Source organism: Rhinoderma darwinii, chromosome 1 (assembly GCF_050947455.1).
Source record: "Rhinoderma darwinii isolate aRhiDar2 chromosome 1, aRhiDar2.hap1, whole genome shotgun sequence".
Lineage (NCBI taxonomy): Eukaryota > Metazoa > Chordata > Amphibia > Anura > Rhinodermatidae > Rhinoderma > Rhinoderma darwinii.
Genome location: NC_134687.1, coordinates 312,215,346 through 312,474,367, shown reverse-complemented (window position 1 = coordinate 312,474,367; position 259,022 = coordinate 312,215,346). Strand labels below are relative to the sequence as shown.

The window sequence follows — 259,022 nt, the reverse complement described above, 5'->3', positions numbered from 1 at the left end:
GAAAAAGGAGTTTGCACATATCACATTTAGTATACCGCTCAATGTTTAACTTAAAAGTTGTAATATTTTGCTGTTTTACTTAAATTGAACTACCTGATAAAGATCCATTAATGATTAAGCAGCAAAAAGATTGTTCTCCACACGAGGTGTCCAACTGGATGCAGATGGCGTGATAAGGAAGGCAAACCGGTAGCACCCAAGGCACTCTTGATGTCAGTTGTATTGATGGTGTGTGGCCTCACAGATGCCTCCAAGACTGCAAAGATCGATTTGGTAAGATCCAATTGGTATGCCCCAGGTTTTACAGCTGTTGCTGCTAAATTCTGTTAGACTGTTTGATTTGCCTACAGAACAGTTCTGGCAGGCCGGACCAACCTAAGGCCCCCTGCACAAGGCCCGTGATTATGGGCATGGCCAGCCACGGGCAGTCACCCGCATTTGTGGCCCTTGCTCTCATAAAGTATGGGAGCATGGTCTTTAAAATAAAAAAATAGGACATGTCCTATTTTTTACGGATGCTTTCTAGGGCCCGGACACCGTCCCATAAGTATACGGGAAGGTGTCCATTGGCCATAGAACTGAATGGATCAGTATTTTGAGCCACAAATACGATCCGTAATTGCGGATCAAAATTACAGTTGTGTTCATGGGGCCTTACCAACACATCTATCTCCCACGCAGTGACCCTCCCCGGTAATACAAATGGTTTTCATTCAGCTTTCTAAAGTTAGGAATTTGTACAAGTGCACAGAGTATGTAAAAAAAAAATAAAATGGCTTGAGCCACTTCATAGATAAAAAATACATAATATCTGTGAATATTTCTGTGGGTAGGAGCTGTCACAGGTAACCAGCTCAGATCAAGATACAAATCCCACTCACACGCATCTAGAAGAGTAATTTTGGATACCTTCAAAGCTTATGTGAGAGGATTCTATAAAAAGAAATATTGAGAACAGGAGAGAGAGAGACGGGTGGTAGACTCCTTGAGGCAGGATTTAAATAGAGTAGAGGAGGAGTATTCCCGTTGTCCATCAGATGAAACGGCAGCGGTATGGTGGGCGTCTCAAAATTGGTACGACGAGTTTCTAAGGCAGGGATCCTTGGAGAAAAATGTGATTATTTCAGGTGATTATTATTTGGAACGGGGTAGAGTTGGAAAATTTTTCGTCTTGCGTGAAAAATCAGAGGGGACTGTCGGAAATAGTTGCGATTAGAAGAAATTCGGAGGAAAATAGCGTTTTCCAGAATATCAGAGGTTCAGAGGAAAGCTGTGGAGGTACCTTTGTCAAGGGTCGAATTTGAGGTGGCGATTAAACAAGCGCCACGGGAAAAGTCCCCTGGGCTGGATGGGATTCCATATGAATTCTTTAAGTATCAAGAGCAGATTCTAGTGGGTGTGAATAAGATAATTTCACCATTTTTCTTTTAGCCAGAGGTACCCGACAGCAATGTCCTTTATCCCCTTTTTTGTTTGCAATTGTTATTGAATGTCTGGCAATAAAGATAAGGGCAGATCCAGGTATAAGGGGTTTTTTGTTCAGGGCTGAGGAGGAAAAAATGGCATTGTACGCAGACGACATTCTCCTGTATCTTAGGCAGTCGTCGGATGTGGAGCAGGTCGTCCGCGTATATCAGGAGCTCGGGATTTTCTCGGGCATCCAGATCAATTGGTCTAAATCAATGTTTCACCCCTTTTCGAATATAGTTTCAGTTAATCAGTGTATAGGAGGTCTTCAAATTGTGGATCAGATGCATTATCCAGGTATTATTTCCCCAAAAATTTAGGATTATACATCTTTAAATATTTTTCCCTAATGGGTGTTCTAAGAAGCAAGGTTACGACTTGAAATCGACTCCCTCTGTCCAGGGCCTTGGGGACTGCCCTGATCAAAATCTTTATTTTACCTACGGTGTTGCATATATTTGGTAATTCCCCAGTTTGGATTCTGGGTAATATTTAAAACAAAAAACAAACCTGGAATCAATTGTCAATGATCTAACATGGCAGGGTAAAAAAAAACTCTGGTTGTACTTCTTCGCAGATCCAACAGCTCATTGATTGGGAATTATCAGTAGCAAATAGATTGATTTAGAGTTTGGTGAGGCCCTGTACGGAGGGAGAATATATTTCAGGCTTTGGAGGCAGGATGCCTTAATAAGATGTCTTCTAGGTATAACATTTTTAGCATGATGTATATGGTATGGAGTGCAGTGGAACATAAATTTGGAGTTAGATATAGTTATTTTACCCCTATATGGGGTAATACCGCTGATGCTCTGCTCAGGGATACCAGTACTGCTGCCGACATCATTGTCCATATATGGACAGTGACGTCGGCAGAAGTTGAGAAGTCCCCAGGCAGAGCATCAGCAGAGGCTCTGCTCGGGGACTCCAGCGATTGGAAACCCCTGCATTTACCAAATATGGACGTCGGGAGCAGTGCAGGAGTCCCGAGAAAGGCGCTTAGCGGACGCTCTGCTCGCGACTCAAGCAATAGGCAATGTGACAGCCCCTTGCGGTCATGTTCATTAACAGCACATGAAGCAAGAGCTCAGTCATGTGGGGCCGAGTCAGAGCATCATCAATTTTAGTAAAGCTCCAGCACTTCCTGAATAATTCATGAGGTTTGAACTGCACCATTTAGCACAGAATTTTGAATTAAAGTATATTAGTAAGTTATTTAGTTTCATATAAATATATTATTGCAATACAATTTTTGGTCCCCGGATAACCCCTTTAAGGACTTCCTGTCCTTTTATATCTCGATTATATTGTATGGTTCAAGCAACTTGGATGTTTGCAATCATTGGAACTAAATGCATGTTTGACGAAATAAAAATACAAATAAATAACCTGGGTAAAATGTCACATTCTGGGATGTATAGCATGCACTATGATTCTGGGCACTGTGTGCACTATTTATCTAGGACATTTCTGCATTATGTAGCTGGAGCCTGCTACTAGGCTATGGACCAGAAACTTTGGAGGTATGTTTTTGTCAGTACGGTTACCAAAATAAGTTACCCTAACAGCCTAAAAAAAAAAACACAAATCCAAAGTAAACTCTGGATTACATTGCAGATCTTAACATATCTAAAATGTAATTTGGGCCTTAAAGTTCATAATAAAGCCGTAAAAGGGTTTATCCGGGAGTTTTTAAATTTTACAGGAGGGCAGGGGAAGGTATAATAATAAACTAGAAGTAAAAAAAAAAAAAAAAAAGGGTCCAGCACTAGATCCACAGTGTAAAAGCAAAAATATTTATTTCATCTGATTCAAACAAGTAAAAGGACACACGTTTCAAACTGAACTTTCCTATGCTATGCAAAAGGTAGCATGCATTGATATAGAGATCATTATAACAATATATGTTTATAAATCCACGTGGAGCATGTCATACAGTTATGCATAACAATAAACGTAACATGTCTGCTGCAGCTGCAAGACATTTTCTGGATGTGCACCAGGGCAATACCAAACATTTGCAAGTTTTTCCTGTAGAAAAAGTCTCTAGACCCAAAAGAGGAGGTGATTGAAGTACATTGTTGCTGAATAGAGAGGCCCAATGGATTTTAAAAATGGACCCATATTTCCCTAAGCATCTAAATTACAGAACCGATCTTATGTACAGCTATTGAGTTAACTACCTTACCCGATGAAAATGGTCTTCATCTGCTCATGTTGAACTGTGTCACATGCTTCAGATGAATTTATGAACTTACATCTCTAAACCAACGCATGCTACCTTTGATATAATGTAATATGTCCAGCAGTGACAGGGTTAATCGATTTTCTTTGTCACTTCCTGACTGCTATGATGGAGATGCAGGGACCTGTCCTGGATTTTTTTAACCAGTGCCAGATCCACTTCAGCATGTATGCAAGGGCATTTTCGTCTGATGGCGCAATCATCATCTCTCTCCTCACTGGCAGGGCCCTTGCATGGGCGAATTCTATCTGGGAGAGACTAGGACCAGAGACCCGTGAATTCCAGGGGTTACGCCGGACATTTCGCATGGTGTTTGAGGAGCCTGGACGATTCTCGTCTGCAGCAGCCTCCTTGCTGAACCTACCCCAAGGAGACACCTCTGTGGGAGAGTACGCCACCCACTTCCGCACCCTGGCGGGAGAACTGTTGTGGAACAATGAGGCCCTGGTGGTTACATTCTGGCAGGGACGGACTCCCAAGATTAAGGACGAGCTTGCCGCTTGAGATCCACAGTCTACCCTGGATGACCTCATCCTTCAGGCCGCCCGGATTGATATAAGGAAACGAGAACAGCTCCAAGAGGCTCGTCGGGAGGGAGGCCTTCCTAGTCCGGTCCCTACTTTGCAGCAACCCCTGTTGTCTTCAGATGCTGATCCTCTTAAGGAGTCTGTGAGGATGGACCAGTTTAAGCCATCTACCCAGGAGAGACAACACAGACACACTTCGGGACTCTGTCCATATTGCGGCCTCGGAGGGCATCTTGTGCGTCTGTGTCCCCAAAAGTCCCAAAGTCTAGGGTTCGTAGGAGAGACAACCTTGGGTAAATAAGGACTTCCGTCTAAATTGTCCATACCCGTGACCATAGTGTCCGGTGAGAAAACGCATCGGGTCTCTGCATGTCTTGACTCTAGATCTGCTGCTAATTTAATTTGTACAGACCTGGTGGATCTTCTCCAATTGGCCACAACCCCTCTGGAGAGGCCGTTGATGGTTGCATCGGTAAATGGACTACCTCTGCCAGACCCATTTATAGCTGTGACCAAGCCGCTGCGGCTCCAAGTGGGAGCTCTCCACTCCAAGCTTCTATCGTTCTTTGTCTTTTCCAAGGCTGTTAAACCCATGCTGCTGGGCCTGCCTTGGCTCCGACTACATGCCCCAGTCCTGGACTGGAACTCTGGAGAGGTTCTCCAGTGGGGTCCTGAGTGTCATAACCGTTGCCTGGTACAGATTAATTTGGCTCAGCCTCCTCTGCCCCTGTCATTGGCAGGATTGCCTGCTCATTATGCTGCATTTCCAGATGTCTTCAGCAAGAGGGAGGCGGAGACGCTGCCCCCACAGAGCATATAACGGTCCTATCGAGCGGATTCCTGGTGCATCCCTTCCTCGTGGTAGGGTATATCCTCTCTCCTTGCCAGAGACTCTGTCCATGTCCGCCTATGTTGAGGAGAACTTAGAGAGAGGCTTCATACGGAAGTCTTCCTCCCCGGCAGGAGCCGGGTTCTTCTTAGTCAAGAAAAAGGATGGTTCCCTGCGTCCTTGTACGGACTACCGGGATCTCAACAGGATCACAGTGAAAAATAAGTATCCGCTGCCACTGATCTCAGAACGGTTTGATCGTATACGTGGTGCGAAGATTTTTTCCAAACTAGACCTGCGTGGGGCTTACAATCTAATCCGGATTCGCAGGGGTGACGAATGGAAGACTGCATTTAACACCCATGATGGACATTATGAATATCTAGCACTGCCCTTCGGCCCTGCTCCCACGGTCTTCCAGGAGTTCGTTAATGACATCTTCCGTGACCTCCTCTATGTTTGTGTGGTGGTCTATCTTGATTTTTTTCTCCAGATCCTATGACTCATCAGAGACATGTCCATCAAGTTTTGCTGCGGTTAAGGGAGAATCGTCTGTACGCCAAGTTGGAGAAGTACTTGTTTGAGAAAGATGCTCTACCCTTCCTGGGCTACATAGTCTCGAATAGAGGTCTCAAGATGGATCCTGAAGTCCGTCCAAGGCTTGAGGGCCATACAGCGCTTTCTGGGATTCGCCAATTTTTACAGACAGTTCATCCCAAACTTCTCACTGACATCTCTTATCTCTAACCTCACCAAAAAGGGCATGAACGCCAAGGTGTGAACTCCTGAGGCAGAGTCCGGATTCAATAGCCTGAAGAGTGCCTTCACGTCAGCCTCTATCTTCCACCATCCAGATATTTCTCGTTCTCGACAGTTCTCGGAGGTGGACGCCTCATTCGTCGGTGCTGGTGCACTCCTGTTCCAGAGAGGTTCCAAGGGCAAGTCAATGGCATGTGGATATTTCTCTAAGCTCTTCTATTCCGCAGAACGCAACTACTCGATTGGGGATCGGGAGTTACTGGCCATCAAATTGGCCCTGGAGGAATGGAGACATCTACTAGAGGGTGCAGCTCATCCTATCCTGATTTTTACGGACCACAAAAATCTCGCCTATCTCCAGACGGCCCAACGGCTGAAACCTCGTCAGGCCAGGTGGTCGCTGTTCTTTACCAGGTTACAGTTTGAGCTCCATTATCGCCTGGCCGACAAGAATGTGAGGACCGATGCCTTTTCCAGGTCATTCGAGACAGAGGACACCATGGAGATGCCAAAGATTATTATTGATCCGTCTTGCATTGTCTCTGTCAACCCCTTGCAAGTTAAAGACATCCCTCCGGGGAGGACCTTTGTGCACCTGGCTGACAGAGGGAGAATCCTCCGCTGGGGACACTGCTCTAGACTGGCAGGTCACGCGGGTACCCGTAAGACCCGAGACCTGATTGCCTGTCATTTCTGGTGGCCCATGCTGCCCAAAGACATTATGGACTTTGTTTCTTCCTTCTCAGTATGTGCAGCTAACAAGGTTGCTCACTCAAGACCTGCTGGTCTGCTCCAGCCGCTGCCCGATGCTCCCTGGCAGCATATAGCTATGGATTTTATTACGGACCTGTCTCTCTCTGCAGGATGCGGTACTGTCTGGGTGGTGGTGGATCGATTTTTCAAAAATGGCCCACTTCGTTCCGCTGACCAGCCTTCCTTCTGCTCCTTAATTGGCAAACCTTTTCATCCAACACATCTTCCGCCTGCACGGCTTGCCGCGGAATATTGTGTCTGATCTGGGGGTCCAGTTCACATCTAGGTTCTGGAGAGCCCTCTGTAGACTCCTAAACTTGAAATTAGACTTTTCCTCTGCCTACCATACGCAGCCCAATGGTCAAGACGAGAGGACCAATCAGATCTTTGAGAACTACCTGCGCCACTTGATCTCCAAACAGCATAATGACTGGGTGCAGCTTCTTCCATGGGCTGAGTTTTCATATAACAATCACACTAGCGAGTCCACAAAAACCACACCGTTCTTCATTGTCTACGGCCAACATCCACAAATTCCTCTCCCGGTGTCCGTTATGTCCGAGGTACCAGCAGCTGATTCCGCTTTTAGAGATTCCTGCAGATCTGGCAGCAGACCCGATCCTCCATCCTGCTGGCAGTCGACTGCATGAAAGGCAAACATGAGAAGAGAACCTCCTCAAATTCTCCCTGGCATGAAGGTCTGGCTGTCCTCCAGGAATATAAGACTGAGGGTGCCATCATGCAAATTTGCTCCCAGGTTCCTCGGACCCTTTGAGATCCTGCAGCAGATCAACCCTGTCCCCTACAAGCTTCGGCTGCCTCCTGCCCTGAAGATCCCCAACTCCTTCCATGTCTCTCTCCTGAAGCCGGTAGTTCTGAACCGCTATACCAAGACTCCTAGCCCTGTGGTTGCCTCTAGTGGTCCTTCAGACACCTTCGAGGTTAAGGAGATCTTGTACACCAAGAAAGTAAGAGGAAATACTTTTTATTTGGTGGATTGGAGGTGGTTTGGTCCTGAAGAGAGGTCCTGGGAGCCAGAGGAGAACCTCAATGATCCTGCTCTTCTGAAGAAGTTTCTCTCTCGCTCTGGCCCCAAGAGGAGGAGGCGTAAGAGGCGGGATACGGTCATGTCCATGGCCGCGGGCCGTCAGGCTCACTCACCTCCTGACGGCCGCAGCCATGGGTCTGCGAGCGCTGGCCCCAGTCTCCTCAGGAGACGCTAGCGCTCACCTCAGCCGGATCCCGTAAGGTGCGAGCGCACTCTCGTGCCCGCTCCTAAAGGGCCAGCGCGCGCACCTGAAGTTAATGTTAAAATTAGCTTAGGAGTACCCTGGACTATAAGAAGGGCTCAGCCCCTTCCTCCCTTGTCTGAGCATTGTTGTCGTACCCTAAGTTTGTCTAGCAAATAGTCTCCTAGTGTTTTCCAGTTCACAAGTGCCGTGATGAGCTGTAGTCGTGCTGTGCTGTATTCCACGCCTGTCCTGCTACACCACGCCTGACGTCTGCCTGCTGCCTAAGTCCCAGCCGAGCCTGTCATTGGTACTGTCCAAGCTGCCATAGGTGCACTATACGAACTATAGATTGTGACCTGCGTCCTGTTGACCAGCTGCCATACCCGTGTGATGCCTAGCATAGGGCAGTTAGCTATGACTAAGAACCTTCAGTTCAAAACATGAAAGTTCCCTTCCTAGGAAAGATTTACTTGTTTTAATCGAATGAAATAAATCTTTTTTGCTTTTGCTCTGTGGACTGACTGCCAGATGCTGTGTTTTTGACTTCCATATTGGCTACCCTCCTACCACTGCAGAGTATTTCTCAGGAGCACCAACAGGATTTCAAGCGTGGGCCATTTCAAAAAGTGTGAGTACCTGTTAATGTATCATTTTATACACTTCCCTGGCCTCCTGCAAACCTTGAAAACTCCCAGAAAACCCCTTTAATGTTTTCTTTTCAAAAAATACATAAATCATGGGAAAAATTTAAAGAACCATTAAAAATTCCTAATAAAAAACATTAACCATTACTGTAGAATGTGTTTTGTAAACTGTAGTACAATTATTTGTCTTTTCAGATCAATTTGCTGAAAACTGCTTAACGAACATCACTTGAAAATATAACCTTAAAAACTGACTTACATTTACTCTGTTTATTATACTTTTCCTACAAAGTTTTCATGATTTTTTGCAGTGTAGGAAATAGTGGTGTATAACAAAAGATTTGAAAGGATACCATAAATGCACAAAAGAAAAAATACAATTAAACAGAAACAAGACTGAACGTAAAACACATTTTATATATATATTTTTGCAGCAAAATACAAATAGATTTGTCTTATTTCAATAATTAACTTGATTTGAAACAAAGTACTATAGATATATATTTTTTCCACAAAACAGCATTTCAACGTTGGCAACTAATTGCAGTTATTACATAAATTTAAAAAAAATAAAATATATATATATATATATATATATATATATATAGATCTGATATCCTCATATACACTCAATAGAGGGCTGAAATCAGTGCAAATTAAACAAGAAAACATATACATAGAAATAAGCGGTCTTGAAAAAAATACAGTCTATGTTTGAGTCCTACTAAATCTTAATGCTTTTAAACACAAAACTTAACATTTAAGAAACAATTAAAAACTGTAAAGATCACCAACAATGTGGATATCAAATGAGATAATATAGACACAGGTAACACCAAGAAAAATAGATGTTCAAGCTTAAACCACAGGTAAACATGTAATGTGCACTTTAAGCACACACAAAGAAAGAAAAACAAAGGCAGCGTAATTCTTAAGCTAAAAATAGCAAAGTGGGTGGGTAAGGACAGGTTTATAGTACAGAAGGTACGTCAGCTTATTCAGTAGTGCTAGTCATAGAAAATGATAATACGGCTTTAAAGTGGATTTGTCATCAGACTATGCCACACTAAATAAGGGCAGCATAGTATATGGACAGGTCCATTCTCCCATTAGTCAAAATGCCAGCAAAAGAAGCACTCCTCCACATGAATATAACGGAGTTCAGTGTACGTTTTGTGCCATTTTGGCTAATAAGCTATCTCTACACTATGCTGACCATAGTAGATAGGGCAGCATAGTCTGAGAACAGATACACTTTAAGTGTATTATTGAGCAGCCACCAATGCAACAACTAGAACAGATACATTTATGGGATATGTTTGAGGTGCTCTAAAAAAAAAAAAAATCTTGCCTCTAAACAAAATACATAGGATCAACTTTGCAAAGAAAAAAAAAACAAAAAACACACTAAAACACTAATGTAAAAACTACATTGCTTACAGTAGTTTGTTTCTGGCACCATATATTTCAATTGACAATAACAAAGCACAACACAGCCTGAGGGCTACTTAATAAAGGAGACATGAATATTATTTCTTAGCACTGGAAATATGTCTCATACAAGAACGATAACGGGAAAAAACTTTCAGGTCTTTCTGTGAGCCATCTTATTAAAAAAACAATACAGTCATCCCCTCTGCTGACTAAAATCACTGCTTACTTTTTTTTTTTTTAGCATCACATTGCTCTATTTTAAAGAAGAGTTTTCATAACTTAGAATGAATTTATAGGGTGAAGCTAGTACAATTTTCGGTGAGTGCTTAGAAATCCATGTTCAAGGGTGTTCAGCAGTGAATCGGAGGTCACATAACAGAACTGGAGTGGGATTAGACCCACCTAATGAATATTCATGAGCAGCTATTTTGATAAAGTAACAGATATATTTCAGGAAGACCACAATGTAAGAAGCCTCAAACACTAGCGTGTTTGGTCTGTGATATACAGTCAGTATGTCGGCCGCATTTCCCGGACCGAACACACTGCAAGGTGCCGGGCTGCTAGCATCATAGTTATCTATGACGCTAGGTGTCACTGACTCGTCGCGGGACAACTGACCCGTACTGTAATCATGTTTTTACTACGGGACAGTAGTTCCAAGGAGAGCCAGTGACTCCTAGTGTCATAGATCACTATGATGCTAGGAGCCCGGCTCCCTGCAGTGTGTTCGGTCCGGGAAATGCGGCCGAAATACGTTCTGTATATCACGGACCAAACACGCTAGTGTGTGAGGCTCCTTAGAGTTATGTGAAGACAATAACGATCACATAGTGCAAAATATATGTATTATATCATTCTAAAATAAAATTAGCCAGAAATAAGTCACAGTGACAGATTCTCTTTACCCAAAAGTGAGCAGCCTGTGTAAGCTGCAGACATCTCGGCTTTCTGCAGGGGAGGGGTCATCTACTTAAACCAGAAAACCACTGAGTCAAGTTTCTCCAGATGTGAGAAATATTTTATTGTTTTCCTAGCCATATTCCACATTTAACAGTTACTGGTCATCAAATTAGGTTACAACTGTTCCGAACTGCAGATGATCTGAAATTCGGTATATGAAGGCACAATGGGATAATGAGGCTAGTCGCAACTATACAAAACTTGCAATACACATAATGTTGTAAAATAACTACATTTAAATAAGATTTGTTGGAATTTCCCACGCTGTTATTATTTATTTATTTTTTTTTAGAAATGGTAAATTAGCAGCCTAGGATATTCATTGTTATGAGGCTTATGCTACACTTTTACACAAAATATTAATCCTGAAATATAAACTCTGCATTAAAAACTGGTAAAAAAAAAAAACATAAAAATATTACCTAACACTATAAAATATCTTTCTAGAGACTTTGTCATACAACATAAATCAAAAATTGACACAAACAATTACACTCCTTCATGGTCCTGTTTAAGACGCACTATGTTCATCTCGACACACAAGTACAGCGATCAAATATTCCCCAAAACTAAAATATGCAGATTTAGCAGGTAAACAGGACAAATGATATTATGTGAGAAAGCTACTATGCATTATTGGGGTTGTAAACAAAAAGGAACTCCCCACTGTTTTAAAATTGTACAATTTATGTTCCTTATTTATGCCAAAATACCATTTGTAACGCACTTGTGGCAGATTTGTTGCAGAGATTTCTCTGCTTGCCGCCAGAGCACAGTTGCAGAAATTTCTACAACAAATCTGGTATGTGTGAACATACACTAAAAGGGAAAAAAAATATTTATAATTTTGTTGGGAAAAAAGTATTTCGATTAAAAAATAAAAATCCCTCTTTACATGTTTTATTATGTAACAGTATTAAATATACCGGACACAGGTGCTTTTGTAGTGAACAGGATTTAAAAAAGAAAAACAACTTGTTAGGGATGTTAGACAATTCTCTTTTTTACACCACCTCATGCCTTGCATACTTTTCTGAAAAATATTCTTCGCGACATTTCTTTTTCTCGACACTTCAAAACTGCCGAGGTAGGCTTAAAAAAAAGTTCTAAAATCTAATTAATTTGGCAACTTCAATGGGTACAACTGTGAACTTTAAAAAATTATGCAGAACTACAACACATTACATTTTTCTATGGTCTCCATAGGGATTAATGGGCCTATTTACAGAGTACTCACCAGAGCACTAATTTCTTAAACTACTCTGGAAATAAAAAGCTGCACTGTGATTCCTACAGATGTGTCCTGAAAATATTGTTAAGGACTTTAAATACTCATGACACAAATTCAATATATTAGCCTGACATACTGCTAAAACCTTTGATAGGCTGCAATTCACATCACATAAGCACATTATAGCATAAACAACTCTCGACACAGCATTGCAAAATCATATTTTTTTTTTTGTTCAAAGCTGGTCATTCCTTGTCACTTATCTCAGGATATGTCGAGCCAAGATAAAAGGTAAGTATGGACACTGTTGAATCACCCTACAAGACAGCATGCTGCATTTTTTGGATCCTGACTGAAATGATAAAACAACATTCCAAACAAATCCACGACAAGGTTATTAAAAAGTACCAGTCTGGATGGATGGATACTACAAAAAGTTTTCAAGTCATTGAATGTCCATGGTAAATCAACTTGCCAAAATACGAACAACATGGCACAGCTAGATCATGACCCAGAAGGCTTATGAAGGTTGGAGGTAGCTAGGGAAACCAACTGAAAATAGATTTATACAGGTTCTGATCGTTTAATCATCCAGTAAAAACCAATCTACAGTTTGATCCTCCTAGTGGCAGACTTGTACTGCAGAAATGTATTTTAACAAGTCTGTGTACACAACGTAATGATCACTGCATAAAACAGTACAGAGAACCTTATTATAATGTAGTATTAATCAGATAAAAAAAAAATGTTATGATACTTTAAGGACAATAGAAACATTGGTGACAATTTTTTTTATTGTAATGTTGATTACAAGCACTTTGCTAATTTTCAAATTTTGCTTTGTTTCAGCGCTGCAGCTTCTATGTATCCACTTTACATAGAAGCAGAGCCGTCAGTCCAGCTCAGTGACTAATTCAGCTTACATCAGTGTTCTGCAGCTTCTAAGTAAGGTTGATACATATAATCTGCAGCACTGAAGCGAAGCAACATTTGTAATACATTTTTTTTTTAAAAAATGCTTCTAATCAACATACATAAATTGCAATAAAAGGAAAAAAAAAGGCGACCAAAAGGTTTCTATAACCTTTAGCCCCTTTTCGCCACAGCCATTTTTTCATTTTTCTTACTGCCTTCCAAAAGCCGCATGAGGGCTTTTTTTTTGTTGTTGTGGTTTTTAATGTTACAATTTAACGCACATATAATGTACTGGGAAACTGAAAAAAAAAAACTGTGGGGTGGAATTGGAGAAAAACTTTTTTTTATTATGTACTACTTTTACAAAGAAAAAAAATATTTGTTAAAATTATTTTGTGTCACCATAGTCTAAGACCCATAACTTTTTATTTTTCTGTCAACTGAGTTGTGTGAGGGCCTGTTTCTTGCGGGATGAGCTGTAGTTTTTATTGATCCCACACGACATTTTTAACACTTTTTATAATTTTTTTTCATACTCCCTGTTTTCGGCTGTGATGTACAGTTACATCACATATCGCCAATATCATGGAATTGTCAGGTCAGAATTCACCCAACTTGGGACATGAAAACAGCTATTCAAGCACCATGAGGAACAGTTTCACGAAGGGGAATATGGAGAAAATTGTAGTGTTTACACGTGTAAAGTTATTAGAGACCTATCCACACAGACTCTAGCATAATCGCTGCAAAAGTGTGTCCACCAAATACCGACTTAAATGGGGTGAATAGCTATACATTTAATTATTCCGTTTTTAATAATTGTAATGAACAGAAAAAGACGTATTAAATCTATTGTGATTTAAAGTAAGTTTCACCAACTGACAGTTCCAGAAGTAGTCAGTTACACACATAGAAGCAAAGTTACAGTCTACGTGTAACTCAGCTGCTGATTTATATTTCTATTACCAGCAATTCAGTCTCTTACAAAATGTTAATAATTTGTGAAGTAGAAAATAAGAAACAAACAGATTTTGGTCTTTCCGAACAGCAGCAGGACGTGAAAATCTAACTCTACCTTGTATTGTTGTAATACACCAGTTATTCGTTTCACTGCACATATTATGCCAGACACATGCATCTCAGTCATCAAATTACCTGGTTATCTTTGTTGAGATGTATGTTATTTGGCAAATGTATCACGATTTTTACTTTGAGATGTTTTGGCCAGAAAATTGTCCTTACAGTTGCATCAACTGAATTACAGGTCAACAATAATAATTGTACTATGTCTAGCACCACAAACCTCACATCAAATGAGTTTGAAATTACTGCTAAAATAAAAAGTTCCTAAAATGTACACCCAGTGGAGAAAAGAAAATTTCAAAATAGTTATTCCACAGTGTTAATGGATACGTTTTTCTTTTAAAAAAAACTTAAAAATATTGTCTTAGAATTAGCACTGAGCTAATGATATTTCTCTAGATGTTTTTTTTTACAATATTAAATAATTACATTTTCTATATATATACACACACACACACACTAGAATTTAACTGGATACTTTGAAATATATTATACTAACACTAGTCTTATTACATACACATTTTTTACACATCCAAGATCACCACAGTTGCAATGCCTTGCTATTCATTTTAGTCTTAAATGTTAATCCTAAATGTATTACATCAGATCTCAAGCAGAATATTTATAGGTAACTATCCTGATTTAGACATATATTTATTATTCCATACAGTGACTATTTATATACAGTACATAAAGAATAATTTAAAACTAAATTTCTAAGTCAGACTGTGGCAAAAAAATTGCCATCGACAATTTGTCAATTAACAGAAAAGTAAAACAAAAATAATAATTGACTCCCAGACGTACTCCCCATACTACAATAAATCAAGTCATTTTGTGTGGTCTGTTTTTTGTCAGTCACTATTCTCATTTGTGTCAGTTGTTCAGCAATGCTCATGCAGACACGTAAAATTAAAGAAGAAATCCCAGACAAACGCACCGCTACAGGCTTCAAATACTTAGATTCGGTTACAAAAAAATTTAAATGTTTTTAAGTTTATTCATTACATTTAAGACGGACCTTCTCTATACCTGCTTTTTTCAAAATATTGATGCTTGCGATCGCACAGTGCATTTTATAATCCCGTATACTGCTGGTATAAATCCCCTTACATTGGAGAGGAGAATATAGTTAGAATGCGCACATAGGAACTTTGGCCCGATTTACCTCTAGGGAAAGGGATTAAATATAATTATGTTACTGCAGTGTTTATTGTACAGAGTACTCGAATATTCCTAGCAGCAAATGTATACACAGACTGTTTGAACACATCCTTTCATGCAATTTCAGACTTTACAATATAATATAAATATACAGAAAATAGCATTTGCATCTAAAATATCCATAATTTTTACCTCTGAAGACGTAGTAAACATACAATAACTAGTATACTATACATTACCAAAATACTACATACTGTTATGTAAAAGCTTATTGAGCTCCCACTTATTATAGTTTTAGTATGACAGCAAATGGATGTTAGTACACATGGAAAATACATTAAATTGTTACCAGCACAATTACATAATACACAATCTTTACTTTGGTAAAACCTGTTCACTGGGTTTAAATTAAAATGAATAAAAAATATTCTATGGAGTATATTTCACTAAAAAGTCCACACTTGCAGAATCCCACTAGTCCTTCTCAATGAATTAGAATATTATCAAAAAGTTAATTTATTTCGGTAATTCAATTCAAAAAGTGAAATTTATATATTCTATAGATTAATTACACACAGAGTGCTCTATTTCCAGCATTTTTTTCTTTCAATGTTGAAGATTATTACTAACAGTTAATGAAAACCCAAAATTTAGTGTCTCAGAAAATTAGAACATTAACCCCTTTAGGACACAGCCTGTTTTGGCCTTGTGGACACAGATGATTTTTTCAAATCGGACGTGTCACTTTATGTGGTAATAACTCCGGAATGCTTTTACCTATCCAAGCGATTCTGAGATTGTTTTCTCGTGACATATTGTACTTTGTTAGTGAAAAAATTTGGTCAATAAATGCAATATTTGTGAAAAACTTCAAATTTTTGTTAAAATTTGCAAAAAATTAGCATTTTTCTACATTTAAATGTATTTGCTTGTAAAACAGATCGTAATACCACACAAAATAGTTACTAGTTAACATCCCCCATATGTCTACTTTATGTTTGCATAATTTTTTTTCACGTACTTTTATTTTTCTAGGACGTTACAAGGCTTAGAACTTTAGTAGCAATTTCTCATATTTTCAAGAAAATTTCAATAGGCCATTTTTTCAGGGACCAGTTCAGTTCTGAAGTGGCTTTGAGGGCCTTCTATATTAGAAAGTCCCCATAAATCACCCCATTTTGAAAACTGCACCCCTCAAGGTATTCAAAACCACATTCAGAAAGTATTTAAACTCTTTAGGTGTTTCACAGGAATTAAGGCAAAGTAGAGGTGAAATTTCATTTCATTTGCCGAAATTGATTTGTAATAAAAAAAAAAATCTGTAACACGGAAGGTTTTACCAGAGAAACGCAACTCAATATTTATTGCCCAGATTCTGCAGATTTTAGAAATATCCAACATGTGGCCCTAGTGTCCTAATGGACTGAAACACGCCTCAGAAGCAAAGGTGCACCTAGTGGATTTTGGGGCCTCCTTTTTTTAGGAATATATTTTAGGCACCATGTCAGATTTGAAGAGGTCTTGTGGTACCTAAACAGTCGAAACCCCCAAAAAGTGACCCCATTTTCTAGGGGTATAGTTAGCATTTTGACCCCATAGTTTCTTTGCAGAATTTAGTGGAATTTGTCTGTGAAGATGAAAATCACCTATTTTTCTGTGGAAACATAGAATTTTTTCATTTTTACAAGGAATAAAGGAGAAAAAGCACCCCAACATTTGTAAAGCAATTTCTCCCGATTACAGCAATACCCAATATGTGGTCATAAACTGATGTTTGGACCCACAGCAAGGCTCAGGAGCGCCTTTTGGATTTTGGAGCGCGGATTTTGCTGGATTGGTTTTCAGTGCCATGTTGGGTTTGTAACGCCCCGGAGGGACCAAAACAGTGGAAACCCCCCAAAAGTGACCCTATTTTGGAATCTACACCCCTCAAGGAATTTTTCTAGGGGTATAGTGAGCATTTTGACCCCACAGGATCTTTTTTAGAGCGAAGGTGACCAAAAAACAGCGATTTTGGCGCTTTAAATTCTTTATTTCTTACAGCGTTCACCGTGCGCAATAAATTACATTTCACTTTATTCTGCCGGTCGGTACGATTACGCCGATACCATATGTGTATAGTTTTTTTTACGTTTTGCAGCGTTTGCACAATAAAATTACGTTTCTATAAAATTATTTATTTTCTGAGACACGCTATTCTGAGCCGTAACTTTTTTATTTTTTCATCAAAAAAGCTGTGGGAGGACTTGTTTCTGGCGGGACGGGTTGTAGTTTTTTTGGTACCATTTTGGGGTAAATGCGACTTGTTGATCACTTTTTATTTTATATCTTGAGAGGGGTGGTGACCAAAAAATAGCGATGCTCACAGTTTTCCGTTTATTTTGTTTGCGGCGTTCACCGTGCGGAAAAATTAACATTATAGTTTCATAGTTTGGGTCGTTACGAACACGGTGATACCAAATATGTGCACTTTTTTTTTAACGTTTTCATTTTATCCCTTTTATTTTTACACTTTTATAAAACATTTTTATTAACTTTTTTTTTTAACTTTTTACACTTTATTTTTTTTACCTGCAGCTCTGATCGATGCTAGAATACATTACACTACCTAGGTAGTGTAACGTATTCCAACTGTCAGTGTGACGTCACAGTCACTCTGACAGTTAGTCTACGAGGGCCAGCCAGAGGCTGGTCCTCATAGGCTTCCATACATGGCAGAACCGGAGGCCGTTGCCTGGCCTCCGGATGCCATCACAAGCATCAGCAGCCCCCACGATTGCAAGGGGGCTGATGATGTGCTACAAACCCCCTACATTACGGAGATCGCAATCGAGCTCCGCATGTAACGGGTTAATTGCCTAAATCAGCGGCGATGAGCCGCTGATCGTTAACACTGGAGTGTCAGCTGATCTCCAAGTTCCCGATGCACACCTTGTCACTCTGACAGGAAGCTATTAGGACCAGCCGAAGGTTGGTCCTGATGGGCTTCCGTCCATGGCAGAAACGGAAGCCATTGTTTGGCTTCCGTTTGCCATACTATCGGCAAACCCCGCGATTTCGGACCGGGGTCTGCCGATATGCTAGAAACCACTAAAATTCGGCGATTGCAACCGATCGCCGAATTTAAGGGGTTAATTCGCCTAAATCAGCGGCAAAGGACCACTGGCCGGCAAGAGTGGAGTATCAGCTGTCGGCGACAGCTGACCTCCCGGTGCACACTGTCGCCGACAGTGTGCACCGGGAAAAACTCAGTAACTGTACGTCGTCGTGCGGGAAGTAACCTCCCTCGACGACGTACAGTTACTTACTCGTGCGGATAGGGGTTAAATAAGCCCAATTTCAAAAATGATTTTTAATACTGAAATGTTGGCCTACTGAAAAGTATGTACAGTATATGCCCTCTATACTTGGTCGGGGATCCTTTTGCATGAATTACTGCATCAATGCGGCGTGGCATGGAGGCGATCAGCCTGTGGCACTGCTGAGGTGTTATGGAAGCCTAGGTTGCTTTGATAGCGGCCTTCAGCTCGTCTGCATTGTTGGGTCTAGTGTCTCATCTTCCTCTTGACAGTGCCCTATAGACTGTCTATGGGGTTTAGGTCAGGCGAGTTTGCTGGCCAATCAGGCGCAGTGATACTGTGGTTAATAAACCAGGTATTGGGACTTTTGGCAGTGTGGACAGGTGCCAAGTCCTGCTGGAAAATGAAATCAGAATCTCCATAAAGCTTGTCAGCAGAGAGAAGCATGAAGTGCTGGAAAATCTCCTGCAAGACGGCTGCGCCGATTCTGGACTTGATGTATCACAGTGGACCAACACCAGCAGATGACATGGCTCCCCAAACCATCACTGACTGTGGAAACTTCACACTGGACCGCAAGCAACTTGGATTGATGCCTCTCCACTCTTCCTCCAGACTCTAGGACCTTGATTTCCAAATGAAATGCAAAATTTACTTTCATCTGAAAACAGGACTTTGGACCACTGAGCAACAGACCAGTCATTTTAAAGGCTTAGTAAACCTTTGCAGGTGTGGTATGTTGATTAGCGGATTAGAGTGTGACACCAAGAGTCTACAATCTTCTACTTTTACCCAATATTCTAATTTTCAGAGAGACTAAATCTTGGGTTTTCACTAACTATTAGCGATAATCATCAACACTTAAGAAAAAAAATGCTGGCAATGGATCACTCTGTGTGTAATGAATATACATAATAGGAGTTTCACTTTTTGAATTGAATTACTGAAATAAATTAACTTTTTGATGGTATTCTAATTCATTGAGAAGGACTAGTGTATAGCTGAACAGTGGAGAAGAAATCACATGTTCGAGTGGTGATACGTCAGGTGTAAATCACGTGGAATAAATACTTCCTATAATGACACAGGAAAATGTCATGGGAACCTTGACCTCAGCCGCTTCCATAGAAAACATATTTAATACATATAGATCATATAATTCTGGGCTTAGCGTACGGTCACCTTTTCCTTGCATAGCCTAAATTCTAAACTAGGGGAACAAAACTAAACCAGTCTTTTTGTGGGGAGAAATGAAACTCATATTTAGAACATTCTGCTTATATTGATATTACCACAGAATAAAAAAAACACCTGCTAAAACTAGTGCTTGAAATACAGTAAGAAACACGTATGGGATGTTTTGTTTATCTGGAAGCCTGGTAGTAAGAAGAGTAACATAATGGCCAGTTAAGGCGTCCTTTCCACTTGTTTGGACATTGTGATCACAGAGGAGAGAGTTGAAAATACCATACCCTTGATACATCCTGGCAGAATCACAACGGTAAATAATCACCCAGTGCACAGTGTCTAAGCCACAAATAATCACACTGCACCCTGACAGCCACATTGTAGCATGCAGAAGCTACTTGTTAACCTTTACAAGGTGAAATAATATCTACAGTGTGTATACAAGCCTACAGCCCTGATTACTTATTACTAAAGTGGTCACTGGAAGCTGCAGGAGCTGCATTACACAGTTGCAACACAATAAAAGTTTAGTATGGAAGTAGAATTCCTGGTTAGGATCCCTTAGGAGGCATTTACGGGACTTCGGTCCTATTAAGCCTCAAGTCCGCACTGCAGTGTTTAACTGAGAAGTTCCAGTGCAAACTTTTGTTCTTAACTTCCATTGTCATTAGAGAGTGTAACAGAATCTCCTTTCAAGTCTTTGGAGCTGGATGAGGTTTTCTTTTGCTTCTGCTTAGATTTCTTTAGCATATGAACCTAAAAACAAAAAAATATAAAATATTATTTAAAAAAATATATAAAATAGGTATAAATCAAACGGTTTGATGCAGTAAAACACACATCTATACTTTAAATGCTTAATAACATAGTTTTACCCTAAAACAGACCTTTTATTTGTGATAGTCATTGTCTACTGTAAATTTTAATATATTACATGTCTATATTAGGGTAATTGGGTCCGGGCTAGCGTTACAACAATGATTGGCAGGGGGAACGTTTTTTTTGGGGTGGGTATTTTATGTGTAGTTATTATTAATTTTTTTTTGCACTTTACGTTACTTTTATTTTTTTACTACTATGGTCTGTCCCTCAAACCTCAAAAAAGACCTTTGGGGAACGTTATATATATTTTTTCTTTCTTTTACACCATCTTTTCCACTGTAACTGGGGCTGCACAGCAGCCCCAGTTCCTAGGGGAAATCAGCCCTCTCACAGTGACGATTGTCACTAACTGGGCTGTGCTGGGTCTAGTTAGACCCAGCAGCCTGTCACTAACGGCACCCGGCGATCATGTGACCAGTCACATGAACACCGGAAGGAATAGAGACAGCAGCGCAGCCGCTGCCTCTATTCCTATACACAGCGTTCATTGAGCGCTGTGTAAAAGTGATCAGAGAAGACAGAAGCAACGAAAGCTGCTTCTATCTTCTCCTCAGGGTCCCCGGCAGTCACTGACAGCCGGAGAACCGACATTCAGCTACCCGATCGCGCGGGCAGCAAGTTAAAACCTGAGCCGTAAAAAGTCTATGGCTCGGGTTTTAAAGGACCAGTTAACCCAATTAGTGTGCATGAAATATGCAGAACCTGCACTCCGAGAAACACATGCAGCTTTTTTTTTTTTTTTTTGGAGAAATAGCGCCATTTTCGGAATAAAACACTAGGTTCATAAGATATGTACCACAATTAGATACGTTTTTTGTTTTTTTTTAAGGTCTTACCTTTGGGCCTGCAGCAGAAATAATTATCTGTCCTGGTGGCTGGATCCAGGGCTCACCATCTACTTGGACTGGAATAGGTCTGAGAAGTGTTACACGGAAGTAGGTACCCTGGGCAATTCGAATACCTGAACGAAGTCCTCCTTGAACTTGGCCCTGGCAAAACAAAATGCCCAAAAAAAAGTAATGCAGGAATTAGGTTAAAAGTCACTGTTCATATGAAATGTAATTACTTCACAATGAATAGCTACTCGGTAGAGCCCAGCCTACATAGTCCAAATTCACTCTGTACGTATGGAGTGAGAAGTAGCCGCAAGAAGTTTAAAGGGGTTGTCCCATAATTAAATATTAAATTCCTCTTTTAGGCTATGTTCACACGGAGTATTTTGCCGAGTTTTTTGACGCGGAAACCGCATCGCAAAACTCGGCAAATACGGCCCGAAAATGCCTCCCATTGATTTCAATGGGAGGCGTCGGCGTCTTTTTCCCGCGAGCAGTAAAACTGCCTCGCGGGAAAAAGAAGCAACATGCCCTATCTTTGGGATCTTCCGCCTCTGACCTCCCATTGACTTCAATGGGAGGCAAAGAAAGCGTATTTCGCTCTGTTTTATGCCCGCGGCGCTCAATGGCCGCGGGCGAAAAACGGCGCGAAAATCGCCGTGCAGGGAGGGGAATATCTGCCTCAAACTTCCAAACGGAATTTTGAGGCAGATATTCCTCCTGCAAAATACCCCGTGTGAACATAGCCTTAGATCACACATTTAAAAAATAAAATAAAAATTACATAAATAAAAATGCTTCTGTGTAGGGTTGTCACGATACCAGAATTTGGACTTCGATACCGATACTTTGTGTAGTATTGCGATACTCTATACCAAAACAATACTTTGCCAACAATAATAATATTAATAATAATAATAATAAAAAAATGTTCTTCCATTTTCTGATGTAATGCGCGTGGTGTGATGAATTTCGAACCTCCATGTGCCTCACATTAACCCCTTCCCGAAATTTGACGTATGGCTAGGTCATAGCCGGGTAGGGGGAAGTATGGAACGGGCTCACGGAGTGAACCCGCTCCATACGACGCAGATGTCAGCTGTATGTTACAGTTGACAATTCACAGTAACGAGCGGGATCGCGCTCGAACACGATCCCACTCGTTTAACCCGTTAAATGCCGCAGTCAATAGCGACCGCGGCATTTAAATAGTTAGAAAGAGGGGGCAACCCGCTCAAGCAGCTCATCGCGCCCCCCAGCAATACAAAGCAGACTGTTTATTGTAAAAAATTTGTATTTAATATTACTTTATTGTACTGGCATATATCTATATCTGCCTGCCACCTGGTCTCAACCGAGCCTGCCTTGCTGCTGTCCATGTTGCCACAGGTACCCTCTCTGGACTAGACTCTGTACTTACCTGTTTGGTCAGCTGCCGTTCCGCTACGCGGTACGGTCCAGTGGGTCCACACCCTGCATCGTGACATGACAGCCAGTACATTAGCCTGCGTACGGCTAGTACACAGGCAGTTGTTAGGACATACCCAAGTATGTCCTAACAACAGGAAATAAGGTCAGACAGCCCTGGGGTCCTTCAATGGACCCTGGGCTGTCTGCCCATATATGGTATGTCCCTCGATCACAATCCAAAGGGCATCCCCCCTTCTCATTTATCCCTTGAATGCTGCGGTCAGCTTTGATCGTAGCATTTAGGGGAATAATGGCTGAGATGAGAGGTTTCTCTTATATCCGCCGTTAGAGAGGGGTTTGCGGCTGTGTAATGCAGCCATTGCCCCGCTCCTGAAAATAAGTGTGCGTGCGCTGTCAGCATGAGGTGATGCGGCCGGCGCTGCACCAATGAGCGGCAGCGCTGGCAATGAAGACAGAATATGGGGGTGTCTTGCAGTGCACCCGCCATGTTCTGTCTTTAGTGCGCGCGCACTTCTCAGGACTGGGCAATAGCTGTATCACACAGCCGCAACCCCGCTCTAACAACTTTTATGTATTACTATACTAAGCTGTGCAGCCGCACAGCTTCGTACCGAAATACATGAAATAACGGTATTGAACCGTTTCAGTGTGCACGGTATCGAAACAGTATTGAAGTTTCGATTTGCATCCCTACTTCTGTGTATGTGCAGATGAGTACAGTATGTTAATGTCTCTGTTTTTAAGGTTACTCCACTGTAATTATTATTTTTCATACTTGGCCAGACCATTGCTTAGCCAAAGATATTGTGTATGCTGTTTACACTACAAACCACAACAAAGCAGTCATATTTTGCAATGTGCAGACTGCCCTAATCCAAAAGGACCCTTTTTGTTTTATACATAATAAATATATATATATATATATATATATATATTCCAAGAATCAGGCAGCACTCCAGAGATGTAGTAAAAATAGAAGAATGTGCTTTATTCCATCAGTCAAAACAGCAACGTTTCAGCTCTACCATAGAGCCTTTCTCAAGCTCGAGAAAGGCTGTATGTTAGAGCTGAAACGTTGCTGTTTTGACTGATGGAATAAAGCAAATTTTTCTATATCTCTGGAGTACTGCCTGATTCTTGGAATATACATTTTGGATGACTTTGGTCGTGTCCCTGGCGGGCTTGCACGCTCATCTTTATGACCTGACTGTGCGGTTAACATTTTTTTGTGTATATATAATATATACATAATAATTATAAATATAATAATTATTTTTTTTAAATCTTCATAGTAATTCCTCAGGCCTTTGCCAAATATAGCTCTAAAATGGGGCTACACAAAGTGGCTTTCTAACCTCCACTGAAAAAAATATCTGACTAAATGTTATAGGTTAACAGTCCCCCGACTCACTGGACTGTCATTTTGGCATTCCCATAGCTTTAATTAAACATTAGAGGGGGAAGGGGGAGATTAAAAAAAAACATTAAAAATAAAAACAATCACCTAGCCTCTGGTCCCCAAAGATTTTCTTGCCTTCCACCGTCTTAGAATGAAACTGGCGGCCAGACGATGATGATAAATGTCACTAGGGATACGCCATGACCGGGGCGGATTATAATGAGGGCAATCTGGGCAAGTGCCCTGTGCCCAAGGCTAAAAAGGGGGCCCAGTTCGCCCTGGTTCTCCTAAAACGGTTGTTAAAAAATACAGCCGTGGTGAAGCGGAACCTCTACCCAATTGTATCCGCGTCCTTAGGACGCGGATACAATTGCTTACTCTAGCGCTGACGAGACCTAACTCGCCATTCAGCGCTTTGGTAATGACGCAGTCGACGCGATGACGTCATCACGCCAACTGCACCATTACGCTACCTTGTCTCTGACCAGTCCTGCGTCGCTGGAGGAAGGCGTGGGAACGGGGACAGGTGAGAATGTTTTATTTTCCTGTGGGCAGCGTTGGAAACCATATCTACAGGGGGTAGTGTGACTGGTGCCATCTACAGGGGGCAGTGTGACTGGCGCCATCTAGAGGCGGCAGTGTTAGTGAGTGTGGTGTTTTACTTTACAGTGTTTGACACGATTTCATGGGGACAGAGTATGGTGCGATTATATTCACGGGTACAGTATCTAGTACAATTGTATTCAGGGGCGCAGTGTGTGATACCATTATATTCGGGGGCATCAAGTGACATCTGAGCGGCAAACTCTGCAAAAATGGGTCGTGGCCGGGAGAAGTTATCATAGAGATTTGGACCGGATGGAGAAAAAGAACGAAAAAAATCTGAGACGTCACCTGTGAGTCACTCAATGTAAATGTTTATTCTCCCTGTGACTTATCAGTACTGTAGTCACTGTATGATCTGCAGCAAGATGATGGATGGTATCATTCTTTTTTGTGAAACCGCATATCCTTACCATTGTTCAGGCTATACTGAGAGCGGTCGTTTTATGTTGTACAAACGTATATGGCAGGGGTTAAACTAAATTTGCAAATGAGCGCTATACAGAGCTGTATTAGTGCTGGTGCTGTATATATGTACTGACCTCGGTTCTAGTACTTTATATATGTACTGAGCTTAGTTCTGGCACTGTATATATGTACTGAGCTTGGTTCTGATGCTGTATAAATGAACACATATATACATATATGTACTGAGCTTGGTTCTGGAGCTATATATGTGTAATGAGATTGGTTCTGCATATTTATGTACAGAGCTTGGTTCTGGGGCTGTATATATTTACCTTATCTTAAAATAAAATTAGAAGTTTTTTTTTTAGAATCAGTTTTTTCCAATTCACCCATTATATGGTACTTTAAAAACTACAACTCCCCTCGAAAAAAAATAAACCTCCACACACTACTGCGGAGGAGACTGTCAGCAAGATTGTATGGTGACGCTGTAGGAGACTGTCAGCAAGTTTGGATGGGGACACATCACCATACAATCCTGCTGACAGTCTCCCCCATCGTCCCCATACAATCTTGCTGACAGTCTCCTCCGCAGTAGAGGAGAATGTCGCACCACTCTGTGATAGGAAAAACCACCTGCTGCTGACAGTCTCCTCCCCGACCGCCTGCTGACGGATACCTCACCCGATCACAGTCCGCACACCATCCACACTGACAATACATCTAGCGACAGGAGGGGGGGCTATGAGAGAGGGACAGACAGAGACACACACACCTTACCAGCAGTGCAGCCGGTCTTCATAATGGCGCCTGCCATCTCCCTACAAACCAGCTTCTCTGCTGGGTGGCTCTGAACTGCGCCTGCGCAATACAGAGCCAGATGGCAGATGCAATGAACGGCTCCCGTTCATTGTGTGCTATGCACTGTGCCGCCGTGTTCCATCTGGGTATGTGTCGTTAAGAAACACATACACAGATGAAATAAAACATGGCAGCCCCCAGTACAGTAAGAAAGTGTCAATAAAAAAAAAAAACTTAAATAAAGTCAATATAATATTTTATTAAATAAAAACACAAATTAATTTTTTAAAAAAACAAATTCATGACACTGTTCCTTTAAATTAATTTTTCCGGGGTGTAAAAAAAATAAAAATACAAAAATATTAAAAAAAAAGTTAAAAAAAAAACAAAAACCTTTTCCCATTCTTCCACAAGCACTATGTACATTTTTTTAAAAATAAACAAAATTGGTATCACCGCGTCTGTAAAAGTCCGAACTATTATAATATAGCATTAACTCGCACGGTGAACGGCATAAAAAAAATAATTAAAACACCTGAATCGCTGTTTTTTGGTCACCTTAGCCCTAACAAAAAATAAAATAAAATGATCAAAAAATCTTTTGTACCAAAAAATGGTACCAATAAAAACTACAACTCGTCCCGAAAAAATAAGCCCTCACACCGCTCAATCGAGGAAAAAAATAAAACAGTTCTGGCTCTCAGAATGTGGTGAAACAGAATTTTTTTTTTAACAAATTGTTTTTTCTTTGTAAAAGTATTAAAATATAGAAAAAAACATATGAATTTGGTATCATCGTAATCATATTGAGACACGTATTGTTGTTTTTACCGCACGGTGAAAGCCGTAAAAACAAAACCCCAAAAACAAGGGAGGAATTTCGTTATTTTCGAAATCCACCACTCAAATAATTTTTTCCCCGTTTCCCAGTACATTATATGGTACTTTAAATGGTGCCAGTAGAAACGACAAGTCCTCCCGCAAAAAAATAAGCCCTCACACCACACTATTGACAGAAAAATAAAAACGTTATGGCCCTTGGAAGGCGGGGAGTGAAAAACGAAAACGTAAAAAGGAAAATGGCTGGGTCGTTAAGGGGTTAAGTAAACTTATGACTTGGGGTTTGTCCTATTGATGTACGAAGTTAAAATGTTAAATTAGGACATCCACATTTCTTCGAAACCTCAAAACGTAAAAGATTGCTTTAAACATAAATCAATTGTTAAGGTATTCATTCTTTCTTCTTTATATTACAACACCCTTTGTACAGACGGTTTACAATATTATGGTACCAATTACAAAGTGTGCAAGTGACCTTTATTTATTTTAAAATTATATACACATTTTATACTGTGATTAGTTATATAAAACATATATGCCATGGCATGTTATAATACATTCACCAAATGGCAATGTTGAAAGACTCACCATGTGGACTACTCCAGTTACCCCAACAACTTCAAGTAATCCATCATCAATACTTGGCTTTCCATATCGATTATCATGATCAGTGCCCCACAAATCAGCTCCCGAACCCCAACTGATAAAAAAAGCAAGAGAGTAGTATACATTCCGATTTAGTGTTGCCTCTTTAGAACTCATCTTTTTATTGTTAAACTTTTATGTTCTGGTAGATTATTGGCTCTATTGCAGCAATCAAATAAATAGAAATAAGAAAGCTACACTGGGGTAGAGTGATGTAACTCACTGTGCAACACACATGCATTCTATAATGCTAACATTCTGCAGTGCTTATAATGAAATATGAAGAATAGAAGTCATTTCTCCCTCAAAGATGCTCGACCCAATTTATTTTTTAACCCCTTAACGACCAGGCCTTTTATTTTTTGGTTTTTTCATTGACGCATTCCTAGAGCCATAAACTTTTCCATTCTGTCACCTTAGCCTATGTGGACTTGTTTTTTGCAGGACGAGATCTAACTTTTATTACTAATATTTTGGGGTACATGGGACTTTTTGATCAACTTTTATTATTTTTGGGGGGGTTGGAACCAATGATGTCGTTATTTTTTTGTGTATTTTTTGTACGCCATTTACCATGTGGCTTTATATATAAAAGCATACATATATTTCTTTTACAAAATAAAAAATTTTTTTTATTAAAAAATGGTCTTATTTTTCTTTTATGTTAAACTTTATTTTACTTAAATTAGTACATTTTTTTAGTCCCGCAAGACTTCAGAAAGCGCTCTTTTGAGATCTATAATGCTTTGGTATACTGCTTGTCAGTGTAAGCGTATGTTCACACAGAAACTCAAAAACGTCTGAGAATACAGAGCTGTTTTCAAGGGAAAACAGCTCCTGATTTTCAGACGTTTTTTAAGCCACTCGCGATTTTACGTTTTTGGAGCGGTTTTTAATAGTCAATGAAAAACGGCTCAAGAATCGTCCCAAGAAGTGACCTGCACTTCTTTTTCGCTGCCGTTTTTTTTACGCAGCCAATTTTCAAAACGGCCGCATAAAAAAACAGCCCATCGGAACCAAATGACGTTTTCCAATTGAAATCAATGGGCAGATGTTTGGAGGCGTTCTGTTTCCGATTTTTCGGCTGTTTTTCGGGCGTTTACGGCCTGAAAAACAGCCGAAAATAGCCCGTGTGAACATACACTAACAGGCAACCTATTAACCTTTGTTAGGCCCCTAGCTGCGATGGCAACCCATCGATTTTAATGCTGCATTTAAAGTATTAAAATGGCCAGGATCAGAGTTCTCCCCTATTTCAGCCGTAGAAGCAGGAGCCTGGCTGTCCGTCACAGTCAGGCTCCCGCAAGAATCACGCAGGCACAGCTCTGGTTTCTGCGGCAACTAACAGCTGCAAATGACGTTCATGCACGTAATTCTGCGTTAAGGGGTTAAAGGGGTCCTCCAACAAAACCCAGTGTTTCAAATGATAATAATTGAGTAATCTTTAAGATTTCAGCAGTTTTTCAGAGCGGGATCCTCTGTGAATTTTTAAATCTGCAAGTTCATTATTCAGCGCAAATTTTTTTCTTCGGAACATGGCATAGTATTCATTCACGTGCATTGCCGGCAGAATGCTTGTGGATTGTGTCAGGATTTAGGTCTAACTTTCATTGCATAGAAGTGGTGATAGAGCATATTCACGTGCCACCAGAACATCTGTTCACACATACATATAAACAAACACACACATCTATCTATAAATATATATTATACACACACACATATATAAATTCAAATGAAGAGACAGCACTACAAGCACATAGGTGAAAAAGGTGATGTGTTTTAATCACCCCACAAGCAGGCAACGTTTCGATCCGTCTCAATGTGATCTTTGTCAAGCAATGACTAACATTCAAGGTGGAGTTTATATATAACCCAATAGAGTGGTATAAATTAGTGAATTAGCATAAGTTAAGGATAGGGAAGGCTCCCTTCTTTTGGGATGTGGTCAATGATCCTGAACTTAAGTTGTTTCTCAGTGTGATTCATTTCTGTGAAATGTTTGGAAACGGGTAAGTCTAACCTCTTATTCCTGATAGTGAAGCGATGATTATTTAATCACACTTTTAGTTCCAAGGTGGTCTCTCCAATGTACCATAGTCCACAGGGACACTCACGTTGATAGATCACATAGGAGGAGTTGCAAGTGAGATAATATTTTATCTGAGTTATTTTATCTGTAATGGGATGTTTAAAGGAGCGACCCTTAATCATGTATTGACAGTTCACACAGTTCACACAGGCTAGGCAGGGATAGCAACCAGTGTTGCTTGTTGTTAGGAACCGTTGTCCTGTGTTTTTGGCCGTTGGTTCCATGACTTCCCTGACTAATTTGTCCATCAGATTGGCAGAGCGCCTATAGGAAAACAATGGAGGAATATCGAATTCAGGTACATGTCTGAGGATGCTGCGGAGGATGGGCCAGTGTCTCCTAATGATATAATATCCTCTATAGTCCAGACACTGGGCGTTGTGATGCTCGCTTGTGCACACACGGGCGATCCATCCCTCGTTCCTTTGTACCCCAAGGAGAGGACTCCATCACGTGGGATCCCTGTGACGGGTTGTGTCTTGTAACATTGGTCTCTGGTTTTCAATAAGCCCTTTGGATTTCTTCTGGTCCCCCCATATGCTTTTTCCATAGGACTTGAGTGTTTAGATGTAGTTTAATTCATCATTCCCCATCTCCACCACTTGATGTTGCTATTGCAACTTATTTACCACCTTTTCATATATATACTTCATTATATATAGTTATAATTTACTATACTTTTATTACTTACCTGGTCCTGCTATTGGCTGTTCTCTTGTGTTCTTCTCTTTCTTCACCTTGCCATACTGAATCGTTATGTGAACGGTGCGCATGTGCAGTACGCTCGTACTGTCAGCACCCGTCTCCTCACCTTGTGTCACGTACGCGCATGCGCAGTGACGCTGATGTAGCGAGTCTTCTATCTACAGTGTCGTCCAGCGGTGAGTACTGTCCTTCAATTGCTGTTCTAATTATGTTTTTTATATACACCACCAATGTATATCACCTAGTTTCTCCACATCACCAATATATATTATTTATTATAGGGCTCTCTGCACAGATGCCCTCCATGCACTGGATATATCAAGTTAAAATTTTGATTATCACAACTGTATCACCTGGTCCCTATCCTTAACTTATGCTAATTCACTGATTTATACCACTCTATTGTTTTATATAAACCCCACCTTGAATGTTAGTCATTGCTTGACAAAGATCCCATTGAGACGGATCGAAACGTTGCCTGCCTGTGGGGTGATTAAAACACATCACCTTTTTCACCTACTTGCTTGGAGTGCTATCTCTTCATTTGAATTTTTGTATCTACAAGGGTTCTTAGCCTCAACCCAGGAGGTTTGCACCCACAGCTGTAGCTGTGCTGCTTTATTATTTTTTCATTTTATATATATATAAAAATATATATATATATATATATATATAAAAATATATATACACACGCACACATATATAAATATACACTACCGTTCAAAAGTTTGGGGTCACCCAGACAATTTTGTGTTTTCCATGAAAACTCACACTTATATTTATCAAATGAGTTGCAAAATGACTAGAAAATATAGTCAAGACATTGACAAGGTTAGAAATAATGATTTTTATTTTAAATAATAATTTTCTCCTTCAAACTTTGCTTTCATCAAAGAATGCTCCATTTGCAGCAATTACAGCATTGCAGACCTTTGGCATTCTAGCTGTTAATTTTCTGAGGTAATCGGGAGAAATTTCCCCCCATGCTTCCAGAAGGCCCTCCCACAAGTTGGATTGGCTTGATGGGCACTTCTTGCGTACCATACGATCAAGCTGCTCCCACAACAGCTCTATGGGGTTGAGATCTGGTGACTACGCTGGCCACTCCATTACAGATAGAATACCAGCTGTCTGCTTCTTCCCTAAATAGTTCTTGCATAATTTGGAGGTGTGCTTTGGGTCATTGTCCTGTTGTAGGATGAAATTGGCTCCAATCAAGCTCTGTCCACAGGGGATGGCATGGCGTTGCAAAATGGAGTGATAGCCTTCATTATTCAAAATCCCTTTTACCTTGTACAAATCTCCCACTTTACCAGCACCAAAGCAACCCCAGACCATCACATTACCTCCACCATGCTTGACAGATGGCGTCAGGCACTCTTCCAGCATCTTTTCAGTTGTTCTGCGTCTCACAAATGTTCTTCTGTGTGATCCAAATACCTCAAACTTCGATTCGTCTGTCGATAACACTTTTTTCCAATCTTCCTCTGTCCAATGTCTGTGTGCTTTTGCCCATATTAATCTTTTCCTTTTATTAGCCAGTCTCAGATATGGCTTTTTCTTTGCCACTCTGCCCTGAAGGCCAGCATCCCAGAGTCGCCTCTTCACTGTAGACGTTGACACTGGCGTTTTTGGCGGGTACTATTTAATGAAGCTGCCAGTTGAGGACCTGTGAGGCGTCTATTTCTCAAACTAGAGACTCTAATGTACTTGTCTTGTTGCTCAGTTGTGCAGCGGGGCCTCCCACTTCTCTTTCTACTCTGGTTAGAGCCTGTTTGTGCTGTCCTCTGAAGGGAGTAGTACACACCGTTGTAGGAAATCTTCAGTTTCTTGGCAATTTCTCGCATGGAATAGCCTTCATTTCTAAGAACAAGAATAGACTGTCGAGTTTTTTTCTAGCCATTTTGAGAGTTTAATCGAACCCACAAATGTAATGCTCCAGATTCTCAACTAGCTCAAAGGAAGGTCAGTTTTATAGCTCCTCTAAACAGCAAAACTGTTTACAGCGGTGCTAACATAATTGCACAAGGGTTTTCAAGTGTTTTCTAATCATCCATTAGCCTTCTAACATAGTTAGCAAACACAATGTACCATTAGAACACTGGAGTGATGGTTGCTGGAAATGGGCCTATATACACCTATGTAGATATTGCATTAAAAACCAGACGTTTTCAGATAGAATAGTCATTTAGCACATTAACAATGTATAGAGTGTATTTCTGATTAATTTAATGTTATCTTCATTGAAAAAAAACTGTGCTTTTCTTGCAAAAATAAGGAAATTTCTAAGTGACCCTAAACTTTTGAACCGTAGTGTATACATGTATGTATATATATATATATATATATATATATATATACACACACATATATACATATACATATATATATATATATACACAAAAACACACACAAAAATATACACACACACACACACACACACACACACACACACACACACACACACAGATGTAGCCATCTAACACATTAAATACACTGTGGCAAGAAACTTCAACTTGACCTTTTTAATGACTTTTCAATGACTTGTGTGATATTTGAGTCAAGATAAATTTGACTACATCTATATATTTATCTATCTATACATAAAACACACACATACATAAAAAACAGACATATACATACGCTCATATATACAGTCCTGGCTAAAAATGTTGAGACCGGCACAAATTTTGGTTTTCAAAGAGTTTGCTGCTTCAGTTTTTATAGTGGCAATTTCATTAACTCTAGATGGTTATGAAGAGTGATCAGGTGAATCGCAATTAATTGCAAAGTCATTCCTTGCCATGAAAATTTACTTAAATCACAAAAAACTTATTTACACTGCATTTCAGCCCTGCCACAAAATGACCTGCTAACATCATTTCAGTGATCTACTCATTAACTCAGTAGAAAGTGTTAACGAGGACATGGTAGCGGATATCATGGTCATGCTGATTGAATTATGAGAGCAGACTAGTTGCTTTAAAAGGGGGATGGTACATGAAATTAGGGCCGGCTCAGCACCCGGTGTACCTGGGCCCACTCGGCCGCCGGGTGCTTACCGCTGCAGTCATGGCTCTTGCAGGAGCGGAATCCCCGGACAGAGCGTTGCCGACACTCTTGCCTGGGATTCCGCTCCTAGAGGGAGCACCGGTCTAGGAATGGAATCCCCCCCCATAGCATTGCCAACTCTCTTGCCTGGGATTCCGCTACTAGAGGGAGCCTGTCTAGGAATGGAAACCCCCCAGGGCATTGCCGGCGCTCTGGTCGGGGATTCCGCCCCTTGAGAAGCCCCTGATATCCTTATCCATATATGGACAGTGACCTCAGGAGCTCCTCAAAGAACGGAATCCCCGGCCAGAGCATTTCCGATGCTCTTGCCTGGAATTCTGCTACTAGAGGGAGCCCCTATCTAGGAGCAGAATCCCCAAGAGCATGGTCTACATTCTGGCCAGGGATTCTGCTCCTGACGTCAGGGGCTCCTCCATATGCTCTATACCTGTAATCGTGTGTGTCTTCTATTGGCTTTTGTATGTTATCTCTCTTTGGCATCTTGTCCTGTATAAATAAGCCTAATGGGTGTGGTTCTACAGAGAATGCCACTTGTCTGTGCTCCTCTCCAATGCACAGATATCCTGATTTGGACTCTGTGGCTGGATTCTTAGAGTACCTTTAACTCTCCCATACCAAAATCTACTCTGACTGTAAATATGGAGTCTCTGCATAAACTTGATGTATTTGTCAATAAAAGTTTAATAACTTATGAAATGCTTAGAATTGTACTTCAGTATACCATAGAAACATTTAACTAAAAGATCTAAAAACACTGAAGCACAAAAACTTTGTGAAAACCAAAATTTGTGTTAGCCAGGACTGTACAGACATACACGGTTTGGCAATTAAACTGTTAGAATCTGTGGACATAAGAAATTTATAATACTTTATTATGTTCACCCAACAATTTTTATTAGCCAGTACTGTACAGACCTACACCGTTTGGCAATTACACTGTAATGCCTTATTCACACGACAGGGCCCCGCCCGAGCCAGAGTGTCGGCCGATAAAATCGGCCGTTTTTCACGGCCGGTCTGCATTCGTTTTGCATCCGTTCCGGGCCGGTCATATCTGGACAGTGACATCAGGGGCAACTCCTGAAGGGGAATCCCCATGTGGCCGGTGATTCCACTTCAGGAAAAGCCCGTGTCGTCTGTGTCCATTTATGGACACTGAACGTTACTGGCTTCACCTGGTGTGGAATCCCCGGTCACAGACTATTCGGGGATTCCGCTTCAGGAGTTTCCCCTGACGTCACTGCCCAGATATGGACAGAGACATCAAGTGCTCGGTCCGGGAGCGGAATCCCCGAACACACAGGGATTACGCTCCTTCAGGGAGCTAAAGTGGGGCCAGCAGATAGCAGAGAAGGGAGATACCTCCCTGCTCTGCTATAGTGGCGTCGCTACAGTAGTAGCAGCCGCAGCAGCTACTAGCGGCGCCATCGGCCATGGAAGGTGTCGCCGGGCCAGGGCGCTTTTAAAACAAGCAGGGGAAGGGAGCCAGCGCAGTGCTCCCTTCCACCTGCTGTACACCCCGGCCCTGCCACACAGTGTATAAACTTACCTCCAGCGTACAGCCATTTGTCCGAATGGCATAAACTCCTCCTCCTCACATGCACTCTGCGCTGTGAGGAGGGAGCGAGCGACGGAATACATGGCCACCACTCGGGACACATTCCGGTGATGGCCGTGTATTACCCGGCCCCATAGACTTCTATGGGAGCCGGGCAAACGGCCGAAAATAGGACATGTCCCATTTTTTGACGCCCAGGTTTCCCAGGCCGTCAAAAAATCGGTCGTGTGAATAGACCCATTAGGGGTCTATTGTTCCTACTGCAGCCGGGTGACGGCCGTTTTATGACTGGCCATCACCCGGCCGGGAAACCCTGTCGTGTGAATAAGGGCTTAGAATCTGTGTACATAAGAAATGTATAATACTTTATTATGTTCACCCAACAACTTTTGTGTAGCATTTAAAACATAACTCTAGCCGTGCTCATGAAGATTTAGCAAAACGAGTGCATTGTACACTGAGAAAAATAAACTAAACACTTCTGTCTTCAAATGTATGGACATATGCTTTACTTTTGCCTGTGACAATCTACCTGGGAATATTTAGGAAGATAAGTCCTTCAATATTTGGAAGCTCCACTTCTTGCTGGTCAACTTGAAGCTTTAGATCTTTATGCAGATTTCGATTGTGACTTAGCTTCTGCAAACCAGCTTTTACATACACACCTTTGTTGTGGAACCTTTGTTGAGAAATAACATATGCGTTATTAACCAAAACCTTTACTAATATTTAACTACAATTGCACACAGTAAAAATTACCTGCTATTAAATTTTCCAGGCTCAATTTCACGGGCATGATGAAAATCCAAGCTTAATTCTGCATCAATCCCAATCCCACAATAGTTGTTCATTTGCACAATCTGTCAAAGCAAAAATACTGGTAAAAAGACAACAAACAAACATAATTTCACTGCAAACTGGTATCCTCAATTGTGATTCAGACAAATTATCTTTCACTGACTGGGCAGGGGAATTAAAACATAACTTTTATTAAATAATCCCATAAAATAGTATTCAAAGCAGAGTAGTGCTTACGCAGAACTCAAAATACATCAATAAACAATTTTTTATTTTTTTTATAAATTCTGTTTTTATCAGGAAAGAAAAGAGACAAACCAAATACAGATTTGCAGCTCAGTGTTATACAAAAACAGTATATAAGCACATAAGCAGAACAATAAAAGGTCTAAATGTTATTCAAAACGAAACAACTTAGTAGTCCATCTAAAACTGGACTGGCGAGATCAATAAACAATTCTAAGGCACGGGCGGCTATCTTTTCCTCTTTAAATGGTGACACGTGATGGAAGCGTGGAGGCCGCAAACCGCCAGGGAGGCGGAATAGCAGTGAGTGCTGTCCCCATTTCTGTGCTTTACAAGTGCCCATCATATGCCTTGGTGAGGACTGCCGCCATTAATGTGGATAATTGAGCTTACCATCACTCTACATTTATTGTCTCAGTGGATCACAGCATTGTTCACACATCAGATGGTGCAATTCCTATTACTGACAACATCTTGTGTGCTTTACAGTGTATTGGATGGAGCCATACAGGCTGTGCATTAACCCCTTCCCGCCACAGCCCTTTTTCAGATTTTCATTTTCGTTTTTTCCTGCCTACTTTCCAAAAGCCATAACTTTTTTATTTTTCCGTAGATATAGTCCTCTGAGGGCTTTATTTTTGCGGGACGAGTTGTAGTTTTTCATAGTACCATTTTTTGTGCCATAGAATGTACTAGGAAACGGGAAAAAAAATATTTGTGGGGTAGAAAATGAAAAAAACCGATTCCTCCATTGTTTTTTGCACGTCGTTTTTACGGAGTTCGCTGTATAATTAAAACATGTTAACTTTATTGTGTGGGTCAATACGATTACAGAGATACCAAATATATATAGTTTTTTCTATATTTTACTACTTTTAAAAGTAAAAACCTAAGTGTAAAAAATTAAATTTATTTTGTGTCGCCAAGTTCCGAGAGCCATAACTTTTTTATTTTTCCGTCGATTAAGTGGTATGAGGGCTAATGTTTTGCGGGATAAGCTGTAGTTTTTAATGATACCATTTTGGGGTACATGCGATGTTTTGATCACTTTTTATTTCATTTTTTGTGGGAGATGAGGTGACCAAAAAATAGAGATTCTGGCATTTACAATTTATTTTTTTTATGGCGTGCGGGTTAGATAATCTATTAGGGAAGGAGCCAAAGGCTTTAACAATCTCCTACACTTCGCTAGCATCTTCACTATCTAGGACGGTAAATGGTATGGAGTCTAAAAATCTTTCAAGGTCAGATGAGGTATATGTCACCTTAGGGGAGTATAAAGTTTTATAAAAAACTAGCAAATACCTAATTAATACAGAGAGAGTCAGTAAGAGGCCCCCCGTACCTCCTAAGTTACTTGGTATCCACCCTTGCCAAGTAAAATAGCCAGTTTTTATCCCCTTGTTTAAAAACCCTATGTTAGGGAATACATCGTGTTTTTTTTCCCTTGTAAACCCTGTGAGTAAGAGGTTATATTCACATGGTTTAGCCGAGAAGTTAGAAAAGGCTAAGGGATCTCTAGAGCTCAAATATTCCACTTTATCGGTCGCTAAAGCAGTCTCAGCATGTATAGGACTTTGGGCGAGTCCGCATCTATGTGATGAGGTAGCCCGAAAGACAGCCCCTCTGGTAAAAGCCTTAAAATTCCAGATACATTTAATGATGCCTGTATCACCCTACTTTTGAAACCAGGAAAAGATCTTGAACTCCTCATTTCTTATAAACCGATTTCCTTGCTCAATACAGATTTTAAAATATTCACCAACATCCTGGCCACTAGTTTACAATTGCTTCTTCCTGACTTACTACTTCCCAGATTGGGTTTGTCCATGGAAAGTCAATCACTTATAACATCAGACCTGCACTTGGGGCAATAGCCTCAGTACACTCTGCTAAATTGAAAAAAAACTATACTTTTTAGGCTTGATGCAAACAAGGCTTTTGACAGTTTTCTTGCCATATTTAAAATTTTGCCATTTTGGAAAGGAATTTATGACTACTATCAGATCCCTTTATAATGATCCTATGTCCTCAATTTAGCTAAATTGTTGCGTTCTTTCTCCATTCAGAAAGGGACTAAACAGGGATGCCCATTATTCCCTCTACTTTTTAATTTGGCGTTAGACCCCTTGCTTCGAGTGTTGTAACGGCTGCCCTCTTTTTCGGGTATACAAGTTAGGCTCCTATGAAACTAAAACACTGGCTTATGCAGATGACTTACTATTATGTATCTCCGACCCAAAAACAGCAATACAGGTTATTATGCATACCTTATGGGATTTTGGAGAGGTTTCTGTTTTTTTAAATAAATTACGGCAAATTGGAAACGTTGCCAATATTTAAGGCAGTCACACGGTACTGGGGAGGAAAGTTTCCATTAAAATGGTAAATGACCTCCATCACATATTTAGTTTAAGTTGCCTTCTAATTTGCATAATTTACAGTTTGAATATCATTCGTAACGTTATATCCTTGCTCTCTCAGTGGAAACATTTTCACCTATCTTATTCCGGACGTTGTCATTTAATTAAAATGATAGCATTCCCTAAGCCTCTTTATGTCTTACAAGCAATTCCAGCTTTACTCAAAACTTCAAATGATAAACTCTTACTCTTTCGGACTTTCATCTGCAATGTTAAATACTTTTGTGTCAAAAAAGACAAAAGTATAGTAGGTATGATAACTTTATTGGCTAAACCATAAAAGTTCTATATGCAAGCTTTCAGAGCACACAGGCTCCCTCTGGAAAGGGGGATGATTGGGCTAATAGAATCTGCACTTACAAACTACAGCAATTCAAAGTGGATGGTGGAGTTAACCTTCTTAATTTGAAATTGTATTAACATGCAGCACATTTGCCATATGTAGCAGATTATTTCCGTCAGACCTCTCACTTCACTAATGTGCTCCAGGATATAAATGGTTTCCCTCTTTGTTTGGAGGCCCTCCTAAGGAAATTATAAAAGTTACTGTACAATTATTCAATGTTGCTTCCTTTTGTGGGTAATCCGTCCTTTCTAGCAGGTAAACCACCTCCCATATAGCGACTTATCGTCACAAGGTTGTATTTTATTAACTTCTCTCTTAGATACACGATATAGGGTTTCGTCTTACCCTGCAGATTGTGAATAATCCCTGGTTAGAGGGACAACATGTTGTTTATCTACAGATGCGTAATTATGTCAGTCAAGTAACTGTGCACTTAAATGTAGATACACTAGTCCACTTTTAAGAGGTCCCGTTCGACTCAAACTTCCATGAGTGCTATTTACAGGGTTATCAGATTGTGTATAGATTGGTTACCAGTATCTACTAGAGCCGCCAGGTGGTCTTCCCAGCTTTCAAATTACACTACAAAAGATTTACTAGAAGCTACTCTTCATTTGAACAAAGTTATCCCATGAAGTACATATCAAGACATGGCTCTTATGATCGTTCATAGAACTTTATTACTGCGCAGTTACAATCCAAAATGTCTCCTCTAGAGGTACAGTGAAGGAAATAAGTATTTGATCCCTTGCTGATTTTGTAAGTTTGCCCACTGTCAAAGACATGAACAGTCTAGAATTTTTAGGCTAGGTTAATTTTACCAGTGAGATAGATTATATAAAAAAAAAAAAAAAAAAAATCAGTCAAAATTATATATATTTATTTGCATTGTGCAGCGAGAAATACGTATTTGATCCCTTTGGCAAACAAGACTTAATACTTGGTGGCAAAACCCTTGTTGGCAAGCACAGCAGTCAGACGTTTTTTGTAGTTGATGAGGTTTGCACACATTTTAGATGGAATTTTGGCCCACTCCTCTTTGCAGAACATCTGTAAATCATTAAGATTTCGAGGCTGGCGCTTGGCAACTCGGATCTTCAGCTCCCTCCATAAGTTTTCGATGGGATTAAGGTCTGGAGACTGGCTAGGCCACTCCATGACCTTAATGTGCTTCTTTTTGAGCCACTCCTTTGTTGCCTTGGCTGTATGTTTCGTGTCATTGTCGTGCTGGAAGACCCAGCCACGAGCCATTTTTAATGTCCTGGTGGAGGGAAGGAGGTGGTCACTCAGGATTTGACGGTACATAGCTCCATCCATTCTCCCATTGATGCGGTGAAGTAGTCCTGTGCCCTTAGCAGAGAAACACCCCCAAAACATGTTTCCACCTCCATGCTTGACAGTGGGGATGGTGTTCTTTGAGTCATAGGCAGCATTTCTCTTCCTCCAAACACGGCGAGTTGAGTTAATGCCAAAGAGCTCAATTTTAGTCTCATCTGACCACAGCACCTTCTCCCAATCACTCTCAGAATCATCCAGATGTTCATTTGCAAACTTCAGACAGGCCTGTACATGTGCCTTCTTGAGCAGGGGGACCTTGCGGGCACTGCAGGATTTTAATCCATTACGGCGTAATGTGTTACCAATGGTTTTCTTGGTGACTGTGGTCCCAGCTGCCTTGAGATCATTAACAAGTTCCCCCCATGTAGTTTTCGGCTGAGCTCTCACCTTCCTCAGGATCAAGGATACCTCACGAGGTGAGATTTTGCATGGAGCCCCAGATCGATGTCGATTGACAGTCATTTTGTATGTCTTCCATTTTCTTACTATTGCACCAACAGTTGTCTCCTTCTCATCCAGCGTCTTACTTATGGTTTTGTAGCCCATTCCAGCCTTGTGCAGGTCTATGATCTTGTCCCCGACATCCTTAGAAAGCTCTTTGGTCTTGCCCATGTTGTAGAGGTTAGAGTCAGACTGATTAATTGAGTCTGTGGACAGGAGTCTTTTATACAGGTGACCATTTAAGACAGCTGTCTTTAATGCAGGCACCAAGTTGATTTGGAGCGTGTAAGTGGTCTGGAGGAGGCTGAACTCTTAATGGTTGGTAGGGGATCAAATACTTATTTCTCTGTGCACAATGCAAATAAATATAATTGTGACAATGTGATTTTCTTTTTTTTTTTTTAATATAATCTATCTCTCACTGGTAAAATTAACCTAGCCTAAAAATTCTAGACTGTTCATGACTTTGACAGTGGGCAAACTTACAAAATCAGCAAGGGATCAAATACTTATTTCCTTCACTGTATATTCTTGTGCCAAATGCAATCAACACAACTGACATTTTTAATAATTTATGGGAATATCCGCAAGCCCGATCGCTCTAGTCCTCTTTTAAAAACCATTTTTATCAAACATTTCAGATCTCTTTTGATAGGACTCCTGAGTGGGCTATCTGGCATTCTATGAGATTCTGACAAGTGTAACCTTTCTAATCGGAACAAATCTACTTTATATATTTGAGCGAGCACAACTCACGAAAGTATACTTAACTATTGGGTGAATCCTGACACATTACCTTTTGCGTTCGTTGTTACAAAGGTTGAATACTTATTTCACATGGAATGGCTAAATGTAACCTTACAAAATGAGACGCAGACAAAGCGATTCTTTCTAGCATGGCAATCTTATATTAACAGTCTCTAACAGTGTACAAATGTATTCATGATTGTTTTAAATACACAACATGGTACTTTTTGGAACTACTGACGAACATCTATTTCCTTATAATGATGCATTTTTTATTTTATTTAGCAGGTGGTGACGTGGGTAAGGGGGTAAGGGGTGGATAGGGAGGGGGAATAGTTGGGGTCGACTGGGTGTTACAAATCTATAACTGTTTATGTAATGGTATTACATGATATATTGTTTATTCATCCATTTTCTTTTTGTGGAGGACTATTCTGTTCCTCTTGACCTGTATCACGGTTTGTATATTATAAACTCGATTAAAAAAGAAACAATTCTAAAAAAAAAATATCTGATCTGCTCCATCAATTTTTTTAAGACCTTATATTATATTCAATATCTCCCTCTCACTAATACCTATGATAGAGCAAGGATAAAAATGATTTGTCTGATAGAGGAGAGGCTAACATAGTACTGAAACAGATGATCCTATCAAAGACAGCTTTAACTAGTGGGCTTTATACAAATCTTAGAAGGCGCTAACAAAAATGTATTTGGCCTTACACATCACAAAAATCCACGTTAATAGAAAAAAACAGTCATACCTTTGGGGGTTCAGGTTCAGCTATACCATTTTCCATTGAGTCAACAACCTCCTGAGCATCCAGAAGTATAGTCCAACGGTCCATTAGGACGTTTTCAGCTTCATCCACAGATAGGAGGACTGAATATGGATCCTCCCCACTATAGCCAGCCCCCCATCGAAGAACTCTTCCTAAATCATTTCCTGGAATAATAAGAAAATGGCACTTAGAAAGCACAGTTTATTTGCATGTAGAAAGTGTTTCCCCGTTTGCGTTTAAAATGTATCAATTTCCATTTTAGGATAAACAAACAAAATGTGAAACAAACAAAACACATATACACACACACACACACACACACACACACACACACACACATATATACTTTGTCCGATATGCATGTAGCCATTAAATCGGATTGGTCATCAGACTGTGCTTCCCTATATCATAAACGTGTGTCTCACAGGACAAGTAGCATGTTTGGCTAGGTGTTTCCAAAATCAATATCGATCAAAAAAAATGGAAACTCCAAAGAATCATTTATAAACAAGAGTACAGGGAGAGATACACTATTAGCGGTAAAAAAAAAAAAAAATCTAAATTTTATTTTATATCCTAATTTATAAAAATGAACAGGAGATCCAGGCAGGATTAAATGTATAAAAATTTTTTTTGAAAAATGTTCAAAGAAAGAAAAAGATGGGCACCACTTTGGCTCTTGGAGCACTAGAAGTCTCAGTGATCAGGTGACCGCATAGGTCTAAACGGGTTCAATTGAATCCACAACAGGTGGTGCGAAAAGACAATCACAGGTACAATAGTAAAAAGTAGAAAAAAAAAAATCTACGGAACTCACCATTCAGTTGAATTTTAATTTAATGTTGCGGCAGACAAACAAAGGCAGTATGGATGTGGAGCACAAGCCTACAGCCGGTTCGCGTGTACCCACGCTTTTTCAAGGCCTCCATTAACTGTATATAGGCCACACTAGAACACAGTATTAAAACACCACACAATGTCACAGCATGTATACAATCACAATTGTGATATTAGTACACTAATGGGTAAGATACTCTAAGTCCCTAATTTGGGATTTACTTTGCTTTATTTGGAGCCATCGTTCCTTATAACTGTATTGAATTTCAAGGATATGGGACACGGTTTCCTTGCCTCTTCGACTACATGGTGATTTCACCCTATAACTTTCTCCGCTTTGGATATACCTCCATGTTTTTGTATGTATTGGCATAGTGCATAACCGTGTTTATAAGCCTTGCAGACATATTGCTTTTAGTAGAGTATTCTATACCCTCTGTACTTGTATCACAATTGTATAAATGCTGTGACATTGTGTGGTGTATTAATACTGTGTTCTAGTGTGGCCTATATAGAGTTAATCCTGTCTGGATCTCCTGCTCATTTTTATAAATTTTGATATGTAATAAAATGTTGTTGTTTTTTTTACCGCTAATATTGTATGACTCCCTGTTCTCTTGTGTATATGCACTTCCCTATATAAGCGCAACATAGTATGGGAACAGGTACACTTTTCGATTAGCCAAATTATCACAAAAAAAATATTTATTGTGCCATTTGGGTAGTGGGAGCGTTCAAAGAATACAACGACATCATAGTTGTAGCGTCCATGGCCGCGGGCCGTCGGGGGTTACTCATCTCTGGACGCCCGTAGCCATGGACCTGTGAGTGCTGGCCCCCATCTCCTTCCTAGGAGACGCCAGCGCTCACTTCCGCTCCGGTCTGCTGTGTCTCGTAGGAAATAGTCATCATCATCAACTGCCACGATTTCCTTGTCTATAATAAGGCTCCAGGCCTTCTGATCCTTGCCTGAGCGTTGTTAGTTTTCCCAGTCTGTCTTGCAAATGGTCCCTTAGTGTTTCCCGTTCCAGTTGTTACCCGTGCCTTGTTCCTGTTTCCCGTGTCGTGCCTTTAGTATTGAATCTGCCACGTCCGGCGGAATCCGCCACGTCCGCAGGAACCTGCAGCACCTGTGTCTTCCGCCACGTTTGGCGTTACCTGCTGAACCCATCTCCATCAGTGCCAGAGCTGCGGCCACTGTCCAGACTATCCAAGTACCCTTGTGCGGGACATTGTATTTCTGGGGTTTCCGGTTTGGCCAGCTGCCTCCCCGCTATGGCGGTACGGCCTAGTGGGTCCACTAACCAGCTTCGTGACAGTAGTTATGAGTCTGGTGTATTCATGATGGAAGCTCTCCCCCCACCACCTAGTGATTTACGGGCTGAAGTCGTCAATCACCGCCGAAAGGGCCGGGGGGGGGGAGGTGGAGAGAGGCAGGTGGAGCACTCCCTTCATGAATACTCTGGACTCATAATTATGAGCCTGATGTATTCTTTGAATGCACCTATTAGCTAAATGGCACAATGTTTTTGTGCGCCTTTTTGGCTAATAGGAGAGCAGACTGGTCTCCATACTATGCTGCCCACAGTCTTATGACAGATCCGCTTTAATATTAATAGAAGGCCAGATAGAAACTATCTGGGTCTGTCATTTTCATCCAACCAGGCAGACTGGTTTTAATGCGGACTGACTGATACATGCGAAAAAAATCTTATATAAATAAATAGATTTCTGCTCCTCTTTTTGTTTTGCTTTTCTGCCCTGATTTTCATGGTTTTTATTCCAAGTATGATAATCTAAAAAAAAACTCACTTTAAGGGCATATTCAGGGTAATTTACATGCAGATTTTGCCACAAGATTTTCACAAAAACATAGCAAAATCCTAGTTTTCTTAGCAAATTTTTCTGTTTATTTTACTGCAGATTTCACCCTTTTACTGTCATTCTGCAACCTAATCGGATTCTGCAATTGTAAAAATTTGCTCGATCCCCTGAAACCCGAGCATATTTTTCCCTGTTAATTTAGGATGGAATTTTATAAACCTCAAACTCTTGTAGATTTTTGGTGTGGAATCCACACCAAACATCTACGACAAACCCACGATGTCTGAACCGAACATGTACAGCAAAAAATTCTGAAAACTAACCAAAATGTCTTTTTAAATCATCAGATGGTAAAGTCATAAAAAAAAAGTCCAGAGATTAACTTTAATATGGGATTAGTTCAGAAGTGTTATGCAGGTGGTAGAGATGGGATTTGGCGGACATCAGATTACCAAAAAATAAATACAGTTCACTAGTGAGTCAGTAATTCATACTTCATGTCTGATGAGACCTCTAATGAATCAAAACCGCTGCCTTTGTGTTGAAATCAACATCTTTGCTACATAGCAATAAAACGTTCAGTCAGGCAGCACAAAACTACAAAACTATATTGGGGTATACAAATATGAACAGAAATAGGATCCACATCCTGTGTGTTATGGATCAAGAGTACACATGAGAACAGAAGAAAATTAGTACACAGAGTGCAGGAGGCATCTCACTGGATCTACCGCATATCACAATACCACCATGTCCTGATCAGTTTATTTGGTTTATCATAGGCACTCCAGAGCAGAGGACATTAGCACTAAGTGACAAGAGCAGTAGGTTTAATAAATAAACACACAAACAAGGAAAGTGGGCATCAAGTTCAATTCCACATTCTATGGCAGTATGCTTTTAATACACATGATACACAAAGACTCGTAAAAACCTGCTTCCATTTACCTGTTCCAAGAGGAAGGACAGCTATAGATGGTTCTGTACAAACTAACTTGTGCCGAATTTCCTCAAGGGCGCCAAGCACCCAACCAACTGTACCGTCACCCCCACATACAAGCACTCGGAAATAGGGAACTTGAGAGAATGCATGAAATCTGAAAAGGAAAGCACAACTAGTATTACCACATTATACTCTATAGCTTTTTTAAAAAAAAGTTCTCAACATGTTTAGTTTCATTTAGAAAACTCATATTCCTATACTCTATTTGGAAATTGAGTTAATAGAGGATGATCTTCCGTTTTCTCAACTCTTTGCCAGGACCTGTCTTGCGCTGGAGCACCTGTCCTTCATTACTCATCTAAACCATTAATTTGAAAGGCACTGTGTAATGCTTAATTACCCCTGTGGTGGCGCTGCAAGGAAATCGAACACATGCTGCCAGGTTACTCCACAGAGATATATACACCCATCAGCCATAACATTAAAAACACCTGCCTAATAAGTCCCTCGCACTCGGCCAAACAAGCTCTGACCCATCGAATCATGGACTCTTCAAGACCTCTGAAGGCGTCCTGTGGTATCTGGTGCCAAGACATTAGCAGCAGATCCTTTAAGTCATGTAAGTTGTGATGTGGTGCCTCCATGTATTGGACTTGTTTTCCTGGCACCTCCCCAGATGCTTGATCGGATTAAGATCTGGGAAATTTGGGTACCAGGATGCACTCTCCTCCCCTGGTAAGCGACGCACGCACACATCTGGCCATCCACATGATGTGAAAATAAAACCTGATTCATCAGACCAGTTTACCTTTCTTCACTGGTTTATGGTACAGTTCTGGTGCTCTCAGCAGTGAACAGGGGTCAGAATGGGCACGCTGATCGGTCCGTGGCTACGCAGCCCCAAGCACAGCTAGCTGCTATGCACTGAGGGGGAGGTCCCCCAAAACATTGCATCAGTGTGCACTTGCACACATTTCCCTCTAGCAGCATCTTCATATGGACATAACTTGAACTATTGAATCATGTAAACCCCTGTGATCGTTAATAATAAGTGATGTATGTATTCACGCGTATACTGCAAACTATTGGCATATATAAGTTCTATGTTTGAATAAGTTAGGCTACATTCACACGAGCGTGACGGATTTACGGGCGTACAAAAACGCACGTAAATCTGTCCGTGTGTGTTGCGTTAGTTCAGTGTGCTTTGCATGTGGCATGTGTTTTTCACGCGCTTGCAAAGCACTTTTTCTCAATGGAATTGATGCGCAAATCACGCACACATTGACTTCAATGGGCGTACAGGTGCGTGAAAATGCACTAATATAGGACATGCAGTGAGTTTCATGCAACTTCAACACTAGCACCCTGAAGAAAAAGACTGAAGTGGGCATGAAGCCTTATATTGGCCTGTCCGTGTCCTAATTACGGCCTGAAATAGGACATGTTCTATATTTTTCAACGGCCCGGGCACCTTCCCGTAAGCAAACAGGAAGGTACCCGTGGCCAATAGAAGCCTATGGGCCCGTATAATTACGGCCCGTGATTACGGGCGTTTTTACGTTCGTGTGCATGAGGCCTAAATCTGTAATGAATATATTGCTTCATTTAATTTCTTTTATGCTTCCAATAACATTATTTACACTCTCTAGCATAATCGAGATGTAGCAATTAAATTCATACTGAGGGGTATTTAAATAGTGAGCTTTTACTCTATCTATACCGTAAGTCAACCTCCCGAGCAACGCCGGGTATAAAAGCTAGTGTAATCTATTTCCTGATGTATGTACATAGGCAGAGAACACCTGTATCCATAACAGGTACGCTTTTGAAAACAAACCTCAGACATCTGTGCAATAGTTTCTCACAAACCGCGCAAATAAAATACTGTTGCTGCTATCGTAATGAAACACTGTGTTAACACAGGAAACTAACAATTTATGGATATCAGATACTAAAGCTAAGTACAGTATATTCCAGGAAATTCATTTCCTGCAATCTTTATAGCTAAAAACCAAGCCATAAAAAAAATGGGTAATAGCATTTCATCTGACAAACAATAGGTGGCACTGTTGCTTCCACTGAAAATATAAAAGAGTAGAAAACATCTATATATCTATCATCCCCAAGAATAATTTGCAGATGGGAAGATTATCTTAAGTATATTCAGACCACAGAGATCACATATATACCATGACATTTTCAATAGATATAATCAGAATGGAATAGATGTAGTTATCGGTTATATCTGCTGCATTTATGAACCCGATATTGACCTATTTTAAGCCTTTATAACCAAGCAATTTTTCTCGTTTTTCCATCGTTGCATTTAGAGAGACATAATTTTCTGTCAACATAGCTGCATGAGGACTTGTCTTTTTGCAGGATGAGTTGTATTTTTCAATGGCACAATTTTTAGATAGAAATCATTTTTTGCAAAAAATTTTTTGAAGGGAAGAATGGAAAAAAAAAAAAAAAAAGCTGTTCCGCCATTGTTTTATGTGTTTTTAATTTACGCCGTTCATAGTGAGGCATAAAAAACATGCTACTTTTATTCTATGGGTCAGTACGATTAATGCGATACCACGCATGTATAGGATTTTATGTTTTACTACTTTTGCACAATAAAAACCCATTTGAACTAAAATATCTAGTTTTGTGTCACTGCATTCCAAGAGACATAACTTTTGTATTTTTCCATCAATGTAACCATAAGACGGCTTGTTTTTTGCAGGACGAGATTTAGTTTTTATTGGTACCATTTTGAGGTACGTGGGATTTATTGATTAACTTTATTATTATTTTTGGAGGGGTCAATGGGGAAAAAAAGCTATTTTGTCTGTTTTTTGCATTCTTTTTACGGGTTCTGTTTGGGTCATTATGATTACAGCGATACAATATGCGTGTATTTTTTATTATCTTTTTACACTTTTACCAAATAACACTTTTTATGGGGGAAAAATATTTTTTATGGGAAAAAATTTATATTTTTTTCCTATTGTTAACCTTTTTTGATCATTTTCATTTCACATAAAAAAAAATGTATTCCACTAGGGGACTTCACTATCCGATATTTTTAAATTATCTTTATTAATTTTCCAACATTTTAATAACATTACAGTATCCATTCCAACCGTCATAATAAAGCGTACTGAAGCGCCAGCTATGCGATTCTGGGTCTAAACATTTGAAAATAAGACCGCAATTTGCTTGTCAGTTGACTAGTTATATCTCATAATAAACTAAGCGGTTTGATGTATATGTATCCGCTAAGTATGGGTTAGCAAATCCAGTATCTTTGATCACTTATATAATGCTTTGATATACTTAGTGTACCAAAGCATTATTGCCCGTCAGTGTAAAACTAACAGACAGACAATCTATTAGGCTATACCTCTGGCACAGCCTAATTGGCATATAGCTATGGAAGGCCTGGGGGCCTTTACTAGGCCCCTGGCTGCCATGGCAACCCATAGGTGGCCCACGATCGCATTTGCGGGCCACTGATGGGTGACAGAGGGAGCCCCCTCCCTCTGTAAACCACTTAGATGTCGAGGTCGCTATTGACCGCAGCATTTAAGAGGTTAAACGGTCGCAACCATAGTAAACTTTGATCTCGACCGAAGGAGCAGGAGCCCGACTATCAGAAAGCTGAGAACACTGCAGTGAAAAGTCATATTGGTGGTCATTAACATGTTAAGGAAAATATGTAGAGCCCCCATTAAAGAGGTTTTCCTGGCTATTTATTTTATTTTTCATCTAGCCTTCTTATTTATGAAGAGTTAGATGAATTTCCTAATACATGCTATAAAAAAATGTCCTATCTATTGCGCCCACTGATCTGATCGCTACGGTGTTTAGGTCCATACATGCGCCCCCCTATCTCACTGTCTGTGCAATGTAATGGGACATGTACATGTATTGGGAAAGCCCTCTTATTCTTAAAGAGGTTGTCTAGTTTGAGCAAATTAATGTTATTTTTGTATAATTAAAAGTAATACAATCATCCAATGTACTTTCTGCAGTAATTCCTCACGCCTTTCAAGATCTCTGCTTGCTGTTTTTCAGTAGAACATGAATCCGACCCAAATGCTGCAGGGAAATCTAGCAGAAAGTTTGCATTAAATCATGTTTGATTTGGTGCAGACTGGCCACTGTGGGAGGAGAGGAGAGCAGAGGGGATTTAGAAAAAAATAACAATTCTCACCTCCCATGGCGCTGCATGGTCTTTGTTGAGCCAACTTCCTGGGATGACATCCAAGTTCATAAATTTAAATGTGATAATAGCTGGATCTTTGGTGTCAGAGACCCGGACAACCAGTGTCCACCAAAGCAGTCAGTCCTGCTGACCTGTCGGATGCGGCTGTGACCACAAGATACAGCTTCTATGTATCCAGAATACATAGAAGCTGCATCTCAAAAAGTAAGTAAAAGCCAATTGAAAGCTTGTTTAAAATACAGTTAAACATTAATCTGCGGGCTCAGCAGGGCTCTCTGGTAACGAATCGTATTTCTGATATAATGCCAGAAATACAACATATGGCCACAGAGCCCTCTGATTGGCTGCAGCGGTCACATTCTACGTACATGTAAACAAGCATCAGGAGTGCCACCGGAGCAGCAGTGCTGGATCTCTGGGGGCAAGGATATGTAAGTGTTGCTTTTTTTTTTTTTTATTGGTAGCCCCTAAGAAAAATTGTTAACTTCCTGGATGACCCCTTTAATACAGAATTTTCTAAATTAGAAAAACCTTTTTACCCATGAAATTTTAAGGCCTACTTTTGTATATCATCTAACAAGCTGCAGCTTCCGACCCTTTATATTTTACTCTTAATTATGCCCTTTTCTTTTTTACTTTTAGCTGACAATGTTAATAGCCTTGTTTAAGAGGAGCTACTTATATGTATAGAATATTAAGTAAACGTGTGTGTGTGCGCGCGTGTCTCTATGCACTTCATTCCATTTCAGACAAATAGAAATTTTGAGTCCTGCCCTAGACTAACAACTTGCCTGTTTCCTTAGCTACACGACCACAAAAACACATTCCTGTGCCTGTCATCTACACTACCCGCATTATGTTTGTTCCATTATTCAAGTGTAAAACTCTTATCTGCTTTTCAGAATATAGAAACCACAAGTTCTTGAGACTTGAAACAAATGATTTTGTAATAAGAAGTGTCAGGACTTACTGAAATATCTTGCCACTAAGTAAAATAAAGAAGACAGTAACGCATACAGACCTAGCTTTAAATTCTATTTGATATGGTAACTACAGAAAGATACAGCTCCAATTTAAATAAAGCCTACAAATAAAACACACATATGTACCCTATTATAAACTGACAATATGTTTGGCTCCTTCTGACATGAATTTACAGCGGAAAAAGTAAAAACAAGACCCTGAGTTACAGAACATCAGATGTGTTGACAATGTGTAAACGGGATTAACCCCTTAATGACCAGCCTATTTTAAAGAGGCTCTGTCACCAGATTCTCAAATCCCTATCTCCTATTGCATGTGATCGGCGCTGTAATCTAGGACAGTAACGTTTTTTTTTGTTTGTTTTTTTAAAACGTTCATTTTTGGCCAAGTTATGAGCTATTTTATATATATATATATATATATATATATATATATATATATATATATATATATATATATATATGCAAATGAGCTTTGAAATGGACAACTGGGCGTTTTTACTTCGTTATGTCCAACTGGGCGTGTATTGTGTTTTTAACTGGGCGTGTTTACGTGTATGACGCTGACCAATCAGTGACCAGTTAGCGTCATACACTGATCTCCAATCATTTACACAGCAGCGATGTGCAGCCACATACACAGAGATTAACGTTAATCAAGTGTCCTGATAATGAATACACATGATCATCCAACCTGGACGTCATGTGTATTCAGAATCCTGACACTTCTGAATCTTTTCTCCGGCATGATCTAGCATTCGCTCCAGGCAGACCTGGGGGTTTTTATTAGGCCCCCGGCTGCCATTGGAGACACAGACACTCGGCGATCGTATCGAGCTCCCTCCCTCTCTTCAGAAGAACTCAGATGCGGTGCACGCTATTGTGCACCGCATCTGAGGGGTTAAACGGGTGAGATCGATACTTATAATCGATCTCAGAAAGCAGAGCAGGGACGCCCCCAGCCCTCAGCTGCCTCTGGCAGCTGAGAGCAGGGAGATGTGACGCTCCCTGCTCTGTTTACTTTATCCTGATGCAGTGCCGTAAAAAGGCATATGCATCAGAATAAAGCCCGTTAGTGGCCGCCGTTAAAAGGCGTATTGGCGGTCACTAACGGGTTAAAGACATTTTTATTGCAGTGAGCTAGTGTATACGTGGAAACAAGACACTAGCTGTACGCAATGTTATTCTATGCTAAAATTTGTGGAAAGCCATTTATTTATGTGTATCATGCATCTGATGTCATTTATTAACCCCTTCCCGCTTTGGCCACTTTTGACCTTCCTGAGAGAGCCTCATTTTTCAAATCCGACATGTTTCACTTTATGTGGTAATAACTTTGGAATGCTTTTACCTATCCAAGCGATTCTGAGATTGTTTTCTCGTGACACATTGGACTTTATGTTACTGGCAAAATTTGCTCTATACATTTAGTATTTAATTGTGAAAAACACCAAACTGTAGTGAAAAATTGCAAAAATTATTTTAACGTATTTAAACTTATCTGCTTGTAAGACAGGCAGTTATACCACACGAAATTGTTGCTAATTAACATCCCCCATAGGTCTACTTTATGTTTGCATAGTTTTTTGACCATTTTATTTTTCTAGGACATTACAAGGCTTAGAACTTTAGCAGCAATTTCTCACATTTTCAAGAAAATTTCAAAAGACTAATTTCTTTTTTTGTGTGCAGAAATTCATTCTAAATCCATTTTTTTTGTGACACAATGTTTTACCAGAGAAACGTAACTCAATATTTATTGCCCAGGTTCTGCAGTTTTAGGAAATATCCCACATGTGGTCCTAGTGTGCTACTGGACTGAAGTACAGGCCTCAGAAGCAAAAGAGCAGTTGATTTTGGGCCTCCTTTTTATTAGAATATAATGTAGGCCCCATGTCAGGTTTGAAGGGCTGACAAAACAGTGGAAGTGGCCCCATTTTGGAAACAGCACCCCTTCAGGAAATTATCTAGGGGTATATAGTGAACATTTTGACCCCACTGTTTTTTTTGCAGAAATTGACAGTAGGCTGTGAAAATGAAAATCGACATTCTTTCAAAGAAAACATAGGTTTAGCTAATTTTTGCTAATTTCCACAAGGACGAAAGGAGAAAAAGCACTGCAACATTTGTAAAGCAATATCTCCAGAGTAAAACAATACCCCGCATGTGGTCATAAGCGGCTGTTTGGACACACAGCAGGGCTTAGAAGGGAAAGAGCGCCATTTGGCTTTTGGAGCTGAAATTTAGCAGGAATGGTTTGCGGAGGCCATGTCACATTTGCAAAGCCCCTTGGGGGACAAAATCGTGAAAACACACAAAAAGTGACTCCATTTAGGAAACTACACCTATTCAGGAATTCATATAGGGGTGTAGTGATCATGTTGACCCATCCGGTATTTCATAGATTTATTTTTAGAATTGAGCAGTGAAAATAAAAAACAATACTTTTTCTTCAATAAAGCATAGCTTTAACTACATTTTTCATTTTCTCAACAAATAAAGGAAAAAAATGACCCCAGCATTAGTAAAACAACTTCTCTGGAGTACGGAAACACCCCATATGTGGTCATAAACTACTGTTTGGGAACACGGCAAGGACCAGAAGAGAAGGAGCGCCATTTGGCTTTTGGAGTACAGATTTTGCTGGATTGATTTCTTGGCACCATGTCGCTTTTGCAAAGCCCCTAGGGTACCAGTACAGTGGAAACTCCCCAAAAGTGACTCCATTCACTACACCCATTAAAGAATTAAACTAGGGGTATAGTGAGCATTTTGACTTTTTGATCACTTTTTATTTCAATTTTTGTAGGGCAAAGTGACCAAAAAACATACATTCTCGCATTGTTTTTTTTTTACGCCATTCACCGTGTGGAATAAATAACATAATATTTGTATAATTCAGGCCGTTACGGTCACGGCATTACCAAATATGTATGGTTTATTAATATTTTTCAACAATAAAAGACTTGATAAGGGAAAAAGGGTGATTGTGTTTTATTTTATTACATGAAACTTTTATTCTATTTTTTCCAACTTTCCTTTTACACTTTTCTTTAGTACCACTAGGGGGCTTGAAGGTCCAACGGTCAGATTTTTTTTTTTCTAAAACATTGCACTACCTATGTAGTGCAATGTATTAGATCTGTCAGTCATTCACTGACAGCAAGGCGATTAGGCTTCGCCGGCAGGCGGGGCATAATCGGCTTCCGTAATGGCAGAGCAGGAGGTCAATGTTAGGCCTCCTGTTGCCATAGCAGCAGTCAGCAGCCATGCGATTGTAGGGCAGAGCTGCCGATCTGCTGCCAACCACTAAGATGCAGCGATCGCTTTCAGAGTTAGCTCCGGTTCCTGCCGTTACAGGTGGATGTAACATACAGCTGAGATCCACGCTGATGCCGGCTCATACCCTGAGCCAGCGCCACCTTGCTGACGGCTACAGAAGCCTTTTAGGCTCCGCCTCCGGGCAGGGTCTGGTAGGTTTTCGTACTAGGCAGACCGGGAGGCCACTATTAGGCCTCCGGTTGCCGTTGCAGCCATCGAAAACCCGGCAATTTCATTGCTGGGGTGCCGATGAGCTGCAAACACCTTAAATGCAGCTATCGCATTTGACCGCTACATTTAACCCCTTAAGGACGCAGCCTAGTTTGGGCCTTAAGGCTCAGAGCCCATTTTTCAAATCTGACATATTTCACTTTATGTGGTAATAACGTCGGAATGCTTAAACCTATCCAAGCGATTCTGAGATTGTTTTCTCGTGACACTTTGGGCTTCATGTTCGTGGTAAAATTTGGTCGATATATTCAGTCTTTATTTGTGAAAAATTGCAAAATTTAGAGAAAATTTACAAAAAATAGCATTTTTCAGAATTTAAATGCATCTGCTTGAAAAACAGACGGTTATACCACCCAAAATAGTTACTAGTTCACATTTCCCATATGTCTACTTTAGATTGGCATCGTTTTTTGAACATTATTTTATTTTTATTGGACGTTACAAGGCTTAGAACATAAACAGCAATTTCTAATATTCTTAAGAAAATTTCAAAAGCCTTTTTTTGAAGGTACCAGTTCAGTTCTGAAGTGGATTTGAGGGGCCTATGTATTAGAAACCCCCATAAAACACCCCATTTTAAAAACTAGACCCCTCAAAGTATTCAAAACAGCATATAGAACGTTTTTTAACCCTTCAGGCATTTCACAGGAATTAAAGCAAAGTGGAAATGAAATTTGCAAATTTCATTTTTTCTGCTGAATTTTAATTTTATTACATTTTTTTCTGTAACAGAGAAGGTTTTAGCAGAGAAATACTACTAAATATGTATTGTCCAAATTCTGCAGTTTTTAGAAATGTCCCACATGTGGCCCTACTGCGCTCGTGGACTAAAACACAAGCCCTAGAAGCAAAGAAGCACCTAGTGCATTTTGAGGCCTCTTTTTTTATTAGAATATATTTTAGGCAGCATGCCAGGTTTGAAGAGGTGTTGAGGTATCAAAACAATGGAAATCCACCAGAAGTGACACCATTTTGGAAATTACACCCCTCAAGGAATTCATTTATGGTTTTTGTTATCATTTTGACCGCACAGTTTTTTCACAGCACCTATTTGAATTGGGCTGTGAAATGAAAAAAATGATATTTTTTCCAATAAGATGTCATTTTTTATCAAAATTTCTTATTTTCACAAGGAACAACATACCCCATTTTGTTGCCCAATTTGTCCTTAGTGCGGTAATACCCCATTTGTGGTGATAAACTGCCGTTTGGGCCCATGGGAGGGCTCAGAAGGAAAGGAGCGCTATGTGTTTGTTGGAGTCCAGATTTTGCTGGATTGGTTTTTGGGTGCCATGTCGCATTTGCAGGGCCCCAGAGGTATCAAAGCAATGGAAACCCACCAAAAGTGACCCCATTTTGGAAACTACACCCCTCAAGGAATTCATTTATTGTTTTTGTTATCATTTTGACCGCACAGTTTTTTCACAGCACCTATTTGAATTGGGCTGTGAAATGAAAAAAATGATATTTTTTCCAATAAGATGTCATTTTTTATCAAAATTTCTTATTTTCACAAGGAACAACATACCCCATTTTGTTGCCCAATTTGTCCTTAGTGCGGCAATACCCCATTTGTGGTGATAAACTACCGTTTGGGCCCATGGGAGGGCTCAGAAGGAAAGGACCACCATTTGGCCTACTGGAGCTTTTCTGGTGCTAAGTCATGTATGCAGAAGCCCCTGAGGTACCAGTACAGTTGAAACCCCCGAGAAGTGACCCCATTTTAAAAACTACACCCCTTAAGACATTCATCTAGAGGTGTAGTGAGCATTTTGACCCCACAGGTACTGTGTAAAAGATAATGTGCAGCAGATGGTGCAGTGTGAGATTTGCAATTTTATATAAATATATGCCATTTCAGTGTCCAATATATTGTGCCCAGCATGCGCCACCGGTTCACCTGGGTACGGCAATACCCTACATGTGGCTGTTATCAGCTGCCTGGGCATACGGCAGGGCTCAGAAGGGAAAGATGAGGGGGGTAAGCTGTGCGGAGTGCATCAGGGTAAATTAAAAATCAAGGGATGTATGATACATTTTAAAACAATCTTTTATACAGAGCCCTGGTTTTTCGGGACACGTGTCACATTGGTATATTGTGTTCTTCCTTATCCCCCTCTTATAGCAGACTCTGCACCTCTTTTGACTCTTTCCCTTTCCACCGGTTTGGGGAACTTCTCCTGGAAAGTGTTGCCCTGGTACGATGCGTGTGGCCTCGCTTCCAGAAGTACTGGGTGCCCCCCCTTCCTGGTCCCTAAAGATTAGATCTTGAAATTCCAGGAAAGTTCCCCTCTGGCCTGCACATCGACGTAGCACGTACGCATTGTACAAAGCCATCTGTATGATGTGCACGGCCAGCTTCTTATACCACACCGCATGGCGCTGTAGGGCTTCAGGACTTGATTTGACAAGTCCATCCCTCCCATGTACCTATTGTAGTCCAGGATGCAGTCTGGTTTGGGGGTGGCCTTTCCTTCATATATCCTAAATCTGTAGGTATACCCTGATGCACTCTCGCACAGCTTATACATCTTCATGCCATACCTTGCCCTCTTACCCGGCAGGTACTGGCGGAATTGAACCCTCCCTTTAAAATGTACCAGGGACTCCTCAATAGAAATACACTTCTCGGGGTTGTATGTTTGGGAAAACCGGGCACTGAAACGGTCTAATAAGGGTCTCCGTTTATACAAACGGTCAAAACTGGGGTCATCTCGGGGTGGGCACGGCTCATTATCAGTATAATGTAAGAAGCGAAGTATTGCCTCATTTATTTATTTTTTTCCAGTTCAGTTCTGAAGTTGCTTTGAGGGGCCCATATATTAGAAACCCCTATCAAACACCCCATTTTAGAAACTAGACCCCTCAAAGTATTCACAACAGCATTTAGAAAGTTTATGAACCCTTTAGGTGTTTCACAAAAATTTAGAGCAAAGTAGAGGTGAAATTTACTTTTTTTTTTTTGTCAGAAAATCCTCTTAAAACCTTTTGTGTTATAAAAAAAAATGGTATAATCAGAGAAACGCAACTTAATACTTATTGCCCAGATTCTGCAGTTTTGAGAAATATCCCACATGTGGCCCTAGTGCGGTAATGGACTGAAGCACCGGCCTCAGAAGCAAAGGAGCACCTAGAAGATTTTGAGGCCTCTTTTTTATTAGGCACCATGTCCGGTTTGAAGAGGTCTTGTGGTGCCAAAACATTGGAAACCCCCCAAAAGTGACCCCAATTTGGAAACTAGACCCCTTGAGGAATCCATTGCAGTTTTCATGGGGTGCATGCGGCTTTTTGATCCGTTTTTATTCTATTTTTAGGTGGCGTGGTGACTAAAAAACAGCAATTCTACTATTGTTTTTTTATTCTATTTTTTTTACTGCGTGCACCGTGCGCTATAAATGACATATTCACTTTATTCTGCGGGGCGATACGATTACGGCGATACCCTATGTTTATAGTTTTTTTTTATGTCTTATGGCGTTTGCCCAATAAAATACGTTTTGTAAAAAATCATTCACTTTTTGTGTTACCTTATTCTAAGAGCCAGAACTTTTTTATTTTTCAATCAATAAAGCCGTGCGAGGACTTATTTTTTGCGTAACGAACTGTAGTTTCGATCATCAGTACCATTTTTAGGTACATGCGACTTTTTGATCTCTTTTTATTCAATTTTTTGGGAGGTGAAGTGACCAAACAATCGTGATTGTGGTACGGTTTATTATTATTTTTTTTTACGGCGTTCACCGTGCGGGATAAATAACAAAATAATTTTGTAGTTCAGGCCGTTACGGACGCGGCGATACCAATTATGTATAGTTTGTTTGTTTATATATTTTTATTAATAATAAATGACTGATAAGGTAAAAAGGGGGACTTTTACTTTTAATACTTTTAAAACTTTTATTTTCTTATTTTTACACAACTTTTTTTAACTTTTTTTTTACTTTATTACTTTGTCCCACTAGGGGACTTGAGGGCAGGAGGCCCTGATCGCTATTCTAATACACTGCACTACATGCGTAGTGCAGTGTATTAGAACTGTCAGCTACTCACTGACAGCAAGCATAGTGGGTCCTGACGTTGTCAGGACCCACTAGGCTTCCGTCTATGGCATAGCCGGACGCCATTGTTTGGTGTCCGGTTGCCATAGTCACCATCGCCGGCCGCTATCGTGTAGCAGGCCGGCGATGGCGGATTAACCCCTAAGAAGCCGCGATCGCTATTGAACGCGGCTTTTGAGGGGTTAATCGGCGGGGAGCTCCGCGATCGGTCCCGGCACATTGAGCAGTGATAATCTGCTGTCGGAAACAGCAGCTATCGCAGCTCATGAACGCGCCCCGCACGAACGGCGCCGTGTTTACTCCATGACATACTATTATGTCATGGAGCGCGAACGATGCACTTACCATGACATAATAGTATGTCCTGGAGCGTTAAGGGGTTAAGGGGTTAATGGCAGGGATAAAAGCTAACTTAGGCCCCCACCATTACAGCAGGGTGTCAGCTGCAAGATACAGCTGACATCCGGGGATGATGGTACCGACTGTGTCGGTGCCATATATTCGTCATAAGTATACGACAATTTGCTGGAAGCACTGGCTTTCCATGACGTATACTTACGACAAATGTCGGGAAGGGGTTAAACCTCAAATATAAGATACAAACACATACCCAGGCAGAGGACCTCCATTTGTTAATTCAAAAACTTGATGTGGATTCAGCAGTTCGCGAAAACTGTGGAGAAGATCACGGCCCTTGAGACCTCCACTCTTAGGGTTAACAAACACCAAGAGAGGACAGGAACTCTGAGGTAATTTTTCATGCTGGGAATAAAAAAAAAAAAAGAAAATGTAACAGAAAAGCAAGACAATCAGTAGAACTTATTATTTTAAGAATCAAAACATAAGCTAGTCAGGAAGACATGGGTTCAGTGATGATCTACAACAAAAGAACTTACCTGGCACTCAGTCCTGTGGTATATGGCTTTAAACCATTAAATGTGAGAAAAGAAAAACATAAAAATGTCATATGTGACACGTGAAAAGTGTCTAAGTTCACTAGCGGTCTACTAAATCTAAACTACTCTAAAAGTATTGCTTTTAACTGCATGGCCAGGCCATACACGGTTAAATCTCACCAGTCAAGCAGAAGATTTTCTTTTATGCGTTGGTGATAACGGTTTGACATACCTTACCATCAATAATGGTTTTGTCTTGGCTACATTTTTAATTAGGAATCAACTGGGCTTCATCATACTACCATACATACTGGGTAGGCAGACCACTTCATACAGAAAGGATTTATTTAAAAAAAAAAAAACAACAAATATTCCTGTATGAATGAGACTGAAAGTTAACTTAATTCAAGCAAAAACTTGGTATGATGTTGTGGGTTGTGTAAGATCATGTTACTGAATGGTGTTATGGGAATCAGGATCCCGTTTATACATGAGCGGCTGACGGCAACATCTATTGATGACAATTTTTTAATATTTCCGATTGACAATTTTATAGCAATGTAACTGCCCAAAACGAAAAGAAGATGCATAATAAGGCTATGTGCACACACACTAATTACGTCCGTAATTGACGGACGTATTTCGGCCGCAAGTACCGGACCGAACACAGTGCAGGGAGCCGGGCTCCTAGCATCATAGTTATGTACGACGCTAGGAGTCCCTGCCTCTCCGTGGAACTACTGTCCCGTACTGAAAACATGATTACAGTACGGGACAGTTGTCCTGCAGCGAGGCAGGGACTCCTAGCATCGTACATAAGTATAATGCTAGGAGCCCGGCTCCCTGCACTGTGTTCGGTCCGGTACTTGCGGCCGAAATACGTCCGTCGATTACGGACGTAATTAGTGTGTGTGCACATACCCTAAGAGTGATTCTACAATTGTAGTGCTCAGAACAGAATGTTAGGGTGAGATTTATCAAGATTGGTGCAAAGGGAAAGTGAAGTAGTTTCCCACTTTCATTTTCCAAAGAACATCTGCAAAATAAAAGGTGGAATTTGACTGGTTGCTAAGGGCAACTACTTTTTCATTGAACTAGTTTTGATAAATTTCCCCCATAGGCTTGATAAGGCTAGGGCTACCCAGCTGCTATGGCCCCAGCACAGCTTTGCACGTAATTAAAATTAATGTGGCCACGTTGTGACTATCAGGTTGCCGCGCAGGTAGGGATTTCTTGCGACTGTCATGTCAACCTCCAGGTCACACCATGGTCACAGTGACTTTTATTCCGTGCGGTGCATGCAGGGGCACCCAGCGATTTCTGGCCGCACTACCTGTGTCGCGGGCAAAGCTTAATTCTGTCTGCACTGCTGTACGATCAGGAGACATTCAGATTTTTACTGAGAGATAATAATATTTTTAAAGGTCTTTTTTTTCTGCCATTAGCAGCTTCGAGAATAGGATGAGTATGGCAGTACACATTAATTGTATGGTTTGGGAACTAGGATATCACAAAATGTGTTTAAACACAGGTTAATGAGCAAACATTTCTACATACTACAACATGCCACAACAGTACCTATGATGGGAATCAAGATGTATTGCAATACTCAGACTACCCAATATGTAATGGTACCCGTATGGTTCTATTTGGTAATGTAAAAGAAATGTATTGACATGGGATCTATAAATCAGGAAATCTTGTAACTTCGGGTGTTCTCATCAATGTTTTTCTTTGTCATAATTTGGATCATCAGGTAAAGCCACATCAAATTTCCCAAACCTCGCCAGAGACCCTGGCTTATATTACGCTCAACATAGTGGTCAGCTGAACTTTTTGAAGTAGCTGAAGAAATTAACACACACAAAACCGGTACAACAATATTTCTTTCACTTCCTGATTATCTGAACTTATGTCCATAGATAGGATCTCGTATCAATAGAGTTCGTCACACGATTAGGGTATGTGCACACGCTAGCTGTCATTTACGTGTGAAATGACAGCCTGTTTTCAAGAGAAAACAGCTGCCTCGTTTCACACGTAAATGCTCCTCCTCGTAATATACGAGCCGTCTGAGACGCTCGTAAATCTTGAGCTGTGCTTCATTGTGTTCAATGAAGAACAGCTCAAATTACGTGGCAAAGAAGTGCCCTGCACTTCTTTGCCGAGGCAGTCCATTTACGCGTCGTCGTTTGACAGCTGTCAAACGACGACGCGTAAATTACAGGTCGTCTGCACAATATGTCGGCAAACCCATTCAAATGAATGGGCAGATGTTTGCCGACGTATTGTAGCACTATTTTCAGGCGTAAAACGAGGCATAATACGCCTCGTTTACGCCTGAAAATAGGTCGTGTGAACCCAGCCTAAAGCAAGAATTTGGTTGAATAGGAAAAAGGCGGGCACTACATAGGTCAATGTGTACATAGAAATCAATATGAACAAAATAAAAAAAAAACGTATAAGGGATTGCACTTCTCAATTGAAGTATCTTTATTGCAAAAAATAATAGTGCAAAAAAAAAAAAAAAAGTAAAAAACAGACCCAGACCCAAGTGGTTTACTTAAAATTGCATAAACATGTGCAGAACCTGAGTCCTAACCCCTGGTTGGGTTACAGGAATAGACCACACATGGAATAGAAGAAATTTACATGCCATAGGATGCAAATAATTAAGGTTTGAGGAAACCAAACAATACACGCATATCCATCAAATAAACATGGCTAATAAAATATCTAAAACGGATTGTAATATTAGTCTTTGTGAGGTGGTTTCAAATTTGTCATTTTATTTACACAGTATTGCACCTATGGTTCCATGTGAGCAGAAGCACCCCAGGCAGATCGCTGCGTTACTGGCTTCATTAGGGGCCCCATATATTGTCATGTTTACTTGATGTTTGTGGAATTTTCAGTGGTTTTAATTTGGTCAGTTTTTTACACTATTATATGTTGCAATAAGGACACTTTAGTTGGGAGGAGCAGTTACTTATACGCATTTTCTATTTGAGTTTATAGAGTTTGGTTTAATGGCCATACTAGATTTGTATACATGGAAAAGTGCATTCACATGTTTCACACAAATAAAGTAAGAGACAGTTGTAGGAAATGGACACAGGACAGATTGTGAAAAATGCATCAGCTTATTGCTATAAGGTACATTTTCCTATAGGTAAAAAAAGAAGGATGCTACTAGAACTAATCAAACTAGTTGCTAAATAGTGATGTCCATATAAATCTTCCTTACATGCATGCATATATTATATCTACTATGAGGGTATGTGCACACGAGGCATAAACGCTATGGATACTTCGCAGCAGATTTAATTGCAGAAAATCTGCAGTGTAATACAGTAGCAGCAGAGTTGATGAGATTTGAACACATCTGATCCACCCGCTGCGTAAAGAACACACTGAAAAAACGTTCATAAATTGACCTGCGGCGCGGCTTTTTAATCCGCAGCATGTCAAGTTATGCTTCGGAATTGCTGCTTTTCTGGAAAACCTGCAACAAATAGCAGATGCTGTGATTTTTGTGGCAGAAAAGCTGTGATTTCACCACGAAAATCGCAACTCAGAAAAAAATAAAAAATGACAGATTATACTTACCCAGATCTCAATGCCTCTGCGTTCAGCCCAGCCCCCAGGAATGACGTTTCATCCCATGTGCCATCTGCAGCGGTCACATGGGATGAAACGTCATCTCAGGAAGCCAGGCTGCAAGACCTATATATATTATTTATTTTTATTTTTTTAAATAGTAAACCATAAAAACACATACATATATGGTACTGCCACAATTGTAACAAGTTGTAAAATAAAGTTACGGCATTATATAAACGTCATGGCACATAAAAAAAAAAATGACAGGTTAGATGTTTTTTTCCCAATTCCCCCCTAAAAAAAATTATAAAAATGTTATGAATTACAAAACTGTACAAATAAAAACACCTTATTGCACGAAAGAAACCTTCATACTTCTGCGTCAACACAAAAATAAAAAAATTCTTTGAATGCGGCAACAACAAAAATGACTTTTTCCATAAAGCATGCTTTTATTGTGAAAACCTACTAAAAAGGTAAAAAAAAAAATTTATTTATGGCTCTTTGAATGCGCCAAGAAAAACTAAAAAAATTTAAAAAAACAAAACGCTAGGAACTGAAGACCCGACACAGGCCTGACTGTCAGGGGGTAAGATGGCCATATACAATAGGCAAAAGCAAGTTCAGCGGGTTTAACCGACTATCTAATAGCTTTGGGGATCTCCCAACTCTACTCTGACTGACGACATCAAGGGAATGCAGGATCGGGCTTGGTGGATTTTAACATTCCAGGTCCTTCGTTCCCACTTCCGATAAACTGTGTTCTGGAAGCAGTTTATTCCTCTCACTGAAAAACATGCACACTCAGCCGAGTCTGAATGTTTGTGGTGGAATCTAGATTAATAGTTCTTGGCAACAGCTATCTCAAGGGTATGGCTGGCTACACAACTCTTGCTTTTTACTACTATGTCACAGAATTTAATGATCACCACCTTGAGGTAATCCAGCTCTGCCATTCACATGCAGTAGAAGAAGGGTTGGCCACAATAAGATGCCAAAAGTAACGCACTCATTCCAGCTCGCCTCTTCATCAAAGTCATTGCGGCAATGGTGGTCATCAATCTCAACAGCTTCCCTTTCCTTACCACTGCTCTTACGAGTCAAGAGATTACTGTAATTAACTTGCTCCTCTTGCCAGGAAGCAACATTTTTTAAAACAGCATATATAGAGTTGCATATCAATGGAGCTCATTCCTATAGTGGTTGTACAGCCTAGACCAGGACTTCTCAAACTTTTTCTACTGGGGCCACACCATCCAGAACATGGTGATGAATGGGGATCACCACCCATGGTCAAAGTCCATACCAATATTAATATAGCCCAATTTACCTTTCATTTGTCTCCTAAACCAAGTATAACATTAACCCCTTGTCAACATTTGACGTAGGGTTACGTTATAGCCAGCAAGAGGAAGTATGAAGCAGGCTTAAGGCCTTAGGCCACTCCCTTCTAAGTGGGAACTGGTGGTATGTTATTGCGGGGTGCCAATGGTTGTTATGGCAGCCTTGGGCCTCCAGGTCCGCTTCTGCTTATATTATGCCCTATTAATTTTGACAGAAAAATATAAAAGTTATGGCTTTTGGAAGGTGGGGAAGAAAAAACAAAAATGAAAAGCAAACTGGCTGTCACGGCAATTTTTTAAAATAAGCACAAAAGGGGTCAATTAAACCTGAAAATGGTGCAGCCAGATAAAGGACTATGCAGCTTTTAATCACACGTATCATAACTGCCTCCCCAGCTGTATCTAACCAATAACTAGGGGGCGCCTCAGTTTCAGAAGCACTAGCCTAAACACGTGTCTGATTGGTATAGGGCAGCTGTAGGGGTAGGGAGACGCCCACATAAGTGAAAATGAGACTTTTGTGGCTGGATCTACTTTTTTCCCCAAAATGTATTTAACCCCTTAGTGACCACAATACACCTTTTCATGGCGGTCCCCAAGTGTCCTTAAGCTTGGCCGATGCACCTGCTCTAACGGTAGTGATCGAAGTTTCCTTCGACTGTGACCGTTTAACCCCTTAGATTCTGTCGGTCAATAGCGACCACGATATTTAAGTGGTTTATACAGGGAGGGGGCTCCCTCAGTCACCCATCGGTGGTCCGCGAATATGATCGGGGGCTGCCGATGGGTAGTGAGGGCAGCCAGGGGCCTAGCAAAGGATGCCAGCAAATTTCTACACTGACAGGCAGTTCTGGTTTGTATATTAAGCATACCAATGTATTATATAAACGATCAAAACATCGCATAGTGAAGTTCCCTAGTGGGACTAAAAGAAAAAAATTATTAAACTATGCACAGTAAAAGAAAACTAAAAAAAAAAAACAGTTTTCCATAAAAAGTGGTTTTAGCTTGGCAAAGTGTATAAAAAAAAAGAAACAAAAAGTACAAATATATGCTATCGCTGTGATCGTATCCACCCGAGCAATACATTTAAACCGCAAGGTGAACGCCTTAAAAGAAAAAAAAGAAAATACACACAAAACGCAAAAAACTAGAGTTGCTTTTTTTTTTATCTGCCTTCCCTTAAAAATTTTATAAAAGTTAATCAAAAAGTCCCAAGTACCACAAAATGGTACCAATAAAAACTAGATCTCGTCCTGCAAACAAAAACTAAACATTTTTTTTTTTAAAGTGTTTTTATTGTGCAAATGTAACAAAACACAAAACATATACATAGTTTGCGTAATCGTACGACCCATAAAATAAAACGAACACGTTTTTTACACCACACGGTGAACAACGTAAATTTAAAACGCAAAAAAAAATATGGCGGAATTGCTGCTTTTTTTTCCACTTCACTCCCCAAAAAAAGTTAATAAAATTTCATCATGCACTGCAAAATAAAGCCATTAAAAAATACAACTCATCCTGCAAAAAAACAAACCAGTATACAGCTTTGTTAATGGAAAAATAAACTTTTTGAATCGGACTATGAAAAAATTGCTTGGTCAACACGTTCAGGACCAAGGGTCTTCGATGCCTTAATGACCAGGCCTAAATGTAAAGCTCTGGCATACATTCTTCTACACCGTTATAACTTTTGAACTATTTTGGATAACAACCATTTTTATTTTTAGAGTTTTTCAGCTAACTTAGGGCTTATTCAGACGAACGTGTTATACGTCCATGCTACGCGCGTGACTTTCACGCGCGTCGCACGGACCTATGTTAGTCAATGGGGCCGTTCAGACTGTCAGTGATTTTCACGCAGCGTATGTCCAAAGACGTAAAACTCACGACATGTCCTATATTTGCCAGTTTTTCGCGCATCACGCACCCATTGAAGTCAACGGGTGCGTGAAAACCGCGCGCGGCACACAGACGCATTTCCGTGTGACACGCGTGATGCGCGCTACAGTAGTCAAAACTATGAATGAAAACAGAAAAGCACCACGTGCTTTTCTGTTTACAAACATAAAAACAGAGTGTCATAAAGATGGCGGCTGCGCGAAAATCACGCAGCCACGCATCATATGCTGCTGACACACTGAGCTTTTATGGACCTATTGCGCGCGCAAAACACCGCGTTTTTTGCGCGCGCAAAACACACACGCTCGTGGAATCCGGCCTCAGGTTCTATTCACATCTGCGTCAGAGGCTCCGTTCGGGACCTCAGTCGCAGATCTGGCAAGGTTTACCGGAGAAAATAGGGCAGCATGCTGCGCTATTGTGTCCGGTAAAATCACGGACAGCACAACGGAAAGCCGACTGAACCTAGTAAAGTCAGTGAGTTCCATCTGCAACCAGCGGTGTCCGTTGCTTCCGTTATTCCCTTGTTCTGCTCCTCTGATGAAGCCAAACAACGGAATGACACAATGCAGGTGTGAACATAGCCTTATCTACTATGCCTGCCTGCTCTAACACGAAAAGGCACAGGGAATACAAAGCATATACTTCCTATATAGTGTGTGTGTGTGTGTGTGTGTGTGTGTGTGTGTGTGTGTGTGTGTGTGTGTGTGTGTGTGCGCGCGCGCGCGCGCGCACACACGCGCGCATATATACAGGGTGGGCCATTTATATGGATACACCTAAATAAAATGGCAATGGTTGGTGATATTAACTTCCTGTTTGTGGCACATTAGTATATGGGAGGGGGGAAACTTTTTAAGCTGGGTGTTGACCATGGCGGCCATTTTGAAGTCGGCCATTTTGTATCCAACTTTAGTTTTTTCAATGGGAAGAGGGTCATGTGACACATCAAACTTATCGATAATTTCACAAGAAAAACAATGGTGTGCTTGGTTTTAACGTTACTTTATTCTTTCATGAGTTATTTACAAGCTTCTCTTTGTTTACAGCCATTGACATGTCGCAGAGGTTAACACGTGAGGAGCGGATAGAAATTGTGTTGATGTCTGGTGAACGCAGTACCCGGGTCATTGCAGCAGATTTCAATGCAAGACACCCTACGAGACCACCCATCTGCCATGCTACAGTTTGCAAACTGCTTGCCAAGTTTCGTGAAACTGGTTCAGTGTTGGATTTGCCCAAATTTGGACGCATGAAAACTGTCTCTAATGAAGAAACATCAGTGGCTGTCCTAGCTTCATTCAGCAAGAGCCCACAGCGTAGCACTCGCCACATGTCACTGGAGAGTGGCATCAGTCGAACATCCCTTCGGCGGATATTAGCTACTCACAAATGGCACCCTTACAAACTCCAGCTACTGCAGCATCTCAACGAGGATGACCCAGGTCGGCGCACTGAATTTGCAAAACAAAAATTGGAACAGGACCCTCAGTTTACACAGAACAGCAACTGAAACTACGGATACTGGAAGCCTGTGCTAGCATTTCTTCTGCGGTGTTGCGATCAGTGTGTGAAGAGGGTTGCATTGACAATCCAACACAATGGGCAGCACTTTGAACACATTTTATAAGTGGTCAGAAACGTGTAAATAACTCATGAAAGAATAAAGTAACGTTAAAACCAAGCACACCATTGTTTTTCTTGTGAAATTCCCGATAAGTTTAAAGTGTCACATGACCCTCTTCCCATTGAAAAAACTAAAGTTGGATACAAAATGGCCACCATGGTCAACACCCAGCTTGAAAAGTTTCCCCCCTCCCATATACTAATGTGCCACAAACAGGAAGTTAATATCACCAACCATTCCCATTTTATATAGGTGTATCCATATAAATGGCCCACCCTGTATTATATATATATATATATATATATATATATATATATATATAAAATACACTTTTCTCTTGCCTTCTCTCAATCAGTCTCCCTCTCTATGAAACACTGTGAGAGAGTAAAGGAGGCGGAGAGGACAAGCGTAAAAAGTTTGTTTACAAAAAAACTTTCAGAGAAAAACCTGCTCAGAAGCCGAACCAATTGGTTCGGCTATCAAGGAGCAGGTTGCTGGGGAGTAGGGGACACTCAGACCGCCAGCATCAGAGCGCTCTCCTCAGCGATATGCCGGCAGAAGCAGAGGACTTTAGATTCACGCCCTGGCTGTGCATGGGGCATATGCAGCTAGGACGTGAATCTACAGATTGTCGGCATGAAAGGGTTAAGAGACAAAATAGGCCGGTCATTAAAGGGTTAAATAAAGCAATTCAAATCACAAAACCAGAAAACTTACATTTCGAAGAGGTGGATTATCCAAGAATTATTAAGCTAACTGTTCAGTCTGTCAAAAAAAGTAGTTTTATTGACTGATTTTCACAATTCGAAAGAAACACAACACAAAAAAACAAGCATTGTGCTTTTCCAAACAAAAACTCACCATGATATGGGGGATAATAGCAGTTGTTAGCTGCTTGTTGTTAACAGTAGTGTCTTTTACTAGCATAAATATTCGCTCTGCTTCAGAAAAACAGGAAATCTGCAACACAACAGCACCTGGAAAAAAAATATACTGCAGTAGTGAACATTTCTGCAAATATTCTACAGACCTTTTAAAAGGGGTTGTCCACTACCGGACAACTGATTACCTTATCTATGAAATAAAGGGGTTTTTGTTCATGTAAAAAAAAAAAAAACTTTTCCCCCTAAAGCATTGTAAAAAAAAAAAAAATAATATAAACATAATTGATATCTGCACAACCCTAAAAGTCTGAACTATTACAATATATCATTATTTAAACGACATAATTAAAAAAAATTAAATGCCAGAATCACGATATTTTGGTCACCTCTATTCCCACAACAAATGGAATAAAAAGTGATCAAAACCTCGCAAAACTACAGCTTATACCTCAAAAAGCCCTCATACCGCTTAATCGTCAGAAAAATTAAAGTTATGGTTGTTTTAATTGCACTGTGAATTCCGTAAAAACGAAAGTGCAAAAAACTATGGAGGAATCGCTATTTTTTTAAAATTTTCTACCCCACAAATATTTTTTTCCCAGTTTCCTAGAACATTATATGGTTTAATAAGTGGTGCTATGAAAAACTACAATCGCCCTGCAAAAGTCAAGCCCTTATAGGGCTATATCGATGGAAAATGAAAATATTATGGCTTTTGGAAGATGGGAGGAAAAAATATAAATGAAAATCTGAAAAATGCTGCGGCGGGAAGGGGTTAAATTGCAATATGATGCAAAAGTATGTCTGCATTGAAAATTATTTGTGTCAGACTTTAGTTGATCATAACCCTAACCTTTTAAAATGTAGTTAACCCCTTATTGACCACCAATAAGCCTTTTCACGGTGGTCACGAAGGGACCTTAGGCTAGGCCGTCGCCTTTTCATGGCGGCCCAGTATAAGTCCTGCACGGGTGTCCCATGCAGGCTGGAGCCAGGGCTCGGCTGTCTGATGACAGCCGGGCTCCTGCTCCAACGGCCGCGATCGAAGTTTACTTCGATCGCAGCCGTTTAACCCGTTAAATGCTGCGGTCAACAGCGACCGCTGCATTTAACTTGTTTACAGAGGGAGGGAGCTCAGTCTGTCACCCATCGGCGGTCAGAAAATGAAATTGCAGGCCTCCAATGGGGTGTCATGGCAGCCGGTAGCCTACTAAAAACCCTGCCCTGGGCATATGCCTATTAGGACGTTCCAGAGGGATGGCCTAATAGATTGCCTGTCAGTTTTACACCGACAGGCAATAATGCTTTGGTATACAAAGTATACCAAAGCATTATAGTAGCGATCTAAAGATCACATAGAAAAGTGCCCTAGTGGGACTAAAAAAAAAGTAATGTGAAATAAAAATTCTTAATAAAAGTTACAGTAAAAAATTAATAATTTTTTTTTTACATAAAAACTGGTTCTACTTTGTAAAAGTGTCAAAAATAAATAAAACAAAACATACACGGTATCGCTGCGACCGTAATGACCCAAACAATAAAGTTAATGTCATTTAAACCACAAGGTGAACGTAAAAAAAAAAAAATGGCCAAATTGCTTTTTTTTTCCCATTGCCCCTCAAAAACAGTGAACGGCGTCAATTTAAAACGCATAGAACAATGGTGGAATTTCAAGTTTTTTTTCTATTCCCCCCCCCCCCCCAAAAAAAGTTAATCAAAGTTAATAAAAAAATGACATGTACCCCAAAATGGTGCCATTAAAAACTACAACTAATCCCGCAAAAAACAAGTCCTCATACAACTAGGTTGACGGAAAAATAAAAGTTATAGCTCTTTGAATGAGACTATAGAAAAATGAATGGTCATTAGGGCCTAAAAAGGCTGGTCACTAAGGGGTTAAGGCATGGAAGATATTTAACTTGCAAATAGGAAATTACAACATTTATAAACTGTACATTACCTTGGGGGGCATAAACTGGAATGACAGTAGCCAAATTCTCTGTAAAGATAACAGAATGCATGGTAAAATTGTACAATTTAAAAAGTCTATGAAATATTATAATAAAACGTTAATAATAATTAATAATTTAAGTAAATGGATTTTCAAAATGTTAAATAAACATCTACATTTTAAATGAAAGACAGCAAAAAAATACTCTGCAATTGCTCTTTCACTTGGCGACATTCGATTTCCTAATATAATAATTGCTTCTCATGGTACAGTGTAGTCAAAGCGAATGTTTCATGTCCGCATAGTAAAATCTGTTTTTCAGGTAATGATCCAATCCTTCTACTCCTCATATCAGATTACTTTATGGGCCTTAGAAAGGATCACATTTAAAATTAGACAACTTCATTTCACAAACTAAGCTCTTTAAGGCCCTGTTCACACAGAGGTTTTTTTTGCAAACCGAAAAATCTGCATCAAAACTCAGGAATTTTGAGCCAGATTTTGACCTGCCTGAAAATACTTGCCACGTTTCGGCCACGGCCATTGATCGCCGCGGGCACAAAACACCACGAAAAACATTTTCTCGGCCTCCCATTGATTTCAATGGGAAGTCAGAGGCGGAACCGCGGTAAGAAAGAGCGTGCCGCTTTCCTTTACCGCAAGTGGCTAAAAACCACCACGGAACAAAAGGGCCTCCGCCTCCCATTGAAACCAAGGAGAGGCGGTTTTGGCCATTCTTTGCTGCCGATTCAGACGCGGTTTTCATGTAAAAAAAACTCTTTGTGAACTGGGCCTAAGGGAGATCAATAATCTCTATGCACAAATCGGAAACCATCAAAGTTTTAGGTTTCATTCAATAGGAAATTCTCACCCTTTATATCCAGGCTGTCTTTTAAGATATTTTTATATTCCTCATTAGAAAGTAAAACTGGTAGGCCACTAAGCAAGAGTTCGATTTTAATGGCAGGCTTTGTGTTTTCTTCTAAGTAAAATCTGGTCTGGTTCATTTGCCGAATAGAAGTCTAACATACAAAATAAGAGAGGAAGGTTATAAAAAACGGAAATGGGTTGTTTCTGAATAACATAATTCACTACTAGTGCATTGTTTATTGCTATACATTTTTTTGCTGCCATTGCCAGCTTGACTAGAAAACTCCAAGCCTACTAACCTTTCGTATGTCTCGGAGCCGATCAAGAATTAACTCGTCAACTGGCAGAACCATTCTCTGCACTAGAGAAAAAAAAGTCATATATTACCATTATCCTGCTGAAAAAAGAAAACGGTCAATAAACTTGGTCTATTTAATTATTTACACTGTTCCCAGAACAAAAGCAGTCAAATTGCCCCTAGAACAGGGGTCTTAAACTCAGCCAGGTAAATAGGTGGCACATAGAAAAAATGTGAAGTTGACGGACCGCATTACTTTCAAATTTGATAGATTAACAATAATTTTGTATTGTATTAGTTATTTGAACTACTATAACAATACTACATTATTATAATACTACATTACTATAATAATTCTACACTACTATAACAATTCTACATTACATTACTATAACAATACTACATTACTATAACAATACTACATTACTATAACAATACTACAGTACTATAATAATACTACATTACTATAATAATACTACATTACTATAATAATACTACATTACTATAATAATACTACATTACTATAACAATACTACATTACTATAACACTACTACAATACTATAACAATACTACAATACTATAACAATACTACAATACTATAACACTACTACAATACTATAACACTACTACAATACTATAACACTACTACAATACTATAACACTACTACAATACTATAATAATACTACATTACTATAATAATACTACATTACTATAACAATACTACATTACTATAACACTACTACAATACTATAACAATACTACAATACTATAATAATACTACATTACTATAACAATACTACATTACTATAACACTACTACAATACTATAACAATACTACAATACTATAATAATACTACATTACTATAACAATACTACATTACTATAACACTACTACAATACTATAACAATACTACAATACTATAATAATACTACATTACTATAACAATACTACATTACTATAACAATACTACATTACAATAACAATACTACAATACTATAACACTACTACAATACTATAATAATACTACATTAATATAACAATACTACATTACTATAACAATACTACAATACTATAACACTACTACAATACTATAATAATACTACATTACTATAACAATACTACAATACTATAACAATACTACATTACTATAACACTACTATAATAATACTACATTACTATAACAATACTACATTACTATAATAATACTACATTACTATAACCATACTACAATACTATAACACTACTACAATACTATAATAATACTACATTACTATAACAATACTACAATACTATAACAATACTACATTACTATAACAATACTACATTACTATAACAATACTACAATACTATAACACTACTATAATAATACTACATTACTATAACAATACTACATTACTATAATACTACTTTACTATAACAATACTAGATTACTATAACAATACTACTTTACTATAACAATACTACATTACTATAATAACACTACTACATTACTATAATAATACTACATTACTATAACAATACTACAATACTATAACACTACTACAATACTATAATAATACTACATTACTATAATAATACTACATTACTATAACAATACTACATTATTATAATACTACATTACTATAATAATTCTACACTACTATAACAATTCTACACTACTATAACAATTCTACATTACTATATTACTACATTACTATAACAATACTACATTACTATAATAATACTACATTACTATAACAATACTACATTATTATAATAATTCTACACTACTATAACAATTCTACACTACTATAATAATTATACACTACTATAACAATTCTACACTACTATAATACTACATTACTATAATAATTCTACACTACTATAATACTACATTACTACAACAATACTACATTACTATAATAATTATACACTATAACAATTCTACACTACTATAATACTACATTACTATATTACTACATTACTGTAACACTACTACATTACTAACACTACTACATTACTATAATAATTCTACACTACTATAACAATTCTACACTACTATAACAATTCTACACTACTATAACAATTCTACACTACTATAATACTACATTACTATATAACACTACTACATTACTATAACACTACATTACTATAATAATTATACACTACTATAACAATTCTACACTACTACATTACTATAACACTACTACAATACTATAATAATTACACACTACTATAATAACAATACTACATTACTATAATACTACTATATTACTTTAACAATACTACATTACTATAATAACACTACTACATTACTATAACACTACTACATTACTATAACAATAGTAGATGAACCACTTTAGGACAGAGCCTGTTTTGGCCTTGTGGACACAGATGATTTTTGCAAATCTGACATGTGTCACTTTATGTGGTAATAACTCCGGAATGCTTTTGCCTATACAAGCGATTCTGAGATTGTTTTCTCGTGACATATTGTACTTTATGTTAATTAAACATTTTGGTCGATAAATTCAATATTTTTTTTTTTAAAACTTAAAATTTTAGCAAAAATTTGCTTTTTTCTAAATTTAAATGTATTTGCTTGTAAAACAGATAGTAATACCACACAAAATAGTTACTAGTTAACATCCCCCCATATGTCTACTTTATGTTTGCATCATTTTTTTTCACGTCCTTTTATTTTTCTTGGACGTTACAAAGCTTAGAACTTTAGCAGCAATTTCTCATATTTTCAAGAAAATTTCAATAGGCCATTTTTTCAGGGACCAGTTCAGTTCTGAAGTGGCTTTGAGGGCCTAATATATTATAAAATCCCCAAAAATCACCCCATTTTGAAAACTGCACCCCTCAAGGTATTCAAAACCATATTCAGAAAGTATTTTAACCCTTTAGGCGTTTCACAGGAATTAAGGCAAAGTAGAGGTGAAATAAAAAAAAATCATTTTTTTTGCCGAAATTCATTTGTAATAAAAAAAAAATCTGTAACACAGAAGGTTTTACCAGATAAATGCAACTCAATATTTATTGCCCAGATTCTGCAGATTTTAGAAATATCCCACTTGTGACACTAGGGTCCTAATGGACTGAAACACCGGCCTCAGAAGCAAAGGAGCACCTACAGGTATTTGGGGCCTCCTTTTTTTAGAAATATATTTTAGGCACCATGTCAGGTTTGAAGAGGTCTTGTGGTACCTAAACAGTCGAAACCCCCAAAAACTGACCCCATTTTGGAAACTACACCCCTCAAGGCATTTTTATAGGGGTATAGTTAGCATTTTGAACCCACAGTTTTTTTTTTGCAGAATTTAGTGTAGTCTGAGAAGATGAAAATCACCTTTTTTTCTTTGGAAATTTCTCTGCACATCTCGTATCTTCACAGCATAGACAATTGCCTTCAGATGACCCCAAAGATAAAAGTCTAAGGGGGTCAGCTCGGGAGACCTAGGGGGCCATTCAACTGGCCCACGACGACCAATCCACTTTCCAGGAAACTGTTCATCTAGGAATGCTCGGACCTGACACCCATAATGTGGTGGTGCACCATCTTGCTGGAAAAACTCAGGGAACGTGCCAGCTACAGTGCATAAAGAGGGAAACACATCATCATGTAGCAATTTCAGATATCCCGTGGCCTTGAGGTTTCCATTGATCATCCATTGAGGCTTCAATTGGGTCATCTGAAGGCAATTGTCTATGCTGTGAAGATACGAGATGTGCAGCAACTGAAACTACGGATACCGGAAGCCTGTGCTAGCATTTCTTCTGCGGTGTTGCTATCAGTGTGTGAAGAGTGGGAGAAGAGGGTTGCATTGACAATCCAACACAATGGGCAGCACTTTGAACACATTTTATAAGTGGTCAGAAACTTGTAAATAACTCATGAAAGAATAAAGTAACATTAAAACCAAGCACACCATTGTTTTTCTTGTGAAATTATCGATAAGTTTGATGTGTCACATGACCCTCTTCCCATTGAAAAAACTAAAGTTGGATACAAAATGGCCGACTTCAAAATGGTCGCCATGGTCAACACCCAGCTTGAAAAGTTTCCCCCCTCCCATATACTAATGTGCCACAAACAGGAAGTTAATATCACCAACCATTCCCATTTTATTTAGGTGTATCCATATAAATGGCCCACCCTGTAGAACATATTTTCTTAAACAACTGGGTGTTACTATTCCCCTTGTCAAGGGGTATGTTGCTACACAGTCCCACTTTGTCAGCACTGATTGGACATTCTCAGTCAGTGAAGGTACACACTCCTAACTGGTTACACCCAGTTGTCAATTTATTCATAAATTTGTAGGATAAACAGAGGAACGGCACAATCAAAAAACCTATAAAAAAAAAAAAAAAAAAAGAAAAAAGAAAGATGCTCCACAATTGCCATTTCATGGGGAATACAATTATTTTCTAAAACAGACATGTCAGAAGAGTTAAAAAGTCACCTTTAACCCCTTTAGGACCCAATCAGTTTTGGCCTTCGCAACCCAAAATCCTAAAGTTTTTCTTTTTACACTGATATGGCTCTATGATGCCTTGTTATTTGCAGGACAATGTGCGTTTCGGCACCATTCAGGAACACATACAGTACATTTTAGCGAGTCATTTTTATGAATTTATAATATGGGGAAATGTAGACATGAAACCATTTAGCTTTGTTTCAATTTTTTACACTGTTCACAAATAATCTTAAGTCGGGTTATAAATGTATAGTACAGGTCATTACATTTATGTGGGTACCAAATATCTCTGTTATTTGTTTTCTTCCAAATACTACTTACAACGTACCTAACCTTTCAGATGACTTTTCAGAATAAGCTGTCAAATGTGTGTTCATGAGGAATAACACTATATATGACTTTATAACACATTATATGATTTCCATAGGTAGTTTTTTTTTTTTTGCAGTTTTCCCCTCTGCAGGCTCTCTAATTCTCCATCAACCCTAGAAGGTAGGTGAAGCCTAACGGCTATCACGTATGCCATACAAAATACACACAGGGGAGCAGGATATTCTCTTTTTTATTTCTTTTTAGCACATCCACAGAAGCAGCAGCAATATGGAGGACATCATACAACAGTAATGAGCAGTGTAGATGTGAATCCATCACTGGGGTGAGATAGAACACTTACTAAAAGCAGCAACAGCATGCGTCTCTCTGCCTCTCTCATTCTGTTCCTGCTCCATCCTCGTCCTCTACTCTCCATGGGCTTCTATAGGCAGCTGTAACCTGATCTTTCAGCGAGCTAATATTCTGTCTCTTCTTGAGAAGACAGATTTAGCAGTAGACTCAAAGTGAGTGATCCCATGAAGGGATCTTTTTGTTTTTTCCTTTACTTTGTAATATGCTAGCATATACATACTGCATATGCTAGCATGTTACACTGTATATGTCAAATACAAAGGCAGGTGCTAGGGCCTCCATGAGTATGTCCTAGTAACTGGTTATACTAAAAGACAGGCCTAGGGTCATTCATTGGACCCTGGACTCTCTGCCAATATGGGCAGACATCACATCAAAGGTATTCCCTGTCACATTTACAAAGCGGCAGGCCCCCTTTCATCTCTCTTGTATGCGGACTGTGGCATAGAAGGGGTTAAACGGACAAGTTTAGAGGTTTCTATGATCTCTGACAAAAGAGCTGGTGTGTGGCTATGATTGGCAGGCGCACTTGAGGTCAGCACCATCATAGTACTGTGTTGTACAGAAACTTACTCCCACCACCGCCATATTATTACAGCAATATATGTCAACAAGTCGTTTTTAAAAGTGAAACACCTACATTTTTTCACTCATAATCACTTATTAGTTAGAGAAAGAAATTGAAGTGTGATGACTTTGGCTCCTTGCATTTCAGTTATCATAAGTTCTAAGTGGGAGATTATCTTCAACTTCAACATTTTTCAGCATTGGGTAGAGTTCGTTATTACAATACACAAGATAACCATCAACCATTCTTTTTATATTTCTACTACAGTAAGACATCTTATATGGAGATGTATAAGCACTAATGGTAGGGAAAAAAGACAATAGGGACCATTCTATTACCCAGCAATTAATAAACACTGTGGGCCATAAATGTGCATGCTATGCTGACCAAATGCTGATAAAACTTGGTTATAATCAGCAGTCATATATTCTTCCAGTTAACGCTTAAAACAAAGAAATAAAATTGTGAGCCGAGTACAGGGACTGATGTAAGTGCATTTTCTAAGCCATCATGGAAAATGTTGCCGTTCCATAAATATGAAGTATCAAATAAACATGAGCATTTTTGTGTAGTAAAAGGAACACTTCTGGCAAAACGAATGCACCATGTTGTGCCTAGTGCATTTGTGGTTCCTGGAGTGCTCCCTTAGCTTATACTATACCTTGCATTGCAATAGCGGAGGTAGGTAAAGGATGGAAATATGACTTTAATATACATCCCTATCTGCAATGTATGACCACGCAAAAGTTAATTTTCAGGTTAGAATTTTTTAATACAAATTACATTTTCACGATTAACCAAGCTAGCCTTTTAACGTGGAGTGATAAGCGGACGATATTGCCCAACATAGTCACCCAATTGTGGAACCAGACAATCTTTCTGCAGTTCAACACTCTGGACTACCAGAATAATTAATCAATCTTATTTCTATATTAGAGTATACTTTAACTATTATAACATGAACACTATAAGCAGCAATAAAATGGCACTTTTGAGGTGCCAAGTATTGTACTTTGTAGTTGCTTTGGGAAGCAGTAATTCTAACATCACGTGGGGTCAGCCCCAGGCATAGATATTATCTCAGATGTTTTTTACAGAAGGAATTCACATAGTTAAAATCAAATATATTTTAATGAATTAACCCTTTGTTGTTACTTATCCTTGTACTGCTTTATAGGACAATAAACGCTGTTGTATATCGCCTTTGAAAAATCTTGTATTAGTCTTTAGAGGAAAATAAAATCTTTTCATATTTGAATACTCAATTTTGAGCATGCCATGAAAAACAGGGTTTATAATATTTTTAGTTACACATTTTAGGTTCTCACCTTGTTTGCTGCCCATAAGTACTTCTACTAATCTAAAATTCTCTAGATTTTCCTTCTGTAAAATAAGAAATTGTATTCATTAAGGCATATTTCAGGATGCATTTCTACTACAAAACCTATAATAAGTAAGTTAAAAAATCTTTATAAAGTCTCAGCAGTCAAATTTCCCATCGACCAACCCTTTATGGCATATCCTATTGGCGTGAACTTATGGGTCATTCCACAAATTAATTTTATTATTTTGCGTTCAACAAATAGAATGACCGTAATTCGCTCTGTAGAGATTTAATTTTTAACATCTAGTAGTATTGTTATGTTGACTAGTTTTTTTTGTTTACTAAATTTACATTGTTTCACACGAACACATTAAAAGAAGCCCAAAGGAACAGGAGAGAAACACTTTGTACAACTACTGTACTAAAAATAAATAAATTACCAGACGGCCAAGCTGTAGCAGAACTTCTTGAATGACTCTTTGCACAGTGTTCTCACGGTTTACCGGAATGGATATATAAGCCACACCCACTCTAAAAAACAAATTACAAAAAAAGGCAAACATAGGTTTAAAATAAAATAAAAAAGCAAGCAAAATGGATGCATTTTAGTAAGCAAGCAATCAATAGCTTAGAACTCAGACAGTCACCTCGTATTTGTCTCATCCTTTTTAAGAATATATACATTATGATATACATGGAAGTTGTGTCTTTCCCACAAACGTATCATGATTCTTGCTGAACTATAAAGAGCCCCCCTTTCGGTGAGTTTATTTAAAAAAAATAATCCCTAGGTTAACTGTAACCACTTGCTATGTGCACACTCTAGAAGAGGCAAAGTATACAGCACTGTCTTAAAACTCTTGTAGAGTTAGGCCTTGATCCTAGTTAGGAGCATGTGAACGGACATCTTTGCGCCCACTCCTCCACCCAAAAGGTATGCCCAAGGTGATGCTGAGAAGCTCTGCCGCCTGGAGGATACGTCGTACCGACCCGTGAATGCAGCGGAACGGCGCTAGAAAGGACAAAAGAGAAATCAGCTCTATGTTGGTATATCAGGTTCTGAAACCCTACACTACCCTGGAGGACTCTAAACAATATATTCCCTCCCTATTTCGGACTCTCCCCCTCAGCCTTGCAAAAAGGAAGTGTGGGTCCCACACAGACTCTTTTAGTAGTGGCTCAGATAAGCACTACACTCTTTCTGGACAGTGCTAAATTGTTTTCGTGCGAATTTAACTGCCTTGTTTTTGTAACGGAGACTGGTGACTGAAGCTATAAAAAGGAGTTTGAAAACTGTGGCTTATGACAAAAGCGGTAAGAGCATGTATGCTAATCGCAGCTGGTAAATAAAGCTGTAAGACCATGTCTGCAAATTTAAAACAAGTCTGTACATAATGTAGACCATAGTAAAGTATGACATAGAGCAAAAGTGACAAAAGTATGTTATTGTCTGGTGAACTAGTAAAAAACAGAAAAGTCCACTGCTGGAAGTGGCTAAAAGTGCTTGGAAAAATAATGTTGCGACAAGACCTGAATGTTTTGCTCACCCCTCCCCTCATAAGACTGGGGGAGGGGGGAGACTTCAATAAATCAAAAGTCTTTGGAAAATATAAAAGTTTTGCCTTGTGAGAGAGGAGCCGAATCCACTATAGCATGAAAAGAGAGGACATTATTACACTATCGCAGATTTAAGACACTGTAAACAGAAACAATAAAACAGTGGTGGAGCTTCTGAGCTTGGGTGTTGAAGTTTGAAGTACTGTAGACGAGAAGAGACACGCAAAAAAAACAGAGAAAGATGGATTATAAATGGCGAAAATAGTAAGTGGAGTAGAGGACACGGTGGTCGGCCTAAAAAAAAAGAGCCTAGAAAAACAACAGGATGACAATAAAATATTCACTCAGAAGTTGATAGATCTTGAAAACCGTACTGTACATTATAATGTCAGCTGTATAGGATATCCAGAGAAAGCGTAGAATACGGAAAACATTTGGGGGAAACATTTTCTGGGATAATGATTTTATAGCTAGAGGCCATAGAGTCCACATGAAACAGACACCTCAGGGGCACCACCAATTTTAGTAAAGATGATCCATTCCAGAGGTAAGGAAAAATAACACTGCAAATAAGGAAGATCTGGTCTGGATCGGTTCCAAGATTAGTTTATTCCCTTATTTCTCACCGGAGATTCGAAGAAATAGGAGCACTATTTTCTGATCTACTCTGCAAAATTGAGATTTATAATGAAGAAACGGTTTATTTCTCCAAGTCGAACAAAGGAAGCGAATGGGTAAACATTTTCAACTGATAAAATGACTATTGAGAACTAGGGGCATTACCATATCATGCTTTTGGGATTTTGTTACATAGGGGGCTTGTGCATAAGTAAAGGGATCTTTCTCAGGTTGGAGTGGATTTGCCAGGGGATTAGAGAAGAATCTAATGGGAATGGGTTTTGTATGTAATGTAAGCAATCAGGACATTGCAGGCCCTTTTGGTGGGAACTGAGGGGCGGGGTCTCTTTTTTTCTCCTTGGTCTTCCTTTTCTGCTGGTGCTTCACCTCTCTCCATTCCTCTGTTTCCCTCTCGGTCAGTCTCCAGTAGTAGATGAAAGTTTTAATCTGGGAGAAGAGGTTTATTAAATACCCATCGGAATATAATGAAAGAAAAAGATTAGGAGCTTAGGAAAGTTTTGAATTACATTCACTTATGAAGGCACAAAGCTCTTCTAATAACTAAACCATTAGATGGTTTAACGAAGGCCAGACATTTTTTGGCAGAATCGGCAAAGAATTTAAACAGAAATACAGGGTTCTATGAAAAAAAAGTATTAATCTGCAAGTTTGTTTACCCCACCAAGCTGGGGGAAATATTGAGTAACATATCATTTAGGTATATAAGGGACAATCAGAAAACAGCTTTGGAAGCCCCTCTTACAAAACACTTTAAAATCATTAAGAGCCAATAAAGCACCAGGAATGGACTGTTCTTTGAAGTTTACTCTAGATTTAAGTCCTAATGGAGTAACTTCTTAAAGGGCTGAATTACGCGCAAGAGATAATTATGTGATTTATATAGACCAATCTCCCTGCTAAATACGGACATAAAGATTCTTGCAAAAGTGTTAGCAATATGGCTTCCACTTTTTCTGGATTTAACTACGCGATGGAACCGTGTTGTACCACCGTTTAGGAAGCAGCTGCAACTACATCATTCATTGCTTATTACCAATGTTGTGACCGGACATCGCACAACCTGCCCAGGTGAGGTTCACTCCTATGCCTGTATCGTGTCTCTACCAAATTGTATAAGGACTTCAGAACAATTGTGGCACATTTTCTTTAATTTTTTACATATTATCAAGTGCCCTTTAAGAAAAAGCATCTTTATATGCTGATGATCTGTTATTAATCTTGATAATAGTGGAGATAATAGTGGAGAAGCACTAAAGGAAGCGTTGTTTATAATATAGAAATTTGGATCATTTTCAGGGATAAACATTAACTGGACTAAATCACGTTTCAAGCCAGTATATAATAGGGGATTGACAGTGTATGTGGATCTGATACCACCAATAAGAATGGTAAAATATGTAGAAGCATTCAAATACTTAGGTATTTATGCATTAGATAATTTTGCCAAATATATAAGACTAAATATGGCGCCTTTGTTTAACAAATAAAGACTTGTCATATTTATGGCATCAACCTTGTTTGATTTGGTTACCACAGATTATACAGTATATGTACACGACTAAAAAAAAACAATATTATTGTACCGTAACATATTTCTCGTTGAAATCGTTGGATCAGTCCAGGCTGACCATATCCTTTCCACAGAAAAAAAATAAAAAGTTTAAAGTATAGCCATGCAACCCGCCTTAAACACACAGCGGCTTGCAACACTCCGCGACCCAGACGGACGTCATCAGAGATCAAAGAATAAATTAGATTAGAATTAGTGAAAGTGTGCAGCCTTGCAGACCTGACCAACTAAAGCTTGATGCCTAACCACCCAGGAGGCACCAACAACCCTTATAGAATGGGCAATAAGCCAAAAGGGAGGACATTTATCTAAAGAACAATAGGTTTCCAATATCACAGACTGGATCCAACAAGCATTGGTGGCCTTGGATGCTGCCAAACCCTTGCATGTCTCATTTTTTATTTAATTTTTTATTTACATTTCTCTAATATAACTCTTCCCACCCCCCCTTTTTTATTATATAATTTTTCCCCCCTTTTTTTTTTTTAATGTTTCAGGCTACATTACTTCCTTTTTATTATGTTTTAAAAAGATCACTGTGGTACAGAACTCTTTTAGATATGTGGCTGTAAAAGTTTAACGCCATGTTCACACGTTTGCCGTGTTTTTCGCTGCGTTTTTTGCTCGCGCCCATTGAGCGCCACGGGCAAAAACGCAGCGAAATACGCTTTCTCTGCCTCCCATTGATGTCAATGGGAGATCAGAGACGTAAACGCCCGAAGATAAGGCATGTCGCTTCTTTTTCCCACGAGCGTTTTTTTTTCGCTCGCGGGAAAAAAACGCCTCCACCTCTCATTGAAATCAATGGGAGGCATTTTCGGACGTTTTTTGGCGCGTTTTCCAACGAGGTTTCCACGTCAAAAAAACTCTTAACAGGGCCTAAGTGCTGTGAAAAACTTTAAAGCTGTTTTTATGTAATGTAGGTGTTCGGGCATCCTAACCATTGTTCCTATATACTTTATTAAAAACTTTATTTTATTTTTGCACTGCAGCTTCTATGTATCAAGTGTACTTAGAAGCTGGATAACACTGCTGTAAGCTAAAACAGTCAGTCAGCTGGACCTAGAAGTTTGGTTGATAGCAGCTTACAGGTTTTATGCAGGTTCTATGTATACAAGAAAATTTTATTTAAGAATGTCAAAACATAAAAAAAACGTAAGAATGCCCTCTTCAAATTACATGTATATTAAGGATACTGTTGTGATCTAGATGTGTGTCTATGTTTGAAAGTAAGCTAAGATCCTGTTCACACATAGTGGTCATGGTGGAGCATAGAAGAGAACCGCAGCAACATTTTGGTCCACCAAAACTACTGCACATATCACGGCGATGGTTACATAAAGACGTTTTTTACATGACCACTGAAAGTCAATGAGTAATTGCAGCATATACTACGAAAGAACACATTAAGGCCCCATGCACACGGCCCGCGATTGCAGGCACGGCAGCCCCCATACAAAGTAATAAAAGAGCGCACTGGTGATCTCGTGAACTCCAAAAGGCCTGGACGTCCACAGAAGACAACAGTGGTGGATGATCGCAGAATCCTTTCCATGGTGAAGAAAAACCCCTTCACAACATCTACCCAAGTGAAGAACACTTGTCAGTATCTAAGTCTAGCATAAAGAGAAGACTTCATGAGAACAAATACAGGATTCACCACAAGGAGCAAACCATTAATCAGCGTCAAAAATAGAAAGGCCAGATTAGACTTTGCCAAACAACATGTAAAGAAGCCAGCCCAGTTCTGGAACAGCATTCTTTGGACAGATGAAACTAAGATCAACCTGCACCAGAATGATGGGAGGAAGAAAGTATGGAAATGGCTTGGAATGGCTCATGATCCAAAGCACACTGCATCCTCTGTAAAACATGGTGAAGGCAGTGTGATGGCATGGGCATGCATGGCTGCCAAAGGCACTGGGTCACTAGTGTTTATTGATGATGTGACTGAAGATAGAAGCAGCCGGATGAATTCTGAAGTGTTCAGGGATATACTTTCTGCTCAGATTCAACCAAATGCTGCAAGGTTGATTGGACGTCGCTTCACAGTACAGATGGACAATGACCCAAAACATACAGTGGAATATTCTGCAATGGCCAAGTCAACCACCAGATCTCAACCTGATCGAGCATGCATTTCACTTGCTTAAGACAAAACTTAAGGCAGAAAGACCCACAAACAAGCAACAACTGAAGACAGCTGCAGTAAAGGCCTGGCAAAGCATCACAAAGGCGGAAACCCAGCGTTTGGTGATGTCCATGGGTTCCAGACTTCAGGCAGTCATTGTCTGCAAAGGATTCTCTACAAAGTATAAAAAAAAAAACAACACATTTTATTTATGGTAACGTTAATTTGTCCAATTACTTTTGAGCCCCTGACATTAGAAGCTGTGTAGATAAATGGTTGCAATTCCTAAATGTTTCACAGGATATTTTTGTTCAACCCCTTGAATTAAACCTGAAAGTCTACACTTCAATTGCATCTCAGTTATTTCATTTCAAATCCAATGTGGTGGCGTGCAGAGCCCAAATCATGAAGATTGTGTCACTGTCCAAATAATTCTGGATATGGGCACTGCAAAGGAGAACGATGGCCCACATTTTAGGACAGAGTCTCCCAACAAGGGTTCCGCTTACGCAAGAATGGGCACTGTGCAAAAGGCCATCTCCTCATCCACTAATCCCGGATGCTTGGCGGCAGCAGAGCAGAGAGGCTGCACAAGTACAAAAAAGGCCGGGTCATCGTGGGCTTAAAATGATTAAATAAGGGAGCTGGGCACTGCACAGAATTAAAAAGAGGGCAATAAATGGCAGAACTAAAGAAGCAATAAATGGTTAATGGGCAAAGAATTCAGTGCCTCCCCAGTGGCTGTTTGACATCTATTGCCCCTTTAGTGCCTTCTAAGGCCCCATGCACACGACCGTAAACCCTCTCCGTAATTGCAGACTGTAATACGTTCCGCAATTACGGACCCATTCAGTTCTATTGGCCATGGACACCTTTCCGTATCACTACGGATGGGTGTCCGTGCCGTAGAAATGTTTGCCGAAAATGATGGAACATATCCGTTCTTCTGCATTTTACATGTGCATGGGGCCTTAGTGCCCATTTGCCATTTATTGAACTTTTAGTGCTTTTCGGTGACAGAATAGTGCTAAAGGGGCAATAAACGGCAAATGGGCATCCAGTGGGCACCGAACAGAAGTGCACAAAGGTGCAATGAATGGTAAATGGACGCTAAGGAGGCACTGAATTCTGCCCATTTGCTATTTAATGCCCATTTAGTGTCCTCTGTACAGTGCCACTTTTTAGCCCCTTTCGCCATTCATCAGTCACGCCCACAATAAAAAAAAAAAAATATGTCATTTATTGTTAGGGGTTTCCCAAGATAATTTTAATTCATTAAAATATTTTTTCCCCCAGGGTTTTCCCAATGCTAAAAAGGTTGGGAAATACTGATTTAGTACAATAGTCCAGGGAACCATATAATAAAGAGATACGAAGTATATGCAGTAATAATTCAATTCAGTATATGCAGTAATAAAACAACAACAAGATAACAACTTAAGAATATACAACATAGATCAGAAACCACAAAAATACAGCTTTCCACAGTCACCACATCCTCCTTGAAACGGTCAATATATATGATGAAAAATGTCATGCATCTTCCTGTTTTGAAGTGAAAAATAGCTAACACTTTGAAAAAGTGCTTATATTCATAAGTGGCAAACACACACGTTAACATTAGAACAGTGAACGGGGGCGTGGCTTGGCGCGCAACGGGAGCAGTCGCATGACTTGAGAGCTCCGCTGTGGTTCCGTGCTATACTGATCCTGTGACTATCCTGATCGTTCCTTACCTTCATTATTACGTCCCGGAGATCCAGGCAGCAGTCGGGTGGTAAGAGTGGAGTTATGGGCCCCACGAGAGGTCAATCGGCCGCGGAAAAGCTACAGAGTTATGCCCGGGAAGAAATCAAAGATGGCGGCCGTGCTTCCCTGCAGCAGCGCTCAAAGGGCAGTGAGACGCCTGGCGGGTCGACTTCTTCCTCAGCGGTGGTGGAGGAGACAGAACCGGAACCTACTCCGACAGAGGTGATGAACAAACTCCTGGCAGCCATATCAGCATGCAAGACCTCGCTGACTGGTAAGATGGAGGAGGTGAAAATTGATATAGGCCTCATAAGGCAAGATATGCAGACCCTGAGAGAAAGAGTGACGCATGTGGAGGACAGAGTGTCTGGGGTGGAAGACAGGATGGCGGCCATGCCTCGTGCGATTACAGATCTGGAATCCATGACGGAGTTATTAAAACAAAAAAATGATGATCTGGAAAATAGGCTGCGTCGGAATAATATCCGGATAATAGGAATGCCTGAGAAATCGGAGGGCCAAGATCCGGGCGAATTCATATCTAAGTGGTTGAAAGAGATAATGCCAGATGCACCTTACTCGCAGGCCTTTGCAGTAGAAAGGGCGCACAGAGTGCCGGCAAGACCGCCTCCACCTGGGGCTCCTCCGAGGCCGATGTTGGCCAGGTTGCTTAATTGTAACGACAGAGACATGATCCTGCGTCAAGCCCGCCGACTGCAAGGTATTAAATATAATGGCGTTGCTATATCCATATTCCCGGACTTCTCGGCTGATCTGCAAAAACGCAGAGCTACGTTTATGGCGGTGAAAAGGCGGCTGAGGGATCTCAATATCCCATATTCTATGGCGTATCCTGCAAGGCTGCGGGTAGTGGATAACGACCGTTCTATCTTTTTTAACTCTCCGCTGGAAGCCGACGACTGGGTGAGAGGGAGGAGATCGCCCCGCCGCGTGTGATCCCTTTGGAGGGGGAGGTTGGAAAGTGCTGGAAGTTAAGATGATGCTGGAGTTTCTTCTGCGCCTGATGCAGGCTAAAAGGTTTCTTTTGCTGGTTGATCTCCTGTGTTTAAGGAGGGATCCCAATGTTATGGTACACCCAATTTGAAGTCTTATTCGGCGGGTGAATGGTTCCGGAGGCCCTGGAAGAGGGGCATTCTTCTCCGCCCCATTTCATTTGAATGGACTGTCGGGACTTTCATTCTGTTACCACTCGGTTCATGGAGCTTGGCCTATAGTGGGAAGGAGTGATCCGGCCGAAGTAAGAAGGGGCCCCAGTTGAAGGACTGCAGGAGAGATCCGGGTATATGCGCAGGACGCATATTACGTTTAAATATTGCTGATATATTGTTTAAACTGCTGCTGGATTTATTATCCTCCTGTACGAAGATATGGAAAGGGCTTAAAATGTATTATGGTGTTTGAAGGTGTAGATAGGGAAGGATACGTTAATGCTGCCTAATAGCACGGGGCCTTCCCCGTTACTCTTTGGTGCCACGAGGAGGGCATGATTCGGCAATGGCCTATGTGTCATCGCGCATTGTCGATACAATTTACTGTTTATATGTTAGTTCTGTCGTCTATGTTTTTAATGCCGTATTTAGGCGAAATTATACTCATTTATGAATACAAATGCCTAAAAAGTCATAAAGTACACAGAAGGTGGGGAAAGGTCACTAGGGAAAGTATATGGTTAATATGCAGGAGTCGGGAGCCATCTTCCCTCCGAGGCAAACATAGTTTCCGGCCTCATTAATGGCGTCTATATCGATTGTGTCTTGGAATGTCCGGGGGCTGGGTACCCCGAGGAAAAGGGCAGCCATTTTTGCATGTATCCGTAAATTTAATCCCTCTATAATATGTCTGCAAGAGACGCATTTAATCCCAGACAAGGCGAGATTATTGCGTAGACCCTGGATCCAATGGTCCTCACACTCTTTCCATACGTCCTACTCCAGGGGGGTATCGGTATTAATCCACAAATCTCTGAGGTGGGAGGCGGTTAAGGTTAAAGTGGATAAGGAAGGTAGATATGTGTTTATACATGCTTACATCGACACTATACCATTTGTATTGTTGGGCCTATATGTTCCTCCTCCGGCAAATATACGAATTTTACATGAGGCTGCCGCATTTGCTGCCGCTTACCCACAAGCTACGGTACTGGGCATGGGGGACCTTAACATGGTCATGGATCCCAAATGCGATAGATTTAGAGGTGTGATGGATGGTGGGGATACATCGGTGTCTCCAACAGAGTTGAATTTGCTATTTCAAGAAATGGGTTGGTTAGATATATTTAGGTGCAAACATCCGAATGTAAAGGTGTACTCATGTCATTCTATCGGTAGGAATTCCTTGTCTCGTATAGATTATATCTTTGGGAACGCTCTAATGGTCCCGATGGTAACGGATGTGTCTTATGAAGTAAGGGGAGTGTCAGATCACTCTCCGATGGTTGCACGTTTCATTCACCCAGGGCCTGTGAGGACTGGTAGCTGGAAAATTCACCCATTCTGGCTTACCCTGATAGGGCCGCAGGATCGCATACCAGATCAACTGGAGGTTTTTCAGGATACTAATAACTCGTGTGATAATCTTAATATTTTATGGGATACCCTGAAGGCCTACCTTAGAGGCTGCTTGCGATCTACAATCTCCTACATAAAAAGGGAAGCGGCAAAGGAAGAGGGTCAGTTGGCACAGCAATGTGAAACATTGGAGCGCGAGTATATAGGAAACCCATCTGAAGCGAATAAACATGCATGGCTGACGATGGGCCGCAAATACTTATTATTACTACAAGAAAAAGCTGATAGGAAATTGTTTTTTGCTCGGCAGACCTATTTTGAATTGGGAAACCAATCAAGTAAATTGCTAGCTCATTTAATACACCACAGTTCTCAGAGCTCAGCAATATTAAAGATTAAAGACAGTCAAGGCCGTGAGCTGACCGATACCCCTAGTATAGCGGCTCGATTCACTCAATTCTATAGGGACCTATATTCCTCACAGCCTACGTATGATTGGTCCGAGTGTGTATCATACTTGGAGGACTTGGAATTCCCGCAGTTAGATGAGGCAGGCAGGGATATGTTAGAACTCGATATCACGGAAGATGAGGTTACGCAGGCATTAAGGGATATGTCAAAGGGTAAGGCATCGGGTCCAGACGGGATACCATTGGAGGTGTATCTTCGTTACTCTGACCAGCTCACTCCCCCATTATGCTCTATGTATTCTTATGCCCGGAGGGAGGGGAAACTACCGGACAGTTTCTATGATGCCACAATTGTAGTGTTACTAAAACCTGACAAAGACCCTAGTGAATGTAGTTCTTACCGCCCTATTTCATTACTGAATTTAGACTACAAGATACTTGCAAAGGTACTGGCAAATAGATTGAACAAGGTGATATTACAACTCATTCATTCGGATCAGGCAGGGTTTATGCCGGGGAGATCCACATCTGATAATATACGCAAGGTTCAAATTTTGACTCAAATAGGAGAGGCACTAAAGGAGGACTGGGCAATGGCATCTCTTGATGCGGCCAAGGCCTTCGATTCTGTTGAATGGGTGTATCTGTTTGAAGTATTACAGAGGTTTGGTTTTGGTCCGATATTCATCAAATGGGTAAAAATCTTGTATAAGGATCCGAGGGCACAAATTTTGATTAATGGTATAATGTCCCCTTATTTTCACCTCCGTAGAGGTACCAGGCAGGGGTGCCCTCTCTCCCCGCTTTTGTTTGCAATAGCTATTGAGCCTTTAGCGATACGTGTAAGAACGCACTCAGAATATAGGGGAATAGTGGTGGGAGCACGAGAGGAGAGGATTAGTTTGTACGCCGATGATGTGATATTGTATATGTCATACCCGAGAGACAACTTGGGGCTAGCTATTGAAATCCTGAACCAATTCGGTAGATTTTCTGGCCTACATGTTAATTGGAACAAATCATTTTTCATGCCCTTGAAGGAAGTGGGGTGGGCGGAAGCTGAGCACGGCCTGCAGGTAGTGTCGTCCTTTAAATATCTGGGTATTATCATAAACAGAGATCATAGGTATGACCGAATCACCAACATACTGCCTCTGTTAGACTATATCAGGCTCAAATTCAAGGTGTGGGGGGCACTTCCACTGGCAGTGACGGGTCGTGTAAATTTAATTAAAATGGTTATTCTCCCAAAATGTCTGTATGTTCTGGAGCACGCAGCCATACCGGTATATAAGGCCTTTTTTAAAACCCTACATGCATTATTCCCGGCTTTTATATGGGGATCCAATAGATCCAAACTTAGTTTGGCTACTCTGCAGAGACCCAAACAGGAGGGGGGATTGGCACTACCGGATTTGTTTATGTACTATCTAGCTGGGCAGTTGAGATATTTACAGCTATGGACTGGGTCGGACCCGTTACCAATGAGGGAACAGCACCTCGCTGCATATTTGCATCTAGTGCACCTTTGGCCAGTGATAGAAAGCTCCCCGGGAACTTATAAAAGAATGCTCCCAATCCACAAGGCGGCCGTGCAGGCATGGACGGTGGCCAAACAAATTTATGCATATACGGATGTACAAGTGGACATGCCATTATGGGATAACCCCCTTCTTTCACATCTAATGGAGGGGCAGGCCCCCTCATTTTGGGATGGATTTGAGGTACATAGAATTGGGGATGTGTATAAGGATAATGTCCTTAAATCCTTTGCGCAAATGCAAGAGGACTTCCAAATTCCTAGGGAAAGTTTTTACAGATATCTGCAGCTGCGACATGCTCTCGCAAGTCAATACCCTAGGTCAGATCAAGAATTCTCACGATTCCCTTTGATTGGAGTTTTTAAATCGCAGGGCCCCCGGGGGCTGATCTCTGCGGTCTACACGGCCCTTATACATGCTAAACTGGCCAATGTCAAATTACCGGTAAAAGATAAATGGGAGAGCCTGATACCTGATCTGACAGAGGAGGAATGGGAGGATATACTTTCATCTCCTGTGTCTGTGTCACCGGCGGCAAATAACAAAATGATCCAATTAGCTATAGTTCATCAGAGTTATCTCACGCCGGTGAGATTGCATAGAATGGGCAGATATCCTAGCACTGAATGTCACAGGTGCCGTTTTCCCAGATCTGATTTCTGGCACATGATTTGGGATTGTCCAGTGGTGGCCTCCTTTTGGGGGGAGGTGTTGAAAGTGGTTGAGGAAGTGGTGAAGCAGCCGATCCCCTTTTCACCTAAGATCTGTCTATTTGGGGTGCTCCCTGAAGATCAATGGCCATTTCACATGCGTATTTTATTGCGCGAAGTGTTGTTTATGGCAAGGAAGACCATCGCACTTCGGTGGATGGATCAGAGACCTCCTAGGGTGATGAAATGGAAATCGCTGATCAATTCCATTATACCATATGAGCGAGTATTATATAAGAAAAGAGGGTGTGTTGGTAAATTTTATAAAATATGGCAGATTTGGTGTGATTCATCATGTACCCTGTATACTCCGAACAGATTTACAGACATGAGGGACCAGTTGATGCAGCATTGAGGAGGACGAGTGTTGCATGACTGGTTACTTATAAGATCTCTATATTTATATGGAACAAATCAAACTGGCCTGGGAAAGTATTTTGCCCGTTGGGATGTTAGTGTGTTGTCTCTGAGGGCTAACTATGTGATCTATTGAGTTATGACATGTTAAAAACCACCATAGCTACTATGCATCTGTGTTAAATGTGTATGAATACATAAATGTGTTTATTTCCTGTCATGTACTATGGACGTTTGTATTGTACAATTCTTTCAATAAAACGAGTTTAAAAAAACAAAAACATTAGAACAGTGAACAGCACAGGAAGAAGAAGCAGAACGTCTCTAATAATGTAGCAATATTTACTTCCGCTGAGAAAACAAAAAGTTCAGTAAAATATAAACTAATAATCGTATATAGTGATAGCAACAAAATAATTAGTGGCACCTGTCATCCAATAAGAGTCATAAAGCAGCCTCAGAATTGAAAATATAATCTAAAATCAGGGCTGTAACTATATTGGGTAAAGAGGATGCAGTTGGACCTGGGCCCTTGTGCCTGGAAAGGGTTCATAGGCCCTTGGTCCCATAAGAGGACACCTAAAATATAAAAAATGACCTGCCCTGGGGCACCTTGGAACAGATTTTGCATTACGGCCCAGTAGCTTAATGTTAACCCTCTGTCTAAAATCTAATTTAGAAAGAAAACTTAAAGTACATTTGCCATCTCAGACAACTACACCTCAACAAGCTACTTCGTTTGTATTTTATTAAAAATTCAAGCTACTTATTACATTTTTTATCTGAAACGTAGTCAAGATGTGTGCGTGTACATTAGTAACATAACCTACTTCATCCAGCCAAGATAAACTTTGACAACTTCTCGCTCCTTTGGCTTAACCCGGATTATCCAAGCTTCAGGAGTCGCCTCTTTGAACACAGAACTGCCTTTGGCATCATCTGTAGCTCCATTCCTGTTAATGATGTCATCAGTGACCAAAGTCTGCTGAGTCAGTGTCTGAACTTCAAAATCCTGCGGGTCATCAGGAATGTAAAAAGCCCTCAAGGCAGCCTCCTGTAACATGGGCACAAAAATGTAAGCTTTCTATTCTATTTGCTTGCTATTTAATTTAAAGAGCATATGTCACCATTTTATGAGTTATAATCAATGTTATATTACAATATAAATTTTAGAAATATACATTTTAATTAGACGTGAATGAATCTATGTGGTCATCCTGTCTCTGAATTGTAATTAGTCGTAAAGTGTTTTTTCCATAATCATAAATTATCCCATATCCACAGGAAAGGTGATAATTTTCTCATTGCTGGGGGCCCCACAGCTAGGGCCCCCACCTTTTGTCATAACTGGAGTCCCAAACCACCGTTCCTCCTCACTGCTCGACTACAGTGAGGAGGACTTTGAATGGAGCGGCAGTCAAGCATGTATGCTGCCGCTCCATTCAAAGTCTATTGGCATGATGAAAACAGCCGAGCTTCTGTCATTCTCAGACATTGAATGGAGCGGCAGTACGATCCAGTTGATTAGTGATAACTTATGATTATGGGAAAACTTCTCCAAGGCTGGAGCTTCAGTGGCAACAGCTTTTACTTATCACAATCGCTGTGATTGGAAGGACACACGACAGGCCAATCAGCTGTCAGCTTGTACAGGAAGCTGCTATACAATGGATTTTAAAAAGGTGAAACCCTTAATGAATGTTCATGTGCAGCCATTTTGAATAAGATACATAGATAAAATTCAAGAGGCTCAGAGAGTAATTTTTATTTATTTTCAGGATTTGGTCTAAAACATAGACCAGGATATTGGTGAGGGACACTCTAATACTTGCAAGAAAAAAATGGCTTATATAATTAAGTTTACCACAACTTCTTCACTTTTTGAAATTCTTGGAACAGAGATCATCCTGGGCTGATTCCGCTTTACTGCATCATCACCATCATAAATCTTTAAAGTCTGTTTGCCTGAAAAGCCAAAAAGAAAAATTAACAGATCATGTAGTCCATTGTATCCATAAATCACAACTAACGACAGCAATAACAACTGTAAATATCGCTACAATTGCAGCACTTGTGGAGATCCAGCTGGTTAATGGTTCAGACATTGACTTACACGGTGGAAAACTATAGGTGGCACTAAAGAGAACGTTTCCTTCTTTTTGAGGCAGAGCTCTTTTGCTAAAAAGTGCATTTACACTGGGTATTTATCGCCATGAACGCTCAGAAACTAGTGAAGTTACAATAATTGGCCAGCGTAAATAGGCCTTTACAACATTGAGTGATCCAATGGACCGAATCACGTTGCTCATTTACAAACCGTGATTATCTTCAAAATATGTCTTTATGGGTGAAAACATAGCAAAAATCCCTGTGCGTAAACTTTGGGTACATGCATGCACAGCCAGATGTTATGTTGTAGTAGACAGGATTTTATACGATTCTGTGGCTGAAGGTTGTGCAGTTTCACGGCACGCAGTGTTTTTTAGGAACCTGCTTCAAGCCCTGTCCCTTGCAGCTGCATTTATGATCATTGATGGCCGTGAGAAAAATACAAGGCATACAAAACTGTAAGAGGAAACCGCCAACAACAGATCCGCTTCTTAAAATGAAGAATAAAAATAAAAATAAAAAAAAGCAAAACTGCTTTGATTTAGCACACGGTTTTATTCATTCTACTGGTTCCTGTTACACTACGGTCAACACATATACTTAAGGCCCAATATGGGCTGATGATTGGTGGAACGGAACATTAGTTTCAGATCATCTACCCGTGTAAATGGGCCCTGCAATCAGCTGAGAAACTAGCAAACGCTTGTTTATCGCATCACTTACGTGTCACTAAAAATCATCGTTGTCGAGAGCACATTTCCCCGTGTAAACAGGGGATGTGCTCGAGACAACTAAGTAAACTGTATGGGGCCCGAACAATCTCGTTTGTCCCTACACAGTAAAGTACTGGGTTGCTTTTCATCCAAGGGAGTAGGCTCACTCACAACTAAGAACACATCCATGAATATGGTATCTAAACTTCCTCTAGGGGCAACTTCTCCAAACGATCTAGGAGCAATTTGGTGATGAACAATGCATTTTCCAACATGATGGAGCACCAGGTCACAAGGCAAAAGTGATAACTAAGTGACTTGGTGAACAAAACATTGACATTTTGGATCCATGGCCAGGAAACTCCCCAGATCTCAATCCCATTGAGAACCTGTAGTCAATCCTCAAAAAGCGGGTGGACAAACAAAAACACACTAATTGTGATAAACTTCAAGAACTGATTAGGCAAGAATGGGTTGCCATCAGTCAGGATTTGGCCCAGAAGCGGATATCCAACATGCCAGGGCGTATCTCAGAAGTCTTGAAAAAGAAGGGTCAACACTGTAAATATTGGGTCTTTGCATAAACTTGATGTATTTGTCAATAAAAGAAACATCTCACTAAGGCTACATTCAGACGAGCGTATCATATTCACAAGCGTGAATCTGGTACGTGTGTTGCGTTATGCATCAGTGTGCTTTGCGAGTGGCATGCGTTATTCACATACTCGCAAAGCACATTATTTTTATTATTTTCTATTTAATTGGTGCGCAAATCACGCTCCGCACACGGATGTGCATCGGTGTGCGGTTTTCACGCACCCATTGTCTTCAATGGGTGCGTAGGTGCGTAGGTGCGTGAAACGCACCAACATAGGACATACAGTGAGTTTCACACAGCAAACTCACGCATGTGTGAACGGCCCCATTGAAATCAATAGGTCTGTGATTTCCATGCGCAGCACACGGACATTATTCACGTTCGTGTGAATGGGCCCTAAAAGATCTAAAAACACTTAAGCAGCACATATTGTGAAAACCAAAATTTGTGTCGGTCTCAAAACTTTGGCCAGGACTGTACAATAATTGCTCCATGTACTTTGGTTCATACAGTGAACAAATCAAACTGTAAAAAGTTAAACATCACAATACCACCACATAACATATCACCACAAGCCAACAATAAAATTAACTACTATTGTGGTTGACATAGAATAATTTTTTAATAACCTATGCGCTACATTCCTCTTTTAATTAGTACCTGGAATACAAATTTGCACAGCAACATATTCCTCGAAAAAAAAAATCCTCCGTATTGTCTTTTTATGCTAAAACTGAAACAAAAATTGTGGCAAGTTTGTACTTGCCAGCGTTTGTTGATGCTTTTTCCAAAAAAACACAGCAAATGAGCACCGTGGGTTTTTCTGCCTCCCATTGATTTCAATGGGAGGTCAGAGGCAGAAATCGCTCAAAGTAAAATCATGCTACTTTTTGGCGAGCGGCCAAAAGCTGCCCGAGCAAAACAAAAGCCTCTGCCTCACTTTGACATCAATGGGTGTGATTTTGGCCATTTCTTGGCTCGGATTCCATCACAGTTTCCACGTCAAAAACCAGCGCAAAAAAAAAGCTTTGTGTAAAAGCTATGCATTCTGACAGCAGGTAAACAAAGGAGGATGAGACAGGTTGTTTTTAGGCTAGAAACACTGTATATTACTTTAAAATGGGTATTTACAGCATTTCCGCACTTTGGAATGAAATAATTAATGGGATAACCCCTTTAAAGAAAGTCCACACCACAAAAATTCTGTATACCGTAGCAGATACTGAGGAGGTGCCCAGTTCATGGCCTAATTCAATAACTGCATACAAACCGGGTTATGAACGATAAGAGGAAACGGAGAGTGAAAAAAAAATTATTGCACATGGAATTTTCCCAACTTATAAGAAAATATCCGCGCAATCTTCCTTTATTCTGATACAAATGGGAAGGATGGAAATTATGATCCGTGCTGATATCAATGAGTTAATTTAGTGAAATATTTTAAAAGAGGTCTGGGTGGCTTTCTTGAAAGAAATAATAATATTAAGGAAAGAAAGTTATGTACTAGATTACTGTAGATGGTGATTTGACCAGACATAAGATTTTTCATGAGATCCACCAACAAAATGATCACGTCTATGGCCAGTCTTAGGCCTCTTGCACACGACCATGTTTGGTTCGTGATTTGCGGACGGTGTATCGGTTGTATTTCCTGGATCAACCACAGTTCAGGGAGCCGAAGTTTCTAGCATCATAGTTATCTATGATGCGAGGAGTCCCTGCCTCTCCACAGAAATATGGTCACATACTATAATCATGTTTTCAGCACAGGACAGTATTTCGTGGAGAGGCAGGGACTCCTAGCATCATAAATAATTACGGTGCTAGAAACTCCGGCTTAATTCAGCTCCCTGAACTGTGTTCAGCCCGGAAAATGCGGCCTACATACTGTCCATATATCACGGAGTAAACATGTTCGTGTGCATGAGGCCTTAGTTTTGTAAAAAAAAAAAAAAAAAGGGAGCTGCGATTCAGTATTCCTAGAATAACTGAACATTGAATTACCGCTACTTGCAAAAGCTATTTCATTAACAAATTTGGTACTCCACATCATAGCGGTTTTGATAAGCTTGAAAAGAGAGATTTGTTCAGCCATTTAATTAAACGGAAATCAGGTGGTTAACCTCTAATATAGCATGGGGACTGAACAAGGACAAATCTCAAGTGTTTAATATTCAGCATATAGACAGTAGACAGGCGTAGGTGAAACGTCTGCATTTCTAACAAGCACTTAGCGGCTATTAATAATTGATGTAAGAGGCCTTGCTTCTCCACTGCACATTTGTAATAAAAAAAAATGAAACCTGAAGCGGGAAATGATCCTAAAACCAAAGTAAGGCTATGTTCACACGGAGTATTTTGGGGGAGGAATATCTGCCTCAAAATTCTGTTTGGAACTTTGAGGCAGATATTCCTCTCCCTGCACGCCGATTTTCGCGGCAATTATCGCCCCGTTTTTCGCCCGCGGCCATTGAGCGCCGCGGGCATAAAACAGCGAGAAATACGCTTTCTCCTGCCTCCCATTGAAGTCAATGGGAGGTCGGAGGCGGAAGACCCCGAAGATAGGGCATGTCGCTTCTTTTTCCCGCGAGGCAGTTTTACTGCTCGCGGGAAAAAGACGCCGACGCCTCCCATTGAAATCAATGGGAGGCGTTCTCGGGCCGTTTCTGCCGAGTTTTGCGACGCGGTTTCCGCGTAAAAAAACTCGGCAAAATACCCCGTGTGAACATAGCCTAAGATGAAACAGAAAAGCATACCACGAGTCTAATCAGAATAGATCAGATAAAAACAAATATAGGGCATTCATATAAGCTTTTCTAAAGATTTTTTTTTTTAGGTTATTTAGTAGCCAGATATTTTTCTAATGGCTCTGAATGTCACATTAAGTAAAGAATTTTCCCATGCCAACTGCATTCATTTCAGAGCCTAAAAGAGAATGACAGAGTGGAAGTGATCTATAGATCAGTTATATATGTACTGAACCAGTATTTTCTTTATAGATAGAAATAGAAACCATTCCTTGCAAAAACATTCACCATGCTTAAACGGATTTCCGGACACACACAAAGGAGGTGGAGTGTTTTAGGAAACTAATCCAAGGTCTAATACAGATCTTAGCTCGAGTCTTTCCTGTGCCTGATTATTTCCAAATTAAGGTTTCCTTCCACTTTTTATGTACATTTATAGTTACGGAGACTATAACGACTGTAACCATGTTTTTGTTTTAAGGATTTACATCTTGGTTCTATTGGAGCTGTAGGAAATCCTGTTCTACTTCTAATATGTTAGACAAGACCTGCCATGAACTTTAAAAAAATAAGGCCAGTCAGAATATTCAATTAAGGAAAAGATGCAAACCTTAAAATGAATATTCCATGTCTATTGGCGGAAGGAAAAAAAAAAAAAGTGTGTAAATGGTGGTATAAAAATCTGGCTTTTTTTTTTTTATAAACACTGATAAGTACAAATAGATTTTGATGCATCATGTAATATCTTCTGGAAATAGATTGATTGAGATAAAAAAGAAAAAAAAAAAAGTAGTTCTAAAGTAAGAGAACAGCCCGAAAAAACACTGCAGTGAAGATCAAGATATCCTTGTAAAACAAAGAAGTTATTAGTGTTCATAGAACAATGTACCGGACACTCCAGATTATTACATCAGTGAATGTGTTTGGGATTTCTTGGATCGTGTTTTTCAAATGTGACAGAAAGTAACAGCCATTAAACTATAGTTCCTTTATAGCTTGACATCTACTTTCCCAAACTCAAAGTGTATATCTGCCTAGTTATGCTATAGTATAGGGGCAGACAAAGTATCATTTCATGACTAGACACATATGCCATTAAGAAGTCCATATTTGGAAAGAAATAATTATAGTAAGCAGAAGAAACGGTCGACAATGTTTTCCAATAATCGTTAGGATTTGCTGGTTAATATCCGTTTCCTATTACCTTTTGATGGCAAGAATAGTCTAGTCTAGTGCAAAAGGCATAGACACCTGACAAACATATTATAAGTCATTTTCATTATAGGGTTATTTCACGATAGATACATCACAGCTGTCATGGATCCATTAATGACGGAAGCCATGGCGCTAATGTGAACGGAGCCTTAGTGTTCTTCAATTCCTATAGTAGACAGAGTAGTGGGTGAAGGCTCCTTCTACAGCCAGAAAAACAGAAAGAGTTCTTTACATGTCTCAAATACAAAAAAACATCAAGGGAAGGGAAAGAAAGAAAGGAATGAGGAAAGGGAAAAGGTGGGAAAAGGGGGAAGGGAAAAGGTGGGAAAAGGGGGAAGGGAAAAGGTGGGAAAAGGGGGAAGGGAAAAGGTGGGAAAAGGGGGAAGGGAAAAGGTGGGAAAAGGTGGGAAAAGGAAAAGGTGGGGGAAGGGAAAAGGTGGGGAAAGGGAAAAGGTGGGGAAAGGGAAAAGGTGGGGAAAGGGAAAAGGTGGGGAAAGGGAAAAGGTGGGAAAGGGAAAAGGTAGGGAAGGAACAAGATATGGGATAATCCCTGGTCAAACAGGCACTCAGCTCAGCGATCATATAAAAATATCAAAAAGTTTAATTGAAAAATATTGTTTCAAAAAACAAGAATAGCACCAATTGTGATCCTGTATCCAAATAATAGAAAAAAAAAAGGAAAAAACAGACATCACAAGCACGGCCAGGTAAAATGAAAAACAACAACTCACATAGTCCCATAACCAAGTCGCTTATAAAAAGCATAAATTATGCAGATAAGATGCTACACATGAATGTATCAGATTACAATTCCTAGTAGATAAGTTGATCATATATAAACCATGTGAGTGATAAGAAATATAAATCCTGTATAGCAGCAGGGAATGGGAGGCAAGCAGCCTATCTGGTATAATTCCACGTGGACATAGGAATGTGTCAGCCACAAATATAAGGGAATATTGTCACCTTTTCAAGACACAATCGTTGCAACATTGCCAACAGCAGTAAATAGTAAAGCCATATTATGTCCGTGGTGTAGTTACGACTATATTAGCATGACACAGGCAAAACACAAAACCAACTACAAGTAATCAAATGCATTTGACAAACAAAGCCAAAGCATTAGTCTTCCAGACCATATACTTATCGCAATATAGCGTGGTTTCTGGAAAGTAGGCCAGTAGATGGTCAGTAAATTCCACTGACAGTTTCACTGTAAGTTGGTTGTGAACGTGTCGTTTTCTCAGCAATTGGTATGGTAACCAGCAGCCCAAAGTAAGCCCAGTTGGGGTAAATGCTGAAAGCAGAGATTGTCCGTCCAAGTAATTACTTTTCCTTATGGCTGTAATAGTTGTACAGTCGGGGCCAAAGTCCCGGTTGAATATAAACGACACGGATTGCACATGTGCCAGTCAGAAGTAGCAGCTAAGTCCACACATTCCCGGCGTGTGACGTCAGAGCATAGGCAGTACGCTGACGCATTTCGTCACTACGTGACTTCCTCAGAGCGTGCATAGCAACACTAGCATTAACCATCTATTTGAGTAGTTAGACGGCCAATCAGTGGCCAGTGCTGCGGACCAAGAATATTCTATCCAGTTTAACCCCGAATGCACCAAATGGATTCAGGTAAGTATACATATCAATTTCATGTCAGTAATCAATTTCAAATTGTATCTGGTCGGATATCTGCCGAAAAAGTAGAATGATCTAGAATAAAATGTAAAAATAGAAAAATAATGTGAAAGACACGTGTCCAAAGTTTTGATTACTATAAGCAACTGAAGAACAACAAAAGGAAAAAAGAGCCAGCCGGGCTCCATCTGCAATGGCCAGGATCTGAGAGATCTCTGATCCAGGCCAGTTTAACCCCTTAAATGCAGTCAATAGCGACCACAGTGTTTAAAAGGTTTGACAAAGAAAGTGGACTCCTTTGTCACCCATCAGCTGCCCTCATTAGGCCAAAAAAATGACAAATGTTATGGGGTTATCCCATGTATCATTTTAGTAGTAAAAATTAAGAAATGCTGTTTATACGTAGCTGGATTAGAACAATTTACAGTCAAAAAATGCCTCATCTTTTTTTGCAGCCATATGACCTCCTTGGTGCCACTATTAATCAGTGCTGCTGGGGACAGGCTCGGAGCAGAATTAGACTCCTCTGGCAGCTGACAATTTAGTCCTTTCTTACTTTCCCTGCAGACAGGCCTGCTTGTTCCCTCACAAGCGGAGCAGAAAGCCATTTGTTTTGTTTGCTCTGCAATGAACAGAGGATCACTATGCAGAGAACTTTGTGTGTGGAGAGTGACTGAGCAGGTGTGTCCACCCTCACTTAGCTCAGTAGGCGGATGTGCACCATGCTATACACACTGAATACCAGGTGGTGCCATACTATGTAAGTAAATGCCATAACTTCACTGGATCACATCATGTAAATGGAAAACATTGTTTCTTTTTTCATGATCAATGCAATGAATATGAAATTCAATGGTGGGACAACCCCTTTAAGTTTTACATACTTGAATCTGCAGACATAGGAGCTTCCTTTATTGATCCTTGTGTTATTCCATCAGTTTCATTGTCATCCTCTGTCAAAATAAGGAAAAAATAGGCAACATTGAAGTTTTTATTTTTATTTTCTGGGGAAGCGTTTTCAACTGATTTAGGTTGTTTCCAATCATCCTGTATATAAACAAGATGAATATCAGCATCTTCTACTAGATGGAGTAAATTGATATACAAGCAGTTTCTCTCAGTGTATAAAAGATCACATTTAAAAAAAAAAAAAAAAAAAAAAGTGTCAGTAGGCTAGGCCAACATGCGTCCCCCCCGGAGCTCATGAACCCAATTAAAGCCTCATGCACACAATGCAGAGTCACACTGACTGCACTATGGGTCCATAGTACTAACCCTTATCTGTATGGATACATGTGGTGCCTCTGTGCCCCTCCATGTGCCACAATATCCTAGTAATTATTTTAAAAGAATACCTAGAGTGACATTTTTTTTCTCTCACTAATTCTCACAAAACCGGTGATAAAAAAAAAAATCCTCTGCATGCTTCTATGTAAACATCAGAGAAACAGAGGTTCAGCTTGGTCCAAAGAATACTATAGGCAGCATATTTGGGACCCATACAACAACATTTACAGTTCATTAACCCCTTCCCTCTTTAGCCACTTTTGACCTTCCTGACAGAGCCTCATTTTTCAAATCTGACATGTGTCACTTTATGTGGTAATAACTCCGGAATGCTTTCACCTATCCAAGCGATTCTGAGATTGTTTTCTCGTGACACATTGGACTTTATGTTACTGGCAAAATTTGCTCGATATGTTCAGTATTTAATTGTGAAAAACACCAAAATTTAGCGAAAAATTGCAAAAATTAGCATTTTTCTCAATTTAAATGTATCTGCTTGTAAGACAGGCAGTTATAATACACAAAATTGTTGCTAATTAACATCCCCCATATGTCTACTTTAGATTGGCATCGTTTTTTGAACATCCTTTTATTTTTCTATGACCTCACAAGGCTTAGAACTTTAGCAGCAATTTCTCACATTTTCAAGAAAATTTCAAAAGGCTATTTTTACAGGGGCCAGTTCAGTTGTGAAGTGGTTTTGAGGGCCTTATATATTAGAAACCCCAAAAAAGTCACCCCATTTTAAAAACTTCACCCCTCAAAGTATTCAAAACAGCATTTAGAAAATGTCTTAACCCTTTAAACATTTCACAGGAATTAAAGCAAAGTAGAGGTGAAATTTACAAATTTCATATTTTTCTGCAGAAATATATTTTTAATACAATTTTTTTTATAACACAGAAGGTTTTACCAGAGAAATGCAACTCAATATTTGTTGCCCAGTTTTTGCAGTTTTAGGAAATATCCCACATGTGGCCGTAGCGTGCTACTGGACTGAAACACCGGCCTCAGAAGCAAAGGAGCACCTAGTGGATTTTGGGGCCTTATTTTTGTTAGAATATATTTTAGGCACCATGTCAGGTTTGAAGGGCTCTTGTGGTGCCAAAACAGTCAAAATCCCCCAAAAGTGACCCCATCTGGGAAACTAGACACCTCAAGGAAATTATCTAGGGGTGTAGTGAGCATTTTCACCGCACAGGTTTTTTACAGAAATTATTGGAAGTAGGCCGTGAAAATTAAAATCAACATTTCTTCAAAGAAAATGTAGGTTTAGCGATTTTTTTTCTCATTTCCACAAGGACTAAAGGAGAAAAAGCACCGCAAAATTTGTAAAGCAATTTCTCCCGAGTAAAACAATACCTCACATGTGGTAATAAACGGTTGTTTGGAGACACGGCGTGGCTGAGAAGGGAAAGAGCGCCATTTGGCTTTTGGAGTTCACATTTAGCAGGAATGGTTTGCGGAGGCCATGTCACATTTACAAAGCCCCTGAGGGGACAAAACAGTGAAAACCCCAAACAAGTGACCCCATTTTGGAAACTATACCCCTTGAGGAAATTATCTAGGGGTATAGTGAGCATTTTGACCCCACAGGTTTTTTGCAGAAATTTTTGCAAGTAGGCTGTGAAAATGAAAATCTACATTTTTTCAAATAAAATGTAGGTTTAGCTAATTTTTTTTCATTTCCACAAGGACTAAAGGAGAAAAATCACCATAAAATTTGTAAAGAAATTTCTCCCGAGTAAAACAGTACCCCACATGTGGTAATAAACGGCTGTTTGGACACACGGCGAGGCTGAGAAGGGAAAGAGCGCCATTTGGCTTTTGGAACTCAAATTTAGCAGGAATGGTTTGCGGAGGCCATGTTACATTTACAAAGCCCCTGAGGGGACAAAACAGTGGAAACCCCCCACAAGTGACCCCATTTTGGAAACAACACCCATTGAGGAAATTATCTAGGGGTATAGTGAGCGATTTGACACCACAGTTTTTTTGCAGAAATTATTGGAAGTAGGCCCTGAAAATAATAATCTACATTTTTTCAAAGAAAATGTAGGTTTAGCTAATTTTTTCTCATTTCCAGAAGGACTGAAGGAGAAAAAGCACCACAAAATTTGTAAAGCAATTTCTCCCGAGTAAAACAATACCCCACATGTGGTAATAAACGGCTGTTTGGACACACGGCAGGGCTTAGAAGGGAAAGAGCACTATTTGACTTTTTGAGATCACATTTAGCAGGAATGATTTGCGGAGGCCAGGTCACATTTGCAAAGCCCCTGAGGGGACAAAACAATGAAAACGCCCAAAAAGGGACTCCATTTAGGAAACTACACCTCTTGAAGAATGCATCTAGGGGTGTAGTGAGCATTTTGACCCCACAGATGTTTCATAGAATTTATTAGAATTAGGCAGTGAAAATAAAAACAGTCCTTTTTCTTCAATAAGACGTAGCTTTAGCGCAAATTTTTTCATTTTCTCAACAAATAAAGGAAAAAAAGAACCCAACATTTGTAAAGCTATTTCTCCCGAGTACGGCAATACCCCATATGTGGTCATAAACTGCTGTTTGGGCAAACGGCAGGGCTCAGAAGGGAAGGACCGCCATTTGGAGTGCAGATGTTGCTGGATTGGTTTCTGGGCACCTGTGGGCCCAAAACAGTGGAAACCCCCCAGAAGTGACCCCATTTTGTAAACTACACCCCTCAATGCATTTACCAAGGGGTGTAGTAAGCATTTTAACCCTGCAGGTGTTTTGTAGAAATTAGTGTGCGCTCAATGTTGCAGAGTGAAAATGGGATTTTTTTCCATAGATATGCCAATATGTGGTGCCCGGCTTGTGCCACCATAACAAGACAGCTCTCTAATTATTATGCGGTGTTTCCCGGTTTTAGAAACACCCTACATGTGGCCCTAATCTTTTGTCTGGACATATGACAGGGCTCAGAAGTGAAGAGTACCATGCGGAGTGGAGGCCTAATTTGGCGATTTACAAAGTATTGGTTCACAACTGCAGAGGCTCAGATGTGAAATAATAAAAAGAAACCCCTGATAAGTGACCCCATTATGGAACTGCACCCCTCAAGGCATTTATTAAGGGGTGTAGTGAGCATTTTCACCCCACAGGTCTTTTCCATAAATGAATGCGCTGCGGATGGTGCAAATTAAAAATTTATATTTTTCCCTAGATATGCCATTCAGTGGCAAATATGTCATGCCCAGCTTATGACGCTGGAGACACACACCACAAAAATTGTTAAAAGGGTTCTCACGGGTATGACGGTGCCATATATGTTGAAGGAAACTGCTGTTTGGGCACGCTGTAGGGTTCAGGGCCGAGGGAGCACCATTTGGCTTTTGGAGAGTGGATTTTGCTTGGTACTATATTTGTTTGAGTATTGCTGGTGTTTTATAATGTGGGGGTACATGTAAGCGGGGCGGAGTATATAAGGGGCATAGTCAGGTGGTATAAAAAAATAAAAATAATCCATAGATGTGTGTTACGCTGTGAAGCAATCCTTTCTGCACAGGCCGGTGTCGCACTGATAAATGGTGTCATTTCTTATCCCCCTTTTGGTCCACACTCCGCGCCTTTGTAGTTTGGGGAATTTTGCTGGGAAAGTATTATCCTGGTATAATACGGGCACCGTCGCTTCCATCGGATATGATTGGGCCCTCCCTTCCTGGTTCCCTAATTTTAGGTCCTTGATAAATCGCCTCTTGAAACAGAAGAAATGTTCTCCTCGGGCACAACTGCATATTTTTTTATTTCCTGACTTATTGGAGCCATAACTAATTTTATTTTTCATAGACGTAGCGGTATGAGGGCTGGTTTGTTGCGGGACGAGCTGTAGTTATTATTGGTACCATTTTGGGGTACATGTGACTTTTTGATCACCTTTTATCCTATTTTTTGGGATGCCAGGTAAACCAAAAAACGCAATTCTGGCACAGCTTTTTTTGGTTTTTTTTTATACAGAGTTCACCACGCATTATAAACTACATGTTACCTTTATTCTGCGGGTCAGTACGATTCCGGCGATACCTCATTTATAGAACTTTTTTATGTTTTACAACTTTTTGCACAATAAAATTACTTTTGTGAAAAGAATGTATTTTTTCTGTCGCCAAGTTGTGAGAACCATAACGTTTTAATTTTTTTGTCGACGGAGTTGTATGAGGGCTTGTTTTTTGCGGGACGAGCTATAGTTTTTATAGGTACCATTTTTGGATACGTGCGACTTTTTGATCACTTTTTATTGTAATATTTGTAGGGCAAAGTGACTAAAAAACAGAAACTCTGGTAACGTTTTTTACGGGTTTTTTTTACGCTGTTCACCGCATGCAATAAATAATATAATATTTTGATACCTCCGGTCGTTACGGTCGTGGCGATACCAAATACATATGGTTTATTATTATTTTTCAATAATAAAGGACTTGATAAGAGTAAAAGGGGGATTGTGTGTTATTTGATTACTTGAAACTTTTATTGTTTTCAAACTTTTATTTTTTGCACTTTTTTTTACACTTTTTTATACTTTTTTTACACTTTTTCTCAAGTCCCACTAGGGGACTTGAAGGTCCAACGGTCAGATTTTTTTTTTTCTAATACATTGCACTACCTATGTAGTGCAATGTATTAGATCTGTCAGTCATTCACTGACAGCAAGCCGTTTAGGCTTCGCCTCCCGGCGGGGCCTAAATCGGCTTCCGTAATGGCAGAGCAGGAGACCATTGTGTCTCCTGTTGCCATAACAGCAGTCGCCAGTCCCGATTGCCTGTCAGGGCTGGCGATCTGCTTGTAACCGCTACGATGCAGCAATCGCTTTCGATTGCTGCATCGAAGGGGTTAATGGCAGGGATCGGAGCTAGCTCCGGTTCCTGCCGTTACAGGTGGATGTCAGCTGTACAGTACAGCTGACTTCCACCGCTGATGACGCCGGATCAGCTCCTGACCCGGCGCCATCTTGCCGGCAGCTACGGAAGCCGATCAGGCTCCGCCGCCGGGCGGATCTTGACCGGCTTCGGTGCTAGGCAGACCGGGAGGCCAGTATTAGGCCTCCGGTTGCCATTGCAGCCACCGGAACCCCGGCAATTTCATTACTGGGGTTCCGATGAGCTGCAAACACCTTAAGTGCAGCGATCGCGTTTGAGCGCTGCACTTAAGGGGTTAATGGCGGGGATCGAAGCTAATTTCGGTCCCCGCCGTTACAGTCGGATGTCAGCTGTAAGATACAGCTGAGATCCGGTGATGATGGGACCGGCTCAGCTTCTGAGCCGGTGCCAAACGTTTGACGTACATGTACGGCAAGATGCGGGAAGTCAGTACTTTCCATGACGTACATGTACGTCAAATGTCGGGAAGGGGTTAAAGAGGCTCTGTCACCAGTTTAATACTTCTTTATCTCCTAACTAATCTAATAAAAGCTTTGATGCTGATAACTACTGTTTTTTTTTTTAAAACATTTATTAGTGACAAAGTTGTGATCATTTTAACATTTAGGCTGGGTTCACACGACCATGTTACGTCCGTAATGTACGGAACGTATTTCGGCCGGAAGACCCGGACCGAACTCAGTGCAGGGAGCCGGGCTCCTAGCATCATAGTGATGTACGATGCTAGGAGTCCCTGCCTCGCTGCAGGACAACTGTCCCGTACTGTAATCATGATTACAGTACGGGACAGTAGTTCCACGCAGAGGCAGGGACTCCTAGCATCGTACATCACTATGATGCTAGGAGCCCGGTTCCCTGCAGTGTGTTCGGTCCGGGTCTTCCGGCCGAAATACGTTCCGTACATAACGGACGTAACATGGTCGTGTGAACCCAGCCTTATGCACATTTTTTGTAAAAGCCCAACTTGGTGTTTTTTTTTTTTTGTTTCACAAAGTGGGCGCTGTAAAGAAAAGTGTATGACGCTGACCAATCAGCATCATACACTTCTCTTCATTCATGCCCAGCTTTGTTCACAGCACAATCTCGCGAGATCACGCTGTGACGTCACTTACTCCTGCCCTTCTTTCACCGGAGCGACAGGAGAATGATCAGACATCGGTTACAGCCGTGCCAGGAGGATTATCCTCATCAGCAGCAGCAGTCCACGGCTGGAGGCAATGTCTGGTCATTCTCCCGTCGCTCCGGTGAAGGAACTGCGGGAGTAAGTGACGTCACAGTGTGATCTCGCAAGATCACGCTGGGCATGAATGAAGAGAAGTGTATGATGCAGATTAGTCTTTACAACGCTCACTTGGTGAAACAAAAAAAAAAACGCCCTGTTGGGGTATTTGCATAAATGTAAAAATGATCAGAACTTTGTCACTAATAAACGTTTAAAAAAAATAAATAAATAAAATAAATAAATAGTTATCTACAACAAAGCCTTTATTACATTAGGTACGAGATAGGGAAGTATTAAACTGGTGACAGAGCCCAGTAGCATATATGTGAAGATCAAATATTTACATTTCATTTACACTTATGACTACTATTGAGTTTTTTGCAGGAGGAAAATTCAGCCTCAAAATTCCGTTTGGGATTTGGAGGCAGATTTTGACCTGCCTGCACGCAGTTTGCCGCGATATTCCCAGCGTTTTTCGCTCGCGCCCATTAAGTGATACGGGCAAAAAACGCAGCGAAATACACTTTCTCTGCCTCCCATTGATGTCAATGGGAGGTCAGAGGTGTAAACGCCCGAAGATAGGGCATGACTCTTCTTTTTACAGCGAGACGGTTTTTCCGCTCGCGGTAAAAAAAATGCCTCCCATTGAAATCAATGGGAGGCATTTTCGGTCGTTTTTTGGCGCAGCTTCCGACGCGGTTTCCGACGTGGTTTCCACGTCAAAAAACGTGTGAACAGGGCCAAAGACTTCCATTTCACTCTTACAACCAATATGCAAAATTTTTTAAAGAGGGACTCGTCTTTTGATACGTCAGAGACATATCAAAAGTTTGGATGAGTGGGGGTCCGCGTGCGGAGACCCCCACCGTTGCTGAAACTAGCTGAGCACTTTCTCCTTCGGCTTTGATTGGCGCTCCGTCAAGTTGAAGACAGCTCACATAGAATGTCTATGAGTCGTCTTCAGCCGGACGATGAGTACCGATTACAGCCGAAGAAGTGAAATGCTCAGCTAAGTGCTTCTGCACCTTTGTTTTAGCAATGGTGGGGGACTCAGCACCCGGACACCCACCAATCCAAACTTTTGATGTGTCTGACATATCAAGTTTGATAAAAGCATAGTTACTCTTTAAATGTATGTGGCCAAAAAACTGTATTTTACAAATTATCTGAGACCATAATGGTAGTTTAAGATGAACCATAGACTAAAAAATAAAAAAAAATATGTAATTATGCAAATTAACATCTGAATAGTTGTCAACATTTGAAAATTCTTTCCACACTTAGGGTGTGGCATCTTCGGTGGGTGTGTCTTATGGGCGGCATGGCTTTCTTGTCAGAATTTGTGCATACAAATAAACAAACAAAAATGTCTGCAATAGTTTGGCTGACAACTACAATGGTGACCATAATCTGTCTCATGGTTATACGGTTGTTTACAGGCAGGTGATGTCTCACTTTATCACTAGGGCTAGGTAATATGTGCTGACCACTACTGGTAGCATAAAAACCAGCATAGATGGTGCTCCACACTGCTTCGTGCAGCTGGTGCCACGCACAGCCCCCTCCCCCGCAGCTGGTGCCACGCACAGCCCCCTCCCCCGCAGCTGGTGCCACGCACAGCCCCCTCCCCCGCAGCTGGTGCCACGCACAGCCACCTCCCCCGCAGCTGGTGCCACGCACAGCCACCTCCCCCGCAGCTGGTGCCACATGTCCTATCTTTTGCAGAGGCTTACTACGGCATAGGCACCTTCCCGTAAATATACGCGAAGGGGTCCATCGGCCATAGAAATTAATGTGTCCGTTATTACGGACCGTAATTATGTTCCTTAATGGTTGCCAAACAAAACTTTTGTAAAACTTCAGCAATAAAACATTTTTTTTTTATAGAAAAAAATAATAAAAAAATAGGCTATTCTTCACTTTGGCATATACGGTTGCCAACCACCCCCACACCTACAACCCAGAAAGTGTTCAGCAGTTAAACCGGTTCAGGACCGGGCTATTTCGACCCTTCAGGACCAGACACGGTTTAGTCATTTTTAGCGCACGTTAAACGACTATCTTTTTTATTTGATGGGCTAGTGACGTGTTTTTTTGCGGTTTTTTTTTTTTTTTTTCATAGACTATGCAGGTTTCTTTTTTTTTTACCACTTTTTATACACATCCTTTTTGCCATTTTAGAATTTCTGGGCTTAAAGAGGCTCTGTCACCAGATTTTGCAACCCCTATCTGCTATTGCAGCAGATAGGCGCTGCAATGTAGATTACAGTAACGTTTTTATTTTTAAAAAAGTCGATCTTACCTGCAAACGCTGATGCTGCTGCAGAATCAACTGTAGCCTCTGGTGCCGATATGGCCGACACGATGCAGGACCTGTGAGTGACGTCACAGATCTGCACTGTCAGAAGCTGGGCGTTCTGAAGAGAAGTGGATGATACTTCTCATCAGAGCGCCCAGCTAGTGAAAGTATTAAAAACGCCCCGATGTACGCACATAATACACGCCCACTTGGACTTTTGCAAGCCTCATTTGCATAAGTACAAAAATGGTCATAACTTGGCCAAAAATGCTCGTTTTTTAAAAATAAAAACGTTACTGTAATCTACATTGCAGCGCCTATCTGCTGCAATAGCAGATAGGGGTTGCAAAATCTGGTGACAGAGCCTCTTTAAAGCTTGAAAATAAAAGTAAAAAAAACTATGCTTTTCTTTAGTTTCTTTAAAAAAAATTCTGGTAATATAATTTTTATTTGTGATAGTCATTGTATTCCGTATATTTTGATACGTTACATGTCTATGTTAGGGTAAATGGGTCAGGGCTGGCATTACGAGAATGATTGAGGGGTAAGGTTTATTTTGGGTGGATATTTTATGTATATTTACTATTAAGGCAGAAAAAAAGGGAGGATTCCTTCAGCTCACCTTATCACAGGTATAGTGGTTAGCGCACGGGTCCTCGTGTCGGCACACATACTTGTATAGACAAAAGAAGATAAAGGATTGAATCCAGCGCTGGAAATTGGTGCATCTGGTAAAAACAGGAAGCTTCTTCCAAGTTTTATTTTCATAAGTTTAAAAGCAGTGAAAAATAATGAAAGCGGGTTTAGTCCAGATTATTATTAAGGCACCATGCACACGACCGTAAAATCGCCCGTAATTACGGGCCCATTAATTTCTATGGACGACGGACACCTTCCCGTATGTCTACGGGAGGGTGTCCGTGCCGTAGAAAGATGCCGAAAAAAACTAGGTCATGTCCTATTTTTTTATTTTACAGACTGTGCTCCTATACTTTATAATGGGAGCACGGCCAGTAAAAATGGCCGGCTGCCCGCGGCCGTCCGTGCCTGTAATTACGGGCACGGTCGTGTGCATGAAGCCTAAGAGTTTTTTTGCTCTTTATTTTACTTTCATTTTTGATTATTATGGTATGTCCCTCAAAAGGGCAGAAAATAATTTTGGGGGACTTTATTTTTTTTCTTCTTTTACACTGTAAGGGTATGTTCACACGGCTTATTTTCGGATGTAAACGGACAAAAAATCGTAAGCAGAACGCCTCCAAACATCTGCCCATTGATTTCAATGGGAAAAACGGCGTTCTGTTCCGACGGGCCGCTTTTTTACTCAGCCGCGATCATGAAGCGCATGTCACTTTTTGAGACGTTTTTGGCGCCGTTTTTCATCGACTCCATAGAAAAACAGCTCCAAAAATGAGAGTGGCTTAAAAAACGCCTGAAACTCAGGAGCTGTTTTCCCTTCAAAACAGCTCCGTATTTTCAGACGTATTTTGTTTAAGCGACTATTGTCACTAACAGGGCTGTGCTGGGTCTAGTTAGACCCAGAATCAGCCTGCAACTAACGGCACCTGGCGATCATGTGACCAGTCACATGATCACTGCCACCACCTCTGTTGATTTGCATGTCGCTCATTGAGCGCTGTGTAGAAGAGATCAGAGAAGATGGAAGCAGCAAAAGCTGCTTCTATCTTCTCCGCAGGGACTCTGGCAATCACTGGATGTATCTACACAGCCAGCGGTTGGGAACCGGTTAAACAAAAATGAGAGTAGTGGTAAAATCACTAAATGTTTAGGGCTTGTCCACACAACGGATTTGCTGCCGAAAATTTCTGCAGCAATTGCATTTAACCCCTTAGGGTATGTTCACACGCAGAGTCAAAAACACCTCAAAATACTGAGCTGTTTTGAAGAGAAAACAGCTCCTGATTTTCAGACGTTTTTTTGTGCCACTCGCGATTTTCGTGGCGTTTTTTATGGCCGTTTTTGGAGCTTTTTTTCAGTACAGTCTATGGAAAACGGCTCCAAAAACGTCCCAAGTAGTGTCCTGCACTTCTTTTTCGTGGCCGTTTTTTTTAACGCGTAAAAACACGCCGCGAATAACGCTCCGTCGGAACAGAACGCTGTTTTCCCATTGCAATCAATGGCCAGATGTTTGGAAGCGTTCTGCTTCTGATTTTTTGGCCGTTTACGGCCCGAAAAACGGCTGAAAATAGGTCGTGTGAACATACCCTTAAGGACGCAGCCTTGTTTTGGCCTTAAGACTCAGAGCCCATTTTTGAAATCTGACATATTTCAATTTATGTGGTAATAACGTCGGAATGCTTAAAGAGGCTCTGTCACCAGATTTTGCAACCCCTATCTGCTATTGCAGCAGATAGGCGCTGCAATGTAGATTACAGTAACGTTTTTATTTTTAAAAAACGAGCATTTTTGGCCAAGTTATGACCATTTTTGTAGTTATGCAAATGAGGCTTGCAAAAATCCAAGTGGGTGTGTTGAAAAGTAAAAGTCCAAGTGGGCGTGTATTAGGTGCGTACATCGGGGCGTTTTTAATACTTTTACTAGCTGGGCGCTGTGAAGAGAAGTATCATCCACTTCTCTTCACAACGCCCAGCTTCTGACAGTGCAGATCTGTGACGTCACTCACAGGTCCTGCATCGTGACGGCCACATCGGCAGCAGAGGCTACAGTTGATTCTGCAGCAGCATCAGCGTTTGCAGGTAAGATCGACTTACCTGCAAACGCTGATGCTGCTGCAGAATCAACTGTAGCCTCTGGTGCCGATGTGGCCGTCACGATGCAGGACCTATGAGTGACGTCACAGATCTGCACGGTCAGAAGCTGGGCGTTCTGAAGAGAAGAGGATGTTACTTCTCATCAGAGCGCCCAGCTAGTGAAAGTATTAAAAACGCCCCGATGTACGCACATAATACACGCCCACTTGGACTTTTACTTTTAAACACACCCACTTGGACTTTTGCAAGCCTCATTTGCATAATTACAAAAATGGTCATAACTTGGCCAAAAATGCTCGTTTTTTAAAAATAAAAACGTTACTGTAATCTACATTGCAGCGCCTATTCTGACTCCATGACCAGGCTGTAAGTTGTAGGGCCCTTGAGACAATCTCACTGTATATGTCTGTATTGAACCGGTACTTACACCAAGACACTGTCAGATAGCGTCAACTCAGCTGAAGAGGCACGTGGGAAGTTTCCAGAGAAGTTTATTTTCAGGCTGAAATACTTGTAAGGTACACAAACCAGCAGATGAAAAGATGATATTTTGCCAGAGTTGAGCAGGAGATGACTACACAGTATGGGAACCATGAGGAAAGACAACTAGGCACAGAAAGAAGGGAGGAGCTATTACCTCAGAGCCTAGCTACAGGGAGATAGCAGGGACAAACTAAATAAAGCAAAGCAACTGCAATAGGAGCATATAACATAACATGACAGTGAATAGAAACCTAAGTCGAGGGACATGACACTCCCCGTCTGAAATCTTTAGATTTCACAATAAAATCAAACTTGAAAGAATGTCCTTGAATAATGTCCAGTAGTGGATCCTGGAACCTGAAAGACAAAAGGAACATGCAAACAATGACAATAGTTATAGTCCAAGTCTGTTGCCGATAGTCCACAACAGTAGGTATCCGCTTGTACAAGTTCCAAGTAAGAAACCCATCTTCGGATCGGGGAAGCCGCAACTTGCCAATACTTCCACCAACCCACTGTATATTCCAAATGGTAAGGTGTTCCAAATATAACACAGCTAGCAGCCAGCTGGGGGCTGTGTCCTTTATGTGCCTTCTTTCTTTGGAAGAAGAAGCACTAGTTCAGTGATTGGGCGGAAGAAAACTCGCACTGAGCCTCCTTTGGTCACCTTGACCTCTACCTTTCGAGTCTTTCCATCATCACTAGGCATAACCTTGGTAACAAGACCCATTGGCCATTCATTGCGATGGGCTTCCTTATCCTTTAGAAGAACAAGGTCACCTTCCTGGAGGTTAGGTCTCGACGTCTGCCATTTGTGACGGCTTTGAAGTATGTGCAAATACTCTGTCTTCCAGCGGTGCCAGAACACATTGGACAGGTATTGTACCTGTTTCCATTGGCGTCGGTAAATGTCGCTGTGGTCAAAGATTCCCGGAGGGATTGCAGCAGTCCCGATCTTCTGGGTAAGAAGCGTAGCTGGGGTAAGAATAACTGGGGAATCAGGGTCCGAGGATACTGGGACTAGTGGCCTTGCATTGATTATGGCGGACACCTCTGCAAGAAAGGTGACCAAGATCTCATGAGTAAGCAAAGACTTGTGATCCAGCAACATGGAGTCAAGGATTTTGCGTGCAATTCCAATCATGCGTTCCCATGATCCTCCCATGTGAGACGAATGTGGAGGGTTAAACACCCATGTGCACCCATTGTTAGACAAGAAATTGTCTAACTGCAGTTCTTGGCTGGCTCCCACGAAGTTAGTGCCGCAGTCAGACCTCAGTTGCTTGACGGGTCCTCGGATAGAGAAGAATCTTCGGAGGGCATTGATGAAGCAAGAAGAATCCATAGACTCAATCACTTCAATGTGTACTGCTCGGATGCTGAGACATGTAAACAGCACAGCCCACCGTTTGCTGTTTGCGACTCCACCACGGGTCCTTCGTGTAACAACTGACCATGGGCCAAAGACATCCACCCCAACATGTGTAAAGGGCGGTTCCGTACTTAGCCGGTCTGCTGGGAGATTTGCCATTTGTTGTTGATGGTGTCTTCCTCTTAACTTATGACACTTGACACATTTATGGAGCACGGAGGAGATGCATCTCTTCATCCCTACGATCCACAAGCCGGCTGACCTGATGGCACCTTCCGTAAACTGTCTGCCTTGGTGCTGCACTCTTTCATGATGGTGTCGGACCAATAGTGTAGCAATATGATGCCGACCTGGTATAATGACAGGATTTTGTTCCTTGCTACTTAGATCAGATCTCACTATACGGCCGCCCACTCTCAGCAATTTGTGATGATCAAGCACTGGATTCAGTTCAAAGAGTGCACTGCTCTTGGAAAGATTGATACCCTTTGTAATATTGTCAATCTCCTGACTGTATACTTCTTGTTGCACACAACGGGTAATGACTTCTTCAGCATGTTCGATGTCTGCGACAGTAGGGTGTTCTTTACAGATATGCCAGCCATGACACTCTGATGTGTCCTTAGCAAAGCAGTGAGCGATATGAATTAGGTGAGCAACAGCTCGCACAATAGATGACTAATTTGAGAAGCGCTCAAAGCGATGTGACTTCAGCTTCAATTTTGGAATTACAGAAGTGAAGAGCGTGGTATTTGTAGGCCTGATTTCCTTGTCAGACTCGGGATCCACCATCTCATAGGTGGTGTTGGTAGGAATTAAACAGGGATCCTCATACAAGAATCTTGGAGGTGACAACCACATGTCACATAGGCCTGCTGCCGGTTCAGGTCTTGTTCCACGATCAGCTGGGTTAAGGTCAGTGGAGATGTACTGCCACTGCCCAGGAGTAGAAAAACTTCTAATGCGTTCTACTCTGTTGCTGACATATACATAGAATTGTTTTGTTTGGTTGTATATATAACCAAGCACAACTTTACTATCTGTGTAGAAAGCAAATGAATCAATTGCAATGTCCATTTCGTTTTTAATAACTTCAGCAATCTCTACTGCTAGCACAGCTGCACAAAGCTCAAGTCTTGGCACAGAGTGTGCAGGTTTTGGGGTTAGTTTGGCCTTACCCAGGACAAATCCACAGTGAGGCTTGTTGGTTCCTGGGATTCTCAGATAGGCTACTGCAGCTATGGCTTCGATAGACGCATCAGAGAAAATGTGTATTTCTCTTCTGATGGCAGCTGAAAGAGAGCTGGGAACGTAACAACGTGAGACTTGGAGTTGTTCTAATATTTTCAGAGACTCCTTCCATATCTTCCACCTTTGTTGTTTCTCAATAGGCAGAGAAGTATCCCAGTCTATGTTCTCGGTGGTAAACTGTCTCAGCAATTTCTTGCCTTGAATGGTGACGGGGGCTATGAAGCCAAGAGGATCATAGATGCTGTTCACAACAGATAAAACTCCTCGCTTGGTAAAAGGTTTGTCACTGGCTGACACTTGGAAGGTGAATGTGTCTTGCTTAATGTCCCACAGCAAACCTAGGCTTCGTTGTATAGGAGGAACATCAGAACCAAGATCGAGGTCTTTCAAGTTGGTTGCATGATCTTCAGAGGGGAACGCTTTCATTACCTTCTGGCTGTTAGAGATAATCTTGTGAAGTCTGAGATTTGCTACAGACAGCATTGCCTGCGTTCTGGTGAGGAGATCGATTGCCTCTTCACTTGTGGGTAAGGATTTAAGTCCATCGTCTACATAGAAGTTCTTCTCAACAAATTGACGAGCATCCGATCCATACCCCTTCTCACCTTCCTGGGCTGTCCTTCTCAATCCATAGATTGCTACAGCAGGAGAGGGGCTGTTGCCGAAGACATGTACCTTCATCCGGTAATCTGTGACCTTGTTGTTGACATCATTGTCTTTGTGCCATAGAAACCTGAGGTAGTTCCTGTTGTCTTCCTTGACAACGAAGCAGTGGAACATTTGCTGGATGTCAGCCATTACTGCAACAGGTTCTTGTCTGAAGCGGATGAGTACTCCTATGAGGTTGTTGTTTAGGTTAGGCCCAGTGAGGAGCAGGTTGTTTAGAGAAACGCCTTCATGCTGAGCGCTGGAATCAAACACCACTCTGATTTGATTAGGCTTGCGAGGGTGATACACGCCAAAGGATGGAAGGTACCAGCATTCTTCTCCTTCCTTTAGTGGTGGTGCAGGTTCTGCATGATCTCTATCAAATATATTTTGCATGAAGTCTACAAAATGTTTTTCCATCTCTGGTTTCCTCTTTAGGGTGCGTTTTAAAGAGGAAAATCTCGAAACTGCTTGCTGTAGATTGTTTGGTAATTTTGGTCTTGGGGAACGGAAAGGCAAAGGTGCTACCCAGCTGTTAGACTCATCCTGAGCAAATTCTTTGTCCATAACCTTGAGAAATTCTTTATCCTCTCTTGCAAGTGCCAACTTATTGTCTTCACTTGTAGAATTGAACACTGTTGCTCCAAGACTGTCATCCCAGGACAGGAATGTGTTCATATTATCTTGGTGGTCAAGCTGCCACTTACTGTTGTTCAGCTTCTCTTTCACCCAGTAATGGTGTGGGCATGGCTGAAAATAAGTGTTGCGACCATTTGGCAAAATGTGAGTTTTAAATGAGGAAATCTTGGTAGGCTTCTTCATCTTGTCTATACAGACGTTGCCTATGATAACCCAACCTAAATCAAGGCGTTGGGCAAACGGAGCATCATGTGGTCCGTTGATTTGCTGGCGTACCTTATGTACCCTGAGAATGTCTCTACCGAGCAGAAGTAGGATCTCTGCACTCTTGTCAAGGGCTGGTATTTCTTTCGCTATAGCCCTTAGATGAGTGTGATGAAGAGCAGCCTCTGACGTAGGAATCTCATCTTTGTTGGATGGTATCTGGTTGCACTCAACAAGTGTGGGTAAGGGTATCTCCTGATTGTTGAGAGAAGCCACTATAAGTCCACTGGCTCTTCTTCCGGAGACCTCTGTAATGCCACTACAAGTACCCAAGGTGTAAGGGTAAGCATCTCCTTTTAAGTTGAACAGGTCAAAGAGTTCTGATTTTGCGAGTGAACGGTTGCTCTGATCGTCCAGGATGGTATACACCTTTACGGCCCTTTCCGGTTGACCCTTGGGGTATACGTTGACTAGACATATCTTTGCGCAGGACTTGTCGCAAAGGTCGTCTCCGCAGACTTCTGTGCATGAAGAAGATACAGTAGTAAGATTTGCTGCTTGCTCTGCATTCTCCCCGCCATGATTTATCGCAGGAGTGGAATGTGCAGGTGGAGCAGGACTGAATTGAGATGGATGGAGCGCTTGCACATGGTCCTCACAGCCGCACTCTATGCATTTAATAGTAGTTTTACAGTCTTTAGCGAAATGTTCAGTAGACGCACAACATCGGTAACATACCCTAAATTTCTTTAGAAGCTCTTTGCGTTCCTGGAGCGGTTTCTTTCTGAAGCCAATGCATTTCTTGAGAGGATGTGGCTTCTTATGAATAGGACATAGGCGATTAGGATTTTCAATCTTTTCACCTTGGTTGTACTTGTCTGGAGCTGATGAGGGTGTGGGAAGGACATCAGTCTTTTTCACTGACACTGGACCTCTGTGGTTTCTATAGTTAGAACGTGGGCTGTCGTACTTAGGATGGGGTGAACCAGGACCACTGGACTCACTGGAGGTAAAGCTTGGGTCATTCTTGGATTCTGCAATGTTCCTGATAAATTCACAGAAGTAAGAAAATGGAGGAAAGGAGACTTGCTTTTCTTTTTTGTATCTCGACCCAAGTGTAGTCCACCTTTCTTGAATATTGTACGGCAGCTTGGAAACTATTGGGTTTACCCCACGAGCTGTGTCTAGGTAACTGAGGCCAGGTAGGTGTGGGTCTGCCTTGGCCAGCTGGAGCTCTAAGAGTAGGTCGCTGAGCTCTTGGAATTTTTCATTGTCTTTGCCAGATATTTTTGGAAAACCTTGCAGCTGTTTAAACAGAGCATTCTCTATGGCTTCAGGACTGCCAAAGCTTTGTTCCAGTCTCTCCCAAGCAGCGATGAGGCCTGCAGTTGGATTCTCGATGTGGACAGATCTCAATCTCTTGACACGTTCTGTAGACTGTGGACCGAGCCACCTGATCAGCAGATCTAGTTCTTCAGCAGCAGTAATGCCAATGTCACTAATAACGGTTCTGAAGGCACATTTCCAGCCCCTGTAGTTCTCAGGCTGGTCGTCAAACCTTGTGAGGCCGGTTTTAGTAAGTTCGCGGCGAACCATGTATCTTGCAAACTCTGTCATGTCAGTTCTCTCTGACTTTGGGCAGAGTATTGCTGGCTGAGTAGTGCTGATCATATTATTTGCGGTGTTCTGGCTAAGAGACATAGGGAAATACGGGTCTGCACGGGCGTTCAATCCAGGAGATAGTTTAAAGTCCATAGGTTTAGCTACACATGGAACTGGAACTATGTGGTTGCCAGGAGTCTGGTGACTTGCTAGCATATTGGATTGCACCTGGGCGTCTGTGTAATGAGCTTGCTGAGGTGCAGGGTTCTGGTGCAATGTGGTATGTGGAGAAAGGTAAGGATGACAAATTGGTAATGCATTGTACTGACCTTGGATGCAGAATGCTGCAGAAGAATCTGTGCCCCGTTGCTCTGGAGAAATATTTGCGCTGTCAGGATCATTAGCAGCAATCACGGGTTCACTGTTTTGGCTTAGTACGTAGTCTCTTGTGCGCTTAAGAGGATCTTCTACCTCCACTTCACATACACTGATGCTGTCTCTTTCACTTCCCCTGGCAGCTTCTTCTAAAACCTTTAACCTTGCCATAGCTGTGGCATGCTCGCATTGTTTGTTTAAAGTTTCTATTTCCGCCTTTTGGCGCGCTGCATCGGCTTCCATATCTGCCTTCTTTTGCGCAAAGACGGCCTGTATTTTAGTAGCCTCTGCTTCTGCCCGCGCTCTTATGAGCTGTTCGCTGAGCGTGGAATATTTTGAAGATCTTGACTTAGAAGATAGTTTTGAACGACTGGTAGACTTAGAAATGCGAGACGACGTTTCCTGTAATTGCGCGATTCTTGCCTCTGTGTTAGACTTAATTTTGCATACTAGGCTGTCTCGTTCCAAATTAAGTTTCTGGAAGCTTTCAAATTCTTCTAAAGAATCCTTTGTATTAAGTTTCTTCAAAATGCCAACATATTCCTGGCTTTTCAGTGAATAATGTTCATATGCTGTACAAAGCTGTTCTAGAGCTCCCTCTAGTGGTGAAACATTGTGAGCAGGCTGTGAGATGGTGGAGATGTGACTCAGCAATCTTTGCCAGAAGTTTGAGACAGCAGAAGAAAGTTCATGTTTTGCACCTTCTAGATTCTCTGTAACCTTCCATGTAGGCTTAGCAGAGCGTTTAGCTCTCTCACTGTACTGCAGACTAGGATCCATACTTTCTTCTGACTGTAGGTACTGTTCACCTTGAGAAGACTGTGCAATGTTCTCTTCAGACATGACACCTCACAGACAGGATGTGGATAATACAGAGGTGGGGGTGCTAGCTTGCTAGAAGGGTCTATGCTGTGGGGTCACACACACTGATGATTTCTTCTGCAGGCAGTTGCTTGTCTGTGACTATCTCTGCAGGAGCTGCACACTGACTATACAGCTGGATCTGGCAGATATATAAGCATCTTTTCACTATTCTGACTCCATGACCAGGCTGTAAGTTGTAGGGCCCTTGAGACAATCTCACTGTATATGTCTGTATTGAACCGGTACTTACACCAAGACACTGTCAGATAGCGTCAACTCAGCTGAAGAGGCACGTGGGAAGTTTCCAGAGAAGTTTATTTTCAGGCTGAAATACTTGTAAGGTACACAAACCAGCAGATGAAAAGATGATATTTTGCCAGAGTTGAGCAGGAGATGACTACACAGTATGGGAACCATGAGGAAAGACAACTAGGCACAGAAAGAAGGGAGGAGCTATTACCTCAGAGCCTAGCTACAGGGAGATAGCAGGGACAAACTAAATAAAGCAAAGCAACTGCAATAGGAGCATATAACATAACATGACAGTGAATAGAAACCTAAGTCGAGGGACATGACAGCGCCTATCTGCTGCAATAGCAGATAGGGGTTGCAAAATCTGGTGACAGAGCCTCTTTAAACCTATCCAAGCGATTCTGAGATCGTTTTCTCGTGACACATTGGGCTTTATGTTAGTGGACAAATTTGGTCAATACATTCAGTGCTTATTTGTGAAAAATTGCAAAATTTGGAGAAAATTAAGAAAACTGCATTTTTCTGAATTGAAATGCATCTGCTTGTAAAACAGACGGTTATACCACCCAAAATAGTTACTAGTTCACATTTCCCATATGTCTACTTTAGATTGGCATCGTTTTTTGAACATTTTTATTTTTCTTGGACGATACAAGGCTTAGAACATAAACAGCAATTTCTCATATTTTTAAGATAATTTGAAAAGCCATTTTTTTAAGGTACCTGTTCAGTTCTGAAGTGGCTTTGTGGGGCCTATGTATTAGAAACCCCCATAAAACACCCCATTTAAAAAACTAGACCCCCTCGAGTATTCAAAGCAGCATTCAGAAAGTTTTTTTTAACCCTTTATGCATTTCACAGGAATTAAAGCAAAGTGGAGGTGAAATTTGCAAATTTCATTTTTCTTGCTGAATTTTAATTTTATTCAATTTTTTTCTGTAACACAGAAGGTTTTACCAGAGAAACACTACTAAATATGTATTGTCCAGATTCTGAAGTTTTTAGAAATGTCCCACATGTGGCTCCAATGTGCTCGTGGACTAAAACACAAGCCCCAGAAGCAAAGAAGCAACTAGTGCATTTTGGGGCCTCTTTTTTATTATAATATATTTTAGGCAGCATGCCAGGTTTGAAGAGGTGTTGAGGTGCCAAAACAGTCGGAATCCCCCAAAACTGACCCCATTTTGGAAACTACACCCCTCAAGGAATTCATTTATGGGTGTTGTGACCATTTAGACCCCACAGTTTTTTTCCACAGAATTTATTTGAATTGGGCTGTGAATTAAAAAAATAAACACATTTTTTCCAATAAGATGTAGATTTGGCTCAAAATGTCTTATTTTCACAAGGAATAAAATACCCCATTTTGTTGCCCAATTTCTCCTGAGTGCAGCAATACCCCATATGTGGTGATAAACTGCCGTTTGGGCCCATGGGAGGGCTCAGAAGGAAAGGACCACCATTTGGCCTACTGGGGATTTTCTGATGCGAAGTCATGTATGCAGAAGCCCCTGAGGTACCAGTACAGTTGAAACCACCAAGAAGTGACCACGTTTTAAAAACTACTCCCCTTAAGGCATTTATCTAGAGGTGTAGTGAGCATTTTGACCGGAGACATACACCCCATAAACTGTAATGTGGGTTCTCCTGTGTACGGCAATACCCTACATGTGGCTGTTATCAGCTGCCTGGGCACACAGCAGGGCTCAGAAGGGAAAGATGAGGGGGGATAAGCTGTGCGGAGTGTGATAAATTAAAAATCAAGGGATGTATGATAAATTTTAAAACACTTTCATACAGAGCCCTGGTTTTTCGGGACACGTATCACATTGGTATATTGTGTCCTCCCTTATCCCCCTCTTATAGCAGACTTTGCACCTCTTGACTTTTTCCCTTCTTGCCAGTTTGGGGAACTTCTCCTGGAAAGTGTTGCCCTGGTACGATGCGTGTGGCCTCGCTTCCAGAAGTACTGGGTGCCCCCCCTTCTTGGTCCCTAAAGATTAGGTTCTTGATAACCACCTCCTGAAATTCCAGGAAAGTTCCCGTCTGGCCTGTAGCACGTACGCATTGTACAATGCCATCTTTATGATGTGCACGGCCAGCTTCTTATACCACACCGCATGGCGCTGTAGGGCTTCAGGGCTTGATCTGACAAGTCCACCCCTCCCATGTACCTATTGTAGTCCAGGATGCAGTCTGGTTTGGGGATCTCTGTACTGGTACCTCGTCCTGGTACATGGGTACTGGTGTGACATCTCTCTTGTCCTTGTACTTGAAACACAATATGTTGCTGCTAGATTGTGCCCTGCTCTCACCCCTTCTGAGTGTTTGCCCAAGCAGTGTCTTAGGGAGGCCTCTCAGAATTCTTCTAGCAGTGCCGCATGCCGCAGGACTGCTGGAAGCGAGGCACTTGAAGAGTGGGACGCTGGTATAAAAATAATAATAATAATAATTCTGGGGGCGGAGCACTGGAGTCCTTCCCTTCATATATCCTAAACCTGTAGGTATACCCTGATGCACTCTCGCACAGCTTATACATCTTCCCGCCATACCTTGCCCTCTTACCCGGCAGGTACTGGCGGAATTGAAGCCTCCCTTTAAAATGTACCAGGGACTCATCAATAGAAATACACTTCTCGGGGGTGAATGCTTGGGAAAACCGGGCACTGAATCGGTCTAATAGGGGTCTCCATTTATACTAACGGTCAAAACTGGGGTCATCTCGGGGTGGGCACGGCTCATTATCAGTATAACTTAAGAAGCAAAGTGTTGCCTCATTTTTACTTTTTTTTAGGTTCCAGCTCAGTTCTGAAGTTGCTTTGAGGGGCCCATATATTAGAAACCCCTATGAAAAACCCCATTTTAGATACTAGATCCCTCAAAGTATTCACAACAGCATTTAGAAAGATTATTAACCCTTTAGGTGTTTCACAGGAATTTATAGCAGTGTGAAATTTAATTAATTTAATTTATTAGGCACCATGTCCGGTTTGAAGAGGTCTTGTGGTGCCAAAACAGTGGAAACCCCCAAAAAGTGACCCTATTTTGGAAACTAGACCCCTTGAGGAATTCATTGTAGTTTTCATGGGGTGCATGCGACTTTTTAAACAGTTTTTATTCTATTTTTAGGTGGCGTGGTGACTAAAAAAAAACAGCAATTCTACTATTGTTTTTTATTACAAATTTTTTACAGCGTTCACCATGCGCTATAAATGACATTCACTTTATTCTGCGGGGCGATACAATTACGGCGATACCAGATGTTTATAGTTTTTTTTATGTCTTATGGCGTTTACACAATAAAATACACTTTGTAAAAAATAATTTACTTTTTGTGTTGCCTTATTCGAAGAGCCAGAACTTTTTTATTTTTCCATCAAGAAAGCCGTGTGAGGACTTGTTTTTTGCGTAACGAACTGTAGTTTCGATCAGTACCATTTTTAGGTATTTGCGAATTTTTGATATCTTTTTATTTCATTTTTTGGGAGGTGAAGTGACCAAACATTTGTGATTCTGGTATGGTTTATTATTATTTTATGGCGTTCACCGCGCAAGAGAAATAACAAAATAATTTTGTAGTTCAGGCCGTTACGGACGTGGCGATACCAATTATGTATAGTTTTTTTGGTCATTTATTTTAATTAATAATAGACGGATATGGGAAAAAGGGGGATTTTTACTTTTATCACTTTTATTTAATTATTTTTCCATAACTTTTTTAAAAAAATGTTAAACTTTTTTACACTTTACTTTGTTCCACTAGGGAACTTGAGGGAAGGAGGTCCTGATCGCTATTCTAATACACTGCACTACATGTCAGGACCCACTAGGCTTCCGTCGATGGCGTAGCAGGAGTCCATTGTTAGGACTCTGGTTGCCATAGTAGCCATCACCACCCGCTATCATGTAGCCAGCCGTTGATTGAGGCTCAACCCCTAAGAAGCCGCGATCGCTATTGAACGCGGCTTCTAAGGGGTTAATAGACGGGGACCTCCGCGATCGGTCCTGGCACACTAAGCTGTGATAGCCTGCTGTCGGAAACAGCAGGTATCACAGCTCAAACACGCGCCGGGGAAAGACGGCGCCGTGTTAACTCAGGTCAGTACTATTACTGAGCTGAGCGCGAACGATGCGCTCAGCACGACGTAATAGTACTGAGCTGAGCGGGAAGGGGTTAAAGTTAGCTGACATTCCACTGCGGAAAAAGACCAACTATTTCCTGCGTTTTTTACTGCAGAAAATAGTCCGTATTTTGCAGTGTTTTTCTCAGTGCTGGGAGATGGAGACATCGCCTCTGAAAAATGCAGCAATTCTGTCTACTCCCCGCAAAAGGAATTGAGATGCTGCGGAACAAAAAATACGCACCGCAGGTCAAATTCTGGGCTGAAATTTTACGCATCGTGTGGATGAGATTTGTTGACTCACACCCACTTTGCTGCTACTGTATTCTGCTGCGCATTTTCCATTCTCAATTCAGGACCGAAAACACGCAGCAATCTTTTTTTTTTTTCTTTATCAAAGATTTTATTTTGAAAATATACACAACAAAACAGCATATACATGGTTTCATACATTTGCAAAATTCACATACAGTGCACTATAACCACTTCAATATCACAAAGTATGCAAAGACACAGAGCAGCAGTAGGAGGTAGCCTCCAAATCAGTAAGCAAAAACTATATAAGAATGCAATGAAAATAACAGTACCATAAGTGCAGCAAAGATAGTGCATTATTTAGAGGAGCCAGTCCCCACAGGTGGATAACAATTATCGCATATAAGTGCACATTATACTACAAACTAAGGCCTCATGCACACGACCGTAAAAACTCCCGTTATTACGGGTCGTAATTACGACCCGTAATAACGGGCTCATAGACTTCTATTGGCGACGGATGCCTTCCCGTTTTCTCACGGGAAGGTGCCCGTGCCGTTGAAAAAGATAGAACATGTCCTATTTCAGGCCGTAATAACGGCACGGACAGTCCATAGAAGTCTATGGAGCTCTCGTAATGACGGGTGGCTACATGTGTGCACCCGTCATTACGGCAGCGTTGCTAAGCGACGTCAGTAAATAGTCACTGTCCAGGGAGCTGAAAGAGTTAACTGATCGGCAGTAACTCTTTCAGCACCCTGGACAGTGACTACCGATCAGTATAAACCTGTAAAAAATAAATATAAATATAAATAAAAATAAAAGACGTTCATACTTACCGACAACTTCCTGCTTCCTCCAGTCCGGTCTCCCGCCCGTTGCCTTGGTGACGCGTCCCTCTCGACATCCGGCCCGACGTCCTGGATTACGTTTCAGGCCATGTGACTGCTGCAGCCAATCACAGGTCAATCACAGGCTGCAGCGGTCACATGGACTGCCGCGTCATCCAGGGATGTCGGGCTGGATGTGAAGAGAGGGACGCGTCACCAAGACAACGGCCGGGTAAGTATGACTTTCTTTAACTTTTATTACAGAAAAGGCTGTCCCTTCTCTCTATCCTGCACTGATAGAGAGAAGGGGCTGCCGATTAGTGCAGTGCTATTTTGCCGCCAAAAACGTGCTCGTAAATACGGGTGGAATACGTGTGACACCGGACCCATATTTACGGGCACGGGTTCGTAAATACTGGTGCAAAACGGGTGGAATACGTGTGACACCGGACCCGTATTTACGGGTGGGAAAAAATACGGTCGTGTGCATGAGGCCTAACACTGACACAAGACAACAAAGGGAAACACATACGGACATAGCACGCAAAAAGTAGGCTTTATCTAAGTATTCAAAAGAGGCCATCCAGCCAGAGAGGTAAATCATCACCACCCCGGAATCCAGACCACACTGCCCAGGTGCGGACAAAGAGCTCAGCTTTACCCTGATCAGCAGACATCAACTCCTCCATCCTCATGATTCCATTCACCTCCGTCACCCATTCCTTCAGGGAAGGCACAGTGCTGGATTTCCAATGACGAGGAATCACTGTTCTTGCTGCGGTTAAAAAATGCCGAAAGACACTCTTTTTGAGGTGTGAGAGTGATCCCGGAACCATGGAAAGTAAACCAATAGAGGCCGAAGTCTGAACCTCAGTATGAAAAAGTTTATTACCGAGATCAAAAATCTTTCCCCAAAAGGGACGAAGTTTGGGACAATCCCACCAAATGTGCAGCATGGTTCCAGGAGCCTCCCCACACCTCCAGCATTCAACACGCAGCAATCTTCATAGATTCTCTATGCATAGCAGAGTGTCTGGGCTTCTTCCGTGCATACAGTGGTGTGAGACAATGGAAAGCATTGTGGGTTAGTGAATCTGATCACATAGCCCAGAGAATGGTGCTACTAGGCAGCCAAAAAAAACAAAACACCCCAGAACTATAAGAAATGCCATTTAAACTAGGACCAACAATGGGAAGCCAAAACAGAAGCCCTGAGGGACGCTCTATTATAGACACAGCTGAGTGATTATGTTTGGTGTTTCAATATCTCCCAGACCATAACCCAAGCTTATAAGATAAATAAATATATATATAATAAAGTTTTCTGTCTATTAACAAAAAGGCCAGAAATGAAAACAATTAAAATGAATATCAAAAGTATAAAATACAAATAAAACTGTAAAGTTTATTAGCGCAATACAAACCATGTTCAGCTTGGAGAATCTCTGATATTCTATAGCAGTGCATTTTGCTAAAATTACGGGACTGTAAAACAACACAGTTAGGTGGAAGCACCATATTTCGTAATCTTCCGAATGTACATTCATGGTTCAGCATCACGTAACAAGCTGCATGTGCCTAAAAATAAAGTGGGCAAAAAATTTATATTAGGAATTTTAAAAAAACTATAAATATCAGGTATTCGTATCTATTAGTATAATACATCAATGGAAGTGCTTGGCTATCGCAATTCATAGAAAATAATATAAGCTTTACTTTTAGAGGGTAGAGATCCTTCAGGGAAAAAAATTAACACTAATTCTGCTACTATAACTTGAAGAGGTTGTCTCGCGAAAACATTCCAATTTTAGATAGACGCCTGCACAGTGATTAGCTGATAAGCATGGGTCTGGCTTCTCTAACCTTTTGACTATCAGCAGTTATCACCGGGGGAAGCAATGTCAGACTATACATTTCCGTTGTGACTGCTGCAGAGGAAATATAGAATTGCTTGCCAGCCATTCTAATAAATGTGATCCATGGATGGGTCTGGGTCTTGGTATTGACTCATGGACGGGTCCCTTTATGGCGTACATATGACAAAATAGGGCATATGGACAATCACTGTGGGAAGCCTAGGAGCTTACAAAATACTGTTATTATTGAGGTTGATGAATAAACAGTTTGAAGTAAACTACACCTAGTGGTAGATGCAGGCAGATTTAATTTCACAACCTAATATGACCACTATAAAGATATATTCTGATATTAAATCAGCACAAAATTTTGTTAAAAATTCACTATATTTACTTAACATGAACTCCTTAAAGGGGTTGTCTCGTGTTCTTTTTAAAGAAGTTAAAAAGAAGTGGCCTACTCTACCTCACAGCGGTCAGCTGATTTCCAGAGGGGAAGTCACGGTGAGCCATGACCTTAGCTCATAAGCAGAGGTAATGACGAAGCGAGATAAGCTCTCTTTAACACCTTCAGGACCCAGCCGTTTTTTCAAATCGGACATGTGTTACTTTATGTGGCAATAACATCGGAATGCTTTTACCTATCCAAGCGATTCTGAGATTGTTTTCTCGTGACATGTTGTACTTTATGTCAAAAAATGTGGTCTATAATTTTGTTATTTATTTCTCAAAAACACCAAAATTTTAGAAAAAAAAATGTACAAAAATTTGCATTTTTCTAAATTTAAACGTATCTGCTTGTAAAACAGATAGTAATACCACGCAAAATAGTTACTAGTTAACATTTCCCATATGTCTACTTTATGTTTGCATAATTTTTCTCGTGACATATTGTACTTTATGTTAGTGAAATAATTTGGTCGATAAATGCAATATTTGTGAAAAACTTCACATTTTAGTAAAAATTTGCGAAAAATAGCATTTTTCTAAATTTAAATGTATTTGCTTGTAAAACAGATCGTAATACCACACAAAATAGTTACTAATGAACATCCCCCATATGTCTACTTTATGTTTGCATAATTTTTTTCACGTACTTTTATTTTTCTAGGACGTTACAAGGCTTAGAACTTTAGCAGAAATTTCTCATATTTTAAAGAAAATTTCAAAAGGTCATTTTTTCAGGGACCAGTTGAGTTCTGAAGTGGCTTTGAGGGCTTTATATATTAGAAAATCCCCAGAAGTCACCCCATTTTGAAAACTGCACCCCTCAAGGTATTCGAATCAGCATTCACAAAGTTTTAACCCTTTAGGCGTTTCACAGGAATTAAAGCAAAGTAGAGGTGATTTTTTTTTGCCAAAATTAATTTCTAATACATTATTTTTTACCCGAGAAATGCAATTCAATATTTTATTGCCCAGATTCTGCAGTTTTTAGAAATATCCCACATGAGGCCCTAGTGCGCTAATGGACTGAAACACAGCCCACAGAAGCAAAGGAGCACCGAGTGGATTTTGGGCCTTCTTTTTTTTAGAATATATTTTAGGCACCTTGTCAGGTTTGAAGGGGTCTTGCGGTGCCAAAACAGTGGAAACACCCCAAAACTTACCCCATTTTAGAAACTACACCCCTCAAAATGATATATATTTATTTGCATTGTGCACAGAGAAATAAGTATTTGATCCCTTTGGCAAACAAGACTTAATACTTGGTGGCAAAACCCTTGTTGGCAAGCACAGCAGTCAGACGTTTTTTGTAGTTGATGATGAGGTTTGCACACATGTTAGATGGAATTTTGGCCCACTCCTCTTTGCAGATCATCTGTAAATCATTAAGATTACGAGGCTGTCGCTTGGCAACTCGGATCTTCAGCTCCCTCCATAAGTTTTCGATGGGATTAAGGGCTGGAGACTGGCTAGGCCATTCCATGACCTTAATGTGCTTCTTTTTGAGCCACTCCTTTGTTGCCTTGGCTGTATGTTTCGGGTCATTGTCATGCTGGAAGACCCAGCCACAAGCCATTTTTAATGTCCTGGTGGAGGGAAGGAGGTTGTCACTCAGGATTTGGCGGTACATGGCTCCATCCATTCTCCCATTGATGCGGTGAAGTAGTCCTGTGCCCTTAGCCGAGAAACACCCCCAAAACATAATGTTTCCACCTCCATGCTTGACAGTGGGGACGGTGTTCTTTGGGTCATAGGCAGCATTTCTCTTCCTCCAAACACGGCGAGTTGAGTTAATGCCAAAGAGCTCAATTTTAGTCTCATCGGACCACAGCACCTTCTCCCAATCACTCTCAGAATCATCCAGATGTTCATTTGCAAACTTCAGACGGGCCTGTACATGTGCCTTCTTGAGCAGGGGGACCTTGCGGGCACTGCAGGATTTTAATCCATTACGGCGTAATGTGTTACCAATGGTTTTTTTGGTAACTGTAGTCCCAGCTGCCTTGAGATCATTAACAAGTTCCCCCCGTGTAGTTTTCGGCTGAGCTCTCACCTTCCTCAGGATCAAGGATACCCCACGAGGTGAGATTTTGCATGGAGCCCCAGATCGATGTCGATTGACAGTCATTTTGTATGTCTTCCATTTTCTTACTATTGCACCAACAGTTGCCTCCTTCTCATCCAGCGTCTTACTTATGGTTTTGTAGCCCATTCCAGCCTTGTGCAGGTCTATGATCTTGTCCCTGACATCCTTAGAAAGCTCTTTGGTCTTGCCCATGTTGTAGAGGTTAGAGTCAGACTGATTAATTGAGTCTGTGGACAGGAGTCTTTAATACAGGTGACCATTTAAGACAGCTGTCTTTAATGCAGGCACCAAGTTGATTTGGAGCGTGTAACTGGTCTGGAGGAGGCTGAACTCTTAATGGTTGGTAGGGGATCAAATACTTATTTCTCTGTGCACAATGCAAATAAATATATATAATTTTGACTATGTGATTTTCTTTTTTTTTTTTTATATATAATCTATCTCTCACTGGTAAAATTAACCTAGCCTAAAAATTCTAGACTGTTCAGGTCTTTGACAGTGGGCAAACTGACAAAATCAGCAAGGGATCAAATACTTATTTCCTTCACTGTAGTTAGCATTTTGACCACACAGGTTTTTCGCTAAATATATTGGAATTAGTCTGTAAAAATGAAAATCTACTTTTTTTCTGAAAAAACATAGAAATTTTTAATATTTACAAGGAATAATGAAAAAAAATGCACCCCAACATTTGTAAAGCAATGTCTCCCGATTACAACAATACCCCATATGTGGTAAGAAACTGCTGATTGGACCGACAGCAGGGCTCAGAAGGGAAGGAACGCCATTTGGATTTTGGAGCACGGGTTTTGCCGGATTGGTTTTCGGTGCCATGTCGCGTTTGCAACGCCATGGAGGGACCAAAATAGGGGAAACCCCCCCAAAAGTGACCCCATTTTGGAAACTACACCTCTCAAGTTATTTATCTAGGGGTATAGTTTGCATTTTGACCACACAGGTTTTTCGATAAATATATTGGAATTAGTCTGTAAAAATGAAAATCTACCGTTTTTTCTGAAAAAAACATAGAAATGTTTAATATTTAAAAGGAATAACGAAGAAAATGCACCCCAACATTTGTAAAGCATTTTCTCCTGATTACGGCAATACCCCATATGCGGTAATAAACTGCTGATTGGACCAATGGCAGCGCTCAAAAGGGAAGGAACGCCATTTGGATTTTGGAGCACGGATTTTGCTGTATTGGTTTTTGGTGCCATGTCGCGTTTACAACGACCTAGAGGGACCAAAACAGTGGAAACCCCCCAAGTTACCCCATTTTAGAAACACCCCTCAAGGAATTTTTCTAGGGGTATAGTGAGCATTTAGACCCCACGGGTCTTTTGCAGAACTTATTAGAATTAGGCCGCGAGAATGAATATCACAATTTTTTTTCACTAAAATGTTGCATTTTCTAATTTTCACAAGGGATAAAGGAGAAAAAAAAAAAAATACCCCACATGGGGTCATACATTTTTTTCATTAGAAATGAATTAACCCTTTCAGGACTGATCCATTTTTTGCCTTCTTATTTTCGTTTTTCACTCCCCGCCTTCCAAGAGCCATAACTTTTTTCGTCAATAGAGCGGTGTGAGGGCTTATTTCTTGCGGGAGGAATTGTAGTTTCTATTGACATCATTTAAAGTGACATAAAATGTACTGGGAAACTAAAAAAAAATTCTTTGCAGGCTGATATAGGAAAAAAAATCTGATTATATTTTTTGGGGTTTTTGTTTTACAGCCTTCGCCGTGCGATAAAAATTTAAACTTTACTTTATTCTGCGGCTCAATACAATTACGGTGATACCAAATTTATATAGTTTTTTTATATTATACTACTTTTACAAAGAAAAATCTATTTGTTAAAATAAAAATTGTTTTGTTTCACCACATTCCGAGAGCCGTAACTTTTTTATTTTTCGGTTGATTGAGCGGTGGGAGGTCTTATTTTTTGCAGGACGAACTGTAGTTTTTATTGGTACCATTTTTTGGTACGTAAAAAAAGATCAAAAAGTTGTATCACATTTTTTTTTGAGAGCGAAGGTGACAAAAAAACAGCGATTTTGACAGTTTCAATTATTTAAGTTTTTTACGGTGTTCACCGTCCGAGTTAAATAATGGTATATTGAAATAGTTCGGCCTCTTATAGACGTAGCAATACCAATTTTGTTTATTTTTTTTTCATTTTTTTTTAACAAACTTTTTTCTCTCTCACTACTAACAACTTTAATTATTTTACACATTTTATTAGTCCCCTTAGGGGAATTGGATCGCTGGTACAATATACTGCAATACTAATGTATTGCAGTATATTGTTATTTTTACAGGCTTCTGTAACCGCACGATAGCTCTTCCTGTCCGTTAGTTCTGGGTGTCAGCTGTAATACACAGCTGACACCCGCAGCGTATGGAGCGGGCTCAGCACGTGAGCCCGCTCCATACATCACCCACCGCACCATGACGTGCTATTAAGTCATAGTGCACAAAGGGGTTAATGCACAGCGGATGGTGTGAATATTGCAATTTTCCACTGATCTGCAATTTTAGTGCATAATATGTTGTGACCAGTTTGTCACAAATACCTCATAAAACGTTAAGCGGGTTCTCTCGGCTATGGCGATGCCATATATGTGGGCGAAAACTGCTGTTTGGGCACGCTGCAGGGCTCAGAAGGGAGGGAGCGCCATTTTGCTTTTGGAGCGCAGATTTTGCTTGGTAGTAGTTGTTTGGGGTTTTGCTGGTATTTCAGTTTATAATGTGCGGGCATATGTAATCTGTGCGCAGTACATCAGGACATAATAAGAGGGTATAATAATGCGGTAAATAAATAATTAATAGATATGTGGCCACTGTCGCACTGATAAATGGCGCCCGATCGTATCCGATTTTGGAACACACTGCACATTTTGTATCGCCATATTCTGAGAGCCAGAACTTTTTCATTTTTTCACCACCGGAGCTGTGTGAGGGCTTATTTGTTGCGGGACAATCTGTACTTTTCATTGGTACCATTTTGGGGTACATGCGATTTTTTCTTATGACATTTTATTCCATTTTTTTGCAAGCCGGGTGACCAAAAACAAGCAATTCTGACAATGTTTTTTAGTTTATTTTTTGCAGTGTTCACCGTGTGCTATAAATGACAGTTTTACTTTATTGTGCGGGACGGTACAATTTCGGCGATACCATATGTATATAGGTTTCTTTATGTTTTGTAGCGTTTGCGCAATAAAATCACTTTTTTATATAAAATAATAAATTTTCTGTGTCACCATATTCTGACAGCCATAACTTTTTTATTTTTTAGTCCAAAAAGCTGTGGGAAGTCTTGTTTTTTGCGGGACAGGTTGTAGTTTTTATTGGTACTATTTTCGGGTACATGTGACTTTTTGATCACTTTTTATTCTCTATTTTGGGAGGGGTGGTGACCAAAAAAATAGCGATTCTGGTGTAGTTTTATTCATCTTTTTTTGGTTGTTCATCGTGCGGGAAAAATAACATTATGGTTTGGGTCGCTACGAACGCGGCGATACAAAAAATGTGTACTTTTTTTAACGTGTTAATTTTTTTCCTATAATGAATGTCTTATTATAGGAAAAAAAGCATTTTTTGTTTATAGAACTTATTACTTTTATTTTTACACTTTTTTAAAAACATTTTTATTACTTTTTTTACTTGTCCCACTAGGGGACATTTAGGCCCCATGCACACGAACGTGTTTTTGCGGCCGCAATTCCCCCGAAAATCCACGGGAGAATTGCGGCCCCATTCTTTTCTATGGGGCCATGCACACGACCGTAGTTTTTACGGTCCGTGCATGGCCCGGGAACCCGCACCGCAGAAAGAACGGGCATGTCCTATTACGGACATCTTCTGCGGTCCGGGCTCATTGAAAACAATGACGGCGGCCATGTGCAGGTCGTACGATTTGCGGGCAGCCCGCGGCTGACAGTCCAATGACAGTCCGCAGCCGCCCGACCCGAAAATCACAGCCATGCACACGGCTACGGTCGTGTGCATGAGGCCTTAGACTTGAAGCTTTGATCGCTGCTACAGTACATTACACTACCTACGTAGTGTAATGTGTTCTAACTGTCATACATGACAGTTACATTGACAGGAAGCCTCGGAGGACCGACCGGAGGCTGCTCCTACGAGGCTTCCGTACATGGCAACCCGGAGGTCATTGTGTGGCCTCCGATTGCCACGGCAAGCATCGGCAGCCCCCACAATCACTTTGTGGGGGATGCCGATGTGCTTCAAACCCCTTAAATGCGGCGATCGCAATCGGTCGCCGCATTTATGGGGTTAATTGCCAAAATCAAACGGCGATGGTCCGCTGACCGGCAAGCATGGAGTGTCAGCTGTCGGGGACAGCGAACCTCCCGATTCCCGGACACAGTCCGTTAGGACCGTGTGCACCCGGAACCGCTCCGCAACTGTACGTCCTGGTGCGGGAAGCAAGCCCTCTGCAGGACGTACAGTTGTAGCGCAGAACGTGAAGAGGTCAAGGTCCAAGCCATTTTTGGCTTTTCTTTTTCCACTTTCGGATAGCTCTAACTTTTTAAGTTTATTTTGTTTACGTATATGTTCAAAATATATTGTTTTTATGTAGAAGAAGTTTTAGCTATATTAGAGGGATCCCCTGGTGTCCCTTACTAGGCCACAGCCTAAACCTGTACTAGCCATAACAAAAGAGCAGTGCTGCCCTGACCTGTGTTTAACCCCTTAGTGTCTAAGCCTGTTTTGGCCTTCAGGACCAGCCCCATTTTTGCAAATCTGACATGTGTCACTTTATGTGGTAATAACTCCAGAATGCTTTTACCTATCCAAGCGATTCTGGGATTGTTTTCTCGTGACATGTTGTACTTTATGATACTGAAAAAATTTTGTCATTAAATTCAATATTTATTTGTAAGAAACGCCAAGATTTAGAGAAAATTAGCAAAAATTAGCATTTTTCTAAATTTTAATGTATTTACTTGTAAAACAGATAGTAATACCACACAAAATACATACTAGTTTATATTTTCCATATGTCTACTTTATGTTTGCGTCATTTTTTGAACATTCTTTTATTTTTCTAGGACGTTACAACGCTTAGAACTTTAGCAGCAATTTCTCATATTTTAAAGAAAATTTCAAAAGGCGATTTTTACAAGGGCCAGTTCAGTTCTGAAATGGTTTTGAGGGCCTTATATATTAGAAAGTCACCATAAATCACCCCATTTTGAAAACTGCACCCATCAAAGTATTCAAAACAGCATTCACAAAGTATTTTAGCCCTTTAGGCGTTTCACAGGAATTAAAGCAAAGTAGAGGTGAAATTTACAAATTTCATTATTTTTCTTCAAAAATTAATTTGTAATAAATTTTTTCTATACCACAGAAGGTTTTACCCAAGAAATGCAACTCAATATTTATTGCCCAGATTCTGCAGTTTTTAGAAATACCCCACATGTGGCCCTAGCGCGGTCATGGACTGAAACACAGGCCTCAGAAGCAAAGGAGCACCTAGTGGATTTTGGGCCTCTATTTTATTAGAATATATTTTAGGTACCATGTCAGGTGTGAGGAGGTCTTGTGCTGCCAAAACAGTGGAAACACCCCAAAAGTGACCCCATTTTGGAAACTATACCCCTCAAGGAATTTATCTATGGGTATAGTTAGCATTTTGAATCCACAGTTTTTTTGCTAAATTTATTTGAATTAGTATGTGAAGGTGAAAATCTACTTTTTTTGTGAAAAAATTAGGAAATTTTAAATTTTTACAAGGAATAAAGTAGAAAAAACACCCCAACATATGTAAAGCAATGTCTTCCGATTATAGCAATACCCCATATGTGGTAATAAATTGCTGTTTGGACCCACAGCAGGCCTCAGAAGAGAAGGAGCACCATTTGGATTTTGGATTTCGCTGGAATAGTTTTCAGTGCCATGTCGCGTTTGCAATGCACTGGAGGGATGAAAACAGTGGAAACCCCCCAATAGTGACCCCATTTTGGAAACTATACCCCTCAAGGAATTTATCTATGGGTATAGTTAGCATTTTGAACCCACAGTTTTTTTGCTAAATTTATTTGAATTAGTATGTGAAGATGAAAATCTACTTTTTTTCTGAAAAAAGGTAGCCATTTTTAATTTTTACAAGGAATAAAGGAGAAAAAGCGCCCCAACATTTGTAAAACAATTTCTCCTGATTACGTAAATACCCCATATGTGGTAATAAACTACTGTTTGGACCCACACCGGGGCTTAGAAGGGAAGGAGCGCTATTTGGCTTTTGGAGCTCAAATTTAGCTGGAATGTTTTTGGGTGTCATGTCGAATTTGCAAAGCCCCTGAGAGACCGAAACAGTGGAAGCCCCCCAAAAGTAACCCCATTTGGGAAACTACACCACTTAAGGTATCTAGGGGTGTAGTGAGCATTTAGGCCCCACACGTCTTTTGCAGAATTTATTAGAATTAGGCTGTGAAAATTAATAACATCATTATTTCCACTAAAATGTTGAATTTTTTCAATTTCACAAAGGATAAACGAGAAAATGCACCCCAACGTTTGTAAAGCAATTTCTCCCGAGTACGGCAATACCCCACATGTGGTCATAAATGTTTTTTCATTAGAAAGTAATTAACCCTTTACGAACTGATTCATGTTTTGCTTTTTCGTTTTTCCTCCCCGCTTTCCAAGAGCCACTACTTTTTTATTTTTCTGTCAATAGAGCGGTGTGGGGGCTTATTTTTTGCGGGACGAGCTGTCGTTTTTATTGGTACCATTTTTTGGTACGATGCCATATCGGTGGACATAAACGGCTGTTTGGGCACGCTGTAGGGCTCAGAAGGGAGGGACGCCATTTGGCTTTTGGAGCGCATATTTTGCTTGGTAGTAGCTCTGGCGTTTTGCTGGTATTTCAGTTTATAATGTGGGGGCATATGTAGGCTGGGCAGAGTACATCAGGGGCATAATAAGAGGGTATAATAATGGGGTAAATAAATAATAATCCACAGATATGTGGCCAGTGTCGCACTGATAAATGGCGCCCAATGTTATCCACTTTTGGAACACTGCACATTTTGCATCGCCATAATCTGAGAGCCAGAACTTTTTTTATTTTTTCACCACCGGAGCCGTGTGAGGGCTTATTTGTTGCGGGACAATCTGTAATTTTCATTGGTACCATTTTGGGGTACATGCGATTTTGTTGATCACTTTTTATTCAATTTTTCGGCAAGCCAGGTGACAAAAACCATCAATTCTGACAATGATTTTTATTTATTTTTGACGGCGTTTACCCTGGGCTATAAATGACTATTATACTTTATTCTGCGGGTCGGAACGATTACGGCGATACCATTTTTATATACGTTTTTTTATGTTTTGCAGCGTTTGAGCAATAAAATAACTTATTTAGAAAATAATTTATTTTCTGTGTCACCATATTCTGAGAGCCGTAACTTTTTTATTTTTCAGTCAAAAAAGCTGTGTAAGGGCTTGTTTTTTGCGGGACGGGTTGTAGTTTGTATGGGTACTATTTTGGCGTACATGCGACTTTTTGATCACTTTTTATTACATATTTTGTGAGGGGTGGTGACCAAAAAATAGTGATTCTGGCATTGTTTTTCGTTTATTTTTTTTGCGGCGTTCACTGTGCGGGAAAAATAATATTATAGTTTTATAGTTGGGGTCGTTACGAACGCGGTGATACCAAATATGTGTACTTTTTTTTACGTGTTCATTTTTTTTCCTATAATGAAAGACTTATTATAGGAAAAAAAGCAGTTCTTGTTTATATCACTTATAACTTTTATTTTTACACTTTTTTAAAAACATTTTTATTCTTTTTTTTTACTTTTTTCACTTGTCCCACTAGGGGACACTTAGGCCTCAGGCACACGACCGTAGCCGTGTGCACGGCCGTGATTTTCGGGTCGGCCGGCTGCGGACTGTCAGCGGACTGTCAGCCGCAAGCCGCCCGCACATGCACATGGCCGCGGCCATTGTTTTCAATGAGCCCGGACCGCAGCTCCGGACCGTAATAAGACATGGCCGTACTTTCTGCGGTCCGGGCTCCCGGGCCGTGCACGGACCGCAAAAACTACGGTCGTGTGCACGGCCCCATAGAAAAGAATGGGGCCGCAATTCTCCCGTGGATTTTCGGGGGAATTGCGGACGCAAAAACACGGTCGTGTGCATGAGGCCTTTGACTTGCAGCTTTGATCGCTGCTGGAATACATTACACTACACACGTAGTGTAATGCATTTCAACTGTCATTGTGACGTGACAGTCACACTGACAGGAAGCCTACGACGACCACCCTCGGGGTGGTCCTCATAGGCTTCTGTACATGGCAACCCGGAAGCCATTGTCTGGCGTCCGGTTGCCATGGGTACCATCGCCAGCCCCCGTGATTTCACATGGGGGCTGCCGATCGGCGCTAAAGACCTTAATTGTGGCGTTCAAAATCGAGCGCCGCAATTAAGGGGTTAACTGCCGATATCAGCGGCGACAGGCCGCTGATCGGCAACGGGGAGAGCAGGGCTGACACCCTGCACAGTTAACTGCCGCTGCGGTGTAGCGCCGCGCGGCGGTTAACTGTCAAAGCACTGACGTAACTGTACGTCAAGGTGCGCAAACTTACTGCTCACCATGACGTACAGTTACGTCATGGTGCGTTAAGGGGTTAAACCAACATAGGAAATCTACACAAACAGAACAACATCATTTTACAAGGATTACTACTCTGCTGCAGGATACAAATAGGACAGCAGTGATGATGGGGCTTGGATATTGTAAGGCTGGGTTCACACGACCTATTTTCAGGCGTAAATGAGGCGTATTATGCCTCGTTTTACGCCTGAAAATAGGGCTACAATACGTCGGCAAACATCTGCCCATTCATTTGAATGGGTTTGCCGACGTATTGTGCAGACGACCTGTAATTTACGCGTCGTCGTTTGACAGCTGTCAAACGACGACGCGTAAATTGACTGCCTCGGCAAAGAAGTGCAGGACACTTCTTTGCCACGTAATTTGAGCCGTTCTTCATTGAACTCAATGAAGAGCAGCTCAAGATATACGAGCGTCACAGACGCCTCGTATATTACGAGGAGGAGCATTTACGGCTGAAACGACGCAGCTGTTTTCTTCTGAAAACAGGCTGTCATTTCAGCCGTAAATGACAGCTAGCGTGTGAACATACCCTCAGAAGAAGTTTTCGGTCAGTCTGGTTCCATGACACATCGTTTCAGATTAATTTTCATAGTTGTGTGCACCTGCCCACTGATATCTATGTAATGAGAGGTAATTAACATGCGGCTGACTCAATGTCAAGCAGTCATGGAGATAGCTGACACTTCGTACCGCAATGTAGAAAATCTGTAGTAACAGTAAATACCAGGAAGTACAAAGACTATACAAGGTAAAAGTAAGGAATACATATAAGCCCTATGTCCCGACTTTTTTTTTTTTTCTTTTTTAATTTATATTAACCCCTTAATACCGAAGGTATTTTAAACCTTAATGACCGAGCAATTTTTTAAGTTTTTTCATCGTCGCATTCAAAGAGCTATAACTTTTTTATTTTTGCGTCGACATAGCTGTATAAGGACTTTTTTCAAGTTGTATTTTATAATAGCACCATTTTGGGGTACATATAATTTATTGATTACCTATTTAATAACTTTTTTTAGTGGGGTACTGGAAAAAAACAGGAATTTCGCCATTTGTTTTGCATCTTAATTTTACGCCGTTTACCGTGTGGTATAAATAACATAATAACTTTATTCAGCGGGTCTTTACAATTGCGGCGATACCAAATTTATATGGATTTGTTTATGTTTTCCTACTTTTACACAGTAAAAACTAATTTTTTTCAGAATTATTTGCTTTTGTATCGCCATATTTTAAGAGCCATAACTTTTATTTTTTGACTGATGCAGCTGTAGGAGGGCTTTTTTTTTGCGGGACGACTCGTAGTTTGTATTGGTACCATTTTGGAGTAGATTCGACGGTTTGATCACTTTTTATCAAATTCTTTTGAAGGCAGGATGAACAGAAAACAGCAGTTGTTTTTTCTTATATTTTTTACGGCGTTCACCGTGCGGGTTAAATAATGTAATCATTTTATAGTTGGGTTTGTTACGAACGTGGCGATACCAAATATGAGTAACTTTTTACTTTTTTTCATAAAGTATTTTGTAAGGGGAAAAAGGTTTTTTTTTTTGTTTTTTGTCTTTTACTTGGGACATTTATTTATTTATAACTTTATTTAACTTCTTTTTTTTACTTTATTTTTAGTCCCACTGGGGGACTTTACTGTGCAGACTTCTGATCGCAATTATAATACACTGCAATACTTCAGTATTGCAGTGTATTATTGCCGGTCAGTGTAAAACGGACAGGCACCTGTTGGGTCATAGCCGAACAGGCAAATCACTAAAGGCAGACCTGGGGGTCTTTGTTAGGCCCCCAGGCTGCCATAGAACCCATCGGCACCCCGCGATGCACGCGGGGATGCCAGTGGGATGAGAGAGGGAGCCCCCTCCCTCTAAAATCACTCAGATGCGGCGCCAGCTATTCAGCACCGCATCTGAGGGGTTAAATATGATCGGCGAACACTGCTATTGGTCTCCGATCATTGCCCTGAAGCCCGAGGCTGTTACTAACAGCCAGGGCTTCAGCAGCACCACGATGCGGGGAAAGTTCTTCTTAAGGGCCAACGTGGAAACGCGTCGCTTAAGAAGAACTACCCTGAACGGCTGACGTAAAAACACTATACACCGGTCGTTAAGGGGTTAAAAAATGAATTAATCGCAGATTGTATAAAAAATGCAGTGCGCCACGGTTCTTCTTATTTTGTTACGCAGGTTACCATACACCAATAATAACAAATTAGCTTTAAGTAGAGATGAGCTAATCAATTCGGCACTAATTACATTTGGCTTTGTTTATAATAATTTTATGCTGCGTAGTGTCACAGCTGTCGTCCTGCTGTTGATTGGATGGCCACAAAGAAGCCTCAATGGAGCCTTCTAGGCAGGGCAGATCATGATGCACAGTTACATCATGGTACACCAAGGGGTTTAAAAACAGAACGGAAAAAAGTTACGTTCCCTATCTCTGTAAAGTATTCTCCCCTGCAAGTATATCTAAATCCATTCCATAGCAAAAATTAAAAATGAATTGGAAAAACCAAATGGTATTCAACTTTAAAGGGATATACCCATCACAGAAGGTGATGGGACATTGCTAGGATATGCCATCCCTTTCTGATTGGTGGGGCTCAGACCTCTGGGACTCCCACTATCCTGAGGTTAAAGCGGCCACAGCGCTGCGTTCAATTAAGTGGGGCCATGCTGCTATTTCCTGCATATCCGGTGTCCAAAAGTGCTGCCGTGCAGGGAAAGAAAAAAAAACAAGAACTTAGAAGGGGACGCAGCCCTAAAGCAGCGCTGCGACCCCTTCTATCCCAGGGATGGTGGGTGTATTAGCAGTCGGAACCCCACCGATCAGAGGCAATATGCAATTACTCTTTGTGATGTGATATGAAATTAGTTCGAATATTTTACCTAAAAGATATTGTACAAGATATTTTAAAAACACTACTATACCTGTAGAGTATCATGCACAGTTTCCACTAAGACTCTCCAGACGTCGCAGTTATGTCAGCAAGTACTAGTACAAATAGTAGAATAAGTCCTCAAAGCCCTGGTCTTATGACAGCCAAGTTCCTGCTGTAATGGCTGGTATTAGAGGAACCATCTATTCCGGCCATTCAACCCTTTGATTACCGCAGTCCTGGGGTCCTTTCTAGATCCCCAAGGCTGTCGGTACATGAAGCCTGATGTTAGGGGACACAGTGTTTGCCCAAACAGCAGCTTTTGTCACAGTGACACAAATCACAGTGTATTAGCATACAGAAGTATGCTAGTAAATTATACTTTTAAAATAAACATGTAAAATAGTAAAACCTTAATGAGATTAAAAAAAAATAATAATAAGTGATCAAATAATAAAAAAATGTATGAAAAAAAGTTTGCAAAAAAATTTCAAAAATTGTGATTTAGTATAAAAACATTTTGTTTGTGTATGTACTACATAAAAACGTACACTTATTCGGTATACACATGACCATGAGATGACGTGAAGAGAAGCTGGATTCCACCAAAGGCTCCAGCCCCAACGATTGCTACAAGACCAACAATCTAAGGGTATGTGCACACACACTAATTACGTCCGTGAATACACCCATAGAACATCATTGTTCTGAAAACTGGCATTTTTCACTTTCGTGTGTATGTAGCCTTAGGCTGGATTCACACGACCATGTTACGTCCGTAATGGACGGAACGTATTTCGGCCGCTAATCCCGGACCGAACACAGTGCAGGGAGCCGGGCTCCTAGCATCATACTTATGTACGACGCTAGGAGTCCCTGCCTCGCTGCAGGACAACTGTCCCGTACTGTAATCATGTTTTCAGTACGAGACAGTTGTCCGGCAGCGAGGCAGGGACTCCTAGCGTCGTACATAACTATAATGCTAGGAGCCCGGCTCCCTGCACTGTGTTCGGTCCGGTACTTGCGGCCGAAATACGTCCGTCAATTACGGACGTAATGCCCTCGTGTGCACATACCCAAAGAGTCATTCCTAACCCTTCCCTGCCATAACTACTCAAGCTGCTGCCCAGCAATAGCTTAACCCCTGCAGCTCCTTCTCACTGCATTTAACCCTATCCTATTATAACCCTGCACTACAAAAAACGGTCACATTCTGTGTTCTCAGAACTTGTCTGTGAGGAGGTAGACGAGGGTTAAAATCTTGAAAGACTTTACTTGCTGTGGCTCATTTGCTCTTGAGCTTCTGTGAGATCTGTTTGTGGTTACCTCGTTGCCTGATTCTGGCTTTCCTGACCATTCTCTTGTCTCCCAATTTTGTACCGCACTTGATTTATATAGTGTTTAGACTTCAGACTGCCTGACTTATCTTGTTTTTCACTGCATTGTTCTACGCTACCTCTGTTTTTACCTCGGCTTGTCTTATTACTCTACCTGTCTACCAGGGGTGTAACTAGGAAAGACTGGGCCCCATAGCAAACTTTTGACTGGGGCCCCCCCTCCCCTGGGTGTCACACAACCCCCCCTTGTAGATAGTGCCTTTTTTACAGCCCCCCCCCCCCCTGTAGATATCTGCAGGGGGGACTCTGTAGGGCGTTATCTGCAGGGGGGACTCTGTAGGGCGTTATCTACAGGGGGGACTCTGTAGGGCGTTATCTACAGGGGGGACTCTGTAGGGCGTTATCTACAGGGGGGACTCTGTAGGGCGTTATCTACAGGGGGGACTCTGTAGGGCGTTATCTACAGGGGGGACTCTGTAGGGCGTTATCTACAGGGGGGACTCTGTAGGGCGTTATCTACAGGGGGGACTCTGTAGGGCGTTATCTACAGGGGGGACTCTGTAGGGCGTTATCTACAGGGGGGACTCTGTAGGGCGTTATCTACAGGGGGGACTCTGTAGGGCGTTATCTACAGGGGGGACTCTGTAGGGCGTTATCTACAGGGGGGACTCTGTAGGGCGTTATCTACAGGGGGGACTCTGTAGGGCGTTATCTACAGGGGGGACTCTGTAGGGCGTTATCTACAGGGGGGACTCTGTAGGGCGTTATCTACAGGGGGGACTCTGTAGGGCGTTATCTACAGGGGGGACTCTGTAGGGCGTTATCTACAGGGGGGACTCTGTAGGGCGTTATCTACAGGGGGGACTCTGTAGGGCGTTATCTACAGGGGGGACTCTGTAGGGCGTTATCTACAGGGGGGACTCTGTAGGGCGTTATCTACAGGGGGGACTCTGTAGGGCGTTATCTACAGGGGGGACTCTGTAGGGCGTTATCTACAGGGGGGACTCTGTAGGGCGTTATCTACAGGGGGGACTCTGTAGGGCGTTATCTACAGGGGGGACTCTGTAGGGCGTTATCTACAGGGGGGACTCTGTAGGGCGTTATCTACAGGGGGGACTCTGTAGGGCGTTATCTACAGGGGGGACTCTGTAGGGCGTTATCTACAGGGGGGACTCTGTAGGGCGTTATCTACAGGGGGGACTCTGTAGGGCGTTATCTACAGGGGGGACTCTGTAGGGCGTTATCTACAGGGGGGACTCTGTAGGGCGTTATCTACAGGGGGGACTCTGTAGGGCGTTATCTACAGGGGGGACTCTGTAGGGCGTTATCTACAGGGGGGACTCTGTAGGGCGTTATCTACAGGGGGGACTCTGTAGGGCGTTATCTACAGGGGGGACTCTGTAGGGCGTTATCTACAGGGGGGACTCTGTAGGGCGTTATCTACAGGGGGGACTCTGTAGGGCGTTATCTACAGGGGGGACTCTGTAGGGCGTTATCTACAGGGGGGACTCTGTAGGGCGTTATCTACAGGGGGGACTCTGTAGGGCGTTATCTACAGGGGGGACTCTGTAGGGCGTTATCTACAGGGGGGACTCTGTAGGGCGTTATCTACAGGGGGGACTCTGTAGGGCGTTATCTACAGGGGGGACTCTGTAGGGCGTTATCTACAGGGGGGACTCTGTAGGGCGTTATCTACAGGGGGGACTCTGTAGGGCGTTATCTACAGGGGGGACTCTGTAGGGCGTTATCTACAGGGGGGACTCTGTAGGGCGTTATCTACAGGGGGGACTCTGTAGGGCGTTATCTACAGGGGGGACTCTGTAGGGCGTTATCTACAGGGGGGACTCTGTAGGGCGTTATCTACAGGGGGGACTCTGTAGGGCGTTATCTACAGGGGGGACTCTGTAGGGCGTTATCTACAGGGGGGACTCTGTAGGGCGTTATCTACAGGGGGGACTCTGTAGGGCGTTATCTACAGGGGGGACTCTGTAGGGAGTTATCTACAGGGGGGACTCTGTAGGGAGTTATCTACAGGGGGGACTCTGTAGGGAGTTATCTACAGGGGGGACTCTGTAGGGAGTTATCTACAGGGGGGACTCTGTAGGGAGTTATCTACAGGGGGGACTCTGTATGCCCCCCGTAGGGAACGCCATACAGCGTCCCCCCCGTAGGGAACGCCATACAGCGTCCCCCCCGTAGGGAACGCCATACAGCGTCCCCCCCGTAGGGAACGCCATACAGCGTCCCCCCCCGTAGGGAACGCCATACAGCGTCCCCCCCCGTAGGGAACGCCATACAGCGTCCCCCCCCGTAGGGAACGCCATACAGCGTCCCCCCCCCCGTAGGGAACGCCATACAGCGTCCCCCCCGTAGGGAACGCCATACAGCGTCCCCCCCGTAGGGAACGCCATACAGCGTCCCCCCCGTAGGGAACGCCATACAGCGTCCCCCCCGTAGGGAACGCCATACAGCGTCCCCCCCGTAGGGAACGCCATACAGCGTCCCCCCTGTAGGGAACGCCATACAGCGTCCCCCCTGTAGGGAACGCCATACAGCGTCCCCCCTGTAGGGAACGCCATACAGCGTCCCCCCTGTAGGGAACGCCATACAGTGTCCCCCCTGCCAAAAAAATGCCACCTACAGGGTGTTCTACAAAAGACATGTATCCCCTATCCACAGGATAGGGGATACATGTGTGATCGCTGGCAGCGATAGGGAGAACGGGGGAACGAAAGTTCCCTGAAGTTCTCCATGACTAACCTCTGACTTCCGGCGTCTGCGCAGCTCAATAAAAATGAAAGGAGCACTGGTCACGCATGCGCATGTGGATAGGGGATACATGTCTTTTGTTTAATGGCAGAGCGGGGAGTTACCTCCCTGCTCTGCCGTAGTGTTCAGTGGCGTCGCGCTGTAGCAGCCGCAGCGGCTGCTAGCGGAGCCTCCAGCCATGGTGGGGTCCCGTGCCGGCGGGCAACACGGGCCCCCTCATGCCGCGGGCCCCGTAGCAGCCGCTACGGCTGCAGTTACGCCACTGCTGTCTACTCTACCTGTCTGCTCCACCTACCAGCAGCTGCCAGGCGAAAGCAAGTTTCCCTTTCACCTGCAGGATCTCTCAGTACCTGTTAGCACGTTCCAGTTAGCGGAATATCCGCTGCAGGCAGGGCCCTAGTCTGCAGGGATGTCGCAGGGTGAGTTCGCCATCACTTGCCTAGTCTGACAGCTTGCGCCAAGTCCGGTTGTGGATGCGCTTTTTGCTGGACTGGTACTCTGTCAGTATGATTACACAACCATCCTATAACACTAGCCCTCAGCTCACATCCATATCCCACAGACATCCTATTATAACCCTCTTTGCCCTTACCCTACAACCCCTTATTGTATGAACCCCTTCGTTACAGGGACAGTTCAAGCTAGGTGGGTTAGAGTCACAGAAGTAAGCGTGAGTGAGTATTGTATTTTAAACATGTATGTAGTTAAGTGAGTGGGTATTAGGAAAGGATTGTAATGTCTTGTTATGTTGTACCATGTGTAGTGCTAGTATGCTTATTACTTATTGATAGTTATTATATGTATTGAAGTATACTGATACTTTATTGTGATTATATATATTTTTTGTATACAGTGTTTTATAGCGGAGTGTGATTTTCTGTTAGTAATAAAATTATCTACTATTAAATGGTGTCGTGAATCACCGCGCACGCGCACACGCACACACACACACACACACACACACACACACACACACACACACACTTAGTACTAAGGCAAATAGAAAGCGAAATACAAGGGAAAAGGTAGAGGAGCTAGGCATAACCCTAGTGACCACAATAAAATGAGGTAGAAATAGTGGGAGACACGAGCCAGTGAACCCTACTAAATACCAGTCCTCTAACAGTCTGATATCTTATGAATAGGTCCAGCCTGAAGTGGACATGTCACCTCTCCGGACATGTCTGTTTTACAAAATTTCCGAATGAAAAAACAATTGTGAAACATCATTTTTTTCAACTCTGCGTTCTACCGTTTCTCGATATTTCTACTAGAAATGTATGAATACATTGACAACTTGGTGTTACTAGATGGGGGCGTGTCCCTACACAGACTGACAATGTCCAATCAGTGCTGACAGTGAGACCGTGTAGGGACACATGGTAGAGTTCTATGAAAATATGTTCCAGAATGAAGTTATTTCACGGGGAATGCAAGCATTTTCTAAAATCGACATGTCATGAGAGGTGACAGGTCCTCTTTAACCCCTTAACGACGAGCGACCGATATATCAGTCGCAGACAGGTGTTAGTTCCCGCATAGTGACGGATTTATCAGTCGCTCTGATCGGGTGGGTACTGCCAGTGTACCCACACGATCAGCGGCAGGAGCACGGCTGTTATACACACCCTGGCTCCTGCCGGATTCGAAGCCGCTCAGATTCCGTCAGTTTAACCCATTAGATGCTGCTGTCAAAAGTGACAGCGGCATCTAATGTGCTTGACAGAGGGAGGAAGCTCCCTTGGTCACCCCATCAAAGAAATCGCGTGGCGCCATTAGGTTTCCATGGCAGCCGGGGGCCTTACAAAGGCCCCCAGGTCTGCCTTCAGCATCTGCCTATTAGCCCATGCCAGAGGCATGGCCTAATAGATTGCCTGTCCGTTTTACACTGACGGGCAATAATGCTTTGGTATACTAAGCATAACAAAGCCTTATATAAGTGATCAGCAGATCGCATGGTAAGGTACCCTAGTGGGGAAGAAAAAGTAAAACCGTTAAAAAAAAAAATATTATTTTTTTTTAAACTGACTACAGTAAAAATAAAACCATTTTTTTCCCCAAAAAGTAGTTTTATTTAGTAAAAGTGTAAAAAAATTAACACATACGGTATCACGGCGATCGTAACGACTCAAACAAAGTTAACGCATTCATTAAATCGCCGGGTGAACGGCGTGCAAAAAACAATGACTAAATTCCTTTTTTTTATCCCATTCACACCATAAAAAAAATACAATAAAAGTTAATCAATAATCATGTACCCCAAACTACTACCAATGAAAACTACACCTGGTCCTGCAAAAAAACAATCCCACATATGGCTACATTGACGGAAAAAAAAAAAGTTACGGCTCTTGAAATGTGGCGATGCAAAAACAAGTAATTTCAATTTAAAAAAAAAAAAGGGTTTTTGGTTTTCAAACGTAGGAAAACATAAAACCTCTACATATTTGGTCTCTCAATAATCGTGCCGACCCATAGAATAAAGGTAACATGTTATAGTGAATGGCGTAAATTTATAACGCGAAAAACAATGCTGGAAAAGCCGTTTATTTTCAATTTTTTCCTAAAATAAAGTTAACAAAAGTTAATCAATAAATTATATGCACCCAAAAATGACGCAATTGAAAAATACAACTCGTCTCACAAAAAACAAGCCCTTATACTGCTAGGTCGACGGAATAAAGAAAAAGTTACGACTCTTAGAATGAGACAAAAACAAAAAATAATCCTTGGTCATTAAGGCACAAAATGGTCTGGTCTTACGATTTGTACACGCACATACAGACTTGAAGCAAACAAACAATAAAATCCATACCTGAATGCCACACCATTCACATCTCATGCCCGAGAGAACTTCAGAGGACCCACACGTTTTCTTGCAAACTTCACAACGGGCGCTTGAAGACAAATTTCCCTCTCGCCAGTGATGGTGATATGTGTCCTTAAAAAGAAAAGATAACAGCTTTCATACATATATCTCAATTTAAGAAATATCTAAATTTAAGGAAAATCTTAATTTTCAGCTTCAAAAATGGCTTGAAATCAGAGGTGGTTTTCCCCTGAAAAACAGCCTCGTAATTCTCAGCCACTACTTTTTATACATGTGAAAATACCTTAAGTAAGCAAGTATCTAAGCTCTCCCTAGTGACTGCTAAACCAGAAGGATTATGCTACTTATTTATATTTAATAAAATATATACTATTTATCTGTTTTTATGTTTTTAATATTTTTGTTATTTTATTTATGATTTTTGGGGCAGTCATTGTGTCTGAGCTGAAGTGGATAGCAGTTCAAAATATTTTCTTTTCGGCAGGCACCTGGACACAAGAATAAAAATATAGTTCTATAGGACAGAGTGGTGAGAGAATGCTCTGTGACATGTAAAGAGATCACTTAGCAGGGAAGAGGAGGAGTTAGCGAGTTAGTCTATCTCTATGGTGTGATCCGGTGTTATCTGCCCCGATAATCACTTTGCAACCTGCTCATAATTTCAGACTTCTCACGGGTGTGTCCAGCATGTTGCCACCTTCACTAACTCATATCAGCACAGCTACATTCCTGTACTGATTTCTTCTGCTAGAGCCCATGAGGAATCTCTTCCCTTGTGCTGACAGACACGGATGATGAGGAATTTGTGATTTCCCCCTACATCCACCAACAGAGCCTGCTGTGGGTTCTCTCCTTCCTCTCTACACTGATAGCCTGTGGTATTCACCCACTTTCCCTGCAGATAGTGGTGTGTGCTTTTCTCCTAATCTTCACTGACAGCCGGTGAGAATGGCCTTCCGCACTTAGTCTTGTAGACTAGCATCCAGAAATGGTAAATAGGGATACTGTAGCTAAGTGGGAGTTTTTAAAGACACTACACGATTCATGTAATATAAGTTTATACCCTTCTGGTGACAAAATATCTAGAAATATAAGGAGACCAATATGAAACTGAATATAATCAAAAAAAAAACACGTTAAAACATTGAAGGTTGCGTGTTCAGAAAAAGCATTCAAGGCTCACAAGACCTTAATCAATCAAAAAAAAATAATAAATAAAAAAAAAAAAAGGACTAAAGGAGCGCTGAGATATTAACCCCTTAAGGACACAGGCTTTTTTCACCTAATGGACCAGGCCATTTTTTTCAAAATTGACATGTGTCACTTTATGTGATAACTTTTAAATGCTTTTATTTTTTTCAAACAATTTTTAGATTGTTTACTCGTGACACATTGTACTTTACGTTAGTGGTAACATTTTGTTGATACATTGTGTTTATTTGTGAAAAAGACCAAAATTTAGAGAAATTTTGCAAAAATTAGCATTTTTCTAAATTTAAATGGATCTACTTGTAAAACAGTATACCACACAAAATAGTTACTAGTTAACATTTCCCATATGTCTACTTTATGTTTGCATAGTTTTTTTTAACATTCTTTTATTTTTCAAAAGGCTATTTTTTCAGGGACCAGTTCAGTTCCGAAGTGGCTTTGAGCACCTTATATATTAGAAACCCCAATGAAACACCACATTTTAAAAAAAACGCACCCCTCAAAGTATTCGGAACAGCATTTAGAAAGTTTCTTCATCCTTTTGGTGTTTCACAGGAATTAAAGCAAAGTGGAGGTGAAATTTACAAAATGAAATTATTTTTTTTTTGCAGAAAATCTGTTTTAATTAAATTAATTTAATTTTAACAGAGCAACGCAACTTCATATTTTGTGTCCAGACTCTGCAGTTTTTAGAAATACCGCACATGTTGCCCTAGTGTGCTAATGGAATGAAACACAGGCCTCAGAATCAAAAGGAGCACCTAGTGGATTTTGGGGCCTCTATTTTATTAGAATATATTTTAGGCACCATGTCAGGTTTGAAGAGGTTTTGCAGTGCCAAAACAGTGGAAATTCCCAAAAAATACAACATTTGGCAAACTACACCACTCAAGGAATTTATCAAGTGGTATAGTGAGCATTTTAACCGCACAGTTTTTCTGCTGATTTAGTGGAATAAGGATGTAAAAATGAAAATCTAAATTTTTTCCAATAAAATGTAGAAATCTTCAATATTCACAAGGCATAAAGGAGAAAAACCACCCCAACATTTGAAAAGCAATTTCTCCCGTGTATGCCAATTCCCCATATGTGATAATAAACTGCTGTTTGGACCCATGGCAAGGCTCAGACTAGAAGCAGCACCATTTGGCTTTTGGAACTTTGGATGACATTTTTTTTTACAAAACGTGGAAATTTTCTATTATTACAAGGGAAAAGGAGAAAAAGCACCCCAAAATTTGTATCGTGAACTCTTCTGAGCACGGCAATACCCCATACGTGGTGATAAACTGCTGTTTGGACCCCACGGCAGGGCTTAGAAGGGCATGAGTATCATTTGGCTTTTGGAGCTCAAATTTTGCTGGAATGGTTTGCGGCGCCATGTCACATTTGCAGAGCCCCTGCGGGACCAAATCAGTGGAAACCACCCAAAAGTGACCCCATTTTTGAAACTACACCCCTGAAGGAATTTATCAAGGGGTATAGTGAGCATTTAGACCCCACAGGTTTTTTGAGGAATTTAGTGGAATTGAATTAGGCCGTGAAAATGATTATCAACATGTTTTCCACTATAACATTAATATTTTTTATTTCTACAAGGGTTAAAGGAGAAAAAGCAACCAACATTTGTAAGCCAATCTCTCCCGAGTACGGCAATATCCCACATGTGCTCATGAACTGCTGCTTGGATACACGTCAGAGCTCAGAAAGGCACGAGCGCTACTTGGCATGCAGATTTTGTTGGAATTTTTTTTGGGTGCCATGGCGCATTTGCAAAACTCCTGTAGGACCAAATTACCGGAAACCCCCCAAAAGTGACCCCATTTGGGAAACTACACGCCTGAAGGCATTTATCAAGGGGTATAGTGAGCATTTTGACCCTACAGGCTTTTTGCTGAATTTTGTTGAATTATACTGTGAAAATTAAAAAAAAAAAATTCTGACAAAACTTGGATTTTTTTTTACAAGGAATAAAGGAGAAAAAGCAACATTTGAAAAGCTATTTCTCCCGTTTATGGCAATGCCCTATATGGAGTCATGAACTGCTCTTTGGACTCATGGCAGGGCTCAGAAAGGCAGGGGCACGATTTGGCATGCAGATTTTGCTGGCTTGGTTTTTGGGCGCCATGCTGCATTTGAAAAACCCTGAAGTACCAGAGTACAGTAGAAGCTCCCAAGAAGTAACCCCATTTTAGAAACTATACCCATCAAGGCATTTATCATTTCCCTGGACATATGAAAGGGCTCAGAAGTGAAGAGCACATGCGCATTTGAGGTCTATTTTAATGATTTTCACAGCATTGGCTCATAATTGCAGGGCTCGGAGGTCAAATAGTAAGACAAACCCCCAAGTAGTGACCCCTATTTTGGAAACTGCACCCCTTAAGTCATAGTGAGCATTTTGAGCCCAAATGTGTTTTTTCATTAGAAATTAATGTGTATTGGATGGTGCAAAGTGAAAATTGTGATTTTCCACGGATATGCCATTTTAGTGCACAATATGTTGTGCCTAGTTTGTGCCACCGAAAACAAATACCTCAAAAAATGTTAAGCGGGTTCTCCAGAGTATGGCGATGCCATATATGTGGACGTAAACGGCTGTTTGGGCACGCTGTAGGGTTCAGAAGGGAGGGAGCGCCATTTGGCTTATGGAGCGCAGATTTGGCTTGGGATTTTACAGGTATTTCAGTTTATAATGTGGGGGCATATGTAAGCTGTGCGGGGTACATCAGGGTATAATAAGAAGGTATATTAATGCAGTAAATAAATAATAATTCATAGATATATGGCCAGTGTCGCACTGATAAATGGTGCTCAATCTTATCCGCTTTTGGAACGCTCTGCACATTTTGTGTTGTCATATTCTGAGAGCCAGAACTTCTTTATTTTTTTTCCCCACCGGAGCTGTGTGAGGGCTTATTTGTTGCGGGACAATCTGTAGTTTTCATGGATACCATTTTGGGATACATGCATTTTTTTGATCACTCTTTGTTCAATTTTTTGGCAAGCAAGGTGACCAAAAACCAGCGTTTTTTGTTTTTTTACAGTGTTGACCGTGGGCTGTAAATAACAAATTTTACTTTATTCTGCGGGATGATACTATTACAGCGATACCATATGTGTATAGTCTTTTGGGGTCTTTAAGTTTTGCAGTGTTTGCACAATAAAATCATTTTTTTTTTTTTATATTTATTTTTTGTGTCACCATATTCTGAGAGCCAGAACTTTTTTCTTTTTCAGTCAAAAAAAAAGCTGTGTAATGGCTTGTTTTTTGCGGGACCGGTTGTAGTTTTTATTGGTACGGTTTTGGGGCACATGCAGCTTTTAGATCACTTTTTATTACATGCTTTGGGAGGGGTGGTAATAAATAAAAATCAATGCCAGAATCGCTATTTGTTTTTGGTTTTTTTTGCGGTGTTCATCACGCGGGAAAAATAACACGGTGCACTTTTAACCTTTTTATTTTTTTCCTATAATAAAAGACTTATTATAGGAAAAAAGGATGTTTATTTTTATTAACTTGAAACTTTTCTTTTTACACTTTTATTCAACTTTTTATTTTTGTCCCACTAGGGGACTTGAGGGCCTGCATCTCTGATCTTTACGCTAATACATTGCACTGCCCATGTAGTGCAATGCATTAGAGCTGTCAATCATTCACTGTCAGCAAGCCTATTAGGTCCCATCTCTGGAAGGACTGCCCGTCGTCTGCCACAGACCAGGAGACCATTATTAAGCCACCGGTTGCCATAGTAACGATCGGCCTCCTCACGATCACATTGTGTCGATGCCGATCGCTACAAATCACTAAGATGCCACGATCGCTTTTGACCGCGGCATCTAAGGGGTTAATGGCAGGGATCAGAGCTAGTTATGTTCCCTGCAGTTACAGCACGGTGTCAGCTATAACATACAGCCGACACTGGCGGCTGACGTCGCAGGCTCAGCTTTTGAGCCATCTTTTTGTGGCCGTAAGCCTTTTAGGCCCAGCCTCTGGGCGGGACCTAGCAGACTTCCGTACTTGGCAGACAGGAGGCCATTGTTTAAGCCTCCGGTCTGCCAAAACAGCCAACGGAACACCACGATTTGCATTGTGGGGATCCGATCTGATAAGAAACACCCTAGATGCAGCGTCCGCTTTTGAGCACTGCATCTAAGAGGTTAATAGGCCGGATCAGAGGCTAGCTCCATTCCTGGCCATGCAGCAGTGTGTCAGCTGTAATATACACCCGAGACCCGCTGGCGATGGTGCGGGCTCAGTTTTTGAGCCTGCATCAGAAACACAGTGTATTAGTAAGTTGTGTTGTGTTAAGTCCAAAACGACAGCAACGTACTAGTACGTTGGATGTTGTTAAGGGGTTAAACACATACTATTCATCGGTGTTTGATGCCAGTGCCAGATATTCAGGGGGACAGTAATAAAGGCTCTCCACCAAATAATACCTGCTTAAACACAGGAAGCACCACACCTGGGTCTGAGCAAATGAAATATTGATAAAGCCCCTGGCCCAGACACCATTCATCCACTGTAATGGACATACCATTGCATCGCATCTTCTTTAAAGAGGCTCTGTCACCAGATTTTGCAACCCCTATCTGCTATTGCAGCAGATCGGCGCTGCAATGTAGATTACAGTAACGTTTTTATTTTTAAAAAACGAGCATTTTTGGCCAAGTTATGACCATTTTCGTATTTATGCAAATGAGGCTTGCAAAAGTACAACTGGGCGTGTTGAAAAGTAAAAGTACAACTGGGCGTGTATTATGTGCGTACATCGGGGCGTGTTTACTACTTTTACTAGCTGGGCTTTCTGATGAGAAGTATCATCCACTTCTCTTCAGAACGCCCAGCTTCTGGCAGTGCAGATCTGTGACGTCACTCACAGGTCCTGCATCGTGTCGGCACCAGAGGCTACAGTTGATTCTGCAGCAGCATCAGCATTTGCAGGTAAGTAGCTACATCGACTTACCTGCAAGCGTAGATGCTGCTGCAGAATCATCTGTAGCCTCTGGTGCCGACATGATGCAGGACCTGTGAGTGACGTCACAGCGTGATCTCTGGAGAACACGGCTGTGTCTGCACTGCCAGAAGCTGGGCGTTGTGAAGAGAAGTGGATGATACTTCTATACACAACGCCCAGCTAGTAAAAGTAGTAAACACGCCCCGATGTACACACATAATACACGCCCAGTTGTACTTTTACTTTTCAACACGCCCAGTTGTACTTTTGCAAGCCTCATTTGCATAAATACGAAAATGGTTATAACTTGGCCAAAAATGCTCGTTTTTTAAAAATAAAAACGTTACTGTAATCTACATTGCAGCGCCTATCTGCTGCAATAGCAGATAGGGGTTGCAAAATCTGGTGACAGAGCCTCTTTAAGCTTGCTTTTAGCAGGATCAGTGCCACAGGATTGGAGGACGGTGTAACCAAGTAACTACCATCCATCAAGTTTAACATTTGTGGTATATAAAATATTTTAAAAGGTATTCGACCAGCAAGGATTCATTAAAAACATTTCATGCCTAACCAACAAGCTCAGTTTCTATGAGGAGGTAAGTGCAAATTTGGATGTTGGTCATGTGAATAATGTGATATATCTGGATTTTGCAAAGCATTTGACACTGTACCCCACAACAGCTTTGTACTGAAGGGACAATTTAGGCATGTTGGTAAAGACTTGGTTAAGGCACAATCGCTATAAATTATACTTCCTCAAAATTGGCAAAAGTCAGCAGCGGGGTACCACAAGGATCGGTGAGAGGCCCAATTCTTTTTAATCACTTTATTAACCCCTTCCGGCTCCTGGACGTACTATTAGGTCATGGTAGCTGTATCGTTCGCGCTCCATAACCTAATAGTACGTCTCGGGAGTAACGGCCGTTTCGGCCGTCCTCCCGACACATACAGGAGCTGTGACAGCTGCTGTCTCGTACAGCAACTGTCATAGCTCCTACAGCGGGGAACGATCACGGTGTCCCCGCTGATTAACCCCTTAAAAGCCGCGTTCTATAGAGATCGCGGCTTTTTAGGGGTTAAGCTGCCATCGCCGGCCTGCTACACGATAGCGGCCGGTGATGGTGACTATGGCAACCGGACACCAAACAATGGCGTCCGGCTATGCCATAGACGGAAACCTAGTGGGTCCTGACAAAGTCAGGACCCACTATGCTTGCTGTCAGTGAGTAGCTGACAGTTCTAATACACTGCACTACGCATGTAGTGCAGTGTATTAGAATAGCGATCAGGGCCTCCTGCCCTCAAGTCCCCTAGTGGGACAAAGTAATAAAGTTAAAAAAAAAAGTAAAAAAAAAAGTAAAAAAAAAAAAGTAAAAAAAAAAAAAGGCATAAAAATAAGAAAATAAAAGTATTAAAAGTAAAAATCCCCCTTTTTACCTTATCAGTCATTTATTATTAATAAAAATATATAAACAAACAAATAAACTATACATAATTGGTATCGCCGCGTCCGCTACAAAATTATTTCGTTGTTTATCCCGCACGGTGAACGCCGTAAAAGAAAATAATAATAAACCGTACCACAATTGTTTGGTCACTTCACCTCCCAAAAAATGGAATAAAAAGAGATCAAAAAGTCGCATGTACCTAAAAATGGTACTGATCGAAACTACAGTTCGTTACGCAAAAAATAAGTCCTCGCACGGCTTTATTGATTGAAAAATAAAAAAGCTCTGGCTCTTAGAATAAGGTAATACAAAAAGTGAATGATTTTTTTACAAAACGTATTTTATTGTGCAAACGCCATAAGACATAAAAAAACTATAAACATATGGTATCGCCGTAATTGTATCGCCCCGCAGAATAAAGTGAATATGTCATTTATAGCGCACGGTGAACGCTGTAAAAAAAATAGAATAAAAAAACAATAGTAGAATTGCTGTTTTTTAGTCACCACGCCACCTAAAGATAGAATAAAAACTGATCAAAAAGCTGCATGCACCCCATGAAAACTACAATGAATTCCTCAAGGGGTCTAGTTTCCAAATTGGGGTCACTTTTGGGGGGTTTCCAATGCTTTTCAAACCGGACATGGTGCCTAATAAAAAAGAGGCCTCAAAATCCACTAGGTGCTCCTTTGCTTCTGACGCCGCTCCTTCAGTCCATTACCGCACTAGGGCCACATGTGGGATATTTCTTAAAACTGCAGAATCTGGGCAATAAGTATTAAGTTGCGTTTCTCTGATAAATCCTTTTGTGTTATAAAAAAAAAATGGTATAAAGAGGATTTTCTGACAAAAAAAAGATGTAAATTTCACCTCTACTTTGCTCTACATTCCTGTGAAACACTTAAAGGGATCATAAACTTTCTAAATGCTGTTGTGAATACTTTGAGGGGTCTAGTTTCTAAAATGGGGTGTTTGATAGGGGTTTCTAATATATGGGCCCCTCAAATCAACTTCAGACCTGAACTGTAACCTAAGAAAATAAATAAATGAGGCAATACTTCGCTTCTTACATTATACGGATAATGAGCCGTGCCCACCCCGAGATGACCCCAGTTTTGACCGTTTGTATAAACGGAGACCCCTATTAGACCGTTCCAGTGCCCGGTTTTCCCAAGCATACACCCCCGAGAAGTGTATTTCTATTGATGAGTCCCTGGTACATTTTAGAGGGAGGGTTCAATTCCGCGAGTACCTGCCGGGTAAGAGGGCAAGGTATGGCGTGAAGATGTCTAAGCTGTGCGAGAGTGCATCAGGGTATACCTACAGATTTAGGATATATGAAGGAAAGGCCACCCCCAAACCAGACTGCATCCTGGACTACAATAGGTACATGGGAGGGATGGACTTGTCAGATCAAGCCCTGAAGCCCTACAGCGCTATGCGGTGTGGTATAAGAAGCTGGCCGTGCACCTCATACAGATGGCATTGTACAATGCGTACGTGCTACATCGATGTGCAGGCCAGAGGGGAACTTTCCTGGAATTTCAAGAGGTGATTATCAAGAACCTAATCTTTAGGGACCAAGAAGGGGGGGCACCCAGTACTTCTGGAAGCAGGGCCACACGCATCGTACCAGGGCGGCAACACTTTCCAGGAGAAGTTCCCCAAACTGGCAAGAAGGGAAAAAGTCAAAAGAGGTGCAAAGTCTGCTATAAGGGATGACACAATATATCAATGTGACATGTGTCCCGAATAACCAGAGCTCTGTATGAAAGAGTGTTTTAACATTTATCATACATCCCTTGGTTTATAATTTACCCCAATTTTACTTACCCTGATGCACTCCGCACAGCTTATCCCCCCTCGTCTTTCCCCTCTGGGTCCTGCTGTGTGCCCAGGCAGCTGATAACAGCCACATGTAGGGTATTGCCATACCCGGGAGAACCCACATTACAGTTTATGGGGTGTATGTCTCCAGTCAAAATGCTCACTACACCTCTAGATGAATGCCTTAAGGGTGTAGTTTTTAAAACGGGGTTACTTCTAGCGGGTTTCAACTTTACTGGTACCTCAGGGGCTTCTGCATACATGACTTCGCACTAGAAAATCCCCAGTAGGCCAAATGGTGCAGTTTTACGCAGCAGACGTTTCAGGGCGAAAAACTGCACCAGTTTGGTGCGGTTTTTTGCCCGGATTTCCCTGCGGCGCCCAGGACGGATACGCTGCGTGCTTATGCAGCATATCCGTCCCATGTGAACTCAGCCTTAGTATTTGTAGGCATGAATACCTGAGTCAATTATGTAATTGAAATGACAGTCAGGGTAAGGCCACACGGTGCGTCGCTGTTGTGGTTTTGTTGCATTTGAAAACCGCATGCGGTCAACCGCATTCGTTTTTTGTCTTTGTAATGCTGCAGTTCTGTTGCGTTTCTTAAAGGAAATAATGGATGGACGTAGTTTTCACCCGTGTTGAAGTTTGTTAGGTGCTTCCTGTATATAGTTCATGCATTGCAGAACTGTTAGCAAAAACACAAGCAGTTCAGCAACAACTTTGGCAGCGCGGTCATTAACTGCATGTGGTCGGACATTATGAAGATGAAGTTAACCGCACAAAAAACACATTGTAATATAATAGCAGCAGTCTGTCCATGACAAACATTTCACCATTGACTTCTATTGAAAAATGACTTGCTGCAGTTTAAAGGGAAAGTGTCACGAAAAAATTCTTTTTTATATGTTATTGCTTTTATTATGTCAAATAAATTTTATTTATTTATGTTTTTGTGTTGTACTTTTTTCTTTCTTTTACTTCTCTACGGGGGCTGCCATTTTTTTTTCATCTCTGTACGTGTCGATTAACGACACATACAGAGATGGAATACGGCACATACATCCCCATAGAGAATGCGGACGAGAGCCGTTCCATTCACTATAGTGTACGCTGTCTGTGTGGGAACGGCGCATGCGCCGCTCCCACACAGTCCAAAAGGAAGGTCTTCGGCAGAGCGACATCCGGCGCCATTTTCATGTGGACCGAAAGCCACGGCCGGACAGCAAGATGACTACTTCCGGTCGCGGCTTCCGTCCATATGTTCAGAAGCAAGGACTCGGAGCAGAGGGAGCAGCGGCAGGTAAGTTATGTTTGTGCATGTGATGTGTATGTTCGTGTTATACTGTGTGATTACCACTGTATCTAATCCTCCTACACTGTGCATTCGCTCAAAAAATGGCGGCACACAGTGTAGGAGGTTTGAACATTCAACCCCCTCCTTTCTCCTGGCACTAGCCAGGATAAAGGAGGGGGGATTGTTTGAGCACACTAGAGCGAGTGTGTCTTCTCCAATTTTGCAACATAAAGCAATGAGGTTGCTTTACCACATGCCAATGAGGCAATTTTGGGAATTGCTCCCTCTAGTGACCAGCGCATGGTAATGTTATAAATTAGAATCTAATTTATAATATTTCCTGACTTGTGAAAAAAAATAAAAAAAATTAGAACAATTTGTAATCATTTATATACTAACTGTTTAAGTAAAAAAAAAAACGCAACATAAACGCACCGTGACCGCACCGTGTGGCCCTACCTTCATATCACGGTTGATTTAAACAGCTGGACTATGAAGACAAATACCTATGGTTTATTTAGGGCAGGCACTCTGGGAATTAAGCCTAAATAAACAAATGTGGCTTCCTACTTGCATTTTCAAATCACATTTGTCATCTTTGCTGTGTAGATTTGGACAGGTTCAGCAGAAGTCAGGTAGTGAATACAGATGACACTGGACTTCTATAGATAAATCAGGATAGCAACGCTATAAAATATACACACAGATTAGACCGTGTATGCATCTTTCGTGTCATTCCCTAGTCTCTGGGCAAGGGGGCTGTACGCCATCACTTCCGGGAGACTGCATTAGTCTTTGACATTAATAGAACTAATACATAAGACACCTAGACCACATGACTGTTTGGTTGCTGGCACAATGTTCTCCAAAAATATCCAAGCCTTAAAAGACAGTCATACAAACGGATGACATGGATGGACCATTACATGAATACACACCAGAATACATAGAGAAAAAGCTTATACAATGCTTATTAATATCCATAGACAAAAAGACACATCAAAAATAAAGTGCTCTAAAAGTACAATTATACAACATCCTCCAAATAATGGGGGAAGGGGCAGTAAGAGACTGATCTAAAGACAAAACACAGTTTACCTAATTAACCTATAATAAAAAGTTATACCAGTTCTAACAATGCATACTGTATATGCACACATTAAGTCCTATAATGTGCCCAGAGCATGGTACATCCTGCCAGTATTTATGGGACACTACAAAATTGATACTATGCTGTCGGGGACTCCTGAAAGTGACTAAAACGGTCACAAATGTGACTAAAAAATATGACTTGGTTTTTTAAAACGTAGACAGGAGCCAAAGAAAAAAAATTTTTTAGCCTGAAACTCTGCCGCTTAGACGTAGATTTAGAATATAACATGCTCGTTGCCTTTGGTAGCCCCTAGAGGGAGCTTCGGCGCTTACTGCATACTGTGTTATGGAATTCAATGTATAACAGTTAGCTTGTACGGTCCCTCTAGTGGCAGCTACAGGTGGCCACAACGTAGAGAACACCATTTTCTGTAAACACACACTGGTAAGTCAATTGGTCTAATGTAGTGTTGTGGTCTGTAAGTCCACAGTCTACTGTAAAACCGCTGTCAGTCAGTACACCGTTTATTAAAAATGCTGCCGTCAGTCCAGTCCATTGAAAACGCTGCCATCAGTCCACAGACTAATATAAACACTGCCGCTAATCAGTCTGCTGTCCAGTGTGATCGCTCTTTTTGTTTTACACATAAATATGTTGATTTTTAATTAGTCAAAGAAAATATATCATTTGGAATTTTTAGGCCTGAGCCCTTTTAGTTTTTGTTCACATCACGTACGTCATGTTCGTTTCATGTATACTTCAGGAGCAGTTGCAATGTATACACCAATGCACCTATAGACTTCATTAGCCAAACGTATGCAAAAAGTATGTCCTTTAGCCAGCATATATCGGCACACTTTTTTCTTAACTGCATTGAAAAGCAGTTGGCTATAGTTTTCAATACAAGGGATTTCAGCAAAAATAAAAAGTAGATTAGACAGTAAAATTGTTTTTTACAATGTGAGTCAATGGCATATGTATGTAATATTATAGGCCTAAAAGTCTGGTTAATACGTTTGGGAGCACGCTTCTCAAACATAATCTAAGCAGATCTGGTTACCTTTTGTGTACCAGTGCATATTGAAAGACAAGATAACAGTAATAAAAGCAACATTATTAAAATAATGATCACAAGTAACAGTAATATGCTTCAAACCAAAATCTACAACAGGAAAATATTGCAGCAGCAGCAGCTCAAACCACATGTGCATAAAGAAGCAGATTAGTGAACTTACATGGTCATGTTGCCCATCGTGGTGACACTGCCGACAGTCACTGCAAGTAAACAGGATGCAGTCTGTGTGCACGTGGAGTTCACAAACTAGAAAAAATTATAACAGTTATTGCACGATAAAAAGGGAAATCAACTACAAATACTAACAGTATAACTCAGTAAGACACACCGCTAGTGACTTAAGGGCCTTTACACCGGCCGATATTCTGCCGATGCAGCGAGCACCGATCAACGGGACATCGTTGATCGGCGCTCGTTTGCTCCTGTCACACGGAGCTATGGATGGGGACGAGCGGTCGTTACTCGGATCGCTCGTCGCCATACATTATCATGTTGGCAGCGCGTCTCACTGTTTACACAGGGAGATGTGCTGCCGACAACGATAATATTTTACTTTTTTAAAACCATACAACCAGCTGATGATCGAGCAGTTTCTCGTTAATCTGATGATCGTTACCTTGTCTACACAGGGCAATTATCTGTCTTTTATTGAGGTGAACATCCACAGTGCAGGGAGAAAAGGTAAGTGAACCTTTGAATTTCCTGTAAAATGTTTTGATACACCTTTGAATTCATTGTTCTCTCAATGACCGCAAGGTGTCCAGGCCTTTTTATTTTTCTAGGACATTACAAAGCTTAGAACTTTAGCAGCAATTTCTCACATTTTCAAGAAAATTTCAAAAGGCTATTTTTACAGGGTCCAGTTCAGTTCTGAAGTGGCTTTGAGGGCCTTATATATTAGAAACCCCCAATAAATCACCCCATTTTAAAAACTGCACCCCTCAAAGTATTCAAAACAGCATTCAGAAAGTATTTTAACCCTTTAGGCGTTTCACAGGAAATAAAGCAAAGTAGAGGGGAAATGTACAAATTTCTCTTTGTTTTGTCGAAATTCATTTATAATAAAACAAATTGTGTACCACAGAAGGTTTTACCAGAGAAATACAACTCAATATTTATTGCCCAGATTCTGCAGTTTTTAGGAATATCCCACATGTGGCCCTAGTGCGGTAATGGACTGAAGCACCGGCCTCAGAAGCAAAGGAGGACCTAGTGGATTTTGGGGCCTGCTTAGTTTTAGAATATATTTTAGGCACCATGTAGAGTTTGAAGAGGTCTTGTGGTGCCAAAACAGTGGAAACCCCCCAAAAGTGACCCCATTTTGGAAACCACACCCCTCAAGGAATTTATCTAGGGGTATAGTTAGCACTTTGACCCCACAGGTATTTTGCTATATTTATTGGAGTTAGTCTGTGAAAATGAAAATCAACTTTTTTTCTGAAATAACAGACATTTTTTATATTTACAAGGAATAAAGAAGAAAATTCACCCCAACATTTGTAAAGCATCTTCTCCCGATTACGGAAATACCCCATATGTGGTAATAAACTGCTGTTTGGACCCACGGCAGCGCTCAGAATGGAGGGAGCGCCATTTGGATTTTGGTGCACAGATTTTGCTGGATTGGTTTTTAGTGCCATGTCGTGATTGCAACCCCCTGGAGGGAACAAAATAGTGGAAACACCCCAAAAGTGACCCCAATTTTGAAAACTAGACCCCTCAAGGAATTTTTCAAGGGGTATAGTAAGCATTTATACCACACAGGTCTTTTGCAGAATTTAGTAGAATTAGGCCGTGAAAATGAATCTAAACATTTTTGTCCACTAAAATGTTGAATTTTTTCATTTTCACAAGGGATAAAGGAGAAAAAGTCACCCTAAATTTGTAACGCAATCTCTCCCGAGTAGGGCAATACCCCACATGTGGTGGTAATTTTTTTTTTTTAATAGAAATTAATTAACCTTTGCAGGACTGATCCTTTTTTGCTTTTACATTTTAGTTTTTCACTCCCCGCCTTCCAAACGCCATAGCTTTTTTATTTTTCCATGAATTGAGCGGTGTGAGGGCTTATTTTTGGCAGGACGAGCTGTAGTTTTTATTGGTACCATTTTTTGGTAGATGCAAATTCTTGATCACTTTTTATTACATTTTATTTAGAGCTTTGGTGGCCAAAAACAGTGATTTTGGCGTATTAAATCCTTTATTTCTTACGGCGTTCATAATGCGCTATAAATGACAATTTTACTTTATTCTGTGGGTCGGTCCGATTACGGCGATACCATATGTATATAGTTTTTTTATGTTTTGCAGCGTTTGCACAATAAAATCACTTCTTTATCAAATAATTTATTTTCTGTGTCACCATATTCTGAGAGACGTAAGTTTTTTATTTTTCAGCCAAAAAAGCGGTGTAAGGGCTTGTTTTTTCCGGAACGGGTTGTAGTTTTTATTGGTACTATTTCCGGATACATGCGACTTTTTGATCACTTTTTATTCTATATTTTGGGAGGGGTGGTGACCAAAAAATAGTAATTCTGGCATTGTTTTTAGTTTGTTGTTTTGCGGCATTCACCGTGCGGTAAAAACAACATTATAGTGTTATAGATTGGGTCGTTACGAACGCGGTGATACCAAATATGTGTACGGTTTTTTAACGGTTTCATTTTTTTCCTATAATAAGAGACTTATTATAGGAAAAAAAAATCTTTTATTTTTACACTTTTGTAAAACATTTTTATTAACTTTTTTTTCTTTTTTCTTTACTTTTTACACTTTCTTTTTTTACCTGCAGCTCTGATCGCTGCTAGAATACATTATACTACCTACGTAGTGTAACGTATTCCAACTGTCAGTGTGACGTCACAGTCAATCTGACAGTTAGTCTACGAGGACCAGCCAGAGGCTGATCCTCAAAGGCTTGCATACATGGCAGACCAGGGGGCCATTGTCTGGCCCCCGGGTGCCATCACAAGCATCAGCAGCCCCCACAATTGCATGGGGGCTGCTGATGTGCTACAAACCCTGTACATGCGGAGATCGCAATCGAGCCCCGCATGTAATGGGTTAATTGCCGAAATCAGCGGCGATGAGCCGCTGATCGGCAACTAGTGGAGTGACAGCTGTCGCCGACAGTGTGCACCGGGAACCACGCAGTAACTGTACGTCCCCGTGCCTTAAGACACTGGCCACATGGACGTACAGTTGCATACTGATGCGCCTAGGGGTTAAGGACACAGCCTGTTTTGGCATTAGACTTATTTTAATGTTTATTGTAAAAAATGTGTGTGTATTACGGTTTTATTTTTAAACTTTAATGTACTGGCATATATATATATATATATATATATATATATATATATATATATATGCCAGTAAATTAGCCTGTGTACGGATATGTCGTAACAACTGCCTGTGTACTAAGTATGCCCTAACAACAGGAAATATGGTCAGACAGCCCTAGGGTCCTTCAATGGACCCTGAGCGGTCTGCCCATATTCGATATGTCCCTCGACCACGTCACAGGGATTCCATGTGGCGCGATCCAAAGGGCAACCCCCTTCTCATTTTCCCCCAGTCGACTGCGCTATTGATTCCGTCCAAAACAACAGAACCCTGTCACAACGGTGACAGACGGAAACCATTAGCTAGGTTTCCGTCACCATTGAGTTCAATGGTGAGGGAAACGGAAGCTAAGGTTTCCGTTTGCCTTTCCATTGAGGGGTTAACCCAACGGAACCTCCGATGGAACCCCTCAACAGAAGGGCAACGGTGATATGAACAGGCCCTAATACCATCATATACTCTACATATAAACAATGTATATGGTGATATTTGCGTGTACAGTATATGGTAACAATATGTACACAAATATAACCACGATATACCGTACAAACAAATAATACCAATATATAAAGTACACACAACTAAAGCGGCCTTATATATTTACATACATACATACATGTACATATATATATTTTCTGCAGGGGAAACTACTCCTACTAGCATTTTTGAGGATTCTATTTAGCCAAGAAGGAGAAAATTCTATATATTGTGCAGTATTTGCCCCTCACTCTATTTCTTCTGTTTTTGCGAATTTGTCACGTTTATATGTTTGAAAACTTCCAACTAATTTCAATAAAAGATGAAGACAACACAAGTGAATGCAAAATGCAGCTTTTGAATTATCATTCTATTTACGGAGGATTAAGGTTTATTCAAAACCTATATCACTCATGTGAAAAAGTAAATGACCACCTAAACCTAACAACTGGTTGTGCCACCCTTGGCAGTAACAACTGCTCTCATACATTTACGACAACTTGCGATAAGTCTTCTACATTACATCTCTGTGGGGGAATTTTAGCCTACTTTCATTTGTAGAATTTGCTATTTAAATGATGTTCAGCTTATATTTAGGCATACTTCGGGTCGTGAAACTCTTATTAAGGTCCAAAACAAACTTGAAATATGTCTGCAAACAGCTTCCCATTGATTTCACGCAGACACGCGCGCGCTTCTCTTGCCCCTCTCGACTGCCAGCTGTGAGCAGATGCCTGTATAATGCTACAACAGTCAGCAAGAAGCTTCAGCTGTTGTAACATGCTGCAGAAATGGCAGGAGGGGAAGGCAGGGTCTGTATCACATCATGGTGCAGGAACAATTTACAGTAGGTTCTTAAAGTTTCGCATTATAAAAAAAATTGTTTTTGAGTTTTACCCAATATATGCCTTTTAGAAATAATTTCTCAATAATGTGAAGAGATATACCTTCGCATCTTAAAGCCAAACTGTCTTCTAGAAGTTTTCGACAAACTGTGCAGAACTTCTTTTTGTAATGTCCTGGAGGTCGGAAACAATGTGAAACTGGAACCTGGGAAAAGAAAGATTACAGATTTTTTCACTGACCAGCATTATAATGACATAGTGAAGGTATGCAGTTGTCTCAGATTTAAAAGAAAAAAATTGCTAAGAGCAGAAAAGTGGATAAAATAAAAAATAAAATAATAAAAAACAATATTTACCTGTTCAATCCCCCACTGATCCGGAGGCCCCTGCAGGATTTTGTACTGCAGTGATGACGTGCTATTCAAGCACGTGACCGATGCAGCCAATCACTGGCCTCCACTAGCATCACCGGTGGGGACAGTGATTGGCTGCAGAGGTCACGTGCATGTACGGTGCGTCATTACTGCAGGGGCGTAAACAATGACCAGTGGGAACCACCGGATTTAACCCCTTAATGACCGCCGATACGTCTTTTTACGGCGGTCATTAGTGGGCTTTATTCTAGAGCGCCGCCAAACTACGTCGCTGCATTAGAATAAAGTAAACAGAGCAGGGAGCCGTGAAATCTCCCTGCTCTCAGCTGCCAGAAGCAGCTGAGGGCTGGGAGCGTCCCTGCTCTGCCGGGTGAGATCGATATTAGTATCGATCTCACCTGTTTAACCCCTCAGATGCGGTGCACAATAGCGAGCACCGCATCTGAGTGGTTTTGGAGAGAGGGAGGGAGCTCCCTCTCATCTCACCGACACCCGGCGATAAAATCGCCGAGTGTCAGTGTCTTCTATGGCAGCCGGGGGTCTAATAAAGACCCCCAGGTCTGCCTGCAGCGAATGCCTGCTAGATCATGCCGCAGGCATGACCTAGCAGATGCCTGTCCGTTTTAAACGGACAGGCAGTAATACACTGCAATACAAAAGTATTGCAGTGTATTATAATAGCGATCGGATGATAGTGAAGTCCCCTAGTGGGACTAGTAAAAAAGTAAAAAAAGTTTAATAAAGTTAATTAAAAAAAAAAGTGAAAAAAAAAAAATGAAAAACCCAGCTTTTCCCCTTACAAAATGCTTTACTATTAAAAAAAACTACAATAAAGCAAAAAAGTTACACATATTTGGTATCGCCGCGTCCGTAACGACCCAGACTATAAAGCTGTTACATTATTTAACCCGCACTGTGAACGCCGTAAAAAATAAAATAAAAAACAATGGAAAAATTGCTGTTTTCTGTTAATCCTGACTTAAAAAAAATGTGATAGAAAGTGATCAAAAAGTCGCATCTACTCTCAAATGGTACCAATAAAAACTGCAAGTCGTCCCGCAAAAAACAAGACCTTATACAGCTATGCCGACGCAAAAATAAAAAAGTTACAGCTCTTCGAATGTGACAATGGAAAAATCTAAAAAATGGCTTGGACATTAGGGCCCAGAATGCCAGCAGGGGGAAGGGGTTAACAGGTGAGTATTGTTGTTGGTGTTTTGTTTTTTTATTTATACATTTCTTGCTGTTAGAAAAAAACATTTTCATATCCTGGGCAACCTTTTTGAATGTAGGTGGCATTAGGGCCTGTTCACATCAGTATTCTGGTTCCGTTCAACCTTTCCATCAGAGAAACAGATTAACGGAATGCCGAATTTAATCTATTGCTTCCTTTTCAATTACCATTGATTTCAATGGTAATGCTTCCGTTTGTTTCTGTTCTGTAAAGTGTCTTTTTTTTCTCCAAGGAAACAACAGCGTAGTCTACTACGCTATGGTTTCCGTGGAAAAAAAAAAAAAAACTTTACGGAACGGAAACAAACTGGAAACGGAAGCATTACCATTGAAATCAATGGTAATTGAAAAGGAAGCAATAGATTCAGTTCGGCATTCCGTTCATCTGTTTCTCTGATGGAAAGGTTGAATGGAAGAAAATGAACAGAAATGATGTGAACAGGCTCAAAATAGTGTATGCAACGAATACCAGTTCTAAAGCATATATTAATTTTTGGACTTGCCACCATACCGTATACTAATCGCAGAATATATGCAATCCTATTCAAAAGTTTAGCGTTTTCTTTAACCCCTTAACGACTTCCAACCTACTAGTAACGTGGTTGTCGTTATGTACTTAATGCAACGTATAGGTACGGTGTGCTGCTGGAGCTAGCTCCGATCCCTGCCTTTGACCACTTAGATGCCGCGATCAAAAGCGATCGCAGCATCTTAATGGTTTATAGCGATCGGCATCACCGCGATGTGATTGCGGGGATGCCTATCATTGTTATGGTATTCGGAGGCCTAACAATGGCCTCCTGGTCTGCCACTTACGGAAGTCCATTAGGCCCTGCCCGGAGGCGGGACCTGATAGGCTTGCTGTCAGTGAATAACTGACAGCTCTAATGCATTGCACTATGTGGGTAGTGCAATGTATTAGAGTAAAGAACAGAGATGCAGACCTTCAAGTCCCCTAGTAGGACAAAAAAATAAAGTGAAAAAAAAGAATAAAAGTGTAAAAAAAGGTTTCAAGTTAATAAAAACAAACACTGCATGTTTTCCTATAAGAAGTCTTATATTAAAGGGAAAAACATGAAAATGTTCACGTACACATATTTGGTATCACTGCCTCCGTAACGACCCAAACGATAATGTTATTTTTACCGCACGGTGAACGCCGCAGAGAAATCTAATTAAAAAAATGCCAGACTCGCTATTTATTGGTCACCACCCCTCCCAAAAGATGGAATACATTTTTTTTTTTTAAATGATCAAAAACTCGCATGTACCCCAAAATAGTACCAATAAAAGCTAAAACCTGTCCTGCAAAAAAGAAACTGTTAGGCCTCATGCACACGACCGTATTTTTTCCCACCCGTAAATACTGGCGTAAATACGGGTCCGGTGTCACACGTATTGGACCCATTCTGCACCAGTATTTACGGACCCGTGCCCGTAAATATGGGACCGGTGTCACCCGTATTTACGGGCATGTTTTTGGCTGCAAAATAGCACTGCACTAATCGGCAGCCCTTCTCTCTATCAGTGCAGGATAGAGAGAAGGGACAGCCCTTTCTGTAATAAAAGTTTAAGAAATTCATACTTACCCGGCCGTTGCCTTGGTGACGCGTCCCTCTCTTCACATCCAGCCCGACCTCCCTGGATGACGCGGCAGTCCATGTGACCGCTGCAGCCTGTGATTGACCTGTGATTGGCTGCAGCGGTCACATGGGCAGAAACGTCATCCAGGGATGTCGGGCCGGATGTCGAGAGGGACGCGTCACCTAGGCAACGGCCGGGAGACCAGACTGGAGGAAGCAGGAAGTTCTCGGTAAGTATGAACGTCTTTTATTTTTATTTTTTACAGGTTGCTCTATATTCTGATCGGAATTCACTATCCAGGGTGCTGAAATAGTTACAGCCGATCAGTTAACTCTTTCAGCACCCTGGACAGTGACTATTTACTGACGTCGCCTAGCAACGCTGCCATAATGACGGGTGCACAAATGTAGTCACCCGTCATTACGGGAGCTCCATAGACTTCTATGGGCTGTCCGTGCCGTTATTTTGGCCTGAAATAGGACATGTTCTATCTTTTTCAACGGCACGGGCACCTTCCCGTAAGAAAACGGGAAGGTACCCGTGGCCAATAGAAGTCTATGAGCCTGTTATTATGGGTCATAATTACGACCCGTAATAACGGGAGTTTTTACGGTCGTGTGCATGAGGCCTTACACAGCTTTTTTTTTTACTGAAAAAAAATAAAAAATATGGCTCATAAAAATGGGGACACAAAATAGAAAATTAAAAAAACAAAAACCGATATACATATAGTATCACCGTAATCGTATCGACCCGCAGAATAAAGTAAAAACTTAATTTACCGCCCACGATGAACACTAAAAAAAATATATAAAAAACTTGAATAATAAAATTGCTGGTTTTTGGTCACCTTGCTTTCCAAAAAGATGTTTATAAAAAGTGATCCAAAAAAAATCACGTGTACCCCAAAACGGATACCAAAACGACAGATTGTCCAGCAACAAATATGCCATCACAGAACGTTGGAGAAAAAATAAAAAAAGTTATTAGCAATACAAAAACGTGCAGAGCGTTCCAAAAGCGGTTAAGATTGGGAATCATTAATCAGTGTGACACCGGAAACACATCTATGAATGTTTTTTTATTTGATGCATTATTATACCCTGATGTACTCTGCCCAGCTCACGTTGCCCTCACATTATAAGGTGAAATACCAGTAATACCCCAAACAGAACTACTACCAAGCAAAATCCGCGCTCCAAAAGCCAAATGGCGCTCCCTCCATTCTGAACCCTACAGCGTGCCCAGACTGCAGTTTACGTCCACATATATGGCATCGCCATACCCGGGAGAACCTGCTTAACAGTTTATGAGGTATTTGTCTTTAGTGGCACAAACTGGGCACAACGAATTGTGCACCACAATGGCATATCAGTGGAAAATTGCAGTTTTCACTTTGCACCATGCGCTGCACATTTATTTCTAATGACAAAAAACACTGGTGGAGTCAAATGCTCACTACACCCCTTAAAATGCCTTAAGGGGTGAAGATTCCAAAATAGGGGTCACTACTTGGGGGTTTGCAGGGCTCGGAGGTCAAATAGCAAAACAATTATGGGCCAATGCTTCTTGGGGGCTTCCACTGTACTCTGGTACCTCAGGGTTTTGCAAATGGAACATGGCGCCAAAAAAACAATCCAGCAAAGTCTGAGCTCCAAATGCCAAATGGCGCTCCTTTTATTCTGAATGCTGCAATTTGCCAAAACAGCAGTTTACGACCACATATAAGGTATTGCCATACTCTGGAAATATTGAGAAACAAATTGTGTTTTTTCTCCTATTACTCCTTTTGAAAAGGAAAAATTGGGAGCTAAATCTACATATTTTGGGAAAAATTGGATTTTTATTGTCACTGCCTAATTCTAATAAAATCTATGAAACACCTGTGGAGTCAAAATGCCCATTACACCCCTAGATGAATGCCCTGAGGGGTGTAGCTTCCAAAATTGGAGACGAGAGTTTGGTCAGCACATTCCAGCAAAGTGAAACAAAACGTGTATACATGTGCAAGTACGCCTGTGACTGCAAAATAATACAGTACACAAGAAAATGGCGACAGCACACTGCGAACACTAATGCCACCGAAGAACGATCAATAAATAAATATGAATTACTGCTGAATCTACTTACAATGGTGAGGTTCTTAGCGCACATTTTGATCAAATTTTGTGAGCCCACCTGCCACGACAAGGCATCCTCTATATGTGGGTCACTACGCTGCAAAAACCTTTCCAGTAAAACTAGAGCTCCAAAAGCCAAAATGGTGCTCCTTCCCTTCAGAGCCCTGCCATGCGTTCAAACAGCAATTTATTACCACGTATATATGGTATTGCCGTAATCGGGATAAGTGTCTTTTTGGGGGTGTTTCCACTGTTCTTGGACCACAAGACCTCTTCAAACCTGACATGGTGCCCAAAATATATTCTAATAAAAAGGAAGCTTCTGAGGCCTGTATTTCAGGCCACTTGGACACTAGGGCTACATGTGGGATATTTCTAAAAACTGCAGAATCAGTATAATATAATTATTGAGTTGTGTTTCTCTGGTAAAAGCTTCACGGTTACAGAAAAAAAAAATTCTTCAAAAACCTTTTTACTTAAATTCCTGTGAAACGCCTATAGGGTTAAGAAACGTTCTAATTTGAGGGGTGCAGTTCTAAAATGGGGCCCTCAAAGCCACTTCAAATCTGAACTAGTCCATAAAAAAAAAAAGGCTTTTGAAAATTTCTTGAGAATGTGAGAAATTGCTGCTAAAGTTCTAAGTCTTGCAAAATCCTGGAAAAATAAAAGAATGGCAACAAACTAGATCTATGGGATAAGTGAACTAGTATCTATTTTGTGTGGTGTTACAATCTGTTTTACAAGCAGATACATTTAAATTTAGAAAAAGTATAATTTTTGCAAATTTTCTCAAAATTTTTGTGTTTTTCCACAAATAAACACAATGTATCGACCAAATTTTACCACTAACTTAAAGTACAATGTGTCACGAGAAAATCTTAGAATCGCTTGAAAAAATAAAAGCATTCCAAAGTTATTACTGCGTAAATTGACATGTCAGATTTGAAAAAAATGGCCTAGTCCATTAGGCGAAAACAGGCTGTGTCCTTAAGGGGTTAATATATGGTAAATAATCCTTGGCTGCTTACGCGGAGCTGCGGCTTGGACAACGTTCAGGTTGTTCAACTGCTTTGTGCCAAGATCCAAAACAAACATTACATGTGCATTTCTAGCTAAACAAAGTGAGGTGCTAACAAGTTTCCCCTTAAGGGAAAGACTACCTGTTGCTAGAAATTAACTATATAAGGTAGACAAATACAGATCTGTGTCTGCCAACATTGTTACATTCCAAAAGGAACATAAGCAAACATTAGTGATCATTTACACAGATGGATGCGAAGGACTGAAGAACTGTTTTACTTTTAATTATAAAAGGTGTTGCAAGCGCCTGACCTCATCAGATATTTCCAGAATTCACCTTATGTAGTTAAGTAACTAAACGTTCAACAAACTACTGACATGTCATAGTGACAAGTTTTGAACCCCCACCAATCGCTAATACGAAGGAGCAGAAGCGCTCGTGTGAGCAGCTTTGTTTCTGTTGGTCTTTTCTGGGAAAGCCGATGCAGCGGTGTATGGGCCCATAGACTTTCTGTTGAGCACGTACACCGATACATCGGCTTTCCAAGAAAAGCCTAACCAAAATTAAGCAGTTCAGCGCACACGGGCGCTTCCGTCACTCAGTTTTAGCGATTGGTGGGGGTCTCAGTGCTCGAACCCCCACCTATGACATGTCAGAAGTTTGTTGAACGTTTAGCTACCCAGAAACTGCCGTCTCCAAGATTTCTCTCGTGCTGCACCCGTCCTCTGGAATGCGCTACCCCAGACAATCAGATTAATTCCCAATATCCACTTTTTTAAACGTGCCCTGAAAACACATCTATTTAGACAGGCCTATAACATTCCCTAATCTGACTCCTTTCCATGTCCCTCCTTTTACATTAGTCATCAGGATAAGATTCCCTCACACTCCTTCTCTTCATGTCCGTCATACACGGATACTGGCTGGTGACCGGCTCATGCAGCTTTATGTTACCACCGCATGTGTATAAAAATGGCCGGACTATTGTACAGAACAAACACTGTTACACTTTGTCTCCCTTATTTCCTCATAGATTGTAAGCTCTTGCGAGCAGGGTCCTCACTCCTCAGGTTTGAATTGTAAATGATCTTTGTCACTATGTAATGTCTGATATTGTTTGTTTCATGTTCCCTCTAAATTGTAAAGTGCTGCGTAATATTTTGGCACTATATAAATAAAGATTATTATTAAATATTCTATCTTGGGGCCATTGAACACTGCTGTATTACTATAATGCTTTGCCTATAGATTGCTATGATCCCATACTGCTTCCGTTTTTCTATGGAGACACAGGCATTTGTTTTTTTCTCACGGATTCATATGAAATCCATCGGAGAAAAAAAAATGTTGCACTGCATGCTGTATTATAGAGGCATCGTTTCTAAGGGTATGTTCACACGCTGAGAGGCAGTTACGTGTGAAAAGACAGACTGTTAACAGCTGCCTCGTTTCACACGTAAAAGCTCCTCCTCGTAATTTACGAGGCGTCTGAGACGCTCGTAAACCTTGAGCCGTGCTTCATTGATTTCAATGAAGAACGGCTCAAATTACGTGGCAAAGAAGTGCCCTGCACTTCTTTGCCGAGGCAGTAAATTTACGGGTCGTCGTTTGACAGCTGTCAAACGACGACTCGTAAATAACAGGTCGTCTGCACACTACGTCGGCAAACCCATTCAAATGAATGGGCAGATGTTTGCCGACGTATTGCAGCCCTATTTTCAGACGTAAAACGAGGCATAATACGCCTCGTATACGTCTGAAATTTGGCCGTGTGAACATACCCTAAGGGAGAATGTGTTTCCTCACAATTACCATTTGGCAGCCATTTTTACTCCCCGCATTCCAAAAGCCATAACTTTTTACTTCTCCGTCTACATAGCCGTTTAAGGACTGTTGTTACCGAGACGAGTTGTAGTTTTGAGTAGACCTATTTAATGTATTGTATAATGTACTCGTAAACTGGTAAAAAAATATCTTTGTGGGGTAGAATGGGGAAAAAAAAAGTGATTTCTCCATGGGTTTTTTTGGTATAATTTTTACAGTGTTCACCGTTCGGTAAAAAAACACGTTAACTTTATTCTGCGAGTCAATACAATTATGGTGTTAGCAAATGTAAATATTTTTTTTTATGTTAAAAAAAAAATTGAGACCCATAACTTTCGTTGAGCTTTTTTTTGTGGGTTGAGCTGTAGTTTTTATTGGTATCATCTTTGGATACATGTGACTTTTTATTCCATTTTTGGGGGCAGTTAAAGGCTATGTACACCTTTAAAAAAAAAAAACAATGTTTTAGGTGTTTAAAACAACTTCTAAATTGACTAGCTAAAATATTTTTTTACTTCCGACAGCCAATTCCGTGAGTATCGTTATTAGCTGGATCTTGCGTGTCACAGGACCAACTTTCACCGGAGCCATCAATGCAGCGGACCTGATGGAATCGGCTTTGACGTATGTATACAGATTCAATGTATGCAGGATACAAAGAAGCCATAGCTTAAAAAGTAAAAACATTTTTTGTTAAAAAATCTCCTCAAACATGGCTTTATTAATTCAAACAGGTGTACATGGACTTAAAAGTTATAAAAATAAAAAGAAACAGCAATTCTGGTGAGTTTTCCTTGTTATTTTTACACCATTTACCATGCGGGCTACATAATGTTATATTAAAATAGTTCAGACTTTTACAAACGCAGCGATACGAACTATGCAAATATTTTTTAAATTACTTTAGTAATTTTTTAAACAAATTTAGTACCATATTTATTGAACTCTATTTTTCTCTCTTTTTTATTCCCCCTAGGGACTAGAGTTTATTCGCTGGTACCATACACTGCAACACTTCTGTATTACAATGTATTAAAATGAAATAAAAAGTGATCAAAACATCGCATGTACACCAAAATGGTATCATTAAAAACTACAGCTTATCCCGCAAAAGCCCTCATACCACTTTATCGACGGAAAAATAAAAAAGTTATGGCTCTCGGAATTTGGCGACACAAAATACATTTTCTTTTTTACACTTAGGTTTTTACTTGTAAAAGTAGTAAAATATAGAAAAAACTATATATATTTGGTATCGGCGTAATCGTATTGACCCACAGAATAATGTTAACATGTCGTTTTAATTGCACAGTGAATTCCGTAAAAACAGCGCGCAAAAAACCATGGAGTCGCCGCTGTTTTTTTCGTTTTCTACCGAACAAATATTTTTTTCCCCGTTTCCTAGTACATTATATGGCAAAATAAATGGTGCTACTAAAAACTACAACTCGTCCCGCAAAAATCAAGCCCTCATAAGACTATATCGACGGAAAAATAAAGACGTTATGGCTTTTGGAAGTGGGGAAGAAAAAACGAAAATTAAAATCTGAAAAAGGGCTGCGGCGGTTAAAGTTTAAAAATAAAGTAAAAACATACAGTAATATTAAATTTAAAAAAATACACACACGTTTTTTACAATAAACATTAAAATAAGTCTCAATATATAAAATATACACATATTAGGTATTGGTGCGGCCGTAATAACCTGCACAACTCTGCATGTCCTATACTTGAGCGTTTTTTGCGCATCACGCACCCATTGAAGTCAATGGGTGCATGAAAATCACGGACCGCACACGGACGTACATCCTTGTGCTGTGCGTGACTCGCGCAACAGTCGCTCAAGAAATTATGGGGGGGGGGGGGGGTGAACCACCTCCTTCATTTCATTTTGTAAACGTCAAAACCGCGTGACATACGCGCGAAAATAACGCCGACACGCACCGAACACTGATGACACATGGAACTAAAGCGCGCGCAAAACGGACACGTTGGTGTGAATTAGGCCTTATTGTGAGGCACGAGGTGTGATGAATTTAACCTCCATGTGCCTCACATTAATAGTAATTAACCCCATCATGTACCTTACACATTAACCCATTATGACTGAGAAACATGATGGGGTTAATTATTATAAAGCCGGATTCACACGAGTGTGTGCGTTTTGCGCACGCAAAAAACACGTCGTATTGCGCACGCAAAAGGCACTTAACAGCTCCGTGTGTCAGCCCTGTATGATGCGCGGCTGAGTGCTTTTCGGTCAGCCGCCATCATTATGACACTCCGTTTGGATGTTTGTAAACAGAAAGGCACGTGGTGCTTTTCTGTTTTCATTTATCCTTTTCACTGCTGTTGCGCGAATCACGTTTGTCCCACGGAAATGCTTCTGTGTGGTGCGCGTGATTTTCACCCATTGACTTCACCCCGCTCACTGCACCAGTCCTCCGGACCTCACATTCGTGAGGGCCGGGCAGAGACAAGACTGGGCGGATGGTTTTCTTTCCTGCTCTTCCAGAATGGCAGGACGTCCATGCTTCCCAGAGGGACAGGAAACCACTGGATAAGGTATGGGGGAGGGGCCTTTTATTCCGGTGTCCATGTTGTTTCCCGTCCCTTGAGAGGCGGGGAATCCTCCTATGAGTGCCGTTGTGGAGGTGCCAGGAAAATACTGGTACGTGTACAATCCCCATGGTGGTTCTTTCAAGGCCAAGTTCAAAGCGTTTTTTGGTGGAAACCGTGTCGGAATTAGCGGCAAAAAAATCTGAAATCGCCTCCAATTGATTTCAATGGGAGGCAGAGGAGTTTTTTTTTCCCCCCCGGGCAGCTTTTAGTCGCTCGCGGGGAAAAAAAAGCGCCATGTCCTTTCTTACCGTGGTTCTGCCTCTGACCTCCCATTAGATAAATAGGAGGCAGATAAAACTTTTCTTTTGCCTGTGGTCCTCAGTGGCCAGGGGCGAAAATCTCAGAAAAAAACACTGCGGAAAAGCTTCCACTGTTTTGGTCGCTCGGCGGCTTTGCAAATTCGACATGACACCCAAAAACTATTCCAGCTAAATTTGAGCTCCAAAAGCCAAATAGCGCTCCTTCCCTTCTAAGCCCCGGTGTGGGTCCAAACAGCACTTTATTACCACATATGGCGTATTTACTTAATCGGGAGAAATTGTTTGACAAATGTTGGGTTGCTTTTTCTCCTTTATTCCTTGTAAAAATTAAAAACAGAAAAAAAAAAGTAGATTTTTACCTTTACAGACTAATTCCAATGAATTCAGCAAAACAACTGTGGGATCATAATGCTAACTTTATCCCTAGAAAAATTCCTTGAGGGGTGTAGATTCCAAAATGGGGGTCACTTTTGGGGGGTTTCCACGGTTTTCATCCCTCCAGTGCATTGCAAACGCGACACGGAACTGGAAACTATTCCAGCAAAATCAGAAATCCAAAATGTGCTCCTTTTCTTCTGAGCCCTGCTGTGGGTCCAAACAGCAGTTTATTACCACATATGGGGTATTGCTATAAATTGGAAGAAATTGCTTTACATATGTTGGGGTGTTTTTTCTACTTTATTCCTTGTAAAAATTTACAATTTCTACGGTTTTTTTCACACAAAAAAGCAGATTTTCATCTTCACATACGAATTCAAATAAATTTAGCAAAAAAACTGTGGGTTCAAAATGCCCCTAGATAAATTCCTAGAGGGGTGTAGTTTCCAAACTGGGGTCACCTTTGGGGGGTTTCCACCGTTTTGGTACCACAAGAACTATTCAAACATGACATGGTGCCTAAAATATATTCTAAAAAAAGGAGGCACCAAAATCCACTAGGTGCTCCTTTGCTTCTGAGGCCGGTGTTTCAGTCCATTAGCACACTAGGGCCACATGTGGGATATTTCCTAAAAACTGCAGAATCTGGGCAATAAATATTGAGTTGCATTTCTTGGGTAAAACCTTCTGTGGTCCAGAAAAAAATGTATTACAAATAAATGTTGGCAAAATATCTACTCTACTTTGCTTTAATTCCTGTGAAACGCCTAAAGGGTTAAAACACTTTCTGAATGTTGTTTTGAATACTTTGAGGGGTGCAGTTTTCAAAATGGGGTGATTTATGAGACTTTCTAATATATAAGGCCCTCAAAGCCACTTCAGAACTGAACTGGTCCCTGAAAAAATAGGTTTTTGACATTTTCTTGAAAATATGAGAATTTGCTGCTAAAGTTCTAAGCCTTGTAACGTCCTAGAAAAATAAAAGAATGTTCCAAAAACGATGTAAACATTAAGTAGACATATGGGAAATATAAACTAGTAAGTATTTTGTGTGGTATTACTATCTGTTTTACAAGTAGATACATTTAAATTTAGAAAAATGCTAATTTTTGCTAATTTTCTCTAAATCTCTGTTTTTTTTTTACAAATAAATATTGAATTTATCGACCAAATTATTTCCCTAACATAAAGTACAATATGTCTCGAGAAAACAATCTCAGAATCACTTGGATAGGTAAAAGCATTCCGGAGTTATTACCACATAAAGTGACATGTCAGATTTGAAAAATCGGCTTCGTCCTGAAGGCCAAAACAGGCTCAGTCCAGAAGGGGTTAATGCCCAAGTGTTCACCATTGTAAGTTTATTATTATTTGTAAATACCCTCTTTTTTCTGTAATGCAGTGTTTTCTAGAAATACGATCCTCCCCACCTCATACCTACTTCTTAGCAGTGGTCATGCCTATGGATAACCACCACCACCGGTGTTTGCCATAGGCTTGCGCAGTTCCCCTTCTCTTGGAGGTTGCACCTGCGCACTACCTCCCAAGCCTTCCTGCTCTCTGTGCAACATTAGTTCTCAGGGACGGTTTCAGGGTATGCGGAGTAGCCCCGAAACCGTTCCCTGCCTTTACACTTGGCACAGCGCGTCAGAGGTCTTATCAGTGAGCACACACTGAGCTTGCTCCTCCACAATATTATCTTTATATGCAAATATAAATTATTGTGGACTTTGGAACAAGCAGTGTGTTAATTTTTACATAGCACGATTAGGGTTGTGCAAGAAGAGGCAAGCAGCGCCGTGAGATAATCACAGCACCACTTGCTGGTTAAGAGAGAGCAAGGGAGCAGGGGAAGCAACACACCCATATTTCAGAAGATGTCAGGAAACAAAAATGGGAAAAGTAGCACAGAGCCATTAGAAATATAGGTAGGGGGAATTGCTGGGATGGGATAAACATTTTGCTGAAAAAAAATAAAAATTAACATCCATGTTGGGAATAACCCTTTAAGACTGGGGCTACACCTATAAGTTTAATCGCTGACTACAACAAAAAAAACAAAAAAAAAAAACACTGAAAATCGCAGGCCATTGAAATGAATGCAGTAGCTTGAAAATCTCTTTAGGACAACTTGTCAAGTGGGTTGCTAGTTTTTGCTTTCTTTTTTTATCGCTATTAGAGTTGTCACGATACCAGAATTTGGACTTCGATACCGATACTTCGTGTAGTATTGAGATTCTCGATACCAAAACGATACTTTGCCGACAATAAGAAAAAAAAAAAACACAAAAATATAAAGACCTTCCATTTTCAAAAACAAACATTTTTATTGGATTGAATCTGATAGGGGATGTGTGTGATTGCTGGGTGTCGGCCACTGGGACCCCCAGCGATGAGGAGAACAGAGACCGAAGGTCCCCCGAAGTGCTCCATGAGAATGGAGCGTTTGGGAGTATGCTCGGCTAGCACTCAATTCATTTCTATGGGCCTTCCGGGACCGCTGTCTCCGTCAATAGAGCTCTGGCTGAACATGCTCACCAATGCTCCATTCTCATGGAGCACTTCAGGGGACTTTCGGTCTACGTTCTCCTCACTAGGGGTCCCAGTCAGTGTTCCCTATAAGGTGCTCGGCTGCACACCTTCCACAGTCCGCCCGCTCCCTAAAGTTTAAAGCCCGCGCACTGTCATGGGCATCGGGCGGATGCAGTGGCGTCGCTAGAACCGGAGGGGGCTCCGGTCCTAACGACAGCCACATTCACTTGTATGTGCGTCCTCAGGATGCAGATAAAAATGAATACTATAGGCTGCAGGCCACGTTAGGCCTGCAGCCTACATCCCGCCATTCTGCGTATGCACCCCACAAGAGAGGCAGTGTAGCGCTCCGTCCTTCGCGGGGGAACGGGGCAAGGTAAAAACAATCTTTTTTCTGAGGGGCCTGTGTGGCGCTACCTACAGGGGGGGGGGGTCTGTGTGGCACTACCTACGGGGGGGGGGGGGTCTGTCTGGCGCTACCTACGGGGGGGTCTGTGTGGCGCTATCTACGGGGGGGGGTCTGTGTGGCGCTATCAACGGGGGGGGGGGGTCTGTATGGCGCTACCTACGGGGGGGGGGTGTCTGTGTGGCGCTACCTACGGGGGGGTCTGTGTGGCGCTACCTACAGGGGGGGGGGGGGTCTGTGTGGCGCTACCTACAGGGGGGGGGGGTCTGTGTGGCGCTATCTACGTGGGGGGGGGGTCTGTGTGGCGCTATCTACGTGGGGGTCTGTGTGGCGCCATCTACGGGGGGGCCTGTGTGGCACTATCTACGGGGGGGGGGCCTGTGTGAAAGGAGGGAGGAGTGTTCCTCCTTCCTACTGTGACGCGCCCAGGACCAACGACGAGCGGGGCGGTCACTTAAGAAAGAGAACATCGCGGGCACTGTACAGTGCACACGCCATGTTCTCATGTATTTCAATAAGCTGTGCGGACGCACAGCTTAGTATCGAAATACATAAATTGACGGTATCGAACAGTTTCCCAGCGCACAGCATCTAAATGGTGTTGAAATTTCGATGCATCATGCATCCCTAATCGCTATAGGAGATTTCTGAGCCATTTAAATAGCTACTCTTTTCCTGCACAAAATAACATGAAATTTGCTTGGAAATCTCTTGCAAATTGCTGGTTGAGGTTTGGATTATTAAGGGTTACTAGAAAATTCTGTGTGTAGCCTTAGCTTTATTGAGCTGTACACAATCACACACTCTCCCAGTAGCAATGTACAGTTCTAGTTGATTTTCTCCTCACTGAAAATTGCAGCTTAGAATTATTGATGTGGAAGTAAGGAAGGTCACTGAGCACATATACTCAAAACAGCAGCTTTGATGCACATTAGTGAGATGCCTGAAGAGCAATTACTTAAAAGGGCTATCTAATGTGTCCTGGTCATGTGATAACCACATAGGTGCATGGCTCATTGGAATGTAGAGCACTGAAAACTGTACTGTAACGAGCCGTGCACCTGTGTGATTATCACATGGCCAGGACAGATTTTCAGGAAATAAAACAATGGTTTCAATTCAACTACAACAAACCAATCATTTCAGAATTGCATACATTTTCATAAGGTCGTATTCACACACGTTACATTCGCATTTCTTTTGCCGAAGTACGTACAGGCACCCTAATACCCCTTTAAAGTAAATCTGTCATATATTCTTGCTGCCCCCTCTCAGGCAAGAATAAAATAGTGAAAGGGACACTAATATCCGTTGTCTCTCAGTCAGGAATATGCTGTCGTTCGGAGAAAGGTCCACTTTAGGCTGAGTACACACGAGGCGGATACGCTGTGTAAAGTTACACAGCGTATCTGCCCCGGAGGCCACAGGGAATTCTGACCGAAAAGCCGCACTAAACTGTGGTGCAGTATTTCGCCTGGAATGTCCGCTGCGGAAAACTGCAGCATTTAGCTGGCCTGCTAGCAGGCCGGCCTCCTGGGATGACGTTTTCTCCCAGGAGATCGCTGCAGCCTGTGATTGGCTGCCGCAGCGGTCACATGGGATGAAAGGTCATCCCAGGAGGCTAGCCATCTGATGTCATACAAGCCAGCCTCCTAGGATGACGTTAAATCCCATCTTACCACCGCTACAGCCTGTGATTGGCGGCAGCGGTCACATGGGTTGAAACGTCATCCCAGGAGACCTGTCTGGAGAACACACAGGCTTCTGGGTAAACATAAGATTATTTTTTTTTGCGAGTTGCGTCTTTTGCGGCAGAATCGCTGCGATTCCACCGCAAAAAAACACATCTGCTATTTGTTGTGGGTTTTACCTCCCCATTGAATTCAATGGGGAAAACTCGAAACAAATAAGTAACGTTTACGCAAATAAAGTGGACATGCTGCGGAAAAAACGTCTGCACCGAATGTCGATTTGAGTGCGTTTTTCTGCTCCGTATTTACGCAGCGTGCGGATGAGATTTGTTCCATCTTATCCACTTTGCTGCTTCTGTATTATGCTACAGATTTTGTCGCGTTGAGTTCAGTTGCAGAAAATCCACAGTGTTTACACAGTGTGTGAACTGACCCTTATAGTTGCGGCGCACATCCGGCTTCTTGTGGAAAAGTTTCTCATCAGCAGTCGTGCCACGTTATACAGTAAAATTATAGCATGAAAGGTTAGCGTGTACATTTGGCATATGTACCAGAAAATTAGTCCGGCATATAAACAAATTGTATCCATAGGGTGTTATGACAAAATGTCTTTTTTGCATACGTCTGGCTGGCATGTGTCGGCAGACCCCATTTCTTTTAATTTATTTAACTGTATTCAAAGTGTAGTCGACGCTGCAGGAAGAGAATAGTAACATGTACAATTTAGTAAATTTCCTATTCCTGTCTGAAATGCACACCAAATGTGATGAAACCTTGAAATATATTAAAAATACAGGCAATGACAACCAGAACAAGGGTTAAAATATTCTTGAATAAACCCTGTTTTCTAGAACAATAACCCAGAACAGAGAGAGGGAAATGGTGATAAATAGTGACACCAAACCGACTGCTTATTTAGGTCTACGCTAGAACAGGAAGTAACAACAGTCTGGGCTGAATCATACACGTTACTATTTATCACCTATCCACAGGATAGGAAATAAATATCTGATTGGTGGGGGTCCGACCGCTTGGTCCCACACCGATCCAGAGAATGGGCTTAACGGACCGTACCTGTGCACCCCATATAAATGGAGCGGTACTGTGCATGCTCGGCCTCCACTCTATTCATTTTCTATGGGGTCGCCTGAGATAACCGAACGACAGCCACAGCAGTCGGACCTTCATCGATCAGATATTTATCACCTATCCCTGTGGAAAGGTGATAAAAATTGATTATAGGAAAACCCCTTAACTTCTTCACGCGTTGCGCCGCAACTGTACGTCCTGCAGAGGGTTTGCTTCCCACACCAGGACGTACAGTTGCGGAGTAGTTCCCGGCGCACACTGTCTTAATGGACAGTGTCCAGGAACCGGGAGGTCAGCTGTCCCCGACAGCTGACACTCCAGTATTGCCTGTCAGCGGACCATCGCGGCTGATTTCGGCAATTAACCACATAAATGGGGCGACAGATTGCGTTTGCCGCATTTAAGGAGTTTGAAGCACATCGGCAGCCCCCACGAATGGATTGTGGGGGCTGCCGATGCTTGTCGTGGCAATCGGAGGCCAGACAACGACCTCCGGGTTGCCATGTATGGAAGCCTCGGAGGAGCAGCCTCCGGCCGGTCCTCCGAGGCTTCCTGTCGGTGTGACTGTCACGTCACAATGATAGTTGGAATGCATTACACTACGTAGGTAGTGTAATGTACTCTAGCAGCGATCAAAGCTGCAAGTCTAAATGCCCCCTAGTGGGACAAGTAAAAAAAGTAAAAATAAAAAGGTAATAAAAATGTTTTTAAAAAGTGTAAAAATAAAAGTTAAAGTTATATTAACAAAAAATGTTTTTTTTTCCTAGAATATCACTTTCATTATAGGAAAAAAATGAACACATTAAAAAAAAAAAAAAAGAAGTACACATATCTGCTATCACCGCGTTTGTAACGACCCCAACTATAAAACTATAATGTTATTTTTCCCGCACGATGAACACCCCAAAAAAAAAAAAAAAAAAAAAGACTACACCAGAATCGCTATTTTTTTGGTCACCACCCCTCCCAAAATATAGAATAAAAAGTGATCAAAAAGTCGCATGTACTCGAAAATAGTCACTTTAGCTCTCAAAAAAAAAAAATTAAATACAACTTTTGGATCACTTTTTATGTACCAAAAAATTGTACCAATAAAAACTACAGCTCGTCCCGCAAAAAATAAGACCTCCCACCGCTCAATCAACCGAAAAATAAAACAGTTACGGCTCTCGGAATGTGGTGAAACAAAACATTTTTATTTTAACAATTAGATTTTTCTTTGTAAAAGTAGTAAAATATAAAAAAAAATATATCACGGCGAAAGCTGTAAAAACGAAAACCCCAAAAAGTGGAATCAGATTTTTTTCCTATATCAGCCCGCAAATAAAATTGTGATATTAATTTTTGCGGCCTAATTATAATAATTTCTGCAAAAGACCCGTGGGGTCTAAATGCTCACTATACCCCTAGAAAAATTCCTTAAGGGGTGTTTCCAAAATTGAGTCACTTTTGGGGGTTTCCTCTGTTTTGATCCGTCCAGGGCGTGGCAAACACGACATGGCACCGAAAACCAATCCAGCAAAATCCGTGCTTCAAAATCCAAATGGTGCCACTTCCCTTCTGAGCCCTGCTGTGGGTCCAATCAGCAGATTATTACCACATATGGGGTATTGCTGTAATCGGGATACATTGCTTTACAAATGTTGGGGGGAATTATCTTCATTATTCCTTGTAAAGATTACAATTTTCTATGTTTTTTTCAGAAAAACCGTAGATTTTCATTTTTACAGACTAATTCCAATATATTTAGCGAAAAACTTGTGTGGTCAAAATGCTAAGTATACCCCTAGATAAATTCCTTGATAGGTGTAGTTTCCAAAATGGGGTCACTTTTGGGGTGTTTCCACTGTTTTGGCACCACAAGACCTCTTCAAAACTTGACTAGGTGCCTAAAATATATTCTAAAAAAAAAAAGGAGGCCCAAAATCTTCTAGGTGCTCCTTTGCTTCTGAGGCCGGTGTTTCAGTCCATTAGCACACTAGAGCCACATGTGGGATATTTCTAAAAACTATATTGCAGTTGCATTTCTCGGGTAAAACCTTCTGTGTTACAAAAAAGAATGTATTAGAAATGAATTTCGTCCAAAAAATAAAATTTGTCAATTTCTCCTCTACTTTGCTTTAATTCCTGTGAAACGCTTAAAGGGTTAAAACACTTTGTCAATGCTGATTCGAATACCTTAAGGGGTCCAGTTTTCAAAATAGGGTGACTTCTGGGGATTTTCTAATGTATAAGACCCTCAAAGCCACTTCAGTACTGAACTGGTACCTGAAAAAATGGCCTTTTGAAATTTTCTTTCAAATGTGAGAAATTGCTGCTAAAGTTCTAAGTCTTGTAACGTCCTAGAAAAATAAAAACGTTCAAAAAACGATGCAGACATAAAGTAGACATATGGGAAATGTTAACTAGTACCTATTTTGCGTAGTATTACTATCTGTTTTACAAGCAGATAAGTTTACATTTAGAAAAATGCTAATTTTTGCACATTTTTTCTTAACTTGTGTTTTTCAGAAATAAATACCGAAATTAATCGACCAAATTTTTTTCACTAACAAAGTACATGTCACGAGAAAACAATCTCAGAATCGCTTGGATAGGTAAAAGCATTCCAATGTTATTACCACATGTCCGATTTGAAAAAAATCGGCTGTGTCCTGAAGGCCAAAACAGGCTGTGTCCTGAAGGGGTTAATGGTTAATGACCAGGCCATTTTGCACGTTAATGACCAAGGATTATTTTTTTTTTTCACTGTTGCATTCTAAAAGTCGTAACTTTTTTTTTATCCAGTCAACATAGCTGTATAAGGGTGAATTGTATTTTTCAATTGCACCATTTTTGGATGCATATAATATATTGATTAACTTTTATTAACTTTATTTTAGTAAAGAATTGGCATCGTGGCTTACCAAGATACAATATATGTGTAAGTGTTATTTTTTTTTTTTCTTACACTTTTACTAAATAAAACTTTTGGGGAAAAAAGTGGTTTTATTTTATTTTTACCGTAAACTTTTTTTTTTTTTTTAAACTATTTAAAAGTTTAACTTTTTATTTTTTTTTATCCCACTAGGGGACATCACCATGCGATCTGCTGATCGCTTATAGAACGCTTTGGTATACTTAGTATACCAAAGAATTATTGCTCGTCAGTGTAAACCGACAGGCATGGCCTAATAGATTGCCTGAGGCATGTTAAGGCTGGGTTCACACGACCTATTTTCAGACGTAAACGAGGCGTATTATGCCTTGATTTACGCCTGAAAATACGGCTCCAATACGTCGGCAAACATCTGCCCATTCATTTGAATGGGTTTGCCCACGTACTGCGCCGACGACCTGTCATTTACGCGTCGTCGTTTGACAGCTGTAATGACTGCCTCGGCAAAGAAGTGCAGGACACTTCTTTGCAACGTAATTTGAGCCATTCTTCATTGAAGTCAATGAAGAGCAGCTCAAGATTACGGGCGTCAAAGACGCCTCGCATAATGCGAGGAGGAGCTTTTACGACTGAAACGACGCAGCTGTTTTCTCCTGGAAACAGTCTGTCTTTTCAGACGTAAAAGACAGTTCTCGTGTGCACATCTCCTTCCATTATACGCACCATTTTCTGCCGCCAAAAAATGCAGCAAATGGTGCATTTTTGCCGCAGCGGAAAGTCCGCGTTTTTCAACGGAATTACGGCAGAGATTTTTCATGCAGAATTTAAAAGCAGTTAACTTCTCAATACAACTTTAAAAATAAACATTATATTGGAGGTTTTTTTTTGTCAATTGCAGACGTATACAACTGTATAGTCATACAGTTGTATACGCATACGTTTAGCAGGACCATTTCAGACAGTCTTGAAAAACAAACACCAAACACAGCGCCCTGTCAGCTGTTAGCTTAGATATTTCCACGGCTCCATGCACCATTAAAGTAAAGGCCCTTTTACACTGGCCAATAATCGGCTGGTGCAGCGAGCGCGACGATCAACGAGACATCGTTGATCGGTGCTAGTTTGCTCCTCCCACACTAGTGGTCGTTACTCAGATTGCTCGCCCACATACATCATCATCATGTCGGCAGCGCTTCTCAGGGAGATGTGCTGCCGACAACGATAAGATTTTACTTCTGAAAATGATACGACCAGCAGATGATCGAGCATTTGATCGTTCATCTGCTGATTGCTGCCCTGTTTACACACATATATATATATATATAGTATTGTGGACTAAATTATTTGTCACAAGATATTATTTCATCATCAAAAAGTTAATCTATTTACGTAAATAAAAATGCATCTTGCATAAACAAAAAACACAAAACACAAACCACAAACCTTAGCATCGAAGGAGAACTTTCTTTTACATTGGACAGGACTACCGGAGTATGCAAGACACACAAATATCTCGCCATGTAGAGCACACAAAGTCCAATACCATCCTAACTACCTCATCGACTTCACAAACAGTGGGTCAGAGTTGTGGAATAGGAGTTATAGAAGAATATCAGCATTGTAACCAGAGGGGACTCATTGTTCTTTGGTGAAATGTTTAATTCCACATGAATTAGAAAAAATAAAAAAGGTCATCGCCCAGGTCCCTGTGTGGACTACAGCCCAGGACAAATAAAAAGAGTCTTCCCTACAGCGTCACTTTATGTTGCACTTGGGAAGTTGCCTGATGTGCCACAACAGTTTAGGATCAGGTTAACCTTCTATGCAAGTGCTTGGAGCTACCAATGCTTGAGCAGCCTTTGAAAAGACAAAAAACAAAAACAGTGAACCAATGACATCTGCCAGGGGCTTTTGATCAAGAAGACATCACTTGAGGCAAGTAGTTATTTTAGTTTTACCTAATTTACATACAATACCTCATGGCAATTTAAAGGGAATGTGTCGCTAGAACATTTTTTTTTTTTTTTTTTTTTTCTTAGTTAAACATTATTTTAGTGATTACACATTTTTTCACAAGTCAGGAAATATTATAAATTAGATTCTAATTTATAATATTTCCATGTGCTGGTCACTAGATGGAGCAGTTCCCAAAATTGCAGCATGGTCAATGTGGTAAAGCAACCTCATTGCTTTATGCTGCAAATTTGGGGTAGACACACTCGCTCTAGTGTCCTCACACAATCCCCCCTCCCTTATTCTGGCTAGTGCCAGGAGAAAGGAGGGGGTTGAATCTTCAAACCTCCTACACTGTGTGCTGCCATTTTCTGAGCGAATGCACAGTGTAGGAGGATTAGATACAGTGCTAATCAGACAGTATAACACGAACATAAATGAACATAAATTACCTGCTCCTGCCGCCGCCGCCTCCGTTCCTATTCCTTCAGTCTGCGCTTACTTGAACATATGGCGGGAAGCTGCGGCCGGAAGTAGTCATCTGACTATCCGGCAGCAGCTTCCGGTCCACATGAAAATGGCGCCGGATTTCGCTCTGCTAACGAGAATGCGCTGTTCCCACACAGACGGCGTACGCTGCAGTGAATGGAACAGCTCTTGTTCGCATTCTCTATGGGGATGTATATGCCGTATTCCATCTCTGTATGTGTCGTTAGTCGACACATACAGAGATGAAAAAAAAACGGCAGCCCTCAGAGAAGTAAAAAGAAAAAGTAAAAAGTAGAACACACGAACACAAATAAATACATTTTATTTTTTAATCATACTAAAAGCAATATCATAAAAAAATTTTTTAATTTAATGACACCTTCCCTTTAAATCAAAAAGTGGGGCTTAAAGAGGCTCTGTCACCAGATTTTGCAACCCCTATCTGCTTTTGCAGCAGATAGGCGCTGCAATGTAGATTACAGTAACGTTTTTATTTTTAAAAAACGAGCATTTTTGGCCAAGTTATGACCATTTTTGTAGTTATGCAAATGAGGCTTGCAAAAATCCAAGTGGGTGTGTTTAAAAGTAAAAGTCCAAGTGGGGGTGTATAAGGTGCGTACATCGGGGCGTTTTTAATACTTTTACTAGCTGGGCGCTGTGAAGAGAAGTAACATCCTCTTCTCTTCAGAACGCCCAGCTTCTGACAGTGCAGATCTGTGACGTCACTCACAGGTCCTGCATCGTGACGGCCACATCGGCACCAGAGGCTACAGTTGATTCTGCAGCAGCATCAGCGTTTGCAGGTAAGATCGACTTACCTGCAAACGCTGATGCTGCTGCAGAATCAACTGTAGCCTCTGGTGCCGATGTGGCCGTCACGATGCAAGACCTGTGAGTGACGTCACAGATCTGCACTGTCAGAAGCTGGGCGTTCTGAAGAGAAGAGGATGTTACTTCTCATCAGAGCGCCCAGCTAGTAAAAGTATTAAAAACGCCCCGATGTACGCACCTTATACACGCCCACTTGGACTTTTACTTTTAAACACACCCACTTGGACTTTTGCAAGCCTCATTTGCATAATTACAAAAATGGTCATAACTTGGCCAAAAATGCTCGTTTTTTAAAAATAAAAATGTTACTGTAATCTACATTGCAGCGCCTATCTGCTGCAATAGCAGATAGGGGTTGCAAAATCTGGTGACAGAGCCTCTTTAATTTTAAAGGTCACTAACTGCATAAATCAATAGTACAAGTGAATATAACCACTTAAGGACACGACCTGTTTTGGACTTCAGGACGGAACCCCATTTTTCAAATCTGAAGGGTCACTTCATGCGTTTTTAAGGCCCTATTTTTTTGGCGCGTTTGACCCGGAAACCGCGCCAAAAAAGCCTTCCATTGATTTCAACGGGAGGTGATCTTTTCCTGCGGGCGGAAAAAAAAAACGATAGTGGAAAACAAAAAGCGTCATGACCTATCATGAGGCGTTTTCCGCATCAAAAACCCCATTGAAATCAATGGGAGACGAAAAAACACGAACGGCCGGGGCGTTTGAGATGTTTTTTCGGATCAACGCTCGCAGTTTTTTCCTTTGCCTGTTGAAGAAAGGTAGTGCAAAAATCACTTTAAAAAAAAACGGAGCTGATTTTGCCAGGCCGAATTTTCTGCCTGCAAAAAAACTTAGCGAGAACTAGGTCTAACTCGGGAATGCTTTTACGTAACCATTCAGAGTTTGTTTTCTCGTGACACATTGTACTTTATGTTAGTGGTAAATTGATAAGCGGTAAGTGATTCAAAAAAAGAAATAATTAAATGTAACATATTATTTGTATTTCCCTACATTTTAAATCCTCTGCTTCTAAAATGGATAATACCACACACATTTTGAAATAAATTAGCTTTAACAAATGGTTTTTTTTTGTGGTAATATTTTTTTTTATTTTTTTTATTTCGTTTTATTCTTTTAGGAGTAACTTTACTAAAATTAGAAAAACAATTTTTTTAGGTACCATTTAAGTTCTGAAGAGGCTTTGAGTGGCCTATATATTAGAACCCCCCCTAAATCAACTCATTTAAAAAACTGCACCCTTTGAACGTATTCAAAACCACATTTAGGAAGTTTGTTAACCCTATAAGTGTTTCACAGCAATTAAACGTAAAGTGTAAGTAAAATTTACAAATTCCTTATTCTCTTTTCTACAAATATTCAATTTGAATCCATTTGTTTGTGTAACCAAGACACAAAACTCCATATACTGTATATTACCCAGGTTCTGCAGAAATATCTTATATGTGACCCTAGTGTGCTACTGGACTCAAACACAGGCCTCAGAAATGAAGGAGCACCTTGTGGATTTTAGTGCCTTATTAGAAGAATGTTTTCCGGGCACCACTATAAGTTTGAAACTACAGCCCTCAAGGAATTTATCTAGGGGTGTAGTGGGCATTTGACCCCACTGGTGTTTCAGCGACTTTATTAGAACCTGTAAAAATCTAAAATTATATATTTTTTTTTTCAATATTATGTACTTTAAGCTCAAATTTTTATTTTTGAAAAGGACTATAGGAGAAAACGCACCCCAACATTTGTTACGCAATTTCTTCCGCGTACGTTTGGAGCAGAGATTTTGCTGGAATAGTTTTTTGCCATGTCACATTTGCAAAGTCCCTGAAGTGCCATTGCAGTGGATAATCCAAAAAGATCACTGCATTTAGGAAACTATACCCTTTAAGGAATTCATCTAGGATGTAGTGAGAATTTTAAACCCACAGTGTTTCTCCAATTTTAATGCATAGTGGATGTTGCAGAGTGAAAGTTGCAAATCTTCCTCATTTATGTCATCTCAGTGCCTAAAATATTGTGCCCACAGCTTGTACCACCAGAGCCTCGCACCTAATAAACGGTTATGCAGATGCTCCCGGGTATGACATAACCCCTTGTGTGGCCATAATATCCTGTCTGGGCACACAGCAGGGCTCAGAAGGGAGGGACCACCGTTTGGAAATGCCTTCAGCCATTCATCTACGAGTGTAGTAAGCATTTTTACCACACTGTGTTTCTCCGATTTTAATGCGCAGTGGATGGTGCACAGTAAAACTTGCAATTTTATTCACAGATATGCAATATCATTGCCCAATATGTTCCAACCAGCTTGTGCCACCGGAGCACACACCCTATTAATTGTTATGCAGGTTCTCCCGGGTACAGCATATGTAGCAGTTATCTGCTGTATAGGCGCAAGGTTCAGAAGGGAAAGCGCGGCATGCAACATTTTATATGATATTTGACGCATTGTGTAATGATTACAGAGGCTCAGAGGTGTAGTAATATTAGAAACCCCTGAGAAGTGACTACATTTTGGGATTCACTTAGGGGTGTAGTGAGCATTTTGACCACACAGTTCTGGTCTTAAAGTTAATGCTCAGTGGATGGTGCAGAGTGAAAATTGCAATTTTTTCCATATTTATACCATTTCAGTAATGTAATATAATATGTTGTGCCCAGCTTGTGCCACCAGAGACAGCTCATAAATGTTAAAATTTATATGTGGCTGTTATCTGCTGCATTGGGCCATGGCAGGGTTCAAAAGGGGAAGGAGCGGGATGTGACATCTAGGGGTCTTTTTTGAAGATATAGGGAGATATAAGCTGTGCGGCGTACACCATGGTAAATGAAAAGGGGGTTTAAATAGGCTCGGTCACCACATTATAGGTGCCCTATATTGTACATGATGTGATCGGCGCTGTAAAGTAGATTACAGCAGTGGTTTTTATTTAGAAAAACGATCATTTTTGACGGAGTTATGACCTATTTTAGCTTTATGCTAATGAGTTTCTCAATGGACAACTGGGTGTGTTTTACTTTTTGACCAAGTGGGCGTTGTGGAGAGAAGTGTATGACGCTGACCAATCAGTGACCAATCAGCCTCATACACTTCTCTCCATTCATTTACACTGCAGATAGCGATATAGCTCTCGCATGCGCAGAAGAATCCCATTGATCTCTATGAAGCTGCCGGACACAGAACGCGGAAGTCACAGCTTCTCATGCAGCGCTCTTGGTAACTTTCGGTCCCCGTTCTCCTTATCGATCACACATGTATCTCCTATCCTGTAGATAGGGGATACATGTGTTTTATGGCACAACCCCTTTAAACTGGCAGGAACAGCGAAATTGCTTTTCTTGGCCGTTAGAGCAGCATGTCAGAAGCGAACACCTGCGGTGTATGGAGCGGGCTCAGCGCGTGAGGCCGCTCCATACATTATCCCCCCCCCTGCTCCATGATGTGCCGGCACGTCATGGTTCGGGAAGGGGTTAAGTAATGAAGTGGTTATGGGGCGATGCCGTGTCCCTTGACTGCGGACTATAAGACTGAGATTTAATAAGATTTATTCTTGCTAAAAACTGCGTCTAAAAGTCCGAAAAATACGTTAACTTTTTTTTTTGGGGGGGTGGGGGCAATAAAAAAAAACTGCAATTTCGCCACACTTTTTTGCGTCCTAAACTTACGCCGTTTACCGTGTGGTAGAAATAACACAATAACTTTATTCAGCGGGTTGTTGCGTTTGCAACAATAATACTTTTATATAGATTTTTTATGTTTTACTACTTTTACACAATAAAAACACTTTTTTTCAAAATGATTTGTTTTTGTGTCTCCATATTTGAAGAGCCATAACTTTTTTATTGTTCCGCTGATGCAGTTGTATGAGGGCTTTTTTTTTTTTTTTTTGTGGGACGACTTGTAGTTTTTATTGGCACCATTTTGGAGTAGATACGACTTTTTGATCACTTTTTATAAAAGAATTTTAAGGTAGGATCCAAAGAAAACAGCAATTTTTGCATTGTTTTTTATTTTATTTTTTACGGCGTTCAGAGTGCGGGATAAATGATGATTATGATAATTTTATAGTTGGGGTCATTACGGACGCGGCGATATCAAATATGTGTAACCTTTTTACTTTATTTTTTAATAATAAAGCAGTTTCTAAGGGGATAAAAAGTGGGTTTTTAATTTATTTATTTTTTTACTTTTTATGAAACTTTTTTTTTACTTTTTTACTAGTCCCACTAGGGGACTACACAAGATAGAGAGAAAGAGAGAGCGAACAAACAAATATAGTGTCTGGGGGACTACTGCAGGTGTTAGTCCAATCCTTTGTAAATTATCTATGTATATTATCCAGTATAATTTTTTTTACAGAATCATAATTTTAACATTTGTCTTTTTTTTTGTTAATACTTACTCTTACTAGACTTGAAGCCATACAACTGCAAAGGGTCTTCACATGCTTTAGGCACTTTTCATGAGACATAAAATTGCAAACTGTAAAAAAAAAAGTACAAATAAAAAGAATGAAAAAGAATATAAGAAACAAATAAAATACATGGACAATACATACATTTAAATAATTTACATCAACAATACATATATATATATATATATAAATCACACATTTTTCCATTGACACTTATGTAAATAATTCTCGCCGAACTGCAATTTGTTTTAGACCCCATTGCTGCCGTGACCAATTTTCCCATTTTTAACGTATACAGATAAAACCCTGACGATAAAATATAAAAATAATATTATACCCCTCTACCCATATATTTTCTGAAAGTGCCACCAGCACTTTACACTCATGGGTGACTGCATGCAATTTTGCATCAAAGCATAACATTTTGTTACACATATGCGAGGCATCAAGATTGGTAGCATAGAAATACAGCTCTCGACTTTTGCCAACTATGTCCTTTTATTGCTTTCTAACCCCCAGACACTGTCCCCAATTTTGACACGTATTAACCCACATGGTCCTCAATCAAGATTCACTTTAAACTTCAACAAATCAGAAGCATTACTTCTAAAAAGGTCCCTCTCCCCCTTCATGTGCCAATAAATCGACAAACTTTAAATCTTGCCAACACATTAAAAATGTTTTGTACTAACCAAAAATCCACACAAAACGTTACGACGAAAACGTTAAGGCTGGTATTCCACAGGGCGTTTTGTTTGCATTTTTACTTCAGTATTTTAGCGATTTTGTTAAGCTTAATTGCAGTAAAAAAAACAAACACATGGTTTAAAAAAACAAAAAGAAACGCATGCGTTTTACTGCAAATCGTCACGGTTTTTAAATGGTTTTTGCCCTGACAGTTATTAGAGTGGAAGCACTGTGCTTCACCTGTAATAAACAGATGGCCAAAAAGAGCATCGCAAACGGCGGTGGTTCACCTTAAAACGCATGCGGTTTTTACCATGCATTTTTTTGAGATATTAACTCCTTCACAACAGCCATACACGTTCCAACTGCCCATGCCCCGTACAGTTGTCACGAATACAAACATTAGCAGCCTGGAACGGGATTTAATGCTATCAATGAAGCAGTGCTGCTTCTTTTGCAGTGCCACACACAACCCCCACTACCCCTGCCCCATAGAAAGCGCCACCTAAGCTCCCTCTAGGAGTGGAATCCCCAGACAGAGCGCTCTGGCCGGGGATTCCGATCCTAGAGGGAGCCCCTGGCGTCACTGTCCATATATGAACAGGGACGTCAGGGGCTCCCTCAAGCCGCGGATTACCTGGCCAGAGGTTGGCAACACGCTGACCGGGGATACCGCTCCGAGCTTAGGTGGTGCTATCTACAGAGTGGGTGTGGTGCCATCTACATGAGCACTGTGTGTGACACTATACAGTGGGAACCATGGCACTATGTGGGCACTATCTACAGTGAATACTGGCACTATCTACAGGGGTATTGCGCCACTACTTACATGGGCACTGTGGTGTTTTCAAGGGCTTGGGACAAAAAAAACAACAAAAAAAACTTGACGGCCATGGAAAACGGCGGTTAAAAATGGAAAGACGGCCGGGAAATAGATAAAAAGTCTTAGACACACTGATGCAAAACAGCCATGAAAAACAGACAGTTGATCCGTTAACTGCCTTTTTTCCCATTGTGTTAATATAGCCTCATAGCCCCATTCGCTCTCCCCTCACAGCGATCCAGGCTGACAGATAGGAGACAACTAATTGTTACAGAGCTGCAACAGTGTGAATAAATACATATACATACACACACGTACACGATGCATCGAAACTTAGATACTGTTCTATACAGGGTGCCGTGCACCCTCCAACTGTTCAATACAGTTATTTCGTGTATTTCTATACTAAGCTGTGCCGCCACACAGCTTAGCATTGTAATACATGAATGTATGAGAGCGGGGCTGCGGCTGTGTGATACAGTCATTGCCCCACAACGGAGTCCTGACAAGTGCGCACGCGGTCAGCATGATTTGATGCGAACAGCGCTGCACTAATGAGCGGCAGCACTGAAGACAGAAAACAGCGGGTGCACTGCTTAACATCCCCATGTTCTGTCTTCAGTGCCTGCGCTCATTAGTATAGCGCCAGCCACATCACCTCATGCTGGCCGCGTGCGCACTTGTCAGGAGCAGAGCAATGGCTGTATTACACAGCCGCAGCTCCGCTCTGACGTCGAAGATGAGAGAAACCTCTCATCTCCGCCTCTGTTAGCCTGAATGCTGTGATCACAGCTGACCGCAGCATTCAAGGGGAAAATGAGAAGGGGGATGCCCCTTGGATGAATCAAAGGGAACACCTGTGACGCGATTGAGGGACATACCATATATGGGCAGACAGCCCAGGGTCCATTGAAGGAGCCCAGGGTTGTCTGACCATATTTCCTGTTGTTAGGGCATACTTAGGTATGTCCTAACAGCTACCTGTGTACGATCAGTATATAGAAATAAGTCAGGACATTAAAGTTTAAAAATAAAAAAGCAAAAACATGAAGTAATGTAAAATAAAAAAAATACACATTTTTTACAACAAACATTAAAAGAAGTCTCAATACATAAAATATACACATTCGGTATTGGCCGTAATAACCTGAACAACAACATTTTTGCATCATTTATGATGTGTACGCTATCAAGAAATAAAATAAAAACTGCTTTCTTTCACTTATTAATGATTTTAACCTCCATGTGCCTCACATTAATAGCAATTAACTCCATCATGTACCTTGCACATTAACCCGATATTGTCCATTATGAGTGAGAAATATGATGGGGTTACTTACTATTAATGTGAGGCACATTCAAAATTCATCATTTTATTACTGTTAGCAAAGTATCGTTTTGGTATCGAAAATTGCAATACTACACAAAGTATCGGTATCGAAGTCCAAATTCTGGTATCGTGACAACCCTAATACACCGTGTTCCAAATAATTATGCACATTGGATTTAAGTGTCATAAACATTTAATTATTAGTTTTTCAATTAAACTCATGGATGGATGGTATTGTGTCTTAGGGTATGTGCACACGTAGTGACCAAAAACTTCTGAAAATCCAGAGCTGTTTTCAAGGGAAAACAGACCCTGCTTTTCAGACGTTTTTTGACCAACTCGCATTTTTCGCGTCGTTTTTTACGTCCGTTTTTGGAGCTGTTTTCATTGGAGTCTATGAGAAAATAGCTCCAAAAACGTCCAAAGAAGTGTCCTGCACTTCTTTTGACGAGGCTGTATTTTTACGCGTCGTCGTTTGACAGCTGTCAAACGACGACGCGTAAATAACAGGTCGTCTGCACATAATACGCCTCGTTTACGTCTGAAAATAGGTCATGTGAACCCAGCCTTAGGGTATGTTCACACGCTGAGCCAAAAAAGTCTGAAAATACGGAGCTGTTTTCAAGGGAAAACAGCACCTGATTTTCAGAAGTTTTTTGAGCAACTCACGTTTTTCGCGACGTTTTTGGAGCTGTTTTCCATAGTCTATGAGAAAACGGCTCCAAAAACGTCCCAAGAAGTGTCCTGCACTTCTTTTGACGAGGCTGTAATTTTACGCGTCGTCTTTTGACAGCTGTCAAACGACGGCGCGTAAATTACAGGTCGTCTGCACAGTACGTCGGCATACCCATTCAAATGAATGGGCAGATGTTTGCCGACGTATTGGAGCCGTATTTTCAGGCATAAATCGAGGCATAATACGCCTCTTTTACGCCTGAAAATAGGTCGTGTGAACCCAGTCTTTGGATCATTGTAATCAATCTCAGACACCTGTGATAATTAGTTTGCCAGTTGTGCCCAATCAAAGGAAAACAACTTAAGAAGGACGTTCCACATTATTAAGCAGGCCACAGGTTTCAAGCAATATGGGAAAGAAAAAGGATCTCTCTGCTGCCGAAAAGAGTGAAATAGTGCAATACCTTGGACAAGGTATGAAAACATTGGATATTTCAAGAAAACTTAAGCGTGATCATTGTACTGTGAAAAGATTTGTGGCTGATTCAGAGCACAGACGGGTTCGTTCAGATAAAGGCATAATGAGGACGGTTTCTGCCAGACAAATTAATAGGATTAGGAGAGCAGCTGCTAAAATGCCATTGCAAAGAAGCAAACAGGTATTTGAAGCCGCTGGTGCCTCTGGAATCCCGCGAACCTCAAGGTGTAGGATCCTCCAGAGGTTTGCAAGTGTGCATAAAGCTATTATTCGGCCACCCCTAAACAATGCTCACAAGCTGAAACGGTTGCAGTGGGCTCAGAAATACATGAAGACTAATTTTCAAACCGTGTTGTTTACTGATGAGTGCCGTGCAACCCTGCATGGTCCAGATGGATGGAGTAGTGGATGGTTGGTGAATGGCCATGTCCCAACAAGGCTGCGACGTCAGCAATGAGGTGGCGGAGTCATGTTTTGGGCTGGAATCATGGGGAGAGAGCTGGTAGGCCCCTTTAAGGTCCCTGACGGTGCGAAAATGACCTCTGCAAAGTACGTAGAGTTTATGACTGACCACTTTCTTCCGTGGTACAAAAAGAAGAACCGTGCCTTCCGTAGCAAAATAATTTTAATGCATGACAATGCACCATCTCATGCTGCAAAGAATACCTCTGTGTCATTGGCTGCTATGGGCATAAAAGGAGAGAAACTCATGGTGTGGCCCCCATGTTCCCCTGACCTCAACCCTATTGAGAACCTTTGGAGCATCCTCAAGCAAAATATCTATGAGGGTGGGAGGCAGTTCACGTCAAAACAGAAGCTCTGGGAGGGTATTCTGACATCCTGCAAAGATATTCAAGCAGAAACTGTCCAAATACTCACAAATTCAATGGATGCAAGAATTGTGACGGTGATATCAAAGAAGGGGTCCTATGTTAACATGTAACTTGGCCTGTTAAGTTTTTTTTTGATTGAAAGAGCTTTTGATTTCTGTAAATATGACCTCCTGATGCTGCAAATTCAACAAATGACCATTTTAGTTCTCTTTACAAACTTTAAAATGTTTTGATCTCTGTTGTGCATAATAATTTGAAACAGTGCATTTTGAGTTTTTTACTTCTAAAAAAAAAAGCTGTTATCATTAGGAGATTTGTTCAAAATAATACGCATTATACTCCAACGGTTGATGGCTTGAAGATTATACTGACTGTCATTTGCATCGGCTATTTAGGAAAATTAGTGAAAAATAACATTTGCATAATAATTTGGAACGCGGTGTAGTCAACTGCATCACAAAACCGGGGTGACTAGCGATAAAACGCATTAAGGTTCTTACTATATGTTTTTCACAGCAATTAAGAAGAACATGAAAAGAACTGTAGTAAAGACATGATAAAAACGCCCTGTAGAATCTTAGCCTAAGAGCCCACTCAAACGTTGTGGAGGAAGAGCAGTTCAATCTGCATTCGTTTTTTTTACCGCAGCCACATCAAGAAACACACCAAGTCGCTGTAAAACCACATGCAGTTCTGGTTGCAATTTTTCCCGCATCTCAACATCTGAATGGACTCTAAGCGTCCATTCACACTTTGCAGGTTGAGGTGCAGTTAAGACCGCATTGAAAAAACGCATAGTTTTTTACCACGATTTGGTGCGTTTTTCGCTGCGGTTGTTTTTTTACTTTAGCACAACCGCATCGAAAAACGGATCAAATCACGGTAAAAAAAATAGAATCTATTGATGGCTTAACCACAGACCAAGAAATACAAAATAAGACCACAGACAGAACAGAAATGTATTCCACAGAACAGTTGGTCAGTAGTAGAAACCACATAAGGCTAAGTTAACACGGCGCGGATACGCTGCGTAAAAGGTACACGGTGCGTCCACCCCGGTGGCCGCAGGCAATTTCGGGTGAGAAACCGCACCAAATTGTGGTGCAATTTCTCGCCCTGAATGTCTGCTGCGGAAAACTGCAGCATTTAACCAGCCAGGAAACGAATGCAGTCTGTTATTGGCTGGGGCGGCGATCGCATGGGATGTAACATCATCCCAAGAGGCCAGCCTGCAGTACGTCAGAAGGTTTTGATGGTTTGTTTTTTTAAGTTGCGATATTTGCGGCGTATTCGCTGCGATTCTGCGGAAACACTTGATTGTTTGTTGCGGGTTTAAGATCCCCAAAAACCCGCAACAAACTACCAGAATCTCTGCATATAGAGTACGCGTGTGGATGAAATATCTCGAAATCTCATCCACTCCTCTGCTACTGTATAAGGCCTCATGCACACAAACGTAAAAACGGCCGTAACTACTTCTATTGGCCACGGGTACCTTCCCGTATGCTTACAGGAAGGTGTCCGTGCCGTTGAAAAATATGGAACATGTCCTATTTCAGGCCGTAATAACGGCACGGGCAAGCCTATAGAAGTCTATGGGGCTCCCGTAATTACGGGTGGCTACGTGAGCGTTGCTAGGCGACGTCAGGGGATAGTCACTGTCCAGGGTGCTGAAAGAGTTAACTGATCGGCAGTAACTCTTTCAGCACCCTGGACAGTGACTACCACTGGAGTGAATAGTATTAAAAGTTAACTTACCTTCTTCCTCCAGTCTGGCCTCCCAGGATGACGTTTCATCCCGTGTGACCGCTGCAGCCAATCACAAGCTAATTACAGGCTGCAGCGGTCACATGGACTGCCGTGTCATCCAGGGAGGTCGGACTGGATGTCAAAAGAGGGACGCGTCACCAAGACAACGGTACGTATGAACTTCTTTTACTTTCAATCGCTGCGGAAACTCTGCCCGAAAGGGCTGCCCCTTCTCTCTTTCCAGCACTGATAGAGAAAAGGGGCTGCCGATTAGTGCAGAAAAAACGGGTCCGTAAATACGGGTCGAATAAGTGTGACAAAGGACCCGTATTTACGCCAGTATTTACGGGAGGAAAAAAATACGTTTGTGTGCATGAGGCCTTATGCTGCAAATTTTCCTGAAAAATACGCAGTATTTACGCCACTTGTGGACTAGCCCTAACGAATTTCTGAGCGGCCGCAATGCATCGAAAAATCATAACGGCATGCAGTTTAAACTCATAAATGGCCGCACTATTTTGTAGCTAAACATTCGTTTTACCAGCGAAATCGCGCAGGTATTAGAAAACAAACTGCTGTTAATAACCACACTATTTGCAGTGAAACCGCATACCTTAGACCGCATCACAGTCCTTACAAATCGAGGGGAGCTGTCTAAATAAGGAATAGCCATGTTGCCAAGTAAAGAAAAACATACTATAAAAGGAAGGATTGTGTGCGGGGGAGGCATTTCACAATTTCACAGGAGAATTTTGTGTTGACAACCAACAATCACAGGATTACACAGAGACGGTGATCAGACACACCTTCATTTGCAAGCCTTAGCAGCTTAAAAAAAAAAAAAAATACAATTTCGTCATCAAGTACTAGACCGTCATTTTACTTCTACTGCTAGCATTACACAAAAACTACGTTGACTAACGCAGAGCAGGCTGACACAGGCAATATATTTATCATGATTCATGGGGAGAGAATCAGTCATCAGATCAAGCAAAGATGTGTTAAGAAGTTATTTTTACGTTGAGTAAATCATTTTGAATTAAACCATGCGTATCTGTCATCTTTCTGACTGCCTTAGGATGTTGAAATGCCCCATCCTATTTATACACAGTAATATGTGCGAGCCACAGTTTATGAATATAATTATATATTTAAATCTATGCCCATATTAATATGAGTAGTATTTCTATTGATTGACAGGACCCCAATAGGCTGCCTAATATGGCAGTCATAAGGGCTTGTCCACACAACAGATTTGCTGTGTATTTTCCGTCTGGACTTGGGGACGGAATATATGCAGGATACAGTAGCAGCAAAGTGGGTGACATTTAACAAATCTCATCCACACGCTGCATAACATTTCAGAGCAAAAATTTACCTGCGGTGCGTATTTTTCGGACCGCAGCATGTCAATTCGTGCTGTGGAAAGTGGACAGAATTGCTGCGTTTTTCACAGATGTCACCATCTCCCAACATTGTGAAAAACGCAGCAAAATACGCACCATTTTCTGCAGTAAAAAAACGCAGGAAATGGTGGTTTTTCCGCAGCGGAATGTCAGCTAGTTTATGCGGAATTGCTGCAGAAATCTTTTGCGCCAATTCCATTACATATGGACAAGTAATACTCCACACTTTATAAGTAGTGCAGTGTGTTATACCAGCGATCAATAAGTTGGATCTTCAAATCCACCAGCAGAACTAAAGAAAAAAAAAAGTAAAAACATTTTTTTAAAAATAGTTTTAAGTAATAAAAATTTAAAAATCGCCTTTTTTCCCTTAAGTCCTTTATTGGAAAATAAAACCATTAAATAAACTATACATAATTGGTTTCAGCACATCCGCACGGACCTGATCTATAAAACTGTCACATTCATCCAGCACAGTGATTGCTGTAACAAATAAAACTAGAAAACATTGCTTGAATTGCTGCTTTTTTTGGCCACCTCGCCTTCCATAAAAAGGTAATAAATAGTACTAAAATAAAAAAACATTCCCACTGTGAAACATCCACAGTGCACTAATTTCTGGAACACCTGTGGGGTCAAAAAGCTCACAACACCCTAGATTAATGCCTTGAGGGGTGTAGTCTCCAAAATCAGGTCACTTCTCAAAAGGTTTCCACCGTACTGTGAACTCAGGGGTTCTGCAATTGCGACATGAACCAAAAAACAAACATTCTAGCAAAATCTACTCTCCAACGGTGTCCTTTTTACTCCTAAAGGGTATGTTAACACAACCTATTTTCATCCGTTTTTTGGGCCGTAAATGTCCCACAAAACAGAAAAGTCAAAAGAAGAACGCCTATAAACATCTGCCCATTGATTTCAATAGGAAATACGGCGTTCTGTAACCACGGGGCCTTTTTATACGCCTCATTTTCAAAAGAAAAACCGCTCCAAAAACTGCTGTGAAAAACGCTTGTTTGATTTTAAAAAAAATGGCTGAAAAAAGCTTCGTATTTACAGCCGTTTTTTTTTTGTTAAAGGGAATGTGTCGCTAGAAATTTTTTTTTTTTTTTCCGTTAAACAGAGTGTATAAATGATTAAACATTGTTCTAATTTTTTCTGAAGTCAGGAAATATTATAAATTAGATTCTAATTTATAACATTTCCCTGTGCTGGTCACTAGAGGGAGCAATTCAAAAAATTGAAGCATTGGCATGTGGTAAAGCAACCACATTGCTTTATGCTGCAAATTTGGTGTAAACACACACGCTCTAGTGAGCTCAAACAATCCCCCCCTCCCTTATCCTGGCTAGTGCCAGGAGAAAGGAGGGGATTGAATGTTCAAACCTCCTACACTGTGTGTCGCCATTTTTTGAGCGAATACACAGTGTAGTAGGATTATATACAGTGGTAATCACACAGTAAAACACGAACAAACACAGACATAACTTACCTGCTCCTGCCGCCGTCGGTCCGTCCTCTCCCTCCACTCCTAGTGCTTGCTTCAGAACACATGCCCGGAAGCCGCGGCCGGAAGTAGTAATCTTACTGTCCTGCCACGGCTTCCGGAACACAAGAAAATGGCGCCGGATGTCGCTCGGCCGAAGACCTTCCATTTGGACTGTGTGGGAGCGGCGCATGCGCCGTTCCCGCACAGACGGCGTACACCATAGTGAATGGAACGGCTCCTGTTCGCATTCTCTATGGGGATGTAGGTGTCGTTAATCGACAGATACAGAGATGAAAAAAAAAATGGCAGCCCCCATAGAGAAGAAAAAGTTTGAAAAAATAAAAAACTAAAACACAAAACACAAATAAATATATATTTTTTTTAAATAAAACACTAAAAGCAAATTGATATAAAAAAATATAATTTTGCGACACCCTTCCTTTAAGCGTGTGAACATACCCAAACACTGTAGTGTGCCCAAACTGCACTTTACAACTACATATAAAAGGTATTGCTATAAGCGGGAGACATAGCATAACAAATTGTGGGGTGCTTTTTCTGCCATATTCCTTGTGAGAATTTTGAGCTAAAACTACATATAATTGGAAACAAAAATAATTCTAATTTCACAGCCCAATTCTAATAAGAATCTATGAAACACCCACCTGTGGGGTCAAAATACTCGCTGGACCCCTAGAATTCCTTCGGGTGTGGCTTCAAAAGTGGGGCCCTTTTGGGGGTATTTCTTATGTTTTGGTACCCCAAGTGGTGACTGAAAAATATCCCAATAAAAAAAAAAAAAAAAAGGCCACAAAATCCACACGGTGCTCCTTTATTTCAGAGGCCTGTGTTTCAGTCAAGAAGCACACAAAGCCACATTTGAAAAAAAATTTAATTTGAGCAAAAAAAATAAATAAATAATTATTTCACCTTCACTTTTCTTTAATTCCTGCGAAACACCAGTAAAAGGGTTAACAAGCTTCCTAAAATTGCTGGTTAACTTATAAGCCTTCTAACCTTCTAAAAAATAAAATAGCGTTTAACCCCTTAATACCGAATGTATTTTAAACCTTATTGACCAGAGCAATTTTCGCAGTTTTACTATGCACAGTAGTAACGTGGTATAACTTTGTATATGTATCCACATGTAGTGGAGAAAAAGGCACAGTGAAATTTAGGGCATGCTCCGCGTCAAATCTACCAGGTCTGAACATGTCCTAAGGCTGGATTCACACGAGCGTGGCGTTTTTGCTGACGCAAAAACACGGCGTTTTGCGCGCGCAAAAACCACTTGACAGCTCCGTGTGTCATCAGTGTACGATGCGCGGCTGCGTGATTTTCGCGCAGCCGCCATCATAGAGATGAGGCTAGTCGACGTCCGTAAATAGTCACTGTCCAGGGTGCTGAAAGAGTTAACTGATCGGCAGTAACTGTTTCAGCACCCTGGACAGTGAATTCCGATCACAATATCGAGCAACCTGTTAAAAAAACAAAAAACGTTCGTACTTACCGAGAACTTCCCTCCCGGCCGTTGCCTTGACATCCGGCCCCACCTCCCTGGATGACGCGGCAGTCCATGTGACCGCTGCAGCCTGTGCTCGGCCTGTGATTGGCTGGAGCTGTCACTTGGACTGAATTGTCATCCTGGGAGGTTAGACTGGAGGAAGAAGCAGGGAGTTATCGGTAAGTCAGAACTTCTTTTTTTTTTTTCATGTATATTGTGATCGGAAGTCACTGTCCAGGGTGCTGAAACAGTTTAACTCTTTCAGCACCCTGGACAGTGACTATCTCCTGACGTCGCGTACCGGAATTTTTTTTTGCCGGGTTCGGTCAAAACGAGTTCGGCCGAACCCGGTGAAGTTCGGTTTGGTTGTCCGGGTTCGCTCATCTCAAAGACACTCCGTTTGGATGTTTGTAAACAGAAAAGCACGTGGTGCTTTTCTGTTTACATTCAGAGTTTGACAGCTCTTGCGCGAATCACGCAGTTCGCACGGAAGTGCTTCCGTGCGGCATGCGTGGTTTTCACGCACCCATTGACTTCAATGGGTGCGTGATGCGCGAAAAACGCCGAAAGAACGGACATGTCGTGACTTTTTTTCAGCGCACTCACGCGGAGTAAAAATCACACATATGTCCGCACGGCCCCATAGACTAATATAGGTCCGTGCAACGCGCGTGCAAATCACGCGCGTTGCACGGACGTGATTCCCGTTTGTCTGAATAAAGCCTTAGGCTAGATTTACACAAGAGTGAAAAAAAAGGACCATTAAAAACGGATCAACGGTCTGTTTTTCATGGCCATTTTGCATCAGTGCGTCTCCAAAATTTCATCCATTTCCAGTCCGTCTGTCCGTTTTTAAGGGCCGTTTCATTTGTCAGGCATTTTTGGCCCAACCCCCTGAAAACACCTAAAGTAAGGTCACATGTTCACGTAGACTATGCCACACAGCCCCCTCCCCGTAGACTATGCCACGCAGCCCCCCTGTAGAGTATGCCACACAGTCTTGATGTAAATGATGCCACACAGCCCTACACACTCACAGATGCAGCGCAGTCTTCTTCAGGTGTGGTCTCTACTCTTCACGGGTTCTGCAAACCAGAAGTTCCCTTGCCTCTTGAATCCCCATGTCACAGATCCGTTTTTAACGGTTGTTACATGTATTGACAATTGAATCTTTCAGAGGTGCTAAACAGGGTTTATCTTCACTTCTATTACGAATTGCACTTTGATACATCTAAAGGTTATAGGCAGAAGTCTTTGTCTCAATGGGCCCCTTGGAAGCAGTTACCCCATGTTCAACTTCTGCTCCGTAAGAACTCTGTCACTCTGTGACTGTATCTGTGCTAACTTAAACATGGTTTTCGTATACTGTAACATCCTGTTACTTTTTGACATCTCATATGTATAATTGCTTGTATTTATGACCACCACTGTTTGTAGGTCTGTTTTTATGTTTGTTTGTCTGTTAATACGTCAGTATGTCAACGTCCGAGGCACGTTTCTGATAGCTAAAGGTGCAAGGTTTTTCTGTGTTATGTATACAATACTGTGAGACTGTATCATTGGGATGTTGTATACTTTTGTATTGTACTTTGAAAAAATAAAAAACAATTGAATTTCATGTATTGACGGTCATTAAAAACGGATCCATTGACTTCTATAGGGGCCGTCTGGCTGTGAAAACAGCCAAAAATAGGACATGTACTATTTTTTGACAGACAATATTCACGGGCCGTTAAAAAAAAAAACTGCAATGTGAATACACCTATAGAACATCATTGTTCTGAAAACTGACATTTTTCACTTTCGTGTGAATGTAGCCTTAGGCTGGATTCACACGACCATGTTACGTCCGTAATGGACGGAACGTATTTCGGCCGCTAATTCCGGACCGAACACACTGCAGGGAGCCGGGCTCCTAGCATCATAGTTATGTACGACGCTAGGAGTCCCTGCCTCTCCGTGGAACTACTGTCCCGTACTGAAAACATGATTACAGTACGGGACAGTTGTCCTGCAGCGAGGCAGGGACTCCTAGCATCGTACATAAGTATGATGCTAGGAGCCCAGCTCCCTGCACTGTGTTCGGTCCGGGATTAGCGGCCGAAATACGTTCCGTCCATTACGGACGTAACATGGTCGTGTGAATCCAGCCTAAGGGCATAGCCAGATGTGGCGGAATTGCTGTGGAATTCTCCTGCGGCCGGTTTTTACAGTTGTTTCAACACATTTTAAGGCAAGTTAGTTCAGACATTTGCAGAAAACTCCGCTACGGACCATAGGCTGCCGTGCGGAAATTTCCCTCCGCGGCATGCACTGACTGTTGCGGAGAAGCAGCGGAATTTCACTGCGGATTTCAGCCTTTGCAATACAAAAACTGAAATCTGTGGCAAGTCCACTGTCTTTTCTGCAACGTCTGAATTATCTGTCAAATATGCAAATGTTGCTGCAGATTCATTGCGTAATTGCCCCAAATCTGCAACAACATTTGCAGCGGAAAAACGCCACCACGTCTGAACGTGCCCTGAGGGTTTCAGTTAATTGAACTGAATTGTTCCTGTACCGTAAAAAGACAAACAAAAAAAACACATGCATACATATACACATGTGAGAGGACATGAGTTTTTGAGCTGTTAAGTGCTGGACTTTGTATGTGTTCTGATAGCAGGATCCCTTATCTCGGATTTATAACCTTTAGGCCTCATGCACACGACCGTAGTCATGTGCACGGCCGTGATTTCCGGGTTGGCCGGCCACGGAGTGACAGCTGCGAGCCGCCCGCAAATCGCGGGCCGTGCAAATGGTTGCAGCCATTATTTTCTATGAGCCCGGACCGCAGAAAACGGCCGTAATAAGGCTTGCCCGTTCTTTCTGCGGTCAGGGCTCAGGGGGCATGCACGGACCGTTAAAACCACGGTCGTGTGCATGGCCCCATAGGAATGAATGAGGCCGCAATGCTCCCGTGGATTTTCAGGGGAATTGTGGCCGCAAAAGCACGTTCATGTGCATGGGGCCTAAAGCTACAGTAAATAGATTTAGTGGAGTGGAATCAAGTAAATAAAAAGCATAATTAAAATTGTGGCTTTGGTTTAACCCTACTGTATCACTGATTGATTTAAAGCTTTAGACAAGCTTCTGTGTATTGAGTAATCTAAAATTGACAGCAGAAGATAATACAAATGGTTGTGTCTGCATCTAGATCAGGGGTCTCAAGCACGCGGCACGCGGGCCGCATGCGGCCCCTGGGGCTGTCATCTGCGGCCTGCGGGACACAGAGCTGCTAGTATCGGCTCTGCTCCGAGACCCTGGAATTCCCTGACATCGCTGTCCACATATGAACAGCGATGTCTGGGGCTTCCCCAGAGCGGTGTCCTGGGCAGAGCGCTAGTACAGGCTCTGCTCCGTGACTCTGTGGAATTCCCTGACTTCGCTGCCCATATATGGACAGTGTGTCAGGGTCTTCCCCAGAGAGGAGTCCCGGGCAGAGCGCTAGTATCGGCTCTGCTCTGGGGAAGCCTCTGACATCGCTGTCCATACATCGACAATGATGTCAGGGGCTTCCCCAGAGCAGGAGTCCCAGTGATGTCAGGAGCACAGCTGGAGTCCCAGGAAGAGCCTACTAGCGCTCTGCCCGGGACTCTAGCTCTGGGGTTGCCCCTGACATCTCTGTCCATATATGGACAGTGATGTCAGGAGCAGAGCTGGAATCCCAGGCTGCACTCACAACTCTACTATTATATCATGTACTTTACTCCAGTCACATCCAGAGCTGCAGTCACCACTCTACTGTAACATGTTATACTCCAGTCACATCCAGAGCTGCAGTCACCACTCTACTGTAACATGTTATACTCCAGTCACATCCAGAGCTGCAGTCACCACTCTACTGTAACATGTTATACTCCAGTCACATCCAGAGCTGCACTTATAACTCTACTGTAAAATCATGTACTATACTCCAGAGACATCCACAGCTACACTCACAACTCTACTGCAAGATCAGTAGATGCGGATGCAAACATCTTGTTTTATACTCCAAACAAATCCAGAGCTCCAGTCACAACTCTACTATTATATAATGTGCTATACTCCAGTCACATCCAGAGCTGCAGTCACAACTCTACTGTAACATCATGTCTTATACTCCAGCCACATCCAGAGCTGCAGTCACAACTCTACTATAACATCATGTCTTATACTCCAGCCACATCCAGAGCTGCAGTCACAAATCTACTGTAACATCATGTCTTATACTCCAGCCACATCCAGTGCTGCAGTCACAACTGTACTGTAACATCAGGTCCCATACTCCAAACAAATCCAGAGCTGCAGCCACAAATCTACTGTAACATCATGTCTTATACTCCAGCCACATCCAGTGCTGCAGTCACAACTGTACTGTAACATCAGGTCCCATACTCCAAACAAATCCAGAGCTGCAGCCACAAATCTACTGTAACATGTCTTATACTCCAGCCACATCCAGTGCTGCAGTCACAACTGTACTGTAACATCAGGTCCCATACTCCAAACAAATCCAGAGCTGCAGTCACAAATCTGCTGTAGTTCGAGTGCTGCTCCGGGACTCCAGCTCTGGGCAAGACCCTGACATCACTGTGGTAGCATCTGCGGAGGGAACTGTGGCCTTATCTAGGGGTGTGTTGCATTATCCACCGAGGGCACTGCGGCAGAATCCACCGAGGGCACTGCGGCAGCATCCACCGAGGGCACTGCGGCAGCATCCAAAAAGGGGCTGCCCAATTTTGACATGTGTGTCTTCCAAACGCTGCGAACTGAGCCTCCGGACTGCATTTAGCGACACTTAAACTGGAAAGCTGGATTGTTGAAATAAGCACGTGGAGAAATATCTCAAATTTTAAACCTAGCGGTATTATTATAGTAATGTAGTAATATAGTATTATTATTATAGTAATATAGTGTTATTGTAGTTCAAATAACTAATTGATTAATAATAATTTTGTATTGTATCAAATTTGAAAGTAATGCGGCCCTTCAACTTCCCATTTTTTCTATATGCGGCCCACTTACCCGGCCGAGTTTGAGACCCCTGATCTAGATCATCAGTACTTTTGTCAGGAGTTTATTTTCTGAAGCTTTGTGGGGATTTTCTGGTCGTATTTACAATTACCACTGGGACAACATAGGCTAATAACCATGCATAGATCATCTTCTGCCTTCTTAGTATCCATAGTGTGGAAGCAAAAAAAGGTAAGCATCTTTTCATGAGAGAAGATGATTTTTTTTTAAATGTTATAGGAGCGTCAAGTACAAGCTACACATATTTTTGCAGGTCCCATCCTAGGTAACTGTTCAACCAGGGAGGAGAGGAATGTGTCACCACAGACCTCAGTCCTCACTTAAATTATCCAAACAAGCCATCACTGTGTTCCCGGGGGATAAAGGAGGACACAAAAAATGTGATGCAATCTCAGCTATTGCAGAGTATTCTGAGAGACAGGAGGGGTCTTTATGAAATCATACTGCGCCACAACAGCATAGCTTATAATAACTACAGATCACAGAAATGACACGTATTATATTTATAAACAGCCATGAACAGGTATTGTAGTCTTCTACTCATAATTAATGGAATGATTCCTAGCCCTGGAGTAAGACACGAATATTTAACTGCGAAACCCAGTCACTAGAATCACAAATTTGGACATCATTTTTTTATTTTATTTTTTTTAAACACATACTTTTTTTTTTAGATGCATTTTTTTTAGGGCTGCATTTAAAAATAAAAAAAAATAAAAAAACCCTCTACAAAAACTCGCAATGTGAAGTCAGCAATCCAGTTTCATAGAAAGGGGGTGAATACAATGCATTTTAATTCCAGGTTTTAATGCAACAAAAAACACGAAAAACAGCAAAGAAGTGAATACTGTCGCAAGGCCCTGGATCTAACTATTGGGCCATGCCAGAGACATGGCCTAAATTGTCTGTTAGTTTAAAGCCGGATTCACATGAGCGTGTACGTTTTGCGCGCGCAAAAGGTCTTTAACAGCTCCGTGCGTCAGCAGCATATGATGCGTGGCTGCGTGATTTTCGCGCAGCCGCCATCATTATGACACTGTTTTTATGTTTATAAACAGAAAAGTACGTGCTGCTTTTCTGTTTTCATTCATAGTTTTTACTGATGTTGCGCGGAAGTGCTCCCGTGTGCTGCGCGTGATTTTCACGCACCCATTGGCTTCACGCACAAATATAGGACGTCATGAGTTTTACGCAGCGGACACACAATGCGTGAAAATCACGGACTGTCTGAACGGCCCCATTGACTAACATAGGTCCGTGCGAGGCGCGTGAAAATCACGCACGTTGCACGGACGTATATCACGTTTGTCTGAATAAGCCCTAACACTTAGGGTATGTTCACACGCCATATTTACGGACGGAATTCAGGCGTTTTACGCCTCGAATTACGGCCGAAAAAACGGCTCCAAACATCTGCCCATTGAATTCAATGGGTACTACGGTGTTCTGCGCAGATGGGCTAACGGTAAAAAGACGCTCACCTCAAAGAAGTGCACTTGTCAAAAGGTCTGAAATTCAGGAGCTGTTTTTGCCTGAAAACCGCTCCGTAATTTCAGACGTAATTGGCGTTGCCGTGTGAACATACCCTTAAAGTGGGGGGAAAAAAAAGAAAAAAAAAAAAAAAAAAAGGGCCCTGAGGCAATCGTAATTGCTCGTATAACAATATTCATGCCGCACAGTGCAAATAAAAAGAAACTAGGGCAGATTTGCCTTTTTTCCCCCATTCCCTTCAAAGCTCTTATTGCTTTACTATTAGGCTATGGTCACACAAAGCAGATACGCTGCGTAAGAGCACACAGCGTATCCACCCTAGTCGCCACAGAGAAATCTGGATGAAAAACCACACCAAATTATGGTGCAGTTTTTTGGCCGTAATGTCTGCTGTGGAAAACTGCATGTACAAAAAAATAATTACATTCATACTAACCCTCTAACGTCCTACAGCCCGGCCTCCTGGGATGACGTAGCCATTGCGACGTGTCCCTCTGTTATACTGCAGCCCGGCCTCCTGGGATGAGGTTTCATCCCATGTGACTGCTGCAGCTTGTGATTGGCTGCAGTGGTCACATGGGATGAAACGTTATCCCAGGAGGCCTGCCTGGACGAAAAAAACACAGAATTCTGGGTAAGTTTAAGATTTATTATTTTCGGAGTGGCGATTTTTGTGGCGGAATCGCAGCTTTTCCACCGCAAAAATCGCAACATCTGCTATCTGTTGTGGGTTTTAACTCCCCATTGGATTCACAGGGTAAAATTACGCAAATACAATTGACATGCTGCAGATTTTAAGAAAAGCGAATCGCCAGTAATTTTTTTCCCCGCTTCTCAATTACGCAGCATGTGGATGAGATTTGTTAAAATCTCATCCACTTTGCGGCTACTGCATTATGCTACGTATTTTCCACAACGTAGTATTTACGCTACGTGTGAACCCAGCCTTCGAGTCGAAACTAAGTTGTCCCTGGGATAAAGTCATATTAATATATTATGAATATAAAACAACGGAGGATCAACCAATAAAGTTAAGAGCTGTATGCAACTCATAAATTAATAAGACTGGCGATGCCGTCCAGCAGTACAAGCTCTTTGTTGATACTCAGTGTGCTATTTTTGGTTATTATATCAACAAAATGTGAACAGCTGGAAGTGACAATTCCAAACTCCATTGGAAAGCTCGCATCATCAGCAGTAGGCCGTACAACAAGCCAATAAATCTGCTTCTTGTCTGTACAGCAGCCAGCAAGAGAGTGGAGCACAACGGCTCACGGTTACGGCCGTATTACGTGTATGAGCAATTACTGTACCTCTATATGCAGCCCACTTAGTGTGGCATGCTCCATCAGATCCCGTATGTATTCTCCCCTAAGAGCAATGTCTCGGTATGCACGGCGCCCCACAGATCCTGTATGCCAGCACGCACAGGCCATCCAGCTCTGTACTAGTGGGCTGTACAGCCTCTGTGCACGGCTATACAGGCACCTTGCACGTGGCTTGGCAATGCGCACGAGTACTAAATCACATGCCAGGTGAGTAATTCACATTAATAGTAATCGTAGTAAAAAAAAAAAAAAAAAAATTCAAGTTGTCCCCCCTCCCCTCCCAACTGCTTATGTCGCCGGTTAGAGCTGGACTATTTACATAAAATAATTATTTATTTTCAAATATACCGGTTTTTACACAGACCTCTAGAGCACACGCACACAGAACAGGCTTTCCGGTTTTCTGCAACTCTCTTGTTAGCTTTGCTGTGCAGACTGGAATAGAGTCAGCAAAGGGCAAAGGATTTAGAGCTCATTCAGACGAACGACTGTAAACTCGGACGTGGAAAAAATGCAACCCCAAGAAGGAACAGTTCTGGAAATCACAGGATCAATAGAGGTGTTAATGATATGCAAATTGGAAAAAAATAAATAAAATGGAAAAACATTCCAAATATCTTGATTTATTTAGTATCGAATATTAGTGCCATGCGCAGAAATACCTGCCTTGGCATGCTATCAATGAGGTTATTAATGGTTGTCTGAGGCATGTTATACCACGCTAAATGTACTTGGGCACGCAAATCATCAAGATTGGATGGCAGCTTTCTTTGCAATTGCCGACCAATAACGCCCCAGATGTGCTCGATGGGAGTCAAGGTGGGAGACGCTGAAGGCCATTGTAGTACTTCAGGCCACGCAGGCTGCTCACAGTAGCATAAGCAGTATGCAGCCGGTCATTGTCCTGTTGAAAAACCGCTTCTGGGGCACTTTAGAGAAATGGCCTTACCACTGGTTCTACGACCAAATCCATGTAGGACCGAGCTGTTAGTGTACATGAAATAAAAAGTAGAGGGGTCCAGCTACACCGCACATCATGCCACCCAACACCATAATCCTGTGAGTAGGGGCAATGTGATGTTCCCTTGTGAAGGTCTCTACATGGCGTTGCCCACGTGGACCAATATCCGGCTATAATTTCGTCCGAGACAAAAGTGGGACTCATCGCTGAAGAGAATAGACCTCCATTCCAGCCTCCATTGCCGTCTTGCTGCACCATGATAGCCTTTGAGAGCGGTGACGTGTGGTCAATGGAACACCTATAGCTGGACGTCTGATTCGCACCCCAATGTCGTGCAAACGCCTTCTGATGGTTTGTGTCGACACTGGTTGCCGCCCTAGGCTTGGGATGTAACATACAATTTCACTTACAGTACAGAATGGATCACTATGCGCCATTCTTACAATCAGACGATCAGTCTGTGCAGAGGTTTGCCTCTGCGCACCTCTTGCGGTCATTCCCGTTCGTTGTTGTCCTCCTAACCTCCGGGACACGCAACGTTTAACAGTGCGGACATCTCGGCCTATGCGCATAGCGATCTGTAGGAGTGATAAACCAAGTCCCTCTTAGTTTTGCGACAAGTGGCGATAACTGGTAAGTCGACGAACAGGAGGCATCGCACAAATCATCCCTTGATCAGATTATTGAGGTTTGATGAGGCTAATAAAACTTTGCCTTCAATCTGGCTTTTATGCTCCTCCCACATATTGGAGCTAGGTGCTAGAAAATTTGATCATTTGCAGATCTTAGTGACACCTGCTACTTCCTCGATTAGCATAACTTTACGACTTGCCCCTTCTTGGTGTTGCAATTTCAATGTATCTTGAGGAGTGTAATTACTTATTTTTTCAGTCTTGAATATTAATGTTTTTATTTTAAAAAAATTAAAATAAAAAATTAGCCCATAAAGAAATTACTATTTTACAACTTTTTTTTTTTATACATCTAATGTATTGACATACTCCTGGACACAGACCACTGCGATTCCACCACAACTCAGAAAATACAAATCTTAAACTTTAAACCACTTATTGCCCATCTTCAAAAAGATTTGGACCATATAAATAAATTTGAACCCTCGCAGTGTGGTAGAATACGGTCACGGGTCCACATACCCACAGACCACTAGGCCGCACCACCGTAGCAGGGAGGCAGATGGCCAAGCAAAAGAGCACACAAACAATACAAAGTCCCACGCTAGGGTACCTGAATAGTCCAGACAGTGGCCGAGGCTTTAGCACGGATGGAGGTGGGTGCAGCAGGTTACGCCAGACGACACTGGACGTGGCAGACGACACTGGACATTTCCAAGACTGACATGGGAATACTAACAATGCTCAGGCAAGGATCAGAAGGGCAGGGCCCTTCTTATAGTCCAGGGTGATCTGAGAGCAATCAGTCAAATCTAAAACATGTGTGTGCTCTGGCCCATTAAGGGCGGGAATGGTCTCGAGTGCGTACCCTAGTGGTCACTGCATGACAGGACGGCCGCATGTGCTGGCATCTCTGGGGAGGAAGACGTCTGCAGGATGAGGAGTCTGCGACCGAGGACGTTAGAAATAACTTTGTACAAAATGATGATTTTACCTAAAATATACAAAACTGCGAATGATACCCATTCTTGTTCCCTCCTACATAATTAAATCGGTTGCACAAACAAATGTCCATTTTTATATGGGCTGGGGAAAAAAAAAAAAACAAAGAATAGCATTAAGATTAACAGGTTCCCGACCGCTGGCCGTAAATATACGGCCAGCGGTCAGGGTCTCTAAAGTCCGGCGTATAGTATATATACGGCCGCACTTCAGAGACTGTGCACGCGCGATCGCGTGCACACAGCTCTATGCCCTGGCTGTTGCTAACAGCCATGGGCACTGGGCAGAATGTCAGGGGTCAATCTTTTGGCCCCTGAACATGTGATCGCTGTGACAACCAATCACAGCGATCACATGCATTTCTGCTTAGAAAACAGTGTGCACGCGATCGCGTGCACACAGCCCTGTGCCCTCGCTGTTACCAACAGCTCTGGGCACTGGGCAGAGTATCAGGGACCAATCTGATGGTCCCTGAACATGTGGTCGCTGTGACAACCAATCACAGCGATCACATGCATTTCTGCTTATAAAACAGTGTGCACGCGATCGCGTGCACACAGCCCTGTGCCCGCGATCGCGTGCACACAGCCCTGTGCCCTCGCTGTTACCAACAGCTCTGGGCACTGGGCAGAGTATCAGGGACCAATCTGATGGTCCCTGAACATGTGGTCGCTGTGAAAATCACAGCGACCACATTTGTTTTATTTTGAGTTTTCTGGCAGTAAATCTCCTGCCTCTTTTCTTCTCCTCAAATATTGTTTCAGTTTGAGGAGAAAAAGAGACTCGGGAGAATTGCTGCCAGAAGATTACAGTGAAAAAAAAAAAACAGTTACACTATAAAACATTCTCTGTATAGATAGATTTCTATCTATCTATACAATCTATCTATCCATCTATCTTTTTTTCTATCTATCTACCTTTCTTTCTTTTATTCTATTAGAATAGGCAGGTAGGGAGTATATAATTATATATATATCCACATATATATAATATATATAGCAATAGCGGTTTATTTTTTTGTTAGCGGTAGTGTAGATATATATAGCAGTTAGGCCCCATGCACACGACAGCAAAAAACCTCCGTTTTTGCGGACCGCAACTGCGGTCCGCAAAAACTGAGCCATTCACTTTCATTGAACGCTGACACCTTTCAGTAGCACTACGGAAGGGTGTCAGTGCCGTGGAAATGTTCCGGGAATTATGGAACATGTCCGTTCTTTCGCATTTTGCGGGCCGTGCTCCCATACTTTGTATGGGAGCACGGCCCGAAAATGCGGCTGTCAGTCAGCGGCCGGCCGTGCCCGCGATCGCGGACAGCAATTGCGGGCACGGTCGTGTGCATGGGGCCTTAGTTTGTGTGTTTTATAAAAAAAATAAAAAAATAAAATTTGTTTAGTTAGTGTTAGTGTTAGTTACGTTATGGCGAGGAAGTTGTTTAGCGCCGAGGAGGCATACGCCATGCTGTGGTCTGAGTCGGAGACCGCATCAGAGATGGCGTTCGAGATGGAACCTGTTTTAGGTAGTGACGATGACAGCGTCACTTCAGGTTCATCTTCAGGGGACGTTGTCCCTGATGCAGTCGAAACTGCAGAACATGAAAGCGCAGGGCCAAGTAGCGCTGTAGCACGGGACAGCCTGGTCCCTCCAGTCCAGGCTCTTGTATGGGCACCTGCCCCATCTTTTGGGCCTAGAATCCACGGATTTACTGCCACTCCTGGCATAACCGTGGACAATACAAATTTTGTCCAAATGGATTACTTCCATTTATTTATAACGGACGACATCCTAAATCAGATTGTCCACGAAACAAATTTATATGCCACGCAATATATAAGGCAGAAACCTTCATCCACCCATGCCAGAGATTGGACGCCCACCAATTTGCAGGAATTAAAAAAAAATTTGGGGCTCACCCTAAATATGGGTATTGTCAAAAAGCCCTCCATTAGGTCTTACTGGTCAACAAGACCCGCCCAAGCCACCCCAGTATATTCTGCAGTAATGCCCAGGTCTCGTTATGAGACAATAATGAGGTTCCTCCACTTCAATGACAACGCACAGGCCCCCCCAAGTACCGATGCAAACCGGGATCGGTTGTTCAAAATAAGACCGCTAATAAATTCCCTGAATAATTTATTTCTGCAACTCTACACCCCTGAGCAGAATGTAAGTGTGGACGAGCAGATATTTTGGAAGTGTTATAGAAACTCTGTTGAGTTTTGTAAAACCAGCTTTGAAAAAAAGCGATATGTGAAATAATCTTCTTCTATCGTCCGCCCTCCTACATCTCTATGTGATAAATAAGGCCACATATTTGGTATCCCCGTGCACGGGAGAAGTGGCAGAATGTGAACGGAGATTAATTTTGACCGTGGTCTATACCGTGTGTGAAAAATGCTGGTATAAACTGACGCATTTGCTAAAAAATTGCTAATTTTATTTTGTTCCATCTTATTCAAGAAACTTTCAGAAGAAAACTGGACTGTCTAAAAATATGATAAACCCCTTGAAGAAAACCTTGTGGGCTCTGCTTGCGTGAATGAAGTCATTTATGGGGTGATTCTAATCTTTCAGCAGCATTACACCCCCCAGAAAACAGTATGCGGCTATAAAGTCAAGTGCAGAATTCCTGGACCGAAAAGGCCAAAAAGCCTCCTTTTATGCCAAGCCCTGGCACATGCCCGCACAGTGAATAAGGCACACATATTTGGTATCCCATGCACGGGAGAAGTGGAAGAACGTGAAAGGAGATGAATTTTGGCCGTGGTCCATACCGTGTGTGAAAAATACTGGCATAAACTGACGCATTTGCTAAAAAAGTGCTGATTTTATTTTGTTCCATCTTATTCAAGAAACTTTCAGAAGAAAACTGGACTTGCTAAAAATATGATAAACCCCTTGAAGGAAACCTTGTGGGGTCTACTTGTGTGAACGAAGTCATTTATGGGGTGTTTCCAATGTTTCAGCAGCATTACACCCCCCAGAAAACAGTATGCGGCTATAAAATCAAGTGCAGAATTCCTGGACCGAAAAGGCCAAAAAGCCTCTTTTTATGCCAAGCCCTGGCACATGCCCATGAATAAAGCACACATATTTGGTATCCCCATGCACGGGAGAAGAGGAAGAATGTGAAATGCGATGAATTTTGTCCGTGGTCCATTTTGTGTGTGAAAAAGCTAGCATAAACTGACGCATTTGTTAAAAAAAAAAGCAAATTTTATTTTGTTCCATCTTATTCAAGAAACTTTCAGAAGAAAACTGGACTGTCTAAAAATATGATAAACCCCTTGAAGGAAACCTTGTGGGGTCTACTTGTGCGAATGAAGTCATTTATGGGGTGATTCTAATGTTTCAGCAGCATTACACCCCCCAGAAAACAGTATGCGGCTCTAAAATCAAATGCAAAATTCCTGGACCAAAAAGCCTCCTTTTATGCCAAGCCCTGGCACATGCCCGCACAGTAAATAAGGCACACATATTTGGTATCCCCATGCACGGGAGAAGTGGAAGAATGTGAAAGGAGATGAATTTTGACCGTGGTCTATACCGTGTGTGAAAAATGCTAGCCTAAACTGACGCATTTGCTAAAAAAGTGCTGATTTTATTTTGTTCCATCTTATTCAAGAAACTTTCAGAAGAAAACTGGACTGTCTAAAAATATGATAAACCCCTTGAAGGAAACCTTGTGGGGTCTACTTGTGTGAATGAAGTCATTTATGGGGTGATTCTAATGTTTCAGCAGCATTACGCCCCCCAGAAAACAGTATGCGGCTATAAAATCAAATGCAAAATTCCTGGACCGAAAAGGCCAAAAAGCCTCCTTTTATGCCAAGCCCTGGCACATGCCCGCACAGCGAATAAGGCACACATATTTGGTATCCCCATGCACGGGAGAAGTGGAAGAATGTGAAAGGAGATGAATTTTGTCCGTGGACTATACCGTGTGTGAAAAATACTAGCCTAAACTGACGCATTTGCTAAAAAAGTGCTGATTTTATTTTGTTCCATCTTATTCAAGAAACTTTCAGAAGAAAACTGGACTTGCTAAAAATATGATAAACCCCTTGAAGGAAACCTTGTGGGGTCTACTTGTGTGAATGAAGTCATTTATGGGGTGATTCTAATGTTTCAGCAGCATTAGGCCCCCCAGAAAACAGTATACGGCTCTAAAATCAAATGCAAAATTCCTGGACCGAAAAGGCCAAAAAGCCTCCTTTTATGCCAAGCCCTGGCACATGCCCGCACAGTGAATAAGGCTCACATATTTGGTATCCCCATGCACGGGAGAAGTGGAAGAATGTGAAAGGAGATGAATTTTGTCCGTGGTCTATACCGTGTGTGAAAAATACTACCCTAAACTGACGCATTTGCTAAAAAAGTGCTGATTTTATTTTGTTCCATCTTATTCAAGAAACTTTCAGAAGAAAACTGGACTGTCTAAAAATATGATAAACCCCTTGAAGGAAACCTTGTGGGGTCTACTTGTGTGAATGAAGTCATTTATGGGGTGTTTCTAATGTTTCAGCAGCATTAGGCCCCCCAGAAAACAGTATACGGCTATAAAATCAAATGCAAAATTCCTGGACCGAAAAGGCCAAAAAGCCTCCTTTTATGCCAAGCCCTGGCACATGCCCGCACAGTGAATAAGGCTCACATATTTGGTATCCCCATGCACGGGAGAAGTGGAAGAATGTGAAAGGAGATTAATTTTGTCCGTGGTCCATACCGTGTGTGAAAAATGCTAGCATAAACCGACGCAATTGTTAAATTCTTGCATTTTTTTCCAATTTTGCCCACTTTAGAGAAAAAAAAAATAATTATATATACTGACAAATGCCACTAAAACAAAGCCCTATCTGTCCTTTAAAAAGAGTGTAAAATTCAAAGATGAACTTTATTCACCTGCTGAGTTATAGTCATCTAAAGAAGCGCATAGCAAAATTGTGAAATTTGCTCTGGTCATTTAGCTGTAAAACAGCCTAGTCCTTAACCGGTTAAGACCGAACAAATCCACGGGAGGATTTGGAGTACCAAATATAAAACTATATATCACCAGGCATCAATCCTAGATTAGCCAAAAACTGATGAGATGGGCTAAAATAGAAAAAGCAATATTGGAGAGGAAGAATTTACAATATATAATTACTCTCAAGAATTTTTATGTTTCAATAATTTTTATTGAAGGTTTACAAGAAAGGGTAAACTGTACATCAAACAATGTAAGTACAGCCGGGGGCATTCCCCATAAATCGAATCATGACAGAAATAGATTCCAAATATCGCCACACGTCAAAAATAAAAAAATAAAGGAATAAAAGGGAGGGAGAAAAAAAGAGGGGGGAAAGGCAGGAGAATGAGGGCCAATTGTCCTCTAGGCAAAATGGACCTAAGGGTATGTTCACACGGCTTATTTTCGGCTGAAAAAAGGCCGCAAAATCGGAAGCAGAACGCCTCCAAACATCAGCTCCAAAAACGGGCGTAAAAAAAAACGCTGCGAAAAAGGCTTCGAAAAACGCGAGTGGCTTAAAAAATTTCTGAAAATCAGGAGCTGTTTTCCCTTGAAAACAGCTCCGTATTTTCAGACGTTTTTGGTTAATCGTGTGAACATACCCTAAGAGATCGTCCCAAGGTACCTGAGCCAAGGCTGCCAAACTTGAATGAAGAGTTCCTCCTTATCTGAGATCACACAGTGTATACCGTCATTGACCATAATCCAATTAAGTTTAGTCTTAACCAGATGAAGAGGAATCACATGACTTCTCCAAGATGTAGCTATAGCAATTCCGGCTGCCAGGAAAAGAAAGGATACAAATTTATGAGAGGCTTTAGATAATCCAGAAACGGTCCCATTAAGTAATGCCTGTGACGGGGACAATTTCAAATTAATCCGAGTTATAGAATAGAACTTATTCAAGATTAGTCGCCAGAACCGGCGTACATTCGGGCAACCCCACCATATATGCAGAGGGTCTCCCACACATCCTCCACATTGTCTGAAGCAAGAAGATGAGGTAGAAGGGAACATCTTGGCCAGTCTAGAGGGAACGAAGTATCATTGTAAAAATACTTTATAATTGGCTATGACCAGCGAAGCGCTAATGGAGATTTTTGCAGTACGTTCTGCCATATCTTGCCATTCCCTAACAGTAAAGGATGTGTGAAAGTCCCCCTCCGACATAGCCATATAGGACAGATTGTCCGACGGAGAAAATAAAAATGAGTAAATATTAGACGAGAGGATGACCCCCAGAATTATTCAAACATAAATTTTAAAATACTAACGTATTCTGCTGAACCGAAGTAGGTTTAAATGAGAACATAAAATGGTGAATCTGGTGAAAGCAAAATTTCTCAGAGTCCAGCATGTGGTGGATGGACTGGTAAAAAAGGACAGGGTTCTACACCTAGCCTATCACAAAAGTGTCCAGTTCGGCATAGATTTTTATCCAGCCACCATTGAAACGCTGACAGTTGCATACCAGGAGCAAAAATAGGATTAGCAAATAATCTGCTGAAGGTGTGTGCAGGAAACATAGCCGGAACCTGCGACTCAACCTATCCCACAGCACCAAGGAAGAAGAGCGGAGCGGACATAACACAGGTGGTCTGTGATTGGGCTTCAGCCATAACAACTCGTCTACAGGAACATCAGGAGCAGCTGCCTGTTCAATAGAAATCCAACGTGTTTAGTTACTTGTACTGTGGATTGAGACTAAGGGTGTAAAACGAGCTGCATAGTAGTATTTAGTGAGGTTCGGTAAACCCCCCCCCCCCCCCCCCCCCCAATACTTTAGGAGCATATAGAGTACTTTGTGGGACTCTACATTGCTTAGGACCCCAAATTAAGGACAATATAAGCCTTTGAAGGTCTTTTAAATAGGGGGCAGGGCTATCTATTGGTAATAGTAGAAGATTCTGGGAGGAACCGTAATTTTAACAGCTGCTATCCTATCGAACCAGGAAAGAGGCATAGAAGCCCAGTGCAGCAAGTATGTTTTAAATTTTTGTTTGAGGGAGGAAATTTGTGCGAAAAAGAGTGGAATAGCAAGGAATGAGATGAACCCCCAAATAGGAGATATTGTCTTCCCTCCATCTCAGCTCAAAGTTCAATTGTATCAACTTGGCCATGAAATGTGGAATGCTAATGTTCAAAACCTCAGACTTGTCAAGGTTGACTTTTAATACCAAGATTTGGGAAAACCTCAACTTATTTCATGTCGTTATTCATCCTGATCAGGTGGGCCAGGGGCTCAATTGCCAATACAAAAAGGATAGGGGATAGAGGGCAGCCCCTGTCTCGTCCCCCGGGCTATGGATATACGGTCTGAGAAGAATCCCTTGATCATTACCTTGGCAGATGGAGCTGAATATAGACTTCTCGAAAGGGTAATAAATTTATCACCAAACCCCCAATGCCTAAGGACAAAAAATAAGTAGCCCCAGGTCAGGGAATCGAAAGCCTAATGCAGGTCCAGCGACTGCCACAATGCTCCAGTCTTCCGCGATCCATCCCAATGTGAACAAACAAGGGATATAAGATCAATGATCCTTCTAGTCTGATCAGCCGCTTGTCTGTTTGGAACTAAACCCACCTGATCTGGGTAAATGTATTGTTCTAGAAAGGCATTGAGTCTCGTGGCCAAGATTTTAGTGAGAATCTTCATGTCAACATTAATTAGTGATATTGGCCTATAATTTTAACAAGAAGAGGGGTCTTTACCGGTTTTGGAATCACTGAAATGTATGCCCTGAGGGCTTCAGGTCCAGGAGGACCACCATCCCTCAAAGCATTAAAGAGGATGACCAAGTGAGGGGCCAAAACGTCCGCAAATTTTTTATAGTAAGGGCAGATACAGACTGACGTTGCGTTTTTGCGCGCGCAAAAACCATTTGACAGCTGCGTGTCATCCGTGTATGATGCGCGGCTGCGTGATTTTCACGCAGCCGCCATCATAGAGATGAGGCTAGTCGACGCCCGTCACTGTCCAAGGTGCTGAAAGAGCTAACTGATCGGCAGTAACTCTTTCAGCACCCTCGACAGTGAATGCCGAACACAATATACAGCAACCTGTTAAAAAAAAAAAAAAGAAAAAGTTCGTACTTACCGAGAACTTCCCGGCCGTTGCCTTGGTGACGCGTCCTTGGTGACGTGCCTCTCTTGACATCGGGCCCCACCTCCCTGGATGACGCGGCAGTCCATGTGACCGCTGCAGCCTGTGCTTGGCTGGAGCTGTCACTTGGACTGAATTGTCATCCCGGGAGGTCAGACTGGAGGAAGAAGCCGGGAGTTATCGGTAAGTCAGAACTTCGTTTTTTTTTACAGGTTCATGTTTATTGGGATCGGTAGTCACTGTCCATGGTGTTGAAACAGTTTAACTCTTTCAGCACCCTGGACAGTGACTATCTCGTGACGTCGCGTACCGGAAATTTTTTTGCCGAGTTCGGCCGAACCCGGTGAAGTTCGGTTCGATTGTCCGGGTTCGCTCATCTCAAAGATACTCCATTTGGATGTTTGGAAACAGAAAAGCACGTGGTGCTTTTCTGTTTACATTCATCCTTTTGACAGCTGGTGCGCTGTTTCAGTCGGTTCGCACGGTAGTGCTTCCGTGCGACCTGCGTGGTTTTCACGCACCCATTGACTTCAATGGGTGCGTGATGCGCGAAATACGCGGAGATATTGAACCTGTCGCGTTTTTTGCGCAGCAGACAAACGCTGTGCAAAAAGCACGGACTGTCTGTACTGCCCCATAGACTTGTATTGGTCTTTGCGTGGCGCGTGAAAACCACGCGGCCCGCACGGACCGAATACACGTTCGTGTGAATCCCCCCTAAAGATTAGAGAACCCATCTGGCCCTAAGGATTTAATCGCAGTCAAAACTTCCTGAGTCAATATAGGGGCCTCCATTTTATCTCTGTGGGGGTCCTGTAATACAGGCAAGGAAATATACTGAAATAGAGCATCAGCTTTCACTTCATCTAGCTGGGGAGGAGATTTATACAGGAAGGAATAGAATGAAAAGAAACTATTGAGAACTTCTTTAGGGTGCTGCGTGATATTACCGGTCGCTAGCCTTGGTTTAGGGACCATAAAGTTACGGGACAAATGAAGCAAGTTTCCGAGCTAAAAGGGTGCCTGGTTTGTCACTTTGGGCAAAAAATTTGTATTGCGTCCAACGAATGTGACGTTCTTCGATAGTCGTATGGCACAAGTTAAGTTCAGTACGGGCTTCTTCACTCAAGAATTTTTAAAACTAGACAAAAACACATTCCATTTCACATTATCACTGCCACCATACAGACCTGGGACAACTTTCTTAACCCCTTAACGCACCTGTACGTCATAGCCTTAAGGCACTATGGAGTACAGTTACGTCATGGTGTTTTTGTGTCACCATGTCAAAGGACATGGTGACAGAACAGCGATACCGGCTGTGACAGACAGACACTGATGCGGCAGGGGACCAATTGTGGCGTGGCACCACCCGCGATCGCTGTGATTGGTCAGTCAGTAGTGACTGACCAATCAGAACATTGAATCATGGTTACCCGGAAAAAACAGCCTGGGAGCCAATTTGCTGATTGGCTGTTGGCAACAGGGGCCTAACAATGGCCTCCTGTCAGCCAAGCACAGAGGCCTGTTAGGCCACGCTTGGAAGCGGGGCCTAAGAGTCTACCGGCCGCAAATGGAAGATGGCGGCGGGCTCAGAAGCTGAGCCTGCGTCATCAGCCACAGGTGTCAGCTGTATGTTACAGCTGACACCCTGCTCTAAAAGGGAACGGAACTAGGTCCAATCCCTGCCATCAACCCCTTAGATGCCGCGATCAAAAGATTAGTGGTTTCTAGCCGACCGGCATCGCTGGGATGTGATCGCAGGGGTGCCAATCGTTGCTATGGCAACCTGGGGCCAACAGAGGTTTCCTGGTCTGCCACGTACGTGAACCCATTAGGCCCCGTCTGGAAGCAGAGCCTAATTGGCTTGCTATCAGTGAATAACTGTCATAAGTCATGTATTGCACTATGTGGGTAGTGCAATGTATCACAATAAATATCAGAGGTGCAGGCCTTCAAGTCCCCTAGCGGGACAAATGCAAAAAAAAATAAAAAATAAAAAGTTATAAAAATGTTGTATAAAAATAACAGTTCTAAGTAAAAAAAAAAAAGTTAGAATATATTATAGGAAGAAAATTAAAAAACATTCAAAAAAATACAAATATTTGGTATCACCGCACGGTGAACACCGCAAATAATAAAAACCAATGACAGAATCGCTATTTTTTTGGTCACCACCCCTCCAAAAACATAGAATAGAAAGTGATCAAAAAGCTGCATGTACCCCAAAATAGTACCAATAAAAACTACAAACCATTCCGCAAAAAACAAGCTCTTACGCAGCCTTGACGACGCAAAAAAAAGTTATTGCTCTCAGAATATGGGGACACAAAAAAATAAAATAAAAAAAATAGTGATTTTAATTGCACAAACACTGCAAAACATGAAAAAACTATATATATACACTAGCTTTTATACCCGGCGTTGCTCGGGAGGTTGACTTACGGTATACATAGAGTGAAAGCGCACTATTTAAATACCCCTCAGTATGAATTTTATTGCTGGAGAATGTAAATAATGTTATTGGAAGCATAAAAGAAATGAAATGAAGCAATATATTCATTACAGATTTATATAGTGTTGATTTAGGACTGCATGTTTCTATTCCAACGCTTTCTTGTAAACAATATTTTTTGTCTTTTGATCCGGTGCCAAGATGTAGAGATTCTTTCCAGTGCCGAATCTGGATCAAGCAACATATAGTTGCCCATGGGAAAAACAGGGAGTTTGGAGGTGTATTCCTGCCACTTTCAGGGTTTGACCTTGAACCTTGTTAATTGTCATTGCGAAGGTTAGGCGTACTGGGAACGGTTGCCGCTTGAACTCGAAAGGAATATCATTTGGAGCGAGGGGAATGCGAGGAATAAAGACAACTTCCCCCTTGTCACATCCTGTTAGTATGGTGGCCTCGATGACGTGATCCATTTTAAACCAATGAAAAAATAAATAAAATCGGGCTTCAAACAAACGAACTTTCGGAAATATATATAAGATGGTACCGCCGTAATCGTATTGACCCGCAGAATAAAGCAAATATGTCATTTATAGCCCACGGTGTACACACCAAAAAATAAATCATTGTCAGAACTGCTGATATTTGGTCACCTCGCTTGCCAAAAAAATGGAATAAAAAGGTGACCAAAAAAAAAAAAAACGCAGGTATCCCAGAACTGTATCAATGAAAGCTGCAGATTGTCCCACATCAAATAAGCCCTCACACAGGTCCGTTGGCTCTCAGAATATGGCGATGCAAAATATACAGAGTGGTGCAAAAGCGGATACGATTGGGCACCAATTAGCAGTGCGACACTGGCCACATTTCTATGAATTCTGATTTACCCCATTACTATACCCTCTTATTATGCTGAAATACCAGTAAAACCCAAAACAGAACAACTGCCAAGCAAAATCCACGCTCCAAAAGCCAAATGGCGCTCCCTCACTTCTGAGCCCGACAGTGTGCACAAACAGCTGTTTACGTCCACATATATAGCATCGCCATACCCGGGACTTTTACAAGGTATTTGTCTTTAGTAGCACAAACTGGACACAACATATTGTGCACTAAAAGGGAGTATCAGTGGAAAATTGCAATTTTCACTTTGCACTGAGGACAATCCCGGCACTTTGTTAACGTTTCTGTGGTACTTACAGCAGAGCAAATCGTAATCTCCCCGTAACCTGTCATTTACAGCGTGATCTCGCGAGATCACGCTGTAAATGACAGGTTACAGGGAGATTACGCTTGCTCTGCTGTAAGTACCATAGAAACGTTAACGAAGTATCGGGATTGTGAACGGACATCCCGTCATGGCTGGAAGGAATGTCTATTCACTGTCTAAACACTTCAGTAACATTAATGTGTCAGTATAAGACAGCACATACTGAATAACGCACTATGTGCTGACTGAATGAATGGGGAGAAGTGATTGGTCACTGATTGGTCAGCGTCATACACTCCTCTCCACTACGCCCACTTGGTCTAAAATAAAAACACGCCCAGTTGGGCATTAAGAAACGAATTAGCATAAAGCTAAAATCCCTCCCAACGTGGTAAAAATAGATCGTTTTTCTAAATAAGCTCTGCTGTCACCTACATTATAGCGCCGATCTCCTTATGTAGCAGATAGAGGCTCAGTCACCACATTATAAGTGCCCTAAGTAAAAATACAACTGACCTAGACATCACAAGTTGGCTAGATGCAGGTATATCGTCCATAGATTATTTATCTATAAATAACACACTATTGTGCTTCTCTGAACTCTCAAATAAATACAACTTGAATAAAACAAATTTCTACAGATTAGGAAATTTTCTAAGAAATATATCACATCCATTAATCTCTTTACCTACACGTTGCTACATTCCTAAATAAAGACGCTAAAAAGGTATAAAGTACCTTACACCAAATCGGTTCCCAAACTTTGAACTTCAATCCCACATCTCTAAATGGCACAAGGATCTAAACAAATGATTCTCGCAAACACAATGGATGAAAGCTCTCTATATCTCTGAAATCCACTTCATGTACGAACCATCATGAACTAGACTATAAAACATTATACAGATGGTATTATACTCCATATACACTTTCTAAAATATATGCAAATGTACCTCCCAAATGCTAGAGTGTCTGAAACCAAATATGAGCCATATTACATATATTTTGGCAATCCATCAAACTCCTACTTCATAACATAACTCAAACAATTGAAGTGACACCAGAACTTATCTGGTTGAGATTAGACCTAGTTCTAGATTCGAAAGGTATAGTATCTGTTATGTCACGTCTTGTCGGGGGCTATGTCAGCCATAGTTTACAGATGGAAATCGCATAATATACCCCTGATTTCTGACATTATCAAAAAAGTGAATACAAACTACTTTTAGGAGCACATACTGTATTTGTTGGACTATAAAACGCAGTTTTTAGCAAGAATAAATCTTAGCTAAAAAGTCCCTGCGTCTTAGAGTCGGCAGTCAAGTGACCCGGCAGCGCCAGGCCCCCTGTCCGCTCCTTACTTAACCCCTTCCCGACCTGTGATGTGCCGGCACAACATGGAGCGGGGAGGGGATTATGTATGGAGCGGGCACACACGTGCTGAGCCCACTACATACACTGCAGATGTCAGCTGTGTTTTAGAGCCGACACGCTGCTCTAACGGCGAGGAACAGCGATCACACTGTTGCTGGCCATTTAACTAGTTAAATCCCGGTCAATAGCAACCGCAGCATTTATAGTGGCCTTCCCATGAAGGACATTTATGACATATCCACAGGATATGTCATAAATGTCAGATAGATGCAGGTCCCACCTCTGAACACAAACAATTATACCTCCATATTGGTGACCTTTAGTTTTAGTAATCGTTACAGTTACGTTAATATACTCAAAAGGTTATCTAAAGAACATATACTCACAAATGAAAAGTAGGAATTAGACCTACCGATAATTATATTTCCAGGAGTCCATCATGACAACACCACAGGAGGTTGCCCTATTGACCTCTATAGGGACAAGAAGACAGAGGTTAAAAGGCCCCTCCCAGCACCCACTTGCCAGTGTTTTTCAATTACTACACCAGGATGGATGCAACCCTATTTTATTTCTAGGGATAACAGATGTTCCTTGCACAAATCAGAATTGCAATAAAGGGGGGGCTGTCATAATGGACTCCTGGAAATACAATTACCGGTAGGTCTAATTCCTATTTTCCAGTACATCCCTCATGACAGCACTACAGGAGCAATACCAGATTATAATGCTCAGTGAGGGACTACAGTTTGGAGGACTTTCCGTCCAAAACTTAAATCCGTATCTGACAGAACATCTAGCCTATAATGACTGCAAAACGTACGACGGCTCGACCAAGTGGCAGCTCTGCAGATCTGGTCCATAGAGGCGTCTCTTCTTTGCCGAAACTGCGCGCGTTGAATGAGCTTTTATGCCTTGGGGGGCACATAGTCCTTGGGACTTGCAGGCTTCTTGTATGGTAATTTTCACCCATCTTGCTAGAGAGTTTTTTGAGGCTCTTTCTTTCTCTATTCTTTCCACAGTATAAGACAATTAGATTTTTATCCTGTCTCCAAGATTATGTTTTATCCAGGTAATGAAATATCGTCCACCTAACATCCATGAATGGAACTTTTCTTCTTGTTGGAACGTAGAATTATTTATTGGTCTCTATAGAAGGCAGTAGGCACTTTTGGAATAAAAAAAGGGTCTAGCTTAAGAATGATCTGGTCTACTTGAATTGTTAGGTAGGGTTCTATGATTGAAAGAGATTGGATTTCTCCAATTCTTCTTGCTGATTTAATTGCGACAAAAAATGCAGATTTTAGCGTTACAATTTTTTCTATCAATTGAGTCTATGGGCTCAAAAGGAGGGTCACAAAGCGCCGTTAGAACTACATTCAAATCCCAGGAAGGTACCGACCTCTTCAGGGATGGCTTTAATTTAGAGATTGGTGGTGTGAATCTTCTGATCCACCTATGTTCAGTTAGGAGAGTAATGAAAACTGGGGCGAAGCCCTTTTTGAATCCTGTTTGTAAAAAAGATCTAGGATCTTTGCGATGTTAGGAAAAAAAGGGGTCTGGTCCTGGATCTCCATACCAGGAACAGAATTTCTTTCAAATTTTCTGATTGATTTTTGAGGTAACTTCTTTATGGCTTAATAAAATAGTTGAAATGACCTAGTCTGACAGACCATGGTTCCTCAGGATCCGCCTTTCAGGATCCACGCTGACAACTTCAGAGTCTCTACTCCTTGGAAAAAAAAAAGGGACCTTGGGAGAGGAGATTCTTTTTGTCTGGGAGCATGATAGGTTCTTCCAATGCCAGATACTCCAGGATTGGAAACCAGCTGCCCTTTGGTCAATAGGGAAGAATGATGAGGACTTTTGTCAACTCTTCCTAGATTTCTCTTAACACCACTAGAATTAGAGGAAACGGAGGAAAGGCATAGGCCAGATTCTTGCCAGGGTTGGGACAATGAATCTACGCCCATTGAGTTCTGTCTGAGATTTAGAGATAAGAATGCATCTACCTGGGAGTTTTTTCTTGTGATCCACTTTTCGGAAAACCCCATCTTTGGGTTAGAGACTGGAAAACTTCCTTGTTCAAGGACCATTCCCCTGGATCTATTTTCTTCTGGCTCAGGAAGTCGGCTGATAGGTTCTCAAACTTTTAAGTGGAATGCGGGAACAGACAGAACATTCTCTTCTGAACACTGTAAACCCCATTGAAAGCAATGGGCAGATGTTTGTAGGCGAAATGGAGCAGCTTTTTCAGGCGTAATTAGAGGCGTAAAACGCCCGAATTACGTCTGAAAACAGTGCGTGTGAACTGGCGGCAAATCTGACCGATTTCAGTTGAAGCGTCTACTAAAACCCCATTGCCATTTTTAGTAAAGGTAGAGATACCAATATATTCTCTCTCTACGTCTTTATCATTAAATGGGCCTAGAGTTGGCTCAACCAAATAAACATCGATCTTGCGACAGACGGAGCAGCGATGTTCGTAGAAATAAAGGCGGATGAATATTCCCAGGCTGTTTTCAGCAGTTTATCTGATTTTCTGTCCAAGGGATCCTTTAACTGGGAGGAATCTTCGAATGGGATTGCGATTTGTTTTTAGCAACTCCAGTTACAGGGTCGTAAACTTTTGGGACTTCATCCCAAGGTTTTGTGTCTTCTGGATCAAAAAGTCTGTTTTTGAATTCTCTTGAAATGAAGAGCCTTTTTTCAGAATCCTCCCGAATAATAGCCCTCAGCTCAGACGTAAACGTAGGTTGTTCTTTCAGTCGTTTTGTGATACAATCCTGACAACTGCTTCTTATGCGATTCTTGCAATTTCTTCCCACAGGTCGCACATTTTTCAACTTTCTTTTTATGGTCGGTTTGTCTCTGGGAGGATTCTTTATCCCAGAGAAACGAAGGCAGATAAAGCAAACCTTACTTACATACCGAGTCATCCCCTTAACTCAAGTGCGAGACTCACATGACCCTGGGACATATCTGGAATTCCATAAGAAGGAGGTAGTTCCATCACCGCACCAAGCATATAATCCAATATCCAACTCAAAAAGATAGGATATAAGCTGTATATATCAACGTTAGAGGTATTAGAACCAACACATACTTGTGCGGGGTCCCTTTATATACGGGTGTTTTTGAATTTTCCCACCTCCCAATATGGCCACGGACTGGAAGTAGCTGTCCCTTATTTCCGGTGATGCGACCACGTCCCCGAGTGACGTGTACAGTGAAGGGTCACTTCCGGTGAAGCGACCGCTGCCGAGGTTACTTCCAGTGCTCCAAATGTATAAAGGTCCCTGCGTGGTTGCTCGTGGCTTTTGGCTCGAAGCCATATTTGGGAGTTCCGAACCTGCACGCTACAAGAATCCAGCCTAGGATCCATAAAGGTTAGCGCTTCGGTTTGGTGAGCTAAGGGACCTATCATATGAGAGGTGTTAGCTTAGGCACATAGGGGGAATAGAAGGAGAAGTTCACGGACTCCCGAATCTCGCCCCCCACCTGAATTTTCCAGAAGCAATCTCTCTCTGCACCTGACCCTGTAAGGACAGGATACACACTGGTAAGTGGGTGGTGGGAGGGGCCTTTTAACCTCTCGGTCTTCCTTTCCCTATAGGGGTCAATAGGGCAACCTCCTGTGGTGCGGTCATGAGGGACGTACTGGAAAAGATTGTATTTCTTATACTTTTCTTTTTTATGTATATTTCTACATACATACACATATATATATATATATATATATATATATATATATATATATATATATATATATAATATATATCAGAAAAATTTGTACGTGAAACTCCTGTTCATATGTATTAGCAATAACTTCTGCCTGCAAGTAGAACTAAAACATTGATTTATAATTTTCATGTACCTAATAAAATTCTTGAAGAAAAAAAATAAAAATCTTATGCTTACCCAGAATTCTGTGCTTCTTCGTCCAGACCAGCCTCCTGGGATGACGTTTCATTCCATGTGACCGCTGCAGACAATTTACATGCAGTTTTCAGCTGTGGATATTCCTCCCGAAAAATTGCACCACAATTTGGTGCAGTTTTTCAGCCAGAATTCCCTGTGGCCGCCAGGGAGGATATACGTTGCGTACCTTTATGCAGTGTATCCGCCCTGTGTGAATGTAGACTTACGATGTGAAACACAACCCAAACCCTTGAAATGCATGCCAGCCCAAGGAAACAATGAAGCTCAAGAAGAAAAAATAAATAAAAAATGCCATTACACAGTGTAGAGATGAATACTGCCAGATTGTGATACATAGAAACAGCACATCCACAATACATGTTAAAAAGTGTAGGTGGGTGCACAGCAGTCAAAGGGTACAGGTCCACTAACCTCCATAGACATGAAAAAAAAATTAAAAGCCGAATCACTCCAATGTATTAGTCGAATTGTGAATTTATTCATTCCACAGCATGTATGCAACATTTCAACCCCAAAGGGTCTTTGTCAAACATGCTGTGGAGTCCTGCGGTTTCTCTCTTCTTACTGGCATAGATTATCAGATGATTCAACCTTACTTCTTTTTGTAGGACAATACACTGGACAGCAGAATTCATTCTACTATAATATGCTGGGCATTTTTTCTGGCACACTGTAATTTTTTCTATGGCTATACGGACGTATTACTCTCCATGGGTATTCTCATATTATAGACCAAGAATAATTTCTCAATAAAACGGTCATTATCACTGGGCCATTACTAATTTTCTGTGACACAATTCTAATTGTCTGGCAACACTTCCAAACCATGACCATTGTACTCGCATTGCCCATGAAAAATTTGGGACTCCACTGGCAAAATCATCTGTGCCCATACAGGGTTATGTTTAAAGCATGCGGCTTATTAGAAGGCTGAAGCCGAATATTTATTCAGTGGAGAGACAACAATGATGTGGAGCTGAAGATGCCTTCTGCCAATTACCTCACCCGCGAAGGATGAGCAATTACTCACAAGATGACTACATTTCAGCAATCTGCAACAACACGCCTGCCGCTCAGACACAAACCTACCAGCCAGTTGCATAATAAAGCGAACACTTTTAGGCTACATTCACACGACAGTAAAAAAAAAAAAACACGGCCATGTGACAGATGTTTTTTTATGGCCGTTTTCAGAACGCTAAAGTTCTAGGGGTGTATTCACATGTCAGCTTTTTTTTCACTGCATGTAAATACTCGCTGACAAAAACAATAGGACATGTCATATTTTTGGCTGTTTAAGGCTAGACGGCTCCCATAGAACTCAATGGATCCGTTTTTACCACCATTTTTCAGGAATCAATCCTTGTAACGGCCGGTAAAAACTGATCCTGGCCGAGGACTCCCCGCACACAACTTGAGCGCTACGCCCGGGGGAATATATGGATGGTGATGTCGGTTCTTTCAACAATGGAGTCCCTGACCAAAGCATATGCAAGATCTCTGGCCGGGGACTCCTGTCATATAGATCGCACTCCCCCATGTAAACAGCAGCCCCCCCATCCCCTGTAGATCACACCACTGTAGCTCCCTGTAGGAGCGGAATCCCCGGCGGCCAGACCCCACTCTGGCCGGGGATTCCACTCCTGGAGAAACCCCCGGCGTGACTATCCACATATCTTCAGTGACGTCACTGGCTACTCTCCTGCAGAGGAATTCCCAGCCAGAGCACTGACGACGCTCTGGCAGGGGATTCCGCTCTACTGACGTCACTGTCCATGTAAGGACAGAGGCGTCAGGGGCTCAGTCTATGAGCGGAATCCCTGGCCAGAGGGTTTCCGCTCCTACAGAGGCGCTACCTACAGTGGGCACTGTTGTTTTCAGGGGGTTGGGACTAAAAAAAAATAAATTAAATCCATCTTTTTTTTTTAGCCGGATGGCAAACGGCCATTAAAAAGGGACAGACTGAAATGGATGAAACCTTTGGACACACGGATGCAAAATGGCCATGAAAAACTGACAGTTGATCAGTTTTTAATGGCCATTTTTTTTCACTGTGGAATTATGAGGCAGACAAGCATTCATAGAACGCTCGCTGCCGATAATTGCCCTGTGCAAACAGGGTAGGGATCAGCAGATGAACGAGCAAACGCTCAATCATCTGCTGATCGTATAGTTTTAAAAAACTGAAATATCATTATTAGCAGCGCGTCTCCCGGTGTAAACAGGGAGACGCTGACGACATGATAATAATGTATGATGTCGAGCGATCCGAGTAACGACCGCTCGTCCCCATCCATAGCTCCGTGTGACGGGAGCAAACGAGTGCCAAACAAGCAGAACTCTCGTTGATTGGTGGTCGTTGCACTGGCCAAAATTGGCCGGTGTAATAGGGCCTTTAGCCTGGGTTCACATGGAAGCAGTTACCCAAACAGCTGAAGCAACACCGCTATGATCAACATTTACATAGAGAGATTTCTCTTGGATGGGAACAAGAAAATTTGTCCTCATCCAAGGCAAAGTGTGTTTGGCAGTTTTTACTACAATTATATCATAATTGGGTAAAATAATCATCGCCATTAGGCTATGTTCACACAGAGTTTTTTGTAGGCGGAATTTCTGCCTCAAAATTCAGTTTGGAAGTTTGAGGCAGATTTTCCTCTCCCTGCGGCCACGGAGCGCTGCGGGCATAAAACGCTGTGAAATACGCTTTCTCTGCCTCCCATTGAAGTCAATGGGAGGTCAGAGGCGTGAACGCCCGAAGACAGGGCATGTCCCTTCTTTCTCCAGCGAGCCGGTTTTACCGCTCGCGGGAGAAAACCCCCGCCTCCCATTGAAATCAATGGGAGGCATTTTAGGGCCGTTTTTGACGAGTTTTGCGGTGTGGTTTCCGCGTCAAAAAAACCTCTGTGTGAACATAGCCTTAGAAAGGAGATTATCTGACAACCACCATTAATAAAAAAAAAAATTTTCACTGTAGGCTGGAATATGGTCCCATGGTTACCAACGAGTCTTTATAATGTAACAAGCTACTGGAGCAGCTGAACGCTCCCTCTTTCGGTCACTGATCTTTCTTGGTTTCAGTGAAATGAATTCCTAATCTGGTTGGGGACGCCCTCCAGGTGCCCATGACGGCTGAGTTAAACAAACGGAGGAGACTCAACTATACAGCCGACAAGCGGGAGGTGTGGCTTAATGACGAGTAGGTCAAACCCCACCGCTGATCGGACGTCACTCGAGCCACTTTGTGGGAGGTCCCTAGGGTTTATATGCACGGCATCTCTGAGCGCACGCAGCCACTGCTTTATACCTGCACTATATGACAGAGCGAATTTTACAGCCTAAGGTCGGGTTTACATGTAGCGTAAATAATGCAGATTTTCCTCATTGGATTTCATTGTGGAAAATTTGCAGCGTAGTACATAGCAGCAGTGTGGATGAAATTTTGACAAACCTCATCCACACGCTGCATAAAAAAAAAATCCACAGCATGTCAATTTATGCTGCGGAATCGCTGCTTTTCTGTTGTGGGTTTTCCCCATTGAATTCAATGGGGAGGTAAATCCTACAACACATAGATGTTGCCGCGAAAAAGCTGCGATTCCGCCTCAAAAAAAATCTCAACTCAGAAAAAACTAAAAGATTCCATACAAAAAGGTAAGTTGACACGTTGATGAACATTTCATTGCTTCTGTGGACGCAGCGCAATATACAGCACCTGCACCAAACTCCTATACACGGGTGCGCTCTCTCTTCAGAACTTGAGGCATATCTGGTAAACACTGCCAGTTTGCTGGCAGGAAAAGTGACCCTTTTTATACATTTGCTCCTTGCCATGATCCCCACACTATCTGCTTGTATCTTCTACACTTATGAACAAGTAAACACATCAAGTGTAACTGTATTGAATTGGTAAACAAAACGAGCACTTGACAGAGCGCCGTTTACTACATTGTTTTACTGCCATCGATTGCCCACAAAACAAATAAAACTGAAAACGTCCTGGGAAGACCATAGCAAAAAAGAAGCGCTCAGTAATCCTTCCTGTGACATGACAGCCATGAATTAGCAACATCCTAATCATCCAGCCACTGCTCCCTGGGAACATGTGTTCCCGAGATTAGATCACATCGCTCATACACATGGTAGATCATTCAGAGAAAGAATGGCACAGGCAAGTCCAGTCAGGCGGACAAGATCTCATGGCGTCTAGAGCTTCTGGTATAAGACACACAGCACTAGACCGCCAGCCTGTGCCATGTAGAGGAAGCATTCGACCCATCAGTAATAGGATGCCAGACAATCGATCACCAATGGTAAACATGTATCAGTCTTCTGATCACTTTAGGCCTTATTCACACGGCCATCATGTGTCCGTTTTCAGAACAATGATGTTCTATGGGTGTATTCACACGGCCGTTTTATTAACTGCCCGTGAATATTGGCCGTCACAAAATAGGACATGTCCTATTTTTGGCTGTTTTAACGTCCTGACGGCCCCCATAGAAGTGAACGGATCTGTTTTTAACGGCTGTCAATACATGTAACAACCGTTAAAAACGGATCTGTGACATGGGGACTTGCAAGGGAAGTACTAGGTCCCTTGCTGGCTATCGGCAGCGCGACGACACACACCGATGCAACGCCGACTTCTTCTGGTGTGGTCGCTAGTCTCACGAGTTCTACGAAGGCGACGCGATGATGTCATCGCGTCGCCTTCGCATAACCCATGAGACTAGCGACAAGATCAGAAGAAGACAGCGCTGCATCAGTGAATGTCATTGCGTCGCCGCAGATCCCGTGAAGACGAGGGACCTTAGCTAAAGAAGACAGCGCTGCATCGGTCAGTATGTAGGGCATTCATATCGGGCTGTGTGGCATCATATACAGGGAGGTGTGTGGCATATGCTGGAGGTTTGTGACATCATATACAGGAGGCTGTAAATAGTGTCTAGGTTAACAAAAAAGCCTGACCAAAGAAATTCATCAGTTTTTTTAACGGCTATGAAAAAACTGGTGCAAAACGGATGTCAAACGGCCATTAAAAACGGACAGACGGACTGGAAATGGATGAAAATTTGGAGACACACTGATGCAAAACGGCCATGAAAAACTGACAGTTGATCCGTTTTTAATGGACATTTTTTTCCACTGTCGTGTGAATAAGGCCTTAGAACTACTGACATTTGTATCCTGTTGCTTGTATAGCGCCAACATATTCTGCAGCCGGTACAAAAGATGGTCATCACTCACATTAGCCCCGGCCTCCAATGGGGCTCACAAATATACTATACTGCTGCCAAATATTGAGTTTGCTTAAAAGAGGGAGTGGAACCTACCCATCCCCCGCATTATGATGTCAAATATGTGCGTCAAAAACATGTCTGGATACAGTTGTACAAGTCTCCACACATCCCTAGTACAAGGCATAGAAGACCCTGCAGTGCTTTCATTTGTTTGAGCAATAGTATTGAAAAGATGTAGCAGAGCTGAACGTGACAGAATAGGAGAGGAGTTTGTTACGTCTCAACAAGTGGGGGGAGAAAATATATTTACATTGAAAAAATAAATAAATTACACATTAAGCCCCCCTATTCCAAATTTGTCCAAAATAAGCAGATTAATTTTGTTTGTCATAAAAATGGGGCAAGCTTTCAAGTTGTACGCTCCATGCCATTGACCTGTTCGTTTTCCACCGCAGTCATCAATGGAGTAGAAGCAACTGTGTTACCATGATTTTACATAGGACTTAAAGGAAACCTACGGAATTGTCGATGCCAGTCCAATGACAAATTCAGCTCTACTACACCTGGACATGTAGCCCTACGTGGAGTGACACTTGACACGTCTTGCCTGCCATAGAAATGTCGTCCCCATTGCTCACACATCCTTCAGCGTTACCTGTCAGCCACACCTCTGGTTGTCGTGACTGAAACCATCCCCGCCATTCAAACCAGAAATATGCCCAGCAACAAGCCTGGTATGCCCCCTGTACCATGTCCTTACCTTCACACTGGTATCCGCCCAGCCCCCATATGAAATCCGTGCAGTGGTGGCAGAAGGTGGGCTTGGTGAGAGTGACTTTCCTGAAGCTATGCCCAGGAGAAGCCGCTGGAGCTTGCCTCAGTAGCTGGTGCTTGCTGCCAGGTGACGATGGGCTCTGCTTCTGCTGCTGAGGAGGTGTCCTGCTCTTGCCACCTCCAAGTTTGGGGCTAGAAGACGGGCTGCTGCTGTTGCTTCCTCCTCCACGGTGGCCCAGATTTCCAAACCTGGATCTAGCTCCGTCTGCAGCCATCTCTCCCTCTCAGACAGAGAGGAGGGCCCAAGACACACCAGGCAAACGAGGAAGCGGGAGAGGGCAGTCTTGGCACAGTGACTGGCAGGCTAAGGGCAAGTAGTTAATCCACAGGGGGGAGAGCTGTGACTGCGGGGCGATGATACAACATGTCTTCTCCGCAGCAGTAAGCGCGGCTTGTGAACGAGAGCTTCACAGTGTATGTGAGTGTGATCTGGGCTGACCTCCCTGGCTGGGCTGGGACTACAGGCTCCGCCCACCGCCGTGTGTTACACTCTCACTGACAACTTCTCTCTCCCGCGTTTCTAGTCATTAACAATGACAATGGAAGTCCTTCATTTCTCCTCATCTGACGAAACAGCTACGGTATTCATCAATGGGACGTCATATAGTCCCGAATTATCAAATGCGTTGTCAGCTTTCCTAGAGTCCTGAAAGGCAAATCTGCCTGACTAACTGGGTGACGACTAGAGCGGCCATGACAGCCCTATCTGTGGTCACCCATTTAAGACAAGAAACAGATATAACTGAAGGAAGTTACAGGCTATAATCTTACCTCACAGATTAATGATAGCCAGAAATTGTTACAACTCCCATACATTCCATCATCGACTTTGTTTGCACAATACAGTGATTTAGATTAGGTCAATAAAAGTATAGCAATTGTTTAACACCTTAGTGACCAACAATACGCCTTTTCACAGCGGTCACTAAGGGGTCTTAGGCTAGGCCGTCGCCTTTCTACGGCGGCCCCGTGCAGGCTGAAGCCGGGACTCGGCTATCTGATGACTGCCGGGCTCCCGTTAAATGCTGCAGTCATTACTGACCGCGGCATTTAAATCTTTTGCAGAGGGAGGGAGCTCACTCTGTCATCCATCGGTGAGCCGCAAATGCAATCGCGGGCCTCCGATGGGGTGTCATGGCAGCCGGGGGCCTGATAAAGGCCCCCAGGTCTGCCCTGGGCATATGACTATTAGGACGCGCCAGAGGCTCGTCCTAATAGATTGCCTGTCAGAGTTAGGGTATGTTCACACGCAAACGTAAAATACGTCTGAAATTACGGAGCTGTTTTCAGGCGAAAACAGCTCCTGAATTTCAGACGTTTTTGCAAGTGCACGCGTTTTTCGCAGCGTCCATTACGGACATAATTGGAGCTGTTTTTCAATGGAGTCAATAAAAAAAGGCTCCAATTACGTCCCAAGAAGTGACATGCACTTCTTTGAGGCGGCCGTCTTTTGACAGCGGCGCGTAAAAAAAAAAGCCCGTCTGCACAGAACACCATAAGACCCATTGAATTCAATGGGCAGATGTTTGCCGACGGTTTGGAGACGTTTTTTCGGGCGTAATTCCAGGCATAAAACGCCTGAATTACGTCCGTAAATAGGGCGTGTGAACATACCCTTAGGGTATGTGCACACACACTAATGACATCCGTAATTGACGGACGTATTTCGGCCGCAAGTAGTGGACCGAACACAGTGCAGGGAGCCGGGCTCCTAGCATCATAGTTGTGTACGATGCTAGGAGTCCCTGCCTCTCCGTGGAACTACTGTCCCGTACTGAAAACATGATTACAGTACGGGACAGTTGTCCGGCAGCGAGGCAGGGACTCCTAGCGTCGTACATAAGTATGATGCTAGGAGCCCGGCTCCCTGCACTGTGTTTGGTCCGGGACTTGCAGCCAAAATACGTCCGTCAATTACGGACGTAATGCCCTCGTGTGAACATACCCTTACACTGACAGGCAATAATGCTCTGGTATACGAAGTATACCAAAGCATTATAGCAGCGATCTGAACATCGCATAGTAAAGTCCCCTAGTGGGACTAATAAAATAAGTAATAAATGTGAAATAAAAATTATTAATAAAAACTACAGTAAAAAAATTGCTATTTTTTTCCATTGCCCCCAAAAAGTCATAATAAAAGTTAATCAATAAGTCCCACGTATCCCAAAATAGTACCAATCAAAACGACATCTCGTCCTGCAAAAAACAAGCCCTCATATCACTACATTGACAGAAAAATAAAAAAAAATACAGCTTTTGGAATGCGACGATGCAAAAATAAATAATTTTAGTTCAAAAGTGTTTTTATTGTGCAAAAGTCGTAAAACATAAAAAACCTCTACATATGTGGTATCGCCGTAATCATACCGACCCATAGAATAAAGGTAACATGTTATTTACGCTGCACAGTGAACAGCGTCAATGTAAAAACGCATAGAACAATGGCGGAATTTCAAGGGTTTTTTCTATCCCCCCCCCCCCCAAAAAAGTTAATAGAAAAATTATATCTACCCAAAAATGGTGCCATTAAAAAGTACAACTAATCCCGCCCGCAAAAAGCAAGCCCTCATACAGCTATGTCGACGGAAGAATAAAAAAGTTATAGCCCTTTGAATGAGACTATAGAAAAACGAAAAAAAAATTGCTTGGTCATTAGGGCCTAAAATAGGCTGGTGACTAAGGGGTTAAATGCTAGCTATTATTAGCTTCATGTAAAAAGGGTTAAAGCGGAATTCAGGCAAAACACATGAAAAGTTCACCTTGGTAAAGTCTGGGATCTTGGACCTCTACTGTACCCCAGAATGAAGGGCTCCATAGAGAGATTGAACCTTTGGTACTGCTCAGAGATTTCTGCCACTGGTAATCTGGAAAACTGAAAATTCAATGGCAATTTGCTTAGAAAGATGGGTCCTTTTTCCAGTAACAGACATTTCTAGGTGGTACCAAAGGGCGTAAGGGTTCTATAGAGATATTTTGTCCTGGAAATCAGTGTTGGTCAGAGATCACAGACTTCATCAATATGGTCGCCTCACATGTATCTACGACACATTAGAAGATGATTCTGAATGGATTTTCCCTTTCAAGGGCTATTCCAGTGAATGGCAATTATGGTAAATCTATACAGAAACCTTGTATATCTGATCGGTGGCGGTCCAACCATTGGAACCCTCACTAATCGCAAAAACTGTGGTAACGTGTTCTCCGCTGCTGCCTTGAAACCAGGCCAAAGTGGGAAGAGCGCGTGGGCACACCAGTCTACACAGGAGTCTATGGAGACCATTGAGAATAACAGAAACAGCCTAGAGATAAGACCCCCACGGATCTTTACATTTATTGCTGTGTATGTCTATAGCTGGAGTATTCTCAATGGTCTCCATAGACTCCTGTGTAGACTGGTGTGCCCACGCCCAATTGTCCATTTCAAAGCTCATTTGCATATATATAAAATAGCTCATAACTTGGCCAAAAATGAACGTTTTTAAAAAAAACAAAACGTTACTGTTATCTACATTGCAGGGCCGATCACATTCAATAGGAGATAGGGATTTCAGAATCTGGTGACAGAGTTAACTCTTTCAGCACCCTCGACAGTGAATGCCGATCACAATATCGAGAAACCTGTTAAAAAAAAAAAGAAAAAGTTCGTACTTACCGAGAACTTCCCTCCCGGCCGTTGCCTTAGTGACGCGTCCTTGGTGACGCGCCTCTCTTGACATCTGGCCCCACCTCCCTGGATGACACCGCAGTCCATGTGACCGGCTGGAGCTGTCACTTGGACTGAATTGTCACCCCGGGAGGTCAGACTGGAGGAAGAAGCCGGGAGTTATCGGTAAGTCAGAACTTCTTTTTTTTTTACACGTTCATGTATATTGGGATCGGAAGTCACTGTCCAGGGTGCTGAAACAGTTTAACTCTTTCAGCACCCTGGACAGTGACTATCTCCTGACGTCGCGTACCGGAAATTTTTTTGCCGGGTTCGGCCAAAACGAGTTCGGCCGAACCCGGTGAAGTTCGGTTCGGTTGTCCGGGTTCGCTCATCTCAAAGACACTCCGTTTGAATGTTTGTAAACAGAAAAGCACGTGGTGCTTATCTGTTTACATTCATCCTTTTGACAGCTCTTGCGCGAATCACGCAGTTCGCACGGAAGTGCTTCCGTGCGGCATGCGTGGTTTTCACGCACCCATTGACTTCAATGGGTGCGTGATGCGTGCAAAACGCAGAAAGAACAGACATGTCGTGACTTTTTTAAGCGGACTCACGCTTATGAAAAATCACGGACATGTCTGCACGGCCCCATAGACACATATAGGTCCGTGCAACGCGCGTGCAAATCACGCGCGTTGCACGGACGTTTTTCCCGTTCGTTTGAATAAAGCCTAAAGCTAGAAATGTTTACCATTTAGAATTCTCTCTGGATGACAACTTCTATGGGAGCTGTAATGGCAGCCATATTGGCATTTTAAAAACTAGACCCCTCAAAGTATTCAAAACAGCATTTAGAAAGTTTATTTAACCCTTTAGGCATTTCACAGGAATTAAAGCAAAGTGGAGGTGAAATTTGCAAATTTCATTTTTCTTGCAGAATTTCAATTTTATTCAATTTTTTTTTCTGTAACACAGAAGGTTTTACCAGAGAAACACTACTAAATATGTATTGTCCAGATTCTGCAGTTTTTAGAAATGTCCCACATGTGGCTCTACTGCACTCGTGGACTAAATCACAAGCCCCAGAAGCAAAAAAGCACCTAGTGGATTTTGAGGCCTCTTTTTTTATTAGAATATATTTTAGGCAGCATGCCAGGTTTGGAGAGGTGTTGAGGTGCCAAAACAGTAGGAGTCCCCCAAAACTGACCCCATTTTGGAAACTACACCCCTCAAGGAATTCATTTATGTTGTTGTTACCATTTTGACCGCACAGTTTTTACACAGCACGTATTTGAATTGGGCTGTGAAATTAAAAAAGATTACATTTTTTCCAATAATATGTAGTTTTGGCTCAAAATTTCTTATTTTCACAAGGAATAAAATACCCCATTTTGTTGCCCAATTTCTCCTGAGTGCAGCAATACCCCATTTGTGGCGATAAACTGCCGTTTGGGCCCATGGGAGGGCTCAGAAGGAAAAGACCACCATTTGGCCTACTGGGGATTTTCTGGTGCTAAGTCATGTATGCAGAAGCCCCTGAGGTACCAGTACAGTTGAAACCCCCAAGAAGTGACCCCGTTTTGAAAACTACACCCCTTAAGGCATTCATCTAGAGGTGTAGTGAGCATTTTGACTGGAGACATACACCCCATAAACTGTAATGTGGGTTCTCCTGGGTACGGCAATACCCTACATGTGGCTGTTATCAGCTGCCTGGTCACACAGCAGTGCTCAGAGGGGAAAGATGAGGGGGATCAGGGTAAGTAAAACTGGGGTAGATTAAAAATCAAGGGATGTATGATACATTTTAAAACACTCTTTCATACAGAGCTCTGGTTTTTCAGGACACGTGTCACATTGATATATTGTGTCCTACCTTATCCCCCTCTTATAGCAGACTTTGCACCTCTTTTGACTTTTTCCTTTCTTGTCAGTTTGGGGAACTTCTCCTGGAAAGTGTTGCCCTGGTACGATACGTGGGACCTCACTTCCAGAAGTACTGCGTGCCCCCCCTTCCTGGTCCCTAAAAAATTGTTTCTTGATAACCACCTCTTGAAATTCCAGGAAAGTTCCCATCTGGCCTGTACATCGATGTAGCACGTACGCATTGTACAATGCCATCTGTATGATGTGCACGGCCAGCTTCTTATACCACACCGCATGGCGCTGTAGGGCTTCAGGACTTGATCTGACAAGTCCACCCCTCCCATGTACCTATTGTAGTCCAGGATGCAGTCTGGTTTGGGGGTATGTGTACTGGTACCTCGTTCGGGTACATGGGTACTGGTGTGGCCATGTATTGTTGTCAATACAAGGACATCTCTCTTGTCTTGTACTTGATACACAATATGTTGCTGCTAGAATGTGCCCTGCTCTCACCCCTTCTTGTTTGCCCAAGCAGAGTCTTAGGAAGGCCTCTCAGATTTCTTCTAGCGGTGCCGCATGCCGCTGTACTTCTGGAAGCGAGGCACTTTAAGAGTGGGACGCTGGTATAAAAATTATCCAGGTAGAGGTGGTAACCCTGGTCCAGCAGTGGGTGCACCAAATCCCACACAATTTTTGCATTAACTCCCAGTAAGGGGAGGGGCATTCTGGGGGCTGAATACTGGTGTCCTTCCCTTCATATATCCAAAATTTGTAGGTATACCCTGATGCACTCTCGCACAGCTTATACAACTTCACGCAATACCTTGCCCTCTTACTCGGCAGATACTGGCAGGAATTGAAGCCTCCTTTTAAAATGTACCAAGGACTCATCAATAGAAATACAATTCTCGGCGGTGTATGCTTGGGAAAACCGGGCACTGAAATGGTCTAATAGGGGTCTCCGTTTATACAATCGGTCAAAACTGGGGTCACCTCGGGTGGGCACTGCTCATTATGTATAATGTCAGAAGCGAAATATTGCCTCATTTATATAGTTTTTATTCTATTTTTGAGTGGCGTGGTGACTAAAAAACAGCAATTCTACTATTGTTTTTGTAGCATACAATCATTAACTTTTTGTGTTACCTTATTCTAAGAGCCAGAACTTTTTTATTTTTCCGTCAAGAAAGCCGTGCGAGGTTTTTTGCGTAACGAACTGTAGTTTCAAGCAGCACCATTTTTAGGTACATGCGACTTTTTGATCTCCTTTTATTCCCTTTTTTGGGAGGTGAAGTGATCAAACAATTGTGATTATGGTGCAGTTTATTATTATTTTCTTTTACGGCATTCACTGTGCGGGATAAATAACGAAATAATTTTGTAGTTCAGGCCGTTACGGACGCGGCGATACCAATTATGTATAGTTTATTTGTTTATTTATATATCTTTATTAATAATAAAGGACTGATAAAGGTAAAAAGGGGGATTTTTACTTTTATTACTTTTATTACTTTTAAAACTTTTATTTTATTATTTTTACACAACTTTTTGTTTACTTTTTTTAACTTTATTGCTTTGTCTCACTAGGGGACTTGAGGGCAGGAGGCCCTGATCGCTATTCTAATACACTGCACTACATGCGTAGTGCAGTGTATTAGAGCTGTCAGCTACTCACTTTGTCAGGACCGATTAGGTTTCCGTAGATGGCATAGCCGGACGCCATTGTTAGTCGTCCGGTTGCCATAGCAACCATCGCTGCCCGCTATCATGTAGCGGGCCGTCAATGGTGGTTTAACCCCTAAGAAGCCACGATCGCTATTGAACGCGGCTTTTAAGGGGTTAATCAGCGGGGACACAGCGATCGGTCCCCGCTGTAGGAGCTGCGGCTACTGCTGTACAAGACAGCAGCTGTCACAGCTTCTGCATGTGTCGGGAAGACGGCCGAAATGGGCGTTACTCCTGCGACGTACTATTCCGTCACTGGGCGCGAACGGGATGGTTTCAATGATGGAATAGTACGTCGCTGAGCGTTAAGAGGTTAACCCCTTCGGGACGAAACCATTTTTTGATTTTTAATTTTTCACTCCCCGCATTCCAAGAGTCATAACTTTTTTATTTCTCCCTCAATAGAGTGGTGTGAGGGCTTATTTTTTGCGGGAGGAGCTGTAGTTTATTTTGGTACCATTTATAGTTCCATATAACGTATTGGGAAACTGAAATTTTTTTTATTTGCGGGCTGAAATTGGAAAAAACAGATTCCTCAATTGTTTTTTGGGTTTTGTTTTTACAGCTTTCACCGTGCGGTAAAAAGGAAAACTTTATTCTGTGGCCCAATACGATTACGGTCATACCAAATTTATCCGGGTTTTTTTTATATTTGACTACTTCTATTGATAATAAACTTTTTGTTAAAAAAAAAAAATGTTTTGCGTCGCCACATTCTGAGGGCTCGTTTACACGAGCGTGATATACGTCCGTGCAATGCGCGTGATTTTCACGCCTGTCGTACGGACCTATGTTAGTCTATGGGGCCGTGCAGACAGTCCGTGATTTTTGCGCAGCGTGAGTCCGCTGTGAAAAACTCACGACATGTCCTATATTTGTGCGTTGTTCGCGCATCATGCACTCATTGAAGTCAATGGGTGCGTGAAAATCACGCATGCCACACGGAAGCACTTCCGTGGGACATGCGTGATTCGCGCAACAGCTGTCAAACTATGAATGTAAACATCCAAACGGAGTGTCATAATGATGGCGGCAGCGCGAAAATCACGCAGCCGTGCATCATACGGGGCTGACACACGGAGCTGTTAAGTGCCTTTTGCGCACGCAAAACGCCACGTTTTTTGCGAGCGCAAAATGCACACGCTCATGTAAACCCGGCCTGAGAGTCATAACTTTTTTATTTTTTCACCGATTGAGCGGTGTGAGGGCTTATTTTTTGCGGCACAAACTGTAGTTTTTATCAGTACGATATTTTGGTATGTAGAACTTTTTGATCACTTGTTTTTTTAGAGTGGACCAAGTGGACCGATTTTGGCGTTTTACAGGTCTACTTTTTACGGCGTTCACCGTGCGCATTAAATAACGCTATATTTGAATAGTTCAGACTTTTACGAATGCAGCGATAATAATTTTGTTTACTTTTTTATTTTTTACATTACTTTAGGGGGAAAATGAGAAAAAGTTTTTTTTTTAACTTAAAATTTTTTTTCACTACTAAAAACTTCTTTTTCACTTTTTTTTTTTTTTACACACTTTATTATTCCCCCTAGGGGACTTGAACCACCGTCCGTTAGATCGCTGGTACAATATACTAATTGCAGGTATATCGCGATTTTTATTCTTCTGTTAAGCCCTGCCACAGTCAGGGCTTATCAGAGCCAGAGTGAAGGCAGTCTTGGGGGTGTTCATTAGGCCCCTGGGCTGCCATAACAACCGTTATCACCCCCCGATCTCACTGCGGGGTAATGATGAGCTCTTTTCAACGTCTCAGATGCTGCAGCAGACACCCGCAGCATATGGAGCGCGCTCCAAACATCACCCACCCGCACCTGGACGTAATGACACGTCCGGGTGCGCTAAGGGGTTAACCATGAATAAGCTTTATTTTCATAACATTTGATGCTTATATGAAAGTTATATTACATAGTTATTAATTTGAAATAGTTTCTTAGTATCAAAACAAAAGAAAAGCAGGTACATTGCAGAACTGCATGACTGACTGGTGTGTGCTGGTGTAAGCTTGTTACAGGTGAGATAAGATCTGAAGCAGTTCATTTGTCTGGCCTTTCATTTTCTCATGCCTATTAGGTTCTGTTTGTCAGTATATCGGGAATTTCTGGGCCCCATGCAGCCAAAGAGTTTGCCCCCCCCCCCATTACCGGGGGTGGGCAATGAAAAGTGTGGCGCTCACATTTGTATGCAGTAACTGATTTTGTTACCGACGTCAATTAGGGTATGTTCAGATGCTTAGCAAAACACGTCTGAAAATTCTGAGCTGTTTTTAAGGGAATGTTCCGCAAATGTTCTGCTTCCGTTTTTTGAGGCGTAAACGCCTCGAAATACGCCTGTAAACAGTATGTGTGCACATACCCTAAGGCTGATTTTCAGCCGTTATTTTAGCAACTCGTGTTTTTTGCAGCGTTTTTTACGGCCGTTTTTTGGAGATGTTTTTCTATAGAGTCAATGAAAAACGGCTCAAGAAGTGACATGCACTTTTTTGCGGGCATTATTTTACGCGACCGTTTTTCAAAACGGCTGTGTAAAAAAACGGCCTGTCGGAACAGAACGCCGTTTTTCCCATGGAAATCAATGGGCAGATGTTTGGAGTGATTGCGATGCTCTGCCTGGGGAGTCTGGCATTGGGAAGCTCCTGACATTACTGTCCATATAGTGTATTTTTTGTGGTATCTCTCAGGATGGAATAGTATAGTCGACTACGCTACTCCATCCATCAAAAAATAAAAAGGTATATCGAAGTATACCAACCCGACGGAGACCAAAGGACATATTGGAGCCCTATGAACACATTGTACACGTGTATGTTGGGAGCTTTTCCGACGCACATGGGATTACAAAACATACTATTAACATTATAATAAAAATAACCATTGTCAAAAATTAACATATTAACTATATAAAAAGACACGACACTGGAGTGGTGCTAAAAATATTCTGACCACGGCCTTTTATTAAAGTTACCATAAAATATTGAATATAAAAACCATTAATTTTATCATCCTGAATTATTAACCTGGCTTAGCCATAAGCTCAAGCCTACCACAAATAATACATAAATGTCCACTCATACTGCTGAGCGACTTACCCCAACAGGCCAGAATGCCCTAAAGCATTTCTGGTCCAACCCCACCAAAAGTAATTTCAATCATTGCCTGGAGGTTCAAATTAAAAATATCCAAACCGATCTCTGATAAATGTACAGCATCTTTCCTATAAAGGCCGGGCACACCACCTTCCAGATCCCTGTGTCTAAATGAAAAAAACACCTAGCAAAGGTAAAAATTGGAGTATATATCTATTCACTCGTTTCCGTAACTTGTCGCAGAACTTTAAATCCCTAGACTGCAGCCATATTAGGCAAGGAATAATTTCATAAAAAAATTATTTAGACTCACTAAGCGTCAATAAACTGTGTTTCAAGAGAAAAATTTAATTAACAGTACTGTCTTTACCTATGTCGTTACCCCCTAACTATACAACACTTACATCAGGATTCGGGTACCAATTACTCATCAACATAATTTGCTCAATCAAATCACATTTCTGACCACTAACACCCCTCCAGTAAATTTTTATTAAAGCTGAATCCAAGGATAAATTTGTACTATAACATCTGTTAGCTGCTCTGCGTTCAGCCCAATGGATGAAAGAATGACCAACAATCCAATCAACTTGACCTGTGGAAACGAAAGAAACATAATTAAAATAAAGATAACGATGGTCTAATATAATGCTGAAAACAATTAGAATCCCATCTACCCATCCTTTTAATAACCCGAGTGCCTAAGCCAGCTCTATAGGCTTCTGTAGCTGCACCTATACGAAGAGAATGGGAACAAAAATGATGGTTAAACAATCCCAATTCCCTAAGACATTTCCGTAAAACTGACCAAAATTGAAACTGAGTAAGTTTACTACCATCCTGATGAACTAACAGCAGCTTCAGACCTGCAGGTCTAATGGCTAAATCATTTTTTAACCAAAAGACTGGACAGACTAAGGCTGGGTTCACACGACCTATTTTCAGATGTAATGGGGGCGTTTTACGCCTCGAATTACGTCTGAAAAAACGTCTCCAATACGTCGGCAAACATTGCCCATTACTTTCAATGGGCTTTACGATGTACTGTGCCGACGACCTGTCATTTTACGCGTCGCTGTCAAATGACGGCGCGTAAAATTACAGCCTCATCAAAAGAAGTGCATGACACTTCTTGGGACGTAATTGGAGCCGTTTTTCATTGACTCCAATGAAGAACAGCTCCAAATTACGTCCGTAAAAGATGCCCCGCAAAACACGAGTACATGCAATTACGTCTGAAATTCAGGAGCTGTTTTCTCCTGAAAGCAGCTCCGTAATTTCAGACGTAATTGCAGTTATCGTGTGCACATACCCTTAGGATCCTTGCAGCCTATTCAAACGCATCCAAGCACCTTTACCTTCTTCATCCGTTTTTGATTGTGCAATAAAGAAAAATATGAAATAGCGTGTAACCTGAACTTGAGAAAATAATAAACCCGAATTTTAGTTTTTGGCAAAAGCTCCCCAATACACAGCATAAGAGAAAATGCCGTAGAGAACAATACTGCTTCAAAGTCAGAGTAGCAACATTTCGGGCAAACTGAACACAGTTGTAGCAAAATATCTGCAGAAATAGGACATCTCCCATCAGGGAAACAATTTCCTCTTTTGTAACCTTTTAAAATCTGTTTTTATTAAAAAGAAACTATTTGACGGAATTGTAAAGCATGGGATTTTCCAAAAGGACAACAGACCTTGGTTGAAGAATAATCCAAAAGGAGTTTATTTTAAGCATTCCTTCGTTCCAACAAAACGTAATTACATGGTGAAAAGTCCATAGTTTGTATAACAAAATCCTTAGGCTAGGTTCACACAGAGTTTTTTGCAGGAAGAAAATCTGCCTCAAAATTCCGCTTGGAATTTTGAGGCAGATTTTACTCTGCCTGCATGACGATTTTCGCAGCGTTTTTCGCTGCGTTTTTCACCCGCGGCCATTGAGCGCCGCGGGCATAAAACGCCCCAAAATACGCTTTCTCTGCCTCCCATTGATGTCAATGGGAGGTCAGAGGCGTGAACGCCCGAAGGTAGGGCATGTCCCTTCTTTTTCCCGCAAGCCGGTTTTTCCGCTCGCGCAAAAAAAACGCCTCCCATTGAAATCAATGGGAGGCATTTTCAGCCGTTTTTTGCCGCATTTTTCGACGCAGTTTCCGTGTCAAAAAACTCTTTGTGGACTCCCCCTTACATATCAGGCTGTTGCAAATATGGAGACTCTCCTCAGGTTAGCAGCACCAATCCACAATCATCTACTACCACTGATTGCTGTTTAATGATGTCCTTTTATACACTTGAAAACTCCCACAATCCTATGCAAGTTTCCCAATAAAATACTGGAGTTGCTGCTGGCCTGTCTCTCAAAAAGTCAGAGCAGACACACCCGGCTGCAGGTAATTGAACCAAACAAACAGATTTTAACCCCTCCCCGACATTTGCCATACATGTACGTCATGGAAAGCATTGACTTCCCGCATCTTGCCATACATGTACGCCGAATGTTTGGGACCGGCTCAGAAGCTGAGCCGGTGCCATCATCACCATGTATCTTACAGCTGACATCCGGCTGTAACGGCGGGGACCGAAATTAGCTTCGATCCCCGCCATTAACCCCTTAAGTGCAGCGCTCAAACGCGATCGCTGCACTTAAGGTGTTTGCAGCTCATCGGAACCCCAGTAATGAAATTGCCGGGGTTCCGGTGGCTGCAATGGCAACCGGAGGCCTAATACTGGCCTCCCGGTCTGCCTAGCACCGAAGCCGGTCAAGATCCGCCCTGCGGCGGAGCCTGATCGGCTTCCGTAGCTGTCGGCAAGATGGCGCCGGGTCAGGAGCTGATCCGGCGTCATCAGCGGTGGAAGTCAGCTGTACTGTACAGCTGACATCCACCTGTAACGGCAGGAACCGGAGCTTGCTCCGATCCCTGCCATTAACCCCTTCGATGCAGCAATCGAAAGCGATTGCTGCATCGTAGCGGTTACTAGCAGATCGCCAGCCCTGACAGGCAATCAGGACTGGCGACTGCTGTTATGGCAACAGGAGACACAATGGTCTCCTGCTCTGCCATTACGGAAGCCGATTTAGGCCCCGCCGGGAGGCGAAGCCTAATCGGCTTGCTGTCAGTGAATGTGGGACTTGAGAAAAAGTGTAAAAAAAGTATAAAAAAGTGTAAAAAAAAGTGCAAATAATAAAAGTTTGAAAACAATAAAAGTTTCAAGTAACAAAATAAAACCCTTTTACTCTTATCAAGTCCTTTATTATTGAAAAATAATAATAAACCATATGTGTTTAGTATCGCCGCGACCGTAACGACCTGAGGTATCAAAATATTATATTATTTATTGCACGCGGTGAACAGCGTAAAAAAAACCGTAAAAAAACGTTACCAGAGTTTCTGTTTTTTAGTCACTTTGCCCTACAAATGTTAGAATAAAAAGTGATCAAAAAGTCGCACGTATCCAAAAATGGTACCTATAAAAACTATAGCTCGTCCTGCAAAAAACAAGCCCTCATACACCTCCGTCGACAAAAAAATTAAAAAGTTATGGTTCTCACAACTTGGCGACAGAAAAAATACATTCTTTTTACAAAAGTAATTTTATTGTGCAAAAAGTTGTAAAACATAAAAAAGTGCTATAAATTAGGTATCGCCGGAATCGTACTGACCCGCAGAATAAAGTTAACATGTAGTTTATAATGCGTGGTGAACACTGTATAAAAAAAAAACGAAAAAAGCTGTGCCTATCGTGGGGAAAATGTTTGAGGGGCTATTGAGGGACTATATACAGGATTATGTGACAATAAATAGCATTATAAATGACAGCCAGCACGGTTTTACTAAGGACAGAAGTTGTCAAACTAACCTAATTTGTTTTTATGAAGAGGTGAGCAGCAGCCTAGACAGAGGGGCCGCTGTGGATTTAGTGTTTTTGGACTTTGCAAAGGCATTTGACACTGTCCCCCATAGACGCCTAATGGGTAAATTAAGGACTATAGGTTTAGAAAATATAGTTTGTAATTGCATTGAGAATTGGCTCAAGGACCGTATCCAGAGGGTTGTGGTCAATGATTCCTACTCTGAATGGTCCCCAGTTATAAGTGGTGTACCCCAGGGTTCAGTGCTGGGAGCACTATTATTCAACTTATTTATTAATGATATAGAGGATGGGATTAATAGTACTATTTCTATTTTTGCAGATGACACCAAGCTATGTAATATAGTTCAGTCTATGGAAGATGTTCATGAATTGCAGGCAGATTTAAACAAACTAAGTGTTTGGGCGTCCACTTGGCAGATGAAGTTTAATGTAGATAAATGTAAAGTTATGCATCTGGGTACCAACAACCTGCATGCATCATATGTGCTAGGGGGAGCTACACTGGCGGATTCACTTGTTGAGAAGGATCTGGGTGTACTTGTAAATCATAAACTCAATAACAGCATGCAGTGTCAATCAGCTGCTTCAAAGGCCAGCAGGATATTGTCGTGTATTAAAAGAGGCATGGACTCACGGGACGGGACAGGGATGTAATATTACCACTTTACAAAGCATTAGTGAGGCCTCATCTAGAATATGCAGTTCAGTTCTGGGCTCCAGTTCATAGAAAGGATGCCCTGGAGTTGGAAAAAATACAAAGAAGAGCAACGAAGCTAATTAGGGGCATGGAGAATTTAAGTTATGAGGAAAGATTGAAAGAATTAAACCTATTTAGCCTTGAAAAAAGACGACTAAGGGGGGACATGATTAACTTATATAAATATATTAATGGCACATACAAAAAATATGGTGAAATCCTGTTCCTTGTAAAACCCCCTCAAAAAACAAGGGGGCACTCCCTCCATCTGGAGAAAAAAAGGTTCAAGCTGCAGAGGCGACAAGGCTTCTTTACCGTGAGAACTGTGAATCTATGGAATAGCCTACCGCAGGAGCTGGTCACAGCAGGGACCATAGATGGCTTTAAAAAAGGGTTAGATAATTTCCTAGAACAAAAAAATATTAGCTCCTATGTGTAGAAATGTTTCCTTCCCTTTTCCCGTCTCTTGGTTGAACTTGATGGACATGTGTCTTTTTTCAGCCGTACTAACTATGTAACTATGTAACTATGTAAGAATTGCGTTTTTTTGTTTACCTGGCATCCCAAAAAATAGGATAAAAGGTGATCAAAAAGTCGCATGTACCCCAAAATGGTACCAATAATAACTACAGCTCGTCCCGCAACAAACCAGCCCTCATACCGCTACGTCTATGAAAAATAAAATTAGTTATGGCTCCAATAAGTCAGGAAATAAAAAAATATGCAGTTGTGCCCGAGGGGAACATTTCTTCTGTTTGAAGAGGCGATTTATCAAGGACCTAAAATTAGGGAACCAGGAAAGGGAGGGCCCAAACATATCCGCTGGAAGCGACGGTGCCCGTATTATACCAGGACAACACTTCCTAGCAAAATTCCCCAAACTACAAAGGCGCGGAATGTGGATCAAAAGGGGGATAATAAAGGACGCCATATATCAGTGCGACACCGGCCTGTGCAGAAAGGATTGCTTCACAGCGTAACACACATCTATGGATTATTTTATTGTTTTTTTTACCCCATTATTATACCACCTGACTATGCGACTTATATACTCCGCCCGGCTTACATATGCCCTACATTATAAACGGAAACACCAGTAAGACTCCAAACAAAACTACTACCAAGCAAAATCCACGCTCCAAAAGCCAAATGGCATTTCCCATCTGAACCCTACAGCGTGCCCAAACAGCAGTTTCCTTCCACATATATGGAACCCTTTTAGCAATTTTTGGGGTGTGTGTCTCCAGTGTCATAAGCTGGGCACGACATATTTGCCACTGAATGGCATATCTAAGGAAAAATATAAATTTTTAATTTGCACCATCCACAGCGCATTCATTTATGGAAAAGACCTGTGGGGTGAAAATGCTCACTACACCCCTTAATAAATGCCTTGAGGGGTGCAGTTTACATAATGGGGTCACTTCCCAGGGTTTTATTTTTATTATTTCACATCTGAGCCTCTGCAGTTGTGAACCAATACTTTGTAAATCGCCAAATTAGGCCTCAATTTTACATGGTACGCTTTCACTCCTGAGCCTGGTTGACTGTCCAGGCAAGAGATTAGGGCCACATGTAGGGTGTTTCTAAAACCAGGAAACCCAGCATAATAATTAGAGAGCTCTCTTGTTATGGTGGCACAAGCCGGGCACCACATATTGTCCACATATCTGTGGAAAAAAATCCCATTTTCACTCTGCAACATCGAGTTCACACTAATTTCTGCAGGGTTAACATGCTCACTACACCCCTAGGTAAATGCATTGAGGGGTGTAGTTTCCAAAATTGGGTCACTTCTGGGGGGTTTCCACTGTTTTGGGCCCACAGGCGCCCAGAAACCAATCCAGCAACATCTGCACTCCAAATGGCGGTCCTTCCCTTCTGAGCCCTGCCGTGTGCCCAAACAGCAGTTTATGACCACATATGGGGTATTGCCGTACTCTGTAGAAATTGCTTTACAAATGTTGGGTTCTTTTTTTTCCTTTATTTGTTGCGAAAATGAAAAAATTTGCGCTAAAGCTACGTCTTATTGAAGAAAAAGGATTGTTTTTATTTTCACTGCCCAATTCTAATAAATTCTATGAAACATCTCTGGGGTCAAAATGCTCACTACGCCCCTAGATGAATTCCTCAAGAGGTGTAGTTTCCTAAATGGTGTCACTTTTTGGGCGTTTTCATTGTTTTTTCCCCTCAGGGGCTTTGCAAATGTGACATGGCCGCCGCAAACCATTCCTGCTCAATGTGATCTCCAAAAGCCAAATAGCGCTCTTTCCCTTCTAAGCCAAGCCGTGTCTCCAAACAGCCGTTTATTACCACATGTGGGGCATTGTTTTACTCGGGAGAAATTGCTTTACAAACTTTGTGGTGCTTTTTCTCCTTCAGTCCTTGTGGAAATGAGTAAAAATAAGCTAAACCTACATTTTCTTTGAAAAAATTTTTATTTTTATTTTCAGGGCCTACTTCCAATAATTTCTGCAAAAAACCTGTGGAGTCAAATCGCTCACTATACCCCTAGATAATTTCCTCAATGGGTGTAGTCTCCAAAATGGGGTCACTTGTGTGGGGTTTTCACTGTTTTGTCTCCTCAGGGACTTCGTAAATGTGACATGGCCTCCGCAAACCATTCCTGCTAAACTTGAGCTCCAAAAGCCAAATAGCGCTCTTTCCCTTCTCAGCCCTGCCGTGTCTCCAAACAACCGTTTATTACCACATGTGGGGTATTGTTTTACTCGGGAGAGATTGGTTTACAAATTTTATGGTGCTTTTTCTCCTTCAGTCCTTGTGGAAATGAGAAAAAATTAGCTAAACCTACATTTTCTTTGAAAAAATTTAGATTATCATTTTCAGGGCCTATTTCCAATAATTTATGCAAAAAACCTGTTGGGTCAAAACGCTCACTATACCCCTAGATAATTTCCTCAATGGGTGTAGTTTCCAAAATGGGGTCACTTGTGGGGGGTTTCCACTGTTTTGTCCCCTCAGGGGCTTTGTAAATGTGACATGGCCTCCGCAAACCATTCCTGCTAAACTTGAGCTCCAAAAGCCAAATAGCGCTCTTTCCCTTCTCAGCCCTGCCGTGTCTCCAAACAACCGTTTATTACCACATGTGGGGTATTGTTTTACTCGGGAGAAATTGCTTTACAAATTTTACGGTGCTTTTTCTCCTCTAGTCCTTGTGGAAATGAGAAAAAAAATCGCTAAACCTACATTTTCTTTGAAGAAATGTTGATTTTAATTTTCACGGCCTACTTCCAATAATTTCTGTAAAAAACCTGTGCGGTCAAAATGCTCACAGTACCCCTAGATAATTTCCTTGAGGTGTGTAGTTTCCCAGATGGGGTCACTTTTGGGGGATTTTGACTGTTTTGGCACCGCAAGAGCCCTTCAAACCTGACATGGTGCCTAAAATTTATTCTAACAAAAATAAGGCCCCAAAATCCACTAGGTGTTCCTTTGCTTCTGAGGCCGGTGCTTCAGTCCAGTAGCACGCTACGGCCACATGTGGGATTTTTCCTAAAACTGCAGAAACTGGGCAACAAATATTGAGTTGCATTTCTCTGGTAAAACCTTCTGTGTTATAAAAAAAATTGTACTAAAAATTTATTTTCTGCAAAAAAATATGAAATTTGTAAATTTCACCTCTACTTTGCTTTAATTCCTGTGACATGTGTAAAGGGTTAAGACATTTTCTATATGCTGTTTTAAATACTTTGAGGGCTGAAGTTTTTAAAATTGGGTGAATTTTTGGGGGTTTCTAATATATAAGGCCCTCAAAGCCACTTCACAACTGAATTGGCCCCTGTAAAAATGGCCTTTTTAAATTTTCTTGAAAATGTGAGAAATTGTTGCTAAAGTTCTAAGCCTTGTACCGTCATAGAAAAATAAAAGGATGTTCAAAAAACGATGCCAATCTAAAGTAGACATATGGGGGATGTTAATTAGCAACAATTTTGTGTGGTATAACTGCCTGTCTTACAAGCAGATACATTTAAATTGAGAAAAATGCTAATTTTTGCAATTTTTCGCTAAATTTTGGTGTTTTTCACAATTAAATACTGAACATATCGAGCAAATTTTGCCAGTAACTTAAAGTCCAATCTGTCACGAGAAAACAATCTCAGAATCGCTTGGCTAGGTGAAAGCATTCCGGAGTTATTACCACATAAAGTGACACATGTCAGATTTGAAAAATGAGGCTCGGTCAGGAAGGTCAAAAGTGGCTAAAGAGGGAAGGGGTTAAACACATTTACCCATGTTGTTGATATAGGCATTTTCCTAGGTTTTGGTACATTTTTCCAAGTGGCAAAACCATGAAAGGGGGGAATAGATAGAACATTAGGTGGCCAGCCTAGTGAGAAAGAAAAGAATAACAAGTATACACACATTCACACAGGAGTCTTGCCAGTCCTAGGATACTCATGCACCATAACAGAGGTTACAAACATAATATCAGTTGCAAACATAAAACATTTCACTTCTCCACAGGAACTTCTTGCAATATCTTCATTAAAAAAAAGGAAACACCAGCTAGAAGTTTACACACACTGCTATAAGCCAACGTTTCATAAAATAATTGAAGAAAAAACATAAGGCGTGGCTGCTCTGTACTACGATAAACTGGGAGATTAAAGCTAACACCTTACACCATTTCTTCCAGGCTGCTACATAGCCTGACCATGTGGATTTCGCCACCGACTGCTCCAACAACTTAAAAGTTATGTCCAAATTAACCCACACAGGTGATCTAAACAACGTTCCCCTTCCTCTTCTGCCCAGGGGACCAAACCACGGAATCTGGGAAATCAAAAACAAGCCAAAGCATCAGCA

General features: G+C 41.5%; 1 protein-coding gene across 1 annotated transcript; it reads right to left on the bottom strand.

The window, feature by feature from the left end:
* Positions 1-19,665: 19,665 nt before the first annotated feature.
* DGKQ (diacylglycerol kinase theta) lies at positions 19,666-239,782 on the bottom strand. The gene is made up of 23 exons (XM_075825529.1): positions 239,218-239,782; positions 194,671-194,750; positions 167,071-167,173; positions 162,465-162,550; positions 149,377-149,502; positions 127,933-128,086; positions 102,058-102,126; positions 94,021-94,121; positions 92,987-93,210; positions 79,405-79,495; positions 78,969-79,023; positions 71,921-71,982; positions 71,623-71,773; positions 70,761-70,799; positions 68,778-68,893; positions 59,150-59,301; positions 45,733-45,881; positions 42,106-42,287; positions 35,762-35,862; positions 35,535-35,681; positions 27,519-27,630; positions 21,452-21,604; positions 19,666-20,489 (listed from the first exon to the last, which is right to left on the bottom strand). Exons 1-23 carry the CDS (start codon positions 239,504-239,506, stop codon positions 20,385-20,387), a joined length of 2,847 nt encoding a protein of 948 aa, XP_075681644.1. The 5' UTR covers positions 239,507-239,782; the 3' UTR covers positions 19,666-20,384.
* Positions 239,783-259,022: the final 19,240 nt, after the last annotated feature.

Bases quoted from the DNA above. Each gene is read 5' to 3' on its own strand.
- DGKQ (XM_075825529.1), bottom strand. From the start codon at position 239,506: ATGGCTGCAGACGGAGCTAGATCCAGGTTTGGAAATCTGGGCCACCGT. The intron at 35,863-42,105 runs GTATGACTGTTT...TTGCTTTGACAG, and splicing joins CTGAACCTGAACCCCCAAAG to ATTGTGCAAATGAACAACTA. The intron at 20,490-21,451 runs GTAAGACCTTAA...TTTTGTTTTTAG, and splicing joins TTTCTGCTGCAGGCCCAAAG to GTTCATATGCTAAAGAAATC.